General features: G+C 43.1%; 1 protein-coding gene across 1 annotated transcript; it reads right to left on the reverse strand.

The window, feature by feature from the left end:
* Nucleotides 1–17172: 17172 nt before the first annotated feature.
* On the reverse strand, nucleotides 17173–178939 carry LOC126413243 (uncharacterized). Its single transcript, XM_050083143.1, has 8 exons — nucleotides 178895–178939; nucleotides 115629–115848; nucleotides 97125–97368; nucleotides 84609–84775; nucleotides 76350–76456; nucleotides 53006–53181; nucleotides 37203–37396; nucleotides 17173–17258 (listed from the first exon to the last, which is right to left on the reverse strand). The coding sequence occupies exons 1-8, from the start codon at nucleotides 178937–178939 to the stop codon at nucleotides 17173–17175; spliced, it is 1239 nt and encodes a 412-aa protein (XP_049939100.1).
* Nucleotides 178940–288358: the final 109419 nt, after the last annotated feature.

Consider the following 288358-nt stretch of genomic DNA (forward strand, 5'->3'; position numbering starts at 1 on the left):
GGGGGGGGTTTAATTCTAGATGCTAGTAACCTCAGGTGACTGATTGTAATGTCGAAGTCTATGGCAGTGAGGACCAGTTTCTCCACACAGCTCATATTACACTGCAGTTTATGGTGAGTGTCGCTTGCAGGTTTACAATATCAGGATGAGCAAGAGTTCGCAGTTAAGATTCATGATAGGTTCCACTGTCTCACATTTGTCAATGCATGCTCAAATCTTTGGGACAGTTCGGTTCCTGATTCAGACAAAAAGCCACTGTAGTCTTCACTTAGTCAGTTATCGATACATTTCACACAGTCAGACGCAAGATTATTAAGAAACTCCACCCCATCGAGGGAAACTTTTAACTAACAGTTGTAGTTTTCCAATTCTCATCCAGAAGTACGTCATTCTAACGATGATATCATCACAAATAGAATGTGTCTCAAGATTATGGAAAAGACTGCAGGCACATTGGTAAATATATCTTTCTGAAATGTACCTGAATCACTCTTCTGGAATGCCCACAAATAGTAATAGGCTAATTTTTAATTTTAATTTATTCACTAGTTATTGCAAGAAAAATGACCAAAAACAGGTGACAAAGCTACATCTTTGTTTCACATGTCCATCATTTCACTATTTTATCAGATTTAGAAAAAACTGTGCCGTTATTCTGTGCACAATATCTTATAGATAAGCGATTTTTTTTAAATTTCAGATAAGATTTATAGATTGCAGGACTTCTGTCATGGAAACATCTCGACGGTAATAGATCGTTAACACATGCCATATCATCCTTTCTCTTTCCCTAGCTAGCACTCTGCACTTATACCTTTTCTAGCCAATTCCGTGGAGAATCTACTCATTTATTATGTTGTTAGTGTACATAGTTTTCCACCTCCTTAGATACCACATCTCAAAAGAATTAGATTTTGCTCTTTCTCGGTTTTCCAGGATCCACGATTCACTTCCATACAATGCTATGGTCCTAACATACATTCTCATATTGAAACCTATGCACTGGTAACCTATTTTAGCAAGGAATGCCATCTTTGCCTCTGCTACTCTACTGCTTATATCCTCTTTGCTTAATCTATTACGTACTTTTTCTTCCAAGGTAGAAGAATCTCTTTGCTTTGTCTTCTTCATGGCCCCACAATTTTAATATTAAGTTTATTGCTAATCTGTTATGACTCTTACTTAAGCCTCTCACCAGTTTATTCTCAATCCATGTTCTGTCCTTATTAGACTGTTCATTCCATGAAACAGGTCTTGTAATTCTCCCTCATTTTCGCTGAGTATAGGATTGTTATCGCAAATAAGAGCATTGATAAACATTCACCTTGGCGTCTCTATCTCATGGGATGTTGTGGTGTCACCGCCAGACACCACACTTGCTAGGTGGTAGCCTTTAAATCGGCCGCAGACCGTTAGTGTACGTCGGACCTGCGTGTCGCCACTATCAGTGATAGCAGACCGAGCGCCGCCACACGGCAGGTCTAGAGAGACTTACTAGCACTCGCCCAGTTGTACAGCCGACGTTGCTAGGAACGGTCCACTGAGAATTACGCTCTCATTTGCCGAGACGATAGTTAGCATAGCCTTCAGCTAAGTCAATTGCTACGACCTAGCAAGGCGCCATTTATCCTTTGCTATGTATTTAATGAAGCATGTACAGTAACAAGACCAATGTTCACCAATTGTGGATTAAAGTTAAGTATTCCAGAAGCTACGTACTTTTCTTTATAGCATTCATTAAGTATCCTGTTTCAGACCTCACGCCATCCTGCGTGAGCTTATAGCGTGCATTTCGGCTTCCTCAAACAACACGGTGTTGGCACCTCTGCCGACACTTCATATGGCGACGAGGATGGGATTTCGCGTTCGTATTGCTCTAATTTATTTGTGTCATGGCTTCGCCACAATCTCCAGATGTACTGTCCGAATTTTATCGCTTGCAGAATCAGCAGACGCAGGCGTTATTGGATGCCCTTGGACAGCTCGTCCAGGGTCAACGTGCAATGCAAAACGATGGGGCAGCCGCCGCTCCACCGCTACCGCAGCCACAACATGCTGTTGCACCACCGTTTCGGCCGTTCGATGCGGCGATGGAAAGCTGGACGGAGTGGTCGCGCCAATTTGGATTTCATCTCGCCGCCTACAGAATTCAAGGTAACGAGCGGCAGCCTCATTTATTGGCGTGTTAAGGGGTGCAAACACACCGTGTGATAGTGAAATTATTTCCCCGACGCGACGTAGCAACTCTGTCCTACGATGAAATTTTGTCTGCTTTAGATGCCTATTTCAAGGAATCAGTCAATGTAGTTGCAAAACGGTATACGTTCTTTCGTACAAAACGTACGGCCGGTCAAACTAATCGGGAGTGGGTTGCAACCTTGCAAGGCCTTACCAGGGATTGTGCTTTTGAGTGTGAATGTGGACTCCCTTATTCAGATACCATGGTGCGTGATGCAATTGCACAGAACGTTTCTGATGTTCGAATACGGGAGCAAATTTTGAAACTAGTCAATCCCTCCCTTCAACAAGTGATAGACATATTGGATAGGCAAGACACACTTGACCTTGCTCAGGCGTCATTTGCAACTTCGCCAGGCGTGTGTCACACTAACCGGCCCGCCGGGCGAGCTGCACGGACCGGTAAACAGCCCTCGCGCACGTCCGCGCAGCCACGTGTCCCGCACCAGCATGCAAATGCAGTGAAATCATGCCTGCGGTGTGCTACTAGACATTCGCATGAGACTTGCCCGTCACGCCAAGCTATTGGCTTTTTCTGTAATAAAAAAGGACATGTTCAGAGTGTTTGCCAGAAAAAGCTCAGATCGGACACTAAAAACCATTGCAGGCCCTTTGCTTCACGCTGGAATCGAACCAAGAATACTCAGGCTCGTGAACCTTCGCCCATGGAAATTCATGTAGTTAATTCCACTCCACCCAGTGCCACTCTCTCTCACAGTGACTGTGTTCGTCCCATAAAAAGTGTGCGTCGACATCGACGGAAATCACGTCAAGTCGCGAGTGATTCTGTACCAGTGTCTGTTCACGTTGCACGAGACAGTCGCCCTTGTCGTCAGCAGGACAATAAACTTTTTGTTGACTTGGGCATTAGTGGCAACGTGATCCCATTCCAGCTCGATACCGGAGCTGCAGTTTCATTGATCAATAAAGAGACGTACAAACAACTGGGCACACCTCCCTTGCGTGCCGCCAATGTTCAGCTAACTACATATTCCGGACAGCCTATCCCTGTGTTAGGACAGTGCAGCCTTCTTGCAACATACAAGGGACAAACAAAACTTGTGTCATTTTACGTTCTTCGTTCTTCTGCAGTGAACTTGTTTGGATTAGATTTATTTCAGTTGTTTAGCTTGTCTATCGTAAATCGGGTCCTATCAGTGAACCAGACTGTGCCTTCAGCCAGTGTTTGTCGTCTATGTGAAGAATTTGCAGACATTTTTGCACCGGGCCTTGGTTGCGCTAAGAACTATGAAGCACATTTGGAACTGAAAGTAAACGCGCAACCGAAATTTTTCAGAGCGCGCAATGTTCCCCACGCATTGCGTGATGAGGTTGCAAGAACATTACACGATTTAGAATCACAAGGTGTAATTGAACGTGTGCAGGCTTCTCTCTGGGCTTCACCCTTAGTAATTTTGCCGAAACCTTCCGGAAAACTGAGACTTTGTGTGGACTTCAAGGCAACAGTGAATCCACAACTAGTGATTGCAACTTTTCCTTTACCCCGCCCAGAAGATCTTCTTGACAAACTGTGCCCGGGTAAATATTTTTTGAAGTTGGACCTAGCAGATGCGTACTTGCAAATACCGGTGGACGAAGAATCCCAGCGAGTCTTGGTGGTTAACACGCATCTTGGTTTATATCGATTCAAAAGACTGCCATTCGGGTGTGCATCCGCCCCTGCATTGTTTCAGCAGTATCTACAAACTGTTTGTGCGTCGGTCCCTACTGCAGCAAACTACCTGGACGATATTGTGATCTCCGGAAAGACAGAAGAAGAACATTTAGCCAACCTCCGAACATTATTTCAGGTATTGCGACAAAATGGTCTTCGCTTGCGGAAGGACAAATGTGTGTTTTTTGCTCGTGACGTACCATATTTGGGTCATGTAATCAATGCCCAAGGCATACATCCGAGTCCAGAGCACCTCCGTGCCATACAGGACTTGCCTTCGCCGCAGAATTTGAAGCAGCTACAGAGTGTGCTGGGAAAACTTCATTATTATACTAACTATGTGCCGCAAGCCTCTTCCATTTCAGCTCCGCTTCATCGCTTACGCCGTCAAGGTGTTCCGTTCGTCTGGACGACGGAATGCGAACGCGCCTTTCGCCAGTTGAAATCGGCGTTGCTTTCAAATCCTTGCCTTACGCCATTCGATCCCCAGAAACCCCTTTTGTTGATGGTAGATGCACCTGATTTCGGGATCGGTGCTGTGCTTGCGCACAAAGATGGATCACATGATCGCCCTATTGCCTTTGCGTCCAAATTGCTCTCATCTGCGCAAAGAAATTATTCACCGATAGAGAAAGAAGCTTTGGCTCTCGTCTTTGGTGTTACTAAGTTCCATGATTTCTTGTATGGTCGTCACTTTACCATCATCACAGACCACAAACCTTTGACGTCGCTTTTTCATCCGAACAAGCCTGTACCTCAAAGTACAGCGCAGAAATTCATTCGCTGGTCTATTTTCCTCTCGCAGTACCGCTACGATATCTTGTATCGGTCCACTGCTAAGCACGGAAACGCCGATGCGTTGTCCCTTTTGCCTGTTGCTGAGGATAAAGCATTCGATTCTTCCGAACTTGCTTGCATGTTCATTGATGCAGAAACCGATGACGTGGTCGAATCGTTTCCGACCGACTTTCGTCGTGTAGCTACAGCCACAGCTTCTGACCCTGTCCTTGCTACCGTTTTGCGTTTTGTTGCTACGCAATGGCCCTTGTCAAAGTCTCGGATCGAGGATCCGTTGGTTCGCCGATTTTTTGCTCACAAGGAGCGACTTTTTGTTCGACGTGGTGTTTTGTTGTTGCGTTCTGATAATGATCAGTCCCGAGTCGTGGTCCCACGTTCGTTACAGTCCTCTGTCTTACGGCTTCTTCCCCAAGGACATTGGGGTATAGTGCGAACGAAACAACTTGCTCGTCAGCACTGTACTTGGTTCGGAATCGATGCTGCGATTACGAATATGTGCTCTTCTTGCATGGCGTGTGCCGAACAACAATCCACACCGCTGCGGAAAGTCTTTGCATGGCCAAAAGCCACTTCTCCTTGGCAACGCTTGCACATCGATTTTGCTGGTCCATTCTGGAATGCTCGATGGTTGGTTGTGGTAGATTCATTCAGTAATTTTCCTTTTGTTGTCCGGATGTCTTCCACGACGTCATCTGCCACCATCCAAGCGTTGTCTGCTATCTCTTGCATTGAAGGTCTTCCACAGACTATTGTTTCCGACAATGGCCCGCAATTCATGTCCGCAGAATTTCAGTCATTCTGCAAGGCCAATGGTATTCGCCGGCCGGAGTGGCCGTGTGGTTAAAGGCACTTCAGTCTGGAACCGCGTGACCGCTACGGTCGCAGGTTCGAATCCTGCCTCGGGTATGGATGTGTGTGATGTCCTTAGGTTAGTTAGGTTTAATTAGTTCTAAGTTCTAGGCGACTGATGACCTCAGCAGTTGAGTCGCATAGTGCTCAGAGCCAAGCCAAGCCAATGGTATTCAACATCTGACATCCGCGCCGTTTTCGCCTCAGTCAAACGGTGCCGCTGAATGATTGGTCCGGACTTTCAAGTCACAGATGTTGAAGTTGAAAGAGTCGCATTCTCGGGAGGACGCGTTGTTGCTCTTCTTGTCGTCGTATCGCTCTCAGCCCCGCGATGGTCGCTCGCCGGCTGAGTTGTTGCATGGTCGTCCTCATCGAACCTTGATGTCTTTGCTGCATCCGCCGCATCGGGTTCCTGTGCAGCGGCAGACACCTGCTTTTGCTCCAGGTGACGTTTTATACTATCGCAACTATCGAGGTTCACGGCGTTGGCCTGCAGGGCGCATTCTTCGCTGCCTCGACCGCGCTATGTATCTGGTTTTGGGGGCCTCTGGTGAGGTGCGTCGGCATCTCAATCAGCTGCGCCTCTGTCGTCGCACGGGTTCTGCCGCTCCCCGTCTGCTTTCAGCGACGGCGCCGTCCGGTCAGCGCCCTGGGGACCCATCTACTGGCTCGCCTCATCCCCAGGTGTTACCGATGCTGCCTTCCATTTTGCCCCATGGCGACGCGCCGCCACCGCCGCCGCCGCCTGTTCTCCCGCCGGCGCCGCCCGTAGTGGACGCGTCGCTGCAGCCGCCGGGCGCCTCCCTGGGTCACGCGCCGCCGATCGCTTCCCGTGACCAGCTGTCCTCCGGCATGGAACTCTTGCCTGCTCCGGACCAGATGTCGTCTTCGCCCGTCGGGTACCCCGACGCGATGGAGGTCGGCCCTTCGGCCCCTCCTATCTCTTTACGGGCGCATACACCGCATGTTGGCGTGCACCCTGGACTAGGTTTTCAGGCGTTTCCTAGCTCCCCTCGGACCGAATGGCCGGGTGCGGGTGGCACAACCTCGCCTCTTGTTAGGCTCCCCACCTCGTCGCATACGTCAACATGGGGTCCTCTCCACGGCGGGCGGAAGCCTTATACCACAACCGTTCGCCGATTTGCGGGGGAGGAATGTGGTGTCACCGCCAGACACCACACTTGCTAGGTGGTAGCCTTTAAATCGGCCGCGGTCCGTTAGTGTACGTCGGACCCGCGTGTCGCCACTATCAGTGATAGCAGACCGAGCGCCGCCACACGGCAGGTCTAGAGAGACTTACTAGCACTCGCCCAGTTGTACAGCCGACGTTGCTAGGAACGGTTCACTGAGAATTACGCTCTCATTTGCCGAGACGATAGTTAGCATAGCCTTCAGCTAAGTCAATTGCTACGACCTAGCAAGGCGCCATTTATCCTTTGCTATGTAGCTAATGAAGCATGTACAGTAACAAGACCAATGTTCACCAATTGTGGATTAAAGTTAAGTATTCCAGAAGCTACGTACTTTTCTTTATAGCATTCATTAAGCATCCTGTTTCAGACCTCACGCCATCCTGCGTGAGCTTATAGCGTGCATTTCGGCTTCCTCAAACAACACGGTGTTGGCACTTCTGCCGACACTTCAGAGGTCATATGCTGAAACTCTTCAGTTGTGTTGTGAACATCATTGACTTTTATTTATTTATTTTGTAACAACTGATTCTAGCTGACCTTGACAAAATTCGTCATGGAAGCCTGGCTCTGCCCATATTCTGCAAACCAAGTGTAAAGTCTTTTTGGAACAAAGTTGAAGAAATCTATCTGAAGCATTGTTGATCTAGGCCTGTATGAATTTGCGAAAAATTCTATCCAACTAAAAACTTCATGTGGACTTCCAATTTTTCAAAACACTGTTACTTTAAATGCTTACTGTAAACAGTCTGACGTGTCTATTTCTGAGGCACCATTCTTTTAACAACCACAAATGATAACTATTAAAACTAAGTATTGTCACGTACCAGTAGTGCCATCTACTGGTAGTTTATAGAAACCTATAAGGCAATCCTCATAGTTGGTTGCCATGCTGCTCAAGTGAAAGTGCACTCTTGTTAGTGCAGTGATGGTTTCTACACTGCCAAATAATCGAGGAGGATACAAGAGATCACAGAACATTGTCAAAATGTAACCATACTCTTTCCTGTGTCATTTGATCATGCAGCCCATACCGAACAGCAGAAAATTCTGGTCTTACACTCAGCTCCAGTGTCGAGTACAATTTGCAGGATGCACCATTCCCTCCTCATGACCAGTACATATATATGGCTGTAACTCATCTGACCAACATCCATCCCCAAATGAAACAAGTACTACCTGTCCTATGCTGCACAACAGCAGCTTTTTTATTGAATTTAAGGTATTGTGACACATTTTGATGGTAGTTTGCCCATCATCCACCAGTCTTTTGCATACTTATGACAAAAAGGTTTTCTATGCTAATGTGATACTATGTGATGAGTTAACAACTTCATGCACTGTATCATTGCTGCAGTTGCTTCTAGTGGGGGAACATGAGGAATATGGATGGGGAGGATGAGAAAGTGGCATCCAATAGTATTTCCTGATGTTGTTGAGATGTAGCGATTACAGTGCTGCATTGTTTTACTGTTGATTTACTTAACATCGCCTTTGTTCAAATAAAGTAATCATTTAGCATTTTGTCAGGATGTCAGTCATGATTTCCATGTCACTAACTTCATTTCCCCAAAATTTCTTGCTGATGGTACACTGTATAACTGCATTGCAACTACACATGTGATGATCATCTTGCGGCTGCATTTTATGAGCTTCATTGCATAAACAGTTTAATATGTTTGTATTAATACTTTTTCAATAGTACATCCATGGTGTCACTACAATATGGTGATAGAGAGCCTGGCATTTATGAAATCATCTATGCTAGTGTAACATACTGTATTTTGTGTAGGCCAGACGGGCAGAAATGTGTAGACTTGGAGTGTCCTTCGACTGCTACAGATTGGGAAAATACAATAAATCCACAGTACAAGCACACAGTGCAGACACAGCACACTATTTGAGAACTGAAAAAACCATGACATTTGGCTTAAAACTGAGAAATGGTAAAGGTGTTGAAAATGGAAATAGGTATCTGTATCATGGAGAATACAAATATTATTCATTATTAAATAATGTATTTAAAAGCTTAAAACCATCAAAGAGCAATTGCAAACACAAAATGATGTAGACTGAATCTATGTCGATATCCTTCTCTAAACTGTGTGTTCATCTTGTTATAGTAACAAAGTGTGTAATTTGACAGTCATTTTGTCATTATGGTAAATAATAACTATAACTGCAGATACCTATGTAAGGTCTGGAAATGGTCAAATGGAACCACACATCTTTCACTAAGTTTTAATGTAACTTCTGGCACATCTGTATTCTGCCACAATACTGTTTGTACATATGCCATTTTAAGCAACATTCTTCCTTACTGAAGACTAACACCCAGGATACACACTAATTTGTAACGTCTTCTAAAGTATCTTTATGCGTCTCTGGCTCGACAGCTCGCCATTCCGTCTCACTAATGTCTGCACTCAGGTTTCGTGTGGCGCTCTCCTTTAAATCTCTGCGCTCACTTCAAAACACATTTCACACATATGATTAATTTTTGGTGTCCTTTACTGTGGCTGTTTGTGCCATTCTGTCGAATCGAACCCCTAAACAGCTCGACAAGCGGTATACGATGTCATTCAGCTGCATCCAAATCCCCATTCATCTGATTATACACTGATATTAAGTTTTCTTGGCACAATAGTTGCATTACAAATCATATACATGTACAATTTTTACACATTTACATAAAATTTACATATCTGACATAATATAAATGGCGTTAATGATGAACAAAAAATATATACACAAATATAGTTTCTGTGAAAAATTCCATCTCAGCCTTGAGTTTAATGTTGTGCAGTACGATAATTTTTAGGCACACGAAGAGGTGAAACTCTTTTAACACTGACGGAAAAAAGTAATTCCTAGGACGAATCGAACATCAAATCACAGGCTGTTTCATTCGCACAGCATGAGGCGTGGCTGTGCAGCTGTATGTACTAAGTATTACGCAGTTCCAGACGTAAGATTAAATGAGACGTGTATTAAAAGCTGTGTATGAATCAGGGGAAACGACAGAGATTCCTATAAATGCATTTTAAGAGTACATTCAGTTGCCTTCACTTTATAGAAAGGAGGTTAAAGTAATTTATCGTAAACAGCAATTTCTTGCATTATTTTCGTCTTTGGAAAATGTTGGGTACTGAAAAAATATTTACATTTCTTAGTTTGTGTTAGTGTTTCGTCAAAGAACCTGGGTAGAAGAAATGGGACAAGCATTTTCCTCTTATTTTCATGCAGATTCAATGTTGGGAAGTAATTAGTGAACCTCAGTGAATTAAAATATGTGAACAAAACCTACCACGTACATACAATGATTACAAATAAGGAACAAATTATCTAACTGATGCACTAGTTGTGGGAGACTGGTCGCAGTTAATATTGTGACGTCAGCTGGGTCGGTCATCATCACTGGTCACTGGCTTTGGTACGGTCTACAGCGGAGACAGCCCTTTGAGTGGAGCGTTCTCGGAGACTACAGCGAGGATTCTGCAGCCGGAGACTGCACAGTGGTTCTCTTCCTCAGATTCCTCTCGGCCGTTGAGCAGAGCTCTTGCCCCGGACTGATGGCGTCTGGGCTCCCCCACGCTTGCAGCCTCTTCCTGAGAGCAGGTACCGTTGTTTTGTTGCAAATGAAGAGAGCGAACATCAGTGGTCCCTGCATCATAGTTGCTATATGTACGTAATACACGTACTGTGCTATGCCTTCTGCCTGATGGAACCCGATTCTAATAAGTACACCTGTCCCACTTAAGATGAAAGTCTTAATTGTTAGGTAAAGAACTTCTGTCTTCGAGCGAATTTTATCTTTACTATAAATTTTTAGTTTACTCATAGAATTCTTCGCACGTCGGTACATGTATGCCACGATTCCAAGACAAACCAAATTGAACGCTATCGAGAGCGATATCCCCCCGAGGAATATTATCCGACTATGGAACAGATAATATTTGCTCGTATTTTCCAAAACAGTACTGGCTGTGCACACTGCACTCCAGGGTATTAGTGCATAGAGCACCTGACGACGGAATACCTTTCTCGCTTCAGCAGGTGGTAGGGCGTTAGGAAGCCTGAGATGTCGAATGCATGCGTACATTTGGTAGCAGAACGTGTTTAGCCAGATACAACTGAGAAGCGTGAGCGCGCTATCGATCAGTACCACCGTCGATAAGTCGGGGACGCCTGCCATGCGGTACAGGACCTCAGAACACAAGATCTGGATTATACCCGTTATCTGATAGGATAATAATATCTTTCCTGGCAAATTACGAAAATGGGAAAGGTACATGAATAATCCAGCAGTCAGGAACCGGAAAAGAATATTTACTGTTACAAATGAAATTTCTAATGGTTTTAAGCTGTCGAGTCTAAAGTCCTTGTATTTCAAGGTGGCACTGCTTAAACTGTATTTGTAGTTCAGTGTTCTTTCCGTTGGCTCTACATATGCTTTGACATCCAGTCCCCAAGATGGACTGATGGTCCTGGAGAACGATCCATTTCTGTGAACGTCGACGGTGCACACATTGTGACGTTTGTTGAAGGAAAAATCTTCACACTTGAGCAACAGAATAGCTCTGGAAACAGAGCAGATGGAGTCTGTGGCGTTCGATTTCATACACGATCGGTCGTCAGGACTGTCAAAATAGCAACGGGCGTCATGCGCGGATTGTATTACACTAAAGGGGACGTCCTGACAAACGCCAAGTGAGTTGGCAGCCATCCAGGCCAAGAGGCAGAGGTTAATATTGGTCCTCTGAGTGTAGGCCAGGTAGCTGGTGACGGGTACGTGGGGCGACCTCTGCACCATGTCGTCCCACAGCCGCGCGCGGCACTGCTGGCGCTGCGCGATGGTCTCCGGTGGCCGGTCTTCCAGTGGACACGTGGGGTGGTCCAGGGTGTCCACCAACAGCTGGATGCAGTCAGTGTCCACAGAGACTGTAGCATTGCCCTTGACATCCAGCTGCCACTTCTCGTCTGCAAAAGGATCGCTGCAGGTTAAGTGGTGCTCCTAGGCCAAAGGTACACTACTGGCCATTAAAACTGCTACACCAAGAAGAAATGCAGATGATAAACGGGTATTCATTGGACGAATATATTATACTAGAACTGACATGTGATTACATTTTCATGCAATTTGAGTGCATAGATACTGAGAAAAAAAAATGGTTCAAATGGGACTTAACATCTTAGGTCATCAGTCCCCTAGAACTTAGAACTACTTAAACCTAACTAACCTAAGGACATCACACACATCCATGCCTGAGGCAGGATTCGAACCTGCGACCGCAGCAGTCCCACGGTTCCGGACTGAAGCGCCTAGAACCGCACGGCCACCGCGGCCGGCAGATCCTGAGAAATCAGTACCCAGAACAACCTCCTCTGGCCGTAATAACGGCTTTGATACGCCTCGGCATTGAGTCGAACAGAGCTTGGATGGCGTATACAGGTACAGCTGCCCGTGCAACACGATACCACAGTTCATCAAGAGTAGTGACTGGCGTATTGTGACGAGCCAGTTGCTCGGCCACCATTGACCAGACGTTTTCCATTGGTGAGAGATCTGGAGAATGTGCTGGCCAGGGCAGCAGTCGAACATTTTCTGTATCCAGAAAGGCCCACACAGGACCTGCAACATGCGGTCGTGCATTATCCTGCTGAAATGTAGGGTTTCGCAGGGATCGAATGAAGGGTAGAGCCACGGCCGGAACACATCTGAAATGTAACGTCCACTGTTCAAAGTGCCGTCAATGCGAACAAGAGGTGACGGAGACGTGTAACCAATGGCACCCCATACCATCACGCCGGGTGATACGCCAGTATGGCGATGACGAATACACGCTTCCAATGTGCGTTCACCACGATGTCGCCAAACACGGATGCGACCATCATGATGATGTAAACAGAACCTGGATTCATCCGAAAAAATGTTTTGCCATTCGTGCATCCAGGTTCGTCGTCGAGTACACCATCGCAGGCGCTCCTGTCTGTGATGCAGCGTCAAGGGTAACCGCAGCCATGGCCTCCGAGTTGATAGTCCATGCTGCTGCAAACGTCGTCGAACTGTTCGTGCAGATGGTTGTTGTCTTGCAAACGTCCCCATCTGTTGACTCAGGGATCGAGACGTGGCTGCCTGTCATCTCGACTGCTAGTAATACGAGGCCGTTGGGATCCAGCACGGCATTCCGTATTACCCTCCTGAACCCACCGATTCAATATTCTGCTAACAGTCATTGGATCTCGACCAACGCGAGCAGCAATGTCGCGATACGATAAACCACAATCGCGATAGGCTACAATCCGACCTTTATCAAAGTTGGAAACGTGATAGTACGCATTTCTCCCCCTTACACGAGGCATCACAACGACGTTTCACCAGGGAACGCCGGTGAACTGCTGTTTGTGTATGCGAAATCGGTTGGAAACTTTCCTCATGTCAGCACGTTGTAGGTGTCGCCACCGGCGCCAACCTTATGTGAATGCTCTGAAAAGCTAATCATTTGCATATCAGAGCATCTTCTTCGTGACGGTTAAATTTCGCGTCTGTGGCACGTCATCTTCGTGGTATAAAAATTTTAATGGCCAGTAGTGTAGATGAACACAGTCTCCAGTGGACGGTGTCGTTTAAGTAAATCGTCGATGATAAGTCACTGGGGTAGGTCACAACCGACAAATGTCTAGGCATAATTACTCAGAATGATGTACGGCGGTATGTCAACACAAATTGTAACACAACCACTTACGCTGTTATAAGTATTATTTTTTTTACTATGGCCCTATTTAAGCTACACAACCATCATAAAGTTATCTGTAATAGAAAGTCTCATACATTTTGGTACATTTGTTGCATTATATGTGAGTTACATACAAATAATATTTTACATACCTTTCAACTCCTGACTTCCATGCAATATCGTTATTTCTGTTGCTCTTTATTTGTTACTGTCCATATTTTACGTTAATGTAGCACTAATAATCAGTTTGTAGTATGTTCTGACATTTCGTTTAATAGTAGTCAGAAGTAAATCTGTCTGTAGTTGACGTTTAGTAACACCAGTTGTGACAGATGATCAGCGATTTTGTTATTTCTGTTGCTGTCTACTTGTTTACTGATTACATTTTTTGGTGTTATTCTAGTAGTAATCAGTTGCGTGTAATATCCTGATATTTCGCCGGCCGGGGTGGCCGAGCGGTCCTAGGCGCTACAAGCTGGAGCCGCACGACCACTACGGTCGCAGGTTCGAATCCTGCCTCGGGCATGGATGTGTGTGATGTCCTTAGGTTAGTTAGATTTAAGCAGTTCTAAGTTCTAGGGGATTGATGACCTTAGAAGCTAAGTCCCATAGTGCTCGGAGCCACTTGAACCATTCTGACATTTCATTAATAATGGTCAGATATAAACTTAATTTCAATTTGAGATTTCGTGACAGCAATTGTGTCAGATTATCGGCGTTGTTATATGGTTACATCTACTTCTTGACAATTCTATCAGCGATTTTCCTGGATTGTATTCATCGGTATTCTATCCTTTACCATTAACAGTGCCACAGGCTCTCACGCCACGATATATTGAGCGGAAGTTTGTAATTTATCCACAACATTAGTGCAAAGTCTGGTGGTAAGCAGTTTTTACACTTCCTTCCTCCTTCCCAGTGCTGGACAAATAGTGGTGGTGAAAATTTCTTCCACCGCCTGTTTCTGAACTAATTTCTTCAAATCGACTGCGACTGCTGACTGTACAGGCATGTGTTAACAGCTTCAGCTATGGCGGCATGTAGTACAGCATACTTTAGTGTGATAGTAAGGTGGATGGAGCGTTTATGTATGGTGCACTGGAAGTCAGAGAGAGGCAAACGATGTTTAATATTTCCTATGACAAGAACTGCGAAGCTTTATAATGTAATAGATTTTGAGGTAACAGAGGCAACATCAAAAGGGGAAGTTATTGAGGAAGTTCTGGAGGGGACGTTAGGAAGCTTGAGGTGGCGTTGGGCTAGGGGGGAGCGGGAAGCTGGCTCAGTCAAGGAAGTCGGTGTTTTCGGCAAGATGGAGCAGACAGAGCAGATGAATGGTGACTATCAGCTGTGTAGGGGCACCCATGTAGGCAGATGAAGGTACGCTGGTGGGTAAGATCTACAGTGAGTGCGTCAGGCAAGAAGCTACATGGCAGACATAATTGTTTGGAAGAGCACATATCTGCAGTTTAAACATGGGACTAGTATACCATACTTGGTCAAAGGTGTCTCATTTTCTGAGGAAAGAAAAATAAGCAGAACAGCCTTTTTTCATTATAGGAAAAGGCAGTAGATAAGGATAAGAAGCTTGTAATCTGTGAGGTACTTGTGATGGGAGCCATACTGGATGTCGTGTAGGCGTAGGTAGTGTTTTAATTTTTTGTAGATGTTCTGGGTTAGGATCGGTTGAAGCAGCTTACTGAAGATGGAAGTAAGGTTAACAGGTTTGTCGGATAGGAATTCACAGGGACATTTATCAGGTTTAAGGACGAGGAATATTGTGCATGTCTTCTATGACATGGGATAGAAATCTGTATACAGGATGGCATATTACAACGTGCATTGTGCTAGTAGGAAGGGTAAGACGATTTTCTTGAGGTGACGACATGTAATGGAGTCACGAGCAGACTCTGTTTTGTATTTTCTGCAATGTGTTGCGCTAACGTCTTGTGCTGTAATTACTGCATTTAATTTGTTTTGTGCCACTGTGGTCAGGTATTGTAAAGTGGGAGGAAGGGACGGTGGTACATATGCGCTGATGGACATACTGAGCTGTAGAGTGGGCAGATGGTGCAGCGAGGATGTCTTCGAGATGTGAGGCTCTGACGTCAGGTTGTTTGGCAATGACTGGTTATGGTCGAAGAGAGGATAACGTGGGGGAGTAAACCTTAACAGTACTTTTTTGAGTTTATGAGCAGTACGGTCTTATTTTTGCACATATCTGTCATCAGTTTCACAATTTCTAGTCCTGAACAAGGTTACAGGTGTGCCGCTGTAGTTAGAAGTAGCATTTGGAAGAAGGATCAGTAAAGCATGTGGAATTTGTAAGAGAAGTGTAGCGCTTGAAGAGAGTATGGGCAGATATGATTTGAGACAATTATCTTGAAGAATGGATGTGGTGAGGTATGGCACAGGGTAATAGGGTGACTTTGAAAGTGGCTATGGATGCAGTTCCTGTACACCATCCAAGTCCTGTGAGAGAATTGTTGTATGAATTTTTGTCGGGGTTGGCGGTTGGGTTTGGTCTGTTAGGTGTGGTGTAGAGGATTGTGAGAAGGGTGGTGATCACTTTTAACTGGATTGAGGACACGTGCAGCAATACATCCAAGGAGGCAAGTTTAGGAAAGTGTGGTATGTAGAATAGTGTTGCTGCCAGGTTGGGTGTTTTGATGTAAGGTAATCTGATAAACTTGTAGACTCAAACAACTGACACACTCGCACAAATGTGGCAGGGGAGTGGCTATGGATGGTAAGGTCTGTGGCAGTAACATAGTTGAAAATGATTGACAAAGAAGTCGCAGTTTCAGATGTGGTGGCACAGATTAATGTTAGATTATTCAGGTAAACAGTAAAAGTGAGATGCTAAAATAAGGGGTACCTCGCAGGCAGCGAATGGCAGTCGTACCTCAGGATATATGCTAGTGTTCCTCTGTGCTTTGTAGAGAGTATGATGGAAACTGGATAGTGTAGTGTGGCTGCAAGAATGTTTCGTTAGTGCTTGGATGTTGTATTGAGGTAACATGTGAGTGAAGAGAATTTTCTTGGAGCTGAGAGGGCAGATATTATTGACAGGATATTATACTGCTGCTATGCCATGATGTGTCAGATGACAAAGCAGGGTCAGGTAAAGACTCTAAACTAGTGTTTTCCGGTAGCTGGGAAGGAGGCAGAATGGGGTTTGGGATTAGGTGACTTAGAGAATAATATGGATGGTTAGTGTGATTGTTATCATTCTCTACTGCACAATATGTTGACGTTCAAATGGACTGAATATTGTGGTACACAGTGGTACTACAATTAATGTCTTTCATGAAAGGGATGGTAGACAAGTTTGGGTTAGAGGATGATGCCTTTACTTCGTATTTACGAAATGGGACTAGTTGTAGGTGATCCATGTGAGTAAGAATGGTACATTTGGGTATCGTCTGTGTGGGTGGTTTTGTTTGTGAAGGGGATGTGATGGACAATTTCTGCCATTTTGAGTCAGATTGGCATCATATGGGAAGCATTTTTGACGTTTGCAATTTTTGGTTGGGATTTCGACGTTAGTAAAAGATTGAAGCGATAGTACAGAGTGGACATAAAGCTCCTCTCTTTTTTATAAACAGAGCCACCGAAGTTTGATGCTCTATGTAGATGGTAATGCTCTATAACAAGAGATGCTCCTGGGAGCATGAACTTCATGCTACTGTGTATTACTTGGTGAACCACTGCAAACACATTCCCACAGTCTTGTCTGCTGCTGACATGTGTTGTTGTTGTGTTGCTCTCCTAATAAGAAGATAAATGTCCGACATTAAACACACCTGTGCCTAGTGGGCTACTGAAGAGACTAAGAAACAGTGAAAACATATCTGAAGTGAACTAAATGTTTGTTAACTATATCGACTAGGCTAAAAACGAAAACGACAATGAAAAACTCGAATTAACTCTCGTTTCCAAGTCAAAGGTGGGGGTACATTTAATTATAAGTATATTTTATCAGTATTCGTTGTCAATCTCTCTCCATATAGGCTTCGGAATCGGTGCTGATGGTAGATAGATTGATGAAGATTCAGACAACGATAGCTGTGTGTATTTTGTCGCTATTTACGATCTGTGCGCGTAGCAACAAGGGCAAGAGGAAGAGGAAGCGAAGAGTGGAGCACGATTCACTTAAGCGTATTTTCAGTCTGTTAGAAACTGTGTTCTGGTCGTGTGATGGAAGAAAACGTTACTGAAGCGTAGATAGTGGAGGTGGTCACTATAAAGTTTGTTTTTTTTTTTTTTTTCTTCATCAGTCTACTGACTGGTTTGATGCGGCCCGCCACGAATTCCTTTCCTGTGCTAACCTCTTCATCTCAGAGTAGCACTTGCAACCTATGTCCTCAATTATTTGCTTGACGTATTCCAATCTCTGTCTTCCTCTACAGTTTTTGCCCTCTACAGCTCCCTCTAGTACCATGGAAGTCATTCCCTCATGTCTTAGAAGATGTCCTATCATCCTGTCCCTTCTCCTTATCAGTGTTTTCCACATATTCCTTTCCTCTCCGATTCTACGTAGAACCTCCTCATTCCTTACCTTATCAGTCCACCTAATTTTCAACATTCGTCTATAGCACCACATCTCAAATGCTTCAATACTCTTCTGTTCCGGTTTTCCCACAGTCCATGTTTCACTACCATACAATGCTGTATTCCAGACGTACATCCTCAGAAATTTCTTCCTCAAATTAAGGCCGGTATTTGATATTAGTAGACTTCTCTTGGCCAGAAATGCCTTTTTTGCCATAGCGAGTCTGCTTTTGATGTCCTCCTTGCTCCGTCCGTCATTGGTTATTTTACTGCCTAGGTAGCAGAAATCCTTAACTTCATTGACTTCGCCACCATCAATCCTGATGTTAAGTTTCTCGCTGTTCTCATTTCTACTACTTCTCATTACCTTCGTCTTTCTCCGATTTACTCTCAAACCATACTGTGTACTCATTAGACTGTTCATTCCGTTCAGCAGATCATTTAATTCTTCTTCACTTTCACTCAGGATAGCAATGTCATCAGCGAATCGTATCATTGATATCCTTTCACCTTCCAGAATGAGATATTTCACTCTGCAGCGGAGTGTGCGCTGATATGAAACTTCCTGGCTGATTAAAACTGTGTGCCCGACCGAGACTCGAACTCGGGACCTTTGCCTTTCGCGGGCAAGTGCTCTACCAACTGAGCTACCGAAGCACGACGCACGCCCGGTACTCACAGCTTTACTTCTGCCAGTACCTTGTGCATTGACTCCACCAAAATAAGTCTCCAATGTTTGCTGCAGCATAATGACAACGTGATACCATCTATTACGATTGGCTATGCACATTAAATGAAAGAAATATAAGGGGGATTCAAAAGGAAACGAGCCGGAGACATAATTACAGAAACCAGTACCTGTATGTCAGAAGTATTGACCCTGGCTGTTGAGACACTTGTCCCACAGGACACAAGGCGGTGAATGGCTGTCTCATAAAATTCCCGGGACTGCGATGTTCCCAGTTCCGCACGTACAGGTGGGTGTCGTGTTCCAAGATGAATAGCGTGGTGTCACCGCCAGACACCACACTAACTAGGTGGTAGCTTTAAATCGGCCGCAGTCCATTAGTACATGTCGGACCCGCGTGTCGCCACTGTGTGACCGAGCACCACCACAAGGCAGGTCTCGAGATACGGGATAGCACTCGCCCCAGTTGTACGACGACTTTGCTAGCGACTACACTGACGAAGCCTTTCTCTCATTTGCCGAGAGACAGTTAGAATAGCCTTCAGCTAAGTCAATGGCTACAACCTAGCAAGGCGCCATTAACCATTTTAAGATAGAGTCTCACTTGTATCCTCAAGCAATGCTGTATACCGATGAAGGATTAAAAGTTAAGTATAATAGCAGCTACGTACTTTTCTTGCTACCATTCATTACGTATCCTGTTTCAGACCGCTATCTAACCTAAGTGAGATTACGCGTGCCTTTCGGCTACTTCAGTGTGGCGTAGCTGTCTTGTTACGCCACAACAGTTGGCGACGAGTCAACGGAAAGGGTGTTGTTCTTTCTAATTGCTTACATTTACTTGTCATGGCTTCGCCAGATGTACTGTCCGAATTTTATCGCTTGCAGAATCAGCAGACGCAGGCGTTATCAGATGCCCTTGGACAGCTCGTCCAGGGTCAACGTGCAATGCAAAACGATGCGGCAGCCGCCGCTCCACCGCTACCGCAGCCACAACATGCAGTTGCACCGCCGTTTCGCAATTTTGATGCGGCGCAAGAATCTTGGACCGAGTGGTCACGCCAGTTTGGATTTCATCTCGCCGCCTACAGAATTCAAGGTAACGAGCGGCAGCCTCACTTATTGTCGTGTGTAGGGGTGCAAACGTACCGTGTGATAGTGAAATTGTTTCCCCGCCGAGACGTAGTGACTCTGTCCTACGAGGAAATTTTGTCGGCATTGGACGCCTATTTCAAAGAAACAGTCAATGTCGTTGCAAAAAGGTATACTTTCTTTCGTACAAAACGTACGGCCGGTCAGACTAATAGGGAGTGGGTTGCAACATTGCAAGGCCTTACAAGGGATTGTGCTTTTGAGTGTGAATGTGGACTCCCTTATTCAGATACAATGGTACGTGATGCAATTGCACAGAACGTTTCTGATGTTCGTATATGGGAGCAAATTTTGAAACTAGTTAATTCCTCCCTTCAGCAAGTGATAGACATATTGGATAGACAAGACACACTTGACTATGCTCAGGAATCATTTGAAACTTCGCCAGCCGTGTGTAACATTAACCGGCCAGCCGGGCGCGCTGCGCGGCCCGGTAAACTGCCCTCGCGCACGTCTGCGCAGCTGCCGCCACGCTCTAAACCAGGTGTGCCGCGCCAGCATACAAATGCAGTGAAATCGTGCCCGCGGTGTGCTACTAGACATTTGCGTGACACTTGCCCGTCACGCCAAGCTATTTGCTTTTTCTGTAATAAGAAAGGACATGTTCAAAGTGTTTGCCAGAAAAGGCTCAGATCAGACAATCATAATCCTTCCCGGCCCTTTGCTTCGCGCCAGAATCGAACCAAGAATACTCAGGCTCGTGAACCTTCGCCCATGGACATTCATGTAGTTAATTCCACTTCGTCCAGTGCCACTGTCTCTAACTGTGACTGTGTTCGACCCACAAAAAGTGTGCGTCGACGCCGCCGGAAATCACGTCAATTAGCAAGTGATGCTGTACCTGTATCAGTTCAAATTGCACGAGACAGTCGCTCTTGTCGTCGGCAGGACAATAAACTTTTTGTAGATTTGGACTTTAATGGCAAACTGATACCATTCCAGCTCGATATCGGAGCTGCAGTTTCATGCTCAATCATGACACGTACAAACAACTGGGCAAACCTCCGTTGCGTGCCGCAACTGTTAAGCTCACTACATATTCAGGACAGCAGATCCCTGTGTTAGGACAGTGCACTCTTCTTGCAACATACAAGGGACAAACAAAACTTGTGTCATTTTACGTTCTTCGTTCTTCTACTGCAGTGAACTTGTTTGGTTTAGATTTATTTCAATTGTTTAACATGTCTATTGTAAATCAGGTCCTATCAGTGAATCAGACTGTGCCTTCAGACAGTGTTTCTCGTCTGTGTGAAGAATTTGCAGACATTTTTGCACCGGGCTTAGGTTGCGCTAAGAATTATGAAGCACATTTGGAACTGAAAGTAAACGCGCAACCGAAATTTTTCAGAGCCCGCAATATTCCCCACGCATTGCGGGATGAGGTCGCAGGAACATTAAACGATTTAGCATCACAAGGTGTGAGTGAATGTGCGCAATGCCTCTTCCATTTCAGCTCCGCTTCATCGCTTACGCCGTAAGGGTGTTCCGTTCGTCTGGACGACGGAATGCGAACGCGCCTTTCGCCAGTTGAAATCGGCGTTGCTTTCAAATACTTGCCTTACGCCATTCGATCCCCAGAAACCCCTTTCGTTGATGGTAGATGCATCGGATTTCGGGATCGGTGCTGTGCTTGCGCACAAAGATGGGTCGCATGATCGCCCTATTGCCTTTGCGTCAAAATTGCTCTCGTCTGTGCAAAGAAATTATTCACAGATAGAGAAAGAAGTTTTGGCTCTCGTGTTTGGTGTTACTAAGTTCCATGATTTCTTGTATGGTCGTCACTTTACCATCATCACAGACCACAAACCTTTGACATCGCTTTTTCATCCGAACAAGCCTGTACCTCCATGTACAGCGCAGAAATTCATTCGCTGGTCTATTTTCCTCTCGCAGTACCGCTACGATATCTTGTATCGGTCCACTGCTAAGCACGGAAACGCCGATGCGTTGTCCCGTTTGCCTGTTGCTGAGGATACAGCATTCGATTCTTCTGAACTTGCTTGCATGTTCATTGATGCGGAAACCGATGAAGTGGTCGAATCGTTTCCGATTGATTTTCGTCGTGTAGCTACAGCCACAGCTGCTGACCCGGTCCTTGCTACCGTTTTGCTTTTTGTTGCTACACAATGGCCTTTGTCAAAGTCTCGGATCGAGGATCCGTTGGTTCGCCGATTTTTTGCTCATAAGGAGAGACTTTTTGTTCGACGTGGTGTTTTGTTGTTGCGTTCTGATAATGATCAGTCCAGAGTCGTGGCCCCACGTTCGTTACAGTCCTCTGTTTTACAGCTTCTTCACCAAGGACATTGGGGTATAGTGCGAACGAAACAACTTGCTCGTCAGCACTGTACTTGGTTCGGAATCGATGCTGCGATTACGAATATGTGTTCTTCTTGCATGGCGTGTGCCGAACAACAATCCGCACCGCCGCGGAAAGTCTTTGCATGGCCAAAAAGCCACTTCCCCTTGTCAACGCTTGCACATCGATTTTGCTGGTCCATTCTTGAATGCTCGATGGTTGGTTCTGGTCGATTCATTCAGTAATTTTCCTTTTGTTGTCCGGATGTCTTCCACGATGTCATCTGCCACCATCCAAGCGTTGTCGGCTATCTTTTGTATTGAAGGTCTTCCGTAGACTATTGTTTCCGACAATGGCCCGCAATTCATGTCCGCAGAATTTGTCATTCTGCCAGGCCCATGGTATTCAACATCTGACATCCGCGCCGTTTTCGCCTCAGTCAAACGGTGCCACTGAACGATTGGTCCGGACTTTCAAGTCACAGATGTTGAAGTTGAAAGAGTCGCATTCTCGGGAGGACGCGTTGTTGCTCTTTTTGTCATCGTATCGCTCTCAGCCCCGAGATGGTCGCTCGCCGGCTGAGTTGCTCCACAGTCGTCCTCATCGAACCTTGATATCTTTGCTGCACCCGCCGCATCAGGTTCCTGTGCAGCGGCAGACTCCTGCTTTTGCTCCAGGCGACGTTGTATTCTATCGCAACTATCGAGGTTCACGGCGTTGGCTCGCAGGGCGCATTCTTCGCTGCCTCGGCCGTGCGATGTATTTGGTTTTGGGGGCCTCTGGTGAGGTGCGTCGGCATCTCAATCAGCTGCGCCTCTGTCGTCGCCCGGGTTCTGCCGCTCCCCGTCTGCTTTCAGCGACGGTGCCGTCCGGTCAGCGCCCTGGGGTCCCATCTACTGGCTCGCCTCATCCCCAGGTGTTACCGACGATGCCTTCCATTTTGCCCCATGGCGACGCGCCGCCGCAGCCGCCGCCGCCGCCGCCGCCTGTTCTCCCTCCGGCGCCGCCCGCATTCGACGCTTCGCTGCAGCCGCCAAGCGCCTCCCTGGGTCACGCGCCGCCGATCGCTTCCCGTGACCAGCTGTCCTCCGCCATGGAACTCTTGCCCGCTCCGGACCACATGACGTCATCGCGCGTCGGATACCCCGACGCGAAGGAGGTCGACCCTTCGGCCCCTCCTGTCTCTTTACGGGCGCATACACCGCATGTTGACGTGCACCCTGGACTAGGTTTTCAGGCGTTTCCTAGCTCCCCTCGGACCGAATGGCCGGGTGCAGGTGGCACAGCCTCGCCTCTTGTTAGGCTCCCCACCTGATCGCATACGTCAACATGGGGTCCTCCCCACGGCGGGCGGAAGCCTTATAACACGACCGTTCGCCGATTTGCGGGGGAGGAATGTGGTGTCACCGCCAGACACCACACTTGCTAGGTGGTAGCTTTAAATCGGCCGCGGTCCATTAGTACATGTAGGACCCGCGTGTCGCCACTGTGTGATCGCAGACCGAGCGCCACCACAAGGCAGGTCTCGAGATACGGGATAGCACTCGCCCCAGTTGTACGACGACTTTGCTAGCGACTACACTGACGAAGCCTTTCTCTCATTTGCCGAGAGACAGTTAGAATAGCCTTCAGCTAAGTCAATGGCTACGACCTAGCAAGGCGCCATTAACCATTTTAAGATAGAGTCTCACTTGTATCCTCAAGCAATGCTGTATACCAATGAAGGATTAAAAGTTAAGTATAATAGCAGCTACGTACGTTTCTTACTACCATTCATTACGTATCCTGTTTCAGACCGCTATCTAGCCTAAGTGAGATTACGCGTGCCTTTCGGCTACTTCAGTGTGGCGTAGCTGTCTTGTTACGCCCCCAAAATTATTTTGCCCTCAGAGCCTTTTTAAGGGGACCAAAAATGGCGTAATCACAGGGTGAGAGGTCCAGACTGTATGGAGGGTGGCCGAGAACCTCCCATTTGAATTGCTGCAGGAGTGCCGCGACTGTGTTGGCCGTATGAGGCTTTGCATTGTCGTGGAGCAGAATGACCCCACGGGTGAGATTGCTTGGTCGTTTTGATTTGATCGCTTGCCGAAGGGTGGTCAAGATTTCCGAGTAATGCTGTACATTCACTGTTGTACCGTGCTGCAGGAAGTGAATCAGACGGGGGCCATATTGGTCAAAAAAGATCGTCAGCATAACTTTTCCGATTCACATTGGACGACGACGTCCAGCTGTACATGCGGAACTGGTTAACATCGCAGTCCCGGGAATTTTATGAGACAGCCATTCACCGCCTTGTGTCCTGTGGGACAAGTGTCTCAACAGCCAGGGTCAATACTTCTAACATACAAGTACTGATTTCTGGAATTATGTCTCTAGCTCGTTTCTTTTTGAATGCCCCTTGTGTATGGTAACATGAAACAATAGTTATTGGTAGTGAACTATGACGAACTTAAATGGCAGATATCCGGAGATTTGAAAGTCATAGGGATATTACTCAGGCTATAACATTGCTGCACGAATTTCTGTTGCTTCCTGTGCCTCTGAGAGAGTAGCACCAAAGTACTTCAATATAAAAAGAAATATTGGCGTATGCATCAATCATCTGAACCAGGATCTCACAATGTTATGCACTATGCATTTGTGGAACCCAAGAACATATTTCTCCCTGCTCTTCATATAAAATTGGGCCTAATGAGAAACTTCATTAAGCCCATGGACAAAACTGGGGAATCTTCGTTGGTCTACTATGGATAAAAAAAAGCTGGGGAAGGATTTCTCTATTTGCGCGAGAAATTCCATGTCTTAGTGAGGCGAAAATAAGAGGGGTCTTCAGGGGTCCACAGGCATCTAAACTGTACAAAGATGAGCACTTCAGCATCATCCTGAGAGGTGGTGAAAAGTTGGCTTAGGACACGTTTGTTCAAGTGTCTACAAACTTGGTAGTAAGTAAGCGGGCACAAAACTATAAGGACCTTGTAGCCAATCTTATGCATTGCTACAGTAGACTCGGGTGCAACATGTCCTCACTGTTATGTTTCCTAGATTTCCACCTGGACTTCTTTCCTGACAACTGTGGCGCTGCAACCGACGAGCACAGAGAACTCTTCCAGCAGCAAATTTCAGGCACGGAAATGAGGTACCAGGGAAAGTGGAGTGCATCAACGTTTGCCCGGTTACTGCTGAACTCTAATCAGCGAATCACCAGCAGGAATGTACAAACGCCAGGCAAAGAGCGGTAGCAACTTCAGTGACCTTTCTCCAACGGATAATACATGCATAAGTTAATATGGGTAAGAAAGTTATCATAACTTTAAAACGAGAGCTAATTTTCTTTGTCAGCACACCTAAAAACATAGAGATTAGCTGCTCTCATGCCAGTTACAGAAAAAAAGAAAAAATTTGTTGGCTAGTGAAATTTTTCATTCAGTATTTTTTAGGTTTTCATATGTTCTAACCTAAAAAAAGAGCTGGAAAACAATTTATCTTCTCCCTAAATTTTAATTAGAGTGAAAAAAAGTGTATGACAATATAATTTTCTTCAATTTATTAGATTCACACATTGTTTATTTAACTGAATATTTAACTTTCTGTACTGTTCTGTGGGTATTTGTGTTTTCCACCTTTTTTCGAGAATGACATTATTAAAAATTGGGCCATACTAGAGGATGCAGCCTTCAAAGAACCTCATCCATGTAACAGAGACCAGTTTACTTCAAACGTTCAGGAGGATTGGAACTCAATGGTCCTCGAAGAGACTGTAGTGCTCTCAGATATTTTCGGTAGACGAGTTGAAGAGTGTCTTCATAATCAGGGACATCATACAAAATGCTGGAAAAATGCAAAGATGACTGTCCAGATTATTTTTTAAAATGTAGGAATGTGTTTTTGAAAAAAAAAAATGATCTGTGAAATAAAAATGGTCTGACAAAATTTGAGGGAGAAACTCTCCATTCACCATGTGAATCAAGGCTTCGTTGTTAATACAATATGTTGTGCATGTGGATTCGATAAATAAGCCGGCAGCGGTGGCCGAGCGGTTCTAGGCGGTTCAGTCTGGAACTGCTATGGCCGCAGATTCGAATCCTGCCCCGGGCATGGATGTGTGTGCTGTCCTTAGCCTAGTTAGGTTTAAGTAGTTCTAAGTCCTTGGGGACTGATGACGTCACATGTTAAGTCCCATAGTCCTCGGAGCCATTTGAACCATTTCTTTCGATAAATATAAGGGAATTATTGTGTACTAGGGTTGGAACTTTAATAGTGGCAACTATTTATGTAAAGCTCGTACAAAATAGATGCGTGATTCACTGTTTTACTGACCTTCAAAGCAGTCACCAGCATTATGTATAACCTGTTGCCAGCAATGTGGAAGTTATAGGATACTCTTAGCGGTGGCCTTTGTGTTGACAGTTCGAGTGGCGTGCGACAAATTTGTAGCAGTTCTGAAGCGAATGCCGTGAAGTGTTTCCTTCACTTTAGAAAGCCTTCACGGAGGCTTAAGCCCGGGGAGTGGAGTAGGTGGTACAGCAGTTAGCAGCCCAATCAGTCAAACAAATCAGTAACAGCTTGCACTGAACGTGCTTGAGCATTGTCCTGCAAAATAATGGTCATGTCCTGCAGAAAGCATCACCACTTCTGTCTCTAAGCTGGTCGCAGGTTGTGTTCCAATGATGGACAGCATAGAGACAGAAGTGCTGACGCTTTCTGCAGGACCTGACCATCATTTTGCAGGACAATGCTTAAGCATGTACAGTGCAAGCTCTTACTGATGGGGCTGCTAAGTGCTATATCACCTTCTGCTCCCCCCTGACGTAAGCCCTCGTGAGTTGGAGTTCTAAACTGATGGAAACACTTCACAGCCTTCGCTTCAGAACTGCTACAAATTCGTCGGGCAATAGACCGCGCCGCTCGAACTGTCAATACAACTGGCACTGCTAAGAGTATCCTATGACTTCTGCATCGCTGGAAACAGGTTATACACAATGCTGGTGACTGCTTTGAAGGTCAGTGTAATTTTGAAACACGTATCTGTTTGTACGAGCTGTAAATAAATAGTTGCCATTATTAAAGTTCCAACCCTTGTATATGGAGGATTTTGCGGATTTGGACACTGGGATGGAAATTTCATTCCCTCGGTGTTCTCCACTGTATCTCATGTTCACCACCCTGGTTGACAGCAATGAAATTGGGTAAACGCCAAAGATTAATCATTTGAAAATCGGGATTTGTGATTTTTGTAACGATGGAATCTTTCCTAACAATTAGCTATTAGATGTTTAGACTTGGTATGTTTTTAGATTGGGCGCTAAGGATTCATGCCTAAGGAATTTTGTGGATGGATGAGGCTAACCAAGGACTAATTCGTTGGAGAGAGATCTCCAGAAGAAGTGGATGCGGAGTGCACGTACTTGATATCAGATAAATCTTTCTTTTTCTCTGGGCTTAGGGGTTTATCAAGGTTGAGACTTTTGTTATTGTTTCGTGTGGACGGCAATGTGAAGTGTTCGTGGGACCATTAGAGTGGGGGGTGTGGGGGAGAGAGGGGAGTGACCAAAAGATGTCACCATAGGCGGGAATTTTTATCAGTAAACAAGGTGTGCAAGATGATGTGCTGTCTTAATGATTCCACATTTTAATCGAATAGATCTTTCTTTCGTTGAATAAACAATACTAACAGTAACTGAACCCAACAGTAGTAAATGGGTGCATTGGTTGCACCTGGCATGTTTTCAATGCACAACCTTTTTTTACGAATTAACTTAACTGATTGTGTTGTACTATATTATATTATATTAGTTTGTAAAAACTCTTTATAAAATAAATAATCGAAGATTTTTATCTCATTAAAAAGTTTATATTGTTGTTATTATTATTATTATTTATTTTATGGTCTTCATTTGAGCACTCTAGTCAAAAATACAAAGTTGTAAACAAGTTGTTACACAGGGATACAGTTGGGCTCAACAGTAACTTATATGATATTTAGGTAATATAATTATTAGAGTCTATACTTATGTGAAAGGTGTTTTGCTCTTCTGTCTGCCCAGTATTTCTTCATTCTTTCAGATATTTTCTTTCTTTCTTCATCTGAGACCACTCTTCCTGTACTCCTTTTATTGATTTTCATCTGTTTGCGGGTCTTGCAGTATTCTGGTTTTCTCTGTCTTGTTTTTTAGGTCATCTACTGTAATTTGGAGTTCTTTTATATCTTCCTTAATTTCTGTGATCCATATTCCACAATTTTTGTAATTTTTTTTTACTAGTTCTGTTTTCTGGAGTTCTCATGAGATGTCCAAAGAATGAGATGCGTTTCTTCCTGTTCGTGCTCATGACTGGTTCTATTTTCTTATATACTGTTTCATTTGATGCTATTCTCCAATGTCCATTTATTTTATACTGTTTATTTATACATGTCCTAATTATTCTTCTTTCTATTTTTAGTATTCTGTCAATTTCTGCTGTATTAGTTGTTTCGAAGATTGTTTCAGCTGCATACGTTATTTCTGGTTGTGTAACTGTTTTGTAGTGTTTTAATTTTGCATCTATAGATAGGCTTTTTTTTTTTTTGTATGTAGTTTTGGTAATGTAACTTGCGTAGTTCAGTTTTTTATTCTATTCTGACATGATGGCTTCTCATTTAGATTGTATGTTATTATTTCGCCTAAATATTTAAATTTATCAACAATTTTGATTTCCTGTTCTATTGTAATTTTGTTTGCAAGTGGTGGATCAGTTAGCATAATCTCCGTTTTTTCAAATGATATTCTAAGGCCTACTTTCTCTGCTATTTCTTGTAGTGATTTTACTTGTTGCCCGGTTTCTTGAACGGTGTGGGCCAGGAGAGCAAGATCATCAGCGAATCCCAAGCAGTTTAAGCTAATATCATCTTTAGCACTTCCAATTCTTATCATCTTTGGATTGTCCTTGTACCATTCTCTCATTATGTATTCCAGTGCACAGTTGAACAGTATGGTGATAGGCAGTCACCTTGTCTTCAGCCTGTTTTTGAGGAATGGTTCCGAAATTTCTCCTCTAAACTTCACTTTTGATTTGGTGTTGGTTAGAGTGAGTTGTATTATTTTGATTAGTTTCGGATGGAGTCCTAGATATCTTAAAATTTTAATACTGAAGGTCTGTGGAGACAGTAATATGCCTTCTTGAAATCTACAAATGTTATTGGCAGAGGTTTGTTCCGTTTCTTGTGGTATGTCATCAATTTTAAACTAATTATCTGCTCTGCACAGCTTCACCATGGTCTGAAACCTCCATGATATCCCCCTAACTCCTGTTCTAATTGCTCCTTGATTCTTTCATATAGGATCTTGTATAGAAAAGTTTATATATTATAATTAATTCAATTATTTCGTAGAAAGTTTGTGCATTAAAAACATGACAAGTGCACTCAAGGTACCCACTTATTACTCCCAGTGATGGGCGATGATATTGAAAACCAGTAAACTTATACTTTCACAGACGTTGGTCCAGTCAGAGAGAGAAATCGTGATACAGTGGCTACAGACTTGACAATGCATATGACATTTTGTGCAGCCCAAAGTGGTTTTACGGGTGAAAAAGAGCAGTAATTACTTTTTCAAATTTTCCAAATATTTTTCTTGCTACTACCACTGGGCCTTAGTGGCGTGATGTAAGTTATATACGCAGCTCCGCAGCTATGGGGATGGATCCCACACTCGATTCCGCTAAGTCAGGGATCCACAGGACTGCTGGGGAAGTAACTCCTTCAGAAAGTTCAAAGCCAACCAGTGGGAGAACAGAGATCGGCCACATTGGGTCTACGGGTTGACTACAGCAGCGGGTGGCACTCCCGCCTGCCAGCCCTCTTGCCCTTCTGAGGTAGGTGTCCACCTGCTCCTCCCATTGAGGGCGAAATGCTCTCCACTGCTATCTGCGGTTTGCAACCGTGGTCGTTGATAGAAAATGTACCCCATACAATAGGAGAAGGAGAGTAAATATCCATTTTTTGACAATTGTTTTCCATTCCATATGTTAGAGTGAACAGGATGAGTCGTGGATGCCCACTTGCGCTCCTTAAGCCGATCTGGCACGTACAGTTTTCGGTGTTTGAATAAAACCACTGTTCGTGTTACGTGCGTCATTATGAAGCACTAATCCAACTGTATCGCCGACGTCATCGCAGTGGTACTCTTAAGGGCTATAAACTGACAGATTCTGGGGAAGGTATTCCATATATACGAGTAGTTTGAATTTCCTAAACGTTCCACTGGAAATATTGCGGAAATGGAAAGTGCTATTGTTGTGCTGTTTTCACGGAATCGGTACACTTAGAAAGTGTACTTTTTGTGCAAAGAGACACGTTTTTAAACGAAACAGTGCTTAGTGATGATAGCCGACTGAAAGTAACATAAATTAGACTGTCAGTTGTGCTTTTCCCAAGATTATGGTTCAATATGTTTACTAGGTATCATGTTTTGAAAAGTTCCCACCATTGATGCTTGCATGTTTACATTTCATACTCTGCCATTTACTCTCCGGCTCGTAATGATGGATCCTTTCTTTTTTTTTTTTTTTTTTTTTTTTTTTTTCAAATGTCCAAGAGCGTTTGTTTATGCAACTGTGCGAGTTGTTTTGGGACCCATCTTCCACAAACTCTCTGAAATCCAAGTCTGTTGTGGATTATTTCGTAGGCACAACCGTGACTAATTTGCAGACGATGTGCCACAGCCACATATATACTCCGCTAGCCACCAAGCGATGTGTGGCGGAGAGCACAATTCGCACCAAAGTCATATCCCCCCCCTGTTCCACTTGCGGATCCCGCGAGGGAAAAGCGACTGCCTGAACGCCTCAGTACGAGCTCTGATTTCACTTATCTTTGAATGGTGATCACTGCGCGATTTGAAAGTTGGTGGTAATAATATATGCTCTACATGCTTTATGATCGTATTTCGGAATTTAGTGAGCAGCCCCTTCCGTTTAGCGCGTCGTCTATCTGCAAGTGTGTCCCACTTCAAACTTTCAATGAGATTTGTAACGCTCTCGCGATGGCTAAATGTACCAGTCACGAATCTTGGCCTGCCGGTGTGCTCGAGCGGTTCTAGGCGCTTCAGCTTGGAACCGCGCGATCAGTACAGTCGCAGGTTCTAATCCTGCCTCGGTCATGGATATGTGTGTGCTGTCCTTAGGCTAGTTACTTTTAAGTAGTTCTAAGTTCTAGGGGACTGATGACCTCAGATGTTACGTCCCATATTGCTCAGAGCTTTGAACCATTTGAACCACGAATCTTGGCGCTCGTCTTTGGACCTTCCCAATCTCTAGAATCAGACCCAACTGGTAAGGAGGTCCCATATAGATGAACAATATTCTAAGAGCGGACGAACTAAAGTACTCTAAGCAGTTTCCTTTGTTGAAGGACTGCATCGCTTCAGGATACTGCACATAAACCACAATCTAGAGTTCACCTTGCCCGTTACTTGTATAATCTGATCAATCCATTTGAGATCATTTCGAATAGTCACACCCAGATACTTGACGGATGTTACCGCTTCCAAAGACAGGGCATTTATTTTGTACTCGTACATTAATGGGGATTTTCGCTTTGTTACACGCAGTAGCTTACACGTACTAATATTGAGAGATAACTGCTTGTCATTACACCACGCATTTATTTTCTGCAAATCCTCATTGATTTGTTCACAACTTTCGTGTGATACTACTTTCCTGTAGACTACAGCATCATCGGCAAACAGTCTAACGCCGCTGTCAATCCCATCATCCAGATCGTTTATGTAAATCGTAAAAAGCAGCGGACCTATTACGCTGCCCTGGGGCACACCTGATGTTATGCTTGTTTCTGTTGAAGTCACCCCATTCAGGACGACATACTGCTCTCTGTCTGTTAGAAAACTTCCTATCCAACCGCGTATGTCATCGGATAGACCGTAAGCGCCCACTTTTAGGAGCAAGCGACAGTGCGGAACTAAGTCGAACGCCTCTCGAAAGTCGAGGAATATGGCATCGACCTGGGAGCCGGTATCTAGAGCCTGTTTTATATCATGCACAAAGAGGGCCAGCTATGTCTCACATGACCGCTGTTTCCTAAAACCGTGCTGGTTTCTGCAGATGAGCTTCTCAGAGTATAGAAAAGTCATTATGTCTGAACACAAAATATGTTCCATGATTCTACAAAAAATCGACGTCAGTCAATAGTTGATCGTCTAAGAGAATCATTTCACGTGGACGCTCAATGGTTTCTTCTTTTGGGGCGGTAAACGGTCGTCCGGCACCTTCATCGTGCGTAACACTTGTGCGACCATTTCGGAATTTTTCACTCCGTTCCAGGACACTCCGTTGTGATAAAACACTGTTCCCGTACTGTACCGAAAGTCTTCGATGAATTTCGGCCTCTGATACGCCTTCCGACCACAAGAAACGGATCACTGAACGTTGCTCTTCTTTGGTACAAATAGACAGCGGAACGGCCGCGATTAATAGCACGGCAGCGATAACGAAACTAACCTAGCAGCTCGAAAATTGCAAAGATGTAACAAAAACGACAGTACTACCAAAATAAACAGAAATATAACTAAATTGCCGATAACAATTTACTTACCCACTTATGGCAAGTGACAGATGGATGTTTCCTTAGGAATCGTTATCTGCTAATTGCACTGCGCCACGCCTAATTCAGTTCCTCAAGCATAAGTGGATGAGTTAAGTATCTGAATTGAAACCGTCCTAGAACGAGAACATTGCGTTTCCGGATATGGGTTCCTATTCAGAATATTATGTACTGACTCCTCTTCGCAAGTCCTAGATGTTTGCAAAGAGAATTTCTGAACACCCTATATTAGTTCTAGTCATTATAAACGAAATGAACGTCCAATATTAGAGTTCCAGTCTAATCATCATCCTGGATACAGTGATGTATTGCGAATACATAGAAAGAAGGATCCTTTATTGTATGATTATATGATAGCGGAACAAACACTGGTAGCAGTTACTTCTGTAAAATATCTGGGAGTGTACGTAAAGAATGATTTGAAGTGGAATTATCATATAAAATTAATTGTTGGTAAGGCGGGTACCAGGTTGAGATTCATTGGGAGAGTCCTTAGAAAATGTAGTCCTTCAACAAAGGAGGTGGCTTACAAAACACTCGTTCGACCTATACTTGAGTATTGCTTATCAGTGTGGGATCCGTACCAGATCGGGTTGACGGAGGAGATAGAGAAGATCCAAATAAGAGCGGCACGTTTCGTCACAGGGTTATTTGGTAAGCGTGATAGCGTTACGGAGATGTTTAGCAAACTCAAGTGGCAGACTCTGCAAGAGAGGCGCTCTGCATCGTGGTGTAGCTTGCTGTCCAGGTTTCGAGAGGGTGCGGTTCTGGATGAGGTATCGACTATATTGCTTCCCTCTACTTATACCTTCCGAGGAGATCACGAATGTAAAATTAGAGAGATTCGAGCGCGCACGGAGGTTTTCCGGCAGTCGTTCTTCCCGCGAACCATACGCGACTGGAACAGAAACGGGAGGTAATGACAGTGGCATGTAAAGTGCCCTCCGCCACACTCCGTTGTGTGGCTTGCGGAGTATAAAAGTATATGTAGATGTAGATGAGGCGATGCATTAGGTGAATGAGGCAGTCACTGCGCGTGTGTGTGTGCGAGCCTCCGCCCATTTGCCCGTCCGCCTGCATCTGGCTGGACACCCTTCTCAAATCAGTGAGGACTCAGTTACACGTACTGTGCGCCAATATTAGTCTCCGGCCACGACAAGTTTCACGACTCAGCATAGTTACTTGGCTTCATATTTTGTACAAATTAGCTCTTAATTTAGTCATGAACTACGTCTTTTGCACTTTTGTAATTTATCACAGTTAAGGCAAAATCTGTATATTGAGCAAGCAGTAAAGGAAACAAAAGAAAAGTTCGGAGTAGGTATTAAAATCCATGGAGAAGAAATAAAAACTTTGAGGTTCGCCGATGACATTGTAATTCTGTCGGAGACAGCAAAGGACTTGGAAGAGCAGTTGAACGGAATGGACAGTGTCTTGAAAGGAGGGTATAAGATGAACACCAACAAAAGCAAAACGAGGATAATGGAATGTAGTCGAATTAAGTAGGGTGATGCTGAGGGGATTAGAGTAGGAAATGAGACACTTAAAGTAGATTTCCCACCATGTTATAGTTCTGGGTGGACATTTTAATTTGCTGGATATAGACTGGGAGTATCAAACGTTCATAACGGGTGGCAGGGACAAAGAATCCAGTGAAATTTTTTAAAGTGCTTTGTCTGAAAACTGCCTTGAGCAGTTAAACAGAGAACCGACTCGTGGCGATAAAATATTAGACCTTCTGGTGACAAACAGAACTGACCTATCTGAAACAGTTAACGCAGAACGGGGAATCATCCATCATGAAGCGGTTACTGCATTGATGATTTCAGCCGTAAATAGAAATATTAAAAAAGGTAGGAAGATTTTTCTGTTTAGCAAAAGTGACAAAAAGCAGATTACAGAGTACCTGACGGCTCAACACAAAAGTTTTGTCTCAAGTACAGATAGTGTTGAGGATCATTGGACAAAGTTCAAAACCATCGTACAATATGCGTTAGATGAGTATGTGCCAAGCAAGATCGTAAGAGATGGAAAAGAGCCACCGTCGTACAACACCGAGTTAGAAAACTGCTGCGGAAGCAAAGGGAACTTCACAGCAAACATAAACATAGCCAAAGCCTTGCAGACAAACAAAAATTACGTGAAGTGAAATGTAGTGTGAGGAGGGCTATGTGAGAGGATTCAATGAATTCGAAAGTAAAGTTCTATGTACTGACTTGGCAGAAAATCCTAAGAAATTTTGGTCTTATGTCAAAGCGGTAGGTGGATCAAAACAAAATGTGCAGACAATATGTGATAAAAATGGTACTGAAACAGAGGATGACAGAGGCCGAAATACTAAATCTCTTTTTCCAAAGCTGTTTCACAGAGGTAGACTGCATTGTAGTTCCTTCTCTAGATTGTCGCACAGATGACAGAATGGTAGATATCGAAATAGATGACAGAGGGATAGAGAAACAATTAAAATCACTCAAAAGAGGAAAGGCCACTGGACCTGCTGGGACACCAGTTCGATTTTACACAGAGTACCAGAAGGAACTTGCCCCCCTTCTTGCAGCGGTGTACCGTAGGTCTCTAGAAGAGCGTAGCGTTCCAAAGAATTGGAAAAGGGCACAGGTCATCCCCGTTTTCAAGAAGGGACGTCGAACAGATGTGCAGAACTATAGACCTATATCTCTAACGTCGATCAGTTGTAGAATTTTGGAACACGTATTATGTTCGAGTATAATGACTTTTCTGGAGACTAGAAATCTACTCTGTAGGAATCAGCATGGGTTTCGAAAAAGACGGTCGTGTGAAACCCAGCTCGCGCTATTTGTCCACGAGACTCAGAGGGCCATAGGCACGGGTTCTCAGGTAGATGCCGTATTTCTTGACTTCCGCAAGGTGTTCGATACAGTTCCCCACAGTCGTTTAATGAACAAAGTAAGAGCATATGGACTATCAGACCAATTGTGTGATTGGGTTGAAGAGTTCCTAGATAACAGAACGCAGCATGTCATTCTCAATGGAGAGAAGTCTTCCGAAGTAAGATTTAGCTACAAAATAGCAGGTCAGCAACTGGAAGCAGTTAATTCCATAAATTATCTGGGAGTACGCATATGGAGTGATTTAAAATGGAATGATCATATAAAGTTGATCGTCGGTAAAGCAGATGCCAGACTGAGATTCATTGGAAGAATCCTAAGGAAATGCAATCCGAAAACAAAGGAAGTAGGTTACAGTACGCTTGTTCGCCCACTGCTTGAATACTGCTCAGCAGTGTGGGATCCGGACCAGATATGGTTGATAGAGGAGATAGAGAAGACCCAACGGAGAGCAGCACGCTTCGTTAGAGGATCATTTAGTAATCGCGAAAGCGTTACGGAGATGATAGATAAACTTCAGTGTAAGACTCTGCAGGAGAGACACTCAGTAGCTCGGTACTGGCTTTTGTTAAAGTTTCGAGAACATACCTTCACCGAAAAGTCAAGCAGTATATTGCACCCTCCTACGTATATCTCGCGAAGAGACCATGAGGATAAAATCAGAGAGATTAGAGCCCACACAGAGGCATACCGACAATCCTTCTTTCCACGAACAATACGATACTGGAATAGAAGGGAGAACCGATAGAGGTACTCAAGGTACCCTCCGCCACACACCGTCAGGTGGCTTGCGGAGTACGGATGTAGATGTAGATGTAGAAAGGAGTTTTGCTATTTGGGGAGCAAAATAACTGATCATAGTCGAAGTAGAGAGGATATTAAATGTAGACTGGTAATGGCAAGGAAAGCGTTTCTGAAGATGAGAAATTTGTTAACATCGAGTATAGATTTAAGTGTCAGGAAGTTGTTTCTGAAAGTATTTGTATGGAGTGTAGCCATGTATGGAAGTGAAACATGGACGATAAATAGTTTGGACAAGAAGAGAATAGAAGCTTTCGAAATGTGATGCCGCAGGAGAATGCTGAGGATTAGATGGGTGGATCACATAACTAATGAGGAGGTACTGAATAGAATTGGGGAGAAGGGGAGTTTGTGGGATAACTGGACTAGAAGAAGGGATCGGTTGGTAGGACATGTTCTGAGGCGTCAAGGGATCACTAACTTAGTACTGGAGGGCAGCGTGGAGGGAGACCAAGAGATGAATACACTAAGCAGATTCAGAAGGATGTAGGTTGCAGTAGGCACTGGGAGATGAAGAAGCTTGCACGGGATAGAACAGCGTGGAGAGCTGCATCAAATTAGTCTCAGGACTGAAGACCACAACAACAACAAGGCAAAATATTTTCTACATAATTTCCAAGTATTTTAAACACTGTAGGACGTGTTGATGTTAACAAAACAATAATTAAAAAAGTATTTGAATCTTATTCCTTGAATTATAATGCATTCGACAGTCACGTCTGAATAAACATGAACTCGAGAGTCCCAACATTAAACTTACCTATAACGTCGATATAGCTTCTAAACTTTACAGGGCGCAACCAGTCGTGGCGATAGAGGGAGTACAGTGTGTCAGCGAAGCCAAACATTTGTGATGCCTCCGGCTGTTGCCCCTCACAAAGATCACCAAAGTCTTCACGAAAGGTGAGGAACTGCTCCTCATAGTACAACAGTCTATCACTCAACAGCGGCCGCCTGTAACATACAAGTCCTGATGTTAAAAGTTAAAAATGAATAAAATCAATATACCAAATTATGTACAGTTTATACAAGTATGTAAAAATATCCAGTATGCGTTTTCACTAAGCAGTGGAGAGCCTGTTGATTTCAAACTTCCTGGCTGGTTAAAACTGTGCGTCGGACAACTGCTCAAAACTGGGATTTTTTGTTATTTTTTAATTAAATGCCTTTTATTGCAACGAATTACAATAAACTACAACGTTACACAATCGTTAATGCAAAGTATAGCCTTTGTCATCACATCCTTTAAATTGCTTACATAAAGGACAGAATTTTTAAAAGCTGTGACAATTCCAGTTTACATTTTGTATCTATGACCCAAAACATTATGACCACCGACCTGCTATCGATATAATCCCGTCCAGACTATAGTAACGTCACCTGGCGAGGAATGACTGCTGGTCAGACACAGAAAAAACGCATCTAGTACCAGCGAGCGTCCTGTCCGTGTGTAGAATGGGGAAGATGTGAGATCTATCAGAGTTTCACCCACGGCAGATTGTGATGGCTAGGAGGCCCGTCAACGTCATTTTGGACTCGGCGCGACCGTGTCTGAGCAGTGCTGTGGTGAGTGTCTTCAACACGGCGAAACCGAAATGATGGTGTCGTTAAAGATCTCGGACGTCGTAGGCTGGGCAGAGTGGTAAAACAGGACGGGCGGCGAACTGTTGCGGCACTAACACGAGACTTTAATCCTGGGCAGAGTTCAAGTGTGTCCGAACACACAGTGTGCTGAAGACTCCTAGCGAGGGGCCTCCACAGCCAACCCACGCACGTGTCAATGTTAACACCACGACACGGGCAACTACGACCGAGAGCGCACATGAACATCGGCAATGGACGTTAGCGCTGTGGAAGAGCATCGCACGGTCTGACGAATCCCAATACCTTCTTCATCATGCTGACCAATCGCCTTCCAGGGGAACAGTCCCTTGACACCCGCACTGTGGTACCGACACAAGCTCGCGGCTGCTCCATTATGCTCTGGGAAACATTCATGTGGGCATATACCGGGTGATCAAAAAGTCTGTATAAATTTGAACACTGAATAAGTCACGGAATAATGTAGATAGAGAGGTACAAATTGACACACATGATTGGAATGACATGGGGTTTTATTAGAACCAAAAAAATACAAAAGTTCAAAAAATGTCCGACAGATGGCGCTTCATCTGAGCAGATTAGCAATAATTAGCATAACCAAGTAAGGCAAAGCAAAGATGATGTTATTTACAGGAAATATGTCCACCATCATTCCTCAACAATAGCTGTAGTCGAGGAATAATGTTGTGAACAGCACTGTGAAGCATGTCCGGAGTTATGGTGAGGCATTGGCGTCGGATGTTGTCTTTCACCATCCCTAGACATGTCGGTCGATCACGATACACTTGCGACTTCAGGTAGCCCCAAAGCCAATAATCGCACGGACTGAGGTCTGGGGACCTGGGAGGCCAAGCATAACGAAAGTGGCGGCTGAGCACACGATCATCACCAAACGACGCGTGCAAGAGATCTTTCACGCGTCTAGCAATATCGGGTGGAGTGCCATCCTGCATAAACATCGTACGTTCCAGCAGGTGTTTATCAGACAGGCTGGGGATGATGCAGTTCTGTAACATATCGGCGTACCTCTCACCCGTCACGGTAGCAGTTACAAAACCAGAATCACGAATTTCCTCGAAGAAAAAAGGCCCGATAACGGAAGATGTAGTAAAATCCAACACATACCGTGACTTTCTCGTCGTGCAATGGAATTCCACGACAGCCGGCCGCGATGGTCTCGCGGTTAAGGCGCTCAGTCCGGAACCGCGCGACTGCTACGGTCGCAGGTTCGAATCCAGCCTCGGGCATGGATGTGTGTGATGTCCTTAGGTTAGTTAGGTTTAAGTAGATCTAAGTTCTAGGGGACTGATGACCACAGAAGTTAAATCCCATAGTGCTCAGAGCCATTTAAACCAATTCCACCACAGTTCTAGGATTTTCGGTAGCCCAAATTCTGGAGTTGTGGGCGTTGACAGACCCTCGGAGCGTGAAATGAGCTTCGTCGGTCCACAACACGTTACTCAACCAATCGTCATCTTCCGCCATCTTTTGAAACGCCCACACCGCAAATGCCCTCCGCTTCACTAAATCGCCAGGTAACAGTTCATGATGCCGATGCATTTTGTACGGATAGCATCGGAGGGTACGCCTAAGTGCCAACCAAACAGTAGTGTATGGAATGCCGGTGCGACGTGCGACTGCACGAGCGCTGACTTCGCCGTGCATAGACGAACCCGCTACAGTCTCCATTTCTTCCTGAACTGTCTCAGCAGCATTACGCCTTGTGCTCGGTCGGCTACTGCGGGGTCTATCGTCTAAACAACCCGCGGCTTCGAACTTCGAAATGATTCTCGCCACAACTGTATTTGTCAATGGACCTTCACCCGTTCGAATCCTCTTACTATGGCGATAGGATCGTAACGCTGAATTAGCACATTCCCCATTCCGATAATACAGCTTCACTAAAAGCGCCTTATCAGGTAGCGTCAACATGCTGCAACTTCTGGCGCATCTGATTCCCTCGCTCATTGCACCTCCTTTTATACACGATTGTCATGCGCAGTCACTGACGTTTTGCTGTCCAGCGCCATCTGTCGGACATTTTGTGAACTTTGTTTTTTTTTTGGTTCTGATAAAGCCCCATGTCATTCCACGCATGTGTGTCAATTTTTACCTCTCTATCTACATTATTCCGTGGTTTATTAAGTTTTCAAATTTATACTGACTTTTTGATTACCCGTTATATGTGGGCTCACCGGTCATTTGGCCATCTTCTCCTGTGCGGATGCACAAACAGTGCCAGAACTATTACGGGAATCGGCAGGAAAGCCGCGAGTAAAGAGTATAATGGGCAGCGGCACTATGAATATAGTGCGGGAGAATAAGTGGGTCTCACGGGAGGCGTGCCAGAGATAAGTCCCTGCAGTCGCACTATCCTCTGTGTCGTCGATGGCTCAGATGGATAGAGGGTCTGCCATGTAAGTAGGAGATCCCGGGTTCGAGTCCCCGTTGGGGCACACATTTTCAATTGTCCCCGTTGGCTGTATGCAGGTAGGGGTATTCATGTCATTGTAATTGCATTCATGTGGGCACCCCTGGGTTAAGTGAAGCTCGCGCAAGGCATCATGGCAGCCAAAGAGTATCGTATGCGGCACGCAGACCATGTACACCCCTTCATGATGATCATGTTTCTCGTTGGCAGTGGCATTTTTTATCAAGATAATGCGCCATGCCGCAAGGCCATGAGCGCGATGGAGCGGTTCGAGGAACACAGTGTCGAATTCTAATCGATATCCTGCTCCCCCAGTTCGCCAGATCTGAACGGAATTGAATAGGCCTACATCTGGATTCCGATTGAACGTGGCGTCTGAGCTCATCGTCTGCTGCCCGAAATTTACGGGAACTGGGTGATTTGTGTGTGCAAATGTGGTGCGAAAACCCTCCAGTGGCCGGCCCTTGTGGCCGAGCGGTTCTAGGCGCTTCAGTCTGGAACCGCTCGACCGCTACGGTCGCAGGTTCGAATCCTGCCTCGGGCATGGATGTGTGTGATGTCCTTAGGTTAGATAGGTTTAAGTAGTTCTAAGTTCTAGGTGACTGATGACCTCAGAAGTTAAGTCCAATAGTAGTCAGAGCCATTTGAACCCTCCAGTGAACTACCAAGGCCTCATTGCTTCCTTGCCACGACGTGTCACAGTTGTTATTCGTGCCAAACGTGGACATACCGGCAATTATGTAGGTGGCTATAATGTTCTGGCTCATCAGGTGTCAAAAGTCATCGGATACCTTCTAATACCGTGTCGAACCTCCTTTTACCTGGGGAAGCGCAGCAACTGGACGTGACTTGGACTCCACAAGTCAGTGGAAGTCCCCCGTAACAATATTGAGCTATGCTGCCTCTACACTTGTCCATAACTGCGAAAACGCGAAAGGCTTGCCGATGCAGGATTCTGTGCACAAATTGACCTGTCGATTATGTCCCAGAAATTTTCGATTGAATTCTGTTTGGCCGATCTGGCCGGCGAAACCATTTGCTCCAACTGCCAGAATGTTCTCCAAAAGCAGTCGCATTCAAATGTGGGACAGTATCATGGTGCATCCTCATTCATAAAAATACTATCGTTGAATGGCTGCAAATCAGCTACAAATAGTCTAACATAACTATTTCCTGAGAATGACCCATTGATTTGAGGCTGAACATCATGTCCATTCCATATAAACACAAAACACACCGTTACAGAGCCACCACAAGCTTGCTCATTGCCTTGTTGACTGTCTGGGTCTATGGCTTCAAGGGACTTCGTCACACACTAACCCTACCGTCAGCTCTTGTCAACTTACGCCAGACGTTTCCTGATCGATGCGTTCGTCATATGCCCACATGGATTTCTGCGATTATTTCACGCAGTGTGACGCTGTGGATCTCGGAATAGTGAATTCCCTAATGATTTTCAAAATGGAAACTCCCATGCATCTAGCTCCATCCACCACTACGTTCAGTTTATTAATTGCCGTCGTGCGAGCATAATGAAGTCGCAAACCTTTTCACAGTCGCGGAACATTTTCTCGCTCCTCTGCTAGTATTTCGTTTGAATTGATTTCAGATGTTAATTCGCGAAGTTAAACAGCACAACTGGAAAAGCTGCTTCGGAATATACGTTGTCTTTAAAACAGAAAATCACGTGTATTGCAAGAAAGTGAACATGTGATATTTATGACAATGAGTTGCATCATTTCTTCAAATTTGTTACAAATGGAGGTATTTAGGCCACGTTTATGTCAAATTCACTGTATGCATAATAAAATCGCGATCTGAAATACAAAACACTTTGAGCTACTCTGGCACGAATCACGACCCATCTTTACACCTTTACTTCCGCTAGTACCGCATCTGGGACATTCCAATCTTCACAGTAGTTCTCCTGCATACGTGCCGGACCATCACACCTGGAAGTAAGATACTGCAGTGGAATGACCTGGAGCTTCGCCTGCTAAATGAAAGTTCACTCTGTAGCAGAGTGTGCGATCATTTGAAACTGCTGGGGTCGAGACCCGATGCGGCACACTCTTTTACGCAGCCAGAAAGTTTAGTCTCGAAAATAACTCACGGAGCATCTGTAATAACCCTGATTCTCAAACCTGGTAGGACAGCTCATGGCACAATACTCAAACAAAGATGACATCTGATCAATAAATGCAAATGTAACGTCGAATAATTCCACTTATACGGTGCCTTTCAGCTAATCCAACGGCTGGGAACATTGTGATCTGGTCACTTAAGGCATTTCAAGTTGCCTTTACAACCACTAAAAATTTGTCTTTACTTGACAATAGGCGTTTGGTTTAACTCATGTTTAATCACTTTCAGTTGTTGTATTTTCATCTAGTTTCTACATAAAACCGGAAGTGCCGATTGCTTGTACATCTGTCGCTTATTCCATTCTTTCACACTGGAATTTTTGACCTCTTCGCATCTTTACAAGCAGTACAAGTTACTGACTTAAGACACGACGAAATAACACACCACTAATGAACATAAATGTATCTTTACCCAGCCGCTGGAGATGTTGCATCACGTGTGGTGCAGTGGGTCTCTCGTTTGATAGGGCAAATTATCAAAGAACAATTGGTGTCCATAACACATGGACCTCGGATGAGCGGACCGTACACCGATTCGATGTGTATGTACCAGGTAATCTGATGATGAGCCTTGAAGCCTCAAAATTGACCATGGTATAATAAAATGCTCAACAATTAATTTGAGTCTGAGACTATTTCTAGTTTTCCTAATTAAAATACGACTTCATTCCCAATAACCCTGTTAATGACAGATAGTTTAAATATGACTGTTTGAAATGCATGAAAAGTCGTACCCCCCATAGTTCTCGAATGTCACCATTATTTGAGAGCAGTATCGTCGATTATAAAAGGGTGAAGGTGCATGGTAACGAATTGAGTCTGATATCTGGGTTCCCAGTTTCACTGAAAAGCAATAGTTGCCAACATATGTGATATCATCGTGCTGAAAATTATGTCAGTTCCTTGTAATGCATTCCAGTTACAAGCTTGGACATAAAGTACCATTCTTGCTCCGCTAGGTGCATGTAAACTTCGTGCCAGGGCGAAATTCATCTGTTTCGTAAGACAAAGATGGAAGCAGGTGGATAATGACAATGGTCAAGATAATTACTATAATGTGGTTTCCTTGGGGATGATTTTCTAGATTCAACCCAAGAATGCAGGAACGAGGTGAGTGTATGAGTTCCACTGAAACAATGTGTAAGGGCAAGCATCGGAATTTATGGACAGTTTCCCGCTCTACTACATACCAGTAGTGTTGCAATGTTTTCTATCACAGTCAGTTTAGGAGCAGGTGCATTGGAGCACAGAGTGACAAGTCAACAGAAGACAAAATAAATAACGCGATTTTGATTGATTATGGTCCTTAAGGTGCCTTAGACAACGACTGACAGCCGCCTTTCTTTACTCGCCATAGGGAATTGGAGTCTGCAGAGACTGTGTATAAATGCTTGATAGACGAATACCATGGCAGACAATCGTAGTCAGTGTGCGCAGAAAGGCTGTCCCCAAGGGTCATTGTGCGATCCATAGTTATGGCTTGCGGCACTGGAGCTATTACTACCGATGTTATGCGACTGCAGTTATTAACTGGACTGTTGCAATTTTCAGATGACATGCTGTAAATGGTGACACCAGAACTATAGAAGATACGTGAAATGCTGCGCTACATTAAGTAGAAGCATTCTATCACAGCTCCACTACTGCCATTGCAGCCCAGTGCCCCCTGATGCACCTTTCGCTTTCGGTCACACTAAATTACGCCACACCTCAGGTTCTTCACCTGCAGTCATCTAATGGTCCTTGGCAATAATCTCTCATCTACAATTCTGCATCTTCTTCAGGTTGGCCACTGCCAAAAGTTCCGGTTCCATCGGTACTAATACTGCCAGCTCCATCACCAACCCCCTTGCCACCACCATTGCCGGTAGTTCCAACCATATTCGCTGTCACTGCATTGATATCATCACCATTATAAGCTCCTGTTAATGCCACCACCTACATCCAACTGGTGTCAGCTACTATCCCTGAACCTCAGCCTCAAAAAAATGGAAAAAAATGAACTAACCCACTGAAGACTTCGCTGAATTCACATAGATGCAATCATTACAAACCCCATACATTCATCTTGACATTCCACTTTCCAATTCACCTCCCCCAAAACTTACTCTTTCATACTGTCCCAAGATATATGAAAATTTCATAACCCAAAAATACCATAACAGAAAACCTGAAAATATAGCTCAAACTCATAATTATCCGAAATAATACGTAATAAATATACTATCATCATCAAATGCATCCATTCCCACTTCAACACCCACCTACTCTGCAGTCCGCGTGCCCTTGGTTCCAATGCCACTGTTCAACAACTCCCTGTCTCCTTCTCTACCCAGACAATGATATGCTCCAGACCAACTGCTAACGGTAGGGGATAACAACCTTGAGACCTCTGTGGAGAGTATCACGCAGAAAATAAACTCCATCCCCAACACAGAAATCCAAATCAAGATCCATATCCATAAGAAACACGTTCCCGCTAATTTAGTCCGTCTTTTCTCAGAGTCCTACAGCAGCATTGACCAACTAGTCAAAAAAAGATGCTTCATTTGTATTCAGTGGCTTAAAGTCAAACCATCCAAACCCCAGCTGCAAGTCATCCATTTCCTCCACTGTCTCCAGTATAGTGAGCCCACACAAGCCAGTATAAAAAATTTACCAACGTATCACCACTGTAAACATCATCACCTTCACAAAGACTCTCCTGACCTCCAGACGAAGACAGATTTAGTACCACAGTCATCAAAAATATAAAAAATGGTTCAAATGGCTCTGAGCACTATGGGACTTAACTTCTGAGGTCATCAGTCCCCTAGAACTTAGAACTACTTAACCCTAACTAACCTAAAGACATCACACACACACCCATGCCCGAGGCAGGATTCGAACCTGCGACCGTAGCGGTCGCGCGGCACCAGACTGTAGCGCCTAGAATCGCTCGGCCACCTCGGCCGGACCCCCTGCGGGTCCGGGGTAAGAATAGGCCCGAGGTATTCCTGCCTGTCGTAAGAGGCGACTAAAAGGAGTTTCAACTGTTTCGGCCTTCCATGTGATGGTCCCCCTTGGGGTTTGACCTCCATTTTTCATAATTCTACAGAAGTACGAGCCTTTTGGGGAAGGACACCTTACGTGGTGTACCACTGGTCCTAAGTGCACTAAGATCTTGGCACTCAGCATTGTACCGGCGTTGTAACCATGCCCGCTATTCCTCAAATTGGTCCTAACGCCTGATGGGTTGTACAAGTTACGCCCATAGTGCGTCCCCATCTGCACCAGCGATCATGATGGACTTTCCATGGCACCAGAAATCCAGCACGATAGCCAGCCCGTTGTGGTGGGGTCGTCATGTATCCTCTAGGTTGTAGCCGCCTGACAACACAGGGATCGTACTGCTGATACCTGAGCTGCACCCTACCCACGTTGGCCAAGGAGTAGATGCCCGTCTCCTTGGGGCATCAGGACTCCCGGCAACAGTCATCCTGCCAGGTGGCCCTTGCTGAGGCTGGGTGGCGCCCGTGGGGAGAGCCCCTGGTCGGAGTGGGTGGTATCGGGGCGGACGTTTCGCAGATGAAACGTCAACACGTATCAGGTCGCTCTGCGGCCGAGTCTTTCAAAAGAAAAGGTACCGTTTCTAGTTCTGGTTCTCCTGCCCTTTCCCCCTTGGCCACTCCCTGGGAGGAGGGACAGGCCCGCCGGCTTGGGGCGAAGTACTTCCCCCGCTATTTGGTCTGTTCTCGAACCGATGGGGGGACGTTCGCCACCTCCAAGCCCATGTTCTTTGTTCAGCACATTGAGGACATCTTCGGGGAAATTGAGGCTCTCAGCAAGATGCGTTCAGGGTCCGTTCTTATCAAGACCACCTCCGCCACACAGTCGGCAGCGCTCCAGGCGTGCGACCGCCTAGGGGACATCCCAGTGTCCATCGTCCCGCATATGACACTAAATAGGACGCAGGGGGTTATTTTTCATCGTGACCTCCTGCTACAATCTGACGAGGAGCTCAGGGCCAACCTGGAGCGCCGAGGCGTGCATTTCGTCCGGCGAGTCCAGCGCGGCCCCAAAGACCGTCGCATCGACACCGGGGCCTTTATCCTCGCCGTCAAGGGGGACGTTCTCCCGGAGAAGGTAAAGGTGATGTGCTACAGGTGTGACGTGCGACCTTACCTATGCGCTGTTTTCGGTGTTTGCGCTTTGGGTACATGTCGTCACGGTGTGAGGCTGAGCCCCTTTGTGGCGATTGCGGACGTCCTCTTCGTGAGGAACATACATGCACCCCACCACCTCAGTGCATTAATTGCCCTGGCCTCCACTCGCCTAGATCCTCAGACTGCCCCGCATATCAGAAGGAGAAGAAGATACAAGAACTCAAAACTTTGGATCGGCTCTCGTATTCTGAGGCCAGGAAGAAGTATGACCGCCTCCATCCCGTGCCGTTGACCACTTCGTTTGCCTCAGTTGTGTCCACTCCTTCCGCGGTATCCTCACCCCTATCCTGTCCCCCCTCCGCCTCCTCCGACCATCAGGGGGCTCTGCCTCCGCCTCCCAAATCCCTCCCTTCCAAATCCTCCTCCCCCGTGGCCCCCGCCCCCTCTGCCCCAGGGGTCACCCTTCCTCCTCCTCCTCCTCCTCTCCCCCCACCACCTGAGAAGCGATCCTCTTCTCAGGCATCCATCGGGGAAACGTTCCGGACCCCAGCTTCCGAGGTCCGGCGTTCCAAAATGGACCCCGCGCGTGAGGACCTTCCTCGGGTCCAGCCCACCATCCGTGTGCCTCCTCGGCCTTCCAAGAAGGCCTCAAAGAAGAAGTCTCTATCCCCCTCCCCACCCCGGCGCGTTTCATCTGACGATCCATCCATGAGTCGCTGCTCTCGGCCGTCCTCAGTTTCGCCGGGACGCTCTGCTGCCAGGCGCTCAGCTGGCCTCTCGTTGGCAAATGATGCTGCCCCTCCTTCACAACCAGGAACAGCGGCCGCAGCTGGCGATGAGTCGATGGAACCAGATCCGCCTCCCGTCGGTTGTAGCGTTGTTCCCTCGCAACCTGGCCCTCGGCGGCCGTCGAGGTGACCAGCTCTTCCCCCGTCTCGTTCCCCCAACTTTTTGACTAGCGATGACGTTGTTTCATTGGGACATAAGAGGTATTCGATCTAATCGGGAGGAATTACAACTGCTCCTCCGCCTGCACTGTCCGCTCGTCCTTGGTCTCCAGGAAACCAAGTTGCGCCCGACTGACCGTATTGCCTTTACCCATTATACCTCGGAGCGGTATGACCTCACCCCTGTGGACGGTATCCCAGCTCATGGTGGGGTCATGTTGCTCGTTCGGGACGATGTCTATTACCATCCCATCCCATTGACCACCCCACTCCAAGCAATAGCTGTCCGCATTACTCTTTCTGCTTTTACTTTTTTAGTTTGTACCATCTACACTCCACCGTCATCTGCTGTTAGTCGGGCTGACATGATGCACCCTATCGTTCAGCTTCCCCCGCCGTTTTTATTGTTTGGCGACTTCAATGCCCATCATCCCCTTTGGGGCTCTCCTGCATCCTGTCAAAGAGGCTCACTCTTGGCAGATGTCTTCAACCATCTCAATCTTGTCTGCCTCAATACCGGTGCCCCGACTTTCCTCTCGGACTCTACTCATACCTACACCCACTTGGACCTCTCGATCTGTTCTACCACTCTTGCCCGTCGGTTCGAGTGGTATGTCCTTTCTGACACCTATTCGAGCGACCACTTCCCCTGTGTCGTTCGTCTCCTGCACCACACCCCATCCCCACGTCCTTCGAGCTGGAACATACCGAAAGCTGACTGGGGACTTTACTCCTCCCTGGCGACCTTTCCGGACCACGATTTTCTCAGTTGTGACAGTCAGGTCGAATACCTCATGGCTGTTATCATCAATGCTGCCGAACATTCCATTCCTCGTACTACCTCTTCTTCACGTCGCGTTTCCGTCCCCTGGTGGAACGAGGCTTGTAGGGACGCTATCCGTGCTCGACGACGTGCTTTACGCACCTTTCGCCGCCATCCTACGTTGGCGAATTGTATTGAATACAAACGACTCCGAGCGCAATGCCGTAGAGTCATCAAAGACAGCAAAAAAGCTTGTTGGGCCTCTTTCACCAGCTCCTTTAACGGTTTCACTCCCTCTTCTGTCGTTTGGGGTAGCCTGCGCCGGCTGTCGGGCATTAAGGCCCACTCCTCGGTACCTGGCCTGACATCAGGTAATGCGGTCCTTGTTGATCCTGTGGCTGTCTCCAACGCCTTTGGCCGCTTTTTCGCGGAGGTTTCAAGCTCCGCCCATTACCACCCTGCCTTCCTTCCCAGGAAAGAGGCAGAAGAGGCTCGGCGATCCTCCTTCCACTCGCTGAATCTGGAAACTTATAATGCCCCCTTTACTATGCGGGAACTCGAACGTGCGCTTGCATTGTCCCGGTCCTCTGCTCCGGGGCCAGATGCCATTCACGTTCAGATGCTGGCACACCTTTCTCCGGCGGGCAAAAGCTTCCTTCTTCATACCTACAATCGCGTCTGGACCGAAGGTCAGGTCCCCATGCGTTGGCGTGACGCCGTCGTTGTTCCTATATCCAAACCCGGGAAGGATAGACACCTTCCTTCTAGTTACCACCCCATTTCTCTTACAAGCTGTGTCTGTAAGGTGATGGAGTGCATGGTTAATGCTCGGTTAGTCTGGATTCTTGAATCTCGACAGCTACTTACTAATGTCCAATGTGGCTTTCGTCGCCGCCGCTCTGCTGTTGACCACCTTGTGACCTTGTCGACATTCATCATGAACAACTTTTTGCAAAGGCGCCAAACGGTAGCCGTGTTCTTCGACTTGGAGAAGGCTTATGATACCTGTTGGAGAGGAGGTATCCTCCGCACTATGCACAGGTGGGGCCTACGCGGTCGCCTGCCCCCTTTTATTGATTCCTTTTTAACGGATCGAAAGTTTAGGGTATGTGTGGGTTCCGTATTGTCCGACGTCTTCCTCCAGGAGAACGGAGTGCCTCAGGGCTCCGTCTTGAGTGTAGCCCTTTTTGCCATCGCGATCAATCCAATTATGGATTCCATTCCACCTAATGTCTCAGGCTCTCTCTTTGTCGATAACTTCGCGATCTACTACAGTGCCCAGAGAACATGTCTCCTGGAGCGCTGACTTCAGCGTTGTCTAGACAGCCTCTACTCATGGAGCGTGGCAAATGGCTTCCGGTTCTCTGAAGAGAAGATGGTTTGTGTCAACTTTTGGCGATATAAAGCGTTCCTTCCGCCATCCTTACATCTCGGTCCCGTTGTTCTCCCATTCGTGGAAACAACTAAGTTTCTAGGGCTCACGTTGGACAGGAAATTGTGTTGGTCTCCGCATGTCTCTTATTTGGCGGCCCGTTGTACATGTTCCCTTAATGTCCTCAGAGTTCTTGGCGGTTCATCTTGGGGAGCGGATCGCACTGTCCTGCTTTGCTTGTATCGGTCCATAGTCCAATCGAAGCTGGATTATGGGAGCTTCGTCTACTCGTCCGCTCGGCCATCCCTCTTACGCCGGCTCAACTCCATCCACCATCGGGGGATACGTCTTGCAACCAGAGCCTTCTACACTAGTCCTGTCGAGAGTCTTTATGCTGAAGCTGCCGAGTTACCATTGACCTACCGGCGCGACGTACTGCTGTGTCGGTATGCCTGCTGGCTGTTGTCTATGCCCGACCACCCCGCTTACCAATCCTTCTTCGCCGATTCTCTCGACCGTCAGTACGGGTTGTATGTGTCTGCCCTGCTGCCCCCCGGAGTCCGCTTCCGTCGCCTGCTTCGACAATTGGATTTTGCCCTCCCTACCACCTTCAGAGAGGGTGAGAGCCCGACACCGCCTTGGCTCCAGGCTCCGGTTCATATTTATCTCGACCTCAGCTCACTCCCGAAGGAGGGTACTCCGGCTGCAGTGTATTGCTCACGGTTTGTCGAACTTCGTGCTCGACTTGCCGGTCACACCTTTATTTACACCGATGGCTCCAAAACTGACGATGGTGTTGGCTGTGCCTTTGTCGTCAGGGCCGCCACCTTTAAATACCGGCTCCTCGACCAATGTTCCAGCTTTACGGCCGAGCTTTTTGCTCTCCATCAGGCCGTTCAGTATGCCCGCCGCCACCGCCATTCATCGTATGTACTCTGCTCTGCCTCACTCAGTGCTCTTCAGAGCCTTGGAGCTCCCTATCCGGTCCATCCCTTGATTCAACGGATACAGCAGTCCCTCCATTCTTTCGCTGCTAATGGTTCTCCTGTCAGCTTTCTGTGGGTTCCTGGACATGTAGGAGTGCCTGGGAATGAGGCTGCGGATGCTGCAGCCAAGGCTGCAGTCCTCCTGCCTCGGCCAGCCTCCCATTGTGTCCCGTTCGTGGGGATGTATGTAAGAGGCTTGTGTCGTTGTGGTGGGATGCTTGGTCATCCCTCCAAGGAAACAAGCTCCGGGCAGTAAAACCGCTCCCAACTGCTTGGACAACCTCCTCCCGACCATCTCGGCGAGAGGAGGTCCTTCTGACCAGGTTGCGGATTGGGCATTGCCGGTTTAGCCACCGCTACCTGCTCTCCGGTGACCCAGCCCTACAGTGCCCTTGTGGTCAGGCATTAACAGTGCGCCATGTGTTATTGTCGTGTCCCTGTTTTAGTCAATTTCGTGTTGTCCTGTCCCTGCCATCTACTTTACCAGATGTTTTAGCTGATGACACTCGAGCAGCTGCTCGTATTCTGCGTTTTATAACTTTAACTGGCTTGTCCAAAGACATCTAACCTTTTTACTTATTTTATCTGCATCTTTGTCAGGTCCTTCTGGTGTCCCCCCCCCCATCCCCTTGAGTTTTACTAGATTCCATGTGCTCTAACAACAGCGACTGGGCGCTAATGACCTCAGCAGTTGAGCGCCCTTAAACCCCACAAAAAAAAAGAATCCCTCGGCCGGCTCAAAAATATACATTCTTTAAAACGTCCCCCCAGTTCCGCCATCCTACGTCAATTCTCTCTAGCTGCTCAATCTGTATTTCACCTCAATATAACCGCCGCCTATTCTCACAACCAACTGAGAATTAGACAGATTATCAACCTTAGTTAGATCTGTCCACTTCTAAATCCTACTTAGCTAAATTCAAATGGCTTAGTTTTCACTCATCATTTGTTTCAAAACAAACCTTGTGAATGCACTTGCCTAACGGAATATCCATGCTTTTATTCCGCCACATTATCCGCATTTCTCCCTATAATCTGTTATGAACCGATAATCCACGCACAGTAACCATGCCAGTTGTGAAGTAGAGAAAAAGTAATCTCTAAACAATGGCCAGATGTGGGGTGACAATTGGGTTCCTCAAAAACATCCCCATTTGGTTACAAATCCTGTTCATTCTGCCGAACACTTTATCCTCAGCATGTGTTTTACCACCCTAACAGCCACCTCTCCCATCATCTACATCTGACCAAGTCATCCTATACCATACAGTTTTCTTGCTCACATTGCCCAGTCGTTTTCCACCTGTATTATTCATGCTGACCCGTGCAGCCACAGCAGTTCTAATGTTGCTGTCGCTTCCCACTTTCAGTATACACGCTGTCTTCTATGAACAGATGCAAACACACCAATTACAACACAAGATATGCAAACAATGGTCAATGGTCACCAAAACCCCCGACCCTTTGCTCCTTCCCCTGACGTCTCCCCATTTCTCATGGCTGCTTAGCCTTTCCCTTCGATTATTATCTACAGTCTAGATTCTAGATTGTAGCGTGCTTTTTCCTAGTGGTGCCAGTTTTCTTCCCTTTTTTCTCCAATGTGATACCTGCACTCAGTTTTCGTGTCAGCCGTGCGGTTAAAGGCGCTGCAGTCTGGAACCGCAAGACCGCTACGGTCGCAGGTTCGAATCCTGCCTCGGGCATGGATGTTTGTGATGTCCTTAGGTTAGTTAGGTTTAACTAGTTCTAAGTTCTAGGGGACTAATGACCTCAGCAGTTGAGTCCCATAGTGCTCAGAGCCATTTTTTTCGTGTCAGGTACCACAGGTTATCCCAGGTATTCATTTTTTCCATAAATTATTAAACCTTATGTTATATCTAGTAGTAATGCTTTACTCTCTAGCGAAAGCAGCAACATAATTAATTGTAGTGGTTTTCTCTAGTCGCCTGATGAGTAATATGTGGTCCATTTTAAGACAAAGTTTCTAAGTAACTAGTAGCTGTAACCATCTCCTTCACTATAGCCCACCAGTCACATTTTTTTACTCCATACTAAATTATATTATCTCAGTAGTTCCTATAACTTGAAGAACACGTCCCAGACAGAAAAGGAATATAAACTTAAGACGAATTGTAACTAGTTCGACAATTTTTGGATGTGCACTGGCTTGTACCTTAGAGTATACTTCCCACGCTTGTTCTTGTCTTCTTCTATCTCGTAGTTCGTAATATGCTCCCTAACGTAGTGAACATCTTGTACCAAACCCATAAATTTCATAACCAGCATGTCCTTCACACGTTCCATGTCCTTAATCCATCGATGAAGTTGCTGATCAGTCGTGTGATTAACCTGAGACACACAGAAAACAGTCAAAATTACTTGCACAATATTCACAAGCATACATTCACAACTCACACTACACGCTAAGGTGACGAAATTCATGGGGTACCTCCTAATGCCGTGTCGGACCTCCTTTTGCCGGGCTTACTACAGCGTCTCGTCGTGACATGGACTCAGCACGTCGTTGAAAGTCCCCTGCAGAAATGTTGAGCCACGCTGCGTCCACAGCCGTCCGTAATTGGGAACGTGTTGCCAGTGCAGGATTTTGTGGCCGAACTGACCTGTCAATTACGTCTCACAAATGGTCGATGGGATTCATGTTGGGTGATCTAGATGGCCATGTCATGTCATTCACCGCAGCTGCCCAGAATTTTCTTGAAACTAGTCGCGAACCACTGTGGTTCTATGACACGGCGCATTGTCATCCATAAAAATTCCACCGTTGTTTTGGAGCATGAAGTCAGTGAATGGCCGCAAATGGCCTCCAAATAGCTGAACATAACGATCTCTCGTCGGCGATCGTTTCAGTTAGACCCGAGGAGCCAGTCTATTCGTAGTAAAGACAGCCCACACCATTGTGGAGCATCCACCACCTTGCACAGTGCCTCGTTAGCAACCCGGGTCCATGGATCCGTGGGGTCCGCGCCACACTCGAACCCAACCGTCAGCTTTTACCAACTCAAATCGGGACTCATCTGACATGGCCACGGTTTTCCAGTCGTCCAAGGCCCAACCCTTAGGACACGAGAGCAGGAGAGGCGGCTAGGGCGATGTCGTGCTGTTAGCAAAGGCACTCGCGCCAGCCGTCCGCTGCCACAGCCGATTTACGTCACATTTCACCGAATTGTCCGAACGGATAAGTTCGTCACGCATCCCACATTCACTTTTGTGGTTATTTCAGGCAGTGCTGTTTTTCAGTTAGCAATGACAACCCTACACATACGCTGTTGCTCTCAGTCGATATGTGTCCATGGTGAGAGGTACCGATTTAAAACTGGTATTCTCGGCAAACTGTTTACACTGTGGGTCTAGGAATACTGAGTTCCTCAACGATTACCGAAATGGTATGTCTCATGCATCTGTTAATCTCTCTATATATACTGTTGTTCTACATTTCATGAACAATTTACCAAACCAGAAATTAAGAGAAAATATATATTCGTATAATACGAGAAACAGGAAACACATTGATGTACCTTTTCAACGTTTAACTAAGTCTTTAAAAAGCTATCATGTAATAGGTTCCAAATGTAGGAATAAATTTACTCTTTGTAAATTCGATTGTCCTATTGAAAAGATCAAGCTAAAACTGTATGAGCGGCTGGTCGAGCGTCCTTTTTATTCCCTTGATTGCAATCAAAAACAAATAATATCATAAACTTTGGCTGCTCCCGATATACTGTATTAATTATTTCATTAGCAGTTCTCGTTACCTATTTGTTAGTAGCTAGTAATAATATTAATTATTTCATTAGCAGTTCTAGTTACCTATTTGTTAGTAGCTAGTAATAAGCATTAATCTCTTTTTCTCATCACAGTTGCAAAGGGCAGTTATTATAATGTGATGTAATATTTCTTTGTATATAATATGTTTTCCTGTCTTGGTATTCTGTATTCTGACCTTTTCCTGTATTTTGTACTGGTACATTGATTTGGTTGTACTACCTCACTTTATATATTGTATCTCCTGTCTATTGACTATTTATAAAACTATTGTAATATTGTACTTATAACTCCCGCATTTCACTTTCTTTATACTTTGTAATTTGACGTTGTCTATTGCTTCTGTAAGCATAACGACAATAAAATCTTACTACTACTACTACTACTACTACTACTACTATTATCTCCAGTTACCATTCCGCGTTCAAAGCCTGTTAGTTCCCATCGTACAGCCATAATCATGTAGGACACATTTTGACATGAATCACCTGAATACAAAAGACAGCTGCGCCAATGCGCTGCCCATTTATACCTCTTGTACGCGACACTACCGCCATCTGTATATGTGTATATCGCTGTCCCATGACCTGTCACCTCAGTGTAAGTACCGCTGCTACGTGCTGTTGAAATTGTTGCCGACGTTTGACTCTACATTCAAATTTGTACACGCTTTGCAACCAGTTTCAAAATTTGGCTTCTTATATCAAAGGGACTGAAGTATCCTAAGAAAATGAAAAGTTTTAATTAAAAAATATGGCGAGAAATGAGCGAAATTGACGGTATCAGAGAACATCACTTATTTGTACAATTCGACTCGAACTCGGTTCGTGTCAGCAAAGTTTCTAATGTCACAATAAATTTTGCTACCCAGAGCATCTAGCGCACCTATGATAAGTCTGAGATTGACCCAGTTCTTACCTGGGCGCTATACTGCCTGTATGTTTCATAATGAAAGGAGGAGTGACATATCAATGGAACGAAAAGATGCACTGATAAAATTTATGCAGCCTCAAGGCCCAGCACACCTATTTTATTGGCCCGAAAGACTGTTTGCTTGTTGGATAACGGAACAACACCTCATTTTTCACGCTCTCTTTTTTCTTAAGTATCACCATCTGAGCTGACGGCATTAATTCCCAGAAAATGAACTGCAGAAACTGGCTCAAAATTTCGAACAAATATTAACTACAGTGTTCAGAGTGTAAATCCAAAACCGATATTACTTTTGGCTTGCTACATACGTTAGATACTCCTGGAGATTTGAGAATCGGACGTAAGGCACTTAGCAAATGGCTCTGTAAGCGAACAGGTACCATCATAACGCTATGGAACCTTAGTTAAGAAACCAAATTACAGGCTTGGTAACTTGGCGATGGGGTTGCCGATTCATGTTCTTCAACATTAGTAACAGTATCACCATGGACCAACACACTACACTGGCACATTACTTGTAGTATAAAAATAAAAACCGCTTGTAATGGAACATGGACAGCAGGTCGCTGCAACGTAGCCTGTCGCCGCGGTACACTCCGACAAATCTGCCCGTCGTTCTCAGGTAATGTTGGCGCACAGTGGAAAACTGAACTTCATTTTCTGGGTGCTGGAAAAATGTTCTTTTGAATCATAACGAGTCTGAAATCGTTTAAGAGAAACTAGATTTTCTAAAAGCAAAGTGAATGTAAACTATTTTTGTAATTTTTACGAAAACTGAGTTTTAACTGATTCTGTAAAAGTTTGGAAGGCAATGCATGACTGGTATTTTGTATTGGATCACCTTATGTTGCTAACCAGTTGTGTCCGAAATTTCATGTTTATCCTGCCTCTGATCGACAAGATATACGAAGCCAAAGGTAAAGCTTTATTCGCAGCGCAATGTTTCCGGCTGCTTTGCTTCAATTTATGTAGCATTGTTAGCTCATGTTGAAAATTAAGCCATTGTTTTGGAGGAGTTTAAAACGCGTTGTTTCTAATGAGACTGGTTTCGCAACTCTAACAGAAATTGGTATTTGTAAACGAAGTGTCGAATATGCACTATTTTCACCTTTTCACAAAATTCATCCCCTTTTCGACGAATTTGTATATTATTGGAAAATAGCAGGGGGAATGAAACTTTGTATTCCACATCCTTGCTCTACCGAGCTATTCTAAGTTTTATGTTCAGCATGTGTTTACAAGAACCCAAAATTTATATTTTTTCTTGACGCAATTTTGGCGTCCAACTTTGATTCAGATTATCTAGCACTCGTATCCCGCGTTGGATAATCAAATACACTTTGTTTGTCAGCAAAAAATGTGGTTTTTATAATGATCCCAGTTTGGAGAGTTTTATAGAACTTAGTTCTTTGCACAATGAGATCCAAAACACGGCATTTTTGTCCTTTTTACAAAATCTTAAATTCTGCTCCTTATATATTTGAGAACCTTGTGTTGCTAAGTTACCACACGCCAAGTTTCACGTTCATCATGCCTTTAGTCCCTTAGATATAAGAGGCCAAACGTGGAAGCTTTTCGGGTTCCGATTCCTTCGGGTGATTTTGCCTAAACAGTTCTGGCAGAATAAGATTCGTAAAATGTTTTTCGTTATTATTCTTAACAGAACTAAAACAGTTGTATAAGACGGCTAAAATATTGACCGAGATGTAACAGCTCAAAGTCGCCAGATGTTCACGCTTGCTCTGCGGAGAATCGTACATGGAGTCAAACAAGTGACTACATCTCGGCCAGCATTGCTTCGACGAACGTTAAACCTTACCAATGTTCACTGGGGAGTCGTACCAATGTTCCCATTAAATTTAGAGGAGACACTAGATGGTCGACCAGAGAGGCCTAGGTGAGCTGACGTGGAATAACCCATAATAACAACCGAAAGAGCCTATAGCGCCAACACTAAGATACCTATACCCTTGAACGACGTGTAGCTCTTCTGGAATAAATGGACTCTGAAATTTTAACTATGTTGGTGTAAACTGGAAAGACATACGCAGTTAGGAGTGCTCTGTCGTTGAAGATTAATAAACTCAGTGAAGGGCATCGCCCCTTATTTCTGGGGATCCTCGTCGTGAATTTTTCTAATATTGTCTGGTTGTTAAACAGAGGTGCGTTGGTTGCGGCCAGTAGCCACACAGTTTCCCCATTTTTACCAGGTGTAATCTGTTTGTCAGTTTGTAAGAGGTCCATGAATAAGGAATTCATTGCTAGCGCACTCGAGCAGATGTAATTTCGATGGAATGCTCACGCGCTGCCTGCGATATGTGTGCTACAATAGAATCGCAGACCAGAGAGCATTGTCGGCAGCAGTAGGAGTAGTAGCTCGCAATCGGGCGGTTGGGCCGGTCGTGCCTGAGCGATGTAGTATAAGGTAAAAGCAGCCGCGCGCATATGTAATTTGTAACAGCAGATTTGTACTATTGTTATATCAAGTGCCACGTAAATTTTTTTTTTAAATCTTTCAATAATCTTTCTTATAAAGATAACTTTTGATAATCATTCATCTGAATTTAAAGATTTTACTAATTTCTCCTATCTGTGGTCATCCCTATTATCATAAAGAAAAATCAGTTATTTCCTTTTATACATAACAAATATATTGGCCAGCATTACACTGGGCTGCGCCAGAAAAACTTCTTATAGGAGCAGATATATACACTTTATCCGGCGACATAATTGAGGTAAGAATTTTCAGTTTATTCATAATAACTTTTGGGCCATGAAGCAGCATTGCTGACTTCCATATTTACCAGTTTAGATTCACAGTCAGTTAATTATTGAAACGTTATATGTGAGCCACAATTTCATTGAGAGGTTAGTCACATTTTTATTCCGAGGTTACAGAAGGAATTTAAACTGTTGGGAGGTTACACCAAATGTGAATGTTATATTTATTTTTTCTGTTGGGAGGTTACAGGTTGTCTACCCTGGAATGATAGGATTGCCTTCACATTAAATGGACTGTATTATTATAAGAATAATAGTGGCGCACCGTATACAGCTCGAAGCTACTTACAAGTACACATTTAACAGTAGAGATTTTTTGGCTCTTGTAGATAGGTGATTCTACCTTTTAATCAGAAACAAAATATACGTGACAATATTTTTTCTACAGACATGACAGTTAAAGTCAAAAATGTGAAACAAATATCGATCCTATGAAGTCAAAATACCACTGTATTTTGTTCAGAGGACTCGCCTGAGGGGTTGGTTATACACCTTTTACTGTATCGTGTTTCAGCCAGTAGATGTTTTATAAATAATTCCTCTGTTCTGTTCTTACTTATCTTTCTCTGTATGAACCTGATGCTGGAAACATGTAAGTGTCATATAGTGACCACTTATGGAATGATATCCTAAAATATAATTTGATAAACTATTTCGTAGTGTTTGCTGAAATACCTTATTTAAATACCATTTTTTAATTACATGCATTATTTATATTTTTCAGAGGGCCATCTTCAAATGCTTGGGGCCAGATTATTCAGTGACCAAACGATTCCATCTACATTTGTGCTCCTTCACTAACCACTCTCTTCATTGGCAAGAACATATCTTTAACAATATCAAGGTCCGTTTACCTTAACTTCTACAAAATTTCAGTGAATGAATTTAATGAGACTTTTATGGTCAATAGATAACCAAAATATGTTAGCAGATAACCAAAACATGTTGGCCTGACACAGAATAAAATTTTTTTAAGTGGCTGGTGTGATTAATGACGTTTCTTATTCACATCATATCGCCAATAGTTGCTCGTAAAATGTATAAATGTTTTTATAGGACCAAATATAAGCATCTACATCTACATGGATACTCTACAAATCACATGTAAGTGCCTGGCAGAGGGTTCATCGAACCACCTTCCAATTCTCTATTATTCCAATCTCGTATAGCGCGTGGAAGAATGAACACCTATATCTTTCCGTACGAGCTCTGATTTCCCTTATTTTATTGTGGTGATCGTTCCTCCCTATGTAGGTCGGTGCCAACAAAATATTTTCGCATTCGAAGGAGAAAGTTGGTGATTGGAATTTCGTGAGAAACGCCTTTCTTTTAATGATTTCCAGCCCAAATCCTGTATCATTTCTGTGACACTCTCTCCCATACTTTGTGATAATACATGCTGCCTTGCTTTGAACTTTTTCGATGTACTGCGTCAGTCCTATCTGGTAAGGATCCCACACCGTGCAGCAGTATTCTAAAAGAGGACGGACAAGGCAGTCTCCTTAGTAGGTCTGTTACGTTTTCTAAGGGTCCTGCCAATAAAACGCAGCCTTTGGAATGCCTTCCTCACAACATTTTCTATGTGTTCTTTCCAGTTTAAGTTGTTCGTAATTGTAATACCTAGGTATTTAGTTGAATTTACGGATTTTAGATTAGACTGATTTATCGTGTAACAGCAGTTTAACGAGTTCCTTTCAGCACTCATGTGGAAGACCTCACACTTTTCGCACCATTCAGATATTTTTTTCTTCTAAATCGTTTTGCAGTTTGTTTTGATCTTCTGATAACTTTATTAGTCGATAAACGACAGCGTCATCTGCAAACAACCGAAGACGGTTGCTCAGATTGTCTCCCAAATCGTTTATACAGGTAAGGAACAGCAAAGGGCCTATAACACTACCTCGGGGAACGCCTGAAATCACTTCTGTTTTACTCGATGACGTCCCGTCTTTTACTACGAACTGTGACCTCTCTGACAGGAAATCGCAAATCCAGTCACATAACTGAGACGATATTCCATAAGCACGCAATTTCACTACTAGCCGCACATCACTGTTAAAATGTGCCTTCTTGTCATGATAGAATTTTCACTCGAAATTTGGAATTGTTTGCATTTTTCAGTGTCGCTTAGCTGGAGGGTTGTTCCTTTGCAGAGCTCCCTCTATCAAGATGGTTCATTTCAACTAGCGACCGTTTATTAGGACCTTTCTTGTAAAACATTTATTGCACTCCTTTACAACTGTACTTTTTGTTGCGCATAAATCAACATATATCAGAGCAAAATACATCTCTGATTGCAAATACAATTGTGAAAGAAAGCCGTAAGAGCGCAAAGCAACCAAGGAGAATCGCAGAAAACTCTTTTGGAAGCAACAGTTATAAAAAGTTTTAAATGGCGTAAAAGTTCCAGCCCAAAAATTACAGATAGGGGAATCACTGTTGAACCGCTTGAATTTGTGTGTTACAATTCTTTGAAACACACAGCAGATGATAGTTCATGACCCAACCTGAAATTTTTTTGGTTATTTCTAATTTATAATGTAAAAATGGCCAGCTGTGGCAGGGCGAAGTTAATATCGAGTGTTGATTTGAGGTTGTTTCCATAGGTGCATGCACACCATCTTGTAGATTCATTTTCTTTAAATTTACATCTCCGTGCATATTCCTGGTAAATAATAACAAGTGGTACAGATGTTTTTTAAAGTAAAAACAAAAACTGTTTCTGTGTGTTATGGATGAATTTGGAGAAATTACAGAAATGGAGTCAACAAATTACAGTAAAGTAGAATCTCATGTTGATGGTAGAATTACAGCTCCAACAATATAAGACATTCGAGGAAGGACTCAAAGAAAACTGTAAATTCGTCGTAACGTCTTTTTTCCTTAATATTTTTACACCAAATTTTATCACCTTCTCCACTGACCACAATGCACTTCTTAAAAAAGGTCCTTCAATTTTTCAAAACAGATTTTAAATTCACTTATCAGAATGTTCTTTGTGTTTTCCAGTGAATACTGTTTTACCTCCTCCAAAGTGGCAAAACGCTTTCCTTTCATGTCCCTTTGAGTCTGGAGAACGAGAAGAAATCACAGGGGCTAGATCCACTGAATAAGGGGGTGGGGAGGGGGGAGGTAGAGTGATGGAAGAACCAGTAGCCTGTGCGCCAAAGATCTGCCGTTTTCTTCGGGATATTATCCCTAAATCTTTTCAAAACCTCCAATTAGAACTCCCGGTTGACAGTTTGACCCAGGGAAACGAACTCTGTGTGCACTACGTCTGCAATTGGCGAAGTAAATGAGCATTGCCTTGATGTTTGACTTCACTTGGCGGACTTTTTTGGGATGAGGAGAGCCACTCATCTTCCACTGGCTCGATTGCTGCTTTCATGAGCAGTAATCAGCTTGGAAAAATATTCAGGGTCCTCTTTAAGCTGACTGCGAAGCTCAAGACATGCCTCAAGTCGATGCTCCCTTTGCTCGTCTGTGAGAAGCCGAGGAACTGCAACCCTTCTCATATGCAAATCGTAGCATAAAATCCTCTGAATTGAACTGCATGAATTCCAGACTTGTCTCATAGTTGATCAATGGTTCAGCGACGGTCGTTACGAACGAGGGCATTTCTTTTGTCGACGTTTCCATCTTTTTTTTAAGTTGAGGGGCTCCTGAATTGGGTTGGTCTTCAATTGACATTTTTCCATTTTTAAAACGTGAAAACCGCTTTTAGATTGTGGTTTTACTTTGGGCAGCATTCCATAAGTAGTCTTAAGCATTACTGTAAGTTCCATGGTCGATTTCCCAACAGGAAACAAAATTTCACAACAGCGCATTACTCTCGACAATCTGCCATCACATTTTCGCCGAAATGGAAAAAGTTGTCATAGTAAAAAAAAAAACTCTTACAGGCTAACTGATGCAGTCACAGCGACAGAACGTCGCACGCTGACTCAAGTGGCGCGACCGTAACAGACACCTGGTTGAACAATGGGTTCCCCCACTCTCCCTCCCCACCGCAGCCCCATTACAGTTACTTTTCGGTCCCCCCTCGTACATAGGAACTCTGTTGAAACCAAACCAGAATCCCAGTCACAGACCACGGCTAGTGCTTCTCAAATGCTTGGAGGCTCAAATCCCCTGACCAAATTATTACAAAGACTTGCATCTCTAATAGACACTAAGTCCAAATCATTAGCCCAAGAGCAATCTGCCAAGGTCGATGCTAATTTAAGACTATCAGACTGCTCAAATAAACAATCATTTTAAAAATATTTCACCCGAAATTTCAGAAATGAAATGAATTTAAAAAACTGCATAAGAGGTAACTAAGAAATTATCATCTGATGTTCGTTCACTTAAAACGGCTCAGCCTGAAATTGAGCAAACCATTAAGTCATTAATTTAAAAGCTTATGAGATTGAGTATCAACCAAGATAAAAAGTTGCAGGAATGATTTAATGCTGAAGAGAAAAGATTTTCCAACAGTTTTTCGAAGTTGATTGATGATAAAGACATAGAGGTTACCGAAAAGTTGGTAAAGAATACCATCCCAACGACCGGGAGAGCGGTGTGCTGACCCTACGCCCCTTCTCTCCGCATCCTCCACTGCGGATGACACGGTGTTCGGATGGTCCCGGTAGGCTGCTCGTGGCCTGACCACGGAGTGCTTTTTTACCGAAAAGTTAGATAATGAACTAAAATTCCTAGTACAAATAGTTCATGTGCATGTGGTGTCCGAACACTGTACTGGTTGATGGAAATTTAATCTTGACTCTAATCAAATAAAAATGTAACTAGGGATCTCTGTGAGCTATGAGCTAATGTTACTGCACAAATATGTAAAGAAATGTCACCAGTCAGAAGCAGTGTCCTTAAAACACTGTGCTTCATTACTAGAACACATGACAGATATATGGTCACAAGTCTGTATGGTGAGGTGCATAGGCACAATATAGAACAGTTTTGTCCACCTACCAAGCCTTGAGCTTGAACCATGGGGCGAAATCTACGTTTTCGTCAGTATCAATCGAGGAAATACTGTTAAACCACTGACCATTTAAGGTTTTCTCTCCAGCAACGAAAACCACACACCTGATCTGATTTATAAAACATTTGTAGGTGTTTTCCAAAAAACATGGACAAATTAACAGAAAATTTTAGTTCGGCACCACCTACATTCAGGGTGAAGCCGCCCTCTGGGCAACTGAAAATGCACAAAAATGTGCTCCATGCAAACAACTTGCACAGGTGCTCTTAATAAAATATTGATTAGCTTGCATCCAAGAATGACTACAAAAGGAAGATTTTAATTCTGTTCAATTTAACAGCAAGCAGCTCCGCATGATACAATATTCTGAGTGATTCGCAAACAAAACACAATACTGGGATGGACCTTTTTTGCATGGGGACATCTAAAGAATACTGAAATCAAAATTACCACTCAGTATTTACGACAAATTCATTCATGACTATGACTCGAAACCCAAACTATATCGCTTCCTATAAATATTACATTCAAAAGACCTCATACAGGAAGACGCTAAGAGTAATGATGGCAATAGTGGTGTGCATTCTCCACATTCCAGCACCCAAGTGAAAAACCACAGCTAAAACGCTGATGACGTGGCAATGGCACACCATCACAAGGCAGATCTGTATGTCAAGACAGACGGATCAAGACAGGCAGCAAAATAAACAGAATTCGTCACTTTTTAACACCAGACGATGAAACAGTAACAAGTTTAGTCTTAGGTACGATCTGAAACGAAACGAATCATCAAAATCAGTGGTAAAGTTAGTTCAAGAATCAGTGGCACCAAAAATTTATGAATCACCACCGGCCGAAGTGGCCGTGCGGTTAAAGGCGCTGCAGTCTGGAACCGCAAGACCGCTACGGTCGCAGGTTCGAATCCTGCCTCGGGCATGGATGTTTGTTATGTCCTTAGGTTAGTTAGGTTTAACTAGTTTTAAGTTCTAGGGGACTACTGACCTCAGCAGTTGAGTCCCATAGTGCTCAGAGCCATTTTTTTATGAATCACCCGCCACTTAACATAAATGCTTCAACTCCAGGCCACAGGAAAAACCTGAACCATACACCCGTCTCCAAACTGGCAGCAACAACAACAGAATCATATGGTACACATTGTGAAGTGCCTCTCTGTACCTATTAGCGTATCAAACTAAACTCACTGATGCCAGTCATGGTCTGGTGTGGGGTCACTAAATCAAATCAAACAGTTTCCATGCTACGTTATGTGATGGCATAGATATGAGAGGTGGCTTCTGTTATGATTTTGATTTATGTAAATAACAGGACGAAGAAATTGTTCAGCCTTTACCAACAATCATCGATAGGTGCACAGGCTATTACATACCTGTCCAACGTGTCAAAAGACAATCCCTTTAAATCAGTCTAATAAAATAGAGTTACACCCAATTTTACCCATAAAAACACACGATATCTTATCAGTTGACATATCAGGACTGTTGCCCTAAGGTAGGGGAGGTATCTTGTTGCTCCTTGTAATCTTCTCTCGATGCATTTTAGATAGTATGTGACTATCACCATTAAGAGCCACTCTAGTAATAAAAAGGTTGGTGAGCAATTATATACCTAGGTTTGGGAAGACAGAGGTGATTTTGCATGAAAGTGTGTCAAATCTCACATGTGAACCATGTAAATCATTTATACAGGAACAGGGGGTTCGACAGACGTTACTTTCAAAATTTCATCTCTAATCAAATCTCACTGAGTGGGTTTTTACAGAACGTAACTGCTTAATCAGGATGTATGCAGAAAATGAACAACCTAAATGGGTAGAATTTTTACTAGCTCTCTTTGAACTAATTGTTAAAATTTATCTCACACCTGAGATCATGCTTGGAGAATGAGAAAGAAATTGACTGGACTCCCATCCTCATATATCGAATAATGATGGAACTTGTGAAGAAAAGATTAGGCAAACTCTTGTTACATTGACAGATTGTCATATATATGAATGTTAGCCTGTGACAAGAAACGCATACAGTGACATTGTGTGCGTAATAAAATATTATTTTGCGCCCACCCAAAGCCACTGTTACTTCAAAATAAACGTAAGAAGTCATAACACCTGTGCCCTGAGCCCTACAATATAATTACGATTCATCACAAGCCAAGTTATCCTAGAGTATCCAGAATCTGACAAAATATCAGGCTTGTCCTACGCATAAAAGGCAATGTCCTGATTGACTCATGGACTGACTCATCACGCCCAGCCCAAACCGCTTAGGGTAGAAACTTGAAATTTGGAGAAGGTGTGGATCACATACTGTAGGTGTCGTTTAAGAAGGGATTTGTCGAAATTCCAATCCTTGTGGGGTGATATAGAGGATGAAGTGTTTTTTTTTTTAAATGTCGCTATTAAGGCAATTTTGAAGGTAGACCTTTGAAAATTGGTATTTGGTTTCTCAGTCAGGAATAAAGAAATCCATGATTCAGCATTTTTGGAAATGTAATCCTGTGGTGGTAAAATAGTGGGTGAAAACTTTTTTATAAATGTGTCATTACTAAAGAACTACTATAGTATTTTTAAAGTTACATCTATGAACACTGGTATTTGACTTCTCAGTGACATATAAGAAAATTGTGTGTTTCTGTGTTTATAGAAATTGGGCCCCTTTGGTGGTGAAATAGGCCATCAGATCTTTTATGAAAATAATTTATTATGAAAGCATTATAAGGCTAAATCTGTTGTGTTGTTGTGGTCTTCAGTCCAACTGTGCAAGCCTCTTCATCTCCAAGTACCTACTGCAACCTACATCCTTCTGAATCTGCTTACTGTATTCATCTATTGGTCTCCCTCTACGATTTTTACCTCCATGTTTCCCTTCAGTACTAAATTGGTGATCTCTTGATGCCTCAGAATGTGTCCTACCAACCGATCACTTCTTCTAGCCAGGTGGTACCACAAATCTATGAAAATTAAAATTTGGCTTCTCAGTTAGAAATAAAAAAAAACGTGTTTCATTCTTTTTGGAAGCTAACCCCTAAGGAGATGAAATAGAGGGTGAAATATTTTATGAAAATACTTCTATACATGTGGTGTGCGTACTGTAAGACCTTCAGAACACACACCATCAGATTATTTGACTGGTCGCTCTAAGGAAGTAGGCGAGTGTCAGCAATATGTCTTGTGGTGTTATTGTGGCGTGTTTATCTTCTGCCGTTAAGTCAGACGATAGAAATTCCACTTGCACGCTTAGAGTAGCAGATTGACGGTGACCAACTTTAGACAGAACTTGATTAATTTTCACACACATTTATTAAAATAATTACTTAACTTGATTCTGGATGCTATTTACAACTGACAATCTGAAGTTCCTTTGGTATTGGTACATTAATCTCATTCTCACATATCTCTGATACTTGACAAAGTGTCTATACATTTCTCTTCATGGCTATGTACAGGCTTATTAGGCGCAGACTGAAACTTAACTACAGACTAATGTCGACTAATGTCGACTAATGCAGACTAATGCAGACTGACTAATCGGAGGTATGTACACGCGTTATAATACCTCGAGCGTTCAGGTATCACTGCGCGAGTCAGATCCGCGAGGAAAAGGTTCTACATTAGCAGCAATCTCATTGGCTGCGTTACATATTAATGCGGATCGGCGGAAGCAGAATTTGGTCCATCTCTAAGACAGCGCCATCTCGTAGTGCGGAGACGGACGAGCGCTGCGCCTATGCTGTTGTGCTTAGCGGGGCGCGCTCTATTGGGAAAGTTGTGTACGCGCTGACTATGCGGAACTATGTACACTACACTGCGAAAGCATTTTTACTGTAAATCTTTGAAAATTGGTATTTGGCTTCTGGATTTGAGATAAAGAAATACGTGTTTCACTATTTTTGGAAACTCAACCCCTAAGAGGGTGAGATATGGTCAAACTGATTCAGTGACTCGTCACCCAGCCCAAACCGATAAGAATGTAAAGTTGGAATTTGGAGAGGGTGTGGATCTTATACTGTATGCATTGTTAAAGAAAGAATTGTCCGAAATTCCACTTCTAATGGGGTGAAATAGGGGATGAAAAGCTTTTTGAAAGTATGTCGCTGTTAAAGAAACTTTGATCCTAGAACTGAAAACCTGATATTAAACTTGTCAGGCAGAAAATAAAAAAATACGTGTTTGATCATTTTTGGACATTCAACCACTTATGCAGTGAACTAGTGGGTGAAAACTTTTTTAAGAAATTAATAATTACTAAGGAACTACTGAAATTTTTCAAGGATACGTCTATGATAGCTGGTATTTGAGTTCTCAGTTACAAATGAAAAAATACATGTTTCAGTGTTTCTTGAAATTCAACCTATGTTGTTGTTGTTGTGGTCTTCAGTCCTGAGACTGGTTTGATGCAGCTCTCCATGCTACTCTATCCTGTGCAAGCTTCTTCATCTCCCAGTACCTACTGCAACCTACATCCTTCTAAATCTGCTTAGTGTATTGATCTCTTGGTCTCCCTCTACGATTTTTACCCTCCACGCTGCCCTCCAATGCTAAATTTGTGATCCCTTGATGCCTCAAAACATGTCCTACCAACCGATCCCTTCTTCTAGTCAAGTTGTGCCACAAACTTCTCTTCTCCCTAATCCTATTCAATACCTCCTCATTAGTTACGTGATCTACCCACCTTATCTTCAGCATTCTTCTGTAGCACCACATTTCGCAAGCTTCTATTCTCTTCTTGTCCAAACTGGTTATCGCCCATGTTTCACTTCCATACATGGCTACACTCCACACAAATACTTTCAGAAACGACTTCCTGACACTTAAATCTATACTCGATGTTAATGGAGAGCAATAGCAGATGAATATTTTTAAAAATGTATTTCATAACCTTAAAAAATTTTGAAGCTAAATTTATGATAACTGGTATTTCACTTCTCAGTTATAAATAAAGAAATATTTGTTAGAGAATGACAGTTGCTATGGAAATATCTCCACAGGAATGTAAAAGGCACAATTAACAAAAACTTTGGTCTCCAACTACCAGAATCACGTTTTGGTCAGAAGATCATTCAGAAAGCACCAAGGTGTTGGAATTTGAGAACAACATAAATATTCTATAAATAAAAACAAAACAAAACCTCTGCAAAGCATACAGTCAATGCGAGTGAAGCAGTGAGTGCTAAGATAAAGATATGAAGAATTATGTTCAATGGCCATATGACCTTCGACCTGCTTTTACTTTTCCCTATCATTTTTACTTCATATACGTTTAAATCTTTATCTTGCAGTTTATGTAATGAACTATCATCTTGAGACACGAATGTGTGAACATTGTCTTAAAGTAAGATTAGATTAGATTAGATTAATACTAGTTCCATGGATCATGAATACGATATTTCATAATGATGTGGAACGAGTCAAATTTTCCAATACATGACATAATTAGGTTAATTTAACAACATACTTAAGTTAATATAACAACTTTATTTTTTTTTATTTTTTTAAATATTTTTTTCTTTTTTTTCCTTAATTTATATCTAAAAATTCCTCTATGGAGTAGAAGGAGTTGTCATTCAGAAATTCTTTTAATTTCTTCTTAAATACTTGTTGGTTATCTGTCAGACTTTTGATACTATTTGGTAAGTGACCAAAGACTTTAGTGCCAGTATAATTCACCCCTTTCTGTGCCAAAGTTAGATTTAATCTTGAATAGTGAAGATCATCCTTTCTCCTAGTATTGTAGTTATGCACACTGCTATTACTTTTGAATTGGGTTTGGTTGTTAATAACAAATTTCATAAGAGAATATATATACTGAGAAGCTACTGTGAATATCCCTAGATCCTTAAATAAATGTCTGCAGGATGATCTTGGGTGGACTCCAGCTATTATTCTGATTACACGCTTTTGTGCAATAAATACTTTATTCCTCAGTGATGAATTACCCCAAAATATGATGCCATATGAAAGCAATGAGTGAAAATAGGCGTAGTAAGCTAATTTACTAAGATGTTTATCACCAACATTTGCAATGACCCTTATTGCATAAGTAGCTGAACTCAAACGTTTCAGCAGATCATCAATGTGTTTCTTCCAATTTAATCTCTCATCAATGGACACACCTAAAAATTTGGAATATTCTACCTTAGCTATATGCTTCTGATTAAGGTCTATATTTATTAATGGCATCATACCATTCACTGTACGGAACTGTATGTACTGTGTCTTATCAAAATTCAGTGAGAGTCCGTTTACAAGGAACCACTTAGTAATTTTCTGAAAGACAGTATTGACAATTTCCTCAGTTAATTCTTGTTTGTCAGGCGTGATTACTATACTTGTATCATCAGCAAAGAGAACTAACTTTGCCTCTTCATGAATATAGAATGGCAAGTCATTAATATATAATAAGAACAACAAAGGACCCAAGACTGACCCTTGTGGAACCCCATTCTTGATAGTTCCCCAGTTTGAGGAATGTGCTGATCTTTGCATGTTACGAGAACTACTTATTTCAACTTTCTGCACTCTTCCAGTTAGGTACGAATTAAACCATTTGTGCACTGTCCCACTCATGCCACAATACTTGAGCTTGTCTAGCAGAATTTCATGATTTACACAATCAAAAGCCTTTGAGAGATCACAAAAAATCCCAATGGGTGATGTTCGGTTATTCAGATCATTCAAAATTTGACTGGTGAAAGCATATATGGCATTTTCTGCTGAAAAACCTTTCTGGAAACCAAACTGACATTTTGTTAGTACTTCATTTTTACAGATATGTGAAGCTACTCTTGAATACATTACTTTCTCAAAAATTTTGGATAAAGCTGTTAGAAGGGAGATTGGATGGTAATTGTTGACATCAGATCTATCCCCCTTTTTATGCAAAGGTATAACAATAGCATATTTCAGTCTATCAGGGAAAATGTCCTGTTCCAGAGAGCTATTACACAGGTGGCTGAGAATCTTACTTATCTGTTGAGAACAAGCTTTTAGTATTTTGCTGGAAATGCCATCAATTCCATATGAGTTTTTGCTTTTAAGCAAGTTTATTATTTTCCTAATTTCAGAGGGAGAAGTGGGTGAGATTTCAATTGTATCAAATTGCATAGGTATGGCCTCTTCCATTAACAGCCTAGCATCTTCTAATGAACACCTGGATCCTACTATATCCACAACATTTAGAAAATGATTATTAAAAATATTTTCAACTTCTGACTTTTTGTTCGTAAAGTTTTCATTCAATTTGATGGTAATACTGTCTTCCTCTGCTCTTGGTTGACCTGTTTCTCTTTTAATAATATTCCAAATTGTTTTAATTTTATTATTAGAGTTGCTGATTTCAGACATGATACACATACTCCTGGATTTTTTAATAACTTTTCTTAATATAACACAGTAGTTTTTATAATTTTTGATAGTTTCCGGGTCACTACTCTTTCTTACTGTCAGATACATTTCCCTTTTCCAGTTACAAGATATTTTTATACCCTTAGTAAGCCATGGTTTGTTACAAGGTTTCTTACGAGTATATTTAACTATTTTCTTGGGGAAGCAGTTTTCAAATGCATTTACAAAAATGTCATGAAATAAATTATATTTTAAATTGGCATCAGGTTCATGGTACACCTCATCCCAGTCTATCTGCTGTAGGCTTTCCCTGAAATTTGCAATTGTTAAATCGTTGACTGAACGTACTACTTTGGAGGACTGTTTAGTATTGCTGAATGGAGCTATGTCATATATTGTAACTAGCTGTGCACCATGATCAGAAAGACCATTCTCAACAGGCTGAGCATTTATCTGGTTAAACTTATCTTGGTCTATAAAGAAGTTATCTATCAGTGAGCTGCTATCCTTTACCACCCGAGTAGGAAAATCAATAACGGGTGTCAAATTGAAAGAACCGAGTAATACTTCAAGGTCATTTTTCCTATTACCCTCTTTCAGAGAATCTACATTGAAGTCCCCACAAATAATAATTTGCTTCCCCCTGTCTGACAGATAGCACAACAAGGAGTCCAAATTTTTCAGAAATAGATGAAAATTTCCTGATGGGGACCTATATACAGTTACAATTATAAATGTGCCTTTATTTAATTTAAGCTCATAGACACATGCTTCTATATGTTTCTCTACACAAAACTTTTTTGTTTCTATACTTTTTGCACAAAGATAACTTTTGACATACATGGCAACTCCTCCTTTCTCCATATTTTCTCTCATTACATGTGCAGAGAGCTTATATCCACTTACATTTACCTTATCCATATCAGTAACAATGTGATGCTCAGACAGGCATAGTACATCTATTTCATTCTCAGCTCCTAAATCTTCTAAACAAACCAGAAGCTCATCTACTTTATTCTTTAAACTCCCAATATTTTGATGAAATATACTTACATTATTTTTAATTATACTTTTCTGAGAACCTTTCCTTATTCTAATATTTGCAGTACTCTCCTGTCTGAGTTTCTCATTGTGCTTAGGCCTAGTTCCTATACCAGTGGTCACACGGTGTTCAGAGAGGCAGATTATGTCAACTGGGTTGGGTGACTTTAATTCATCAATGCAGTTACCTAGGACTGAGATACAACTTGGTGGAGATAAAATTTCTGGTGATTGGTGAAAATTTATAATTGATAGCTGTGATTGGTGATCCAATGTGCTAGAATTGTGCTGTTTAATTTCTTTCCTAAACTGAAGATTTGTTTCAATCCTGACCTCTCGTAGAACTTGACATCTTTCTGTCTTACCTATCCTAAAAAAGGTGCTGCTCCAACACCTGTAACCACTGGTATTTTACCATTCATGGCAGTGCCTCCCCCCCTTAAATTTCCTGCTATTACCCCAGCCAGTTTCCCCTTCCCTTTCCTGTTGAGATGTAGGCCGTGCCTGGTATAGTCCCACCTACTGAGATCAACAGGAACCACACCAATATGAGCCCCCGCACCTGACCCAAGCAGCCGTTCCAACTCCAAATTAACTCTCCCAACAGAAGAGTCTGTCTCAGGACAGATACAAATTCAACATTGGTGTGTCTCGATGCCGACGCAATCTTTACCAGGTCACACTCTATACTGTACCCAGGATCTCTGTCGATGCTGTTCCCTGGCCCTCCCACAATAACCACGGTGTCTTCCCTGGTAAATCCTTTACAGAGTGAACCTAAATCCTCTGTCACCTGATCCAGACTAGCACTTGGTTTGAAAAAATTTGTGACCTGGTATTCTGGTCCTAATTCCTCCTGCAGAAGTTGGCCTACACCTCTGGCATGAGAACTGCCTAACAACAAAACTTTCTTCCTTTTCAATGACTTTCCTACATTCTTTTTCAATTTCCTATTGAAAGTTTGTTGTGTCCTGTCTACACCTACCTCTGCTTGAGGCTCATCAGTTTCTAACTGAAGCAACAGGTCAAACTTATTTTTGACATTCACCACAAAACTGTCAGACTTAGTTCTAGGCCTGTTCCTTCTGCTACCTGTTGCCACTTCCCACCTCTCTTTGCCCTTCTCCCTCCTTAACCTGTCCAGATCTTCCCTAGCCTGATCTAGCTCAGCCTGAAGGGCAGCAATTTTCCCCTCCTGTTCCACTATCTTCCTATCTCTGCTGCAAATCCTACATAACCACTGATGAGCCTGATCCACTTTCCCAAGACCCACGCCACTGTAGTCCCCCCAGTGAAAAAAACTACTGCATCCATCACACCAAACCCCGGAATTAACAATTCTACGGCATGTCAGGCACTTCTCACTCATGGCAAAAATAATACTTTAGCTAGAATAAATCAGTTAAATTACCGAAAATCAAAAAAGACGTTACAAGAATTAAGCCTATTCACGAATGTATATAAGCAAGTTTCTGATTTAAAATTCCGCTGTTTTTCTGAGATCTGTATTAAAACAATGAAGGTATACGCTATTTATTATATATTTCACTCGATGGAATGAAAAAAAGGACAATTAAACGAGATACTTTAACTTTGATTCTCCAAAAACGTTACGAGAATTAGGCCTATAAAACAAATGTATATAGGCAAGTTTCTGATATAAAGTTACGCAGTTTTTCTGAAATCTGTATAAAAACAATGAAGTTATACGCTATTTACGGTAGTTTACTTATTTGTTACCGAGAAACTAGTTAAATTACCGTGAAACAAGAAACAAACACGTTTACAAAATTTGAGCCTAAGCGCGACTTCGCGAAGTTACGATCTTTTCGTGTTTTCTAAAAAAATACGCAAAGAAAAGTCAAACCTTTAATGGCAAGACTAAACGATACACTAAGTATCTATGTGATTAAAACAAGAAAACAGAAACACACCAAGCGAAGTGGCACAATGGTTAGCACACTGAACTTGCATTTGGGAGGAAAACGGCTGAAACCTGCATCCAGCCATCCTGATTTCCGTTTCCTGTGACTTCCATAAATCGCTTCAGGCAAATGGTGGGATGGTTCTTTTGAAAGGGCATGCCTGACTTCCTTCCCCATCCTTCCCCAATACGATGTGACTGACCTCACCTAAATCAACCAACCAACAGAAAGAGTATATATATATATATATATATATATATATATATATATATATATATATATATATATATATATATATATATAAAGAGAGAAAGAGAGAGAGGGAGGGAGAGAGAGAGATGTGTGTGAACGACATTAAAAACTGGTCATTAATGTGTGCACATCACGATGATCAATTTTTCTAAATGGCTCCTGATCGAATATCCTGAGAATGAGAACTGTTTATTTCTGCTCATAAATTTTATGTATGCATATATTTATGTCGACAGGCATATAGCATAGACTCTCTCCTACACTTCAGTCAGACTGTCACACTGCCTGTGCTAAAAAGGTACTGAATGTTGTATACTAAAACAAGTAAATCACTGACTGATTAATGTTTTTAGTGAAGTATGCTACATTTGTATGGAGTGTAGCCATGTATGGAAGTGAAACGTGGACGATAAATAGTTTAGACAAGAAGAGAATAGAAGCTTTTGAAATGTGGTGCTACAGAAGAATGCTGAAGATTAGATGGGTAGATCACATAACTAATGAGGAGGTATTGAGTAGAATTGGGGAGAAGAGGAGTTTGTGGCACAACTTGACTAGAAGAAGGGATAGGTTGGTAGGACATGTTCTGAGACATCGAGGGATCACTAATTTAGTACTGGAGGGCAGCGTGGAGGGTAAAAATCATAGAGAGAGAGACCAAGAGATGAATACACTAAGCAGATTCAGAAGGATGTAGGCTGCAGTAGGTACTGGGAGGTGAAGAAGCTTGCACAGGACAGAGTAGCATGGAGAGCTGCATCAAACCAGTCTCAGGACTGAAGACCACAAAAACAACAACAACAACAACATGCTACATTCCATGCATAACGCAACATCTTGTAATGTACAGCGTTCACTGGACTATATGGTGAAATCACAGAAAAAACTGTCGTAAAGCAATGTCTTTTGTCCAGGCGATCATTAATACTAAGAAGAATTCTAAGACATTAAGACATTCATCTTTCGGTCTCGGAAACTGACATACAGCCGGGAGAGCAGTGTGCTGACCACATGCCCCTCCATATCCGCATCCAGTGACACCTGTGGGGTGAGGATGACACGGCGGCCAGTAAGTACCTTTGGTCCTTCGTGGCCTGTGCGGGAGTAGTAGTATTAGTTAAGACATTCATTTTAGTATTAAGAGAATGCATAAACTTATTAATTTGTAGCCGCATATTTGTTTACACTTCTATATTCAGTATAATCTAAGATTGATCGTTATTTCCATGTGCAGCTACAAATGATAATTCATTCTCTTTTCATTTCATGGATGGTTCAGAATCATGGTACTATATTCAGTGTAGGCCATGAATTATCTGGCCAATATTCAACTGTAGTTACCTCATTTTTTTCTTGTGCTTTTGGGTGCATTTCTTTTCATGTACACAGTGTCTTTTCTGACTTGCATTCCATTTACACTGGGACATTTCACTAGGAAATGCATGAACTAATATATGTCAGTGCTGCATTCCTTGGCTGCCATGTTATGATTCCATTATAACAGAAATTCAATGGAAGCAGGTAGCTTTGTATTTTTTATGTCCCCTAGGCCTTGGAAGGAAACTGGAAGATTCATAAAACACTCAGAATTTTTTATCATGAGTGAAAAATAAAGGTATTAACACATTTTGAAAGTAACTACCATTCACGAAATGAAGGTGGTTCCAAATATTTTCCCCTCAGTTACATAAGAATATATTACTCTCCTTTTTCCAAATGATAATTATTCTTCCCAGTAAAGAGATTATTATTTCATGTCAATAGAGAGGCTGCTATGAACAAGTCAGATGTGTTTCATGAATTAAGACTCTTTCTTGACAGTTTAACTGAAACAAAACGTGAGTACTCCTTGCATTCTCGCTAGCAGCTGAATTTTCATTAAATTACGAATTTTCCTTAGAGGTGCGATGTATAACAATACTCTATACAGCACATCCATATCAGAGCAGAATTTTTTTCATCTGATACATTAATAAATACTGTATTTGCTCTAGTTATTTAGTGTTTGACCACTTCCTCCTCCCCAACGGCCTTGGGAGTGAAAGAGCCTGAATAAGGAAATATGCACAGGATGAGATAAAATACGAGACAATAGAATCTAGAACTATCCACACTAAATGTATAGTCAAGGGTCTTAGACTTGTAAAGTAAGATGTGATACCAAGTCTCCCAAGTCGGTCATGGAAATTCTGGGAAAGTATGAAAAAAGATACAGACGACTTTCTTCCCTATCCTTGTCCGTTCAGTGCTTGTGCTCTGTCTCATAACCCCACAATGATCACAGACCTACAGGTTAGTCAGGACTCCCGCAGAGAGTTAACATTACACTCTGAAAGGCAACGATAATGACACTGAGGGCCACAAAAATCATGGAACAGAACTGATCACTTATGTGTGGCTGGTATGCTCACATCTCATACATACAACATGGCTCAAAAGAGAGACAAAAAACACCACTTACCATCTGCTCGAATGCGAGGGGAACGAACAGCTTTGAGAGATGCCTCACGCGAAGTGATACCAGCTCCACTGAGTCTCGCCAGTAGTCGGAGTATTGTTTCAAGTACTCTGGAGAAGAATAGAGATGACATACTAGTGGACACTTGTTAGATCACACCTCAGTAGAAGTACATCATTCAATTTCTGCCACCATCAGGTTACAGAGTGTATGAAAGCAGAATTTACGTTTTGAAACTAGATGGACATTCACTGACAAAAGTGGTGAAGTGTCACAGGATAGAACACATTGACAGTATGTTACCAAACTCACACTCGAATATTTTTTCTGACTGTATGACCTGCTTGTCTAAATGTCATCCTTATGCGAGCTTATGTTCGGTATTTTCAGTTCAGAAACAAAAACATTCCTAAAGATTAAGAATGGTGTGAATATATAACGACCACTGTGTGAATCTGACGCTATTGTAGCTAAGCAGTGGCAGGTGGAAACATCATCATCATCAGTTATCTGCTATATTAGCAGGTCCTTTGCCTCTCAATTTTCTGCGATCCATTGCTTCCTTCTTAAGGCTGTTGTATGTTGTACCGTCCATCATGTCATCCAATATCTGGAATCTCTTCCTTCCTCGCCTCCTTTTCCCTTCTACATAACCTTCTAAAACTGTTTTTATCAGTCCGTCATTCTTTCTTAATATATGCCCAATCCAATTTCTTTTTCTTCTCTTTATTACATCTAGTAACTGCCTTTTCTCTCCCACCTTTCTCAGTACCTCTTCATTTTTTACTCTGTCCATCCAACTTATTCTTTCCATCTTCCGCCATGTCCAGATCTCAAAAGCCTCCAGCCTTTCTCTGTCTTTTTTCCTCATAGTCCATGTTTCAGCGCCATATAGAACACTCCATACAAGACATTTTATGAGTCTCTTTCTGAGTTCTCTGTCCATACCGCTGCAGAAGATTCTCCTTTTCTTATAAAACGCCTCTTTCGCCATTGCTGTCCAAGTTTTAATTTCTGTGGTGCACTTCCAGTCGGTGTCTATCCTGCTTCCAAGATACTTAAAATTTTGCACCTGTTCTAGTGTTTCTCCATTCAGCACAATTTTTATTTCCTTATTTCCTCCTATTGCCAATACTTTTGTTTTATTTGTGTTAATTTTCATTCCATATTTTTTTCCGTTAGTTGCAATGGTGTCCACCAAATCCTGTAATTCTTTTTCCCCTGTGGCTAGAAGGACCATGTCATCAGCAAATCTCAAGCACCCTAATCTTCTTCCTCCAATTTCTACTCCTTTGTCATCTAATGAGCATTGGTCAATCATATTTTCCAAGTACAGGTTGAAAAGAGTAGGTGATAAACAGCATCCTTGTCTTACTCCTTTCCCTAGTCTGATCCAGTTTGTACTTTCTCCTCTCACTTTAACTGAAACTTTTTGATTAAGGTACAATGAGTTTATAAGTCTTCTGGTTTTCCAGTCCACTCTCTTTTCCCTCATAATAGTCGCCAGCTTGTCCCAAACCACATTGTCAAATGCCTTTTCTAAATCGATGAAGCACATATATAGGTCTCTTCCTTTTTCAATAAACCTTTCTCCCAAGATTCGTAGGAGCCCTATTGCATCTCTGGTGCCCGTATTCCGCCTAAAGCCAAACTGCTCCTCGCCGAGATTCTCCTCTATTACTTTTTCAAGTCTTTTATTAATTATTCTTAACATCACTTTGGCTGCATGTGAAATGAGGCTGATTGTCCTGTGCTCGCTGCATTTCTTGGTTCCTTGTTTTTCCGGTAATGGAATCATTACTGTTGTCAAAAAGTCCTCAGGCCATTCACCACTGTCATATATTTTATTACATAACCTCAATATTTCTCTTATTCCATTGTGGTTCAAACATTTTAGTATTTCTCTCGGTATTGTATCTGTACCTACTGCTTTGCCATTTTTCATTGCAGCAATGGCAGACTTTACTTCTTCCATTATGATGGTCGGTCCTTTCTCTTCATCACTTACACTGTTGTGTGATTCAAGTTCCAGGGTTTCTGGTTTGCTATTTGTGTCATATAGCTCTTTTATACATTCTTCCCATCTCTGGAGGACATCGTCACGGTCTTTATACACTACCTCTTCGTCTTCACTCAAAATTTCCATAGTAGCACTTCCTGCTCTGTTTTGTTCCCATGTCATAGTCTTTACTCTGTTGTATAGTAAGTCGTATCTTCCCTTCCTGTCCAGTTCTTCAATTTCATCACATTCCTCTTTTAGCCATTTTTCCTAGCCTGCTCTGTTTCTCTTCGCAGTTCGTTATTTAACCTTCGGTATATCTTTCTTGCATCTTCAGTGTTCTTGTTTTTCAATTTTCTTCTCTCCTCCATCTTGTAAATCATTTCTTCTGTGACCCATGGTTTTTTTGACCTTTTCCCTTTTACATATCCTATATTTTGCTGTCCTGCTTTAATTATTCCTTCTTTCAGCATATTCCAGTACTCGTTGGCATTATCAGGTGCTTCTTTGTCTCGTAATGTGTTTAGAAAGTCCAGAGACAGCATTTCTGTAATTTGTTCTTTGTTGGACCTTATCTTCTCTAGATCCCATTTCTTCACCATTGTCGCCTTTTTCAGTTTTTTCATTCTTATTTCTATTTCTGCCATAAGTAAGTTGTGGTCACTATTAATATCTGCACCTGGTAATGTGTGCACATTCTTGATTCCATTCCTGTATCTTTCTTCTACACCAAATGTCTAATGTACGAGCACTTGCAGCGTACCACTATCTTTGTGGGAAAGGTCGAATGTTCGACATGAAAGGATTGAGAACATCATTCCTACAGAAGGCACAAGCATTTGACTTTAGTGCAGTTACTATAGAACATGTGCATATACAAGACGTAAGAGGACACATACATGAACAGCAATCATGCACTGAAATAACAACGGCGACAAGTGAAAATTTGTGCCATACCAAGAATCTAACCCTGATTTACATGAGCTGCCATCATAACTGCTTCAGCTATCCATGTGAACCTCCTGTCCAACCCACATTCTCAACTTGTTGCATACAACCAGTTTATCATCCATCACACATTATCCTCACTGCTTGCAGCTTTCCATGATACCTGCAAAGGTTTCACATTGCATCTGTACTAAACTTATCACCAGCCATGAAGGCTCATATATGTTACTATTACATGTGTGGTGCCTCCTCTAGAGGACATGTCTGACAGAACAGAAACCATATTTGATAGAGCAGCTATATACACACATCAAAAGAAGTTCCCAGCACTCCTGACAACAGACGTTGACTGTGGATATTGTACCACAGACAAAGTCCCTTTGACTGTTCAGAGGTCACTAAACCTGCCCAAAAATGTAAACAACCACGCATGAGCAGCGCCTGTTAGATGGAGGGGGTCCGACAGCCGACCAGTTCCAGTCATTCATCCAGGAAGGAGGTACATGGCTCGTGTTGTCTGTAGTTCAACCACGCCTAAACGATCAATACCGTTGTTTGATCGTGTCTGCATTGTCACTTTGTGCCAGGAAGGAGTGTCAACAAGGAAGCGTCCAGGCGTCTCGGAGTGAACGAGAGATATGTTGTTCGGACATGGAGGAGATAACAGAGAGACAGGAATTGTCGATGACATGGTTCGCTCAGGCTGCCCAAGGGCTACTACTGCTGTGGATGACCACTACCAATGGGTTTAGCTCGGAGGAACACTGACAGCAACGCCACCATGTTGAATAATGCTTTTCGTGCATTCACAGGAAGTCGTGTTACGACTCAAACTGTGTGCAATATGCTGCACGATGCGCAACTTCGCTCCCCACGACCAGGGCGAGGTCCATCTTTGCAACCACGACACCATGCAGCGTGGTACACATGGGCCCAGGAACATGTCGAATGGACTGCTCAGGACTGGCATCACGTTCTCTTCACCAATGAGTGTCGCATATGCCTTCAACCAGACAACGGAGACGTGTCCGGAGACAACACGGTAAAGCTGAACGCCTTACACACATTGTCCAGCGAGTGCAGCAAAACTGCTATTTTGGTGTGATGTGGGGCCGACGTACGCCGCAGATGGCCATGGTAGGAGCCATACTGGCTGTATGATACATGATTGCCATCCTCCGACTGATAGTGCAACCACATCGGCAGCGTATTGGCGAGGCATTCGTCTTCATGGAGGACAATTCGCGCTCCCATCGTCCACATCTTGTGAATGACTTCCTCCAGGGTAACAATATCGCTTGACTAGAGTGGCCAGCATGTTCTCCGGACATGGACCGTATGGAACATGCCTAGGATAGATTGAAAAGGGCTTTTTGTGGACGAGGTGACCCACCAACCAATTTGAGGGATCTACGCCGAATCGCTATTGAGGAGTGGGAAATCTGGACCAACAGTGCCTTGATGAACTTGTGGATAGTATGCCACGACGGATACAGGCATGCATCAATGCAAGAGGACGTGCTACTGGGTATTAGAGGTAGCGGTGTGTCCCACAGTGAGGACCACCACCTCTGAATGTCTCCCTGTATGGTGGTACAACAAGCAATGTATGGTTGTCATGAACAATAAAAAGGGGGGAAATGATGTTTATGTTGATCTCTATTCCAATTTTCTCTATAGGTTCCGAAACTCTGGGTGACGCAAAACTATTTTGATATATAGGGTCTATATATATATATATATATATATATATATATATATATATGGCAGAGTCTCAGGGAAGCATCCAACAACTCTATCAAGGACCACTTTTTTCGCTTTGTGATAGATGGCGCTGTAATAGTCGCAAACGTATGAGTGCATGGTATCACGTAACATTCCGCCAGTGCGGACGGTATTTGCTTCGTGATACAGCACCCGTGTTAAAATGGACCATTTACCAATTGCGGAATAGGTCGATATCGTGTTGATGTATGGCTATTGTGATCAAATTGCCCAAAGGGCGTGTGCTATGTATGCTGCTCGGGATCCTGGACGACGACATCATCCAAGTGTCCGGACAGTTCGCCAGATAGTTACGTTATTTAAGGAAACAGGAAGTGTACAGCCACATGTGAAACGTCAGACACGACCTGCAACAAATGATGACGCCCAAGTAGGTGTTTTAGCTGCTGTCGCGGCTAATCCGCACATCAGTAGCAGATAAACTGCGCGAGAATCGGGCATCTCAAAAACGTCATTGTTGAGAATGCTAAATCAACATCGATTGCACCCGTACCATATTCCTATGCACCAGGAATTGCATGGAGACGACTTTGAACGTCGTGTACAATTCTGCCACAGGGCACAAGAGAAATTACGGGACGATGACAGATTTTTTGCACGCGTTCTCTTTACCGACGAAGCGTCATTCACCAACAGCGGTAACGTAAACCGGCATAATATGCACTATTGGGCAACGGAAAATCCACGATGGCTGCGACAAGTAGAACATCAGCGACCTTGGCGGGTTAATGCGTGGTGCAGCATTATGGGAGGTAGGATAATTGGCCACCATTTTATATATGGCAATCTAAATGGTGCAATGTATGCTGATTTCCTACGTAATGTTCTACCGATGTTACTACAAGATGTTTCACTGCATGACAGACTGGCGATGTAATTCCATCACGATGGATATCCGGCACATAGCTCGCGTGTGGTTGAAGCAGTATTGAATAGCATATTTCGTGACAGGTGGATTGGTCGTCGAAGCACCGTACCATGGCCCACACGTTCATCGGATCTGACGTCCCCGGATTTCTTTCTGTGGGGAAAATTGAAGGATATTTGCTATCGTGATCCACCGTCAACGCCTGACAACATGCGTCAGCGCATTGTCAATGCATGTGCGAACATTACGGAAGGTGAATTACTCGCTGTTGAGAGGAATGTCGTTACACGTATTGCCAAATGCATTGAGGTTGACGAACATCATTTTGAGCATTTATTACATTGAAAAAATGATCCAAATGGCTCTGAGCACTATGGGACTTAGGTCATCATTCCCCTAGAACTTAGAACTACTTAAACCTAACTAATCTAAGGACATCACACACAGTCATGCCCGAGGCAGGATTCGAACCTGCGACTGAAGCGTCCAGAACCGCATTTATTACATTAATGTGGTATTTACAGGTAATCACGCTGTAACAGCATGCGTTCTCAGAACTGATAACTTCACAAAGGTTCATGCATCACATTGGAACAACCTAAATAAAATGTTCAAACGTACCTACGTTCTGAATTTTAATTTAAAAAACCTACCTGTTACCAACTGTTCGTCTACAATTGTGAGCCATATGTTTGTGACTATCACAGCGCCATCTGTAGTCCAAGTAAAACATTCATATTTCTTTACGTACTACACGAATATGTAATAAAAATGGGAGTTCCTATTTAAAAAAACGCAGTTGATATCCGTTTGACCTATGGCAGTGCCATCTGGCGGGCCAACCATAGCGCCATCTGGTTTTCCCCTTCAAACTAGACAAGTTTCGTTCTTTGTAGTTTATTTAGATATTTGGCCTGGTCACGATCAATGGACCACCCTGTATATATATATATATATATATAGTAGTGTGCAAGATTTGTCCCATCTGGTCTATACGGCAGTTTGTCGCTGTCATTGCCGGACATCACTTGTATTACAGAATAACACCATTCCTAGTCTGGAAGCATTTTACGATGTACCGTGCAGTACAGTACCCCATTTGCCTACAAATATTAAAAAAGGACGATCCACAATAATCTTACAATGTAATGTAAGGAAAATAACCGCTCATTCATAGTTTACAATAAGCATAGGAAGCAGCTGATCTGATGTCTGTGTCTACACAACATGCCTTTATCTGCTTGCAGCCCTTCAAAACGAACAAATTGACACAAAAAATAGAGTTGTTCAGCCTGTTTCCACCCTTTAGTAATAACTATTCGAAATGTCTGGTATGATTCCTAATTTCAACATGATTTGAAATCATTCTTCAAAGTTCATGTTTATTACTGGGGTTAGTAGGTACCTCAGGTACAATATCTTTAACGGCATGAACTCATTTTTTTTCTTCCCCTTGTTTGCTGAGTATGAGGGCAAGTCAGAATGTCTTTGCCCCTACTTTTTTTACCCAAATTACCGCTGTAAGTGCGAAGTCAGCATATCCATTCCCAGCATTAAATCTTTCATGGTTCGGGCCAGCCTTCTCTCCTGATAGCTGCCCCGCACGGCGCTGTTGTCAGTTGTTAAAGATGGCGGTTGTGCTTAACGCGTCCATAGCGTTAGAGCAACGAAGTGTAATTCGTTTTCTATGGAGCAGTGTAATTCGTTTTCTATGGAGCAAGGTACGGACGCCCATCGAAATCTACAGGGAAATGCAGCCCATACATGGGGGAAACTGTCTCGCTTTGAGAACTGTGAGGAGGTGGTGGTGTTGTGAGTACTACAGAAGCCGTGAAGTCTTGCATGACGATGAGCAGTCAGGGAGGCCGCGTTCACCAGTGTGTGACAACATTTCCCACGTGGATGCAGTCGTGGAAGCAGATCGGCGTGTGCACATCACAGTCATTTCCGGAGAGCTTGACATATCGCATGGGAATGCTTACGACATCGTTCATGGGTCCTTAGGGAACCGGATGGTTTCATGTCAGTAGGTGGCTAAGCAGTTGGAGACATAAGGCAGGCGAATGATGTCTCCAGTTTATCATCCCTACAAGGAGGGTTTCTCGATGTGGACAACGTGATTCTGCTCCACAACAATGCGAGACCGCATGTGGCAGTTAGAAATGCGAAAACGGTCCGGGCATTTCACTGGGAGATTCTGGACCACCCACCATGCAGTCCAGACCTCGCACCTAGTGATCTCCACGGTTTTAGACTGCTGAAGAAGTTCCTGGAAGGACAGTGATTCACAAGTAATGATGAAGAAAAGGCAACAGCCGAACGGTGGTTCAACTGGACGAATTCTATCGGAGGGGCATCTCAAATTTAGTGCTGTGATGGGACAAATGTGTGAACCATTGTGGGGACTATGTGGAAAATTGTGTAAGGAATGAAGGATAGGATGTGTATTTGTCATGTATGTACCTTACTTTGGCTAGTAAAAAATTGGGGAAAAATCAGAATGTGATTTGCCCTCATACTTCGATTAGGGTACTGTTGCCAGCTGCAACCCAGACCCATCATTTACATGTTCATTACGTTGGATGAGGTTTTCTTATAGCACAGATTAATGAGAACATTACGCTTTAGTTAACAATAATAGGCTTCCAAGTAAGATACTTACCAGTTTTGTTGAAGCGCTGCACAGGAAACTTAAGTCCCATATAACAAGTATGCCGGGCATGTCCGGCTCTTGTGATACGCCGCACAGCGTGCAGTAACTGGGATTGGATGCTATTCCTCAGATCATCTGTTTTCAGTGTGCCCACGTTCCATTCGATGTCTTCCAACCTATCAAAATTAAGTGGAGTTACTTGATGTAATAAATGGTATTCTGAAATCTGATTGTATTTTCTAGAACATAATAGTAGAAGCTAAACTCAACTTACACCATCTCCAGTTTTTATGGTGCCCAGGTCATTGGAGATGAATCAGGGTATTAGGCTGCGTTATTCCGGCGTAAGTTATGGGTTTTGTGTGAATCTGTTAACACGGTCTGGTAAAGTGAGCTGTGTCTGTTGAGATACAGGGTGGCGCACGGAAACGGGAAATTTCGAAATAACGTCATTTCCATGAATAAATTCATAAAACTAGTAATTTATTAACGAAATTGGTAGTATTCAGTATGCCATTATTCAGTATGTCTTTACAATCAAAATGTCCAAAAGTTCTCCTCACTTTTTAAAGATGACATCGGAAAGATGTGCTCCCATTCGGCGTTCACACTCTAACAGCCTGTTATGAAAACTCTGGAATGCGCGGTGTAGCAAATCTTGGGGAATGGCAGTGATTTCGTTTCCAATGTTCTCCTTCAGTTCATGGATTGTTGCAGGACGTGTACGGTACACCTTGCCTTTAAAATATCCCCACAGGAAGAAGTAGCACATACTAAGATCAGGGGATCTCGCAGTCCATGCAATGTCATTGTTACGTGAAATAATGCGTCTTCCAAGGAATTGACGAACTGCTGCCATCGATTGTCGAGCAGTGTGTGACGTGGCTCCGTCCTGCTGAAACCACATGTTTTCGTCGTTAAGATTAAGCTCGTACAGTCTCGGTGTAAAGAATGTTTGAAGCATTTCAACATATCGAGCGGATGTTACTGTCACTGCACTACCATCCTCACGTTCAAACAAATAAGGGCCGATAACACCATGACATGATACACCACACCATATTGTGACCTTGGCGCTATGTAGTGGTCGCTGGTGAAACTCACAAGGCTTGTCCTCTGTGCCCAATAACGAAAATTCTGTTTGTTCACGAATCCGTTCAGGTGGAAATGGGTTTCGTCTGACATCCATAAGCTACCAACGAAATTCGCGTCCTCGTTGATTTTAGCCAATATCTGGCCACTAAACTCCATACGTGACGCAGGGTCTCGTTCATGTAAGTGTTGCACAATCTGCAACTTATAGGGATGGAAGTCTAATTCGTGCAGTATTCTTTGTAAGCTTCGTCGCTTAACACCTAGCGAAGATGCATGCTGTCGAACGGAGCGGCGAGGACTTGTCTCGATTGCAGCTCTAGCAGCTGCAATGATCTCTGAGGTACGTACCGTTGGAATGCCACCTGGAGGTTTCTTTTTCAAGGCAGATCCTGTTTCTTCAAAATTACGCACCCACGTTGTAATCGCATGCGCAAATGGGACACGTCGATGACGTCCAAACTGGTAATGTTGTCGAAATGCTCTCTGCGCGGCAGTCGCACTATCACCATTTTTGTAAAACGCTCTCACAGCTACTGCACATTCCGCATCAGTCCAATTCTCCATGATTACTAAATGGCAATGCGTTCACATCAATTGTGCTAAGTTTCGAACATCTGCCGGCGCTACAGTGCTGTCAACTGTAACGTTCAAAATTTCCCGTTCCCCTGCGCCAACCTGTACAGGAGTGCCTGTACACATATTCATCCAAAACATTGACAGGGCATGGGCATGCTCTAGTATTGGAGGATCGTAATTATCGTATGGACTTACAGAAAATACACATATCCACTGGTAAGCCAAAACACTATGAAAAAGACTGTGTGGTGTTAGCCAGAAGGCCCTGCTCAGGGACGTTCAGTCGCGATGTGACGCCACATTGGGCGACGGTGATGTCGGTGATGATCAAATGATGATGAGGACAACACAACACCCAGTCCACGGGTGGAGAAGATCTCCAACCCAACCAGGAATCGAACCCAAGCCTGCTACATGGTAGAAAAGTACGTTACCACTCAGCTAAACAGGCTGACAGCCGAGACGCTACGACCACTGCCGACCGCGACGTTCGATGCCGCCTGTTGGCTTTGCGGGCACGTGACGCAATAAGGAAAGTATGTAAGTAGAGCAGACACGCACGGGGACCACACTAGCAAAGATATGGGCTGCAAATGGGGATATCCACTGAGATAAGCGACTTTGAAAAAGGTTAGATTATTATTACACAGTGGCTGTGAACGAGTATCTGGAAAACGAGAATCTGGTGGGACTGTCGTCAGCCGCTAAGGAAAGAGGCAGAAGGACAGTGAAACTACCACTAGACGCTAAATGGTCGGACGTCGACGACTCTGCACAGAACGTGGGGTTCGGAGGCTTGTCTGCTTTGTAAAGCAGGATAGATTGTGATCTGTGGCATCTCTGCCGAAAGAGCACAATGCTCGTGGATGCATAAGTGTTTCGCAGCACACCGTTCGTACACTTCTGAACATGGATTTCGGCAGCAGACCATCCCTACGTGTTCACATGTTCATTCAGCAACATCGTCAGTTACGATTGCAGTGGGCATGGGACCATCAGGCTTCAACAGTCGATCAATGAAAACGTGTCGGCTCCTCGAATGTATCACATTTATGCTACACTAGGTCGATGTTTGTCTCCGCAAACGTCGCCGTCGACGCAACGAGAAAGATCAAACCGTGCAACAATCCTCGTTGGGTTTTGAATTAGATGGAACTTTTGCGTGGATAAATCCTTGCACAAACGAAAAAGTGGCTCACATCGAAATAAGTGTCCAAGGAATAGAAAAGCAACTGAAATCACTCAACAGAGGGAAGTCCACTGGACCTGACGGGATAGCAATTCGATTCTACACAGAGTACGCAAAAGAACTTGCCCCCCTTCTAACAGCCGTGTACCGCAAGTCTCTAGAGGAACGGAAGGTTCCAAATGATTGGAAAAGAGCACAGGTAGTCCCAGTCTTCAAGAAGGGTCGTCGAGCAGATGCGCAAAACTATAGACCTATACCTCTGACATCGATCTGTTGTAGAATTTCAGAACATGTTTTTTGCTCGCGTATCATGTCATTTCTGGAAACCCAGAATCTACTCTGTAGGAATCAACAGCGATCGTGTGAGGCCCAACTCGCTTTATCCGCCCATAAGACCCAGAAAATATTAGATACAGCCTCCCAGGTAGATGCCATTTTCGTTGACTTCCGGAAGGCGTTCGATACAGTTCCGCACTGTCGCCTGATAAACAAAGTAAGAGCTTACGGAATGTCAGTCCAGTTGTGTGGCTGGATTGTAGAGTTTTTAGCAAACAGAACACTGCATGTTGTTCTCAATGGAGAGACGTCTACAGACGTTAAAGTAACTTCTGGCGTGCCACAGGGGAGTGTTATGGGACCATTGCTTTTCACAATATATATAAATGACGTAGTAGATAGTGTCGGAAGTTCTATCCGGCTTTTCGAGGATGATGCTGTAGTATACAGAGAAGTTGCAGCATTAGAAAATTGCGACGAAATGCAGGAAGATCTGCAGCGGATAGGCACTTGGTGCACAGAATGGCAACTTACCCTTAACATAGACAAATGTAATGTATTGCGAATACATAGCAAGAAGAATCCTTTATTGTATGATTATATGACAGCGGAACAAACACTGGTAGCAGTTACTTTTGTGCCGGCCGGAGTGACCGTGCGGTTCTAGGCGCTACAGTCTACAACCGAGCAACCGCTACGGTCGCAGATCTGAATCCTGCTTCGGGCATGGATGTGTGTGATTTCCTTAGGTTAGTTACGTTTAATTAGTTCTAAGTTATAGGCGACTGCTGACCTCAGAAGTTAGTCGCATAGTGCTCAGAGCCATTTAGTTACTTCTGTAAAATATCTGGGAGTATGCGTGCGGAACGATTTGAAGTGGAATGATCATATAAAATTAATTGTTGGTAAGGTGGGTGTGAGGTTGAGATTCATTAAGGGAGTCCTTAGAAAATGTAGTCCATCAACAAAGGAGGTGGCTTACAAAACACTCGTTCGACCTATACTTGAGTATTCCTCATCAGTGTGGGATCCGTGCCAGGTCGGGTAGACAGAGGAGATAGAGAAGATGCAAAGAAGAGCGGCGCGTTTCGTCACAGGGTTATTTGGTAAGCGTGATAGCGTTACGGAGATGTTTAGCAATCTCAAGTGGCAGCCTCTGCAAGAGAGACGCTCTGCATCGCGGTGTAGCTTGCTCGCCAGGTTTCGAGAGGGTGCGTTTCTGGATGAGATATCGAATATATTGCTTCCCCCTACTTATAACCCCGATGAGATCACGAATGCAAAATTAGAGAGATTCGAGCGCGCACGGAGGCTTTCCGGCAGTCGTTCTTCCCGCGAACCGTACGCGACTGGAACACGAAAGGGAGGTAATGACAGTGGCACATAAAGTGCCCTCCGCCACACACCGTTGGGTGGCTTGCGGAGTATAAATGTAGATGTAGATGTTCTTTCCCAATTCTGTCCTTCACGTCATTGGAAACTGATGTTACCATGAAACCGACTGAGTCTAATGAGATCAGTTGAAACTCTGAATGCGTCGTTGCAGGAGCCAGACTAAGACTGGATAACTGAAAAGAGGGTAACATACTATGAGTCGCAGCGTCGAAGGTCATAAGCGTGAACATGGTACGGAACCAAATCTGATTCATGATATTGACGGTACGCTCGTGAAACGGTCGTACGGGAAAATCCCCACTTCATCGCTACTTCGGAGATGCTGTGTCCCGCAGCTCATGCGCTGACTATAACCCCACGTACAAACTCAGTTAAATCGTGATAATCTGCCACTGTAGAAGCAGTAACCCATCTAACAACTGCGCCAGACACTTCTTGTCTTATATAGGCATTCCCGACCGCTCCGCAATATTCTGCCTCTTTGCAGTCCTCTGTATTACAATATGCATGCCTATACCAGTTTCTTTGGCGCTTCAGTGTACTTGCTGCACTGGGTCAGATGAAGTAAAACATTGCACGAAATTTCCCACTAGAGCGCGCCCCGCTAAGCACAACAGCACAGGCGCAGCGCTCGTCCGTCTCTGCTCTACGAGATGGCGCTGTCTTAGAAACGGACCAAATTCTGCTTCCGCCGATCCGCGTATTATATGTAATGCAGCCAATGAGATTGGTGCTAACGTAGAACCTTTTCTCCTCGTGGATCACCCTCGCGCAGTGATACTTGAACGCGTGAGGTATTATAACGAGCATACAGACCTCCTATTAGTCAGTCGGCATTAGTCTGCATTTGTCTGTACCAGTCTGTAGTCAAGTTTCAGTCTGCGCCTAATAAGATTATCATATTCCTGTACATAGCCATGAAGAGAAATGTATAGACACTTTGTCAAGAAACAGAGATATGTGAGAATAAGATTAACGTACCAATACCAAAGGAACTTCAGATTGTCAATTGTAAACAGCACCCAGAATCAAGTTAAGTAATTTCTATGCTTTTTATTATTTTAATAAATGTGTGTGAAAATTAATCAAGTTCTGTTTAAAGTTGGTCACCGTCAATCTGCTACTCTAAGCGTGCAAGTGGCATTTCTATCATCTGATCTAACAGCAGAAGATAAACACGCAACGATAAGACCACGAGACATATTGCTGACACTCGCCTACTTCGTTAGAGCGACAAGTCAAATAATGTGATGGTGTGTGTACCGAAGGTCTTACAGTACGCACACGACAGAAGGTTTCTCGTTTCCTTCTCGATTTATTGAGTTTTATAAACGAACGACGGTCAATGCCGACTTACTAGCTGCTATGAAACAGATATTAATCGTTTTTAAGAAAACTGCTTGGTGAAAAAATTTGATGTTTGCTCATTTTATAGTCTGACATCTTCGCTTGGCACAGGACTGATTTTTTTTCCGTTGTGTGGCACGTTACTGTGCTGCGTCAAATTAAGTGAAACATTAGGCAAAACGTCAAAGATTTTAACCAAAATAAAACGTTTATCAGTTGCGGACGTGGAACACAGCGACTGTAATATGAAAAGGTTTTCAGAAATTGCCACAACCAGTCGCCTCTTTAAACAGGAATATCAGGGGTCCGGTAAAACATCAAGTCGCCGATATCGCTGCGGCTGGAAAAAGATCCTACAAGAGCGGGAGCAACGACGACTAAAGAGAATCGATCAACGCGATAGAAGTGCTACCCTTCCGCAAACTGCTGCAGATTTCAGTGCTGGGCCACCAACAAGTGTCAACGGGCGAACCATTCAACGAAACATCATCGATATGGGCCCTCTCGTGTACCCTTGACGACTCTCTGACCCAAAGCTTTACGCCTCGCCTGGACCTGGTCCTGGGCCTGTCAACACCGACATTGGACTGTTGATAGTGGAAACATGTTGCCTGGTCGGACGAGTCTCGTTTCAAGTTGTATCGAGCGAATGAACGTGTACGGTTATGGAGACGATATCACGAAATTTGTGATAAGGCCTTATGGGACCAAACTGCGGAGGTCATCGGTCCCTAAGCCTACACACTACTTAATCTAACTTATACACCAAGGACAACACACACGCCCATGCCCGAGGGAAGACTCGAACCTCCGACTGGCGGGGGGGGGGGGGGGGAGGAGCCGTACGGACCGTGACAAGGCTCCCTGGACCACGCGGCTACCCTGCGCGGCCAACCTCATGAGTCTATGGACCCTCCATGTCAGCAGGGGACTGCTCAAGCTGGTGGAGGCTCTGTAATGGTGTGGGGCGTGTGCAGTTCGAGTAATATGGAACTCCTGATACCTCTAAATACGACTCTGGCAGGTGACACATACTTAAGCATCCCGTTTGATCTCCTGCATCGATTCATGTCCATTGTGCATTCTGACGCTCTTTGGTAATTCCAGCAAGACGTAGCGACACTCCACACGTCCAGAATTGCTACAGAGTGGCTCCAGGAACAGTCTTCTGAGTTTAAATACTTTCGCTGGCCACCAAACAAGAACAGTGTTGAGCGTATCTGGGATGCCTAGTAATGTGCAGTTCAGAAGAGATGTCCACACGCTCGTAATCTTAAAGGTTAATGGACAGCTCTGCAGGATTTATAGTGTTAATTCCCCCCTGCACTACTTCAGACATTAGTCGAGTCTATGCCACGTCGAGTGGCGGCACCTTGCGTGCTCGCGCGGGCCCTACACGATATTAGGCAGGTGCACCAGTTTCTTTGGGTCTTCAGTGAGTATCCCAATGACGGTTGCACGGCGCTTCGAAGCCCGTTCACGTCACTGCACGTCGTGCATTATGTGATCATATCTATCATCATTTCTCATCAACGGTCCAAGATATCGAGACGAGATCTTCTGCAAATGATAGCACGCAGTGAGACACGTATGTTGTGTGATAAATACTCGAAACGTTTTTTTCATTCGCCGAGATATGGAAGTAACTCGTCCGCAGCAGCGAGAGGTCGGCGGCGCAGATCGCATTCAGACGCCCACAGCACGGTAGGAAAATCCTAGCAGCGCGTATGTATCCGTACACAACACCTGGGGAACAGTGAAGCAGGACGTGTGTACGCCCCACAGAAGCGAAAGGGACCAGGGTGCGAACACACTTTAATGGGACACGTCTGTCTTGTTACGCTGTCTGCAATGTGCTGCACACGACTGTACCACCATCTGATGGACTGCAGCGCTCCTGAAGTCGTCTAGCGAGTGTGGACAGGGTTCCTGCGAAGACTTGCCTGCAGTCTCACCCAGTCTCAAGAATGCTCAAACCGGATCACGGAACCTCTGAAGCAGTAGTAGTTTTACTCACCTGCAAGTCGCTTGTTCAAGGATGCCGGACATATCGTTGTTTTACACGTTGACAACAGAAAAAATGATTCTTATATACAGGCATTACAGTAGCGCTATTAAGTAATCAGAACACATCGTATTTTTGTGACTGAATGCCGATTGTAATCTGTCACGAAAGACACATCTCCACAGGCGGAACGAGGTACATTCACGATTGAAAGATTGTCCACAGCACCAAAACTTCACTGAGCCCTTTTTACCGTGACGATATGCCAGATAAAATTTCAAAGAAATTCATTGCAGTGGAAAATAAGCAATCTGTGCTGTGTGTGATGTCCATTCACGGAAGTCATGCAGACTTTGATTTAATGAGCTGGATATTCCCATACTTTGTAAGGGGAAGCAGCAGCTCTTCAAGAGTATTCAAGAAGAAAAAGGAGATACAGAGGTCTGTGAAGTCGAGTTGGAACGCCCTATCCAGACAATGTTAAATTTAGTGACTTGGCTTCCCAGTATTTCAGGAACCACTGCAGCCATTGACATGAAACTTCTACAGGACATTAAATTCTATGTATCACCACAATCGATTGACTTATAACCAAGTATCATTTTCCAGCAAGATAGTGAACCACCACATTGGTGACCGCATGTTGGTCGGTTCCTCAATGAAGCATATCCAGGCAGATGGATTGGGAGGCATGGGCCAATTCCTTGGCCACCACGTTCTCCAGATATCACTCCCTTGAACTTTTTTCTATGATTGTAGGAAAAAGGTACCGGTATCAAACACAGATACGAGACATTGTTGACTTGAAGGAAAGGATTCGTAATGCCATTGCCACCGTTGATGACGCTATGCTACAGCGAACATCGCAAGAAATCGAGCACCGTCTTGATGTGCTTCGTGCGACTAAATGCTCCCATATAGAGGTCTATTAAACACTGTCAAAAAGAAAAAAAAAGCTTTATAAACACTGCGTCCATCACCTACGACACTGCAACTAAGAATATAACAGACTGCGCAAAGGCAAAGACTGTGCCACGACAACACCAAAGATTGTCTCATAGAAACGGCACTCACTCTCTCCCCTCGGCGTGCACCTCGATAACATACAAAAACCGAAATGACAGGACCGTCTTACGGAGGCATCGATTGTCTCCTGCCCCTAGCATACTTTACACACGACCAGAACCTCTTCGGGTTTTCTGCCAGGTTTCGACACAAAGTACCATTGCGTAAACTACACTACTTGCCATTCAAATTGCTACACCACGAAGGTGACGTGCTACAGACGCGAAATTTAACCGACAGGAAGAAGATGCTGTGATATGCAAATGATTAGCTTTTCAGAGCATTCACACAAGGTTGGCGCCGGTGGCGAAACCTACAACGTGCAGACACGAGGAAAGATTCCAACCGATTTCTCATACACAAACAGCAGTTGACTGGCGTTGCCTGGTGAAACGTTGTTTTGATGCCTCGTGTAAGGAGGGGAAATGCGTACCATCATATTTCCGACTTTGATAAAGGTCGGATTGTAGCCTACCACGATTGCGGTTTATCGTATCGCGACATTGCTGCTCGCGTTGGTCGAGATCCAATGACTGTTAGCAGAATATGGAATCGGTGGGTTCAGGAGGGTAATACGGAATGCCGTGCTGGATCCCAATGGCCTCGTATCATTAGCAGTCGAGATGACAGGCATCTTATCCGCATGGCTGTAACGGATCGTGCTGCCACGTCTCGATCCCTGAGTCAACAGATGGGGACGTTTGCAAGACAACAACCATTTGCACGAACAGTTCGACGACGTTTGGAGTAGCAGGGACTATCAGCTCGGAGACAATGGCTACGGTTACCCTTGACGCTGCATCACAGACAGGAGCGTTTGCGATGGTGTACTCGACGACGAACCTGGGTGCACGAATGACAAAATGTCATTTTTTCGGATGAATCCAGGTTCTGTTTATGTTGTGACTTGGCAAGACAGCCAAGTCACTATGAGAGGAAGCCGAAAGGCACGCGTTTAAGCTCACGCAGGCTGGCGTGAGGTCTGGAACATTACAAGGAAATGAGAACTTAGAAAAACGGACGCAGTTGCTGTAATACTTAACTTTAATCCATAATTGTAGAACATCTCTCTTGACGGTACATGTTATAACCACAATATAAAATAATATCAAATGCTATGGCGCCTTGCTAGGTCGTAGCAAATGACGTAGCTGAAGGCTATGCTAACTATCGTCTCGGCAAATGAGACCGTAGTTGTCAGTGATCCATCTCTGGCAAAGTCGGCAGTATAACTGGGGCGAGTGCTAGTAAGTCTCTCTAGACCTGCCGTGTGGTGGCGCTCGGTCTGCAATCACTGACGGTGGTGACTCGCGAGTCGGGCGTGTACTAATGGACCGCGGCCGATTTAAAGGCTACCACCTAGCAAGTGTGGTGTCTGTCGGTGACACCACAGTTTGCAGCATCATGATGGTTGCATCCGTGTCAGACGACATCGCGGTGAACGCATATTGGAAGCCTGTATTCGTCATCGCCATACTGGGGTATCAACCGGCGTGATGGTATGGGCTGCCATTGGTTACACGTCTCGGTCACCTCTTGTTTGCACTGACGGCACTTTGAACAGTGGACGTTACGTTTCAGATGTGTTAAGAGCCGTGGCTCTACCCTTCATTCGCACCCTGCAAAACCCTACATTTCAGCAGGATAATGCACGACCGCATGTTGCAGGTCCTGTACAGGCCTTTCTGGATACAGAAAATGTCCGACTGCTGTCCTGGCCAAAAAATTCTCCAGATCTCTCACCAACTGAAAACGTCTGGTCAATGGTGGTCGAGCAACTGGCTCGTCACAATACGCCAGTCACTACTCTTAATGAACTGGTGTTGTAGCTGCATGGGCAGCTGTACCTGTACACGCCATCCAAGCTCTGTTTGACTCAATGCCCAGGCGTATCAAGGCCGTTATTACGGCCATAGGTGGTTGTTCTGGGTACCGATTTCTCAGGATGTATGCACCCAAATTGCGTGAAAATGTAATCACATGTCAGTTCTAGTATAATATATTTGTCCAATGAATACCCGTTCATCATCTGCATTTCTTCTTGGTGTAGCAATTTTAATGACCAGTAGTGTATATAAGTATGTCGCGTTTAGGTCCGCACTAAATTCAAGTTTCTGTAAAATATCGCCAGTCTTGGAGATCTTGGGTTCGTTTAAATTTGGCATGCTTTTTTCGTTGTTTCTGCAACAGTCTTCTGACCCGCTTTGCGTACCAAGGGGAATGAGCTCCGTCGTTTGTTAATTTGATTATATTTTCCAGAATACTGCTGCATATCGATGTTAACGATATGCGCCTATAATTTAGTGAATTACTCCTACTGCCATTCTCGAACACTGCCTGGTGTAACCGGGGAAACCCTGCAGTCTTTGGGCACGGATCTTTCGTCGAGCGAGCAGTTGTATGTGATTGTTAAGTGTTGTGCACATAGTTCCGCGTAGTCAGGGCGTACACAACTTTCCCACTAGAGCGCGCCCCGCTAAGCACAACAGCGCAGGTGCACCGCTCGTCCGTCTCCGCACTACGAGATGGCGCTGCCATAGAGACGGACCAAATTCTGCTTTCGCCTATCCGCGTATTAATATGTAACGCAGCCAATGAGATTGCTGCTAATGTAGAACCTTTTCTCCTCGCTGATCACACTCGCCCAGTGATACATGAATGCGCGAGGTATTATAACGAGTGTACAGACCTCCGATTAGTGGTGGTGGTGGTGGTTAGTGTTTAACTTCCCGTCGACAACGAGGTCATTAGAGACGGAGCGCAAGTTCGGGTTAGGGAAGGATTGGGAAGGAAATCGGCCGTGCCCTTTCAAAGGAACCATCTCGGCATTCGCCTGAAACGATTTAGGGAAATCACGGAAAACCTAAATCAGGATGGCCGGAGACGGCATTGAACCGTCGTCCTCCCGAATGCGAGTCCAGTGTGCTAACCACTGCGCCACCTCGCTCGGTCCGATTAGTCAGTCTGCATTTGTCTGCACCAGTCTGCATTGGTCTGCTCCAGTCGGTACCAGTCTACATTTGTCTGTGCCAGTCTATAGTCAAGATCCAGTGTGCGCCTAAAAGATTACCATATTCCTGTAGATAGCCATGAAGATAAATATATAGACACTTCTGTCAAGTATCAGAGATATATGTGAGAATCACATTAACGTACCAATACCAACGGAACTTCAGATTGTCAATTGCAAATAGCATCCAGCACCAAGTTAAGTAATTTTTATGCTTGTTACTATTTTAATAAATGTGTATGAAAATTAATCAAGTTCTGTTTAAAGTTGGTCACCGTCAATCTGCTACTCTAAGTGTGCAAGTGGAATTTCTATCGTCTGACCTAGCGGCAGAAGATAAACACGCCACGATAAGACCACGTGACATATCGCTGACACTCGCCTACCTCGTTAGGGCGACAAGTCAAATAATCTGATGGTGTGTGTACTGAAGGTCTTACAGTACGCACACCACATTAAGTTTGGAGCTATTGTATCGGCGTACTCTGAAAGGACAGAATAGAAAAGAAATCTGAGAAGAGGACACTGTGTGAGGTTAGTGGCTGCGGGCTGCAGAGGCGTACGCACCCGTGTACAGGGCAAGCGTGGACGCAGTCGGCAGCGATTCGGCAGCTCAGAGCCGTGGCGAACTCGAAGGGCTCGTCGACGGTGAGGCGGCGGAGGCCCTCCAGGGCGCCGCCACACCCACCCCCGCCTGCGGGCGGGGGCGGCCCGCGGAGCCAGTCCTGGGGCAGCAGCCGCCCCACGGCGGCCAGCCAGGCCGGCGGCGGCTCCAGCCCCCGGCAGTCCTCCGCCACCGTGAAGGACCAGCCTGCGCAGCGCCGCCAGATTAGATTAGATTAGTACTTGTTCCATAGATCATAAATACGACACTTCGTAATGATGTGGAACGTGTCAGGTTAATAATACAAGATATTACATTAGACAAAATATTACATGACACTCAATAACTTTTTTTTTTTTTTTTTTTTTTTTTTTTTTTTTTAGTTTGGGAAGTTACCCACTTACTATATCCAAAAATTCATCTAATGAGTTGAAGGAGCTACCATTAAGAAAGTCTTTTAATTTATTTTTAAGTCCTATATGGCTATCTGTCAGACTTTTGATCCTATTAGGTAAGTGATCAAAGACTTTTGTGGCAGTATAATTTAGCCCCTTCTGAGCCAAAGATTTAACCTTGAGTAGTGAAGATCATCCTTTCTCCTAGTATTGTAGCCATGTACACTGATATTACTTTTGAATTCGTTCGGATTGTTAATAACAATCTTCATAAGTGAATATATATATTGTGAGGCTACAATTAATATTTCTAGCTCTTTAAATAAGTGTCTCCAGGATGATCTTGGATGAGCTCCAGCAATTATTCAGATTACACGCTTTTGTGCAATGAACACTCTTTTACCCCAGAATATGATGCCATACGAAAGCAGAGAATGAAAATAGGCGTGGTAAGCTAATTTACTCAGATGTATATCGCCAAAATTAGCAATGACCCTAATAGCATAAGTAGCTGAACTCAAGCGTTTCAGCAGATCCTCAGTGTGTTTTTTTCAGTTTAACCCCTCATCAATGCATACACCTAGAAATTTTGAATATTCTACCTTAGCTACCGATTTCTGATCCAAGTCTATATTTATTAATGGGGTCATTCCATTTACTGTGTGGAACTGTATACAGGGTGTTACAAAAAGGTACGGCCAAACTTTCAGGAAACATTCCTCACACACAAAGAAAGAAAATATGTTATGTGGACATGTGTCCGGAAATGCTTACTTTCCATGTTAGAGCTCATTTTAGTACTTCTCTTCAAATCACATTAATCATAGAATGGAAACACACAGCAACAGAACGTGCCAGCGTGACTTCAAACACTTTGCTACAGGAAATGTTCAAAATGTCCTCCGTTAGCGAGGATACATGCATCCACCCTCCGTCGCATGGAATCTCTGATGCGCTGATGCAGCCCTGGAGAATGGCGTATTGTATCACAGCCGTCCACAATACGAGCACGAAGAGTCTCTACATTTGGTACCAGGGTTGTGTAGACAAGAGCTTTCAAATGCCCCCATAAATGAAAGTCAAGAGGGTTGAGGTCAGGAGAGCGTGGAGGCCGTGCAATTGGTCCGCCTCTATCAATCCATCGGTCACCGAATCTGTTGTTGAGAAGCATACGAACACTTCGACTGAAATGTGCATGAACCACATGTTGTGTCGTACTTGTAAAGGCACATGTTCTAGCAGCACAGGTAGAGTATCCCGTATGAAATCATGGCAGTGAATCGAGGAAGTACAGTACACACTGACGAAACTAAAATGAGCTCTAACATGGAAATTAAGCGTTTCCGGATACATGTTCACATAACATCTTTTCTTTATTTGTGTGTGAGGAATGTTTCCTGAAAGTTTGGCCGTACCTTTTTGTAACACCCTGTATACTGTGTTTTGTCAAAGTTTAATGAGAGCCCATTTGCAGAGAACCACTTAATGATTTTCTGAAAAACATCGTCTACAACTTCACCAATTAATTCTTGTCTGTCGGTTGTGATAGCTATACTTGTATCATCGCTCGCCCACAGCTCTGCCCACTGACTGCTCCCACAGCCTTCCCTTCACTGCGCCGGTCCACATCGACACCGGGACTGTCGGTATTTCTACAAATATTGCGCATCCCGTTATATTTATATTTAAGAAAGTATCGTTATCAACCGTCGATGTATTGAATAGACATCGATATCTCGGTATACTCACAGGAAAAAATTATCGACGTACTGGCCAAAAAAATATCGGTTGCACATTGTAAATATGCTGCCCGACTTAGTCAATTTAAGAATTGATTTTTTATACTTACTTACTTTCCGTGTACGGAACCAGACTTCCAAAAATCGGCAGCCAATATGGCCTTGTCATTTGCCTCCCATAAGTCATTCATTGTGCAGGACTGGTCTAAATATGGACAGATAAGCAGGTGTTGAGGATCCTGGACAGAATCCCACAGACAGAGAGTGTTCTCATTCTCTTTTAGGAAACCCCATTGCTGCAGGTTTGTCTTGCACTTTGGCACTTCTACCCTCATACGGTTTAGGGTTCTCCAGACTGTGTATTGTAGGTCTCCACCAGGCGCCAGTTCTTCTTTTACATCTTTATGGGGGTCGATTTCCCAACTTTTCAAACGATTCTCTGCAGCCGACCCTTCCAGGGCTCGGGAACGTGACAGGAAACTCTTCCTCGAACAAAGCCGTCGGTCAGCAGGCTGGTGTCCATATAAAGGGTGACGCATGTCCTTTTCTTGCTTGGTTTTTTCGGCTTCGGCAGCGATGTCACGTATGATTACGTACATCTTGTGCACTGGGGTTGGCCTCAAGCATCCGGTAACAATCCGTGCCATTTCATTCACCGCGACATCAACTTTTCTCGCCTGTGTTGATGCAGACCATACTGGAGCGGCGTATTCCGCGGCTGACACACTGAGCGCAAGGTCTGAAGTTCTCAGGAATTTTGGCTTTCACACCCCACATCCGCTGGTTAGTTTCTTGATGATGTTGTTTCTAGTTGAGACTTTTTTCCTTGTGGCATTACAATGATGTTTATAGGTCAGCGTGCGATCCAACGTGACACCAAGATATTTGAGCGTTTTCCAATGCTCGAGACGTTCACCTCTCCATATTACATTTAATTCACGATTTGCCTCCCTGTTCTTTAAATGGAATGCACAGACCTGAGTCTTGGAAGGGTTCGGCCTTAGGTGGTTCGCCTCATAATACTGGGAGAGAGCTTCCAAGGTACTGGTTAATTTCTCCTCTACATCCATAAAATTGTTACCTTGGGCTGCAACTGCAGTGTCATCGGCATACATAAATTGGCGCGTGATGATTTGGCACGGGTTGGTCATTTGTATATATATTATACAGAGCTGGGGCGAGGACACTTCCCTGAGGTAGGCCATTCCTCTGATTTCTCCACCTGCTCTTCTTGCCCTGGAGACAGACGAAAAATCTCCTATTATGCAAGAAATTACCTCAGTGATGTTAAATGGTAATCTCTTGTCACATTATATACTTTCCTAAGGAGCCTCCGATGGTTTACAGTGTCATATGCAGCTGAAAGGTCTATGAATGCCACTCCCGTGATCTCTTTCCTCTCAAACCCATCCTCGATATGTTGGGTCAAGTTAAGGACTTGACCGCAGCACGATTTGCCTGGTCGGAAACCTGCCTGCTGTGGGATGATCTGTTGTTCCAAGACGATTTCTATGCTACTTAGCGTCAGGCGTTCCAAGATCTTAAAACAGTGACATAAAAGAGACACAAGTCGGAAGTTTTTTGGATCATCAGACTCCTTTCCTGGTTTCAGAAGTGCAACCACTTGGGCTTTCCTCCACATCTTTGGAATATGGAGCCTTTCTACCCATGCGTTTATCAAATGTAGCAGCCACTGTAGGGTATTACTGCCAAAGTTTTTAATTTGCTCGACTCTAAGTTCATCGATACCAGGAGCTCTGTTAATTTTCAGGCTGGAAATGGCTGCAGTAAGTTCTGACACTGTAAATGGTGCCTTGAGTTGATGATTCCCCTCTGCCGGATCTCGTGCTAATGGTTCCTGGTACGTTCTGCTTTGGGTTTTGCCATTTGTTATTAGATATTCTGTACACCAACAAGCTAGCAGCCTGCTTGTCCCTCCCTAGAGCGAGAACTGGCAGGAAGACGATGCACGTTCACCCTTGGCGATAGCCACTTTGCTAGCAATGGTGACACCAGTAGAGTAAAATATCTCTGGAGTGAGCATTGCGTTCTGGCGTGCTGCGCATGTTGTCAACATTAAACCAGGATTGTCACGTGTTTTCGGGACTTCGTGGTGCATGTGTGCTTTCCGCAGAGTTTGAAGTTTATAATATCAAGAGTTTTTTTTTGTGTTTTCACCGTTTGTTGATAGTGTAATAGCGATGGTGAATTACTGTTGTTGCTACGGATGCAAAGAAAAATATGTGAAAGGAGGGATAGTAACTTTTCATGGATACTATGTTTAAAAATTTCGAGACGCATTATAATTAAGGCTTGATTCTGTAAACCTATTTTTCTACGATTTTATGACTATATAATAGATATTACGGCTCGTACAAAAGCTTACAAACAATCGCTCCCTCTTGTAAATTTGCTAGTGGAACAGGAAAGGGAATGGTTAGTTGTTTCAGCAAATACTATCCTCCATGCATTTATCAGTGACTTGTCGATTATGTGTATAGATTTGAAAGACGGGAGACAGATAAATTCAATAGAGTGCGAGTCTGTAATTGTCTTCGTATAATATGTGTGTCCAAACCTTTTTGTTTACTATAAAGTTACAGTAGGAGACCATGTTAAGTGTGTCTAGGACATGGAGAATGATTACTCGTTGTTCATCCTTCGGTAAACTAAAATATAATGGGGATGTTTGCAAGACAACAACCACCTGCACGAGCAGTTTGACGACGTTTGCAGCAGCACGGACTATCAGCTCGGAGACCGTGGCTGCGGTTACCCTTGACGCTGCATCACAGACAGGAGCGCCTGCGATGGTGTACTCGCCGACGGACCTGGATGCACGAATGGCAAAACGTCATTTTTTCGGATCAATCCATGTTCTTAAACTTCCTGGCAGATTAAAACTGTGTGCCGGATCGAGACCCGCCAGGAAGTTTCATATCAGCGCACACTCCGCTGCAGAGTGAAAATCTCATTATGGAATCCATGTTCTGTTTACAGCATCATCATGGTCGCATCCGTGTTTGGCGACATCGCGGTTAACGCACATTGGAAGCGTGTAATCGTCATCGCCATACTGGCGTATCACCCGGCGTCATGGTATGGGGTGTCGCCATTGGTTACACGTCTCGGTCACCTCTTGTTCGCATTGACGGCATTTTGAACTGTGGACGTTACATTTCAGATGTGTTACGACCCGTGGCTCTACCCTTCATTCGATCCCTGCGAAACCCTACATTTCAGCGGGATAATGCACGACCGCATGTTGCAGGTCCTGTACTGGCCTTTCTGGGTACAGAAAACGTTCGACTACTGCCCTGACCAGCATATTCTCCAGATCTATCACCAATTCAAAACGTCTGGTCAATGGTGGCCGAGCAACTGTCTCGCCACAATACACCAGTCACTACTCTTGATGAACTGTGGTATCGTGTTGAAGCAGAAAATTAGGAGGAGTAATTTTGTCCCCACAAAATATTCCAAAGTATGTTCAAATCACTTTCAAGAGGGCTGTTTAGACATAGAGAAATTTGGACGTGTGTGGCTGAAGGTAGGTGCTATACCAACTATTTTCAATTTTCCACGGCACCTACTACCAATTTCTGCATTCAGCTTAAATACATTTCCTGCATAAATCAAATAAAAAACTCAATAGTGTAGCTAATCAAAGTACACATTCATCTTCTTTGGTGTACTTTGCCTTCAATTTATTTTCTTCACCATTTGATTAAGAAGCGTAAAATATTGGTAAACATGCTCCCAAACTCTTTCATTTGTGTCACTTTCCACTTCCCTTAATGGTGTTATATGGGTTGACTGTTACATGACCAACTGCATTTACTTTAGAGTACATTTATTCTCCGATCGCCTTTTTCCCCCTTCTCACTCAGTCTACTATGTATTTAATAAACTGGGAGCAAGTACGTAAAATGCGTTAAATAAACACTTCAAATGTGTCACCAGTATGAAAAATTGTGCTTTAGGTCGCAAAAACGAGAAATAAATACTCAGAAATAGAAGAAAAAAAGGACGAGTGAAGGGATATAATCGCTAATGTGTGTCAAATTCGGTATTATTCGGACACTTGCAAAAGTACTAGCGTACTGTCAAGGCGTTTTGCAAGACTATCACTGCAAAAATGTACGTCAGGCTCTGTAATACTATAAAGTGCCGTATCGTACCGAAAACTACCAAAAATCGAGTGCACCTGAACTGTGACACCTATCGCAAAGAAGGAGAATGCAATATCACTTGCCCTTAAAAGTTACGTAGCTGGTTTATTCCTGGTATCAAATGGATACTGTTAAAATGTCCGCGCAACATATATAAATAATCCACGACACGTACGAAAAGAATCCGTCTGTACTAGGGATGTAGTGACATTCGAAATGTACTGGGCGCTAGTCGAACAAACACACGACGTCCCGAGAACACATGACCAGGCCGGCAATGTATGGTGACAACACAAAATCTGTTCTGCGCATGTGAATGCTCACTCCAGAGACATTTACTCTATGGTGACACCATTTGGTGGCACAATAAAAGACATCCCATTGGTCCGTCGTTCGATTTCGTCATATATCGACTTGTCTGGAACACTCCATGTCGACTTCCCTGTTTTTCCCATTTCTGCAAACGCCAGCGACCCAGCAGTTGTAGTGTCAAAATTGATGGTAAAGTTAAAAGTTGCAGTTTCTGTTGGTATCGCCGAGCGCCCATGAGCTTGTCATTTCCCCTCACACGTCTCCACCCACCACAAGGACAAATGTTGTGATTTAGATTTTTATTCATCATTTTCAGCTGTTGTTTTTGAAGAATGCGGATGTGAACAAGTGACACACTAGTTGCGCCAAAAATTATTTTTGCTATTCTTCACATCGGGTAACTCGTTTTTCCATTCACACCACCAAGTACAGTGCAATCGGACTTCTCCTTCGTGCCACCTATACTTGCTTCACACAGTCAAAGATAAAGACTGGACGTGATGAAAGCTCAAAAAAGCAGGCAGACCCCTTCACAATTTCAAAAGAACAACTTCAAATATTTATCGAATTCTGCGAAATAAATCTACACCACTAGCCATTAAAATTGCTACACCAAGAAGAAATGTAGATAATAAACGGGTATTGATTGGACAAATATATTATACTAGAACTGACATGTGATTACATTTTCACGCAATTTGGGTGCATACATCCTCAGAAATCAGTACCCAGAACAACTACCTCTGGCCGTAATAACGGCCTTGATACGCCTGGGCATTGAGTCAAACAGAGCTTGGATGGCGTGTACAGGTACACGCCATCTTCTTCTTGTCGGTTGGGTTTCGCGTCTGTAGCACGTCATCTTCGTGGTGTAGCAACTTTAATGGCCAGTAGTGTAATATGAAACAAAAACAGCTACACTCTTTTTTTGGTATTTCAATATCAGTGAAATACAGTCTCGCTGTGAATATCGATATTCAACTGAAACAATGTTAGTGTATCGATATATCGATGTTTTATCGGCTAAATCGACACTACTAGCCACCGTAATCATTTATTTCCTTGCAATGTGCACTGTGTATGTAGACTGCGGACCTAGAAATGACAGAGAGGCTTCGTCTCGCCCTCAGTGGTTCACAACTCCACAACAGGCCACAGCAGTCCACCCACCCCAGCGCCGCCCCACACCGAACCCAGGCTTACTGTGCAGCTTGGCCTCCAGTGGACCCCCCCCCCCCCCCCCCCCCCCCCCTGGGAACGTCTCATACCAGACGAGTGTAACCCCAATGTTCAAGTGGTAGAGTAATTATGGTGTACAATCACGTGGAGACAGTGTATGCGCAGCAATCGCCGACACAGTGTAACTGAGGCGGAAAACAAGGGTAGCGAGCCCGCACTCGCCGAGGCAGATGGCAAACCGCCTTACAAACCATCCACAGGCTGGCCGCCACACTGGAGCTCGACACCAGTCTGCCGCGCGGCTAGCCGGCTGGGCATTTATTTCCTTACTCGCTGTTTTCTTTCAGTCTGTTGTCTGTGTAGAAGAATAGATGGAATGGAGCACGTAAATTGACACGAATATAGCGCATAATTTTAACATAATTTCAGATTTGTCGGTAACAAGCCGGCCGTAGTGGCCGACCGGTTCTAGGCGCTACAGACTGGAACCGCGCGACCGCTACGGTCGCAGCTTCGAATCCTGCCTCGGGCATAGATGTGTGTGATGTCCTTAGGTTAGTTAGGTTTAAGTAGTTCTAAGTTCTAGGGGACTGATGACCTCAGAAGTTAAGACCCATAGCGCTCAGAGCCATTTGAACCATTTTTTTTTTCTTTCTTTTTTTCGGTAACAATTATTTCCCGGATTATAGTTCAGTGGGGGGGGGGGGGGGGGGGGGGTGGGCGCCGCTTCGGGCAGCTGCCGCTGCGCTGCTTGTCGCCCGTGTATCTTGAGGAGGGGGGGGGGGGGGCAGCAGACACACTCGCTTCACTGCGTGGGCGGCCCATCTGCCGCCTCTCACCAACGATTTTGAAGAAACAGGCACTCGGTGACAAAATTTGGTTCTCGCTCTCTCATACCTGTACTCGCCATACTCTCCAGTTTCATGATGAACTGTCAATCATTGGCAGCATCTTATCTTGGATGAAGAGTCATCTTCAGATGTAGAAGAAACCTCGGGTGTGCCCCTGTGGAAATGTGTTGTTGTTGTTGTTGTACGTTAACGACCTTGCAGGCTATATTAACAGCAAAATCTGGCTTTTTGCAGGTGATTCAATTACCTTTAAGTGGGGTAGGACGTCAAACGGGCCGACTTGGAACAGGAGAGGCACCACAGGACATTTTAATTTCCACTGTCTATACTTTCACAAGTAAATTCATAAAACTTTGTCAGCATGACCAGGAAGGATTCAGGATTCACACTTGTAGCATCAGAAGTTCAAAAACATAACAAAATAATTTTTTTTACATTTGAAATTTCATCATTTTTTTCACTTACTATTGGCTGCATTTGTTGCTACAGGTACACTTTTCTTCATAAGTAAGAGAGACTGTTCGATGAATTTTGCACAGCATACAAACCATACTTACAGGTGTCTGAAACACTAGAATCTATTTAATTTATGAAAAAATTAATGGGCTGTTACGTTTTAAACTTTATGTTTAGAAAAAAAATCAAATTTTGTAGTTAATTATCTCAATTTTACCACAGTTTTAATAGATTTGGAAAATTCTAGAATTTCATACACCTGTAAGTATGGTTTGTATGCTGTGCAAAATTCATCAAAGAATCTCTATTACTTGTGAAGAAAAATGTACCTATAGCAACAAATGCAGCCAACAGTAAGTGAAAAAATGATGAAACTTCATATCTAAAAAAAAATTATTTTGTTATGTTTTTGCACTTCCACTGCTATGAGTGTGAATCCTGAATCGTTCCTGGTCATACTGACAAAGTTTTATGAATTTATTTGTAAAAGTATAGACAGTAGAAAATTAAATGTCCTGTGGTGCCACTGCTGCTCCAAGTCAGCCCGTTTGACGTCCTACCCCCCTTAATGAAGTACTATCTGAGAGAAGCTGCATAAATATTGAGTCAAATCTCGATAAGCTTTCAACGTGGTACAGAGATTGGTAACTTGCTCTAAATATTCAGAAATGTAAGATGTTGCCCTTCCCAAAACGAAAAAAACGTAATATCGTATGACTAAAATATCACTGAGTCACTATGGGAATCGGCCAACTCATGCAAACACCTGGGTGTAACATTTTGTACGGTTACGAAATGGAATGATCACATAGGTTCAGTCGTGGGAAATGGAGGTGGCAGACTTCAGTCCATTTGTAGAATACTGGGGAAGTGCAATCAGTCTACGAAAGGGATTGCTTACAAATCACATGTGAGGACGGTTCTAGGACATTGCTCAAGTTTGTCGCACCCGTAGCAGATGCTATTAACAGAGGATATTGAACGTATACAGAGAAGGGCAGCACAGCTTTGTTCAAGCCGTGGGACAGTGCCACAGAATACTGAACGAACTGAATTGGCACACTCCTGAAGACAAACGTAAAATAAATTGAGAAAGTCTATTAAGAGCCAGCTTTAAATGATTACTGTAGTGAAATACTACAGCTCCCTACGTATCGCTCACAGGGGTATAGAGAGGATAAGATTAGAATAATTACTGCACGGATTCAAACAATCTTGCTTCCCGTGCCCCATGCGCGAATCGAACAGGAAAAAGCCCTAATAACTGGTACAATGGGACGTATCCCCCGCCATGCATCTCACAGTCGTTTGCAGAGTATAGTTGGTGATTTCACTTATGGTCGTAGTTATTGTGCTATTTCAGAATTTACTAACCTACTGCAAGAATTTCCAAAAGTTTGGATTGAAAAACTGGAGTCGCTATGAGTTTGCATTTGGTGCATGTTAGCTCGTATATTTTTGTATATATGGAAAGTAGCTAATATACTGAAGTAGAAGGATCACCAATACACTGGCGGAAAAGAAAATACCAACACAAAGAAGGAGTTGTGCATTATAAACGAAAGCCGACAGGTGTGTTTCTGCGTCTGAAAGATGGTGTCTTTTCAGATTGCGCCACAGTCGCATAAGCGTGGCGCTAGTAACGTTAGTTACCTCTGCTATTGGGTGTGATGAATTGATGTTAGTCAAGAATGCCTTTCAAAAATGGTTCAAATGGCTCTGAGCACTATAGGACTTAATATCTGAGGTCATCTGTCCCCTAGAACTCAGAACTACTTAAACCTAAGGACATCACACACATCCATGCCCGAGGCAGGATTCGAACCTGCGACCGTAGCAGCAGCGCGGTTCCGGACTGAAGCGCCTAGATCCGCTCGGTCACAGCGGCCGGCAAGAATGCCTTTAAGGAGACAAAGATGCCATTATCAACGTCTTACTGAGTTTCAATGAGGCTGTATGGTTAATGCTACGCGAAGCTCGATGTTCCGTCTGTGATACTGCAAAAAGACTTAGCTGGAAAGTACTCACTGTGCATTATTCCTAACAGCGGTGGTCACGAAAACGTACAGTCACAAGAAGATTGAGCTCCAGACAGGCACGCGGCAGTATCAAGAGGGACGACCATCGTCTTCGGCGTCTGCACCAGGAGTCTGAGCAGCAGTTGGCTCCACAGTGACACAACGAACTGTTAGGAACCGGTTGCTTCAAGAACAGCTGCGAGCCAGCCGCCTTGTAACGTGCACTCCACTGAACCCAAGCCACCGCCATTTGCGACTTAATTAGTGTCAAGGGAGAGCTCATTGGACGGCAGGTTGGGGTCTGTTGTGTTTTCTCATGAGAGCTTCTTGTCCCAGTCGGTGCCAGTGATGGCCGTGTTTTGTTTAGGACTTCGCCAGCTGAAGACCTGCAAGCAACCTGTCTGCGTGGTAGGCACAATAGACATATACTTGGAGCCATTGTCTGGAGTGCGATTTCGTGTGACAGCAGGAGCACTCTCGTCGTTATCCCACGAACTCTGGCCGCAAATTTGTATTCAGTCCGGTGATTCGATCTGTTGTGGTGCCATTCATGAACAGCATTCCAGGGGGTGTTTTCCAACAGGATAACGCTCTACCACATACACCTATTGTAGCCCAATACGCTCTACAGAGTATAGACATGTTGCTTTAGCCTGCTCCATCACCGATCTGTCTGTGATCGAGCACATATGAGACATCATTGGACGACAGATGCAGTGATATCCACAACCAGCAGTTATTGACCGACCCAGTGTAACAGATGTAAGTAGGCTGTTTAGGTTTTTATATTGGTAACGCCACGTAGCGCTCTGTATGAAAATCACTGGCTGTGCTGTGTGCAGTCTGTGGCTGGTGGGCATTGTTGAAATAGTCGCTATTCTAGTGTTGGGCAGTTGGCTATTAACAGCGCGTAGCGTTGCGCGGTTGGAGGTGAGCCGCCAGCAGTGGTGGATGTGGGGAGAGAGATGGCGGAGTTTTGAAAGCGGATGATCTGGACGTGTGTCCATCAGAGGCAGTAAATTTGTAAGACTGTATGCCATGAACTGATATATATATATTATGACTTTTGAACACTATTAAGGTAAATACATTGTTTGTTCTTTATCAAAATCTTTCATTTGCTGACTATGCCTATCAGTAGTTAGTGCCTTCACTAGTTAGAATCTTTTATTCAGCTGGCAGTATTGGCGCACGCTGTATTGCAGTAGTTCGAGTAACGAAGATTTTTGTGAGGTAAGTGATTCATGAAGGGTATAGGTTACTGTTAGTCAAGGCCATTCTTCTGTAGGGATTTTTCAAAGTCAGATTACGTTGCGGTAAAAATATTGTGTGTCAGGTTAAGCACAGTCATTTATAATTTTTCTAAGGGGACGTTTCACAGACAAGGATCTCCATCCCACAAATTGACACCCGGGACCTGTACAACACATTGCATGCACGTTTACATGCTTTCAGTCAACATTTTGGAACTTACACTGGACATTAGTGTACTTTCCCTTCACATTTGCGACGGGCTTATCTCGCACTTAAATCAGCCTGTGATCTTGCAGTGTTAATCTCTGAAATATGTTACCAAAGCAGCCCATAAAGTTCATTACTATACAGTAATTATTATTTGGTGGTGCGATTTTTCTTCTGTCAGTGTATTGCCGGCCGGTGTGGCCAAGCGGTTCTAGGCGCTACAGTTTGGAACCGTGCGACCGCTACGGTCGCAGGTTCGAATCCTGCCTCGGGCATGGATGTGTATGCTGTCGTTAGGTTAGTTAGGTTTAAGTAGTTCTAAGTTCTAGGGGACTGATGACCTCAGAAGTTAAGTCCCGTAGTGCTCAGAGCCATTTGAACCATTTGACAGTGTATTGACAATCTCTCTGTTCAACCTGTTCTCACACACCCGGACTCAATAAAGGGGCATAGACGGTTAATTTACAGCCTTTCCCAATCGTACTTCACGATGTCTTCTCAATCGCAAAAGGCTGCGCAAAGTATATTCATATAAAAATTTGAAAATTAAGAGCAGTTTCCCCCTACGAAACATACACTATGTGATCAAAAGTATCCAGAAACCTGGCTGAAAATGACTTACAAGTTCGTGGCGCCCTCCATCGGTAATGCTGGAATTCAGTATGGTGTTGGTCTACACTTAGCCTTGATGACAGCTTCCACACTCGCAGGCATACGTTCAGTCACGTGCTGGAACGTTTCTTGGGGAATGGCAGTCCATTCTCCACACGGAGTGCTGCACGGGGATGAGGTATCGATGTTGGTCAGCGAGGCCTGGCACGAAGTCGGCGTTCCAAAACATTCCAAAGGTGTTCTATAGGATTCAGGTCAGGACTCTCTCGAGGTCAGTCCATTACAGCGATGTTATTGTGTAACAACTCCGCCACAGGCCGTGCATTATGAACAGGTGCTCGATCATGTTGAAAGACGCAGTCGCCGTACCCGAATTGCTCTTCAACAGTGCGAAAACAAAAGGTTCTTAAAACATCAATGGAGGCCTGTGCTGTGATATTGCCACGCAAAACAAAAAGGGGTGCAAGCTCCCTCCATGAGAAACGCGACCACACCATAACACCACCGCCTCCGAATTTTACTGTTGGCACTACACACGCTGGCAGATGACGTTCGCCGGCCATTCGCCATACCCACACCCTGCCATCGGATCGGCACATTGTATACCGTGATTCGACACTCCACACAACGTTTTTCCACTGTTCAATCGTCCACTCTTTACTCTCCTTATTCCAAGCAAGGCATCGTTTGGCATTTACTAGCGTGATGTGTGGCTTTTGAGCAGTCGACCATGAAACCCAAGTTTTCTCACCTCCCTCCTAACTGTCATAGTACTTGCAGTGGACACACGCTGGGCTCGCATTGGGGAGGACGACGTCCGGCCATCCTGATTTAGGTTTTCCGTGATTTCCCTAAATCGCTCTAGGCAAATGCCGGAATGGTTCTTTTGAAAGGGCACAGCCGACTTCCTTTCCCGTCCTTCCCTAATCCGATGAGACCGATGACCTCGCTGTCTGGTCTTCTCCCCGAAACAACCCAACCCCTTGCAGTGGATCGTGATGCAGTTTGGAACTCCTGTGTGACGGTCAGGATAGATGTGTGCCTACTTCACATAACGACCGTCTTCAATTGACGGCGGTCTCTGTCAGTCAACAGACGAGGTCCACCTGTGTTGTACGTGTTACTTCACATTTCCACTTCACTATCAGTGGACCTAGGGAAGTTTAGGAGTGAGGAAGTCTCGCGTACAGACGTATGATAAGAGTGACACCCAATCACCTGACCATGTTCAAAGTCCGTGAGTTCCGCAGAGCACCCCATTCTGCTCTCTCACGATGTCTAATGAGGTCGCTGATACGGAGTACCTGTAAGCAGGTGGCTGCACAATGCATCTAATACGAAAAAATGTTTTTGGGGATGTCCGGATACTGTCGATCACGTAGTGTAGTGCCCCTTTGACAGCCTTAGAACGTTTCATCTGTCTCTGTCACAGTACGTGGAAACAATGCTGCTCCTCAGTAGTTCAAAACTGCACAGGTGTGCGAATCCGTACTGTGCGCAGACGTACAGTACTGGTAAATCACTCATTGGAGAAGTATGTGCCGAAAAAGTGGGTTACGGACGGAAAAGACCCACCGTGGTTTAACAGCGCAATTCGGAGAATGCTCAGCAAGCAAAGACAGTTGCACTCGCGGTACAAGAAAGATCGGGAGAATGAGGACAGGCAAAAGTTAGTAGAGATTCGTGCTGCTGTATAAAGAGCGATGCGCGAAGCATACAACCACTACCACCGTCATACCTTAGCAAAAGATCTTTTGAAAACCCAAGGAAATTCTGGTCTTACGTAAAATCGATAAGCGGGTCGAAAGCTGCCATCCAGTCACTCACTGATCAGTCTAGCCTGGCAACGGAAGACAGCAAAACAAAAGCTGAAATTTTAAATTTAGCATTTGAGAAATCTTTCACGCAGGAGGATCGTACAAACATACCGCCGTTGGAGTCTCGTACAGATTCCCGTATGGAGGACATAGTGATAGACATCCCTGGGGTTGTGAAGCAGCTGAATGGGTTGAAAATAAATAAATCGCCAGGTCCTGATGGGATTCCAATTCGGTTTTACAGAGAGTACTCTACTGCATTGGCTCCTTACTTAGCTTGCATTTATCGGGAATCTCTTGCCCAGCGTAAAGTCCCTAGCTACTGGAAAAAAGCGCAGGTGAAGCTTGTATATAAGAAGGGTAGGAGGACGGATCATCAAATTTACAGACCAATATTCTTAACATCAGTTTGTTGCAGGATTCTCGAACATATTCTCAGTTCGAATATAATGAATTTCCTAGAGACAGAGAATTCCTGTCCATGATTCAGCACGGCCTTAGAAAGCATCGCTCTTGCGAAACGCAACTCGCCCTTTTTTCACATGATATCTTGCGAACCATGGATGAAGGGTATCAGACGGATGCCTTATTCCTTGACTTCCGGAACGCGTTTGAGTCGGTGCCCCACTGCAGACTCCTAACTAAGGTACGAGCATATGGGATTGGTTCCCAAATATCTGAGTGTCTCGAAGAATTCTTAACAAATAGAAACCATTACGTTGTCCTCGATGGTGAGTGTTCATCGGAGCCGGCCGGAGTGGCCGTGCGGTTCTAGGCGCTACAGTCTCGAGCCGAGCGACCGCTACGGTCGCAGGTTCGAATCCTGCCTCGGGAATGGATGTGTGTGATGTCCTTAGGTTAGTTAGGTTTAATTAGTTCTATGTTCTAGGCGACTGATGACCTCAGAAGTTAAGTCGCATAGTGCTCAGAGCCATTTGAAGTATTTGTTCATCGGAGGTGAGGGTATCATCTGGAGTGCCCCAGAGAAGTGTGGTAGATCCGCTTTTGTTTTCTATCTACATAAATAATCTTTTGGACTGGGTGGGTAGTAATGTGCAGCTGTTTGCTGATGATGCTGTGGTGTACGGAAAGGTGTCGTCGTTGAGTGACTGTGGGAGGATAGAAGATGACTTGGACAGGATTTGTGATTGGTGTAGAGATTGCCAGCTAACTCTAAATATAGATAAATGTAAATTAATGCAGATGAATAGGAAAAAGAATCCTGTAATGTTTGAATACTCAATTAGTAGTGTAGCGCTTGACGCAGTCACGTCGATTAAATATTTGGGCGTAACATTGCAGAGCGATATGAAGTGGGACAAGCATGTAATGGCAGCTGTGGGGAAGGCGGAAAGTCGTCTTCCGTTCATTGGTAGAATTTTAGGAAGATGCGGTTCATCTGTAAAGGAGACCTCTTACAAAACACTAACACGACCTATTCTTGAGTACTGGTCGAGAGTTTGGGATCCCTATCAGGTTGGATTGAGGGAGGACACAGAAGCAATTCAGAGGCGGGCTGGTAGATTTGTTACTGGTAGGTTTGATCATCACGCGAGTGTTACGGAAATGTTTCAGGAACTCGGGTGGGAGTCTCTAGAGGAAAGGAGGTGTTCTTTTCGTGATTCGCTACTGAGGAAATTTAGAGAACCAGCATTTGAGGCTGACTGCAGTACAATTTTACTGCAGCCAACTTATATTTCGCGGAAAGACCACAAAGATAAGATAAGAGAGATTAGGGCTCGTACAGAGGCATATAGGCAGACATTTTTCCATCGTTCTGTTTGGGAGTGGAACAGGGAGATAAGATGCTAGTTGTGGTACGAGGTTCCCTCCACCACGCACCTTATGGTGGATTGCGGAGCATGTATGTCTATACAAGGGCGATGTACTCGAGGACAATATTATGGAAATGGGAGAGGATGTAGATCAAGATGAAATGGGAGATACGATACTGCGTTAAGAGTTGGACAGAGCACTGAAAGACCTGAGTCGAAACAAGGCCCCGGGAGTAGACAACATTCCATTAGAACTACTGACGTACTTGGGAGAGCCAGTCCTGACAAAACTCTACCATCTGGTGAGCAAGACGTATGAGACAGGCGAAATACCCTCAGACTTCAAGAAGAACGTAATAATTCCAATCCCACGGAAAGCAGGTGTTGACAGATGTGAAAATTACCGAACTATCAGTTGAATAAGTCACAGCTGCAAAACACTAACACGAATTCTTTACAGATGAATGGAAAAACTGGTAGAAGCCGACCTCGGGGAAGATCAGTTTGGATTCCGTAGAAGTACTGGAACACGTGAGGTAATACTGATCTTACGACTTATCTTAGAAGAAAGATTAAGGAACGGCAAACCTACGTTTCTAGCATTTGTAGACTTAGAGAAAGCTTTTGACAATGTTAACTGGAATACTCTCTTTCAAATTCTAAAGATGGCAGGGGTCAAATACAGGGATCGAAAGGCTATTTACAATTTGTACAGAAACCAGATGGTAGTTATAAGAGTCTTGGGGCATGAAAGGGAAGCAGTGGTTGGGAAGGGGTGAGACAGGGTTGTAGCCTCTCCCCGATGTTATTCAATTTGTATATTGAGCAAGCAGTAAAGGAAACAAAAGAAGAATTTGGAGTAGGTATTAAAATCCAGGGAGAAGAAATTAAAACTTTGAGGTTTGCGATGACATTGTAATTCTATGAGAGACAGCAAAGGACTTGGAAGAGCAGTTGAACGGAATGGACAGTGTCTTGAAAGGAGGATATAAGATGAACATAAACAAAAGCGAAACGAGGATAATGTAATGTAGTCGAATTAGATTAGGAAAAGAGAGACTTAAAGTAGTAAAGAAGTTTTGCTATTTGGGGAGCAAAATAACTGATGATGGTCGAAGTAGGGAGGATATAAAATGTAGACTGGCAATGGCAAGGAAATTATTTCTGAAGAAGAGAAATTTGTTGACATCGAGTATAGATTTAAGTGTCAGGAAGTCGTTTCTGAAAGTATTTGTATGGAGTGTAGCCATGTATGGTAGTGAAACATGGACGACAAATAGTTTGGACAAAAAGAGAATAGAAGCTTTCGAAATGTGGTGCTACAGAAGAATGCTGAAGATTAGATGGGTAGATTACATAACTAATGATGAAGTATTGAATAGAATTGGGGAGAAGAGGAGTTTGTGGCACAACTTGACAAAAAGAAGGGACCGGTTAGTAGGACATCTTCTGAGGCATCAAGGGATCACAAATTTAGCATTGGAGGGCAGCGTGGAGGGTAAAAATCGTGGAGGGAGACCAAGAGATGAATGCACTAAGGAGATTTAGAAGGATGTAGGTTGCAGTAAGTACTTGGAGCTGAAGAACCTTGCACAGGATAGGGTAGCATGGAGAGCTGCAGCAAACCAGTCTCAGGACTGAAGACCGCAACAACAACAATGTAGATGTAGAGGTGCTCACCCTCACTACAGAACCGCCTGTGCATCACTTGTTCGCCGCTAGAGAGCGGCTCTAGGCCGCTGAGTTCGAAGGCATCGTTGATGCGGCTGCAGACGCAGTCGAGGAGCGCGGTGTCGTTGGCCAGCAGCAGACCGAGCAGCGCCACGGCGGGGTGCATCGCGGGGCAAGGCCAGCGGGGGCTGGGCTGAGTGCAGCCTAGCGACGTGCGCGGCGGCAGCCTCTGCGCGGGACGAGTAAACCGCAGTAAATGCGGCGGCGTCTGTCGTCCGCAGTGCGGCCGTCTTCCTTTCTGCTGCGAGAGGGGCCAGCTGCCCACGCACTGGCGTCACAGGAAGTTATTCGTCCGTTTTATGCGGGAAAACCAGTTCTGAGCAAAGGTGGAAAAGCAGAAAGGTGGAAAGAGTGTATAGAGGGTCTGAAAAAGGGCGATGTGCTGCTTAAGGGCAATATTATGGAAATGGTAGAGGACGTAGATGAAGATGAAACGGGAGATATTGCGAGGTGCCCGGGCTAGCAGTGTATTTAACACAAAATTCTTCTAGAATCTTCATATGAAAATGATGCTCTAAGCCCCCCCCCCCCCCCTATTCTAACTCCGACTTTTGCTGTTGCACATGGATTAAGCAGAAACGCGAACTGACTCTAATCGACCCTGGAAGTGGAGTAGAAAAGAGTTTGGCACCTGCAATAATTTAATTTGATAGAAATTAATTTGATAAATAAATTTCATTAACGTGGTGAGAAATGAAAGGGTTGCTCTACCGATCTACAGAAGGAAAGATCTGTCCAAAATAACAATTGGATTTATTATGACTAAACTCAAAATAATAAACACAACATGGGAAACATTTGCAATACGTCAAATTGGATACTCAAATAAATGCTGTGAAGGTGAAGTTGTCCGTAAACTAGCTTGCGACATTTATGATTAAGTGGTATGTGGAGCCAATTCCTTGCAACTCAAATCTTAAGAGAAACACCCAGCCAACCCAACATTGATTGCTGCTACAGTAGTGAGAACTTAGACAATGAAGACCCAAGACAGAACCACGTAAGAAAAGACGGGAACAGGCGCGCTCTGCTGAGCTCTGATTATCACCTAGTAAAATTCCCTAACCTGCCCGTGCTACGGACATACATTACCAAGCTGTCTTCTTAGCTGCAAGGACACGATCTGGCGTACTGCAAGCTATGGCTGGTTGCTTCGAAGTCCAGTCGTGGTGACGATAATATCGCGAGTATAGCCCGAAACAAATTATCCTGGTCTGGTTGTTCCAGACTAAAGACTTCCTATCAATACAAATGCGCCTCTGAGGGAGACGAAGAAGGCTTGCCACACAATCACTGACGATACAGTGATTCATTTTAGCAAGCAAAGTCACACAGTAACTCCGATACAGTCAACTTTAGCCAAAACTGCCCAAGACGGACAACATAGTCCGCTTGTACGCAGAACGCTCAATTGCCAACAGTACTCGGAAAGTTACATTGAAGTCGAAACTTCAGCAACTTCGTCAAAAGTTACAATTAAATGAAAGTATATTAGACAGCCAACGGAAGGCAGGCTGTCCAGAGCAGTGAGTGCCCACCCTCTCAAGAGCACCTGTACAAGCCGAACACAGAACATTCCCGCCCACACGAAAGTGGCCGTGGTTAAACGTTCCAATCAGCAACTCGAAAACCGGCGGAAAATTCCACTCTATTGCCGACGCACTACTATTCCACCAATGGAGATACTTGGCGCCAATTTCCGCGCCGATTTTGCTACGTCAAGGAGCTATTCCTTGAACAAGCCAATCACAGTTTTGATTTTGCAGAAAATGCGGGAATTTGCCCACCAAGACCGTCTGGGAACACAAGTCATTCCCACACCTCGCTGGTAGCTCGCCAGAAAGTGTTTTCACTAAGTTTCTGCGAAGTAACGGAATCTCTAGCCCAGCCGCCCCGTCAGGCCCCTGTGGGCGTGTCGCTCCCGCACTTATGACAATGTCGGCGTCTGGTAAGCATCCACTTGACTCCCTCACACCCGCCGGCTTAACCCTTTCAAGATCAGCATTACCCGCCTGTCACTGGACCAACCGGGTAACGAGAGATGCTGCGTGTGAAGTCTGCGTGTGAAGGAAAAGCAACTTTTCACCACATGCAATTAGAGAGAAAAATTGAATTACTCAGAGTAAGATAGAAATATGAGAGGCGGCTCATGCCACGTCTCGATATGATACTGCGTGGAGAATTTCACACAGCACTGAAAGACCTAAGTCGAAACAAGGTCCTGGGAGTAGACAACACTCTTTTAGAATTAGTGATAGCCCTGGGAGCCATGATCAAACTCTTCCATCTGGTGGGCAAGATGTATGAGACAGGCGAAATACCCTCAGATTTCAAGAAGAATATAGTAATTCCAAGCCCAAAGAAAGCATGTGTTGACAGGTGTGAAACTTACCGAACTATCAGTTTAATAAATCACAGTTGCAAAATACTAACGCGAATTCTTTGCAGACGAATGGAAAAACTGGTGGAAGCATACCTCGGGGAAGATCAGTCTGGATTCCATAGAAATGCTGGAACATCTGAGGCTATACTGACTCTACGACTTATCTTAGAAGGTAGATTAAGGAAAGGCAAACCTACGTTTCTAGCTTTTGTAGACTTAGAGAAAGCTTTTGACAATTTTGACTGGAATACTCTCTTTCAAATTTTGAAGGTGGCAAGCGTCAAACACAGCGAGCGAAACGCTATTTACAATTTGTACACAAAACAGGTGGCAGTTATAAGAGTCGAGGGGCATGAAAGGAAAGCAGTGGTTGGGAAGGGAGTGAGACAGGGTTGTAGCCTATCAGCGCTGTTATTCAATCACTGCATTGAACAACTAGTAAAGCAAAAAGTAGGAATTAAAAAGTAGGAATTAAAACCCATGGTGAAGAAACAAAAACTTTGTGGTTTGCCGATGACATTCAAATTCTATCAGAGACAGCAAAGAACCTGAAAGAGCAGTTGAATGGAATGGGCAGTGTCTTGAAAGGAGGATATTAAGTGAACATCAACAAAATCAAAACGAGGATAATTGAATGTAGTTGAATTAAGTCAGGTGATGCTGAGGGAATTAGATTAGGAAATGAGACACTTAAGTAGTAAATGAGTTTTGCCCTTTGGGGAGCAAAATAGCTGATGATGGTCGAAATAGAGAGGATATAAAATGTAGAGTGGCTATGACAAGGAAAGTGTTTCTGAAGAAGAGAAATTTGTTAACATCGTGTATAGGTTTAAGTGTCAGGAAGTCTCTTCTAAAAGTATTTGTATGAAGTGCAGCCTTGTATGGAAGTGAAACATGGACGATAAACAGTTTCCACAGAAAGGGAATAGAAGCTTGTTGAAGATTAAACGGGTAGACCACGTAACTAATGAGGAGGTACTGAATAGAATTGGGGAAAAGAGGAATTTGTGGCACAGGTTGATTTAAAGAAGAGATCGGTTGGTAGGACACGTACTGAGGCATCAAGGGATCACCAATTTAGTATCGGAAGGAAGAGTGCAGGGTAAAAATCGGAGACCAAGAGATGAATACACTAAGCAGATTCAGAAGGATGTATGTTGCAGTAGTTACTCGGAGATGAAGAAGCTTGCACAGGATAGAGTACATGGAGAACTGCATCAAACCTGTCTCTGAACTGAGGGCCACAAAAACAACAACAACGTGCACAAATCTGCTACATGTTTTTAGGACGACAGCTGATTCCACTGACAGACTTGTGGGCGATGACCATAACTGCTGGTCTGCTATTCCGACACAAAACTCACCAGCCCTGGCCTTGTTCAGCATTGAACAGCAAGGTGGGTGAGTTCGTAGGTAACTGCGCTCATTGTAAAAATAAGTTTGTTGACCACAGTGACTGACGATGAGAACTTTGTGTGGATAACGGCCACCGCCCACAGCGAGCCCCATCTCCGCATGGCGGCGTTGCGGGCGTGTGACAGGGGAGAGGGAGGTAAGCAGGCGGAGCAGAGGCGAACGGGAAACCACCCCAGGGCCTGTAGGGGCCGCAGATCGGGAAGTCCCGCCGCTATAAGCTACTTTGACGAAGGGCAGATTAAGACAGAAAGGAATTACAACCTTGGCTGCTAGCGGGTATTAATTGAAACCAGTCGACAAAGTTGAAAGTTTGTGCTGGACCGGGATTCGAACCCGGGTATCCTGTTTACTAGACAAATGTTCTAGCCACTAAGCCATCTACAGTACATCTACATTGTTGCTGTTGTTGTGGTCTTCAGTCCTGAGACTGGTTTGATGCAGATCTCCATGTTGCTCTATGCCGTGCAAGCTTCTTCATCTCCCAGTGCCTACTGCAACCTACATCCTTCTGAATCTGCTTAATGTACCCTCCACGCTGCCCTCCAATGCTAAATTTGTGATCCCTTGATGCCTTAGAACATGTACTACCAACCGATCCCTTCTTCTAGTCAACTTGTGCCACAAACTTCTCTTCTCCCCAGTCCTATTCAATACCTTCTCATTAGTTAGGTTTTCTCCCCACCTAATCTTCAACATTCTTCTGTAGCGCCACATTTCGAAAGCTTCTACTCTCTTCTTGTCCAAACTATTCATCGTCCATGTTTCACTTACATACATGGCTACACTCTGTACAAATACTTTCAGAAACGACTTCCTGACACTTAAATCTATACTCGATGTTAACGGATTTCTCTTCTTCAGAAACGCTTTCCTTGCCATTGCCAGTCTACATTTTATATCCTCCCTACTTCGACCATCATCAGTTATTTTGCTCCCCAAATAGCAAAACTCCTTTACTACTTTAAGTGTCTCATTTCCTAATCTAATTCCCTCAGCATCACCCGACTTAATTCGACTACATTCCATTATCTTCGTTTTGCTTTTGTTGATGTTCATCTTATATCCTCCTTTCAAGACACTGTCCATTCTGTTCAACTGCTCTTCCAAATCCTTTCCTGTCTCTGTCAGAATTACAATGTCATCGGCGAACCTCAAAGTTTTAATTTCTTCTCCCTGGATTTTAATACCTACTCCGAATTTTTCTTTTGTTTCCTTTACTGCTTGCTCAATATACAGATTGAATAACATCGGGGAGAGGCTACAACCATGTCTCACTCCCTTCCCAACCACTGCTTCCCTTTCATACCCCTCGACTCTTATAACTGCCATCTGGCTTCTGTACAAATTGTAAATAGCCTTTCTCTGCCTGTATTTTACCCCTGCCATCTTTAGAATTTGAAAGAGAGTATTCCAGCCAACATTGTCAAAAGCTTTCTCTAAGTCTACAAATACTAGAAACGTAGGTTTGCCTTTCCTTCATCTTTCATATAAGATTAGTCGTAAGGTCAGTATCGCCTCACGTGTTCCAACATTTCTACGGAATCCAAACTGATCTTCCCCGTGGTCGGGTTCTGCCAGTTTTTCCATTCGTCTGTAAAGAATTCGCGTTTGTATTTTGCAGCTGTGACTTATTAAACTGATAGTTCGGTAATTTTCACATCTGTCAACACCTGCTTTCTTTGGGATTGCAATTATTATATTCTTCTTGAAATCTGAGGGTGTTTCGCCTGTCTCTTACATCTTGCTCACCAGATGGTAGAGTTTTGTCATGACTGTCTCTCCCAAGGCTGTCATTAGTTCTAATGGAATGTTGTCTACTCCCGGGGCCTTTTTTCGACTCAGGTCTTTCAGTGCTGTATCAAACTCTTTACGCAGTATCATATCTCCCATTTCATCTTCATCTACATCCTCTTCCATTTCCAAAATATTGTCCTCAAGTACATCGACATAGATAGTCCGTATCGGTGGACTGTACCCTGTATCGCTGCGAGTCATTTACTTTCCTGTTCCACCCGTTAACACAGCGACCGAGCGAGGTGACGCAGTGGTTAGCACACTGGACTCGCATTCGGAAGGACGACGGTTCAATCCCGCGTCCGGCCATCCTGATTTAGGTTTTCCGTGATTTCCCTATATCACTTCAGGCAAATGCCGGGATGGTTCCTTTGAAAGGGCACGGCCGATTTCCTTCCCCATCCTTCCCTAATCAGAGCTTGTGCTCCGTCTCTAATGACCTCGTTGTCGATGGGACGTTAAACACTAATCTCCTCCTCCTCCGTTAACACAGCGAGGGAAATACTGCTGCCTATATGTCTCCGTATGAGCCCTTTTATGTCCGTAGTTTTTATGCACAGTGTATGTTGGAGGCAGTAGGTTTCCGAAGCGTCCCTGTAACACTTCCTTGCTGTTCGAACCTACCGGTAACAAATCTAGCAGCCGGCCTGTGAATTTCTTCGAAGTCTTCCTTTGTTTAATCCAACTTGTTACGGATCCCAAACACTGAAGGATTGGTGCCAGCAGCGTCCTAAACGCGGTGTCCTTTACACGTGATCTACTCTTTCCTAAAATTCTCGCAATAAACCGAAGTCGACCATTTGCCTTTCTTACCACAGTCATGCTCGTTCCATTTACACTACTGGCCATTACAATTGCTACACCACGAAGATGATGTGCTACAGACGCGAAATTTATCCGACTGGAAGAAGATGCAGTGATATGCAAATGATTAGCTTTCCAGAGCCTCACACAAGGTTGGCGCCGGTGGCGACACCTACAACGTGCTGACATGAGGAAAGTTTCCAACCGATTTCTCATACACAAACAGCAGTTGACCGGCGTTGCCTGGTGAAACGTTGTTGTGAGGTCTCGTGTAAGGAGGAGAAATGCGTACCATCACGTTTCCGACTTTGATAAAGGTCGGATTGTAGCCTACCGCGATTGCGGTTTATCGTATCGCGACATTGCTGCTCGCGTTGGTCGAGATCCAATGACTGTTAGCAAAATATGGAATCGGTGGGTTCAGGAGGGTAATACAGAACACCGTGCTGGATCCCAACGGCCTCGTATCACTAGCAGTCGAGATGACAGGCATCTTATCCGCATGGCTGTAACGGATCGTGCAGCCACGTCTCTATCCCTGAGTCAACAGATGGGGACATGAGCAAGACAACAACCATCTGCACAGATAGTTCGACGACGTTCGTTTGACTATTCGCACGCTGACACTTGTTGATGGCCCAGCATTGAAATCTGCAACAATTTGCGTTAGGGTTGCACTTCTACCACCCTGAACGATTCTCTTCAGCTGCCGTTGACCCCGTTCTTGCAGGATGTCGAAGATTTAATTTCTCACCGGATTCCTGATGTTCACGGTACATTCATGAAATGGTCGTACTGGAAAATCCCCACTTCACTGCCACCTCGAAGATGCTGTGTCCCATCGTTCGTGCGCCGTCTGTAATACCACGTTCACACTCATTTAAATCTTGATAACCTGCCATTGTAGCAGCAGTAACAGATTAACAACTGCGTCAGATACTTATCGTATATAGCCGTTGCCGACCGCATCTCCGTATTCGGCCATGGCTGCGGTTACCCTTGGCGCTGCATCACAGACAGGAGCACCTGCGATGGTGTACTCAACGACAAACCTGGGTGCACAGAATGGCAAAACGTCAAAAATGTTCAAATGTGTGTGAAATCTTATGGGACTTAACTGCTAAGGTCATCAGTCCCTACGGTGAACGCACATTGGAAGCGTGTATTCGTTATCGCCCTACTGGCGCATCACCTGGTTTGATGGTATGGGGTGTCATTGGTTACAGGCCTCGGTCACCTCTTGTTCGCAGTGACGGCACTTCGAACAGTAGATGTTACATTTCAGATGTGTTACGACCCGTGGCTCTACACTTCATTCTATCCCTGCGAAATGCTACATTTCAGCAGGATAATGCACGACCGCATGTTGCAGGTCCTGTACGGGCTTTTCTGGATACAGAAAATGTTCGACTGCTGCCCTGGCCAGCACATTCTCCAGATCTCTCACCAATTGAAAACGTCTGGTCAATGGTGGCCGAGCAAATGGCTAGTCACAATACGCCAGTCACTATTCTTGATGAACTGCGGTATCGTGTTGAAGCTGCATGGGCAGCTGTACCTGTACACGCCATCCGAGCCATGTTTGACTCAATGCCCAGGCCTATCAAGGCCGTTATTACGGCCAGGTGTGGTTGTTCTGGGTACTGATTTCTCAGGATCTATGCACCCAAATTGCGTGAAAATGTAATCACTTGTCAGTTCTAGTATAATGCATTTGTCCAATGAATACCCGTTTATCATCTGCATTTCTTCTTGGTGTAGCAATTTTAATGGCCAGTCGTGTAGTATCGCTTTGCAACGCTACATCCAGATATTTCAGCGACCTTACTGCATCAAGCAGGGCACTAGTAATACTGTATCCGAACATTGCAGGTTTGGCCTTCCTACTCATCCGCAGTAACTTACATTTTTCCACAATTAGGTCTAGCTGCCATTCGTCACATTAACTACAAAGTCGTCTTGCGTCCTCCACAGCATCATCAGCAAACAACCTCAGGCTGCTGCCCAGCCCGTTCGCCAAATCATTAATGTATGTAGAGTCTAAAAGCTGACCTGTCACACTTCCTGCCTCCCTCCAGACGATCCCCTTATCTCTGATGAAACCTCGCCTTCGAGGAGAACATGCTGAGTTCCATTACACAAAAAGTTTTCGAGTCACTCACATATCTGTGAACTTATTCTATATGCTCGTACCTTCGTTAACTGCATGCAATGGGACACTGTCCAAAATGCTTTCCATAAATCTAGAAATGTGGAATCTGCCTGCTGCCCTTCATCCACAGTTCACAGTATATCACGTGAGAGAAGGGCAATCTGAGCTTCGCACGAGCAGTTTTTTCTAAAAACCGTGCTGATTCATAGACATAAGCTTCTCAGTCTCACGAAAGTTTATTATATTCCACCTGAGAATATCTTCAAGGATTCGGCAGTAAACCAAAGTCAGGGACATTGGTCTGTAGTTCTACGGATACCGACTACCATAGCACGCAACCCGTCGGTCTCAAATTCCCAACCTGTCGACGTACTACGAATGTAGCGCCTCTTGTTCATTATCCTCATTACGCGCGACATTTCGCCGATTCCCGTAACAGTTCGAACCTGGTGTGCGTCTGCACTGAAAATATCATTGAGTGTCTCGCCTTAATTATGTATATACAGGACGATTCAAAAGTATCAGCACACCCTTCGAGGGTGCGATGTATGGATCCAATTAAGAGTAAAACGTTAAATAAAGTTTTGTCTGAAATGCTTTATTTCCAAGTTGCATAATGTCATTTGTGGTAAGCATTACAACGTAAGCATTACATCGCTGGCCAGTACAGGATTTTCATGTGTCATGTTCGCCTGCATATCTACTGACGCTGTTTCGTCGATGGTGTCCCTGCACGTTTCAGTCGGGAAGCACGATATTATCTCTGTGTTGCTTATCCCGATAAGTGGAGGAGTGGTATAGGACCAGCTACTTGTCCTGCCAGATCTCTGTTTCTCACCCCCAGGACTTTGGTGTCATCTCAAGGAGCACTTGTAACGTGTTGCAACTGACAATGTATCTCAACTACAGCAGCGAACTGAAAATAGTTGAGCAACTGTATAGAATGAGCTTGCAACGTTCCGACACCGCTAAGGAGTCGAGCAGGTCACTGACTTCGTCCACATGGACATCAAATGGTTCAAATGGCTCTGAGCACTATGGGACTTAACATCTGTGGTCATCAGTCCCCTAGAACATAGAACTACTTAAACCTAACTAACTTAAGGACATCACACACATCAATGCCCGAAGCAGGATTCGAACCTGCGACCGTAGCGGTCACGCGGTTCCAGACTGAAGCGCCTAGAACGGCACGGCCACACCGACCGGCCGCATATGGACATCATTTTGAACGTATCCCAGGGTAAACCAAAGGACCCGCAATTCAACTCTGTTGTGTACTATAGGTTTACCCTGCGATACGTTCAAAATGATGTCCTGCTCTGCTGCTTAACTCTAAAATAAATTCGGAAAATGAGTGCAGAGTGACCTTCATTAAAACACTAATCTGTGTCGGGGCCACTCCTGTTCCTTATTTATATAAATGATGTGCCCTCTAGTATTACAGGTCACTATAAAATATATCTGTTTGATGATGACACTAGCTTGGTAGTAAAGGATGTTGTGTGCGACATTGGCTCTGTTGCAAATAGTACAAATCATGACATAAGTTCATGGCTTGTAGAAAATAAACTAACGGTAAACCACAGTAACACCCAGCTTTTACAGTTTCTAACACACAATTCAACAAAAACCGACGCTCCAGTTTCACAGAATAGGCATATGATTAGTGAAACTGAACAGCTCAAATTTCTAGGTGTTCAGACAGATAGTAAACTATCATGGAAAGCCCACTTTCAGGATCTTGTTCAAAGACTTAATGCTGCCATTTTTACGATTCGAACGGTATCTGAAGTAAGTAAGCGTTCAACAAGAAAATTAGTCTACTTTGCTTATTTTCGTTCGCTTATGTAGTATGGTATTATATTTTGGGGTAACTCTTCCCATTCTAAAAAGATACATTTGGCTCAAAAATGGTTCAAATGGCTCTAAGCACTATGGGACTTAACTTCTGAGGTCAAGTGTCCCCCAGAACTTAGAACTACTTAAACCTAACTAACCTAAGGACATCACACACATCCATGCCCAAGGCAGGATTCGAACCTGCGACCGTGGCAGTCGCGCGGTTCCAGACTGAAGCGCCTAGAACCGCTCGGCCACTTCGGCCGGACGGCTCAGAAACGCGCAGTTCGGTCAATAAGCGGTGTAAGTTCGCGAACCTCTTGTCCACCCCTTTTCACTAGTCTGGGTTTTTGACATTGCCTTCTCAATATGTATATTCTTTACTGTCGTGTCTTGTTAACAATATCAGCTTATTACCAAGAACAAGCAGCCGAAAGACGACAATTCTGGTGCACGCACAAGTGTTTCGGAGCACACCATTCATCGTACATCGTTGATAAGGGAGCTCCGTGGCAGACAACCCGCACGTGTTCACAAGCTGGCCAGCGACATCTTCAGTTACAATTTCAGTGGGCACGCGGCCATCGCGATTCGACCGTCGATCAGTGGAAACGTGTCGGCTCCTGCGGTGAATCAGATTTTTGCTATACTAGGTCGATGGTCGACTCCGCAATCGCCGTCATCGAGGTGAGCGGCGGCTCGAAACCTGCAGCGCGCCACGCACACAGCCCGGTGGGAGCTCTAGGAGACATTCTCCTGCGCTTGTGGCATTATTCGCTGACAGCTGCAAACCAGCCGCATCCCTTCGTGCTTAATGTCTTCCCCGATGGCGATATCATCTTTCAACAGTATAATCGTCCGTGTCTCGGAGCCAAAGCCGTGCTACAGTGGTTTGAGGAGCACTGATATCTCGGCGACAAAATTCGACTGATGTAAATACAATAGCACGCATCTGGGTCGCTATCGGGCACCACCTCCGCGTGCGCAAGTCAGTGGTCGCTTATTTGCGCGAATTACACGACCTGTGCGTAGACATCTAATGCCACAACATATCGCCACAGACCTACCAACAAACTGCTGGATCCCTGATACGCACACTCAGTGATGTATTTCGTTTCAAAGATGGACAAAAAAATCAAGTGGTCGTAATGTTTTGGCCCATCAGGGTATGTAGGACACGTTATGGACTCACGCGAGGCATATAAAATGTATAAATGCAATGAAGAGCCAAAAAACTGGCACACCTGACGAATATCGTGTAGGGCTTCCGCAAGAACGCAGAAGTGCCGCAACAAGACGCAGCATGCACTCGACTAATGTCTGAAGATATGCTGTAGGGAACAGACACCATGAATCCTGCATTCCTGTCGATAAATCCGTAAGAGTACGAATGGGTGGAGATCTCTTCTGAACAGCTCACTGCAAGGCATCCCAGATATGTTCAATAATGTTCATGTCTGGGTGGGGAGTTTGGTGGCCAGCAGAGTGTTCAAACTCAGGAGTGTGTTCCTGGAGCCAGTCTGTAGCAAGTCTGGACTTATGGGTTGTCGTATTGTCATGCTGGAATTGCCCACTTCCGTCGGAATGGACATGAATGGATTCAGGTGATCAGACAGGGGTGCTTACGTACGTGTCACCTGTCAGAGTCGTATTAGGGGCCGTGTACCACTGCAACTGCACACACCAGTACAGAGACTCCACCAAACTGAACAGCCCCTGACAGCGTCCATGGGTTCATGAGGTTGTGTCCTTACCCCTCCACGTCCATCTGTTCAATACAATTTAAAACGAGACTCGTCCGACCAGGCAATATGTTTCCAGTCTTCAACAGTGCAATGTCGGTGTGGACGTACCCAGGCGAGGCATAAAGCTTTGTGTCATGCAGTCATCAAGGGTACACGAGTGGGCGTTCAGCTCTGAAAGCCCGTATCGATGATGTTTTGTTTGACTATTCGCACGCTGACACTTGTTGATGGGCCAGCATTGAAATCTGCAACAATTTGCGTTAGGGTTGCACTTCTACCACCCTGAACGATTCTCTTCAGCTGCCGTTGACCCCGTTCTTGCAGGATGTCGAAGATTTAATTTCTCACCGGATTCCTGATGTTCACGGTACATTCATGAAATGGTCGTACTGGAAAATCCCCACTTCACTGCCACCTCGAAGATGCTGTGTCCCATCGTTCGTGCGCCGTCTATAATACCACGTTCACACTCATTTAAATCTTGATAACCTGCCATTGTAGCAGCAGTAACAGATTAGCAACTGCGTCAGACACTTGTCGAATACAGCCGTTGCCGACCGCATTTCCGTATTCGGCCTCTTTACATATCTGTGGATTTGAATGCCTATACCAGTTTCTTTGGCGCCTCAGTGTATAAAAACCATCATAAAAATTAAAAAATCTAGATTCAAGATTAGTATTATTTCGTCAAATAAAGGGCGCTCAGCCCAATCATGTCGATTTGTCAATCCACTCCCAGCATCGTTGTACTTACATTTATCGATCTGCCGCCAGGGATTAAGTAGCTAGAATTGTCTGTGCGCTGTATTGATATTTAAGTTGTAAATCACTGTGCGCCTCGTACTTCAGAGTCGGTGTGTTTCGCAGCTAACCTCTGGCTGGCCTTGCGTGTCTGTTAACGCCCACAGTCGTGCTGTCGCAAGCGGGAAGCGACTCGAGACACGAGGCCGCTATCAGCGGGGATATGGCGCCAGACCGCATGGCTTCCGCTGCTAAAACGCGCGCGCACACACACACACACACACACACACACACACACACACACACATACATACACACATGCACACATGCGAGGGTTATTCCTAGTGCAATACCGCAAAGTTCCGGGTTCGCAAGTACGACGCATAGGCGAGAAACCGTGTTTCCGCTACACCAGTTTCTCGGTAAGGGCTGAACCGGCCGTCAACGAACTTCCTTCTGTTCGCCGTACTGACGTTGGTCCACATTTCTCGGAAACCAGCTGTTCAAACCAGACCAAACTTGAAACACACGTAAGCTGCCATATTTTCCTTAAAGTATACAGTAGTGCAAATCGGTATTTGTAGGAAAATTCACAATGTCGGTTGGAATAGTTGTGCACAGTGTGTGTGCAGTAGTATGGGATGTAGCATACTGGCAAATACGGTCAAATGGTATGGCATTTGATGTTAGCAGTACAGTATACAACAAGACATCAACGATTCAGGCGGTAGGGGGTGGAACTCGGTATAGGGGCAGGCGGCTCTGCGCGGTGTTGCGTGTGTGTGTGTGTGTGTGTGTGTGTGTGTGTGTGTGTGTGTGTGTGTGTGTGTACGTGCCTTCCCAGCAGATAGGAAACAGGCACCATTAGTGGCAGTTCGTGTTGTGCACATAAACCACGCGGAAAACAGTCATCATTAGAAAAAAGCAAAACTCGGTGCATAGAAGGAAATGGTGACCCTCTTACCGTCAAGTCGCCAAGAAGGTGAGCCGTTCAAGTACAGTCATATGACATAAGATGCCAGAAGTTTTTCAGTTCAGTTCTGAGGTTAGTCAGTATTCAAATCTTCAGAAAAACTTTTCGTTCATTCTGAAACTTGCAATTTTTTTATGAGACCATTATTTTAAGCTGAGTTTAACTCAATTAAAAAACTGAAATATGTTTTTTTAAAAGTTATTTGCTGAAAATATTGAACTTCCCAATCCCATCCATCACTACTCAACCAACATTTTCAAAATTGTTGACCTCAGGCCAAAAACCCACGTGGTTTAAAATTAACTCCAGACTCAGAATCATAGTTATTCTCATGACCACCAGTTTTGTTGACTTTGCTAACTCACAACGTAAGTGTCAACTTTCAAGCCAATCTACACTTCTGGTTACACTACAGTAAGATTTCATAACAACTTTCATTTTAGAAATTAACATAAAATCAAATAAATAAATGTTCTGTTGTGTTGTTTTTTGTTCACATATATCTTATGCTACCACATCATTACACTACGGGTCAAAGTAAAAGCCTCGTACTTAAAAGTCTACCTCGTTATTACAGTATTTAACTCATTTTATATAATTAGTTACTTTCTACAATTTCCCACAGAGCTGCTTTCAGATTACAGTAGTGATACTGCTGATCAAAATTATCCCAAACTGGTCACGAACTTTGATACATTGTAATGAAGCACATTTATTCACATTCAGATTTAATAATTATACAGGATGAGTCACTAACTATTGCCACCTATAATAACTCCGAAAGTATGATAGGAACTGAAAAGTTTGTGGGACAAATCTTCCATGGGACAACGGGGGCCATAATATCACATTGGTTTTTTGTTGCTAGGTGGGGTCTCGTCAAAGATATGAAGGTCAACTTTGTTTCTTTAAATGGGATGCTGTAGTTTAGTACTTATTTTCTGATAGCGGCTACCGAGATGAATCCAATTATGTGTGTCTTTGAAGGTCAACGAAGGTCAAAAAGGTTGGCATGAACGTTCATTCATAGAAGGTGTTCCAAGTAATGACCATTGGTATCAATGTAGTGATGCAATCTTCTTATCATGGATTGAGTGGTATTCCTTATCACTTCTTCACTTATCTAAGCACATGCCCTGTCAATTCTCGTCCGCATCTCGTGGTCGTGCGGTAGCGTTCTCGCTTCCCACGCCCGGGTTCCCGGGTTCGATTCCCGGCGGGGTCAGGGATTTTCTCTGCCTCGTGATGACTGAGTGTTGTGTGCTGTCCTTAGTTTAGTTAGGTTTAAGTAGTTCTAAGTTCTAGGGACTGATGACCATAGATGTTAAGTCCCATAGTGCTCAGAGCTATTTGAACCATTTTTTTTTTTTTGTCAATAATCTCTCGTATATCGTGCAAACAGTAAATATTCGCCGATACGGCGTGTCAATCTAACTTGCCATTGACATGTAAACACCATTCGTTGGTTTCACAATATAACACTAATAGGAACGGTAAGGCTAGTATCGTCGAATCAAGTGAATGTGAATGATGTACTTCTTTGAAGAACAAGCACATATACTTCTCATTTATGGAGAATGCCAACGAAATTCAGTGAGTGCTAGAGACTTATACTTTAAAGATATCCTCAACATATTCATTTTACATGTCATACATTTAAATATGTATATGATAAACTGAGAACAACTGGGTCTTTAACGCATCGGAAACATATCCGGCAAAGGAAAGTTACTAACAAGGAAACGTAAAATGTTACTCTTGTCGCTGGGGTTCGAGATCCTTGTGTTAGTTCGCGTCAAATCGCAAGGGAATCTGGCACGAGCCAGAATAGTGTTGTTCTTGTTCTGCATCGCCATAAATATCATTCTTATCATATCAGTCTCCACGGAGAATTAACTAGTACGGACTGTATGCGTCGCATTGAAATCTGCCGATGGGCGCAACTTCAGATGCAGAGGGATGACATATTTATTAATTTGATTTTATTTACTCATGAAGCTACATTCACGAACCATGGAAATGTTAATTTGCATAACATGCATTATTGGGCACCTGAAAATTCATGTTGGCTGCGTCAAATTGCACAGCAAAAACCGTGCTCGGTGAATGTATGGAGTGGTATTCTGGAGGACAGAATTATAGGCCCCTATTTCATGGAAGAAAATCTTAATGATAGGAAGTACATCACATTCCTGCAAGAAACACTAGGTCTGTTAGTGGAAGAAATACCATTAGTAGCAAGGAACAGAATGTTGTATCAACGCGATGGGTGTCCAGGAAATTTTTCGATGATGGCTAGCAATAAGTTGCAGAGACCATTCCCAAATCGTTGGATTGGAAGTGGAGGAGATGTGTCGTGGCAAGCTCTTCCACCAGGCTTGACGGCTCTGGATTTCTTCTTGTGGGGATTCGTAAATGGCATTGTTTATAAAGACATTCCAATTTCACCTGCAGGTTTGAGAGAGAGAATTGTCAGAACATGTGCTTCGACAAGTGCCGATGTGATAAGGAATACCACTCAATCCATGGTAAGAAGATTGCAGCACTGCATTGATATCAATGGTCAACACTTCGAACACCTTCTGTAAATGGACGTTCATGCCACGTTTGCGACCCTTGTTGACCTAAGACCTTACTGTTACACATCATTGGATTCATCTCGGTAGCTGCTATCAGAAAATAAGTACCAAACTATAGCATCCCATTTACAAAAACAAAGTTCACCTTCATATCTCTGAAGTGACCCCACCTAGCAACAAAAAACCGATATCATATGATGGCTCCTGTTGTCCCATGCAACTTTTCAGCTCCTATCATACTTTCAGAGTTATTCTTGGTGGCAATAGTTGGTGACTCAACCTCTATAACAATCCTCCTGCAGTTGGACTAAGATGGATGATAACAGCAATATACATGGTCAATGCAGACTGTTTGCAAGTAGACTGTATGGTTGGGTTAATCCCATCAATCCTGTGTTGCTGCCATTGTAAGAATACTAACCGACACCCACGAGTTTGTATGCCTGTACACAGCTGGCCACCTTCCAAATGCTTGCATTGCATCAAATTTAAAGCCACATGTAAGTATAGCTTTGTTATTCATGTAAGCAACTGCATTAATTTTCTGCAACACTATCGTAATTTTACAAACACTATTTGTGACACTGTGAAGTGAACTTAAGAGGTAGTAAAGAAAAAGTGTGTCAATTATTGATGTATGACCCCTTAATGTTCACATTAACTGAAAGACAATTTTTTCTTTATTTTTATAGATTTGAGCATGGTTGTTAGTCAACCAAAATTGGTAATCAGGAACTTGTAATTCATTTTTTATTTCAGTCACAATTACCAACGGTTTTAACAAAATAGTAGCTGTAATTTAGTTTTATGGCAATTACAAATATTAACATTTTTAACAAAATATTTGTTTTAAATCTTCATAAAACTTCTAATATTAATATCCATGCTATGGATAAAATGTAATAGTGCACTACCTGCATATGTTTTATTTCTAAATTTAACTATATTGGTAATATTCACTAGAAAGTCATCTTCAGTTTTATGCTGCACATTATAGTTGACATTTAAAAGAAAACACTTTATTGTAAGCATACCATCAAAGACAGCATTAAATACCGAAGCATCGATCATAACACCCACAAAAGTACAAATACCACATGAACCAATCCACCAACTAAACCCAATTAAATTGGTGGGACAACCACAAGAAAAATGGGATTTTCACCAGCGATAAACTAAAAATTCAATAATAAAAACACCACCACCATTCAAGACCTATAACTTTGTAAGAAAGAAATTGGAAAGATCTTTGATGTGGGCAGCATATATGCAGCAAATTTTCGGGAAATATCTTTGATGTGCGCAGCATGTACGCTGCATATTTTTGTATTATGAAAATATCAATTAGAATTCCACCAAAATCAGCACATTAGTTTCCTAAACATTGAAATCAAGATTTTGTAAGCCAATCATAGCTCATGTCACGTGATTTCGCCAGCCAATGGCAGCAGATATTCAGAGCATATACAAGTGATATAGTCAGTCAACAGCAACATCACTGTTGTGTGGGAACACGTAAATAGTACAAGTTAATAGTTTAAATTATTGTGCATAGTGTAGCTGCAAGAAAAGATAAGCTTTCACGTATAATATTGGTCTTTTTTGCATATGTTACATCAAGATACATCACACAAATGCTCTAGTGAAATTTTAAATAATGACATGAATGTCTTGTCTCCTGGGCTCGAAATTCTTCTAAGTGGCTGGTCCTCAAAGTGTTAAGTTGTAAACGTGTGTCACACACGGTGTGATTTAAGAAATTCATTGCACGTTCCCAGAAGTAACATAATTCATGTTGTGTAAAAGGAAATTTACTTTGAAAGTAACGCCTTTCAAAGCACCATTGTGCCTGAGAGAGCTACAATGACGTAAGAAGCCCATATGTTCGTACATACACAGCATTAAGAGATCTTACATAGTGTCATAAAAGAAATAGGACATCAGAGGATACTCCAAGAACACTGCAATTTCGTAAATCATATTAAAATTCATAATTCGGCTTGAACTGCACATCCATATGTCCACATATATGATGAAGTAGGCCCCAGCCTGATATTAAGCCTTCCAGTGCGGATTTTGGGATAGAAATTTTCTTTGAGTGCCACTACTGTATTATCTCATTTCTGCTTTTTTATTATGACATAATGCCAGAAGCGTCAAAAGATGAAAATGTCCACTTTAAATCAGGTGAACTAGCCAATAGCGTGGAATGAAATCCTTCGTTTCTAATAAATTGACTGCCTCTGTGAAAAATATTGATAAAAGCCATATTTATTTAGCAAACTGACAAAAATAACTTCATTGTTGTACAAGGCGTCTAATGCTTGACTGCTAAAAACGTGGAAATAAAATAAAATCAAAAAACTGAAACTAACAATGTATTCCAGCCTTCCATAATTATGTGAATGTATTTTAATTCGCTGGATAGCTCCTGTCCGCATAAATCGAATTTGTTTTCATTTGACTTGGGAACTGTAAATGAAGAGGAAACAGCAAAATTACTAAACATTAACACAGATCATGTGGAGACTAGCCCCCATCCCCTCCCCCACTACAACCCAGACTGCAATGCACACGCACGAATCTGGCAATGTGTGTGTAACAGAGAAATTTTTCCAGGAACCATGCAGCTGCTTGTTGCTACTGCTGATACAGCTAACACCCATACTTAAGTAGCCAGAAGTGGGAGAAGGTACTGTTCATATGCAACTTAAATGTACATCCACATGCACATAAGCACTCTGCCAATGGCTCAAAGGAACTTAATGCAAACAGTTGTGGCGTCACACGCATCAGAAGCAGTTGCTGTTATGAAGTATAGTAGCCTTTGTCCTAAACCCTTTAACACATTTTGCTGTTGGCAGACTCTTGTATGTGCACTGTGTTTTGTTGTTGTAGACAGTGCACTTCCTTTGCAACATTAATTTTATTTTGGTTTCTCTGTCTCATTTATGTTTTATTGTTGCAGTATTACTCTGCTGTAGTGGGATACAGTAAAATTCTTTGTTAGTTCGTCGGCTTTTACCAGTCAAAATTACAAAAATTGAACTGAAGACTAAAACAATAAAAAATTCATAAAACTGTAAAAAATTCTCAGATTTTTCCGTTTTCTTCCCAATGAAAAAATTCCCAGGTTTTTTCCAGATTGCCTATGACTATACACCCAGTCATGGTATTCCAGTTTCCAGTTAACCTGTATGGACTCAAACCTAGACCACGATACCAATACCCCATCTCCCACACAACTATGAAAAACTTGAGTCCTAGTCTCTATTTCACCTATATAGCTCAATCACAGAGTAAAAGTGCACTTATGTTGTCTTTTGTTGCGTGTTACAGTTGATAACTGCATGCATTGCGAATGATGGGAAGTCACCATGACGAATGTTGAGTTGGATACGGCAAGACAGTGGAACCCATGAGAAACTGTTTTTGATTAATGTTGTAAATGAGTTGTTTTTTAATTAAATCACAGGAGAAGGTAGGTTAATAAAGGTCTTTTAACAAAATCATGGGAGAAAACGGGTGGAGCAATGTTTTTAATTAAATAATGAGAGAGGGTATGCAGATCAATGTTTATTATTAATAGAGTAGCAGTTTTGGTATGTTAATAAACACTGATCCACCTAGATTCCCCCATGATTTACACATAGACATTGCTGCACTTACACAGTAGCTATGCATGGACCTAAGAATACTGTTTAAATTTTTCGACATATTCGGTTTCATATGACAACATTCTGTACAATATATTCCACTGTGCCACAATGTAATTAGTACATTCCACACCATGATGACTAACACACCAAATGACACAATAACATACCTCACCAACAAATTGCCACCGCATCATTAGACCACTAGACCATACCACCTCTTCATACATCACGCCCTCTACAACAGTTCACTTCCACTCCAAAGCAAATGCATCGTGGCACGGTGCAACAGTGTCAAAGGGTGGTAGCCTACAACCAACTATACCCTGAGGTTTAACACACACCACATTTTATGTGATGTTATGTCCTCTTACATTTAAAATTGACAGATTATTGAAATTTTTTAATTAAACTGAATTACTCCTGTTCCCAGCAGCATAACATAACTTTATTCACATGTCATATCGCATGCACAAATTAATGAAACAATCATAATAAATAAAAGGAATCCACTTACCATGAAGCTGGCTCAGCACATGCCTCATTTGTTTCCTCTTTTTTAACCCACCCAGTTTTATTATGATCCATTACTGCAGGTTCAAGTTCCTAGAAAGAAAGGGATCAGGTAGAAACAATCCTTTTTACTATGACATATAGCACATAGACAATATTTTCATTACTTTAAAGTGAGTACCGTCATTAGACTTTTTTTTTTTTGCAGTGTTACATTTACATGATCATTATTTTGGCTTTAAGGTGCCATTGTCAAGTGTTTTAATGTTATGCAGTGCCTAATATGGCATTCTGCCGTCTTTAAAATACACTATTAGACACATTGTCTGAGGGTCACTATTTCTGGTAAAGTATTTTCAGTCTACTACTGGCTGAAGCAAATACTCCACAACGCAGGAAATAAATTTAACACTGTCTGAGGAATAAACAGTGACCAATAGCACTCACATTGATTTACACCTTTCAGTTTACAAGAAGTCAAACCACATAACCTTATAATGACATATAATCAAAATCATATGCAATGGAAAGAAATAACTAGGCTGATGTTGTCTCTGTAGCTATCCTGTTTTGGGCACAGTAGGAAACATTCTATATTTTTCCACATGAATTCTAACTTTAGCACTATGATCAGTTAAAGCAATTAATCTATTAAAGTGAACTTATCAAATAAAAAATTACTTAAGTTCATCTCAATCTACAGGTGAGTAAAAAAGTGTTAAAATGCAGCTTTGCTTGTTGTCATCTGTGAGATGAATGTTTGTGGATTTATAACCCACTATAACTATAATCCAAGAGTTTTATAATCACATTTTTATTGATAAAGATAAGAACAGAACTGAATTTGCATTTGTAAATCACACATGCTGCACTTTAAATCTCCAAGCCCACACTATTCCACACTTTGTTCACTGACAGTAAGGAAGTGTCAGCTTTCGCCAACATGTTTCAGACTGTGACATCATCAAGTCGGTGGCCATCTTTATTTTCAGAATTTACGTTATGGCGACTATACTCTCACTATTGTCAACCAAGTATCTGATTCCACCAGCCTGCTTTGACCTGTGACGAAACTGTGTTGTGTGACATCACTGAGGTGTGGCATGTTTGAAATAGATTGTGTATGCAGAGAGCATATTGGAGTCAGCGATGGCACACTCTAGTATGGGATGCTTATGTTTCTGAATAGTTTGTGAGTGATGCAAGGATTGGTCCTCTAACCCCTCCTTTACAACCTTTATACTGCACACATACCCAAGCCACCACCCCAACGTACTTCTGGCAATATGCTGATGACATCAACTTTTCGATTTCTTCCTCCAGTGGCACCTGAACCTCCTTGTCGATTGGTGTAATGCATGGAAAGTTCAAGTCGACCCACAGAAAAGCCAAGGCACCATATTTGGCCACACTACTAGGCATTTTCACGATCCAGATTTCCATCCCTCCATCTGCAACCTGTAACTAACAAAATGTATCTAGGGCTAACTCTTGACAGAAAACTGACACAGAATGCACATCTCTTTACCATCCAAAAAACACCATCAAACCGACTAAAATGACTGACAGGCCGCACCTGAGGTCTATATCCTTCTACCATTTTCCTCACCTATAAATCCCTCATCCGCCCCATCCTAACCAATGCTAACATTGCCTGGATCTCTGCCCCACTTAAATTCTGTAAGTTCCTGGAAAGACATGCACTCCACATCACCTTCCACATCTGTGTACCTTCCTCAACTCTAATCCTATACCAACTCATCCACTTCCCACACCTTCTTATCTTTGTAGAGCACCACTGAATCTGATACATAAATCACCAAACCCAGTCCAAGCACCCAATTTCCCACCCACATATCACTAATCCAGGTACTCTACTACTCCACTACATGCACATTCCACCTTCCATGCACCTCCATGCCATATCCATCCTCTACTGCCTGAATTTTAACCAACTCGCACTCCCCGATGATGCAGTTCATCCTGAGATATAACCCTCTTTCCAACCATAATCACAATACTCCACCTCACCCCATCCTCCTATTTTCTCCTTACCCCTTCATCCACTTTGCTGACTTCTAGTGGCTACCTGTGGTTCTACAGTGCCCCATGGTCGTACTCGTCATCACACCTTCATCATGACAAGTTTTTCGAGTGTTACCTCACATCACCATTACATTGTGGTATCATTCATGTACAAGAGTGACTATTTTAACTGTGATCATCAAATGGCAGCCGGAATCAGACACTTCCTGATTGTCCATCACTAAATACACCTGCAAACAAAGATGTAAATGACGCGAAATATTTCACCTAAGCAATAAAATGAAACTAACGGGGCAGTTGTGGGACGCCGGAGGTTCAGAGCAGGGACAAGCAAAATATATAACAAACACCATTGCAAAACAAACAAATCCAAAAAATGACACGCCTAAAATCTTCTGAAATAAACCATGCAAAAAAATTACAAAAACTGGAATCAAATATATCATTCACACACACACACACACACACACGCACGCACACACACACACACCAAACAACCATTGCTGAAGCCCTCACAAACACACATACACACACCAAACAACCATTACTGAAGCCCACTAAAAATGTCGCCACATACCCAGTGGTTCCTGGTTTGAGGATCACAGACTTTACTCAGTATGACGAGTTCTGCACACTGCTGACACTTTACATATTCCACCAAGAGGCCATATAAATGGAGAAAATTGATTGTAGAAGCTACAGTGTCACCTGGCAGCAATGGACGAACAACTAGTAAATTTCTTTGTAAGATCCATACATACTACCAAAAAACACGAAAACAAGCTTTCAAACTCTCAACGACAAGAAGAACTAAAATTTTCAAAACCAAAAACAGTTCAGTAGCCAATAGCTAACTACATGAAAGTATCTCACTGTGAAGGTAACAAAAATAAAGTCCCAAAACACTGTGTAACACGCAACACTAAGTCCGATGCCGCAGTAGCATCATTCAAAGATTATTCAAAAACATACACATTTCACACCAGCATGCGCCACCGCTTACTGCAACACGGTCTCTGCACACAATATATTTCAAACACGCTGCAACAATGACGTCACACAACACTGTTTCGTCACGGATAAAAACCGACAGGTGGAATCGAACTCTTACGTTGGCCATTCATTGCGATATTTTCAGGCTGACAGCCACAAAATCACACGCTACCTGTATCTGACATTTAATATGCATGTTTAACTCAACTGTTGCTTTGAAAATTGCTTGCCCACGTTCATAGCTGTTCTCATGGTATTGCGTTTACAATTAATTTTCTCCATTCTTCTTGGCGGTATATGTGAAATGTCAGCAGTGCACTTGAACTGGAAATATCCATGAAACGATGGCAACTACTGCCATGCTGGAAAGAGGCCAAGGAACAATTACAGTGTTGGCGGCTCTTGTGTTGCACGCTGAAGGCGGCAATTCGTTGTTGTTGGTCATAGCCAATGAGGTGATAATATAACGGTACCAAAACAGAATCACTGAATCTAATTATTTCTTCTGACAGAAGCTACTGGTTAAAGTGCACAAACGCTGTCAGCAGCGTAGAGCGCAGTAGACGGATACAGTTTCGCATACAGCATACACAACAGCCACAGCATAAGCAACAGAATGTATAGCTTCTACATAATTTTCTTTCAGTCGCATTCACCAATGACTGAAACGATGTAATAACAGCATGCATTTCAACCAGAAGTATTCATGAAAATATACGATTATGCCAACATCTGGAGAAATCATACGTAAGATCACAGTGTACCATAAGCGCAAACGAACTTGACATTCAGTGTGGTTTCCGATGGAAGCGACTACAAAGGCATTTCTCATTTACAGCCGCTCCCATCAGCCAGCGCCCCGAATGTCAACTTTGTTTTGTTGGGGATACGAGAACAAACATTTTGCAGCGTGCATAGTGGCGCACAAGATATGATGTACAGAGTGCATTGGACTCTGTGGAATACACATGTTACGTGTTTGTTGATGGGCAACACAATATATTTGCGTAAACAAATGTATTAATGTGTGTTGTGCGAATAAAGGAAAAGTTTGTTTTTTCCCTCAAATAGTTGTTGCTCGTTATTTAGCTGCATTAATCTGCATAATCTACAACAGGTTATGGGCTCAGGTACCAGATTAAAGCGAAATAATAAGCTTTAAGGTGACGTGTATTTGTGTGGAAAAAGTGCGCGGAAGTTCGTATAGATTGTGTACGCTATACGAAGAAGAAAAATAACTGCAAAATGAGTACAACACGGATACCGCAAATAGAGCGTCTTGTAGGGCGCGAGAATTACCCGATCTGGAAATTTGCCGTTGAGGCATATTTGCACTTGGATGACTTATGGGACGTCGCAAACGCTACATTGCAACCTAAGGAATTAAGTTTTGCTGCTAAGGCTCGGAAGGCGAAATCAAAACTAACCCTTTTGATTTATCCAGTGATTTATGTTCACATAGAAAAGGCAGCGTCAGCAAAAGTGGTATAGGATAAACTGAAAAACGCATTTGAAGATGGTAGTTTAACCAGAAAAGTAGGATTACTTCTTGAGCTGATAACCACAACAAATGAATAAAATAATTTCAATCTCCAATCGTCTGAGGAATATTGGTTTTTTAAATTGTGGATGAGTGGATTGGAACTTTATTGTTAGCTGGACTACCAGAGAAATATTCGTCAATGATTATGGGTTCGGAAAGTTCGAGAATACCCATTACAGAGGGTAGTGTTAAAGTAAAGATTCCACAGGTCGTGAGGAATGAACCAGATTCTAATGCTTCAGGAAAAGAAACAGCGTCGGCTTTATACTCTAAGTACAAGAGGAAGAAGCTAATAAGATGTGTCAGATACCAGAAAATTGGACATATTGCTTCACAGTGTAACGAAAATTTAAGTATAAGAGAAAAGAAGCATGTTGTTTCTATTAGTCCTGAGAGAAAGGCTATCCATAAAGGTAAGGCATTTTCTGTTTTTTTACTCTTTTAATGAAGCGAGTGACGACCATGCAGAATGGTTCCTAGATTCAGGAGCATCTGTGCACATTACCAAAGCTCCGTCAGGTTTGTATGGTGTTCAGTCAAGGGCTGACATTGGAATTTCCACAGTTGACGGCTCTAAGTTACGGTGTGAACTCGCAGGAAAAGTGGATCTTAATTTGCTTGTGAATGATGTAAATTACGTAAAGAATATTGCAACTAATTTGTTGTCAGTAAGTGAAATAGTAAAGAAGGGTAATAAAGTTATCTTCGATATAGAGGGACCCAAAGTGGTGATATTGTAGCTACTGCAAGTAATTTAAGAGGTATTTACACAGTGAGTACAGTTCAAAATACTCCTGAAACAGGGAATTACTCTGTTTATGCTGCAAAAGGTTTCTTGTGTCATAGGAGACCTGGACTTTTAAATAGGAAAAGTATGACTTTACTGAATTATATATAGCAACTGGGATGGAAAAGTATGGATGAGTAATGTCCAACGTGAGGTGTGTTTGCAAGGGTAGCAGGGTAGATTGCCATTTAAATCGAGACAGAGCAGATCTACCGAAGTCTTGCAACTCACACACTCAGATCTCTGTGGACCTATGGAGAATAAATCCTTAGGGGGTAGCTTCTATTTCCTGACATTCATAGATGATTTTTTTAGATACATGTATGTTTACTTTATACGCAGCAAGGATAAAGTGAATAATGTATCTGTTGTTTACTGCAAAATGGTCGAAAGACAGACTGGGAAGAAAATTGAAATTGTTAGATCAGACAACAGATCACAATATGTAAACAGACGGTTTAAGTAACAGTTAAATGAAATCGATATTAGGCGTCAGACTACAATTCGCTGCAGTCCTTCTCAGAATGAAGTTGCAGAACGAGCATACAGAACCACTGCAGAAAAGGCAAGAAGTATGTTAAGCGATGCTGAGCTAACTAAGTGTTTTTGGGCAGAGGCTGTGTCAACAGCAGTGTATTTAATTAACAGATCACCTACCAAAGCTGTGACACACACGACACCTTATGAAGTATGGACTGGGAAGAAACTGGATCTAAAGCACTTAATGGTTTTGGAATCTGAACCATGGCTTCACATTAAAAGACTTTTAAGAAGAAAATGGGACGCTAAATCTCAAAAATATATTTTTGTTCGCTACTGTGAGGATTCAAAAGGCTACAGATTTTGTAATCCTGTGAATAAGGAGATAATAAGTAGTAGATATATAGTATTTTTAGAGAATAATAGACCTAAAATAAAGCAAAGTAGTGAAAATGATACAGTAATGCAACCAAGTATAGTGTGTGACAGTGAAGAAACAGAGATGGAAACTGCAACAGAGGAAGTAGAGAATAAATAGGAAGCTGATGTGCTACCCGAGAATCAAATTGAGGAAGAAGATTCAACAGAGGAAGTCAGTTTAAGATGGTCTTCACGTGTAGCAAAACCAAAAGAATATCCAGAATATGACATGTATGCTGCCCTAACAATCAACAATGAACTAATCACAGTTGATGAAGCTTTAGCAAATTCAAATGCTCAAGATTGGAAGAAGGCTATTGAAATGGAGCTGCAATCTTTTGTGGATAATGATACATATGAATGGGTTGACATGGCTGAAAATAAAAAGCCACTAAGAACAAGATGGGTGTTAATATTAAAAATCCTGAGAGTGCAATACCAAAATTCCAAATCCAGATTGGTAGTCTAGGGATATTCCTAGAAGGAAGAAATAGAGTACATTGAAACTTTCTCACCAATGGTGAAGTATTCATCATTAAGATACCTTTTAGCTCTTGCAGTAAGGGAAGACTTACTAATTCATCAAATGGATGTGAAAACAGCCTGAATGTAAGGCTGGAAGAGGAAATATATGTGATTCCAACTGATAAGTTAAGCGACCTGATCAAGGGAAAGGAGAATTTGGCGTTTGAAGAGAGGCATATATGGAGTAAAGCAAAGTGGCCATTTCTGGAATAAATGTTTGCATAAAACTTTGATAAAACTAGGCATATTACAGTCAAAGGCAGATCCAAGTACATACCATAAAGGGAGCAATGAAGAAATTGCAATCATTGCTAGATGGGTAGATATTTTTTTTTTTGTTTTAACCCTTAGTGGAAGCCAGATGGACTTATTTAAAAAAACAGTTACGGTCAGAATTTAATATGCATAATATAGGGGAAATTAGGCATGAACATTCTAAGAAATGCCAACAGAGAAGAATTAGAATTGATCCATCTATGTACACAAGGAAAATCTTAGAAAAGTTCAGTATGGAAGATTGTAAACCTATTTCTACTTCTATGAAAAATAATAGAGAACTGCTAATAACTGATGATGACAAGAAATGTAAGGAAAGTGTACCCTATTGGAAGCTGTAGGAAGTCTAAGGTACTTAGCACAGACTTCCAAACCAGGCATTCCATTTGCCACAAATGCAGAAAACAATTTTTGCAGTGATCCGACAGAAAAGCACTGGATGGCAGTCAAGAGATACTCAGATATTTCAATGGAACTACTTATTAGTTAAATATTTTAAAACTGGAAATGTAAATTTGGAAGGATACATTGATGAAGACTGGGGAAATGAGCTGGAAAGCAGACACTCCATCACTGGAAGTTGTTTTACGCCAGTAGGAGGATTGATATCATGGTCATGTAAGAGACAAAGAACTGTTGCTTTGAGTACTGTATAAGCTGAATATATGGCCTTGCCCTCAACTGTCCAAGAAGCTCTTTGGATCCGTACACAGATGAGCGAAACAGAATCTCCTCCAACATTAAAGCCAACTGTGGTATTTATGAAAATATGGGAGCTATTAAACTTGCAAAGAATACTGTCACCAGTGTAAGATCAAAACATATTGACATAAGACATCACTTTATGATATCATGTGGAACAGGGAAATCTAACCCTCAGTTATGTTAACCAAGCCTTTCAGTAAGGACAAATTTCAGAAGCTGGTCAAACATTACAGTTTAACGTGGGATGTGTAGTGTTGAGTATCTGAAAAATATTTGTTCAAGGGGGAATGTTGGGTTCAAAATGGCTCTGAGCACTATGGGACTCAACTGCTGTGGTCATAAGTCCCCTAGAACTTAGAACTACTTAAACCTAACTAACCTAAGGACAGCACACAACACCCAGCCATCACGAGGCAGAGAAAATCCCTGACCCCGCCGGGAATCGAACCCGGGAACCCGGGCGTGGGAAGCGAGAACGCTACCGCACGACCACGAGATGCGGGCGGGAATGTTGGGGATATGTGAAAAAATATTTTTCAGCGTGCATAGTGGCGCACAAAATATGATGTGCAGAGTGCATTAGACTCTGTGGAATATGCGTGTTCCGTGTTTGTTGATGGGCAACGTAATATATTTGAGTAGACAAATGTATTAATGTGTGTTGTGTGAATAAAGCAAAAGTTTATTTTGTCCCTTAAGTAGTTGTTACTTGTCATTTAGCTACGTTAATCTGCGTAAACTACAACATGTTTACGCGTTTAATACACTGTTCTCGTCTCTGGTCGTCTCTCCACAAATATTATTACATCATATAGTTACGCAAATACGAAAAAAAGAAAATAGCCGATGTGTTTTTCTCTCATCCATCACAAAATATTTAACGACTTTGCACTTCAGCTGGTGATCATAGCATAGCGAAACTGCGACAATGTATAACAAATTAAAGAGCTTATTTTAGAAAGTTACAGAAGAATACTTGCAGAGATGTTATCGGACGGACTGAAAAATAAGCACTTTAATGACGCTACATACAAGCTCGAAGAAGCGGTATTTACCATAAGTGGTTTGCACTGTGCTACATCTACATCTACGTGCATACTCCGCAAGCCACCCGACGGTGTGTGGCGGAGGGTACCTTGTGTACCCCTATGGGTTCTCCCTTCCATTCCAGTCTCGTATTATTCGTGGCAAGAAAGATTGTCGGTATGCCTCTGTGTGGGCTCTAATCTTTCTGATTTTAACCTCATCGTCTCTTCGCGAGATATACGTAGGAGGGAGCAATATAATGCTTGACTCCTCGGTGAAGGTATGTTCTCGAAACTTCAACAAAAGCCCGTACCGAGCTACTGAGCGTCCCTCTTGCAGAGTCTTCCACTGGACTTTATCTATCATCTCCGTAACGCTTTCGCGATTACTAAATGATCCTGCAATGAAGCGCGTTGCTATCAGTTGGATCTTCTCTATCTCTTCTGTCAACCCTATCTGGTAGGGATCCCACACCGGTGAGCAGTATTCAAGCAGTGGGCGAACACGTGTGCTATAACCTACTTCCTTTGTTTTCCGACTGCATTTAATTTGAATTCTTCAAACGAATCTCAGTCTGGCATCTGCTTTACCGACGATTAATTTTATGTGGTCATTCCATTTTAAATCACTCCTAATGCCTACTCCCCGATAATTTATAGAATTAACTGCTTCCAGTTGCTGACCTGCTATATTGTAGCTAAATGATAAGGGATCTTTCTTTCTATGTATTCGCAGCACATTACACTTGACTACATTGAGATTAAATTGCCATTCCCTGCAGCGTGCGTCAATTCGTTACAGATCCTTCTGCATTTCAGTACAATTTTCCATTGTTACAACCTCTCGATGTACTACAGCATCATCCGCAAAAAGCCTCGGTGAACTTCCGATGTTATCCATAAGGTAGTTTCTATACATTGTGAATATCAACGGTCTTGCGACACTCCCCTGCGGCACACCTGAAATCACTCTTACTTCGGAAGACTTCTCTCCATTGAGAATGACATGCTGCGTTCCGTTATGTAGGAACTCTTCAATCCAATTACACAATTGGTCTGATAGTCCATATGCTCTTACTTTGTTCATTAAACGACTGTGGGGAACTGTATCAAACGCCTTGCGGAAGTTAAGCAACACGGCATCTACCTGGGAACCGGTGTCTATGGCCCTCTGAGTCTCGTGGACAAATAGCGTGAGCCGAGTTTCACACGATAGTCTTTTTCGAAATCCATGCTGATTCCTACCGAGTAGATTTCTAGTCTCCAGAAAAGTCATTATACTCGAAGGTAATACGTGTTAAAAAATTCTACAACTGATCGACGTTAGAGATATAGGCCTATATTCTGCACATCTGTTCGACGTCCCTTCTTGAAAACGGGGATGACCTGTGCCCTTTTCCAATCTTTTGGAACGCTTCGCTCTTCTAGAGACCTACGGTACACCGCTGCATAAATGGGGGAAAGTTCCTTCACGTATTATGTGTAAAACCGAACTGGTATTCCTTCATTTCCAGCGGCCTTTCCTCTTTTGAGCGATTTTAATTGTTTTACTATCCGTCTGTCATCTATTTTGATATCTACCATTTTGTCATCTGTGCGACAGTCTAGAGAAGGAACTACAGTGCAGTCTTCCTCTGTGAAACACCTTTGGAAAAAGGCATTTAGTATTTCGGCCTTTAGTCTGTCATCCTCTGTTTCAGTACCATTTTGCTCACAGAGTGTCTGGACATTTTGTTTTGATCCATCTACCGCTTTGATATAAGATCAAAATTTCTTATGATTTTCTGCCAAGTCAGTACATTACTTTCGAATTCATTGAACGCCTCTCGCATAGCCCTCCTCACACTGCATTTCGCTTCGTGTAACTTTTGTTTGTCTGCAAGGCTTTGGCTATGTTTATGTTTGCTGTGAAGTTATGTTTGCTTCCGTAGCTGTTTTCTAACTCTTTTCCATCACTGACGATCTTGCTTGGCACATACTCATCTAATGCATATTGCACGATGGTTTTGAACTTTGTCCACTGAGCCTCAACGCTATCTGTATTTGGGATAAAACTTTTGTGCTGAGCTGTCAAGTACTCTGAAATCTGCTTTTTTGTCACTTTTGCTAAACAGAAAAATCTTCCTACCTTTTTTAATATTTCTGTTTACGGCTGAAATCATCGGTGCTGTAACCGCTTTATGATCGTTGATTCCCTGTTCTGCCTTAACTGTTTCAAATAGTTCGGGTCTGTTTGTCACCAGAAGGTCTAATATGTTATCGCCACGAGTCGGTTCTCTGTTTAACTGCTCTAGGTAGTTTTCGGGTAATGCACTTTAAAAAAATGAAATATTTGTCAGAAAATTACATTTCTCTATGTCTCAAATCGAAAACTTAATGCTCACCGGATAGAACACTGGAAATTCATTGTGACTAACACAACGTAAAATAATCTTATAAGCAATTCACATGCTGTCCTTAAACATCACGAAAATCGTTAACGGTAATCCAGCACCAGCCGTTTGTATACAGAATGGAAAAAAAATGACTGTGTACCTAGTAAATGTCAATTTAATAATACAAGACTGTCGCAGTGAACATAGCATCGTAATAAGATACTCCCATACTGCTTCATAAGCTCTCCCAAACAATGATAATGTGCTCCTGTTTTGCTATATCTATGGAGTGTATGTTCAGATGTAGGACAGATTTTTTGTCACCAACATGCATTTGCTATGTTTCCAAGGGACACAACTTGTAGAAGACGCATACCGAATTTCAAAATCCATTTCCCGTTGTCGTGTTTAAGTGTTATGATGTGGTTTGATTTTCCTGGCCCGGTCAATATCAGTTTCCGATCGTCATTTGTGTCACACGAATGATCTCTGGAAATCACCTGTTTGGGTTAACATTTCATTTAGCGCTTATCACATTGTCGCCTTCAGTAAGTGTAAAAACATCACTTGTTTCGTTTGTGATGTTTCTTTTTAAAGAGAGAGTTCTAATGTCTAATGAATATAAGTGAAGTCACGCGATATTCTCGGAGTGTCCCAAGTGAATCTTTTGTTTTCCACCCTCCACTGATGCGCACTTTGTAGGGGAAAATGCGAAGTGGTCAGTGGTTGGACGTAATTGTGCTCTAGCATTCTGGAATATCAGAATGGCTGGAAAACTTCCATGTAAGGATCGAGACATTCGTATTTCTTTGCATGAAACTGACCAAAGTGTTGTCACCAATCACCGATTTTGTTCGTGAGCCACTGCCACAAGAGAAAAGGTTGCATTAACTGTTTACAAATTCGCAAGCTCTGCTGAGCAGATGATTGTAGGGAATCAGGCTGATGTGCATAAAAGCTCACTGCACAGATGCTTGTATTCTTTAGTTAAGGCTGTGAATACTATACTGCTCACGACATTTATAAAAATCCATCCCTTCGAGGAAGCAGAAAGACCCAGCGATGAGTTCCATTCAGCGACTTGATTCCCCCAACCTAAAGGAGCAAGTAGATGACACCCACATTCCTGTGTTAGCACCGTAGGGGGAATAGCTGAAGCGTCCGATACCGGCCGTCATCAAGGTCGCCGACAGCACCGCTTCGGCTTTATGTAATGTGGCTACTATGACGTCACATTAAAGATGGGATCAGACAAAAACAATATCACTATACAAAACACAGCCAAAATAATTCGAAAAAGAACTAATGGAACAATTACAAGCCGTTTTTGGTTTTGAGCGGGGACAAAAAAAATAAGTGACTGACAATTCTAAAAATGAAACTTCCTGGCAGATTAAAACTGTGTGCCCGACCGAGACTCGAACTCGGGACCTTTGCCTTTCGCGGGCAAGTGCTCTACCAACTGAGCTACCGAAGCACGACTCACGCCCGGTACTCACAGCTTTACTTCTGCCAGTACCTCGTCTCCTACCTTCCAAACTTTACAGAAGCTCTCCTGCGAAACTTGCAGAACTAGCACTCCTGAAAGAATGGATATTGCGGAGACATGGCTTAGCCACAGCCTGGGGGATGTTTCCAGAATGAGATTTTCACTCTGCAGCGGAGTGTGCGCTGATATGAAACTTCCTGGCAGATTAAAACTGTGTGCCCGACCGAGACTCGAACTCGGGACCTTTGCCTTTCGCGGGCAAGTGCTCTGGTAGAGCACTTGCCCGCGAAAGGCAAAGGTCCCGAGTTCGAGTCTCGGTCGGTCACACAGTTTTAATCTGCCAGGAAGTTTCATATCAGCGCACACTCCGCTGCAGAGTGAAAATCTCATTCTGGAAACATCCCCCAGGCTGTGGCTAAGCCATGTCTCCGCAATATCCATTCTTTCAGGAGTGCTAGTTCTGCAAGTTTCGCAGGAGAGCTTCTGTAAAGTTTGGAAGGTAGGAGACGAGGTACTGGCAGAAGTAAAGCTGTGAGTACCGGGCGTGAGTCGTGCTTCGGTAGCTCAGTTGGTAGAGCACTTGCCCGCGAAAGGCAAAGGTCCCGAGTTCGAGTCTCGGTCGGGCACACAGTTTTAATCTGCCAGGAAGTTTCATATCAGCGCACACTCCGCTGCAGAGTGAAAATCTCATTCTGGAATTCTAAAAATGGCTGAGAGCAGCAACCGTAAATAAATTTTCAAAATGTAAAGTATATAGGTAAACGGTTGGCTGTTTACTTTCTATATTGGAAATATGCCACATTACTAATATAAAATATATATCCAAATATATTATTGAAAACCTCACTTAACTAAACTGCTAGATCAAAGTTCACTACACCAAGCAACAGCCGTGCAATAGGAAGGACGTGCCACCAGTAGCTGTGTAACAGAGATGTCTTTCAGTAATGCTATCATATCTAAAAGTAGTAATAGCAGCATCAGATCCACCAGTAGCAGTATCAGAATCTGCAGTGGCAAAAACAACATCAGGGCTAATGGCAGCAGCCTTGTCAACTACAGTAACGGCGTCAGCAAAAGTAACTGCTTTACCAGAAACAGTGTCAACAAAACCTTTACTCAAATCTAATTAACCTACACCTAAGGATTCTGTATTGGAATCAACGTCGGGTGTCAATAAACACACTTGTATTGCAGATGAGGCAACCATTAATGAGCAAATGTGTCTTAGGCCTCAGAAAGTTCCAGTACAACACAAGATTATTTGTCGGTAATATCTGCCATGACAACAATAATTCTTAGTTAAATAATTAGCCCAGTAATTCTAGCACTGACAAGTCAGACAACAACGTTCACATTCTTATGGAAATTGGATCAGACAGAAAGTGCACTAACTATAGTAATAATCGTACAATAAGTGAAAAGTTAAGTGTTCGTCATGAAAACACTAAGTGTCTAAGCAACAAGTTAGCTGTACTGTCCACCAGCTAGTTAGTTACTTTCATGTTCCGTGTATCATTCTGCACAATAAATTGTCATGATGTGGAACGAGTCATTTTACATACATCTATCTGTACTCCAAACATCACCGTATAATTTCTTTTCCGGCTAAATGAATACAAGATATACAGATTGAGTTAGCAATTCCTACCCACCACCTTTTACACATTACAAACATAGAAATTCTTCTATGGAATAGAAGGAGTCGTCAAGGAGAAACTTTTTCAATTTATTTTCAAATTTTCCCCTGCTGTCTGTTAGACATTTTATATCACTGGACAAGTGATCAAAATTTCTTGTTGCAGCGCTTTGCACCCGTTTCTGTGCTGAAATACAACCTTAATGTTGAGTAATGAATGTCATTTTCTCTTCTAGTATTGCAATTATGTACCTCATTGTTCCTTTTGAACTGTAGTGGATTATTTACAAGAAACTTCATGAGGGAATAAATATACTGTGAAGCAGTAGTCAGAATTCCCGACTACTTAAACAGATGTCTACAAGATGATCGTGGGTGAGCACTGTATATTATTCTTACAGCACGATTCTGGGTAATGGAGAGCTTGTTCCATTAAGTTTCGGGTGTGCAGCCGCAAGAAATCTCCTTCTTCTTCTATTATTTCGACTGTATAACGTTCAGCCATCTTCAGAGTGAGCCGCAAGACTGCCGCTCCAGTTTTTTTTTTTTTTTCTTTATTGATTTTCAATTCCCCCGAAGCGGGCGGGCTGGCAGCAGCTTAGTACGCATTTTACATACATGTTGCAAATTAATTTGTACATCTATTTGTACTCCAAACATCACCGTATAATTTATTTTCCGGCTAAATGAATACAAGATATACAGATTGAGTTAGCAATTCCTACCCACCACCTTTTACACATTACAAACATAGAAATTCCTCTACAGAATAGAAGGCTGCTCTACAGCCTACAGACTTTTTTTAAAAAAAAACTGAAGAAGAAAAGAAACGACAAAAACAGGTGATAAAACGGTGACTTAAAGTGTAAAATGGCGAAAAATGGAAAAATGCGGAAAGGTAAAACAGAAAGCAAAAGGGGCTGGCAATGTTAATAAAATACACAGGAATCAGACAAGTAACATAGTAGACACACAATTAAAAAACATGGCGACAGTCTGGTTTCTGTTCGCAAGAGATAAAAAAATCACACCCAGCGACAATATGATGGCCGTTCGCAACACTTCCCAAAAGACACAACACGGAACACTCACTGTAAAACATTCACTGTAAAACACTGCACGAAAATGACGGCACAAAGATGACACTCCAGAGGGGGGGTACCTGGAGGAGGGGGAAAAACAAGGAGGGAGGAGAGGAAAAAACGAAAGGGGGGGAACCAAGGAGGGAGAGGATTCATTAGGGGGGAGAGGGGCAGGGCAGATGCGAGAGGGAATGAGAAGAGGCAGAGGAGGGAAATGCAAAAGGACTCTGGGGACAGAAGGGGGCAGAGAGAGGGGAGGTGGGGGAAAAAGAGGATGGAAGGGGGGGGAGAGGGAGCCCGGGAAAAGGACAGAGGAAAGGAGGGGGAGTGAGGATCAGAGTTGATAGGAGGGATAAATGGAGGGAGAGAGGGCATCATCCGGGTGGGGAGTTGATGGAAGCCACCTTGGGAAAGGAGAGGAAGGGTGTAGAGATGGAGGGTAGGTGGGACACAACAGTGAAGGCGTGGCAGGGGGTGGGGATGGGAGAGGAGAGGAGCAACCAGGGGGTGAGGGGGATCAAGGCGGCGGGAAGTGTAGAGGATGTCGATATGTTCGAGGAATAGGAGCAGATGGGGGAAAGGAATGAGGTCATAGAGGATCTGCGAGGGGGATGGGAGGCGTATACGGAAGGCGAGGCGGAGTGCATGACGCTCAAGGATCTGGAGGGACTTAAAGAATTTGGGGGGGGGGGGGGGCAGATATCCAGGCAGGACTGGCATAACACAGGATGGGACGGATTAAGAATATGTGGGTGTGGAGGATGGTAGAGGGGTGCAACCCCCATGTCCGGCCAGTGAGGAGTCGGAGACAGTTGTGGGCTTTGGATTGGATGGAGCAGAGATGAGGGATCCAGGTGAGGTGACAGTCAATGGTGAGGCCAAGGTAGGTGAGGGTGGGGGTGAGGTGGACAGGACGGGCGCAGAGAGTAAGGGAGAAATCCAGGAGCTGGAAGGAGCGAGTGGTACGACCTACGATGATTGCCTGGGCCTTGGAAGGATTGATTTTCAGGAGCCACTGGTTACACCATGCAGCAAAAAGGTCAAGGTGATTCTGGAGAAGGCGTTGGGACCATTGGAGGGTAGGAGCGAGGGCGAGGAATGTGGTGTCATCAGCATATTGCAGGAGGTGTACTGGAGGGGGGCACCACTCCAGTGTTCGCTTCGTCCCTTTATACTGTTGTACCGCGTGACTGCGCATGCGGCCACAGATGCAAATGCGCCAGAGACGGTCGGCAGCAGAGACGTGCATAATGCGCGAGTTGTATCTATGACTTCGCAGTTGATCTGTCTTGGCATATCGATATATCATTGTGAGCTGCACTCCAACGACGTCTTTGCGAGTTTATTACAGCAAGTGCCGGATTCCATGATTTATCAAGATTAAAACTACTATCTCTATTAATTAAATTCGTCGTCAAGCGAATTTCAATTGCCTCATTCACTATCGAGTCCCAAAAGGATGATGTAGTTGCCAAAATTTCGACGTTGTCATACAACGTTGGGACTCTGTCCCATTTATGTTTTATTGTTGCAGTATTACTCTGCAGTAGTGTGATACAGTAAAATTCTTTGTAAGTGCGTCAGCTTTTACCAGTAAAAATTACAAAAATTGAACTAAAGACTAAAACAATAAAAAAAATCATAAAATTGTAAAAAATTCTCAGATTTTTCCGTTTTATTCCCGATGAAAAAATTCCCAAGTTTTTCCCAGATTTCCTGTGCCTATACACCCGGTCATCATACTCCAGTTTCCAGTTAACCCATATGGACTCAAACCTAGACCACGATACCAATACCCCACCTCCCACACGACTATGAAAAACTTGAGTCCTAGTCTCCATTTCACCTGTATAGCTCAATCCCAGAATAAAAGTGGACTTATGTTGTCTTCTGTTGCGTGTTGCAGTTGATAACTGCATGCATTGCGAATGATGGGAAGTCACCATGACGAATGATGAGTTGGATACGACAAGACGGTGGAACCCATGAGAAATAGTTTTTGATTAATGTTGTAAGTGGATTGTTTTTTAATTATATCACAGGAGAAGGTAGGTTAATAAATGTCTTTTAACAAAATCATGGGAGAAAGCGGGTGGAGCAGTGTTTTCAATTAAATCATGAGAGAAGGTATGCAGATCAATGTTTATTATTAATAGAGTAGCAGTTTTGGTATGTTAATAAACACTGATCAACCTAGATTCTCCCATGATTTACATATAAATATAGCTACGCTCACTCAGTGGTTATGCATGAACCTAAGAATATTGTTTAAATTTTTCGACGTATTCGGTTTTATATGACAACATTCTGAACAATATATTCCAATGTGCCACGATGTAATTAGTACATTCCACACCATGATGACTAACACACCAAATGACACAATAACATACCTCACCAACAAATTGCCACCACATCATTAAACCACTAGACCATACCACCTCTTCATACACCACGCCCTCTACAACAGTTCACTTCCACTCCAAAACAAATGCATCGTGGCACGGTCCAACAGTGTCAAGGGTCAAAGCAGATGGGTGATATCCTACAACCAACTATACCCTGAGTGTTCAAACAAATTTCGGGCTTGCAGCCGGTCGTCGTTCAATACTTCGCACGATATTTCAACTGGGCGCCTGCCAGTCATCTTCAGGTGAGCCGTCGCAGATTGGCGAAAACGTCCTCCGTTCCGCAATATACAGCGTACTGTAACTATTCTGCGCATGTTTCGAAAACTTGATAGATGAACCACATTGGCCGCCGGCAGCGCCCTCGCTGGTGGAATAGCGGAACTCAGTCGCTCTCTGCGTTGCTGTTTGCCACGGCTGTCGACGCACTCTGTCGTCTTCGATTTGAGCAAATCGTGGAGATGATGGGATTCCATGCAATGTCCAGCTGGTAGCCGCTGTCACGGTTTAACAGATTTTCCGCCAGTCGTATTTCTACGGATTCTTTAATAATGGAGTCCCAGAAAGACGTTGCTGTGGACAAAATCATTGTTTTCTCATACTCCATTGAATGTCCAGTAGAAATACAATGTTCAGCAATAGCGAACTTGCTTGGCTGCAAAAGGCGAGTGTAACGTTGATGTTCAGTGCAGCGTTCTTTCACTGTGCGTGTGGTTTGACGTATGTAAGCCATACCACATTGGCACGGTATCTTGTAAATTCCGGCCTTTCGTAGTAACAGATCGTCCTTAACTGATCCTACAAGGTCCGCAATATTCGATGGTGGGCGGAAAACCACTTTTACCTGAAATTTTCGGAGGATTCTTGCTATTTTAAACGAAGTGCTGCCAACGAAAGGAAGAAAAGCTAAAGATTGTTCCGGCAAGTTCTCCTCTTTATTCACTTCCTGCTTCTTAGTTTTAACTGTTGGTGCCCTGTTAATCTGCCGGATGGAATTTCAGAAAACAGGATAATCTAATCAGCTGGTAGAGATTACTTGTGAGGAAGGGCGGAAGATGGATATGGAAGAAGATACATAGTGCAGGGTGTCCTAGACATTGCAAGGAATGGTACACTTTGAGTGTGCTGATCTCCAAGCTATGTTGATAGTAGTGATAATACGAGAGGGCTTCTGTAAAAACGAAAGAAGAAAGGGGGTTAAAGCCATTAGAGACAGAGCGCAAGCTAGATTTGTGTAAGAATAGGAAAGCAACTCAGTTGTGTCCCTCCATAGGAAAAGTCCTGACATTCACCTTAATCTGCTTAGGGATATGACAGAAAAACTAAATCTTGATGGTCAAATCGTATTTTGAACCACTGTCTTATAACAGGGCACCTCACTTAGTAAGCTTTTCTAAGTATAAGTGATAGAAGAAAGAAAGCATCCCCAAGTACAGCCTGTTTGTAATTTTCTTAACTCTGTCGTGGTCTACGGCGACAGGTTAAGAAAAAGAAAAGTATGAGTCGTCTACCATCATCGGCTTGGAGATGCCGAGAGGTAGGTTCAGCCGCCTAATCTGAAATGCGGATCACCATCAATAGTGACACACGCCTTCACGTCATGTCAAATGAGGAGTGGTGTGTGATTTAATCTATAACATTGGTAAAAAGTGTAGGAATCAGGAACTTTACGTCTCCACCCCCTTCTACCCACTACTGGCCAAACAGTATCGGTCAAAATTTCTTCCACCATCATGATTGAAACTGGATACCTCGGAACCGAATGTCACCAAATAGGAACGCATAGGCGACATCACCTGTTTCTTTACTCCTTCATTTTCTTCATTGCCCCAAGCACGTAGTCTATGGTCAATTTTTCCTAACGGATATTGTCCAAAACTATCGTCCGCACTATCTAAGCTACGTACGATGAGGACATGTCCCTTATTTGCAAAGACAGATAATAATGAAATTATTGTAACAAAAATGAGTAATAATTATGAGCAAGCTCTTCACGAAACAATGATCTTGGGTAAACATAATGCTCTTCTTTGAAAATTAATAATACTTCATATTACAAATACAAGGGTCCCAGCTGAAAGAAAGTAGGGGATAAAACTTCTTGATGAATAATGAACCTGTTCTCAGCACTCATTAATGACTAATTATGGACAGTAATCATTAAAATAGAGCCCTTGTTAGGAGACTATGAACATACTCTTGCACAACCATAAAATACTACAAATAGTATACTGGTGTTGAACAGGTGAAGTACTATCACATCTACAAATCCCCAACACAATCCACCAGTAATCAGAAAACAGTAGCAGGCACTGTTAGTAATGACTGAAGATTTCAGTTATTGCCAGACAATCAAAATACTCGTCATTAAATGTAACGAATCAAAAGGTCTCATCTGGACACTGAAAATGCTAATCAAGAAATTAAAATCTGACTGCAGGACAGTTATAGTGATTTATGGGATGCAGTTCCTAAAGTGAAAACGGAGCTTACTAATACATTTAGTCAAAAGCATGATGAACTCCAGAATGAATTTCAGATCAAACATGATGGATTCAAAACTGAAAGTCAAACTTTTAATGTCAGATTGACCACCAATGTGAACAAATGGATTAGTTTTTTTTATCGAGGCTCATGATAAAAATTCGTCTCTGAGATTGCAGAATTGCACACACAACGAACCTTGCTACAGCAACAACGAGTTGATCATTATATTAATTGCGGTGTTCAGATGCAGTGCAATGAGCTGGGCAACGAAATAGAAAAAAATCGTCTGGATGTCTCCTTGTGATACAAAGGCTCAAAGGCAGTAAATAAATAGTTAGTGCAGGAAGATATTAATACAGAGTAGCCTGCAATGGATCCTAATATTGTTAACATGCCTCACGTAACTGTAGAGAGTGGGAGTAGCGCTAAAAAATCCAAAAATATGAGCCCAAGCAAGGTATGCATGGCGTAACTTTTCTCGAAGAATTCCAGATGTATTTCCGAATACATCGCAGAATGCCTTTGTGGTTAAAAAAAAAGCACCTGGATCATTTCACTGCTCTTTAGATGGAGTCTTTTAACGGTTAAAACCAAGGACAACTCACAGTCTATTTGGATGACATCGTCATTCTTCCGTAGGATCTAGAGGAACACGCAGAGTGTCTAAGTGATGTATTTGATTGATTGGAAACAGCTTGTACCACAATAAGCATTGACAAATGTCATTTTATCCACTCACAAGTTACTTACCCGAGGCATACCATTAGCTAAGATGGAGTGAGGACACATCCTTGCCTCACTTCAGCTACACAGTATTTTTCAATTCCACCAACAGTTAAGTAATTACAATCATTTCTTGGAATGGCAAATATTACCGAACATTCGTCAAAGGCTTTGCAAAAATTGCGTAACCTTTGACTAGATTATTGGAAAATGGGGTTATGTTTTAGTGGGTACCAGAAAGTTAAGCAGCATTTCAAAATTAGAAAGAAATATTATCTTCAGATCCTGTACTAATTCTTCCAGATTTTACTCAGAAATTTACATTATCATGTGTTGCAAGCACTACAGCTTGGTGTGTCATTTTAAGTGCTACTGTAAGAACATCCAGCAGCTTATGCATCTTGGCAGCTGACTAAGGCTGAGCTGAGTTACTCTATTACAGAAAAAGAGATTTTAGCTTTGATGTTTGGCATTAGGTATCTGTATTGCTACCTATAAAGCTATAATTTTAAAGTCATTATGGATGATGCAGCATTGAAGTGGCTATTGGGACTAAAAGACCCTTCATGTCGATTAAGAATATGGGTATTGAAATTGAGTGAGTTTTAGTATGAAGTACTTCACAAGCCTGGTCTCATGCACACACATGCGGATATGCACAGTAGCGAATTTGGAGTGTTGCATGTATCAGTATTGACTCTCAAAGATTTGAAAAAGGCGCAAACAGTGGAGACATAAAGCCAAGTATGCAGTAAACAACCACTGTTTCTAATGCAAGATATGGTACTGTGTAACTCAACTAAATTCGTATCACACATCGTCCTTCCTGCACCACTACAAACCAAAGTGTTAAACCAAGCACATGACCATGTGCTTTCAGGACATGGATGTAGGGGAGCTGCTGCCAGACGAGTCACACAAAGATTTTGATGGAAATATAATATGACATGGTGACATACAGCATTATGTAAAAAATTGCATTCCAAGTGCTCAACAAACAGATTTGAATCGCCATATAATGTAACTTCCCAGATTACCGTAATCGAAAAAATCGTTACAAGTGATAGGAATTGACGTATTTGAACAGTTTGCTAGGCGTTGAATGAGTAATAAATATGTGTCCTCAGTCAGTGAATTCCTGACGACGATGGCGGAGGTGGCCATCGAAAGCTCGAGGATTTTATTCGAATTGATGCGGCTGGAAAACCGAGACAGTTTTAATCAGTAATAAATATGTACTGATGATGATGACCATTTTCAAGATACTATTCAATGACAGAAGTAACAGATCAAAGAGCGAGCACTGTAGCTCAAGCCATAGTTAAGAATTGGTTACCTAAGTTTGAAACTGTAGTCAGAGATCGAGGAACTAATTCTATGACTGATTTGATGAAACAGCTATGTCGTCTGTTGGAACTAAAGAAACTGCATACTAGTCTCTTCCACACACAAGTTGATGGTTGTAGAGTAGGAGACCACCATATCGTAGCTAAGATGTCATGTTGTTATGTGAACAGTCAACTTCTACACTGATATGTCTATATAGGCTATGTGGGGAGTGTTTACAACGCAAAACTCCACAGGGAATTGTACATCGTAGTGTATGGGCGAAAGATGAAATCACCTTTTGCTTCAGTATAGCCAAAGATAGGAACTGTTGTAACCACAACCAACAGCGGGAACGCCTTGGGCTGCGGATCGGAGCCGCCAGGAGGGGAAGCCGCCGGCGGTGGAGCACGCACCACCGGGTAAACACAGGACGAGTCGGACGACAGACCAACGACAACTGACAACAACCGACCACGACCGACTGTGAGCGACACAACGAGGAAGAGATAAACAACGGAGGCTTGTGGAAACCACAACACCAAACACCAAACGTAAATCCACTCGGAACCAGAGCCAGGCAAATGTCAACAACGAGCAACGACCAGAACGCAGTACCGCCGAAATAGAAACGAAATCCAGAGCGAGTACCTGACTGGCTGGACTAGGGCAGAGCTGGTCCCTATATACGAAACTGGAGAGAGCGGCTATTGGCCGCTGTCTGCACGTGGCTTAGTGGTGGCGCCCTCGCTGCGCGAGAGCTGCTGCGCGGAATAGCCGCCGCGGAGGCAGAGCCCTCTGTAGGCTGACCACGTCCATTTGTTCTGCCGCGTGTTCGACTTCCGCGGCGGAAGGTACTAGATCCCTCCCCCCCGAAATTGGTGCATAGGGGCGGAAATGCCCTGGAGGATGCCGAGGCGGGCGGAACGAGGGCACAGGTTGTGAGACGTCCAGAGGGATCACTGGGGGAGGGGAGGACAGACTGTCTGCGGCATCCATCAAGGTTTCACCATGAGGCAGGGGGTCAGTGGGCGTCTCTATACCTCGGCAAGGCGGAATGGGTGTCTGCAGAGCTGGCGAGAAGATGGAGGTTGAAGGGAAGGGCTCCACCTTGAGGGACGTGTCTGCACCAGGAAGCAGGGAAAGCAGTGGTGGAGGAATCAAGGCAGGGGCCCGAGGGCGGAGTTGGTTATGGTGGTGACGCTCAAGCCCTCTGTGTGTCTGTATGGTCGTCATTCACCGCCCATGAGCCGCTGTCACCGTAGCGGGCGTCCATGCAGGTGTGCTGCCATAGGAGTGGGCCCACATGGCCATGCCCGGGGCATAGCGCCAGGAGGAGTGGGAGTGGGGCCCAGAAGGGGATGGTGTCAGCAGGTGGAGGAGGGTCTGAGGCTGTCGCTCGTGAAGGAGTTTGGCAGGACTATGACCGGCCACCGGTGTAGTGCGGTAGGTGCTTAGAAACAACGTGAGGGCCGAGGTGGTGGCCGGCGGCTCCATTGATTTCATCAGCTGCTGTTTCAAAGTGCGGACCAGGCGTTCCGCTGCGCCATTGGATGAAGGATGGAAGGGGGGAGAGCGAATGTGTTTGATACCATTAGCGGAGCAGAAGGTCTGGAACGAGGACACCATGAATTGAGGCCCGTTATCTGTGACCAACGTCTGAGGAAGGCCTTCAATGGCCAACACCTGGGCCAAGGCGGTGAGGGTGGCGTCAGTAGTGGTGGACGCCATGCGAACCACATATGGGTATTTGGAATAGGCATCAATGATGAGGAGCCACATGGAGCCTAAGAAGGGGCCTGCAAAATCGAGATGGATCCTGTCCCAGGGTTGGCTGGGTGTTGGCCAGGACACGAAAGATTGTGGAGGACTAGCCTGATGACGCGCACACACTGTGCAACCATGGACGAGGTGCTCAATGTCTCCATCGATCCCTAGCCAATAGACATGTCGTCGAGCCAACGCCTTCATGCGAGACATCCCCCAGTGTCCACGGTGTAATAAGTGCAGGACGCGGTGGCGTAACATTATGTTTAAAGTACAGTGTGTTTGAAAAAGAATTTCCTAGTTTTAATGTGTCCTAGAATCTGTACAAAGGGACATACACTATTCTAGTTTGTGCTGTTTGATTCATAAACTCTCCAAGTTTGGCTTAGAAGTCTGCAGTTGGCAGGTCTGCTTGATCTTCAGTGGGCACCGGTGCTGTTTTTTTCCCTCTGTTCCCTCAGTTCAGTCCAGGCGTTTACTGTGACATGTCGACAGAGTACGTCTTTCCCCAAATTTGTCGATATTGAGTTGGAAAGGGGCTTGTGTTTTTCCAACAAGATGGCGCCCCACCTCATTACAGTAACCACGTGCGTGCGGCTCTTGGCGCTCGCTTTCCGGGAAGGTGTATAGGATAGGCAGGGCTGGCCCAATACCTTGGCCACCACGAAGCCCAGACTTAACCCCACTGGACTTTTCTTCTGGAGCCACATTAAAAATGTAGTGTACAGTGAAAAGATCAGGGACATCAATCAAGCAGAACTTGAAGGAATTCTCTTTCATGATATGTACTTATTGATGTAATTTTTCATTGATTTCCCCATTAAATTTATACTTAAAACTAGGGAGTTCTTTTTCATACACCCTGTAATTGTACTTAGCCTTAGCTAGGTATTGATTCTTTTATGTAAAGTCTTTTGTACGTCCCCACATCAGGCAACTGCATATCAAAGAAGAAAATCTTCATTTTCTTTACCTTATACATCGTTTTTGGTATTTATATTCCTGTATACTATTTCTAAACAGATGTCCAGCCCCAACATGGTTTTCTTGTTGTCTTTACTGACAAATTTTTAGCCTCGTATTACACGTATGTCCTACTTTGTTAGTATTTTCTGCTCTAACACTTTTACGTCTTCCTCTGCTCGTACATTTATCGCGTTTTTCAGTTGTTGATAAACTGCTGTGGTTGTTTGTGGCAACATTTTTCATACTCTATATTGATGTACCTTAGAAAGTTCTTCCCTTCCCATGTGATATTTATGACTCTATTCCTCTATTTGTTTTTTTAATTTTATTTAATGTTCCTTTTTCTACAGAGGTTCTACTACTTTATATTTTAGTATGTGCTACATAATTTAAGCCATTTCCTGGTCACACTCTGTTGAACATTACTTACTGTGTTTATGGATATACATGTTGCTGTGTCATCTGACATTGACAGGTTTCCATCTTTTTTAGAAAGTGATCTTCACTTTGTTCTTTCTGTTTATTCTTCAGTGGCACTGTCTTGTGGCTGGTTGTTAACATGCACATCTTCATGTGTCACATGTTTAACATTACTTGTATGCATCAAATGTGGCAAATACTTCTCAGGCTCCTATTCTTGACATAATTTCAGAATAAGTGTTGTGTCTTCCATGATTATCTGTCACAGTGAGAAAACCTTTCTTTCAGCCTATACCGTATGAGGCTTTTATATGTACATTCGACCCAGGGTCATGTCTGACAGTAACGATTATTGTGGATTATGTGCTCAGGCTGTGATTACGTCCAAGGTGATAGAGAATGCCACTGAGGATGCTAAGTGTTACTGATATCGGAGATTGGCACTGGTCGCGATGTCATAGTAAACCGTTTATAATGCTTATCATGCTTCCAAGGAACTGGCCTTGTGGATTTTTATGGAATTGACTACCTTTTAACATTCTCCCTGCAAGTTATTAACTCAAAATTGTTACAGGTTGCATTTTATTGCACTATGTTGTTCCGCAAGCACAAAAGCTAATGTGTATCAGTGTTGTTATTGGCGGGACAAGCAAGAACCAAGAGGAAAGACTGAAGCCATATGGAAGTATTTGACTCGGCAAGAACACACTGACGGAAGGGAGGACAGATTGCTTTACTTCATTAATGTTTGTTGTATACTGTTTTTTTTTTCTATATGCCTAATTTCAAGATTTCTTTTGTTCAATGCTAATCATACTGTTTCTCTAGAAGAACTGATTTGAATGCACAATAATTAAATGCTATTCTGTCTTTTATGTAGTGCTGTTAATGGTCTGATTGAACAGACGTACAAAGTGGGTAACACTTGCATAGGGGAGCTGTTCTTCTGACACATTTTGTATTGTTAGCAAGTTTCGTTATTCAGAAGTCGCCAAGGAGGACTTTGAGTAAATTTTCTTATTGCCAGTTTATACTTAATAATTGGAATATTTTCTTAATTTACATTTGCGTATGTTTCAGAGTCTGATGTCTGCAAGTCTGTTGTTTAGTGGAGATGACTTTACTGGTGTTTCTTCTAAAATTATGTGTAACTTTTGTTAATGAATGTTTTCAGAGAGTACTGAGTTGAATTTTTATTAATTTTTGGAGTGTCTCTGTTTTTGTTGAATACATGTATCTGAAAGGTAAAGATCCCCTAACGCTAAATGAGTCGTTCCGCCACTCGACTTCCAACCTCCTATTACATTTTTGGTAAGTAGTACATTCTTAAAGTTAAGTAGTGGATTTTTATTAATTTGTATTTTCCCCAACGTCTGGTGTTGTCAAGGATCCGGCTTGTCGGAGGGAGGTGAGCTTGTTTACAAATTGGAGCGACATGGGCTAGAGTCATGGGGTACAGTACAGGAGCTGATTGAACAAGTATGTCAGCACAGCCATCGGCAGGTGGTACATAAAGTTACCACACCTAATGAGATAAGTTTGCCCCTGCTGCCAATTGTGACGCATTGGTAGAAATCGTAGAAATTATTCAGGATAGCAGCAGAGTGTCGGTATAGGCCCACTTGGATAATTATATTGATAGCCTGAACGACTTGGTCGGTGTTGACGCACAACAGGCGAAGGCAATACAGGATTATATTGCGGCGATTAAAAAAATGGTTTAAGAAAAATGATGGAGACGTGGGTGTGAATTCGGAGATTAATTTAGCGGTCCATGATGGGGACAAGAGCGAACGATTTAGGTGCCTTTGTTGTTCAAATATTTTCACGAATCCCCAGTAGGAGGGCATTTAGGTGTCTACAAGACGCAGGAAAAAATCCGACTGTCCTTGTGACCGAAAATGGACGGGAGGGTAGCCAGCTGCCAGGTACGTGCTATGACCAAGCCAGCTCAGGATACCAGGGTTGGTAAATTTGCATCTAAACCCACAAAGAAAGCTTCCCGCCAAATGTATATCGATTTTGCTGGCCCGTTACCAAGGTCTAAGGAGGGGCATAGATACATTTTCGTCTGTACTGATGCGTTTACTAGATTTACGTGATAGCTGTCAACCAGAGGTGCGACGACCTGAGCAGTTACCCAGAATTTAGCCCAGTATTTTTAGGACCTCCGGGCCGCAAGGCTGAGGCGTTTTGATTTGATTTGATTTTGACAGGGAAGCCAAAACAACTTTGGTCTAACCCATCACTACCCGCACCAAAACCGAGTTTCTTGTGTGTATCGGTCCCTGTATAGCTAGTAAAGCCAACCAGTGCCCTTCAATAGTGCAAGGAGTCCCTTTACCAGTTTTTTGTTAGACATAATTTATTCAGGCCTAGTTGTCCCGAAGATTCTGTATCTTTTACTCTCCAATGCCATGCATTCGAAGATTAGGTGTGATTTCTTCACCCTCATCAAAAATCCTACACTTAGGGTCTTCTTCCGTTATACCCATTGTGTGTAGGTGTTCTTAGGAATTCACATGGCCGGTCATCACACCAGTCATGAGTTTGATCTCTTTCCTATTCAATCCCAGGATTACAGAGCTTTTTAAAAACATGGCTTGGGCATCATTACCTTACCATATTTTTGCTTACAGACCTTGGTCTAATATTCTATGTGCTGTTTCCTAAGCCAGTTCCATAGTTCCAGTTTGATCATGGCCTTGGTGATTGTCAGGACAGGTTCCGATCCAATAAATGAAGCCGTTGCCCACATCCTGGCCAGTCTGTCGGTTGAGGCGTGTAGGTAGTTCTCTTTAGGGATGGGGTAAAAACATATTTCCACAACTTCACATTATCCCAACCCTTCTTTTGCTGAATGCCTCAATCACAATATTAGATCTACATTGATTGCTTGTCATCACAAGGTCCAGAGTAACTGGGATTGTTCACTGCGATGATTGGGACTATGGCATTCAATACAGAATGCTGTGAAACACGTAAGTCAACACTGGTCTAGGCGCCTGTTGGATATGAGGTGGCAACTTCACAGCGCAATTTGTGGGCATTAGAGGACCTGTTGCCTAAAGGAAAGACTCCACAACAAGTTACGAATCAGTAGAGGACAACCAGGAAGAACATCCACGCGGCCATAGAACGGAAGCAATACACTTAAATAAGGAAAGCAATTCTTAACAAGTTGGAGGTCCACGTTAAGAATTTCCAAGGGAATAGTAAGGCAGCTTATAGTATTACTAAAAATTTGTTGGCCTTGTGTAGGGGACCATTCTTACTCAAGAAGTATCTTACCCTTATAACATTACTGCCAACAGCCTTGCTGCAGTGGTAACCCCAGTTCCCACCACATAACCAAAGTTAAGCACTGTCAGACTGGGCTAGCACTTGGATGGGCAACCATCAAGTCTGCCGAGTGCTGTTGGTAAGTGGGGTACACTCAACCTTTGTGAGGCAAACTGAGGAGCTACTTGATTGATAAGTAGCGGCTTCGGTCTCATAAACTGATATATGGCTGGGAGAGCAGTCTGCTGACTACGTGCCCCTCCATATCCACATCCAGTGACGCCTGTGGGCTGCGGATGACACAGCGGCCGGTCGGTACCATTGGGCCTTCCGATGCCTATTTGGACGGAGTTACGAGCATTCATGCCACTCATGGCTCACCACTTCACCTACGGTGGGCATCGGGTCATGTCCCATACTGACAGAGGACGTGGCTTTTCGCTGGCAGGAGTCTCTCTGGTGCACGTGAGGTGGCATGTGAGGTGTCCATTGAGGAGATGGGGTGGTGAGATGGTGCACTTGACGTCAGTTACCATGGCGCCATGGATGAACTCGGACTGCCCATGTTTGACAGCAACTGGGTTGGAACATGCACTGTGGATTATGTACCCAAGCTGTGATTATGTCCAAAGGGATTTTCAATGCCACTGAGCATGCTAAGTGTTTCTGGTGTTGGAGGCAGGCATTAGTCGTTGCGTCATAGCAAACTATTTATAGTGCTTATCGTGATTCCAACTGAGTAGCCTTGCGGATTACTGTGGAACTGTCTACTTTTTAACATTGTCCCTGCAAGTCATTAACGCGAGTTTGATACAAGTGGCATTTTATTGCAGTGTGTTGCTCTGCAAGCACTAAAGCAAATGCGTATCAGAGTGTTATTATTGGCAGGAGAAGCAAGAACCAAGAGGAAAGACTGAAGTTGTATGGAAGAATTTGACTCAGTGGAAACATACTGATACTAGGGAAAAGACGATGCTTTATTTCATTAATAGATACAGTATACAGTTTGTTAAAGGGTGTGCATAAAGTCCAGGAAGACTTTCAGTTACTTACTACACATTAACTAAACATTGTAAACATGTCATACATATTGCATTTTGAAGAGAAACTCTCAAAATTTTGGACAAACATTCGATATGCGAACCATGAGTGACCTGGCAGATGCCAATACGGTAAACGAATTCTTGCCATATCCGCCACAGCATAGCATCATTGACTGTGGCTATCGCTTCCCGTATCCCTCCTGAAGCTCTGCTACATCACATGGTAGAGGCGGTACATACACCAGATCTTTAATGTGTCCCCACAGAAAAAAGTCACACGGAGTGAGATCTGGTGCTCGTGGAAGCCATTTCATGAAACAGCTGTCCCCTTCTGTGGCATGCCGATCCATCGATGCAGCTGCTCCGTGTTTAGGTACCCACGAACTCATGATAAAAATGGGGTGGAGCCCCATCCTGCTGAAAGATGAACGGAGAGTACGATTGCATTTGAGGCATCAGCCATTGCTGCAACATGTCCAAGTAGGAATATCCATTGACAGTGCTCTCAGTGAAGACGAATGGCCCGTACGGTTTTCGACATGGCAAGGCACAAAAAACATTTACCTTTGGGGAATCACGCTCAAATTCAATGCATTTGTGTGGATGCTTTGTACCCCAGATTCAACAATTATGCCTGTTCAGTTTCCCATTAGTGTGAAAAGTGACTTCGTCCCTAAAAATTAAGCGATCAACAATGCCATCCCCTTCCTATTCAATTGTAGCAACTGCGAACAAAACTCAAAATGCTTGTCTTGTCGTCGTCATTGAGCTTCGCACTAGTTACAATTTGAATAGGTTCATAGACGGCTTCTGTCTCAGGACTTTCCACTAGATGTATTGTGCTCATAACTTCAATTTTAAATTAAAGTAATTCATTGAAAAGTGTCCTCCAGTTGTGTGTTTTGAACTGAATAGTGAAGTTAGAACTAATTTCTGTTTGGGCTGGTTCCAAATAGTACAGTGATTTGATCGAACTTTGACTGAGCTAATCTCTCAAGTTTCATAATTAAAGTAAATGTAGGAAAGTGTCTTTAGGACAGTGTTTAATCCAAAGGAGAGAGTGTATTCTGTTTAACACTGTGACCAGGAGAAATTTCTTTAATTTTTTTTTTATTTTACACATCTAGTTCCGTAGTACCAAATTGAGGAGCCAGTCTCCAAGGTCAAGGAACGTGTCAGTACAAGAAAGTACAACATAAAAGTGATATCAGACAAAATAAAGTCTTTATGAACCCAAAAAAAAAGACAAGCCATAAGTTCGTGTAAACGCAATCAACAATATAACACAGGGATCAACTTAATTTTTCAAGGACTTCTCGACAGAATAGAAGGAGTGACACATGACACAGTTTCGATTTGAAAGCTCGTGGATTATTGTTAATATTTTTGAATTCTTGTGGTAGTTCATTGAAAATGGATGCAGCAGTATACTACACTCTTTCTGCAAAAGAGTTAAGGAATTGCGATCCAAATGCAGATTGGATTTCTGCGTTGTATTAACTGAGTGAAAACTGCTAATTCTTGGGAATAAGGCGATATTGTCTACAAGAAACGACAGCAAAGTTTATATATATTGAGAGGCCAGTGTTAGAAAACCCAGACTAATGAACAAGGCTCGACAAGAGATTCGTAAACTTGGATATCACTTAAAACACAGAATTAAGTTGCATGGTACTTAAATGGAAGTTTGGACGATTTTGGAGCGAGTGAGATGTGTTAGTTAAATATTTCACCTCAAGCGGGTAACTTGAGTGTTCTCCTTTCGTACTTTGTTAAAGACAGTACATCTTTGGTTAGTGTTCTGACATTAACAACTGGCATTGACTGATGTTCAAGATATTCGGCTCCGCGGAAAGTGGAAGTGCGTCTCAGATCTACAGAGGATAATGGCTGCGCACATCACTATAGTCACACTCTGCAGGCATCTTCGAAGTGTGGTGTATGCTCTCTTTATTCTCGTCTTCTTGAGTAGTACATCTCGACATTTCCTGTTGGAACCACAGCCATTATTGTCCTATGGTGCAGAGTAGAGATAAGTATATGAGGCTGAGGCTCTAACTGCAGCTACAAGCTTATGACTAGGCAGGAGCAAGCTAGTTTGTGTACCAGTAAGTGTGAGACTTCAGATGCCGAAGAGGGGAACTCTGTTGGTGAATAACAAAGTATGTTATGAGGATATTACCAAATACACACATCGAAAAAAGTTTTGCATCACTCCCCAGTGCCCAGAACTCCTAAAGATAGACGTTGACTGTGGATATTGTATCACAGGCACAGTCCCTTTGACTGTTCGGAGATGTTGCTAAACCCGACCAAAGACGTAAACAACCATGCATGAGCAGCGCCTATTAGACAGAGGGGGTCCGACAGCCTATCAGTTTCAGTCATTCCACAAGGAAGGAGGTACACAGCTAGTCTCTGTAGTTCAACCACACCTAGGCAGTCAATAGCGCTGTTTGATTGCGTCTGTATTGTTACTTTGTGCCAGGAAGGGCTCTCAACAAGGGAAGTGTCCAGGCGTCTCAGAGTGAACCAAAAGGATGTTGTTTGGACACGGAGGATATATAGAGAGACATAGTCGATGACACGCCTCGCTCAGGGCACCCAAGGGCTACTACTGCATTGGATGACCGTTACTTACGGATTGTGGCTCGGAAGAACCCTGACAGTAACGCCACCATGTTGAATAATGCTTTTCGTGCAGCCACATAACATCCTGTTACGACTCAAACTGTGCACATAAGCTCCATGGCGAGGTCCATCCTTGCAAACATGACACCATGCAGCGCGGTACAGATGGGCCCAACAACATGCCGAATCGCCCGCTCAGGATTGACATCACGTTCTCTTCACTGATGAATGCCGCATATGCATTCAACCAAACAATCGTTGGAGACGTGTTCGGAGGCAACCCGGTCAGGCTGAACGCGTTAGACATACTGTCCAGCGAATGCAGCAAGGTGGAGGTTTCCTGCTGTTTTGGGATGGCATTACGTGCTGCCGACGTATGCCGCTGGTGGTCATGGAAGACCCCGTAGCGGCTGTACGATACGTGAATGCCATCCTTCTGCCAATAGTGCAACCACATTGACAGTGTATTGGCGAGGCACTCGTCTTTGTGGACGACAACTCGCGCCACCATCTTGCACATCTTGTGAATGGTTTCCTTCAGAATAACGACATCGCCCAACCAGAGAGGCCAGCATGTTCTCCAAACGTGAAACCTATCGAACATACCTGGGATATATTGAAAAGGGCTGTTTATGGACGACGTGACCGACTAACCACTCTCATGGATCCACGCCGAATCACTGTTGAGGAGACGGACAATGTTGACGAACAGTGCGTTGATGAACTTGTGGATAGTATACCCCGACAAATACAGGCATGCATCACCGCAAGAGGACGTGCTACTGGGTATTAGAGGTACCAGTGTGTACAGCAGTCTGGACCACCACCTCTGAAGGTCTCGCTGTATGGTGGTACAACATGAAATGTGTGGTTTTCATCGACAATAAAAAGGGCAGAAATGATGTTTATGTTGATCTATATTCCAATTTACTGCACAGGTTCCGGAACTCTCGGGACCGAGGTGATGCAAAACTTTTTTTAATGTGTGTACAATAAAACGATATTTGCTTTTCTAACTTAGCTTACGCCGCCGTAAGCTGTACTATCGATGTGGAAAAAGAGCACATGTAGTGATGGAACTCACTGAAGAATAGTGGCGGTGCCGCCATCACGTCGGAGTGTGGAGTGCAGAACCGTGGGTGGCGCAGCGGTGACCGAAGTCCAGACACGGTCACTGTGGTTGCTGTGTGGCTCAGTAGTGGGGGTGGTCCTGCCGTCTGCAGTGACTGGCGGTCTGCACAGAAAGACACTAGTAGGGAAGGATTTCACCTGGGGGCTGGAGGACAGCTTACCACAGACAGTAGTGCTGAGGAATTGTGCACACACACACACACACAAATAATGGGGTACATATTGCCGACAACACTAGTGGTTCAGCTAAGATAGGTGACTTGCCTTGGTCTAATCAGTTTACACTACGCTTCCCCAGAGTTCCCCACAGCAATAGCCTGGCATCTGAATCAACCGCGTGCACCGAAAAAAAGCAGAGATGAAAGGTACATACAAGAGTTGACAGTTATGCTGGACTGATGTGACAGTGACTGGTTGGCAGATTTTGAATATATAACAACAATCACGAGAAATTTTAAAGGCAACACCCCTTTATGTACTACATATGGTTCAATCAGCGCAGATAATGTTTGTGCCTGGGGGCCGGGCACTGGTCTGTAGGACATAGAGAACAGTAAACAGGGAGGCTAAAGAACACTATGTGTTATTCTGTCCTAGCTGTCTACAAAAAGAAGACTTGAAAATAAACCGAACATACGAATATATGCAAAAATATAATTGAAAACGATAAATTAAACCAGTGATACGATGTGAGAAGCAGTTAACATGTGCGATGTCACTTCCCGGGGGCTATTAAAAACTTAACTAAACTCCTCCCGAACAGGCCATGAAGGCCCAATGGCACCGACCGGCCACCGTGTCAACTTCAACCCGTAGGCGTCACTGGATGCGGATATGGAGGGGCATGTGGTCAGGACACCACTCTCCCAGCCGTATGACAGCCCTTGTGAATCAAACCGAGCAGCTACTTGATTGAGAAGTAGCGACTCCGGTCTCGGAAACTGAGTGCACCCCACTTGCCAACAGCACTCGTCACACTGGATGGTCACCAATCCAAGTGCTAGCCCAGACCGAGAGCGCTTAACTTCGGTGATCTGACGGGAACCGGTGTTACCACCGCGGCAAGGCTGTTGGCTCCTGGGGCTATTGGTGACACTACCAGGTGTACCGGTATGAAATGAGCGTTAAGATACAAATGTGTTAACCATGAATTGCCAGTAACAACCTCTGTTGTAGTACAAGAAAAATTAATCTTAGCTCCACCAAAAGTTATTGGGCCACTAAGTAGCTCTTCTTGTGATACATTATTTGGTGTTAAAGTGAATGTGTCGACAGCCATGAAGACAGGCATTCTTGATCTTCTTCTGTATGTCCACCTCCTGTACGGCATGGCTGTGTGCTTCGTGCGGCTGCCTCGAGTAGAATGAGCGTGCAGCTGCCTGTATACCGGATGTACGTACTGATAAGAACTGGGTGCGGCAGGAAGTGGCGCGCTGATAAACAGCAGTGGCGGCACCGGAAATGGGTCTTTCCAGCGGATCGCGCTTCGTTAAAACTCAGCGTGATCCACCAGGCGCCTCGTGCTGCAGCTAAGTCCGGTTCAAGATCACCCGCCTACATGGCGGCGCACACTGCTGTTTATCAGCGGGCCACTTCCTGCCGCGCCCAGTTCTTATCAGTACGTACATCCGGTATACAGGCAGCTGCACGAAGCACACAGCCATGCCGTACAAGAGGAGGACATGGCTGTGTGCGCCGCCATGTAGGCGGGTGACCTTGAACCGGACTTAGCGCGATCTACCAGGCGCCTCGTGCTGCGGCTAAGGTTTAACTAAGCGCGATCTGCTGGAAAGACCAATTTCCGGTGCCGCCATTGCTGTTTATCAGCGCGCCACTTCCTGCTGTGCCCAGTTCTTATCTGTACGTACATCCGGTATACAGGTAGCTGCATGCTCATTCTACTCGAGGCAGCCGCACGAAGCACACAGCCATGCCGTACAGGAGGAGGACATGGCTGTGTGAGCCGCCATTAAGGCGGGTGACCTTGAAACGGACTTAGCCGCAGCACGAGGCGCCTGGTGGATCACGCTAAGTTTTAACTAAGCGCGATCCGCTGGAAAGACCCATTTCCGGTGCCGCCATTGCTGTTTATCAGTGCGCCACTTCCTGCCGTGCCCAGTTCTTATCTGTACGTACATCCGATGTACAGGCAGCTGCATGCTCATTCTACTCGAGGCAGCCGCACGAAGCACACAGCCATGCCGTACAGGAGGAGGACATACAGAAGAAGATCAAGAATGCCTGTCTTCAAGGCTCTCGACACATTCACTTTAACACCAAATTATGTAGCACAAGAAGAGCTACTTAGTGGCCCAATAACTTTTGTTGGAGCTAAGATTAATTTTTCTTGTACTGCAACAGAGGTTGTTACTGGCAATTCATGGTTAACAATTGCTATAGTACGAGGAAGTGAAAAGCCCTTACTAGGATTGGAGTCCTATTATGACAGAGACATTGTTGCCTATTGTACCTTCTCTACTGGAGTTAAGGGTGATAGGAATTATGGTACAGCTGTTGTACTGACTGATAAGCCATTTCCATTTGTTGTGAACGAGCCTTAATTTTTTTTGTTTGGTTGGTATGACATCTGTCAAAGATATTTAGTATACACGAACACTTCGATTCCTACGAAGAAGTCGAAAATTAGGTGTCTGATTGGTTTGCTTCAAAAGACGAACATTTCTATTGGCGTGGTGTCCACTAATTGCCAGAAAGGTAGTCAAAATGTATAGAAAGCAATGGTCAGTACTTTGAATAAAATGTTTTTACTTTTCAATTCAAAATTAGTGTTTCATTTGCACAAAAAAACGCTCATTTCACACTGGTACACCTGATAAAAATTATAACCGACGCCTGTGTGTCGTGACAATGCAGAGGGACTGATGCCAATTGAAAGACACTTCCCGTTAGAATACACAAGTGTCAGGTGCCTTTACTATCCTGGGACCAGCATGGCGACAGAGTCAGACTACACGCGCCCTGGATATGCTGTTGCGCTTTCTACACGGGACAAACAGAGTGGCTGCTGCGTGGTTTATGCCAGTAGGAGAAGCAGACGACGTGACAACAGAAAGGAAGGGTATCTACGTCCGTGTGCAGTGGGAGCTTCTTGAAAGTGTGTCTCAGTTCTGCGCCAAACCGAGTGACGCCAACCAAGACATTGTTTCCATTCCGCTGCTCATTACTTGATTTCCCAGACAACTGAGAACAATTTTATGTATCCTACGGTACAAAATAGGTAGATATATAAAAACCAACAACTAATTTTAATCAGGTTCCGGAGGTGTCAAATTTTTAAACTTCCAAGTGTTCTCCACCATGACTACTTCCGCCACCATTGTCAAGTAAAAGACATGCCTGCTGTAATAATTTTTTTGATATTGCTGTCTTAGTACCCCACGGAGAAGTGTGCAGCCAGCAGACGGTCACTGTCTCTTCAAGGCAAACTCGGTTTCGAAATTTTGCATAATCTAAAAGAACAGAGGTGATATTATTCTTCTAAATGTAAACATACAAATGATTTATCCAGCTATGAAATGTTTAAAGGTAGTATGGACATGTGGTAAATCGAGAAAGATACATGGAGAATTGAAGGTATGACATTCAGCCGCCAAAATGAACGTAAATTAACCCGTTAATGTAAAGCAGGAGGTAGAGATCGACTGAAACAACAAGTTTGCTGGGGTGGATCAAAACTATTCCGGACCGTGTAATGGGACATCCTCCTCTAACGTTACCCTTTTTTAATAGAAATTGTAGGTACCAAGTGTACTTTCTACTCTTGTAAAAGTGAACTTTATCTGAGCTATTCAACTAAATGAATTTCATTTTTTTGTCTATGATGCATTATAGGTCAGGCTAAAATGTATAAAAAAGAAATTAATTTATTACAATCAATATGTAGGTATGGTTAAAATTACTCTTCTTTTAGAAAGATTTGAAATTACGAAATATCTGGTATACGTAAAATTCATATTATTAATTGCACAATCTAATGCTAATTATTAAATTTGTCTCTGGACTCACTTATAAAAAAAATGATGTAACTTGATGACGCTTCTTCTTTTGTGAAGAAAGTTTGTATACTCTTTAGTTTTGTAAACTCTTTGGAATATAGTTAGTACTGCAGAATGTAACGAATAGTGGGCATGCCTCTGATGGAATCGGACATGTTTTAATTTTGGCACTGAAAATGTAATTATTGTTTTTATGGAAGTGGAAATTGTAAAGACAGTGTGACATAGAAGAATGGGAAAAGTAAAAAAAAAGTCATAGAAAGAGAAACTACTTCATCAAATACCAGATCAACAAGAACCCACTAAGGTAAAAAACTTACAGCCTCAAGAATAAACTCCTAGGCGTGTCTGCAGCCAACAACGAGGAAATAAAATAAGTAAAAAAGTTTCTTTTTGTATATCTCACACATCTCGAAGCTTATGAAACTAATGAAGAGACCGGAAAATTTCATGTTGATGTGTGGGAGGGTAAGATTATAATCTAAACTGTAAACTGGGACTATAGCCTTTCCTATTCATGTGCTCTACCAACAGCGCATGTGTTAACCGAGCGTGACTTAGGACCCGCCCTCATAGCGTTACATCCTTTAATACCCTACTTTCCAAACTTCTCAAAAGTTCTACTGCGAAATTTGCAGGACCAGCATTACCGGAAGAAAGGCTCACGGGCTGTGGCTAAGCCACTTCTCCACAATACCCTTTCTACCAGGAGAACGATTCTACCAACTATCGCAGGAAAACTTCTGAGAAGTTCGGAAGTTATGAGATGTACTAGCGGAAGTAAAACAATGATGCCCGTCGTGAATTATGCTGGGGATCATCAGCTGGTAGAGCAGTAGCCTCCAAAAGGCTAAGGTCCTTACTGTGTGTGCTGGTCCAGACACCATTTACACCTGCCGGGAAGATTCATATGAGTGTACAATCCGTCTCAAAGTGAAAGATTCAGTCTGTGAACGCCGGCCGGTGTGGCCGAGTGGTTCTAGGCCCTTCAGTCTGGAACTGCGCGACCACTACGGTCGCAGGTTCGAATCCTGCCTCGAGCATGGATGTGTGTGATGTCCTTAGGTTTAAGTAGTTCTAAGTTCTAGGGGACTGGTGACCTCAGATGTTAAGTCCTATAGTGCTCAGAGCCATTTGAACCATTTTGAACCAGTCTATGAGCAAGTTTGCTTAACCTCAGCTTATTGAAAAATCCAGTAAAGTGATATTCCATTTTTGGTCCGTTACACTTGTTGAATGCCCCTGTAAGTTATAATGTGAATGTGGAAAATGTGTGCAAAGAACTTACCGCAGGAGAGACGAGATGGCGTTACAAGGTGTGGGAGGGGGGTGGAGAGCCGTGGACGGCGCAGCTGAGGCTGGAGCCCATAAACAGTCGCTGTGGAGCGGAGTGGGTGGGGTGTGCCCACTGTCTCCAGTGGCTTGCGTGCCACACGGAGAGACTGACGTGGCAAAGTGTTTTCACGTGGAGGTCAGAGAGCAGCTTATTACTTATGATGGATTGCCCATGCACAAATCACAGTAACAACGACAGTAATGGGTCCACTGAATGAATTACCATTGACCTAAACAGTATTCAGTCTTCATCAGAATCCAATACTAGGACCTTAGCACACTAATCAACACTTCGTACAGAAAACAGACGACTCAAAAGTACATACAGGAGTGAACAGTTATGCTGGAGTGATGTGACAAATATTGGACATTATTTTGAATACATATCGACAACAACCACACAGAAATTAAAATCAGGAACAGGGTGAAGCCCCTCCATACCCACACTGGCGTGATGGCCAACATGGAAGGTCTACTGCAAGGCCGGCCAAACGCTGCACAGTGTGCAGACGTGCGGAAGTGCTGCACATGTGCGCACCTGTGCGACAGCGAGCGACAGCGACATCTGTTATTAGACATGTGTCCTAAATGAACGGCGGCGGCTCCTCTTCCCTGTTTATGTGGTACAAGCAAGAGCGCAACATACCCAGTCTCGTTTACCCCTGGTGACCGTAACCTTAACAGAAAAGTACTGAGAAATGGCAGATACTGTGAAAAAGCAAAGGACGGCAGATCTGTGTTCTCGGTCGTTTCGATCAAGCATCAGTGATGAAAATCTCCCGCAATTGCTTGCGTTTGTCAATGAGCCGTGCTTTTGTGGCCGATATTAACTATATCTTTTCGCATGACCAGTGATAAACGTGTTTGGATTTATTCCTTTCATAATTAAAAATTATTGTTTACTAACTGTGCATTATTGCCTCATTCTGCTCCAGGTTACATTATCATCAGGAAAATTGGTCATTAAACCGATTGTTGTACACTTACATTTAGGGTTTTTTTTTAATGTGTGAAGGGCTACGCTAAGTTGAAGTCGATAAAACATAACATTCATCTAATTGTCGGTTATTACGCAGATTTCAGACGGAACTGATTAAAGATACAGCTGTAATGGTACAGGTGATCATCGAGAGGTCAGCGAGACAGAAATTATGTGGGTGTAACTGAGGGCACCGAGACTTAGTTATAGGAAACCTTGCATTGGTTTAATGTTATTTGAAATCATGACTAGGGTTCGTTGGAAGTCGCTAAGTGCTCTCTTTCTTAAATACTAGATCAAAAACATTACGCATATTTACGTGCCGTCAGTCAAGCTGCCTTAATAAAAACCCACGCTTGTTAACTGTATTACTTGTCTTACTGGGTTAAACTGTTAACATAAAAGTAGACGTCTCAATAAGTAGACTATGACAGTATTTTAAATGTTTAATAAGCGAAATGCCTTCCCATGGTTGGCTTGCAAGCTGTGGAAAGAGCACTAGAATTCGCCGTACAGAGTATCTCAGCAAGTGGATAAAGCGACATCTGTGCGTAGAAACATGCACTACATGAACGCTGACGGCTGCGGCGTGCACGCTGTGACCCGGAAGTTGCACATGTGCAGGAGCACCGCACGCGTGCAGAATTTCTGGTCGGCCCTGGTCTACTGCCATCTCTGCGTATTGGTCACTTTCCGCTAAGTGAGGTCTCACAGGATGTGGGTACTGAGATGTTTATGTATTTGTGGTTATGATTAACGCGCTCATCTGGAGGGAGATTGGGTCGAAAGGTGAAAGAAGGGTAGCGGTTTGAAGGGCAGAGAGAAAAATGTTCCTAGGCAAGATCCAAGGCGAAAACTTCTGCGATAGTTGGGGCGGGTTGTGAGAGCAGTAGCGGTTTTGTTGCTGCCTGCATAGGTCATGCAAGGGTAGACTTTGCAAGTAGTGGGTATCATGCAGGTGCATACCTTTGACGTTGTGCAGTGGTGTTACTCGGCCGGTGTTGGTTTCTCGGTGAGCGTCAGCATATCTGTAACAGTTAGGTTCATCATCATTTAGTGTCCAATAGGTCATATATCGGATTCACAGTGTAGGGTAGTGTTGGCGGTTTGTTTGTGTGCGAGCTTGTCGGTCTCCCTGCTGTAGCCTGTTGGTCGGCTTTAATAGCATCTGACATATCCAGTCAGTGTTCCTAATTTGTAGGGGCTTATCTATGTTGTCGCTTGTGGATGTATGTTAGCTCCCAATAGGGGGTTACGCCCTAGCTAATGGCAATAGCCATTAAATGTAGTTCAGGCGTTAGGGACCAGGCTGTAGGAGGCACTGTGGTAAATATGAACGCTAGATAGCTCTCTGTGTTATTCAAAGCTGTTGTCTACTAGAAAGACATAGAAATGAATCCAGAATACGAAAATATGGGAAAATAAAACAGGAAATGATGAATTAAACCAGAGATATGATGTTGTGACAAGTCATCAGCATGAGTCGTTTCACTTTCTGATAATAATGATGGCATGCAAAATGGTCAGCATAGCATAGCCCATGTAGCGTTGAGAGATCATGGGTGCTGAGGCCAGATCTGCTCTGGGACAAGGATGCTAACTGCTTTAAAAGTTTCATGTCCTGTGCATCGCATCACACTGTAGATATAGGACAAAGAGAGTGACGTCTGTGTGGTTGACGCCGCTAGGAGAAGTAGATGACGTGACACGAAAGTAAAGGGACATCTATACCCTCACACCACGAGCGCTACTTGAAAGCGTGTCACTTGACTTGCACGCAGCTAACTGGCACCAGGCAAGGCGACATTTCTGTCTAGCCATTTGTTACTTGCCTTTCAAGAAACTATATACTCAAGTTATGTATCATATTACACAAAGATGTACCACTGTGCACTAAGAGATTTAAATCGTTATAATTAATTTTAATGAGCTTCCAAATGTGTCAACACACTGTTCCTCAATGGGTTCTGGCTCAAGGCCTCTTTGGCTCTGGCAAGTTATACCGTAGGTTCCACTGGTACTTTAGTAACCCATGGTGATGTGGGTAGGTATCAGATTATCACAGTCTCTTGAAAGCCTAATTGTTTTACAAATGTTGCATAATATAAAACAAATAAGGCGATAATATTCTTTTAAAATCGAACAGAGAAAAGATACACTCAATTTTAAAATGTTTAGGTGCAGTTTGCACTCACGGTGAATTGAGAAAAGTATGTGGAGCATCAAAGGAATTACATCCAGTCTCTAAACTGCAATTCAGTACATGTATGCTATGAAGGTTGTAAAGATCAACTGTTTGCTGTTAACTGTCACAAGCTCATCTTCATTGGAAACAGAAAGATGCAATAATGCTAAATTCAATTTTTTTCCGCAATGTTTGGTTAATGCCACCATAAGCAACACCGTGGATGTGGAAGATGTGCATCCGTGGTGACAGAACATACCGCAGGAGAGAGAGGGAGCTGCCATCAGGGGGAGCAGCTGGGCGTTGAGTGGTGGGTGGCATGGCTGAGGCAGGAGTCCGGCCGTGGTCGCTGTGTGGCTGAGTGGCGGGGGTGGGTGTGGCCCTGCTGTCACTGTCTCCAGCAGCTGGCGCGCTGCACAAAGAGATACTGCTCACATGGGAGCCAGAGGGCAGTTTACTGCAGACAGTACTGAATAACAGTGCTCAACACATTGCCAACAACGATAGTAGCTCCACTAAGATGCATAACTTACCATTGATCTAATCACTTTATCCAACACTTCCGCCGGGCTCGCCATACTGGTGCGTTACCATACCAAGCAACATTTTGTACAAAATGAGGCACATATGAGAGGTACCTACATGGGCTACAAGGCAACATCAGCATCCTACATGCTCCCTAAATCAGGATTATTTAAAAAAAAAATCTCTGTGATTCCAACATTCATCATCCACTTGCACCAGCCTACACCAAACGATAGGTAGGTGTGAGGGCAATAAACACTGAGCAAGTATTGTAATGTTTAGAGTCAATATCTGTTCTATGTCCAAATGATATTTAAGATCTGGTCACAGTGTACTGCCTGTTATGATATGTGATAGTTCGCTACATGACCACAGTGTCATGTCGAGTAACCCCTTTTCAATATGTTGAAGGAATACAATGCTACGAATTGGGTTCCCAATTAGAAATTATGAAATATAGGCCTCCTGTACTCTCGCAGCATTGAGGTGGGGATCACAGTGCCATCTTTGACGGAATGAAGAAAATTCTTCAGACAAAATGTTTGTAGATTTAGCTGTTGAATCGTACTCTACAAAGCGAGGGTTCCCATTGAAGCTTTCTACGTTGCCCCCCACCACCCACACATGGGGTGGGGTGACAGGTTGAGTGTGGTATCGTTGGATTTTCGCCTCTGAACAAATTGTAGTTTTTGAGACTTTTCAGTGTTTTCAGTTTTTATATATATATATATATATATATATATATATATATATATATATATATATATATATATATATATATATAAAGAAAACACTGATTAAATTGATCAATTAATTAACCTCTCTGATGCGGAAAACTGCCACGTCCACCTAGACCGGGAATCAATTTTCACCAGTGCCACGCCCACCTGGTTGGTTCAAATGGCTCTGAGCACTATGCGACTTAACTTCTGAGGTCATCAGTCGCCTAGAACTAATTAAACCTAACTAACCTAAGGACATCACACACATCCACGCCCGAGGCAGGATTCGAACCTGCGGCCGTAGCGGTCGCTCGGTTCCAGACTGCAGCGCCTAGAACCGCACGGCCACTCCGGCCGGCACGCCCACCTGGACTTGGAATGAAATAGTTACAGTCCCTACCGACCACCACGGCCCCTTACCGACGCATGTTCGTCGGCTAACATGTACTAATGTGTACTGTCGTTTACTAACGTGCACCGACCTACATTGACGTATATCACATTTTTTTCTATACAAATAAGCCAAGTTTGAATTCTGATGGTCAGTTCATGTTTCGCTACCAACACAAAAAAATTGTGGCAAACGAAGCCACTAACCTAAGTCACCTGTGATGATTCAAAATCGTCGGCTTTGCCTCTCTCACACACCACGAGCGCGAGACCGCCCACTTCACAGCCTGGGCCTTTATACTCGCGTCGAACATACTCCTCTGTAAATATTCTAGTTAAACTATGGCCCGAATACTGTTGTTCAATCCACACGGTCTAGGACATGGCCAGAGCAAACCCCCAGTACCTAAGCCGAGAACATCGCTCGCCCCACCTGTAGTTAACCGCTGAGAGACTGAGATACCCTGTAATCACGTCCCTCACGCTCTCGTAGCTGCTTGCCTCAGAAATTCGATCTAACAAAACCTCCAAGCAGAAAAAATAACAACCAACTCGAACTCTCTCATATTCTATATCGTCCCACAAATACTTAACGTACATTTTATTTAGGCATCGAGTATATCTATCACTCTCAAACAAAAACCACTCACCCTGACGGACCTGGTGTCATGTTGCACAGTCGGCAGACACGCAAACAGCTCCTAATTTCAGTGCACAATTTCAAACTGCTCCTAAATAATGCAGTACACGTAACTGTAAACATCATCAGTACTCATAATCTTTCCAAATAATGCATAGCAAAATAACTCAACAGATGCACGCAATCAACCTGTCCCACACTAAGTCACACGTCCGACAGCTCTCAATTCACTCAAAGGTCTCTGCTCGACCCCTCAAACATGACTTGATGACAGCCTAACACCTGAGAAATTCATATCACCTAGACGCCGAACATGACTATCCAAGCCAGGCCGCGCGCGTCGTCTGTCACCGTTCTAACTCAGTGCGGTCCAACACACATGTTAAGGCCACATTCCATTGCTTGCCGGCCTATTTCCGACACATCTCCACCTTCACGTCTGTTGTCAGAATAGCCGAGAGCGAGTTCACACGCACACCGTCCACACACATCCCAGTGCTGCCCTCCCCTCACAATCTAAAACGATTATCATACTATGTAAAAGAGCCCAGTCAACCTCTCCGAAATTGTATAGTGCCCCCCCCCCCCCCCCCACCCAGAAATAGTTAACGCTCGCTTTCGTGTTTTCTCAGCTTATTTGTAAATTCAAATTCTTACCCTAACATAACTTGTTCACGAAAATAATACTCAATGTGCTCCTTACCTCCTACCCTTCCAGCTCTCAATATACGCTAATGTTCTCAACCCTCCTATATCCCAGCACAATCAATTAATAATTCTTATTCCTTCTTATCGATTTTACAGGCCTAATTTCCTAAGGACCCGTTATCGTAGTACCGTACTGCTTTTCTTTCTGAGGGTTTCTGTGCTTATTTTTACAGAGATCGCTAAATTACCTCCACAGCCCCCTCAGTCTACACACACACACACACACACACACACACACACACACAAGGTCATCCTCTCTACTCATCCCATAACATAAGCAATACTAACTTTACAATCCATTTTATACAAACCCTACACAATGTAAGCCACAGTAATTTTACAATACCGACTACATGCCCCAATGCTCTCCATTCCTAAGGAAGCGCTGTGAACCTGCACTTTCTTTCTACACACGCCACACTCAGCGGTAATCAGCCCTTCTACATCAACGGACAGAAGTCCCTCTCAGAACTGTTCCACAAATTCGGCGATCGCTTCCCCTCAACACAAATGCGTCACTTTCTCTTCTTCCTTTCAGTCATGTTTTCAACATTGTCCCGCTACACTTTATTAACTAATGTTTCGCCGCAAGGGATATCTGATTTTACAGAGTAAATTAATATGGAGTATGTCGTTCTTCTTTTCAAGCATTCACATCTCCATTTCTTCTTTCCTTATTGTCTTTTGGGCATGCAGTTGTAGAAATTAAAGTAGGCACAAATGCAGTAATCAAAAAGAAATGGTTAGCGTACATTCGCATTCTCTTTACATCGTTCCTTTCTTGTTGCTCCCATGCCGATGGACTGTTTCCATCGCAATCAGTAAGCGTGAAAGGAAGCTGCGCTACAGGCAGAGGAATCTATATTTATACTTGGCAGAACTAATTACATACTGACATAATCGTCGGTATTGCTTTCGTTTCCCAAAAGTTATAAATATTTCGATTTCGTAAAAGAAGCTCTGTATTTCGCCAAGATGTCGAAGAAGAAGGTCCCTTACGCACAGGTTGTATCGAGTAAGATGTGGAGGCGGCGGTTTGAACGCGGACAGAAGAAGTACGAGGGAGGGCTTCCCTTACCTGACGGATGGCTACTTAAGTTACCTGGCGAAGGGGCAAGTGTGGCAAATGTCCGGCGTGGCAAATGTCCGGCGAGGCGAATGTCGGGCATTCAATGGGACACCGCATCCCCGAGGTAGCAATGAAGTGGGGATTTTCCCATACGAATATTTCACGAGTATACTGCTAACACCAGTAATCTAGTAAAACAACAAATCTCCGACATCGCCGGGGCTGGAAAAAGATCCTGCCTGAACAGAACGAATGACGACTGAAGAGAATCCTTCAACGTGTCAGAAGTGCAACCCTACAGCAAGTTCTTGCACATTTCAGTGCTGGGCCATCAACAAGTGACAGCGTTCGAACCGTTCAACGACACACTATCGATATGAGCTTTCTGAGCCGAAAGCCCACTCGTGTCCCGTTGATGACTGCACGACAGAAAGCTTTATACCTCGCATGGGCCCGTCAACCCTAACATGGGACTGTTGATGACTGGAAACATGTTGCCTGATCGGACGAGTTTCGTTTCAAATTGTATCGAGCAGATGGACGTGTGCGGAGACAACCTCATGAATCTATGGACCCTGCATGTCAGCGGGGGACTGTTCAAGATGGTGGAGGCTCTGAAATGGTGTGGGGCGTGTGCAGTTGCAGTGATGTGGACCCCTGTTACGTCTAGATATTGCTCTGACATGTGACATGTACTGTAAGCATTCTGTCTGATCACCTGCATCTATTCACGTCCATTGTGCGTTCTGACGGACTTTGACAATGCCAGCAGGAGAATGCGACACCCCACACGTCCAGGATTGCTACAGAGTGGCTCCAGGGACACTCTTCTGAATTTAAACACTTCTGCTGGCCACCAAACTTCCCACACATGAACATTATTGAGCATATCTGGGATGCTTTGCAACCTGCTGTTCACAAGAGATCGCCACTCCCTCGTACTCTTAGGGATTTATGCACAGCCCTGCAGGATTCATGGTGTCAGTTCCCTCCAGCACTACTTCAGACATTAGTCGAGTCCATGCCACGTCGTGTTGCGGCACTTCTGCGTGTTCGCTTGGGCCTTACACGATATTAGGCGGGTGCTCTTCAGTGTGTAAAGGACAATAACTGTATCACTCACTGACTCATCATCACCCAGCCCAATCCGCTAAGGATAGAAAGTTGAAATTTGGAGAGCGTGTTGATCTTACATTGTAGGCGTCGTTTAAGAAGGCATTTTTCGGAATTCCACCCCTAAGGCGGTGAAATGGGGGTTAAAGCATTTTTTGAAAATAGATCTCTGGTATCTCCTTAATGCCTGAATAAATTTCTAGATGGAAGGTAAAAACCAAAAACTGTGGTGCTTTAGAGGTACCTAAAACACTCAGAAGGATGTAACACTTGTCAGAAGCCTTGAAATATTAATGAAGAAGCAGCGTCTAGCGGCAGTGGCATTAAATAACAGTTAACCTTCCATTTATTAGTAGAGCACCGGTATGACGTGAATTCGCGATACTCGGCGTTAAAGGGTCATGGCAATTTGGAACCTAGAACTACGAAAATTAGTATCTGGTTTTTCAGTTAAAAATAAATAATACATCAATAAAACGGAAGTTAGCAATTCACCCTGAAGAATGCATTTTCCAATAGTCGCCGAAACGTTGGAATTTTATAACTGACAATGCGGTCCCAAACCCAAAGAATTTTATTGACTGTCGCAGCGGCCGCGGAAGCCTATGATTACATAAATAATACGTGTTCGAGCATTTTTGGAAATTGGACCACTAAGGGGATAAAACAGTAGGAGAAAGCTTTTTTGAAAACAAGTATGTTAAAGAATTACTGAAGCATTTAAAAAAAATTGGTCTATAGAAATTGGTATTTGACTTCTTAGTTAGAATTATTTTTAAAAAATACGTGTTACAGTGTTTCTGGAAGTTCAGGCTCCAGGGGAGTGAAATAGGGGATGAAACATTTTATGGAATTACTTCATTATGAAAGAATATTAAAAGCTAAATCCACGGAAATCTGTATTTGGCTTCTGTGTTAGAAATAAAAACATTGCGTGTTTCACTTCGTTTGGAAATTAAACCCCCAGGGGGTGAAATGAGGGATGAAAAATTTCAAGAAAATATTTATTATATTAAAAAAATTAGAGTTAAATCTATGAAAATAGTATTTGAATTCTCGATTAGATACGAAGAAATATGTACTAGAGGATGAAAGTTTCTAAGTAAATATCACCACAAGAACTTAGAACGCATGATTAACAAAAAACATGGACTCCAACTACTAGAATCGTCTTTTTGTCAGAAGTATGTTCGGAAAAGAGCAGGCTTCGGTGGCCTTCGTTTGCATGAAATGTTTAGAAGGTGTTGAAATTTGTGAACGACATAAAAATTCGATTAAAGAAAAAAATATCTGTGCACACCATACAGTCTGCGTGAGCGAAGCAGCGTGTGCTAATCTGGGAAGAAACATTAACTTGGGTTAGCAGGATAATCAGGCTGCCACTCGTTTTCAGTGCTCCTTGCACATTTCACTAGGATAACACCCAACATTGCAAACCGCAACTAACACCGAACATACCTTTCCCTTCTGATATTGTTTTGAACTGATGTCACGCTAAGACAGCGTTTCACATGACATTGATCATTTAAAAAGCTAAAAGCTAGGTTCTCAATTACAAGATCTAATATTTGTTCAAAAAATTACCAGTTCCTGTTCATAATCAGTGTCTAGAAAATACCCGTTAGATGATAAGGAGGATCCTTCAAATGAGAGGTTAATTTACCTTTTATATATATATATATATATATATATATATATATATATATATATATATATATATATATATATATATGCAATGTCTTTCTGTCAACCAACCCAAGACTTCAATTTATTCATTTTAAAATCAGAATTTGTACCAGCTCCAAAACACCTGAGCAACTAGGAACTCTAGGAATCGACAATATTTTGTCCTGACTTCTCCATGTGGCTGGAATGGAAATCAAAGTCCTGCTATATGCTCTTAACATACATGAGCAGGGAAAACTACAAGCAAATTTTGAGAGAAGCATTGTAATGCCCATGCCCAAAATTAAGTACGTCTTAAAAAGCGAAATTACCGAAAAAATTCATCATCAAATAGGAACCTCCTTTGTCCTCGAACAGTTGAGGCAACATTCTCAGAAAATCAATTTGGTTCCCAAAAAATTTCCTTCAATTTACTTGTAGAGAACTGTATGAAAAAAATTTAACAACGTACATAGCTTTTGTAGATATATAGAAGGCGTGTGATAATATGAACTTTAAAAATAATGTTTGAGAATATGAAGAAACTAGGAATAAACTTGATAACTTTGAAAGATTTATAAAAACGAGATAATACTTCCTGGGCGGCACTGTACACAGGTAAAAACTTATATTCACAAACGAATCGAAGAATAAAGTGGCGTGGCAGCAGCTATGTTTACTCCTTGCAAAGAGGAGGCACCTAAACATGTGAGAGAACAGTTAAATATAGACGTAGTGGAAGTTGAACATCATCTCGACCCCACGACAAATAAAATAGATACAGTTACAGGGAGATACTATATCATTAAAGTATGTTGTTGTTGTTGAGGCATTCAGTCCAGAGACTGGTTTGATGCAGCTCTCCATGCTACTCTATCATGTGCAAGCTTCTTCATCTCCAAGTAACTAATGCAACCTACATCTTTCTGAATCTGCTTAGTGTATTCATCTCTTGGTCGCCCTCTACGATTTTTACCCTCTGCGCTGCCCTCCAATACTAAATTTGTGATCCCTTGATACCTCAAAACATGTCCTACCAACCGGTCCCTTCTTCTCGTCAAGTTGTGCCAAAAATGCCTCTTCTCCCCTATTCTATTCAGTACATCCTCATTAGTTATGTGATCTACCTATCTAATCTTCAGCAGTCTTCTGCAGCACCACATTTAGAAAGCTTCTATTCTCTTCTTGTCCAAACTAGTTATCGTCCACATTTCACATCCATACATGGCTACACTTCATAGAAACACTTTTAGAAAAGACTTCCTGACACTTGAATCTATATCGATGTTAACAAATTTCTCTTCCTCAGAAACGCTTTTCTTGCCATTGCCAGTCTGCATTTTAAATCCTCTCTACTTCGACCATCATCAGTTATTTTGCTCCCCAAACAGCTAAACTCATCTATTACTATAAGTGTCTTATTTCCTAATCTAATTCCCTCACCATCACCTGATTTAATTAGATTACATCCCATTATCCTCGTTTTGCTTTTGTTGATGTTCATCTTATATCCTCCTTTCAAGACAATGCCCATTCCGTTCAACTGCGCTTTCTGTTCCTTTGCTGTCTTTGACAGAATTATGATGTCATCGGCAAACCTCAGAGTTTTTATCTCTTCTCCATGGATTTTATCCTAGTCCAAATTTTTCTTTTCTTTCCTTTACTGCTTGCTCAATATACATATTGAATAACATTGGGGATAGGCTATAACCCTGTCTCACTCCCTTCCGAACCACTGCTTCCCTTTCGTGCCCTCGACTCTTATAACAGCCATCTGGTTTCTGTACAAATTGTAAATAGCCTTTCGCACCCTGTATTTGACCCCTGCCATCTTCAGAATTTGAAAGAGAGTATTCCAGTCAACACTGTCAAGAGCTTTCACTAAGTCTACAAATGCGAGAAACGTAGGTATGCCTTTTCTTAACCTATCTTCTAAGATAAGTCGCAGTGTCAGTATTTCCTCACGTGTTCAACATTTCTACGGAATCTGAACTGACCTTCTCCAAGATCGGCTTCCACCAGTTTTTCCATTCGTCTGTGAAGAATTCGTGTCAGAATTTTGCAGCCGTGATCATTAAGCTAATAACTCGGTAGTTTTCACACCTGTCAACACCTGCTTTCTTTGGGATTGGAATAATTACATTCTTCTTGAAGCCTGAGGGTATTTCGCCTGCCTCATATATCTTGCTCACCTGATGGTAGAGTTTTGTCAGAGCTGGCTCTCCCAAGGCTATCAGTAGTTCTAATGGAATGTTGTCTATTTCCGGGGCCTTGTTTCGACTTAGATCTTTCAGTGCTCTGTCAGATTCTTCACGCAGTATCATATCTCCCATTTCATATTCCCTTACGTCCTCTTCTATTTCAATAATATTGCCCTCAAGTACATCGTCCTTGTATAGACCCTGTATATACTCCTTCCAGCTTTCTGCTTTCCCTTCTTTGCTTAGAACTGGCTTTCCATCTGAGCTCTTGATATTCATACAAGTTGTTCTCTTTTCTCCAAAGGGCTCTTTAATTTTCCTATAGGCAGTGTCTATCTTACACCTATTGATATATGCTCCTACATCATTATATTTATTCTCTGGACATCCCTGCTTAGCGAATTTGCACTTCCTGTCGTTCTCATTTTTGAGACGTTTGTATTCCTTTTTATCTGCTTCATTTACTGCATTCTTACATTTCCTCCTTTCATCAATTAAATTCAATATCTCTTCTGTTACCCAAGGATTTCTACTAGCCCTCGCCTTTTTACCTACTTGATCCTCTGCTGCCTTCATGATTAAAGTGTATGAGAGGCGAAATCATAGGTGCGGACTTGTAACAAAGCATGAGAAACGAGAGTTCCAGAGTATCTATCTGACAAGCTACTGCAAAGAGTTGACCTGCTCGCTTATTGACGAAATAGGATCGCTGAAGCTGGAAAAAGCAAAAGAGAAATAAGAAGCAGAACTGCACGAGATAATGCTATCATCAGTAAAAGAAAAGTAACAACACACGTCATGAAACGATTTTTATTAGCGTATGTTCGTGCAGCGTTTTTTGCTGTGAGATCTGGACTCTGGGGGCTGGGGAACGGAAAAGACTGAATTCTTTTAAGGTCTGGTGTTATAGGAGCATCATGAAAATCGTTACGGACTGATAAAACATTAATGATGAAGTCGTTAAGGGACCAAGGGAGAAGCGATGTTTATGGAACACTTTTGTGATACAAAGAGGTCATATTGCTGGCTGTCTGCTCCGAAAACAATAACAGATAGATATATCAATTGGGAAAGGCGCAGACCGAGACCACGACTGAAGTACATACATCGAACTATCGAAGATATCCCATGTAACTTCTACTTTGAAATGAAGACGAAGGCAGAAAGACTTGAAACTTGGAGATCTAAAGCAAAGAAGGATTAGGCACTGAAAAACCGTCCTTCCATATATTCTAGAACAGGTAACTTAGTAACTGATATTGCAACATTTTGCATCCCCCAATTCTCTGTAGCAGATTTAGTTTATCATATTTCAGCATCTCAAAATTCCTCAGCTTTGTCACGTCAGCATTGACGATATGTGTGTCTCTAGCAGCCACAGTGTTCGTTATACATACATACATATATTAATACATGTTCCATAAATCATGAATACGACATTTCGTAATGATGTGGAATGTGTCACTTTAACATAAGTTTCTTTACACAAAATAATTAATTTTTTACCGTTACTACCTCATATCCAAAAATTCATCTATTGAGTAGAAGGCGTTGTCATTTAGAAATTGTTTTAATTTGTTTTTGAATGCTGGTTGGCTATCTGTCCGACTTTTAATGTTATTTGGCAAATGACCAAAGATTTTTGTGGCAGCATAATTAACCCCCTTCTATGCCAAAGTCAGATCATGCTTTCTTGTAGTATTGTAGCTATGCACTTCGCCGTTATTTTTGAACTGGAATGGGTTATTAACAACAAATTTCGTAAGTGAAATATCTATTGCGAAGATACTATGAATATTGTCGGCAAGGTGATCTTGGGTGGGCTCCAGCTGATATTCCGATTACACGCTTCTGTGCAATTAATATCTTTTCTCTTAGTGATGAATTACCCCAAAATATGATGCCATATGAGAGCTGTGAATGAAAATAGGCGTAGTAGTCTAATTTACTGACATGTTTATCACCAAAATTTCCAATAACCCTAATACCATAAGTAGCTTAACATAACCGTTTCAGCAGATCATCGATGTGTTTCTTCGAATTCAATTTCTTATCTGAGTCGAAACAAGGCCCCGGGAGTAGACAACATTCCATTGGAACTACTGACGGCCTTGGGAGAGCCAGTCCTGACAAAACTCTACCATCTAGTGAGCAAGATGTATGAGACAGGCGAAATATCCTCAGACTTCAAGAAGAATATAATAATCCCAATCCCAAAGAAATCAGGTGCTGACAGATGTGAAAATTACCGAACAATCAGTTTAATAAGTCACGGATGCAAAATACTAACGCGAATTCTTTACAGACGAATGGGAAAACTGGTAGAAGCCGACCTCGGGGAAGATCAGTTTGGATTCCATAGAAATACTGGAACACGTGAGGCAATACTGACCCTAAGATGTATCTTACAAGCTAGATTAAGGAAAGGCAAACCTACGTTTCTAGCATTTGTAGACTTAGAGAAAGCTTTTGACAATGTTGACTGGAATTCTCTCATTCAAATTCTGAAGTTGGCAGGGGTAAAATACAGGGAGCGAAAAGCTATTTACAATTTGTACAGAAACCAGATGGCAGTTATAAGAGTCGAGGGGCATGAAAGGGAAGCAGTGGTTGGGAAGGGAGTGAGACGGGGTTGTAGCCTATCCCCAATGTTATTCATCAATCTGTATATTGAGCAAGCAGTGAAGGAAACAAAAGAAAAATTGGGAGTAGGTATTAAAATCCATGGAGAAGAAATAAAAACTTTGAGGTTTGCCGATGACATTGTAATTCTGTCAGAGACAGCAAAGGACTTGGAAGAGCAGTTCAACGGAATGGACAGTGTCATGAAAGGAGGGTATAAGATGAACATCAACAAAAGCAAAACGAGGATAATGGAATGCATTCGAGTTACCTCGGGTGATGCTGAGGGAATTAGATTAGGAAATGAGACACTTAATGTAGTAAAGGAGTTTTACTATTTGGGGAGCAAAATAACTGATGATGGTCGAAGTAGAGAGGATATAAAATGTAGACTGGCAATGCCAAGGAAAGCGTTCCTGAAGAAGAGAAATGTTAACATTGAGTATGGATTTAAGTGTCAGGAAGTCGTTTCGAAAGTATTTGTATGGAGTGTAGCCATGTATGGGAGTAAAACATGGACGATAACTAGTTTGGACAAGAAGAGAATAGAAGCTTTCGAAATGTGGTGCTACAGAAGAATGCTTAAGATTAGATGGGTAGATCATATAACTAATGAGGAGGTACTGAATAGGATTGGGGAGAAGAGCAGTTTGTGGCACAACTTGACTAGAAGAAGGGATCGGTTGGTAGGACATGTTCTGAGGCATCAAGGGGTCACCAATTTAGTACTGGAGGGCAGCGTGGAGGGTAAAAATCGTAGAGGGAGACCAAGAGATGAATACACTAAACAGATTCAGAAGGATGTAGGTTGCAGTAGGTACTGGGAGATGAAGAAGCTTGCACAGGATAGAGTAGCATGGAGAGCTGCATCAAACCACTCTCAGGACTGAAGACCACAACAACAACAACAAGAATCAATGCACACACCCAGAAATTTCGAATATTTTGCCTTAGCAACAGACTTCTGTTCATAGTCTATATTTATCAATGGTGCTATGCCATTTACAGTACAGAATTGTGTATACTGTTTTTTCCCAAACTTTAGTGAGAGTATATTTGCAGCGAACCACTTAATAATTTTCTGAAAGACATTATTTACAATTTGCTCAGCTGATTCTTGTTTGTTGGGTGTGATTACTATACTTGTATCTTCAGCAAAAAGAACTAGCTTTGCATCAATGCGAGCCGCATTGCCTTCTGGCTTTCTGACTTACCAAATCATTACTAGCAACCACAATTTTGTCCACGTGACTGGACATTTAACCTTCAACAGGTTACGTGATGTTTGTGGTCTTTGTCACGAAGCAGAAGCCAGACTCCCTGTGTGACTCACTGCTGACTGTTCTGCACAGTCAGCAACGGCAGCTGTGAGCAGGTGCACACTCGCCCGCCCTAATCTCTAAAGACCACCTACTAGGAGCTTCAGGAGAAAAACAGGCAACTGCTACACTCCTTGAATAATACCTTAACATTATCTACTATACAGTGTGTTCGGAAATTCCCATTACAAACTACCAGTAGTAGTAGAGGAGAGTGAGTACTTGCTCCAACGATGTTCCAGTGCCTTCTACGTCTACATCTACATCCATACTCCGCAAGCCACCTGACGGTGTGTGGCGGAGGGTACCTTGAGTACCTCTATCGGTTCTCCCTTCTATTCCAGTCTCGTATTGTTCGTGGAAAGAAGGATTGTCGGTATGCTTCTGTGTGGGCTCTAATCTCTCTGATTTTATCCTCATGGTCTCTTCGCGAGATATACGTAGGATGGAGCAATGTACTGTACTGCTTGAGTCTTCGGTGAAGGTATTTTCTCGAAACTTTAACAAAAGCCCGTACCGAGCTACTGAGCGTCTCACCTGCAAAGTCTTCCACTGGAGTTTATCTATCATCTCCGTAACGCTTTTGCGATTACTAAATGATCCTGTAACGAAGCGCGCTGCTCTCCGTTGGACCTTCTCTATCTCTTCTATCAGCCCTATCTGCTACGGATCCCACACTGCTGAGGAGTATTCAAGCAGTGGGCGAACAAGCGTACTGTAACCTACTTCCTTTTTTTTCGGACTGCATTTCCTTAGGATTCTTCCAATGAATCTCAGTCTGGCATCTGCTTTACCGACGATCAACTTTATATGATCATTCCATTTTAAATCACTCCTAATGCGTACTCCCAGATAATTTATGGAATTAACTGCTTCCAGTTGCTGACCTGCTATTTTGTAGCTAAATGATAAGGGATCTATCTTTCTATGTATTCGCAGCACATTACACTTGTCTACATTGAGATTCAATTGCCATTCCCTGCACCATGCGTCAATTCGCTGCAGGTCCTCTTGCATTTCAGTACAATTTTCCATTGTTACAACTTCTCAATATACCACAGCATCATCTGCAAAAAGCCTCAGTGAACTTCCGATGTCATCCACAAGGTCATTTATGTATATTGTGAATAGCAACGGTCCTATGACGCTCCCCTGCGGCACACCCGAAATCACTCTTACTTCGGAAGACTTCTCTCCAGTGAGAATGACATGCTGCGTTGTGTTATCTAGGAACTCTTCAATCCAATCACACAACTGGTCTGATAGTCCATATGCTCTTACTTTGTTCATTAAACGACTGTGGGGAACTGTATCGAACGCCTTGCGGAAGTCAAGAAACACGGCATCTACCTGTGAACCCGTGTCTATGGCCCTCTGAGTCTCGTGGACGAATAGTGCGAGCTGGGTTTCACACGACCGTCTTTTTCGAAACCCATGCTCATTCCTACAGAGTACATTTCTAGTCTCCAGAAAAGTCATTATACTCGAACATAATACGTGTTCCAAAATTCTACAACTGATCGACGTTAGAGATATAGGTCTATATTCTGCACATCTGTTCGACGTCCCTTCTTGAAAACGGGGATGACCTGTGCCCTTTTCCAATCTTTTGGAACGCTTCGCTCTTCTAGAGACCTACGGTACACCGATGCATAAATGGGGGCAAGTTCCTTCACGTATTATGTGTAAAACCGAACTGGTATTCCTTCATTTCCAGCGGCCTTTCCTCTTTTGAGCGATTTTAATTGTTTCTCTATCCCTCTGTCGTCTATTTCGATATCTGCCATTTTGTCATCTGTACGACAATCTAGAGAAGGAACTACAGTGCAATCTTCCTCTGTGAAACAGCTTTGGAAAAAGACATTTAGTATTTCGGCCTGTAGTCTGTCATCCTCTGTTTCAGTACCATTTTGGTCACAGAGTGTCTGGACATTTTGTTTTGATCCACCTACCGCTTTGACATAAGACCAAAATTTCTTAGGATTTTCTGATCCCAGTCTGCAAAGTAGTTGCCAACTCCTGCTATCAATTCTTCGTTTGAAGTGAATCTTCGCCCACCAAGAAAAATTTTCAGTTTTTGGGAAGAGGTGGAACTCTGGCGGAGCCATATCAGGCGAGTAAGGCGGGTGTCGCAACAATTCATACCTTAGCTCGTGTAATTTTGCCGTGGCTATGGCACATGTGTGCAGGTGCGCATTGTCTTGATGGAAAATGACCTTCTTCCTGCTAAACCTGACCTTTTTTCGAGTATCTTTTGTTGTAATTTACCCAGGAGGTTAGCATAGTATGCTCCAGTAATTGTTTGCCCAATGGGAAGATAATCTACGAACAGAATCCCCTTCGCATCCCAGAACACTGATGCCATGACCTTTCCCGCTGAAGGAATTGTCTTTGCTTGCTTTGGTGGCGCAGAATCAGCATGTGTCCACTACTTTGACTGTTGTTTTGTCTCTGGGGTATAGTAGTGCATCCAAGTTTCATTCATGGTCACAAACCGGTGAAAAAAATCTTGATATTTTCTCCTAAAACGGGACAAACATTGTTCTGATGTGTGCATTGTCGTGCGTTTTTGATCCAGCGTCGTGAGTCGCGGCACCCATCTTGCAGATAATTTGTTCATTTTTAATTCTTCAGTTAAAATGTGATATACCCTTTCAGATGACATTTGGCAAACGTGAGCAATTTCACGCACTTTCCTTCGGCGATCCTCCATGACCATTTTGTGCACTTTTGCAATGATTTCTGGAGTAGTGACACATCTTGGACGACCACTGCGCGGATCACCATCTAAGCTCTCCCGACCAAATTTAAATTCATTTGTCCACTTGGCAACAGTTGAATATGAAGGAGCAGAGTCCCCCAGTGTATTCCCGAAACCGGTAGGAATGTCCTTTGCTTTCATACCTTTCTTTACAAAGTACTTAATCACTGCTCGAATCTCGATTTTTTTAATCTTCGCAAATCACTATCGGGAAAAACAACAGAGCCACGTCACCGCCACAGCTGCCTTGAAAGTGCACTGACGTGGCACGTGTTTACAGGCAACATTCCAATGAGTATCACGCGAATAATTCCTTGCGCTAGCGCTGACCTCTCGTGGTGATTCCGAGAACTTTCCAAACCACGCTCGTATTTTGAATAGGAACCTACGTCCGGAAACGTACCATTCCAGAGCTACAGCCGTTTGAAAACATGTTTGCTACGTAGCTATGCAACAGGGTAGTCATGGTGGGGGGTGGTTACGTCAGACCCGCTGGTGGCATTTGACGTCTGTCCTATGTCTCTGAGCTGGTTCGAGCTTCACTCACGTATCTGTTAGTGCTAGAGCAATGGGGTTTGCAGAATACTCCTTCGCCTTCATAAAGATCGTATTCCACATCGTCGGACTCCACCTGCTCACTCTTTTCGTCACAATTTCTCAACGACTTCGAGAAAGGATACCTTCCCCGTCAGCAGGCGTGACAGTGGTGCTGCAAAGAGACGCCAAACACCCGAATCGGAAGAGGCCATACCGCCTCACGCTGAAGGGAACTCGTCAACGAGAACACGAGCAACTTGTCTGGCTGATAACAAGTTTAACTATAAATGTTGTTGTTGTTGTGGTCTTCAGTCCTGAGAGTGGTTTGATGCAGCTCTCCATGCTACTCTACCCTGTGCAAGCTTTTCCATCTCCCAGTACCTACTGCAACCTACATCCTTCTGAATCTGCTTAGTGTATTCATCTCTTGGTCTCCCTCTACGATTTTTACCCTCTGCGCTGCCCTCCAATACTAAATTGGTGATCCCTTGATGCCTCAGAACATGTCCTACCAACTGATCCCTTCTTCTGGTCAAGTTGTGCCACAAACTTCTCTTCTCCCCAATCCTATTCAATACTTCCTCATTATTTATGTGATCTACCCATCTAATCTTCAGCATTCTTCTGTAGCACCACATTTCGAAAGCTTCTATTCTCTTCCTGTCCGAACTATTTATCGTCCATGTTTCACTTCCATACATGGCTACACTCCATACAAATACTTTCAGAAATGACTTCCTGACACTTAAATCTATACTCGATGTTAACAAATTTCTCTTCTTCAGAAACGCTTTCCTTGCCATTGCCAGTCTACATTTTATATCCTCTCTACTTCGACCGTCATCAGTTATTTTGCTCCCCAAATAGCAAAACTCCTTTACTACTTTAAGTGTCTCATTTCCTAATCTAATTCCCTCAGCATCACCCGACTTAATTAGACTACATTCCATTATCCTTGTTTTGCTTTTGTTGATGTTCATCTTATATCCTCCTTTCAAGACACTGTCCATTCCATTCAACTGCTCTTCCAAGTCCTTTGCTGTCTCTGACAGAATTACAATGTTCTCCATGGATTTTAATACCTACTCCGAATTTTTCTTTTGTTTCCTTCACTGCTTGCTCAATATACAGATTGAACAACATCGGGGAGAGGCTACAACCCTGTCTTACTCCCTTCCCAACCACTGCTTCCCTTTCATGTCCCTCGACTCTTATAACTGCCATCTGGTTTCTGTACAAATTGTAAATAGCCTTTCGTTCCCTGTATTTTACCCCTGCCACCTTTAGAATTTGAAACAGAGTATTCCAGTCAACATTGTCAAAAGCTTTCTCTAAGTCTACAAATGCGAGAAACGTAGGATTGCCTTTCCTTAATCTTTCTTCTAAGATAAGTCGTAAGGTCAGTATTGCCTCACGTGTTCCAGTGTTTCTACGGAATCCAAACTGATCTTCCCCGAGCTTGGCTTCTACTAGTTTTTCCATTCGTCTGTAAAGAATTCGTGTTAGTATTTTGCAGCTGTGACTTATTAAACTGACAGTTCGGTAATTTTCACATCTGTCAACACCTGCTTTCTTTGGGATTGGAATTATTATATTCTTCTTGAAGTCTGAGGGTATTTCGCCTGTTTCATATATCTTGCTCACCAGATGGTAGAGTTTTGTCAGGGCTGGCTCTCCCAAGACCGTCAGTAGTTCCAATGGAATGTTGTCTACTCCGGGGGCCTTGTTTCGACTCAGGTCTTTCAGTGCTCTGTCAAACTCTTCACGCAGTATCATATCTCCCATTTCATCTTCATCTACATCCTCTTCCATTTCCATAATATTGTCCTCAAGTACATCGCCCTTGTATAGATCCTCTATATACTCCTTCCACCTTTCTGCTTTTCCTTCTATGCTTAGAACTGGGTTTCCATCTGAGCTCTTGATATTCATACAAGTGGTTCTCTTATCTCCAAAGGTCTCTTTAATTTTCCTGCGGGCAGTATCTATCTTACCCCTAGTGAGACAGGCCTCTACATCCTTACATTTGTCCTCTAGCCATCCCTGCTTAGCCATTTTGCACTTCCTGTCGATCTCATTTTTGAGACGTTTGTATTCCTTTTTGTCTGCTTCACTTGCAGCATTTTTGTATTTTCTTCCTTTCATCAATTAAATTCAGTATCTCTTCTGTTACCCAAGGATTTCTACTAGCCCTCGTCTTTTTACCTACTTGATCCTCTGCTGCCTTCACTATTTCATTCCTCAAAGCTACCTATTCTTCTTCTACTGTATTTCTTTCCCCCATTCCTGTCAATTGTTCGCTTGTGCTCTCCCTGAAACTCTGTACAACCTCTGGTTCTTTCAGTTTATCCAGGTCCCATCTCCTTAAATTCCCACCTTTTTGCAGTTTCTTCAGTTTTAATCTACAGGTCATAACCAACAGATTGTGGTCAGAGTCCACATCTGCCCCTGGAAATGTCTTACAATTTAAAACCTGCTTCCTAAATCTGTCTTACCATTATATAATGTATCTGATGCCTTTTAGTATCTTCACGGTTCTTCCGTGTATACAACCTTCTTTCATGATTCTTAAACCAAGTGTTAGCTATGATTATGTTGTGCTCTGTACAAAATTCTACCAGGCGGCTTCCTCTTTCATTTCTTAGCCCCAATCCATATTCACCTACTATGTTTCCTTCTCTCCCTTTTCCTACACTCGAATTCCAGTCACCCATGACTATTAAATTTTCGTCTCCCTTCACAATCTGAATAATTTCTTTTATTTCATCATACATTTCTTCAATTTCTTCGTCATCTGCAGAGCTAATTGGCACATAAACTTGTACTACTGTAGTAGGTGCGGGCTTCGTATCTATCTTGGTCACAATAATGCGTTCACTATGCTGTTTGTAGTAGCTTACCCGCATTCGTATTTTCCTATTCATTATTAAACCTACTCCTGCATTACCCCTATTTGATTTTGTGTCTATAACCCTATAGTCACCTGACCAGAAGTCTTGTTCCTCCTGCCACCGAACTTCACTAATTCCCACTATATCTAACTTCAATCTATCCATTTCCCTTTTTAAATTTTCTAACCCACCTGCCCGATTAAGGGATCTGACATTCCACGCTCCGATCTGTATAACGCCAGTTTTCTTTCTCCTGATAACGACATCCTCTTGAGTAGTCCCCGCCCGGAAATCCGAATAGGGGACTATTTTACTTCCGGAATATTTTACCCAAGAGGACACCATCATCATTTAATCATACAGTAAAGCTGCATGCCCTCGGGAAAAATTACGGCTGTAGTTTCCCCTTGCTTTCAGCCGTTCGCAGTACCAGCACAGCAAGGCCGTTTTGGTTATTGTTACAAGGCCAGATCAGTCGATCATCCAGACTGTTGCCCTTGCAACTACTGAAAAGGCTGCTGCCCCTCTTCAGGAACCACACGTTTGTCTGGCCTCTCAACAAATACCCCTCCGTTGTGGTTGCACCTACGGTACGGCTATCTGTATCGCTGAGGCACGCAAGCCTCCCCACCAACGGCAAGGTCCATGGTTCATGGAGGGGGGGGGGGGGGTAACTATAAAAGAAGTGACATAATGGATACGCCTAATGAATTAGTTGTTAAAGTAGTCGCGTTACCAACATGTTTTCAAATGATTGTAGCATGGAAATATAATCTACTCGCTCCACTCTACGGGTTCTAGTAGTTTGTAACAGGAATTTACGAACACCCTGTGTTTTGAAAGTACTTGCTGAAAAGCCTTAATAATGATTTCCTGCTTAACATTGCTGTCTACATTTGTAGCATCTCTCGCACACTATCCGTGACAACACATTTACGTCTTTGGTTTACATTTTCCTTTTCTTCACCAGAAACAAAGCACAGGCTGTTATTTTCCTGTGAAATGAACAAGTGAAAAAGGGTAATTAAATTACGCTGCTGCAGGATACTTTGAGAACTGCAACAAGTCTCTGTGAGCCCTCCTCCCCTCTGCCCTCAAAATAGTGTCATCAGTTCCAAAAGACCTGCAGTTGGGACTCCCTCACAGACACTGCAAGACTCCCACTAAAAGGAAAGGCCTCTGAGGCACTTCATCCTCGCCAGTGGATTTTCAGCACTTGCACATCGGCTGGCTACGATTCAAGTCATTCACATATGCCAGCAGAACAATGACCGCAACACTGTGCAGCTGTTCATCTCCTCTCAGATCTTCGAGTGCCTACAGTATCAAACGTGTGCTATGTGTTTCTCTATGGACTCTAGTGCATCCGTCCCGTATAATCCGTTAACATGACTGGAGTAGTTTACCTGTAACAGAAACATTGTTTATATTGCATAGTGATGTCCCACTGATTTACATATTCATCGGAAATTTCAGTGCTCAATGAGCTGTCACAGTCCAAAAAAGTTGCCGCAATTTCAGATCATGCAAACGCAATAAAAGGCGTAACACCAAGAAGGACTAGCGCGGGACAAGTTGGTAGGAATGATTATACATCCGAGAGACGACATCTTTTGAAATTTGGTGCCAGTCGGATGAGAGAAGCGCTAGTGGCGCCACTATAAGGACGTAAATCTGGTTGGCTTTAAATGCACGCTGTCGTGAGCGTTAGTTATCTTTGAAATTGGATGTGGCGAGTCGATTTAATCAAGAATGCGCTTAAAGTGACAAAAACGCCACTATCAACGCCTCATTGAGTTTTCATAGTGTACCGTGAAATATCAGCAATCCGGTAAAACATCAAATCTCCAATATCACTGTGGACGGAAAAAGATCCTGCAAGAATGGGACCAACGACGACAGAAGAGAATCGTTCAATGTCGCAGAGGTGCAACCCTCCCGCAAATTGCTGCAGATTTCAATGCTGGGCCGCAGTGCCGTATTCTGCCCGTTTACATACCTCTGTATTTGAATACGCATGCCTCTACCAGTTCCTTTGGTGCTTCTCTATATATACAGGGTGTTACAAAAAGGTACGGCCAAACTTTCAGGAAATATTCCTCACACACAAAGAAAGAAAATATGTTACGTAGACATGTGTCCGGAAACGCTTACTTTCCATGTTAGAGCTCATTTTATTACTTCTCTTCAAATCACATTAATCATGGAATGGAAACACATAGCAACAGAACGTACCAGCGTGACTTCAAACATTTTGTTACAGGAAATGTTCAAATTGTCCTCCGTTAGCGAGGATACATGCATCCACCCTCCGTCGCATGGAATCCCTGATGCGCTGATGCAGCCCTGGAGAATGGCGTATTGTATCACAGCCGTCCGCAATACGAGCACGAAAAGTCTCTACATTTGGTACAGGGGTTGCGTAGACAAGAGCTTTCAAATGCCCCCATAAATGAAAGAGAAGAGGGTTGAGGTCAGGAGAGCGTGGAGGCCATGGAATTGGTCCGCCTCTACCAATCCATCGGTCACCGAATCTGTTGTTGAGAAGCATACGAACACTTCGACTGAAATGTGCAAGAGCTCCATCGTGCATGAACCACATGTTGTGTCGTACTTGTAAAGGCACATGTTCTAGCAGCACAGGTAGAGTATCCCGTATGAAATCATGATAACGTGCTCCATTGAGCGTAGGTGGAAGAACATGGGGCCCAATCAAGACATCACCAACAGTGCCTGCCCAAACGTTCATAGAAAATCTGTGTTTATAACGTGATTGCACAATTGCGTGCGGATTCTCGTCAGCCCACACATGTTGATTGTGAAAATTTACAATTTGATCTCGTTGGAATGAAGCCTCATCCGTAAAGAGAACATTTGCACTAAAATGAGGATTGGCACATTGTTGGATGAACCATTCGCAGAAGTGTACCTGTGGAGGCCAATCAGCTGCTGATAGTGCCTGTACACGCTGTACATGGTACGGAAACAACTGGTTCTCCCGTAGCACTCTCCATACAGTGACGTGGTCAACGTTACCTTGTACAGCAGCAACTTCTCTGACGCTGACATTAGGGTTATCGTCAACTGCAAGAAGAATTGCCTCGTCCATTGGAGGTGTCCTCGTCGTTCTAGGTCTTCCCCAGTCGCGAGTTATAGGCTGGAATGTTCCGTGATCCTTAAGACGCCGATCAATTGCTTCGAACGTCTTCCTGTCGGAACACCTTCGTTCTGGAAATCTGTCTCGATACAAACGTACCGCGCCACGGCTATTGCTCCGTGCTAATCCATACATCAAATGGGCATCTGCCAACTCCGCATTTGTAAACATTGCACTGACTGCAAAGCCACGTTCGTGATGAGCACTAATCTGTTGATGCTACGTACTGATGTGCTTGATGTTAGTACTGTAGAGCAATGAGTCGCATGTCAACGCAACCACCGAGGTCAACATTACCTTTCTTCAATTGGGCCAACTGGCGGTGAATCGAGGAAGTACAGTACATACTGACGAAACTAAAATGAGCTCTGACATGGAAATTAAGCGTTTCCGGACACATGTCCACATAACATCTTTTCTTTATTTGTGTGTGAGTAATGTTTCCTGAAAGTTTGGCCGTACCTTTTTGTAACTCCCCCAAAGACTATTCAAGGGCAACAGTGTATAATATGTAGATACTGAGAGGCTGCAGTGTTAGTGATGCACTTGTTATGGTCATCGACGATGAAATGGTGCTCAGGAGGTCTGCCAATGCACCCTCTGTTTTGGGACTTCACGCAGTAACTGTGCTGAGTTCAGAGGTGCTGGCACCATTGATTCTATGGTACTACTGTGCTCCATCGCCGAATACATTTTCATGTTGAACAGTTTCAGCCATCTGAACAGGATCTCACTGAGGGCTTGTGTGAAGCTGAATGGATGTATCAATGGATTTTTGTACATGTTGGGCACAGTATATCGGTGGCGTATCGCGGCTTTCAACAGTGATCTACGGAACATTCCCACACCCATAGACCAGGCTGTGGACGTCCACGTAGTATAGACGCAAGTCAAGATCGATGCTCTGTGCGAGCTGTGGTGGCCGACTGTACACCACCCAGGAATGAAATCTGGACATATATTGCATCTGCTGCATCATTGGGAACCATTAGGAAATGTCTACTTGCAGCAGGATTCCGACCACGTGCGCCTCTGGTCATGCTACAACTGACAACATACAACATGCCACCAACAACTATGGTTACTCTGGTGTCGTAAAAGAGTTGACTGGGGTGTCGAATGTTGTCTTCAGTGATGAGAGTAAGTTCTATCTGAACGTGGCTTATGGACGTAACAGTGGCGAGGGTCCCAGCATACCTCTCTGGGGCACCCCTGAGGTTACTCCTTCATCTGTCGATGGCCCTATGTTCAAGATAACATGCTGCCTCCTCCCTATCTATAAATATTCAATTCAGTCACAAATTTCGCTTGATACCCTATACGATAATTCTATTGATAATAAGCATAGGTGTGGTAGAGAACCAAACGCTTATCGCAAATCGAGAGATACTGCAGCTACCAGGCTAGATTAATCCATGACTTTCAGTATGTCACGTGGGATAACTGCGGTTTGGGTTCCACATGATCGATGTCTTTGAGATCCATTGGAGTAGGTCACTCTGTTTGAGGTACTTAATTGCATATAAGGTCAGAATATATTGTAAGATCCCACAACAAATGGCTGTTAAGGGTACTGGACGGTAGGTAAGTGGATCACTTCTGGATCACTTGCGCAGCCTTCTTGTAGACTGATATGACTTCGGCTTGCTTCCAATTACTGGGCACCGATTTTTGTTAGATGAATCAAATGTCAATTATGTTCAAGTGAATGGTTATCTCAGCTGATAATTCAGAATACAGTCTGACAGGAATTCCATTAGGCTCTGGAGATTTTTTCAGTTCTATCGATATCTGCTATTTCTCAAGAATGCTGACAATAATACTTGTATCACTCTTTTATGGAGTGGCGCGATAATTAATCTGGGGAAATGCATCTGGACTTCATTTCTAAATGATAGTAGTAGGGAGATGATGGCATAGTTGCAATTTTGATATCAAATTAATATGCAAATTAATTAAATTGCTCAATTAATTCCCCCCAGCTCCAACCACACCCACCCCTGTCCTCGACCACGCCCACCTCCCACCATGCCCACCTGCACCCCCAGATGATGTCATGTGTTTTTCTCAGCCTGCACCCCCTTCCCTGCTCCGCACCCTCCCCCTCCCGCAGACTACCCTATTGGCGGAAATTTTGAATTTTGGTGCGAATTTCGAATTTTGTTGGGAATTTCTTTGTCCCATTGCTGTGCCAACATCCCACCCCACCCTCCACTCAGGAATAGGTGGGAAATTATTGATGTCAGTACCCTTTCCGGGACTTGAATCCTGGTGCTCCTGGACAGAAAGTCTTAATTGCACCCCCCCCCCCCCCAAATCACAATTATACCACCAGAGGCTTTTGGAATTAATGGGAAATTAAAAATGGCGGTGCCCTTTCTGGGACTCGAACTCTGACTGTACTGAAAGGAAGGCCCAAGTGCACCCCCCCCCCAAACAATGGAAGCGATAAAGATGCAGGAGAGGAAGATTATGTTAGTGTACTTTATTCATTTTGGTCGGGATACTGATTCAAAGATCATAATTACATAATTAGGTAATTAATCATAAATATCAGGCCTAATTACATAATTAAATGCACAGCGCTACACAAGGACCGCCTAAAATCGCAATACAGTTCAAAAACTGACGATACCATACAACTAGAGTTATGCTGCTGGGAAAAAATTTCCCAATACCACTCAAAACTAGTGACAGACACACTCAGACTATAACCTTCACCTACAAGTTGGTGGGAAAAGGCAGGAGTGTAAGTTACTATCATTATTCTTTTTGGTTGGAAATATGTTCAACTGGCGGGATGCTGGTGTTGGACAGAGAGGAAATTAAAGAGTGTGTTACCTGTAACCATACAGTATGTATCGTTGTTTGACATCAGAGTTTGCTACGGATGCCTGCTCAGAAATCGCCCTGCAGCCCAAGTAACCAAAGCCAACACACACTACAACTGATGGATAAAATGCATCAGAGTTCTAATTATACTTCGAAATTGTCGCGAAAAAAGCAGCACCCATAATGAATGGGTCATAATGCAACACATTGTAACATCCCCTTAGAAAAATTAATGAATTACTGTGCTGATAAAACTCTTACGTTATTTGATTTTCAAACATCTGAGCAAAACTGAACATACTCAGACATTATTCTCTTTACTTATCCTGATCAACACTAAACTGACACACAATATTTTTAGCGCAACGCAAACTGACTTTCAATAATCCCTGCAAAAGAATGGCCCCGACTAAAAATAACCTATACCTTTCATGAATCACTTACCTCACAAAAATCTTCGTTACTGGAACTACTGCAATACAGCGAGCGCCAATACTGCCAGCTAAATAAAAGATTCTGATTACTGAAGGCACTAACTACTGATAGGCATAGTTAGCAAATGAAAGATTTTGATAGAGAACAAACAATGTATTTGTCTTAATAATATTCAAAAGTCATCATATATATATCAGTTCATGATATACAGTATTAGAAATTTACTCTTTCTGATGGGCGCACGTCCAGATCGTCAGCTCTCAAAATTCTGCCATCTCTCTCCCCACATCCACCACTGCTGGCGGCTCACCTCCAACTGCGCAACGCTACGCCAGTGTTGCCAACTCTAAAAAACCTGAGTCGCTAGATTAAATATCAAAAGTCGCTAGAAGTCGCTAAAACTGATTTTACTAGAGTTGTATTGAAAATTTGAATGGTGCAATAAGCCAGTGGGGAGGGGGGAGGGTAATAACATATTAATAAAAATTGTCTCATACATAATTGCTATATTGTCTTAATTAAATGATGCATCGCTTGCAACAACATACATATAAAATACACTAACGTTTAATTAAACATGTTATCATAATTGACACAACACATAAATTGTTGTTTCAATCACAGTAGTCAAATATACTAGAAATATACAACTATATTTGTAACAAAAGAAAGCAAGAACTCGAATTAGACAAAACATATACATACCAGTACGTGAGCTATTCATCGTCGTCACTCAGAAGATCGAATAACTCTTCTGTTTCATGCTTGACAGAACTGTAAGATGATGTTGCAGTTCGACTGGTTTTGTCGCAAAAGAGTAACTTTTGTTCGCACCAATAAGCTCCAATACGTCTGATGGTATGTCAAAAGATGCACAATCTTTATTTTGTTTCAACTGGTCTCTCAATATCATCAAAGCATTAATTGTCTTTAACGATAATCTGTTACGTTGTTTAGTTTTTATAATGTTCTTAGAACTGAATACTCTTTCCACTTCTGGATTTGAATGCGGTAGGCATAGAACAGTCATTGCTAGTTGTGAAATCAAAGAAAAAGGATTCTCACCTGCGGCGTTTTTATACTGCAAAACCTCACTCCAAAATCGAACAGTATTAGAAGTGTTATTCCACCTAATGAAGTTGATATTATGCGATTCTTGCAGTATACCGTCTATGAAATCGCCACTAAAACCTAATTCTTTGGCTACATCCGCTACAGCATTATTTTTATTCACTTTCAGTGTTTCTTCAACATTCAGCATTGACATTTTTTTTCAGGATCGTAACGTTACTTGGCAGTCTTTGTTAAATTTGTTTTGTGAGTTTCAGACTAAACTGAATGCATCTTTTCTTCAAATAAACTTTGTTTTCTTCAGACAAACTTGATTCAGACAATTTCTGTTCAAACATAAAGCCAAGGTTCGGATTTGCGTTCATACATTCGCTTGGAACTGGTTTTGTCAACAAATCAACAGTTGGAAAACTATGTTTTGTCTGAGCGACTGCATGAGAAATACAAGTGTATGTAGTAATTTAGTGGGGTCATTGTCTTCTCCTTCAAAAGCTTTTATTGCTATTTGTACGTCTTTTAAAGCATGTTTAAGGTAACACATGTAAAGATGATTTGAGTTGTCATAATACATCTTATACAAAAGATCGGCAGTGTAACAATTGTCTTGAACCATGGCAAGTGAAAAATGTAGCTTTAGTTCTTCCCAGTGCTCCAGAATTCTTCGTATTGCTGGTTCAATTGAAAGCCAACGTGTTGCACAGACCTTCAAAATTTTTAGTGGCTGTTTTCCACAATTTATTGTCTCATACACCTTTTCATATTCCTCTTGTCTTTTGGGTGAAATGGAGAACCAATTGTAGGTTTCCCATACAAGAAACTCTATGTTTCTAGATATGGTATTCACTGAGGCGAGCGAAACTGCAAGCTGAAGAGAGTGAGAAATGCAACGGATCAATACCAAATGCTTCAAACCATATTCTCTCTTGAGTTGTTCAAAAAGCCTATTGTTTATTCCAACCATTGCAGAAGCATTATCTGTGCCAATTCCTACCATATTAGCGATTGGAAGTTTGAGATCTTTCAAAGAATTCACAAGAACAACAGCCAGATTTCTTGCATCTCCAGTTTCTACTACAGCGAGTTTGAGAAATGCTGATCTAATGGTTTGGTTGTTTACAATATAGTGCCGTATAACGATACCTAGCATTTTAGATATTGATACATCTGTGGAATCATCTATTAGTACACTGTATTTTTGGTTACCTATAGCTTCAACCAATGATTGTGTAAAATATGGAGCCAAAACTTCAGTTTTAATGTTAGTGCACTTCGTACGATGTAATTGCATGTTTTTAGCGCCCTCATCAGCGGAAAACACCTTCTTGCACAGTATTCCTAAATGATCTACAGCTAAAATAGAACAATGTTCAGCAATAAATAAAGAAAAGGCGCCTTCCGCTCTGCTTGCTATTCCAACTGTAAGGTAAGGTGGTTTGTGTTTTTTTTTTAAATCAATTTTTTGTTTATGCTTAATAGTTTTCGAATGCTTTCTAATATCACAAACTCTGTTGCACATACTTGACATCTTGCCTTGGATAAGTCTCCAACTCTGGTTTCAGCCACCCATTGAATTCAGGTTCTGCTTCCAACGCATCCCGATATTTTTGAGCATGCTGCTTCTTCTTCTGCAGTAAATCCATTATGTAAGCCACCACAACATAAGTTTCATCAATTTATAATCACTGAAAATACATCAAAACTCAGGCGAACTAGAAGTCATGAAACAATCTGCTCACTCGGTAACTCGATATCAGTCCTATTGTTCATTGTTTAAAACTTAATAATGTCTGAGGTACCCCCACTGAATTGTTCTTGCGTTACCACTGTGCATGTGGTAATAATTTCACTGCTAGTTAAAATTTCGAAAAATTAGAGGTTGCTTACAGAAATGTATTTCATTATACTTAATATTACGTATGTTTTTTGTCAATTCGAAAAATAAAAGGAGTTCAAAAGTTGAAGAACTATAGATCGATACGCTATCGATGATAACAGGCTAGTATGTAATGAATAATAAATTGTTCTATAGTCAAGGTTTTCTTATTCTGTAGGTAATTCCTACATTCAGGCTTACTAAATGCTGAACAATGCTACATGACCTGCTAAGAGCTTAATTTGTCTTCCTAAATCTCGAACAAAGTCAGTGTAGTACCCATTCTATAGTTAAAATCTTAGTTTTGTTAATGAAAATACTGGCCAAAATAGTTTTGATTTGTACTTCAAAAGTCGTTAGTAGTCCAAAATTCGCCAGATAAGTCGCTAAATAATTTTTGTCGCCAAAAAGGTTTTTTTTTTTTGTCGCTAAGACGAAGGCAAAAGTCGCCATTTCTAGCGACAAAGTCGCTCAATTGGCAACACTGCGCTACGCGCTGTTCACATCCAACTGCCCAACACTACAATAGCAAATATTCCAACAATGCAAACCAGCCACAGACTTCACACAGCACAGTCAGCGATTTTCATATAGAGCGCTACGTGGCGTTAACAACATAAAAACGTAAACAGCCTACTTACAACATGTACTGGGGAAAATCGTCGACCTAAAAGACTGCAATGGGGGCGGGGGGACTGCCGAAAATCGGGGCCCTCTTCCTCATGCCTCCAACTCCCCCCCCCCCCCCCCCCATCCGTCCTTCAATCTACCTACGGGGAGGGCACAGGATTTTTCAAACGGCCAGCTGCATTATCAAGTGTCTCGTAACTTTTGAGCTGCCAACAGCCATTCCTTTGCGCTGACTGGCCTCAGCAGGCCCTCCGCTACCCTCCGTGGTCACTCGCGCCATGCTCCCTGCCTTGAGGTGATGGCATTAGTTGACAGAATAGGGAAATTTAGTAGCACCACCACACCCATCCAGAGAACCCTCCAGATGGCTTTTTCAAAACTCAGCTGCTTGCAAAACAGGAAGCCGCTACAGCCTAAAGCAACTACAGCCTCAGACCGCAGTGTCTTCAGTACAATGCAGTCCGGTGAGCACACTGTTGGGCAGTCAGATACACATACAATAGAGCACGATGCTGGCATCCCTCAGAACAGAACCGAGATAAGTGAGGGCTATCCCAAGCACGGGCTGTTTTTTTTCTTTTGTTAAAAAAAATGGGCCTCCTTCCTCCCTATAGCCCTACCTTTTGCTCTCCAAGAAAATGCCGTCGTCCTCTAGTGTCGACGCAGCACGTAAAGCAGGGTGCTGTTAGTAGCGAGACTTATTGCCATAAAGTAAGATAAAAGCGGAGGCATACTCTGCTACGCCTCAGGGGGCGACGACACACTACTCAGAAACACACCTCCTTCTGCAGGTGTGAAGCAAGTGATGAGTTTAGAACTAAAAAGGAAGAAATAAATAAAGACAGAAATGAAGGCAAATTAAAAACAGGGACGGCAGCACACACAAATGAAAACGAAACTGGCGAGATAATCCCATCGCCCATAGAATTAACGAAGTAATAAAATGGTTCAAATGGCTCTGAGCACTATGGGACTCAACTTCTGAGGTCATTAGTCCCCTAGAACATAGAACTAGTTAAACCTAACTAATCTAAGGACATCACACACATCCATGCCCGAGGCAGGATTCGAACCGGCGACCGTAGCGGTCTCGCGGTTCCAGACTGCAGCGCCTAGAACCGCACGGCCACTTCGGCCGGCTAAACGAAGTAATAAACCTCTAAGATAGATTACGTGTTTTCTAATTTTCCAATAATTGTTCAAACAGGGTTCACACAATTCCCATGTTACCAATTGCCATATTATCAGTATCATAGAACAGTCTACTCTAGTGATGCCCAGAAGGCCAATGTCAAATCTTGGGTATAGGCAAGTCAAGGGTAGCTTGAAAGTCCGAGTGACAAAGATCCAGGGGTAAACTCAGGCAATTCCTGGACGAGGAGCCTTAGTCAACCCGGAACACCTTTTGATAACCATGAACCATTGCAACTTTCAGAAATCTTGCATAAGTAGTGGTATAATTCCGGTCAGATTCCACCAGGTGATGCTGGCTCCACAGGTAGTCCATGAAAGAGACGGCATCGGTGAGACAAAGGTCATAGATCGTGAAAATGGTGTAGCCCAAGAGCCACACCATTGCGTTACGTCGTTGCCGAGGGTTGGTCTGAATATCAGGGGTAAGGAACCAGTCGATTGACACACTGTCTGGTGTCGTCCCACCGATCAGCGCTAATAGCACACGTGCAAGGTCCCACACTTCTGTGACGTGAGGGCATAAGAGACGATGGGCTGTTAGTCTAGAGAGCCAGCTGCTCATCTCTTAGGCAACTCCCACCAAGCCGTTCCGAGCACTGGACTGTAACATCAACGCGACTGCTACAAAAAAAGCAACTATTAAAAAAGCATAACACAATCACGACGACAGTAAATATCTTTCCACGAAAACAGAGAAAAATCCACTTTCTTTTAGTTTTATGAGTAAATTAGGAATACTTTTGACGTTCGACTGCAGGATACAATTCGCATCTCATTATTTTGTAACGTCCAACGAAGTGCACCGCCACCAGTCACAAATGATCATCAGAGGCATGTCCACCTTGCATAAAATCAGGGAAAAAAAAACTTTGATTATTTTGCTGCGAAAATTACCGACCACCAGGATGTCCTCATTATCTCGAAACCGTCGTCGGAGTAAAGAAAAAGCGAGAATTAAACTCCAAAGAAAAAAATATATATTAAGGAATTTCTTTCAGCTTGCTGAACAAATTACACGACCTGAGAACATCTCTCGCGTTCAGTGTCTGTAAATAAACTATCATTCACATGTGTATTACAAACATTTCAGACAATCTTTCACGCCATTGGCTTACATGCCAGAAAAAAACACTTTCATTTTACATTCGACAACAACAAGCTTTAATTCAAGAATATGTAGCTGTGTTGTCCACTGTGGCAGGTCCTGCTTTGCTATTGCAGTCCTATATCGTACTAGAATATCCGAATCAAATCGTGAGAGCCAGTCTCTCCCTGTGTAGGTGGGAGATAGAAATTTCGTTAAAAGATATCACCGCAACGAAAAAAAAAGAAAAAAAAAAGAAAAGAAAAAGAAACGCCTGTCAAGAATCATTCTGCGGTGCCCTAGCCATCTCCTCCTCCCACCAGGAGGCACGTCGTTGATATCAATTTGATAGGCTGTGTAGTTAAATTGATCATGAGAATCAGTTTGCATGGCAAGGAATTATTTTTTTTTTTCAGTAGCCGGCTTACACTCACTAGGGAGGTCAAATGAGAATCCGTGGAGGGAAGACGATGTTATTTTAAAGGAACACTATTGAAAACCGACATTTGAAGCTGACCGCAGAGGGACTCTACAGCCCACACCACACATTTCGTGTAAGGACTACACTGTTAAAAACACGATCGTAGCGACTGTGTTACCGTCCCATGCATAAAATGCGGACTTTAGTCTGCAGGCACACACACGAGTTGCTGACAGCGTTACATTTTCGGGCCGAAATGCTGTCTGAGATTTGGAATCAGGTCTACTCATTCTATCATGAACTTGCGCTGGATCCTGTAGAGACGGCTTTTAATGATTGCAGCCAATGGCGAATCACATTCGTGCCACTCTCATATCTCGAAACGAGTCATCTTTTTCGAATCTATCTGCTAAGGACCCCATACAACAAAAACGCCAGCACTGTTTTTTAAACAGTCCCTCTGCATCTTGTAACTGCTCCTCAATCTCTGCTCTGCCATCCTTGCAGCTTCGTCTACGTTATGGTCCCAATCTAAGTCGGACCTGAGCGGAAGTCAGAGAGGCCTATATCTGTGACCTTCTACATCTGGTGGAGAAACAGGACGAGCTGAGTTAATGCGACAGGAGCGCGTTCTGACCATTCAGTGGAAATGGGAACATGTTCCGTAGCTCCACCAACCGTGTACAATGTGTAAGGTCAGCGCCAATTGAAGCTTTCCCCTGCAACATGAGGTAGTAGAAAAGATAGTACGAGCAGTTACGGTAGTGTGACTCCACATTATGCATGGCATGGAGGAAGGACAAGGATTTTGCTATTGCATTGCGACACATCTGCAAACTACATACACGTACTGCAGTCCAAAGGAGATCTGCGTCTCTCAAGGTGCATTCACGTCTATCACCGAAACATTCTCTCCAACCTCGATATTTTATACCATTCAATAGAGAACACCCATGAACTATAAAAACTCTGCTATCGTCATCTGTTAGAGAACTAGATAATGTATTACCACGTCCCTGTCTTCTGATATATGTGAAACAAATACAGTCTGCTTTCTGGCATTGACCATGTGTGGCGATCCTATTAAATATAAAGGTATTGGTTCATTGGAGCCGGTGGTTTGTGATCGAAGTCGCTTCCTCAGCCCTGTGTAAAGTTTCATCACCTGTAGTGTAGAAGGATCATATCCAACAGACTATCAATCACACGAGAAGGTTCCTGTATTTTTCCTTCATGAGCAGTTTAATACATTGCTTTTTCAGTTGTAGCACACCCAACCAGTGTACACCGTCATACACTTTGTTTTCTCCACCATGACTTAGATGTCCGTGTCAGTTGCTGCTAAACCGGCATTAACACGTTTTGATCCTTTGGCTCTTAGCTTTAATTCCGCCAGTACCTCGTCTCCTACCTTCCAAACTTCACTGTGAGGACGGGGCGTTAGTCGTGCTTGGGTAGCTCAGTTGGTAGAGCACTTGTCCGCGAAAGGCAAAGGTCCCGAATTCGAGTCTCGGTCCGGCACACAGTTTTAATCTGCCAGGAAATTTCATATCAGCGCACACTCCGCTGTAGAGTGAAAATTTCATTCGACATCTGACTGGTTTAGCGGAAACTTACAATTCTGAAGCCAATGCCAAGTCCTGCAAACTGCAGCCAAGCATTTCATAGAGCTGTCCAAGTCTATGACTCAAGGTTTCCTCTAGACTCAGAACCAGCAGGCACTATCAGTTCTTGGGACACTGCTGCAGGTTGTGCACTTCGTCGAAACTCCATTAACTTCTCTATCTTCTCTGCCAGACGCTGGAATGATCCAAGTACGATCTCGGAGCTGAGATCTTTTTCCCAGTGTATGCCAAAATCTGCAGCAGGTGCATCCTGTTCTCTCAAAAGCTGCCGGAATAGCCTCTTCAACATGTCGAATGACCAACAGTGGGGCTAACGTGGACTGTTAAGGGGAACTTGTACCACAACACTGGCAATGTCTTAAGTAGCAGCCAGTTTATGTTAATAAAGAACTGTGTTAATTCGTGTGTAACAGAAAGAGGGTACTCGCCACCAGCAACGTCCTCTCCTTGCTTCCCATCGTACAAGCCTACAGTGACAACGTGACGACACAAAAATAACCACACTGGTACATTACGAATCAAATCAGTTATTAAATCACCGAAGTAGAGAACCACAACGAGATAGGTCAGCAACAAATGAAGCTATTGGACCTTGAAATGTCCTTAGAAATTATGGAATAGAATATTTAAAAAATGGTTCAAATGGCTCTGAGCACTATGGGACTTAACTACTGTGGTCATCAGTCCCCTAGAACTTAGAACTACTTAAACCTAACTAACCTAAGGACATCACACACATCCATGCCCGAGGCAGGATTCGAACCTGCGACCGCAGCAGTCGCGCGGTTCCGGACTGCGCGCCTAGAACCGCTAGACCACCGCGGCCGGCTAGAATATTTACCTGAGTTTTCAGATCTTAACTGTAAAACATTGACTTCCAGATCGGGTCCTGTAAAAGAAATTCAAACAAATCTCAATGGAAAAACTGAATATTACTGACTATGAAATTGTTATTCGTTATCGAGACTCAAATCAACAGAAATTTTTTTTGCCTGTAATGGAATCTGAGCTGCAGCTTGTAGCTGTGACTATGGCAACAAAAATGTACATGAACCAACTAATACTTCCGCAGAACATGATGTAAGCCTAAGATATCGGACCAAGTGAAGAACTTTCGTCACGAAATATTTTCATGAAATTTGCACACTGCTGCACAACCTGTAATTTTATGAACAAATAGAGTTTCCTTGTGCAAGCTGTGTAGCATATTAATTACTGTAAAATAATGTTTCAATGTAACGTGGATTATGTCATTGTAAAAGGCAGATGTCATTCGGTCAGTCCATTATATTTCTGTTTGCATCTGATTAACTGTCGTAAAGTGCTCTCTAAATGACCTTTAGTCTTTTGTCACACCTATATCAGTTGCATAGGTATCGGTATTAACTTCAGTTTCTTTAATGAAGCTGCAGTATATTACATTCTGTGCTAATGTTTCACACAGGGGGAGAGAGGGGTGGTGGTGTGTGTTGCCTGTAGTAAAAGCATTAGGTGGCTAAATGAGGCTTAGGCGTGTAAGCACAGGCCAAAGGGAGCTTCCGAGCGTGTTAGTGGAGAAAACTATTGTATTTGGAATATAACGGCGGCTACAGAGCGCTATGTCAAATATGGCTGTTGCAAGCTCCTAGTCACGCGCTATGATGAACCTAAGACTGTTAAAAGCTGATCGCGGTGAGACGAGTTCAAAGGAACATAGGTCATGATTTTGCGATAGTTATTGCAAAAGCTGCGAAATTTTGTGATTGTGAACATTATGATACGCAGTAGAAAGTAATAACTAAGAACTGCTTTGAGCTATTGTGGAAAATCAGATATTAAATGAAAGCTAAGGAACTCAGTAAAAACTACAAAAGTCACATTTCAGTCATTTTACGTGTTCTAAATACTGCAGCAGATTTTAGAACAGTATGATTGTGTAACCGTGACACTTCTCTGAACTTGTCAAGGTTACACGTAATGTTAAAGTAGCATGAGTTATGCGCTTCTGTTCCTAATCGTATGACATCACAAATATTTGAAGATTGATGATATTTAATCATCGATGTATTCATTATGTAAATGCGCATTCATAATATTTCTGAATAAAAATTACGTGGTTAGCACTCATTACAGATTGTGACTTTCTTCGGCGTCATATACACTGAAGAGCCAAAGAAACTGTTACACCTGCCTAAAATCGTGTAGTGCCCCAGCGAGCACGCATATGTGCCGCAACACGACGTGGCAAGAACTCGACTATTGTCTGAAGTAGTCCTGAAGGGAACTGACACCATGAATCCAGCAGGGCTGTCCATAAATCCATAAGAGTGTGAGGGGATGGAAATCTCTTCTGAACATCACCTTGCAAGGCATCCCAGATATGCTCAATAATGTTAATCTCTGGGGAGTTTGGTGGCTAGCGAAACTGTTTAAACTCAGAAGAGTGTTCCTGGAGCCACTCTCTAGCAATTCTGGACGTGTGGGGTGTAACAATGACCTGCTGGAATTGCCCAAGTCCGTCGTAATCCACAATGGACATTAATGAATGCAGGTGATCAGGTAGGATACTTATATACGTGCCATCTGTCAGAGTCGTATCTGGACATATCAGGGGCTCCATATCACTCCAACTGCAAATGCCCCACACCATTACAGAGCCTCCACCGCCCTGGACAGACCCCTGCTGAGATGCAGGGTCCATGGATTCGTGAGGTTGTCCCCATACCCATAAACGTCCATCCGCTCGATATAATTTTAAACGAGACCGGTCCGACCAGGCAACATGTTTCCAGTCATCAACAATCCAATGTCCGTGTTGGCGGGCCCAGACGAGACACAAAACTTCAAAATGGTTCAAATGGCTCAGAGCACTACGGGACTTAACATCTGAGGTCATCAGTCACCTAGAACTTAGAACTACTTAAACCTAACTAACCTAAGGACACCACACACATCCATGCCAGAGGCAGGATTCGAACCTGCGACCGTAGCACACGCGCGGTTCCGGACTGAAGCGCCTAGAACGCTCGGCCACCGTGGTCGGCTCGTAAAGCTTCGTGTCATACAGTCATCAAGGGTACACGAGCGAGTCTTCGGTTCTAACAATGATGTTTCGTTGAATGGTTTGCATGGTGATACTTGTTGATGGTCCAGCACAGAAATCTGCAGCAGTTTGCGGAAGGGTTGCACTTCTGTCACATTGAACGATTCTCTTCAGTCGTCGTTGGCCGGCCTGGGTGGCCGTGCGGTTCTAGGCACTACAGTCTGGAACCGCAGGACCGCTACGGTCGGAGGTTCGAAGCCTGCCTCGGGCATGGATGTGTGTGGTGTCCTTAGGTTAGTTAGGTTTAAGTAGTTCTAAGTTCTAGGGGACTGATGACCTCAGAAGTTACGTCCCATACTGCTCAGAGCAATTTGAACCATTTTTGAGTCGTCGTTGGTCTCGTTCTTACAGGATCTTTTTCCGGCAGCAGCGATGTCGTAGATTATCGTTTTACCGGATTCCTGCTACTCACGGTACACTCGTGAAATGATCGCACAGGAAAATCCACACTTCATCGCTACCTCGGTCATGCTGTGTCCCTTTGCTCGTGCGCCGACTATAGCACCACGTTCAAACTCACTTAAATTTTGATAACCTGCCATTGTAGAAGCAATAACCGATCGACAAATGCACCAGAGACTTACTTGTTGTCTTACATAGGCGTGGCCGACCGCAGCGCCATATTCTACCTGTTTAGGTATCTCTGTATTTGATCACGCACAGCTGTACCAGTTTCTTTAGCGCTTCAGTGTACTCAATAGTATTGTTGAGATGATGTGCAAAATGGCAGCTACTAGATTCATTACACGCCTCATACCGTCGTACAAAAGTCTTGGACACTTCGCCAAATACAATAGACGCCACACAGATTTCATTCGACCCAACAAGCTGACAAGAAAAGCAACTTTCATTCAGAAACCTGATACAGGGACATTCAGCATGTAAGAGTAATAGGAACTGTTAGTAGCGCCTTTAGTTAGTTAGGAGTCGTCTGCTAATGCACATAGCTGACACGAACCGATACAGGAAAACACAGAAGGAGTGTCGCTCTACAGGTCGTTGAAAATAGTTGAGAAAAAAAATCTCAGAGCCACCTCTTTTAAGAATAAGTAACACTGAGAAGTTTCCACCCGCTTTAGCTATGAAGCAACCATGGGTTCTTCAATTCATCGATGAAAGGAGGAAGTACAAAAACGTTGAGGGAATTTCGGGAATACAGAAATACAAGTCGCTGAGGAATGAGATAAACAGGAAGTGGAAAGAAGCTAAGACGAAGTGGCTGCATGAAAAATGTGAAGATATTGGAAAAGATATGATTGTCGGAAGGATTGACTCAGCATATAGGAGAATCAAACCAATGTTTGGTGAAATTAAAGGCAAGGGTGGTAACATTAAAGAGTGCAACGGGAATTCCCTGTTAAATTCAGAGGAGAGAGCGAATAGTTGGAAAGAGTACATTTAAGGCCTTTATGAGGGGGAAGATTTGACTGATGTGATAGAAGAAGAAACAGGAGTCGATTTACAAGAGACATGGGACCCAGTATTAGAATAACAATTTAAGAGAGCTTTGGAGGACTTAAAATCAATTAAGGCAGAAGGGATGGACCACATTCTATCAGAATTTCTAAAATAATAGCGGGAAGTGAAAGCAAAATGTCTATTCACGTTGGTGTGTAAAATGTATGAGTCTGGCGACATACCATCTGACTTTCAGAAAAATATCATCCACACAATTCCGAAGACTGCAAGAGCTGACAAGTGCGAGAATTACCGCGCAATCAGCTTAATAGTTCATGCATCCACGTTGCTGACAAGAATGGAAAAGAAAATCGAGGATGTGTTAGATGACGATCAGTTTGGCTGTAAGGAAATGTAAAGGCGCTAGACAGGCAATTCTGACATTCCGGTTGATAACGGAAGCAAGACTAAAGAAAAAGCAAGACACGTTCCTAGGATTTGTCGACCTGGAAAAAGCGTTAGACAGTGTAAAATGGTACAAGATGTTCGAGAATTCTGAAAAAATAGGGGTAAGCTATAGGGAGAGACGGGTAATATACAATACGTACAAGAGCCAAGCAGGAATTATAAGAGAGGATGACCAAGAACGAAGTGCTCGGATTAAAAAGAGTGTAAGGACTGTAGTCTTTCGCCCCTACTGTTCAATATGTACATCGAAGAAGAAAAGAAAAGTTCAGGAGTGGAATTAAAATTGAAGGTGAAACGATATCAATGATACGATTTGCCGATGAGGGGGTTGGGTTGTTTGGGGAAGGTGACCAGACAGCGAGGTCATCGGTCTCATCGGATTAGGGAAGGATGGGGAATGAAGTCGGCCGTGCCCTTTCAAAGGAACCATACCGGCATTTGCCTGGAGCGATTTTAGGGAAATCACGGAAAACTTAAATCAGGATGGCCGGACGCGGGATTGAACCGTCGTCCTCCCGAATGCGAGTCCAGTGTCTAACCACTGCGCCACCTCACTCGGTTGATTTGCTAATGACATTGCTATCCTGAGTGAAAATGTAGAAGAATTACATAATTTGCTGAATGGGATGAACAGTCTAATGGGTACAGAATATGTATTGTGAGTAAATCGAAGAAAGGGGAAATTAATGAGAAGTAACAGAAATTAGAATAGAGAGGGGCCTAATATCAGGATTGATGCTCACGAAGTAAACGTAGTTAAGGGATTCTACTACCTAGGCGGCAAAATAACCAATGACAGATGGAGCAAACAGGACATCAAAAGCAGACTAGCACCGGCAAAAAGGAGTTCCTAGTCAAGAGAAGCCTAATAGTATCAAAAATAGGCCTTAATTTGAGAAAGAAATGTCTGAGAATGTACGTTTGGAGCGCAGCCTTGTGTGGTAGCGAAACATGGACTGTGGGAAAACCGGAACAAAAGGGAATCGAAGCATTTGAGAGGTGGTGCTGCAGAAAAATGTTGAAAATTAGATGGGCTGATAAGGTAGGGAATGATGAGCTTGTGTGCACAATCGGACAGGAAAGGAATATGTGCAAAACACAGACAAGGAGAAGGTACCAGATGATAGGACATCTGCTAAAACGTCAGGGAATGACTTCCATGGCACTAGAGGGGGCTGTGGAGGACAAAAACTGTAGAGAAAGAGATTGGAGTACGAGGTGTGGCTAGAAAAAAACCGGACTAGTACTGGTGAATCAATAAAACGAATGCAATAAGGCTGAAAGTCGCGTGGCCTGTCACGTGACTCTCGCTCCGCCTACTGCTCGAGTTTCATCCGCCTCCTGCACTCGGTCTGCCCGTGGCGTCTGTTTTAAGTAGTTGACGTTTTGTCTGTGCGTCGGAAAATGTTGAGTGTACAGAAACAACAGCGTGTTAACATCAAATTTTGTTTCAAACTAGGAAAATTTGCAAGTGAAACGTTTGTAATGTTACAACAAGTGTACGGCGATGATTGTTTATCGCGAACACAAGTATTTGAGTGGTTTAAACGATTTAAAGATGGCCGCGAAGACACCAGTGATGACACTCGCACTGGCAGACCATTGTCAGCAAAAACTGATGCAAACATTGAAAAAATCGGTAAACTTGTTCGACAAGATCGCCGTTTAACAATCAGAGCAGTGTCTGAGTTAACAGGAGTTGACAAGGAAAGTGTTAGGCAGATTCTTCATGAAAGTTTCAACATGAACAAAGTGGGCTCAAAAATGGTTCCAAAGTGTCTCACAATTGAACAGAAGGAACGCCGAAGAATGATTTGTTCTGACATCCTGGAAAACATTGAAAGTGATCCCACCTTCTTACAAAATGTTATTACTTGCGATGAATCGTGGTTTTTTACTTACGATCCCGAAACTAAACGCCAATCGATGCATTGGAAAACTCCTGGTTCTCCACGACAAAAAAAAGCACGAATGTCAAAATCGAAATTCAAGGCAATGATGATTGTTTTTTTTTTTACATCAAAGGGATTGTGCACATTGATTGGGTACCAGAGGGACAAACAGTGAATCAGCATTACTACATTAGCGTCCTGGCTACCCTACGTGAGCGAGTACGGAGAAAACGGAACGATTTGTGGAGAAAAAAGTCATTGATTCTTCACCAAGACAATGCCCCAGCTCACAGTGCGTTGTCAGTGAAGACGTTTTTGGCAAAAAACAACATTCCCATCTTAGATCATCCACCCTACTCACCTGATTTGGTCCCCTGTGACTTTTTTCTTTTCCCTAAAGTCAAGTCAGCTTTGAAAGGAACTAGATTTGAGACTGTTGAAGCAGTAAAAGAAAAAGCGACGGAAGTAATGTATGGACTTACCGAAAATGATCTGCAGCATTGCTATCAACAGTGGAAAATTCGTATGGAGCGGTGTAGAGACCGAGGAGGAGAGTACATTGAAGGAGATAACATGAAATTGTAAATAATTGTAATTAAATGTTTTTTCCAGCATCAGTCCGGTTTTTTTCTAGCCGCACCTCGTATATCCAGAAAATAATGGAGGACGTAGGTTCCATGCACTGCTCTGAGATGAAGGAATTGGTGGCGGGTCGCATCAAACCAGTCAGAAAGTAAGAAAAAAAAAAAGACAGAGAACAGGATAGTGTCAAATTCCAGAAAGTGATACGTACGGCACATGGCACGGTGATGGAGGAAATACGTAGAGACTTACCAGACACGTGTTGCTCCGGTCCGCGCCATAGCAGCCTGCTCTATGGTGGTCGGCGGTCGCGAGTCCCTCGTTTTACACATAGAGTAAATATCTCTGGAGTGAGCATTCACATGTGCAGTTTAAATTTTGTGTTGTCAACATACATTGCCGGTCTGGCCATGTGTTCTCTGAATGTCGTGTGTTTGTCCGTATAGCGCCCTGTATATTTAGAATGTCACTACATCCCTAATACAGACGGATTCTTGTCGTACTTGTCATGGATTATTTATATATGTTGCGCAGACATTTTAACAGTATCCATTTGATACCGGGAATAGACCAGCTACGTAACTTTTAAGGGCAAGTGATATTACATCCTGCTTCTTTGCCATAGGTGTCACAGTTCAGATGCAATCGATTTTTGGTAGTTTTCAGTATGATACGGCACTTTTTAGTATTACAGAGCCTGACGTACATTTTTGCAGTGATCGTCTTGCAAAACGACTTGACAGTACGCTAGTACTTTTGCAAGTGTTCGAAAAACACAGAATTTGCCACACATTAGCGATTATATCCCTGCTAATTGGTCCTTTTTTCTGCTATTTCTGCGAATTTATTTTCTCGTTTTTGCGACCTAAAGCAGTGACACTTTGAGGTATTTATTTAACGCATTTTACATACTTGCTGCCAGTTTATTAACCGAGCGAGGTGGCGCAGTGGTTAGCACGCTGGACCCGCATTCGGGAGGACGACGGTTCAATCTCGTCACCGGGCATCCTGATTTAGGTTTTCCGTGATTTCCCTAAATCGTTTCAGGCAAATGCCGGGATGGTTCCTTTGAAAGGGCACGGCCGATTTCCTTCCCAATCCTTCCCTAACCCGAGCTTGCGCTCCGTCTCTAACGACCTCGTTGTCGACGAGACGTTAAACACTACCCACCACCACCACCAGTTTATTAATTAAATAGTAGACTGAGTAATCTGTATACATAATCGATAAGTCACTGATAAATGCATGGAGGATAGTATTTGCTGAAACAACTAACCATTCCCTTTCCTGTTCCACTAGCAAATTTACGAGAGGAAGCGATTGTTCGTAAGCTTTTGTACGAGCCGTAATATCTATTATATAGTCATAAAATCGTAGAAAAATAGGTCTACAGAATCAAGCCTTAATTATAATGTGCCTCGAAATTTTTAAACATACTACCCATGAAAAGTTACTATCCCTCCTTTCACATATTTTTCTTTGCATCCGTAGCAACAACAGTATTTCACCATCGCTATTACACTATCAACAAACGATGAAACACAACAAAAACTCTTGATAATATAAACTTCAAACGTTGCAGAAAGCACACACGCACAGTGAAGTCCCGAAAACACGTGACAGTCCTGGTTTAATGTTGACAACATGCGCAGAACGCAATGCTCACCCCAGAGATATTTACTCTATGGGTTTATACTTACGCTGTGTACGACTGGGCAGGGCTGCCACCTCCCACCCACTCTGTTCTCAGCTTTCCCTCTACTCCGTACCCCACTCCACATTCCCCTGCCCCTTTCCTGCAATTATAACTCGTGCGCACATCTGACGTCCGAAGTCTTTCTACACGATGTCTGACAGCAACAAACGCCAAAGACACGTGATTTTTGTGGCATTCACTAACATTCAAGGTAAAGTTTGGCCAAACGATCTGACCAAAAGTCCTAAGACTATTTTGCTCTTACATAAAATAAGTAAGTGTACCGAAATTTTGTATGCAGTCACTCATTGACCATACCACGTCTACAGTGGGAAATGACAGATCAGGCCGAAATACCTGAATTCGTTCTTTCGCAAGAGTTTCACGGCGGAAGATAGTGACATGGTGTCTCTTTTCTAGCCGAAATGCTAGATACTGAGGTAAGCGATCGAGGAACCGAACAGGTACAAGCGCTTAGTAGTAGGAGGGCATGCGGACGAAATCAGACATTACGCAAAAGAACTTGCTCCCCTACTATAGCAGCTTATCATTGGTCGCCACAGCAGCGAACAGTGCGTAGAGAAAAGAAAAAAGCGTAGGTCATTCCCATTTCCACCGGCCGGTGTGACAGAGCGGTTCTAGGCACTTCAGTCTGGAACGGCGCGACCGCTACGGTCGCAGGTTCGAATCCTGCCTCGGACATGGATGTGTGTGATGTCCTTAGGTTAGTTAGGTTTAAGTAGTTTTAAGTTCTAGGGGACTGATGACCTCTGACGTTAAGTCCCATATTGCTCCGAGCCATTTAAACCATTCCCATTTCCACAAAGTGCCGTAGGACAGATGCACAAAATTACATCGCCACATCGCCGACGTCTGTCTGTTGTAGAATTAATGCACGTGTTCTATGCTCATATATTAGGTCGATTCTTGACAGCATAAATCTCCTGTATAAAAATGAACATGTATTCCAGAAATAGAGGTGTGATCGAATTTTCTCGTTTTGAGAAGACAAAAGGAGGGATATGTTATACTTGCTAAAAACAAAGATCGCACAAATATTTCTCTATTTAAAACAACGGGTTTTCTGTCATCTTCATGTGTTAAAAAACCTTTTTCTTATGAATCGCTTTCATTTTAAGTTGGACCTCTCGCCAAGTTGTCATATGGCACATTATGAAAGTTTGTATATATATAACGACTCCAGAGATGCTCTTCACACAGTACCTCACTGCCGTTTAGTGAAAAGAAAAATAAGAACCTACCGCGTCTCGTACCAGATTTGGGACTGGATCCGCGACTTCCTTGCAGAGAGAGGACAAAACGTCGCTTCTAATGGAACAAAACCGAAAGATCTGAAGGTAATTTCAGGGATACCCCGATGGAGTGTGACAGGACCATTACTGTTCACAATATGTACAAAAATGATGTATATAACGTGGGCAGCTCCATTCACGGATGTTGCTATTCTGTATAAGAAGGTAGCAACTCCGAAAAAATGTCAAATTCTGATTAATGTAACGCATTATGCACACTTAGGAGAAGGAATCTACAGCTGTGCAATTGGACTGTTGTTGTCAAACTGCTGGAAACTGTAATTACCGTAGCCGGCCGGAGTGCCCGAGCTGTTCTAGGCGCTTCAGTCTGGAACCGTGCGACCGCTACGGTTGCAGGTTCGAATCCTGCCTCGGGCATGGATGTGTGTGATGTCCTTAGTGATGTGTCGGCAGCTGGGCCAACACCTTGTAGGTCGAGATGGCTGAAAATGCACGCTAGACTAACGCAGACGGGCGTGAAGTACTGGAACAGGCTACGTAATTAATGCTATGAAGAAAAGTACGTAGCTGGATCAATACTTATCTTTAATCAATCATTGTGGTACATCGCTCTTGACTATACACAGGAGACTTTAATTACAATCACTGTAAGGCTAATGGCGCCTTGCTAGTTCGTAGCCATTAACTTAGCTGAAGGCTATTCTGTCTCTCGGCTAATGAGAGAGAAAGGCTTCGTACATCTAGTCGCTAGCTAGGTCGTCCGTACAACTGGGGCGAGTGCTTGTTCGTATCACGAGACCTACCTTGTGGTGGCGCTAGGTCTGCGATCACACAGTGGCGACACGCGGGTCCGACATGTACTAAATGGACCGCGGCCGATTTAATCTACCACCTAGCAAGTGTGGTGTCTGGCGGTGACACCACACTTAGGTTAGTTAGGTTTAAGTAGTTCTTAGTTCTAGGGGACTGATGACCTCAGATGTTAAGTCTCATGGTGCTCAGAGCCATTTGAACCATTTTTTGTAATTTCCGTAAAATATCATGCAGTAACCATCTGGACACTGTCTACGCTAATTACTCTACCACGCAAACATGGGGGTTGCACACGTCTGGTATGAGACAATCCCATGGGGAGGGTCTAGAACCGCACAATAACCCTGGGTTCGATGTGGGGTGGCGGTGGGGTGGGTGGACTGCTGTAGCCTGTTGTGGGGTTGTGAACCACTGAGGGCTACGATGGGGACGAAGCCTCTCCGTCGTTTCTAGTTTCCTAGTTTAATACATACATACATACACACATACATACAACCATCTGGAACGACCTTAAGTGGAGTGGCAACATATAGAAAAAAACAGTAGGAAAAGCAGATATCTGACTCAGATTCACACGAGTCTTAAAAAAAACGCAGTTCATCCACGAAATTAGTGCCTTACAGGATACTTCTTCGTCTTATTTTTCAATATTGCTTATTAGTGTGGGATCCTTACCGAGTTGGATCAATAGAAGTTGACAGGACCCAAACAAGAGCGGCTCGTGACGGTACCCGATCATAGTGTTGGAGCGCGATCGTTACAGATGTACCCAACAACCCCCAGTGGCAGACGGTACAAGAGGCGTGTCGAGGTTTCCTGTTGACATTCCGAGAGAGTACGTTCCAGTAGGAGTCAGATAACTTATCAGTTGCTCCATGATACGTCTAACGAAATGACAACAGCGAGATAAATAGAGCAAATATGAAAGTTTATTGTCATCATTTCTTTCCACGCGCTATTCGCGAATGGAAGGTGGAAGAGGCATGAATCAAATGTAGCTGAAGCACCCCCTGGCGCACACCGTAGATGTAGATGTAGATGACGTCACCGATTAATGGGGTAGAAATGCGGGTACTGCAGCCACACTGCGTCCAGTGTGAGTTGCTTAAAACGCAGCCCAGAGTTTTCGCTGCAGAAGCAGGAGGTGACCGTGAGCGTATCTGCGACCGTTCAACACGAGGTAACACCTCTCGACAGTACGACTTCTTCCTCGACGCGATCCAGCCTCGTATTGGCTGCACATCTGCTTCCTGGTCTGTATCCTGCACCTTAGTTTGCTAAATGTAGTTTGCACACGAAGGAAGATTAGGGTTTAGGGTCCCGTCGATTTCGAGGCCATTAGCCACGGAATGCAATCTCGGACAGTGTGCGGGATAGGGGAAGAGATCGACCGAGTGCTTTCAAAGGAACTACACCGGCGTTTGTCTGAAGCGAATTAGGGAAATCACTTGAAACGTGAATATGGATGGCCAAATTGCAAGTCCAACTTACTAACCAATGCGCTACATCCCTCGTTAACTATAATTCATGCTTCCTGCTACTTGGGGTTGCAAACTTTTGAACACGTGACTTCCACTGTTCCAGCCCAGTCTCCACAACCTCTGGACAAGTCTGACGTTCCAAGAATTCCTGCGCAGTGCCTAGCACTACAGATGCAAAGTGCACGTGATAATTACGTCTACCGCTCTGCTGCAAATTCTCAGCTACTAGCCGCTACCGACTCAACTCCACGGCAGACACGTACTTGACCGCTGTTGAGTGTTCCCCTCAGCGGTCTATATCTCCCCTCCTCTGACTCGAGCACAATGGACAAAAATTAGAGACCTTCTGACGTGACCTCATGCACATACCGCCAACACCTCTCCTAGGCTTGACAGCATTTGCGAATCGGCAACGGTGTACTACAAGCTAATGGTTGGCTGCCGCATGGTGTTTGTAACTAATGGAGGCTCCTATTGCATCACCTCACAGCAGTGTTTGAGACCTGAATGTTCAGAGTTTTGTCCTGTAGGGTTCCGCCCACAGCTGGAAGCACACAGACGGACACGTGGTCCTCTATGGCGGGAGTTACCACTCATCCATATAGGGTGTTTCCACAAGAGAGTGCATAAATACCACAGAACATAGAGAATGCTCCACTGAACTATTTAAAGTAAGGGACGTGGGGTTGGAGAAGCCAGCTTGAGGAGATATGGAAATAAACTTGTCTACTACTTTGTCTAACATTACTGTTTTCCAGTTATTTTACAACTAAAATGCGTACAAGTTTACATATACCACAGTCTAACATAACAGTCGCGACACTTCGACTCGATTTTGTTGCCTACCGCGGCAGCAGCGCCCCAAACGGCCAGTAACTTAAACTGTGAGTTCGGCGTGATCGTGAAAGCGAATAGTGGTTGTTTATTTTGATTTCTACAATGGTTTTTACAAGCGGGAGGGTTTTTAGCCCAATAAATTGCAGCAACACTAGGAAGAAGACACCACAGCTGTCTTTCTTAGGTTTCCTGAGGATGCTGAGAGGTATATAACATGTTACCAAACTGTATCGTCAGGATTCACTTGCAAACGACACCTGCATTAATGATTAATGTTTTGCTTTAGAAGCAGAAAATGGCTTGTTAATAGCAGACGAGAAGACCTTATGAATGCCACAAAGATTCGACAATCCACCTAAAGCTGTAAAACAGTCCTATGACACAGAAGCAGCCAGTTCAACTCTCCATGTATCAGTGCCAGATTCGTGTGAATCATCAACACAGACCTGCTTTGACGATCAAGTGGTTAGATTAAGTGCAGTTATTCGTGTCTTACAAAAACATAATGTTTGGTATGTATTTCATTCACTTCTGTTGTTAGTCACTTCGTGTGATGACATTATTTTGTTAGCAGCTTGTTCACTGACATTGTTTGAAAATTATTCAAATATTTGGTTTTGCATGAAATGTAATGTAATCAACTCATTATAATGTTTTCAATATATTTCTCCCACTATTTGGCAGTTGCTTGTCTCACTTAAAATAATATAAAGATGAAGGTCGTACTTGTGGCAACAGGTGGCAATGACAAACACAGTAGCCCTACAGAACGCTAAATGAGCTGTCAATCGCTTTTTTATGTAGAGGTACATGTCTATGCTTCTTACGCGTGAATCTGTGTGTTTACATTCTTTTGATATCAACGTGGTAAGCTGCAATTCTATCCAATGTCACAAATGTAAATTCACGAATGTGTGTTAGCTTTCATGGGTTTTTTCCATACTTGCGCTTATTTTAGAATCATTTTTAGAAACATATATGCTTTCTGATACTGTATAAATCCTTGGAGGCAAGAAAATAACTCAAATATTTCGTAAATTACGTAGGAAATGGAGTCAAAACAAACAATATGCTTACTACGCGTCCGACGTTCACCTTACTCGCCGCTTGGAGCGCTAGTGTCGTTCCATCTGTCAAACGGTAACAACTTTTGCAGCAGTGAGTGTCGCGACAGTTATGTTAGACTGTGACATATACTGTGCTGTTTATTCGCATGGACGTTCTTTACTTCCCAAAGGGAAATGAGTGGGACGAGCCTGATTACTAGGAAATCATGAAGCAGGTTTTGTTTACTTTACTTGTCCATAAGGTGGCTCTGTTGAATTGTTCTTACATTTCCCCACGAGAGGACGTGCTATGAATCAACGACGTACCCGTTCATTACTCAGTGCTATTCAGAGACGTAAAGCACAATACGATAGAGCAGTATCGGTACAGTTTCGCGGAACTCACGGATATGCACCTTGTGGATGGGGAAGGACATTGCAATGTTCTCGCTGCTGAAAGGCTGCACAGGGAACGATTTCCTCGGAGGCATCGTCCGTCACGACGACTGTTTATTTCTCTCGATCGACGAATGCGAGAGACTGGTTCACTGGAGAGAAGAAATGAGGGACCCGGCAACATGAGGACCACTCGCACACCCGATTTTGAATAGGTGGTGCTGGTGGTGCTGGGACGTGCTGCAGCGGACTCTTCGTATTGCGCGTGAAATGGGCGCCGCTCAAACTAACGTGTGGCGAATACTCTGCGAACAACAATTACACCCATATCACCGAGAACGAGTCCATGCACTGCTTGTGACTGACTTTGCACTAAGGGTCGCGTTGTGCCAGTTGTTGCTCCAACAATGGATTGATATTTCCTCCAAATCGTACTGTTTACTGATGAAGCCTCATTTGATACTAATGGTACTTCAAACGTCAGAAATAGCCACGTGTGGGGTGAGGAAAACCCTCACGTTGTAGTAGAGTCACACCATCAAGTACGTTCTGCTGTCAGTTTCTGGGCCAGCATCAGAGATTTGATGAACGTGTTATGAGAAGTCAGTGCTGGCATCAGTAGCTGCTAGCAAATGTCCATCGATGATACAGCACAGACATGTATAACAAAACTCAGTAGCAAACTTTGTAGGTTTCGAAATACAGACACACCCACCCACTCCCCCACCCACCCACCAACACGCACACACACAACCACACACACACACACACACACACACACACACACACACACACACACACACACACTGAAGGGATTACCAAATACGCTGATACTTCCCCTATGAATGTAAAGACTGATTGTGCTGGTAAAACTTCTACGTTACTTGATTTTCAAACACCAGAGTGGAATTGAACGTACTGAGACTGTTTTCTCTTTACTTATTCTGATCATTTCGAAACTGATACACAATCTGACTTTTAATAATCCCTACAAAGGAATAGCCCTGACTAACAATAATCCTACATACCCTATGGTATGGTATACCTACAATACCCTACATGAATCACTTACCTCACAAAAGCGAGCGCCAATACTGTGGACTAAATAAAAGATTCTGACTACTGAAGGCACTAACTGCTGATATGCATGTAGTTAGCAAATGAAAGATTTTGATAGAGAACAGATAATTTATTTACCTTCATAGTGTTCAAAAGGCATTATTCTTGACATCCAGTTTCACAGATTTCTTTTTTCTGACGGACACACGTCCAGATCGTCCGCTCATATTAACATCTCAAAACTCTGGGATTTCTCACCCCGCATGCCTCACTCCTGGCGGCTCACCTCCAACTGCCCAACGCTACGGACTGTTCACATCCAACTGCCCAACACTACACTGGCGAATAACTTCCAGCAGTGAGTCCAACCAGCCGCAGTTTACACACAGTGCAGTTAGTGATTTTAATACCGTGGCGTTACCAACATACAAACCTAAACAGTCTACTTACATAGCCCCCATGCTCCCTACAAAAACTTTTACAAATTGTAAATGTTGGCATTGGCCAATACTGATCTGGTAAAATTTTTCATATTAACATTAACAAGTAGATCAAATGCACACACTTATAGATACACTTTGGGTCAAAAGCAAAAATTGTCCTCGCAGTCCATAAAGACAGTACTGATCATTCATCACAATAGTAATTACAGTTTTATGCACAAAGCCTGAGCAGTAAAAGAAAATGCACACGGAAGTAGTGGATTTCCGTGCAGTCTTGAAGAAGTAGTACTGTCCTTCCAAAACAGAAAGGCAGTGCTGATTCTTGACATGTAGACAGGTAATGGGCCACAAAAGAGCAAACCCACAGCAGAGTCGTCGAAGTTTTGGAGAAAATTGGTAGGTAGGTCGTCACAGAACAGACCCACAGTATTTCTTGTAGAGATAAGGGTATTAGTGGGGAACCACAGGTGCAGACCCATCGTAGCCCTTGTAGAAATTATGGTATTGGTGGACCACCAAAGGTGCAGACCCACTGTAGTCCTTGTAGAGATGGCCAGCAGCCATCCATTCCGACTGTGCGGGTGCACGATCACCATCGAAGAGTCTTGCGGATAATATAACATGTCGATGAACCACTACTTGTGCACTCACAAAAAATTTTTTGAAATGCCCTTAGAACCAGCAACGAATTGACGCATGGTGCAGGGAATGGCAAGTGAATCTCAATGTAGACAAGTGTAATGCGCTGCGAATACATAGAAAGAAAGAACCTTTATCATTTAGCTACAACATAGCAGGCCAGCAACTGGAAGCAGTTAAGTGCATAAATTATCTGGGAGTAGGCACTAGGAGTGATTTAAAATGATCGTCGGTAAAGCAGATGCCAGACTGAGGTTCATTGGAAGTATCCTAAGGAAATGCAATCCGAAAACAAAGGAAGTAGGTTCGCCCACTGCTTGAATACTGCTCACCAGTGTGGAATCTGTACTAGATAGGGTTGATAGAAGAGATAGAGAAGATCCAATGGAGAGCAGCGCACTTCGTTACAGGATCAATTAGTAATCACGAAAGCGTTACGGAGATGATAGATAAACTCCAGTGGAAGACTCTGCATGAGAGACGCTCAGTAGCTCGGTATGGGCTTTTGTTGAAGTTTCAAGAACATACCTTCACCGAGGAATAAAGCAGTATATTTCTCCCTCCTATGTATCTCCCGCGAAGAGACCATGAGGATAAAATCAGAGAGATTAGAGCCCACACAGAGGCATACCGACAAACTTTCTTTCCACGAACAATACGAGACTGGAATAGAAGGAAGAACCGATAGAGGTACTCAAAGTGCCATCCGCCACACACCGTCAGGTGGCTTGCGGAGTATGGATGTAGATGTAGATGATATCTGTTAACCAATCCCTTGCTGAATTATCAACACATGTCCAAGCACTAACTGTCCTATTTTTTAACTTCTCACATATTGTGCGTATACTATGACCAATAGAAATGTATGCAGTGAAATGAATCCCTACTATTTACTTAATTTCATGAACTGATATCAATTACAACTTTATAACATGAGAATACAATTAGAAAAGTACAAAAAACATCATTAAGAAACATAAAGATAACATTACTAGTAAATTAGGTCTGACAGAAGAATAGAAATAAGCATTTAGATGAGTATTATAGGAATTGTGACATAATTAAATACATAAAAAAATGAGAATATTAATTAGAACATAAAATTGATATATGAGCATAAAAAATAAAACATAACAGAATAAGTAATACATAAAAAAAATTCCAAAGCAAAGAACAGGTTGTACTAGAAGATAACAGTACTCCTCATCATAGTAAATGCAGCTTACTATTAGAAAAATTCTACAACATAACTCTTATCAGATGAACACATAAACACAGGAAGAACATAGACACACAAGGTTACACATAAAAACATAGCGGAATCACATAAAATGAAAGGACAGGTTTTGTTTTCAGTATAACATTTGGTATTGCAGTATCCATCGTATTTCATTTATAAACAAAACTTTCTTTACTTCTTGAAGATCTCGGTTAGTTCATCATTATTCCCAAAAAGCTTTCTGTATTAGTTTTTTCACATACCCTGTTGTCCCTAAACCCTACTTGTCTATTCAAATTCTCTTTCAAAACAACTATTTCTCATTGTACAATACTCATTTTGGCCCAAATCTTTTACCGTATAGCTTCTCAATGCATTCTTTCCCTATTCTTCATAGTTAGTTTCTTGTATAGTATCCCCCTTCTTAAGTTAACTTAAATCTACTGAGCTCAGATACATAAACTAAGGGGTGAGGAAATGCAGCAGGATGAACATTAACACAAACAGGTATGAGAAAAAAATTCAAAGTGTCGAAGTAAGTAGCAATAAATAAAAATTAGTAAAGCAAATTCAACATTACAACTAATATGAGACAATGTGCAGTAACAAGAAAAATAAATCAGTAGTAACACTGGCTTAGCAGAGTAATACATAGTGATATTCAGTAGGACAATGCCTGACAAACAGCAGCAGCAAAAGCAATAAACATGACAAAGCTCACGCAGAAAAAAATATTACTGTAAAGATAGCAATGCAGATAAAGGAAATGTCTATTTACACCTTAGTACTTATGTCACATCTTAACACTAGAGTGATGCATCACAAAACTTACTTTAACAAACAAATTACCAAATTGAAAAGAATTATGTATGCAATTCCTGTGGAGGGAAATGTCTATTTACATCCTAACGTCTATAGCAGTTCTCCTTCCTGTACTTCTTTAGTTTCCTTGCGCTCCCTTTTTTAAGAAAGTAGATCATAAAATTATTATTTAATGGATGTGTAGCCAGAAAATATTTACATTGGTACATCTATTAAATTTTATTTTAACCAATGCTGCAGTGCAGCTAGAAACTAGACATCAAACAAAATTCGCAAATGTATACAAGGCAAAGCATAAATATGTCATTCAGTAGCCCTATGGCATTTCACAAAGCAGTAAGAAATCTCACAACTAGAAAGACAGTAGTCATAATCAGATGTATAGGCATAAAATATTTCTCATCACTTCATAGGCATTTCAGTAAATATCAGAAAGTATGAGCTTCAAAGTGTACTCAAATCTTTTCAAGTATAAGCGCGTTGTGTTTGCTTTCTACAAAGAAATGGCAATAGCGAGGTTAATGGCCTCTTTTTTCTACACCTGTGCCTCTGAAAGGCACACACTAATGTCTTTTTTTTCAGGCGACTGTCGCACAGCTGGGCGCCCACAGAGCATCAAGTCAAGGTCACTTATCTTCTTTACCGAAATATTTACGACAGCACTTTCTGCTACAGTGACAGTTTGATACCAATAAAACTTTCACAGGTCGAAAAATTTGCATTAGAAGTGTGTAGAAACAAAATCACATATATAACAGTGTCCAAAAAATTTCTGTCGGCATTGTGGATCTCACATTCATGCATTTACACACATTTCATAACTCTTAAAGTACGATTCTTGGTTTCCAACATCGTTTTTCACAAACCAGAGTCTTTAACCCTTACTCATTATTCATATACATACAAACACATAACCACAATTCCTCATATAGCATTATACACTGCTGGCCACCGTAAATGCAACACCAAGAAAGACAAGAAGTAGCACAACACAATTTATTTTGTAGATAACATGTTGACCAAGTATCAAATGATTACGTTTACAGACGTCTGTGACATGTGGTTCCTGCCAGAATCAGTAGCCAGAGTAGCCGCCATTGTTGGAGATCACCGCTGCCACGCGTCTCGGCATTGTGTCAAAGAGACGTTAGATGTGTTCCTGGGGTACAGCAGCCCAAGCAGCTTCCACACGTTGCCAAAGATCATCTGGTGTGGCAGCTGAAGATGTAATCTGGGTCACTCGTTGAGCAACCATGGGCCACATGTTTTCTATCGCCGAAAGATCCAGAGAGCGAGCCGGCTAGGGAAGCAATTCAATCTGGTTATTGACGAAGAACCTTTGGACAATGCGTGCCATGTGTGGTTGCTCATTGTCCTGTTGAAATATGGCTGTGGCCGAGCCCTGAAGGTAAGGAAGGACAACTGGCTCCAGCACCTCGGATGTGTAGCGCCGGCTATTTAAAGTACCGGCAATGCGTACTAGAGGCATGCGAGAGTAATATCCAATACCGCCCCATACCATAATACCCGGTGCAAGACCAGTGTGGCGGTGCATAATGCAGCTGTCCAGCATCCTCTCTCCACGGTGTCTCCACACTCGAATCCGACCATCGTGGTGCTGCAGACAGAAGCGTGCCTCGTCAGTAAAGACAACGTCATTCCATTCTGCCGTCCACATCCGTCTGTCATCACACCATTGGCGACGGAGAAGTCTGTGGTTCTGCGTCAATGGTAGACGAAGCAATGGACGTCTTGCGGACAGACCACTCTGCTGTAAACGGCATCGAATGGTACGCGCAGACACTGGATGATGCGTTACAGACACAATGTGCTGTGCTATGGTTCGGGATGTCACTGAGCGATCCGTCACTGCCATGCGCACAATTTGCCTACAGCACGTGCAGTGATGCACCGAGGTGAATGCGATCGACCACGTCGGTCCGTCGTACCCTCCTGCATCCAACGGTCACGTATCCGCATTACAGTTGTTTGGTTTCGTCCAACACGACTAGCGATTTCTCTGTATGATAATCCACAATCTCGGTAAGCCACTATCCTTCTTCTGTCGAACTCGGATACTTGATCAAAAGATGTTCGCTGTTGTCTACGAGGCATAAATGATCGTCTTGTGAAACAACCACAAGGTAAACACACGTGCCGAACGTACACTCGTCGAAATCGCCAAGCCTTAAATGGCGCTATAAGGTGGTGCCACAGGTGCGCGTGATGTGCGTCTGCGCTGAAATTCTAATCAGTTGCATACCTCATCGCTGCAAACTCATGGTGCAAATTTCACTTGATTCCGATGCTTCCTTCAGGGTGTTGCATTTACGGTGGCCAGAAGTGTATTATTGATAATAAACATATCTCAACGCCACAATACGCATTGTCGTTGTGAAACTATCATCACAGCACATCAATCAAATCTCAAAATCGTCATAGTTTCCTCCAATAATCTCAAAACTTTAAAAAAAAATGCTCTCTTGCTCGTATCAATAGCGTGATCTACCTTGAACACACTTCAAAAATCATGACCCCTTACCAGACACATCTTTCACATCTCTCACAGTATAACAATGGTTCCAAATGTTAATGTTAAAAGTTCCCAAAATGCAGACAACATACAATTTCAAAAGTGTGAAGTAATCTAACTGTGTAATTACATAAACATGTACCACTGATGTAGTAAAAAGTTTGTCTCACTGTTAAATAATCAGATAGCAGTGTAATTCTGTGTTAGAGAAATATAGTGCTGATGTGTAAAACTGAATAAGCAAATACCATATTAGCTAGGGCTCCTTGCGCTTGCCACATGTATGGTACACAAAGTAAGCACGTACTCCCCTGGGGGTTGATGCAGTTATACCCTCAAGTGTTACAAATTACAGCAACAGAATGACATGTATCACTGAAAACCTTCTTTGTAATACAAAATCTTTCAAAAAAAATGTTTTAAGTACAAGAACTAATCACTCAAATGTGTGTCCTGTAGCGCTAAACTGTGCTTCTTACTGTAATTTAATTTCTGTCACAGCTTAATGGCAAAAATATGCCAAGTGTCGTAGTTATCGTTGTCTGTAAGCAAAGTTCTGTAGAAGTCAATGTACTTACCTTACCATTTACGAAAGTAAAGTGCTATGCGAATAGATGTCGTAGTCATTATGTTCATTTCCGTAACCCAGAAAGTTCTGCACTGTAACATATTGTTGTGTTACGGAAAAGGGTGTCTCATTGTAGTTACACCACAAAAGTTACTGCAAAAACATGTTTTACTTCCCAGAGGAATGTAGAAAAACTGTGCAAACATAAAACAAATGCAGTGCAAAAGTAAGAATGTAAATTGTGTCACTCATTAATAGCGTCATAATATAATTGTGTAGCTGTCAAACGATCCAAATACTATGTCCTCCACATGTCGCTTTAAGTAAACCAAAATGTGGCATAATCTCATTAGCAGCATATGTTCCAAATATGTAAGCACTATAGTCGTTACATAACCCTGCAATCAACAAATAAAATGTATACACATTGAGACTGTGTAGTCTGTTCCCTATAGAAATGCACTCATAAAATTACAGTCTTAATATGTCTCCTAGGTTCTTGGCTGGATAGTTGACTTCAAAACATTGTTGTATGTTAACAGTTTCTAACAAGGGAACCTCCCCATCGCACCCCCCTCAGATTTAGTTATAAGTTGCACAGTGGATTGACCTTGAAAAACTGAACACAGATCAATCGAGAAAACAGGAAGAAGTTGTGTGGAACTATGAAAAAAATAAACAAAATATACAAACTGAGTAGTCCATTCGCAAGAGAAGCTACATCGTGGGCAAGCTGAGCTCATGAGCGCCGTGGTCCCGTGGTTAGCGTGAGCAGCTGCGCAACGAGAGGTCCTTGGTTCAAGTCTTCCCTCGAATGAAAAGTTTATTTTCTTTATTTTCGCAAAGTTATGATCTGTCCGTTCGTTCATTGACGTCTCTGTTAACTGTAATAAGTTTAGTGTCTGTGTTTTGCGACCGCACCGCAAAACCGTGCGATTAGTAGACGAAAGGACGGATCGCAAGGTCATAGGTAAACCGATTCCTCCACGGGAAAACACGTCTGATATATTCTATACGACACTTGTGGCGGCGTGTGCGTCACATGACAGGAATATGTTGTCGACCCACCTAACTTGTACACTTGGCGAATGGATAAAAAGATTCTTCTACCTTGCTCGATTTAGGTTTTCTTGTGGATGTGATAAAGTAGTGAACAGTCAACTGCCAGCCAGGGAGCCTCGTTAGCAGGAATAGAGCTCTTCCGCGCGCTGTAGTCGACTGACGTCGTGTGTTTCGATGTTTGTTTAGGTGTAGCGTCCCCATACTACGGCGCAGTTACCTCGCATCGGACGGACGGACGGTCAGATAACAATTGTCTGAAAATAAAAAATTAAACTTTTCTCTCAAGGGAAGACTTGAACCCAGGACTTCTCATTCCGCAGCTGCTCACGCTAACCACGGGACCATGGCGCTCATGAGCTCGCCTTGTTCATTATGTTGTCTATCTTGCGCACGGACTACTCAGCTTGTATATTTCGCTTATTTTTTTAATAGTTCCACACAACTTCTTCCTGTTTTCTCGATTGATCTGCGTTCAGTTTTTCAAGGCCTATCCTCTGTGCCAACTTATAACTAAATCTGAGGGGGGTGCGATGGGGAGGTTCCCTTGTAAGTATGACAAAGCGTAATAGTGATGTGAAGTGAAAAATTTTATGGCAAAGACTAAGTTAAAAAGCAGATTATCTTTCAATTAGCAGTTTTACATGTGAAATGTGGTGTAATCTTTTACTTTTCTTAGTACATAAATTCTCAACTTCAACGCAATTATCATGTGGTATACGTTGGTAAACAATATTGAAATTTTTCTCAAGGTTAGCGTCCATGTTATTTTTCTCAGGGCAAGCCGGCACACGTGGCTGCCTGCTGTGCGAGTCATTGTCTACTGTCTCTTTGTTGTCGCACATCGTTATTGGGATTTTGAGATCTAACCTCTACAATTCCAACTTGTCAAGAGGGCCCTGCCCTGTTTGAATCACGCTAGTTTGGGTTAAATTCTGGTCTGTTGTTAAGATTTTATCGTCTGTCACCTTGTCGCTGGTTGCCATAGTTTCTTTCTTGTCAGTCAAGTGGTGGAGAATTGCTCCCAGAATCGAAACTGCATGGTGGACCATTGTGTCTGCAGTTATTTTGTCTACCTTGATAATAATTATTCTGGTTCCCATATTGTCTTTTTCTATGATTGTCTCTATCATAGTCATTTCCACAGAGAGGTGATCTTTCCCTGTAACTATTGTTACTCTGCCAACGGTTGTCATATGGGTGGTGTCTGTTTTGGTCACGATTTGCGTTATAATAGTAATCTTGTCTTGTCCAGTTATTATTTCTGTCGTCACAGAATTGTGACGGATGTGACCTGTAATTATTGTTTTCCTGTTTTCGCATTCCGCGACTGTCAGTGTCTATTACCAATTCTAGCAGCAGTCCCTGAACATTTTCAATGTCGTCTTTGCAACGCCCTGCCAAAATAATATGTCTTAAATATTTCGGCAACTCAATTAAATAAATGCCAATAAGTTCTTAGGGGCTGCATGGGTTTGACAGATACTGATTCTTATGCAGCATGTTATCAAAATATTTGACAAGACTGGAATATTCAGATTGTTCGAAATGTTTCATCATTATGATGCTATGTTTTACTCGATCTCGAGTAGCTTGAGACCAGTATGCTGAGAGGTAGGCATGATAAAATTCTCCTTCACTGCGACAATCGCGAATGACCGATCGCAGACTTACAGCTGGTTCATTCTCTAAATAGCCACACACAAATTCTAATCTGTGCTATAATGACCAGTTGGGAGGAAAACAATGAGAGAATTGATGAAGCCACGCTTGTGGATGAATGTCGTTGCCAGAATTCTTAAATGTTGTGAATTTACGTGTAGTAATGAACAGCTTATAGTCAAAGTCCTTGCGTCGGCGAGTCGCAAATCGGTCATTGTTATGTCGTGCCGGCGATTCCATCCCAAAATTCGGTGCACCTTGCCAACTTCTTTCAAAATTTCTGAAATGTCCTGTGTTATTATTTTGTGGCTTTTTCGTATTTCTAAATCCTTCTTCCCGAGTCGGAGCGCGAGTCTCCTCTGAAATATGTAATTCTGGTATTACATGTGTCAACTGATCTTGTACTTTCTTCATTTCTCTTTTGTACTGTGTATTAATTTGATTCTGATTTTGTTTAAATTTCTTAGTTTGCTCATACTCTTCTGTGTCAGTGAAAGCTACCGGTCTTGTGTAATTCATATCATCATCTACTTTTATAGATAAGGAAGTGAACTGGTCCGAAAGTTCGGGTACTTTCTCTGATAATGAACTAATTTTCTCCATGTGTTTTTCTGAACCAAGTTTTAGAGTATCTACTGTGTCCTTTTAAGTTTTCTTGAGTTTGTACAAGTAGCGTAACCGTATCGTTAGATGCAACTGAGTCAATTTTAGCCTGCAATGTGTCGTGATTTTCATGAACAATAGTTTGCAGTTCTTTTATGGCTGCTTCATGATTCTGTAACACATCTTCATGATGCGAAAAAATAGGATGAAAATGCTCTCAAATTTATGTCTATACGTCTTTTCAAACCTTTTGACATTTAGCTTCGATGTTATGTAACTCATTAGTTAAATCTTCATGTGTTTGTTCAAGCGTTTGTTCCAATGAGTCTAACTTTTGAAGCTTTTGCTGTGTTTGTCTCTGATTTTGTTCCATTGTGTCTAACTTTTGAAGCTGGTGATGTACTGGGCAGAACAAACGAAAAAAACGGCTGCATACTGACGTAAAAGAATGACTGAATCAGAGGGCCACTGAGCAATTAATTTTTTTTTTATTTTAAGTTTTTTCTCTTCAGCGACATGTGCATCGACACGGCGTTAAAGAAAAAACGATAAGCTGAGAGAGTGGCTTGGTACCATACAAGTTTAACGGGCCACACTTTAAGCGAATAAAATTTGGTTGTAAGAAATATTATATAAGTGATATGAATAAACAATTCAAAGTATACGCAGTAGCAGTCCGGTAAGTGACGTAATAATATGGGTTTGAAGCTACCGAACAAGTAAGGGACCGACCAACACACAGTGGAGTCACTGATTCAGAAACTCCCAACACCCATTTTTCTTTTTGTAATATGTATACATATACGTATATTATTCGTCACGTCAAAAAGAAGAAGTAACTCCCGCAATTTCTACATATCGAATGACAACATTTATGGCAATTAAACACATTTCAAGCATATTTAAGTTACACATCGTCTGGAGTAAACAATGTCTATTTTATGTAGTAGGAACATAAAACAATCTACCATGAACAACGCTGATTGAGACTCTTCTTGTAACACGATATGTTAGTTATACACCCTTTTCTAAGTAATCCGATGGGGCTGTAGTTAAACCGATTTATTCCTAGAAGCGATGTTAAATGTAGTTACGGAAGCAGCGCGTAGTGTATTTGAAGTAGATGCCGATGCTTCCCCACCTGCTCCATAAATAAATAACAAGCTCCCATGAATAATGTGAAGGGAATTTTGTACAATGTTTTCTTATGTAAAGATTTGTGATTCCAGAACATATGGATCTATATATGTATGTATGTAAGGATGATAAATGTAACTGAGGTTACGCTTATTTATTCTATAATATGAATGTAAATGAATCTATTATTTACAAAATAAACTGATATGATATATCCTCAGGTAGCGTTGATTACTATTATTTATCATGTAACTTATTGAAAGATATTATTGACTGCATAATTGATCCCTTTACCTACTGTGTAAATAAATGTCTAGCTGAAAACAAGTTTCCTGATGTACTAAAAATATCTAGAGTGGTCCCAGTATATAAGAAAGGTGATAAGAACTGTCCTGCTAGTTACAGACCAATATCGTTAACTCCTTTTTTCTCAGAAATTCTTGAAACAATTATGTATAATCAAGTTAGCACATATTAAGATAACTTAAACTTAATAAGTGACAAACAATATGGATTCATGAAAGGTAAATCCACAACAGATGCTATGGATTCTCTTGTAAAATTTGTTCTGAATGTGTTTGAGGCTAGGGGATTTGCTCAGGCTACATTTTGTGATCTGACCAGAGCGTTTGACTGTGTGGACTATGATACTTTACTGAATAAGCTACCCTATTATGGTTTTGCTAATAGCAGCATAAATATGATTAAATCCTTCCTTGAAAACCGCCAACAAGTTGTATGCATTAACAGGGATATGTCAGATCTAATTAATGTTAGGTCTAGCATGCCACAGGGCTCAGTACTTGGACCTCTATTGTTTTTACTTATGATTAATGACCTGCCATCTTTTGTAAACTCTCACACAATAATGTATGCCGATGACACGACCTTTTTAAATAAAAGCTCAGATTTAAACACACTAAAAAATATACACTCCTGGAAATGGAAAAAAGAACACATTGACACCGGTGTGTCAGACCCACCATACTTGCTCCGGACACTGCGAGAGGGCTGTACAAGCAATGATCACACGCACGGCACAGCAGACACACCAGGAACCGCAGTGTTGGCCGTCGAATGGCGCTAGCTGCGCAGCATTTGTGCACCGCCGCCGTCAGTGTCAGCCAGTTTGCCGTGGCATACGGAGCTCCATCGCAGTCTTTAACACTGGTAGCATGCCGCGACAGCATGGACGTGAACCGTATGTGCAGTTGACGGACTTTGAGTGAGGGCGTATAGTGGGCATGCGGGAGGCCGGGTGAACGTACCGCCGAATTTCTCAACACGTGGGGCGTGAGGTCTCCACAGTACATCGATGTTGTCGCCAGTGGTCGGCGGAAGGTGCACGTGCCCGTCGACCTGGGACCGGACCGCAGCGACGCACGGATACATGCCAAGACCGTAGGATCCTACGCAGTGCCGTAGGGGACCGCACCGCCACTTCCCAGCAAATTAGGGACACTGTTGCTCCTGGGGTATCGGCGAGGACCATTCGCAACCGTCTCCATGAAGCTGGGCTACGGTCCCGCACACCGTTAGGCCGTCTTCCGCTCACGCCCCAACATCGTGCAGCCCGCCTCCAGTGGTGTCGCGACAGGCGTGAATGGAGGGACGAATGGAGACGTGTCGTCTTCAGCGATGAGAGTCGCTTCCGCCTTGGTGCCAATGATGGTCGTATGCGTGTTTGGCGCCGTGCAGGTGAGCGCCACAATCAGGACTGCATACGACCGAGGCACACAGGGCCAACACCCGGCATCATGGTGTGGGGAGCAATCTCCTACACTGGCCGTACACCACTGGTGATCGTCGAGGGGACACTGAATAGTGCACGGTACATCCAAACCGTCATCGAACCCATCGTTCTACCATTCCTAGACCGGCAAGGGAACTTGCTGTTCCAACAGGACAATGCACGTCCGCATGTATCCCGTGCCACCCAACGTGCTCTAGAAGGTGTAAGTCAACTACCCTGGCCAGCAAGATCTCCGGATCTGTCCCCCATTGAGCATGTTTGGGACTGGATGAAGCGTCGTCTCACGCGGTCTGCACGTCCAGCACGAACGCTGGTCCAACTGAGGCGCCAGGTGGAAATGGCATGGCAAGCCGTTCCACAGTACTACATCCAGCATCTCTACGATCGTCTCCATGGGAGAATAGCAGCCTGCATTGCTGCGAAAGGTGGATATACACTGTACTAGTGCCGACATTGTGCATGCTCTGTTGCCTGTGTCTATGTGCCTGTGGTTCTGTCAGTGTGATCATGTGATGTATCTGACCCCAGGAATGTGTCAATAAAGTTTCCCCTTCCTGGGACAATGAATTCACGGTGTTCTTATTTCAATTTCCAGGAGTGTAGTTAAAGATACCCTTGCTCAGAGTTCATTATGGTTTAGAGCGAACGGTTTTCTACTAAATTAAAGTAAGACCCAGGTACTTTCCTTTAGCTTAAGAGAGAATCATGACTTAGAAAGCATAAAATTTTTGGGTGTTATAGTAGACAACAAGTTGACATGGGAACCACACGTCAAACATTTATCTGCCAGACTCTCAAGAGTTATTTATTTAATTAGAAACTTAAAAAGACATGTCCCTAACAGTTATATAAGATCAGCATATTTTGCTTTCTTTCAAAGTATCGTATCATATGGAATCTTATTGTGGGGCAATAGCAGTCACGTAAAGGGCATTCTACTTTTACAAAAAAAATTAATAAGAATAATAACCGACTCAGATAAGTTAGAACACTGTAAACCCTTGTTTGTTAAATTGCAATGCCTGACGGTAATAAACTTGTACATCTATAATGTTCTGTTGTATGTTATGAACAATATTTCAAATATATCATTAAGAAGGGATGTACATAGCCATAGCACCAGGAACAAATCATGTTTAGATGTACTATATCAAAGACTATCCAAGTCACAGAATTCATATTTAGTTCTTGGACTTAAGTTGTACAGTAAGTTAAGTATAGATTTAAAAGAGTTACCTGTCAATATCTTCAAAGCTAAGTTGTACAGAATACTAGTAAATAATCCTTTCTACGCAGTAGACGAATTTTTTGAAACTGAAAATACTGTCTTTTAACACCGTATCTAGCGGATGGCCTTATGTAATCCAAACTAAATTGTATTTATCAATTAATGTTAGAAGTGTAAGTTATCTTGACGTTGTCTATTGCTATATTAGCTGAACGACAATAAAATTTGATTGATTGATTGATTGATGAAAATAATCAAAGCTAATGTAGCGTTTTAACTGTTCCCAAAATGAAACTCAGTATGAAGTAAGTATGAGTGGAATGTCAGCAATAACATATATGAATGTACCGGTATTGAAATTGTAACTATGTAAATAATGATTTGTTTATAGAGTAACAAGGTACAGAAGTAGATGCTTTATGCAAAATAAGTCTGCAGCAGAGTTGGACGGCAATTAGGCAAGGAACCTGTGTAAAAATAAAAGTGATTTTTTTTCTAAAGTGAAGTGTATTGAAGCTTAGTACACATGTGCAAACCTACATAATTTTTTACGAAACTACACTCAACTCTGAACAAATATAGAAGTGTTTTATAAGGAACTTACTTTATCAGCGGGTGCTGACCGACCTATTTCCTCTCCGCTGAATAAGCCCGTTTAAGACGGATAAACAATGGCTCCCGGGCCGTAAAATTGGAGGTCTTCCATCAGAGCATCGAAATTACCTCAAGCATGCACACCGTTTCCAAGAAGTGAACAAATATTTGTGGAGGAATCCACGGCGCAACACACGACGACTCCACTGCTTCTCTTCGCTTGAAATGGACATATGAGTTAAATGTAATCAGTGAGGAAGCACCCGTTAAAAGTTCCAATGCCAGGCTGCCAACTACCTGCCACGCATGTAGGCATAAAAAAGAAAGAGACTTGACTAAACCAAGCATTGTTGAATACGCACGGTATTTGATATTTGTTCTCAGTACTTATGTTTAAGATCTCACATAAAAAGGACATGTAATTTTTACTTGTCCATCAACAATGTGTGTAGTAAATGTTATGAGTGTATAAATGCAAAATATATATATATATATATATTAAAAGCATCACAGCCGCAAGAATATTTTTATTTATTGCGCCAAAAGATTCGTTCATAAGCATGACTTTTGCTTGCAATCATAAGAGGAGGCAGTAATTTCTTCCAACCTGCGAGATGCGAGACATATTAATATATATATGCCAATTGCTAATCATCAAGATTTAGTGGATGGGCTGCATGATCAGCAACCACAGAAAATTAGAGGTAAATTGTGATATCAGTGCAACCTAATAGTGACTTCTATTAAATATATTTGTGCAATAATCGAACAATTGACTTTTCGTAAAGCACCAAGTTTGCTGCAAAATCAGACATTCTAAAAATCTCCATGGACAGAGTAAGAAAAATTATGCTATATACATTATTAATTTTTGTGACTTCAGTATTTATAAATTGCTTTGTATTTTTCTTAAGTTCCGAGGAAGACTGTTCATAGTACCAGTTTAGTTTCAACAAGAATCCATGCTTTAATTCCAGTACTGCAAGTAGTAATTATCTCTCGTTATGTAAATTTCATGATGATTCATACTCTTTGTGTTAGTTGTTGGGCTGCCTCGCAGCACATTTATTCTAAAACCGACCAACAGACTGCCACATTGTGCCCCCAGCACATACTTGTATTGTCTCACATTTATCAATGTTAAAGCGTATTTTGTTCCTGGTTTCTGGCATTATTAGTGTCAGTTGCTGTTGAATTGTATTTTTGTTTATATGTTAGGAATAGGCTTAGTGAATGAAATTAGCACAATATATGGGAGTAATTAATCCAATAATGCCAATTACCAATGTGAATATCAACAAGGCAGGTGTATTAAGGTTACATAAGAACAACAGGTTTGGAAATCAGGCATGTATGCTTCAACTGACCAGATTATGGCATGCTAACAAGAATCTTTTTGAAGAAACTCAGAAAATTATTCTGAACAGAATTACAAAACAAAAAATAGGGCTGATGCCATTTGGGGTCAGCAAGTAATACAGCAGAGGACAAAAAGATTCTGGAAGAACTCAGGAATAGTTGCAAAATAATTTAAGGAAGATATTAATGAAAGTAGCATCAAAGCTCAGGAAAAACTTGTGAGAGTATCAACCAAAATAAAAAAGCTCAGAACATTCTTGTAAAAGAGATCCAGAAGGTCCATGGAAGTTCAAAAGTTCAGTGACAGGCACTACAGACAAGGTGTGAATCTGGATCAAGTAATGGAAGAGCTCATTGGAAAGAACCAGAAGGTAAAAAAAAAGGATTCAAAAAGGAAATAGAAGCAGTTTCAATAAGCATTAATCAGTGAAAGCAAGATTGGGACTAGTAGTATAAAGAGGTCACAAAACATATAAATACTGTAGAACCAGATGTGAGTCTACATATTGCTTCTAATACAAAACAAATAAAGAAGCTAAGTGATGATGTTTCCTGTACTGATTCAGAAAAAAAAACTATACGCGTAGTATGTTGATGCTGTATTTGCTGATTTGGGGACAGTGAAACAATAAGTAGGACAACAGATAGAAACTAAGGACAAGTTGCTGTTGTGTGATGGTGATATAGCTGGGAGTAATCTCATAGGAATACAGAGTGAGAACGTGTTTATCAACATAAGAAATTCTAAGAAGTTTAATCCAAATGGGAAATGGCACCCATGCGAAATCCTAGATCAGCTTAAGGATGCATTACCAGAGTTGTAGGGTGGCTGCAAAAAGATAGGATTTGTAACATCATGAATAGAAGGAGAAGTAAGTTCATGGGGAACAAGGATTAGCCAGAAATGACAAAGTATGCTGAATTGCAAGAGCAATTCCCAAATCAGTACTGGTCAATGAGAATGCAAAATGAGGTACAAAGCAGCCCATATCAGAACAGGAAAGCAGTTACAAACCCGACAAAAGCCTAAAAAAGGCCTCCAAGAATTGGATGAAAAAAATCTGTATTTAAATGAACCATAAAGTACAGAAACGATGATATCACTGGTAATACGTAAGCTGCCAGTGACAATACAGGAGAAGTTTTTGGCCATACCAAAAGACGATGTTGAAGCTGTCACATCAACATTAGGGCAACTAGATATGTTAGAAGAAAGTAGACATGAACTGGAACCTGAACAAAGTAGAAGAGAGTCAAGAAACTCGGGAAAAATAACAGAGGATGATCAAACCATGGCAGAAGATTTGATAATCATAGGTGGGATGGTAATAACAGAGGATCTCGTGGTTGTAGTTTATAATGATTACAGAAGCATAGGCTGTGGAATCTCGCACTGTGAAGCTGTTTGTGAGGCGCCAGGGTTCAATGAAATGGCTGAGCTGGAACCAGAAGTAAACAGTATCATGTGTCACAGTGTGACCAACATGAGGAAAAGTGACATTGATTCCTGATAAGGTCCAATTAGAAACCGAAGAAACAGGACCATGGATATTGACAATTCAAAAAATGGATCTGAGACACAAATAAGTAGATAATTTACAGTTTGAAGATGAAAGTGTACCTGAAGAAGAAGCCATACCAGTGCACTGGGTCAAGCAGTGGACAGCAGATGATGTAGGAGGTAATGTAGAGCATAATGACAGTACATAGGGCATGACTCTTCCAAGCCAGATACAGGCCAACATATTTAATAATGAATCAAGATAAGTTTGATGTCTAGGACAGGATCGACAGAAAATAAAGGAATTCTAATTGATAATGGGTTAAAAGACATGAAATTGTGAATGATACAACTTGATTAGTTTTATGATGTCAAATGCAATGGGAGCAGAAATATAATAATACAAAGGAGAGAAGAGACAACAGGGTTTATGGACAGAGAATGACACATATCAACCTAGGTGACATTTGTAATTTTGAGAAAGATATCACAATGAAACACAAACATGAAGAGATTCGTTCCAGTGTCACAAAGTATTGCCAACCCAGTTATGATAGGACACATTATTTGAAAGTGGAGAGGCATAATAGGTTAGAATAGAGTGACTATACATGTTTATTAGAAGAGCATGATGATTATATAAGATAAAGGCTGATGGTGAAAACTGTCGCCTTAGTAACAAAGAAGAGAGAGAGTCAGAAATGCTTCATAATGTTGTATCTTGCATGTCAAATTCACTATTGCATGAAGAGATCAAAGACAAGAATTTTCAGAACAAATGGAGGCCTGGAGGCCTGTAAATAAACATATGAATTTGCAGCATCGTTATAAACATGCATGGGACTTAGTGATCACAAAGGACCACCAGACAAATTTATGAATAAAAAGCATGCACTGAAGCCTGAGAAGAACACTGTTGTCAACAGGAAGAAAGGATCACCAGATAAAAAGATTTCAATAGAAACTTATTGTACTTATCCAGTTTAAATTTCCATGTACTATTTAGAAACTTATCAATGTGTGTTTGCATGAAAACTAATGTTAGGACTGTAAAATTAATTGCAAAGAGGCAACAATGTTACTTAAGTTGTATTGTGGATGGATGGACTGATGGGGTTAAAGGGACCAAACTACTTGAACATCAGTCACTAAATCCTTTGTGTGTCAAGCCAGGAATAGTCGCCACAGAGGAAGAAAACAAAAGACAAATGCCAATGAACCCAACTGTATACAAGAATCAAGAAAAGACAGTGACAAGTAGGAGTTTTTGAGGGGTAACAGGGTGAAGATGGGAGAGTTGTCCTCCCCAGAAAGCAGCTGGAGACAAATTGGGCATGTTATGCAATGGCAGATGCACCCTCTGCATCTGACTGCTGCTCCCACACCCTCTATTATCACAAGAAAACTAGCAACATGGATGAGTTGATAAAATCTCAGGAAGTGGACAATGATGAGAGAGTAAACCATCAACAGATGTAAACAAATAAGAAGCAGTAAAAAGGGCCTGAGGCCAGACTGGATCATTGAGCAAGGGCAGCCATGGGCCCCTTGAGTTGCAGCAGGTGACAGGGTACTTCTCCAATCCCTCAGGCTGCTGATGAGGCTGAAATATGCTACATCGCAGAGAGGAACAGAAAGCACTTTCACAGGTTAAACATAAAACCAGACAAGTCTCTTTGGAATCATCCACCACCAGAAGTAGTTTGTCAGCAAGATAAGGTACCGCTGTCAGGTGACCAAATTATGGCAGGCCAGGGACGTGGGACACCATCAGCCAGGCACCACACTGACAGTGACGGAGTGGATCCTCATGTTGGGGGTTGTGGCCATGTGTCAGTCAAGTGTGGCCAATGCAAAGCTAATACCTTTGAGGAGCACAAAGGGAAAGGTATCACGTATTCCTTGTCCCCTTTATGGTTCACAGTTCATTTAGAGAAACCAGGGCACACCAGTCCATGTTCCAAGCCTCCAATAATAGACAGCATAGAGGTGACTGAACGTCCAATACTGGTACCTCCATCTCCAAAGTCAGCATCCTGGCAGCAAACGTGGCTAACTGGTCAGTGTTTTCATTCCCTGGGATCCAAAAATTATCTGGGGTCCAGACAAAGATGACTGACCATCCAACTTGGTGGAAGGTCACTCACAAAGGAGCTCTTGAATAGTCACAACCAGTGGGTTTTGAGGGTAGCACTGGTTGATAGCCTGAAGACCACTCAGGGATTCGCTGTCCATTAAGAATGTCTCACCAATGGAAGAAAAGTGACTGAGAGCTCGGACAATGGCCACTAAGTCTGCATTGAATGCACTGCATCTTTTCAGTGTGGAGCATAGTTCACTCCACCATATATGTGTGTTGGCAAAACTGATTCTGTATACCAGTTCCAAACTCAGAAATGCATCACGGACAGCCAGGAACAGGTGACTAAAAACCATGGGATCAACAGAGTCTTTCAGTCCATGGAAAGAGACAGATCTGAGGATGGGGGACACATCACAGGGCTATACATGATTGCTTCATAATAAGATATAGCAGTGTGATTAGCTGGAGCTCAGCGCAGAGACGCTACATGCAAACTGTGATTGCTATTCCAATCCTGGTTCTCTGTTGTGGAAGGTAGATCTCCCTACCAGGAAAAGACACAGTAGTTTAGATGCTCAGTGGAGCAGTGAATGTATACCGCACAGATAACCAGCAGCTGTTGGTGTCTCAAGTGTAGGGGGAAGAGGGCCTCCCCAGGCTCCATGAGTAGGCTGTTAACAGTGATGGTCCAAAGGACACATGTTGCAAGTCAGACACCATAGTGGTGTACCACATGTAGCAGCACCAGCAATGCTGAAGGTGATGCCAACTCCCATAATCAAGGCAGGACATGATCAGAGCTTTGTACAGCTGTAAGAGTGTAGAGCGGTCTGTGTCCCAGTTGGTGTTACTGAGACAGTGAAGAATATTGCAGTGTAACCTGTATGTTAGCTTAATTTGAGAAATGAGGAAGCCACACCAACTGGGCAACAAAGTCCCAGAAAGCGATAAGAGTCCACCATATTGAGTGGCTGTTGATCAAGGCAGAGCTCTGGTCATGGATGGACAGTAGGACAGCAACAGAAGTGAATGATACATGTCTTGATGGCTGAAAACTGTAAGCCATGTGTGAGAGCCCAGTACTCATCTTTTGTATTGCACCCAAAAGTTGGTTGTTCAGTAACAACCACAGTTGAGAAGCAATAGTAAACACAGAAATCGCCAGCATACAGGAATGGTGAAATTATAGAGCCTTCAGCTGCAGGTAGACCATTGATAACCACTTAAAAAAGGGACACACTCAATACAAAGCCCTGCAGGACCCCATTCTCTTGTATACAGGGTATCCCATTTATCTTGACCACCCTGAATAACTGTTTGTCCAAATGAAGATTACAAAATATTTCAAGCAAATGTTCTTTAGCCATCGGGGGGACATCAATCAGAATGATTGCCTTCATTGTAGCTTCGTTTTTTACAAAGATATGAACAACAGTATTGCTTTTTTAAATGACACCCTGTATTTTTTATTTGGTAATTCATTTCCTCTCCCAAAGACCTATTCAAAAATGTATCACAAGGCACCATTCACTGAACCTAATGTTATTAATTACATAACACAACATTGATGTTGATGCTCCCAGCGCTTAGTGCAGGTACTCAGGGTAATGGAACACATCCACGTGTTGACATTGACAGAGGACAAATGCAAACATAAGTAGAATGCGCACCCATCATTCCATCAACCATAGTCAGTTGAAGAGTTGTGTAAGTAGAATGTACCCCAACGAAGAAAAGGTAGAAATGTTACTCATCTATGGGGAATGTAAGTTGGCAGAGCAGTAATTGCAATAGTGTTTTCTTATGTATGGGTACATTTAGTACAGTAGTTTAGTCCTTTAAATACTGTTGTGTAGAGTAGGCATACAGTAAAGGCTGTCCTTCCTACAAACTGCATCAACATAACATTGCTTTTATTGTGGTTGTTGAAGGCAGACGAAATGCTACACAGGCAGTGGAACTGTACAGAGAGTGATATCCTGACAAGAAGCCACCTTCCCAATGGATGTTTTCTTGTCTTGTTGTGACACTTCAGGAAACAGAAAGTTTCAGCTGATGACAAAGCAAATCGTCGTAGCACTCGCACAGATGAAGCTGCCGAAGTTGCTGTTCTCACTACAGTTGCTATGAATTCACATATGAGCACACAACAGTTTGAACATGAGGTTGACATTCCTAAAACCAGTGTACATTGTATTCTTACATGTACTGATTCCATCCTTACCATGTACACCTACATCAAGAATTGCATGGGAATGATTTCCAGAATCATGTTCAGTTCTGTCAGTGGCCACAGCAGCAAATCCTCACCAACCCGAACTTCTTCTCCAATGTTCTATATACTGGTGAATGTTCCTTCTCAAATAAAGGACAGGTAAATATAAGAAACATGCATTATTGGTCCAGCAACAACCCACAGTGGCTTAGGAGGTGGAACATCAGCATCAATGGAGAGTTAACGTCTGGTGTGGGATGCTTGGTAATATAATTATTGGCCCTTATTTCATCAATGTAGTATAAACAGTAGAGTGTATGCCAGCTTTCTCAGACGAATTCTTCCTCCTCTTCTGGATGAAGTGCCGCTGAGAACCAAAATGCTTATATGGTATCAACACAATGGATGTCCAGCACATAATGCCTTGTGTGCACATCATGTTCTGAACTGAAGGTATACTGCCAGATGGATGGTTGAGAAGGATCAGTTACTTGGCCTGCTAGGTCTCCTGATTTTAACACTCTGGACTTTTTTCTTTGGGGATGCATTAAAGACATTGTGTATCGCGTTATTCCAACAACACGACAGGACATGGAGGAACGTATCGTGCTTGCTTGTAATTCTCTTCAGCTGGCAGCACTGGAAGCAGTAAATAATTCTTTCATTCAATGAGTGCACCAGTGTATAAGTGCCCAGTGTCACCACTTTGAGCACTTTTGAATGTTCTACTCCTGAGCGATGGTACAGGAGAGTCAAAGTCAATTTTGTGTTATGTTTTTACTTGGTTTTCATTTGTTTTCTGGCAACTCCAGCAAGTGGATGAGTTTGTGATTCCAGGCTCAGAGTCAATGTTGTGTTATGTAATTAATAAGGTTGTGTTTCAGTGAATGGTACACTGTTATACATTTTTGAATAGGTCTTTAGGAGAGGAAATGAATTACTGAATAAAACATACAGTGTGCCATTTAAAAAGTCATACTGCTGTTCATATCTTTGTAAAAAAAACGAAGCTACAATGAGGGCAATTATGCTGTTTGATGTTCCCCTGAGGGCGAAAGAACATTTGTTCGAAACATTCTGTAATCTGCATCTGGACAAACAGCTATTTAGGGTGGTCAAGACAAATGGGACACCCTGTATATGAGGTATTGTAGGAAGCACCAACTTGAACCTGAAATGTTGGGTGTGGTAAGAAGTTCCAGACAAAAACTGGAAGCAGCTCCCAGAGACCTCATTCACATAGCATAACGAGGATGAGGCGATGTCATGTGGTGACATAAGCCATTTGCAAGTCAAACAAGACAGTGATAAAGCGTTGGCACCTGGCAAAGCTGAGAGGATACCTGACCGCAGGCTGACCAAATTGTCAACTGCAGAAAGGTCTCGATGACAACCACCCTGGTACACAGCCAAAATACCTCAAGACTTGAGGTACCAACACAGCTGCTGCCTCACCATAAGTCTGAACATCTTGCTGAGACTATTAGTGAGACTAGCTGAGAGATAATGGTCCATATCAAGTGGGTGCTTAGCCAGTTTCAGTATAGGGACAATCACACTATCTTGCCATTGAGAAGAAACTCTCCCTCACTTCAGATACGGTTGGAAACATTAAGGATGTGATGTTGGCAAAGCAGAGATAAGTGTTTGAGCAGTTGGCTATGGGTGCAGTCTGGCACTGGACTATGTTTAGGCAATGGGATAGGGCAGTGAAGAATTCCTACTGACTGGGCATAGCATTATATGTAGTACAAGGTAAGTGAATTTACTTCACCCACTGTTTGATGATATGAAATGTAAGCTGATAGTTCTCAGATGCAGGAGCTCAAGCATAATGCAGAGTGAAATGTTCGGTGATAGTGCCAGTGTCAGTGTAGACAACACCAATCATAGAGATACCGGGTACGTCTGTGGGGGACTGGTGTCCTTAGAGCCATCAAACGTTTGCCCAAAACTGTGAGGGAGGCGTATATGATCCAGTGGTAGCAGTATACCATTTTTTGTTTTGTTTTATGAGGTGGCAGGCGTGGCCACAGAGCTGTTTAAAGGCAATGAGATGCTCCATTGATAAATTTGCTTGTGGCATTGGAGAACCCATCTGTAATCTCTAATGGCCACGGTAATTTCGAGGGTCCACAGAGGTACTGTCTTCTGATGGGAAGGTCCCAAGGAATAGAGGATCACTAGGTCAGCTCCAGACAGAAAGGCTACAGTTGCAGTCTGGAGAGCCATACTGATACTTCCATGTGCCAGAGTTGCTAAGGGCGATGGCAGACGTGAAGGCATGCCAGTCAGTTTTGCTGAGAGCCCATTTGGGTGCACAGCCTGGTAAGTGTTGTCGAGGCAACGCAAGATGATTGTTAAACGATCACTCTCCAATGGAAGGAGGAGCGAAGATATGTGTGGCAAATGGGAAGACCAATGGCCAAATAAGACTCATATGCCACACTGAAATGTGTGGGAAAACCAGTATTCGAGAGGCAATGATCAAACTCTGCAAGTAAGTTTTGGACTTTTTTTCAATGCATTTATTGCAATTTTGAGACCTGCTGCCTGATATTTTAAAAAGCATGTTGTACATTATACAGTTTTACATGTAATAGAACACTGTTGCACATTATTAGCAAAAATTTGCTTGGGGCGATAAAACAAAGGTAATAACAATGAGTCACAAAGAAAATTAGGTTAGTTGTAAGAAATGTAGTGTTAGGATAATAAATGTTAGTAATTTAGAAGAAAATAATAGAAAGACAGGAAAGAGACAATTAGTACTTTGTAACAATATATAACATATAAATTATGCTTCGTGTTGCTATTCCAGATGGGACAGCCATGGCAGAAGCAGAAACATGGAGCCTGTCCCACCTGAAGTGGCATACACAATTATGTCTTCTTACATTACTAAATGATATACATCATAAGTGACCCTGTGTGTATTTGTTCCTACTGTCTAGAAAACTTATACCTCTTATTACATCTTTTAAGTGCTTATTTAGGCTATTTGTGTTATTATAACTAGATATAGTTCTACATGCTGTATGCGGGCTTTTATGTTGCATGTTTGTGTTCATGGTCAGTGCGATAGATGGGAGAGAAGTCTGAGAACTTAAACTTCAAGTCTTGCCTCCCCTTATGGTATAACCTTGGATGTAATAATTATCTCATTGCTTATATTAGTCGTTTTCCTTTACTTTATTTAGTTATTATATTTAAAATGCAGTTTACATACATGAGCCAATCATGTGCTATGTCTGCTTTCCTTTAAATTATCTTATTTATTTTAGGTGTTCTACTCCTTGTGTTATGACTCTATGTCTAATGTTGTTACAATATTATGAAAAGGATAGTTGGTACTCACCATGTAGCAGAAATGCTGAGTCACACATTGGCACAACTAAAAGACTGTCAGAAAGCGACACTTGCAACACATTAACACAGTCTCTGGCTGTTGGGGCTAGTAATATTGTTATTGTGTTTGTGTCGTTTTCTGTGTCTGCATTTACGTCAGTGTCTTTGGCTGTGTCTGAGTTTGTGTCCTCCCACAGATCCTGTTGCAGTGTTTGTTGTGTGTCTGTCCAAAATCTACCATACTGATTTTCTTGTCTACAGGTGTCATGCAATGTTCTTGAAACATGATCAGTGATTTTACCTGGAGCACACCATTTGTATGTTACCTGGAGCATATCATTTGTTTGTGTCATGTAATGCCACAAGTTCAGGAGAATCGTATGCCCCACATGTGCACATAGCACTCTGGCTAAGGCCTATGCAATTTAAATGTGCTGGGTACATGCCTTGGTTGGACAAAAAGTGAACCATGTTATGACTTGGATCTGCATGCTTTGGCTTCAGCTGTTTCCGCATATTGGGAAAGAATGGGAAAAAGCAAAAGCTTTTGTCAGTCATCTCCCACTCCCATAGCCATGTGTCAAGGTGTCAGCTGTTTAATTGTCACATATCTACAATGTTTTCCCCTGTTATTTCCAGAAGCTTGTCATGTCTGCCCTTATTTAGCCAGTAAGTCACTGCCCTGTGACAGATGGTGATGTCAATGGAACAAGTCCCCAGAACTACACACAAGTCTTATGTTGATGTGGTGCCAAAATCATCCAACATTCTGAGTAGTATGCTCCTCTGTTCTCTGCTCATTGTGTGTCTATAGGTCATTAAGATGCAGATGGAGCACCCATGCAGTTGTTGCAAAGCATACTATGGCTTCCAAGAGAGCAGTGTGATATGTGTGTAGTGTCCTCAGAGGTAGCTCGTATTGTGTCGTACTTAGCCTTGCAAGTTTGTGCATTAGTTTTGATGCTTTGTCAACTGCCATTCTTGTGTGCACATGAAAAGTAAGTCGTTCATCAATATGTCTTTCTAAATATCACATTACTTGTTTCCTCTTTATGTTAATGGTCTCTAGTTTAATAATTGGGCTCTGTTTCAGAATCCCTTGGAGTAACAGATATACCATTTTATTTGCAGCTATTCTGAGTTTCTTTTGGCTCCACCAATTACTTGTGCTAGTGAGAAGTTGTTTAGTTTTGTTTTCTAGGTCTATTTGTGAGTGATACAACAACTAATAAGTTATCTGTGTATGTGACCAATCCATTTACCCTGTCATCTGCATCCAAGCTGTTTAGGAGTGGCTCAATAGCAATGTCTCAAAAGATTTTTGTTCCACAGACTGAGACTTGCAGGCATCCTTTCATTATTTTCTTGACTATTTTACAGTGTCCTTCTATCCACTATGCAGTCCTATTTTTGCTAAAATCTAGTGAGCTGTTATACAGAGCAGTTGGTAGTTGCATCTCCCTCAACCTAGCAAACAATGAAGTCCACTGAAGGTTATCATATGCACCTGTGATGTTGCTTAAAATTAAAACTGCATATTTATCATTGTTTGTGTGTATTATTTCTAATGCATGATTGATTGCATCATCTATTGATCAATACCATATTGGTGTGGACTTAGGCCAAAGAGATGCCTGTGTGCCTGTGTGACTGTGGTCAATCACGAAGGAGCCACCCCTGTACCTCAGCCAATGTGTTTAGGAGGCAGATTGGCCTGTATGCTTTGGAGTCAGTTGGGTCCCTGTCCTCTGATTTCTTAATAACGACTATGTTAGCTGTTTTCCTAAGAGCAGGGACTCTTCCTTGTTGTAAGGCATCTTTGTGACAGTATTTTTAAGAGTTTCTGGAAGTATTCCATGCAGGCCAGTCGCCTTTCTATTTTTAAGCCTAGCACTATCTCTTCACAGGCCGAAAGGGATGGTAACACTGCCGTTTTCATAAATATTGCTTACTTAGTCACGTAAGACCATATGGTGTTGTTGGTTATGTGTTTCTTCATCATCAGGGTGGAGTTTGCTCAGCAAAAACTCTGCTGAGCATCTCCAGCACTGTGTCATCATACCATCTGCCCGTTTTAATGTTGACAAAACTGTTGGGATCTTAATTTGTTCTGTCTGTAACTTAAATTGTTCTCCCCATAGGTTATTCTGTAGTTATGTCTTAATAATGTTGTCCCAATGGTTTTATCTTTTTGTATTTAGTTCTTTTTTGTATTTTTGTTTCGTATCATGGTATAGATCAAGTGTAAGTTTCCATTCTTGTTCTGTCTTGGCTCTTTGATACCATCTTTTTTGTCACAGGAGTCTTTCTATAGTCTTTCAAACTCTATAGACCATGGCAGTTTATGTTTCCATCTGGCTTTCACTTGTGGAATGGCTGCTGACTGCGCTCTTTGGAGTAAGTCTGTTAGAACAAGTGTTTTGTAGTCTATGCTGCCTTGGACAGCATGTGTGTCTCTAATTTTCTGCCAATTTGACCTACCTAGAAGTAATCACTAATGTTTTGAGGTCACGGTGTGTGCGTTCACATATGTGTCTGTGTAAATGACTATGGCATTGTGATCACTGTGTGTTGCTTTGTCCAGTACTTCCGATTTTGTTATGCGTGTTAGTGAGTTTCTGTTTGCTAATAATGTGACTATATTACTGACTCCTCCAACATTACCACAATATGTTGGTGGTTGTCCTCCCTTGTTTAATACAAAGGATTGCACTCATTTATTATGTCAACTATTATATATGTCCTCTAGTATTGTTCTACCAGCATACCGGAGCATGTACTAGGCATTAATGTCTGGGAGTATAGGTAGTCTTCTACCTCTGAAAAACTGTGCAACTTCTCTGATTAGGTCTGCGAAAAGTTTCAATGTCATATGACTAGTTGTGGCTATGTTCTCTGAACAGAGTGGTGTAATCTTGTTACTGTGAAGGCCAATGTCTGTTGGTACAGTTGCAGTCATTGCATCTTTTGCCCCTGCAACCGTTAAATAATGTTTTGGAAGAGCCCTGGAATTCTTCCCCCACACATGTATTCTTTCTGGAGACAAAGTATGTCTGCTCCCATTTTGCCCGAAAGCCTACTAAGTATGAAGCCTACTAATATACTCCTCATACAATTTAGTTGTGTAATCTTCAGAATGGATATTTAGTGTAAGTGAAACACTGAGGTGAAGTCTCCTCAGCATTGAAATAAAAGTGTCCATGTACTCCTAGAAAGTCCTTTGTAGATTTTCTCTAAGTTCAAGCCCTTTCTCCTCCATCTAAATGCTGCTCCCAAGAGATTTCAGAGCTCACATTTGGGAGATTTATAGTTTAGAGGATCATATGATCTGTTTTTTCAGTGGTTGGGTAGCATATTGTGTCCCCGTTTGAATGAGTGAGATGTGTAACTATGCACAGTACCATTTGAAATAAATCTTTATCTGCAAACCTATTGATATGTATGATTGTCACAATGTCATCATAATCGATTACAATTGTCATGTCACAGCCATGTTTCTGGTCTGTGTCTGGTGATATGTCTGGATGGTTTCCTTCATGACTTAGGAGTTGGTCTGTAGAATCTATATCTGTTTCTGGTGTTTGCTTTGGATACTCTGTGTTTGCTGATAATATACATAACACAGATGTCATTCACAGTGTTTGTATTTTCATGTGTTTCATATGTCTGTATGGACCTCATGTCCCTGTGTGTGTTTGTGGCATCTACACTACTGTTTGCCTTCCTTTCTACTAACTGTTACTGGTGTAGTTTTAACTTTTTATTTATTTATACTCTTATTGTATGCTGCTGAGCTGCCTATTACAGCTACTTGAATTTGTTGACTGTGTGTAGATCCTCCATACCCAAAGCAAACTGGCTTTATGGAAGGTCTACATTTTGTTGTATCATTGCTGGTTTTAATCTCGGTATCTATGCTGTGGGTGTATTGGGGCTTTGTGTTTTATTACTATTTTGAGACATTTAGTGTGAGTGTGAAATGTACAGAGACTAAGTCCGAGTCATTCACTTAAGGTGGCCAATAAAACTGACCGCCCCTGACAACTCTTAAGTCCGGCAATCTGCATAATCTGGCAACACTGTAAGATGCGGAAGTGTCAGGAGAAAGTGTTATCTACTCGAAGGAGGTTAACGGACTACGTGAGCCCGTGGTCTAGTGGCAAGCGTCGTGCGTTCTATACTTATAGTCGCCTGTTCGCGTCCAACTGTATTTCTTTTTTTTTTTTTTTTTTTTTTTTACCACAGTCGGTCTAAAGTTATGAGTCTGACTGAACATCGAAGATAATTCTCTTAACATTCTACCCACCAGCAATAACAAATATTCCAGAAACAATTCCGCAGGATAGCTCGTGGCTGCGCCGCGATCATAACAGCTTACGCTCGAGCGTTTCCTCGCGCTGCAGCGGCTACCGGCCACCGGCCAGACGCCACCCGCCGCCTGAAATCCGGTGCCGCCCAGGTGAACGCGTCGCGACGCTGTCGGTGTGTGTCTCAACTGTCATTTTCGAATTTGAAGTTCTAGTTATCATCTGGCATTAACCAATGGATTTCGCAAACTTGAAAATCATGAACTACAGTTAAGCATTGTAAATTGAGTCGTAAGTGGAAAAAGGTGTAACATCTGCAACACAACGTTTACTTTTGGTATAACAGAGGGGTGAATGCAGAGGAGGCAGCTAGAAAGATTTGAATTGTGTGTGGAACGAGTGCTTTTGGGCAAAATACGCTAGAAAAAGATATTCTTGTTTCAACAAAAATCGTTCTGGCATGAATGATTTTCCACATTAAGGAAGTCTCGACTACGGATATACGTGATAGATTACCATTTTATCATCATGTGACATTTGCATTCAACAGAAGTCTGGTGTAGGAGTACTGCATGCTCTAATTCCAAACAACAAAAATCAACGGAGTGACTATTACTGAACGTCATCAGGTCGCTCATTGAGAATTCGTATGCAGTTCTGTTACTGGTCACGTGTTATGATGCCTTTATCGTTAACTTCCTAAGAAGAAATGAAAGGCTGAGCTCCTCCAAAAGACATAAACTCGAGCAAAGAGTAGTATGAACATAATATTTTACAACTGATAGCTCCAAAAGTGTGTTTTGGGCTACGAATTCTGCCCCAAGGGCTGTGTGCAACACAGCTGGAATTTGTTGCCAACAACTGAGACACCTTTCGGTCTTAGCGTAAGAAAATCGAGCAACACAACTACATCACATGTGCTACTGTATGATAACACACTTCTTGATTTGAGAAACAAAACTATCCAGGAGATTGAAATTAAAGTCGTCTCTCAAGCACTTGTCCCTCTCGTCGTATATTCGTAAAGATTTACCTTTCCCGCTCTTGATCGATCAACCGTCAACGCAATTCATTTCGAGACGAAAATACTCTTAAAACTAATCTGGTATAATGATACCGTTGGAACTAGTAGGTTTCTACTGGCGTAGAATTTGTAAACAACTTTAGCATTGTCACATCGTTTTAGATATCGTGAAAGAAAATTCTTTTGCTGATTAATTTCTCTTTGATGATTACTGTTGCGTTTAGTAAACTAATGGAAAATCCAATTAAAATATTCACTGTACTAATACAAACTAAATTCAGCTTACTACAGAAACATCACGACGGCAGACTATATTAATAAAGCATTAAGTATCTGTAAGACGATTGAGCCTATTTTAACACGAATTAGTAGGACATTACCGACTTTTGACTTCGAAAAAATCTGTATTTACTTCATTTCCTGTATCGTTCGAAATTATTATGAAAATGTGGCATTTCATAGATAAAATTATGTATTCAAAACAACAAAAAATATGTCGTCATTATGAATTTGGCAGTACCGTAAGGTTTTCGCTCTGACACTAAGGGTTACTGAAAGTAGCAAGGCGCATTTTGCTCGAGCGTTGCCTTACGATTCCCTTATTGCGTTTGTATCTGCCTGCTTATAGCTCTACTACAAAAGAATTAAAAATCTGGCTCTCAGCGAGTCTCGAAAGGCGAACGAAAGCAGCTTGCACCTGGTAGCCAAACATGTTTCTTGGGAACAGGCTACTTCCTAAAGTGGGAAGACATTCTTTTGTGGTTGAATTGTTGGCAAATGTCAGTCAGACGTGTGCCGTTGGTCTAAGCGTTTCGGTGTGTTGAATTTGTACCAATTATTTTTCTACATGTTTTTTCTGTCCCAAATAGAGAGTTGAAGTCTCAGATTAGTACTTTCACGTCATCTTGGTGAATTTTGCTCATAGTATTTTCGTGTGTATATCTTTTATAGGGGCTCTGAATGAGCATAGTCATAAGTCGACTGTTGATGGATGCGATTTCTTTGATAGAGTTGATGATAGATCTGTGTTCGAGAAATGCAGTGCCGAAGATTGGTATGCCTTTCGCCAACTTTCGTTGTATTTTTTGGGGGACGATTTCTTTTGTGAGATTATTGAGGTTTCTTGTTTGGGTCAATGTATCGATGTTTAGTTTTCAAATGAATGTTTTCTGCTTGTAGGGAAATTTACCAGAGATCTTCGATATTCTCTGTCGTGCTAACCTGGATTCCCCAGAGTGCGAAAATCCAACTGCCGCCTATCGGTGGCCAGGTTGTGTACCACCTGGGGTAAAGTGACCTTTGCTTGCATAGTTCATGTTTTCTTGTGTTTCATTGGTTTGGCCTGGGTGATACCAGGACCGGATAGGACCAGAGGGTGTTGAACCCTTTGGAAGCAAATATTTTCAGCCAAGCTCATTGAGATAACAGACGGTGACCAGAGTAGCGGTGATTTTCACTCAGATGTGTCTGGATTTTTGGTTCAACGGATTGAGTAGCCGTTCAGGATTGTGTTAGTATTTGGTTCACCCCAAGTATTTGATTTCCTCGGTACCACCCATATGGGGGACGGTTTCCCCTATCGGCCACACGGGATTTTTATTATTATTATGTCATCAGCAAATCTGATATGGAGTATCTTCCCTCCACTGAAATAGATGTGTATTGTTCGATTCAATATTTCCATCAGATAAATATGGGTTATAATTACGTTACATTGCTGCTAGTCGACATATTTCTCATTTTTTCTTAGACATTTGCTAGCTGTTACTCCATCATAGGAATTTATGTGCGCAGCATTGTTGCAATACAGACGTTCAAATTATCCGATTTCTATAATTTCATTTCGATACAAGATCGTCCTGATCGGATTCAGCCAGTCAGACTTAATTTGGATATCCGATTACGACTCTCATCATATGGTAGACTGGGTGAACCACATTCTTAATCGGACTGTTGAATCCAGATCACTTATCTATGGCAGGGCGTGAATTCTTAAACACTGTGGAAAATAATAGTCCAATGTGATTATTACAAATACGTTATTTAAATATAAATATATGAACTAACGAGATAACAGTTTATTTACAGGAGCAGAGACCCATCCATCATAGCAGGGCAGTGTGAGATTCGTTTCAGGGCCAGATAGACAGCTGAGGAACTGACTGGTGCATGTGTTGTTAAACACACAGTAGTTGTCATCCTCACTGGAATCAATGACTGTTTGCGTGTGTGTGTGTGCGCGTGTGTGTGTGCGCGCGCGCGCGCGCGTGCGCGCTTGTGTGTGTGTGTGTGTGTGTGTGTGTGTGTGTGTGTGTGTGTGTGTCTGTGTGTGTGTTTTCGTGTTAACGCAGAGGTAACAAGGTCATTGCCATGTGTCCCTAACAAATGCAAGCGACCTTTGGACGAATATAGAAAACGTATGGTAGGAAGTATACCATCACGCTACACTGTCGACGACTTAATGAAATCAATTCCCCTACGCCCTCGAGAAATCTTACGTAATGATCGTGGGTGGGTTGGTTACTAAAAGTATACTATCCCACAAAGCCCATGTGGACAGTTATCTGAAAATCGATCAAGATTTGCTTTGTCGCAGCTCTTTAGCATACAAGTCCATTTACGTTCACTCCCCTCCTTACAATTCTTGCAATGCAAGGTAATTGAAAAATCTCATCCACTCTACGCCAACTGAGGAACTGACTGGAGCATGTGTTGTTCAACACACAGTAGTTGTCACCCTCACTGGAATCAATGACTGTTTGTGTTTGTGTACGTGTGTGTGTGTGTGTGTGTGTGTTAGCGCACATGTGTGTATTCAGCAATGACTGCCAGCTGCCACAACACTTCACAGAATCCTTGCGGCAGGCAACACAACTGTGCGTGCACTTCAGACTTCATTCAGTGAGACGTCAGGAGATGGATGAAAACGTCAAATTGACGTCGCTTTCCGAGTCGTATTCAATCCAGAATGAGGTGTTACTAAGGTAGTTGAGCGTTCTAGCAATTACACTTTTATGATTCCCATATGAGTATTTCGAAAGCCAAAAGAACCCGTTAGTGTGAAACTATCGGGAACTGCATTAATATCAAACTGCAAGAACTTGAGACAATACGTGGACTCTTCTCTTAGCTGGGTGACCTATTACTGTTATTTAGCATTCTCTCCGTCCTAGTCGTAATGCAAATGGAACTTCAGAGGCACTTTCCGCTATTCTTGGCAAACATCAGCAACCTGTAAGCACTGAGAGTCACAACTGCGTGATGATAATGGTTCAGGTTGTCAGTAGTTGTGGTGGTGTTATGCTGTCAAACTGCTTACAGTAACGTTAATGGTGGCCCACATAATTTAGCGCTGACTACCTACTTAAGTAAAGATAGTGATGTGGCGTCGTCGCTTGTCTTTATTTGGCCTCAGTTTGAGTAATCCGATTTAACGAACATAGTACTCCAATCGCGGGCTCCTAATACATTATGACTGCAGAGATTATCGTGCGGATATTACACTAATTCTGCAATGAAATGCTTAACAAATCTTACCCTCAGCTATGCAGCTGGAATGACTCATTACACAGGTACTCCATGTTGCACTTGGTTAAGTGATCAGTTCGCTACAATCCTGCTTGTACTGTTCGTAAATACTCATATACCACAGAAATGGTTCAAATGGCTCTGAGCACTATGGGACTTAACTTCTGAGGTTATCAGTCCGCTAGAACTTAGAACTACTTAAACCTAACTAGCCTAAGGACCTCAGACACATCCATGTCCGAGACAGGATTCGAACCTGCGACTGTAGCGCCTGGAACCGCTCGGCCACCCCGGCCTGCATACTTGTATACTGACCATTCGTTATTTGACTAAATATGAACTACAATCTGATTCGCATATATATGACATCGGCTAGCGTTGGCACAAAGTAATCACTAAGGGTTGGATGCCGTCGAAGTCCTGTTACATTGATGGCAAGACAAATGTTCGCAAATCACCTCTATTGCCTCAAAAAGAATTGCATCTTAAATATCGGAGGACCGACGTCCACACTGTCACAGCGCGTTGAAATACAGCAACGATGGCAGATGAAAATTTGTGACCGACTGGGATTCGAACGCAGACCTCCTGCTTACTAGACAGACGTTCTGATGACTTGACTATTATTTTTTTTTTTTTTTAATGTTTGAGAAGACTTTCAGCACCAGGTAGGCGGAGGCAAAGAGGGCAGGGGTCGAAGATCCGGTCCTGTCATGGTCCTTCAACAAGGTTCCGCTTCCAGTTGTTAGTGGCCATGGGCTTGGGATTCCCCCTTAACCACAGTCGGAGTTCAGTTACATCTAACCAGTGCGCATCTATTGCACTATTCTAAGAACCGAGGTGCAGTATTTTGGTATTAAAATTTTGTAAATTTGTGGTTAGAACTTACGAGACCAAGCTGCTTAGGTCATCAGTCCCTAAGCTTACACATTACTTAATCTAACTTAAACTAACTTACGCTATCGACAACACACACACCCATGCCGTAGGGAGGATTCGAACCTCCGACGGTGGATACTATGATGACACAGCAGTCAACCTCTCTGCAGCACCTATCTACACACGCTCCTCGTCAGACGCGAATTCCCATTTTTGCCGCATACCACATGCGCGGTACCCCCCCGGCCATTGTTCCACTAGCTTGCGTCCACACTGTAGTCCCGCGAGGGTCGGACGATGTCGTGCGTCTAGCACTGAAAACTTTCGATGACCCGTGGAGACCATAATAATTATACAGGATGTTTCAGGAGGAATAGTAAATATTCTAGGAGATGGTAGTACAGACAAATTGTTGAAATAATGACATATAACATGCGTCCAATTTTTATTGAACATACAGATAGCTGGGTTCAATGCATTTTCGTTTCGTATGTTTGGTCCTTACAGGACCCAGTTGTCTACACTTCCTTGAAAATGAGCGTCCAGCGTCATTGGAAGAGGTTCATTTGGCTGCAAGAATGCGTATGTTCCTCCAGCATGACGGGGCTCCTGCACATTCTAGTCGTCAGGTGACACATTATCCAAACCTAACATTTCCTGGAAGATGGATCATTGGATATGGGCACTTTTCTTGGCCTTCAAGGTCCCCGGACCTTTTCTCTTTCGATTTTTGCCTGCGGGGATGGTTAAAGGCGAAGTCTACAAAGAAAAAGTAAACCCAAGAGCCGATTTGATCGTTCGGATTATGAATAGTGCAGCCCTCATAAAAGAACGCAAAGACGACCTACACGTGGTGTTATCAAGAGAAGTCAAATGTGCATTGAAGTTGGTGGGGGAATTTTTGAAAATCAGCTTTGAATGTCCTCGTTGCCGTTGCCTTTGCTTTCAGTTTGTTAGGGTTACGTACTAACAGCTGTATCTCTGTACAAAATAAAAAGTGGACGCATTTATATGGAATTTTTTATGCAATTCGTCTGTACTACCACCTACTAAAATATCTAATATTCCTCCTGAAACACTCTGTGTATGGATATATGTGTGGTGTCTGTTCTTTCGGACATGTCCGAAAGAAAATGCTTCATGGCATTCTGCAACGACCTTCGGTCGCAGGGGCTGATAGAGATTTCAGAGCTGCTTGGCTGTCTGAATAAAAGTAGATGCTACGATTTTTGTAGGGTCTACTCTAATTCTCCTCCGCGCACATGTTGATAGAAGATACTATGTAATACTGTGGCCATCTTCCCTAAAGAGATTCTAGGCAGTACACCAGACCCGGTGGTTTCATCTGTTTTCGACCTGTCAGTATACAACTATATTATGTCTCCTGAACGGTGTAGTGGTTCGTTCTTCCACTGCTCCCTGCTTCCAACTGTTACATGGCAAGGTTTATTGAAACAGCTAGAAGTTACTGTATAGTTAGTCGGCGTTTCCCCAACCATCGCCATACTGATTTGGGATTCCGTATATTCTAACTATATCCAGTTATTTATAATTTTTAGCCTTTATGTCCCTGCTGCGGCCTACATTTTAATCCACAGGTGTATGGCGGGCATGTCTAGCCTAATATCCATCCCAAGAGTGGATGTCCTGCTAATTCCGTCTGTTTGTGAAAGCAGGCCAGTCTCTGCACTTTGCGAGACTCCCTAGCAGCCACCTTCTGTTCGACTTTGTTCATATTATATGAAAGTGAGGTGTTCATAATACACTCCTGGAAATGGAAAAAAGAACACATTGACACCGATGTGTCAGACCCACCATACTTGCTCCGGATACTGCGAGAGGGCTGTACAAGCAACGATCACACGCACGGCACAGCGGACACACCAGGAACCGCGGTGTTGGCCGTCGAATGGCGCTAGCTGCGCAGCATTTGTGCACCGCCGCCGTCAGTGTCAGCCAGTTTGCCGTGGCATACGGAGCTCCATCGCAGTCTTTAACACTGGTAGCATGCCGCGACAGCGTGGACGTGAACCGTATGTGCAGTTGACGGACTTTGAGCGAGGGCGTATAGTGGGCATGAGGGAGGCCGGGTGGGCGTACCGCCGAATTGCTCAACACGTGGGGCGTGAGGTATCCACAGTACATCGATGCTGTCGCCAGTGGTCGGCGGAAGGTGCACGTGCCCGTCGACCTGGGACCGGACCGCAGCAACGCACGGATGCACGCCAAGACTGTAGGATCCTACGCAGTGCCGTAGGGGACCGCACCGCCACTTCCCAGCAAATTAAGGACACTGTTGCTCCTGGGGTATCGGCGAGGACCATTCGCAACCGTCTCCATGAAGCTGGGCTACGGTCCCGCACACCGTTAGGCCGTCTTCCGCTCACGCCCCAACATCGTGCAGCCCGCCTCCAGTGGTGTCGCGACAGGCGTGAATGGAGGGACGAATGGAGACGTGTCGTCTTCAGCGATGAGAGTCGCTTCTGCCTTGGTGCCAATGATGGTCGTATGGGTGTTTGGCGCCGTGCAGGTGAGCGCCACAATCAGGGCTGCATACGACCGAGGCACACAGGGCCAACACCCGGCATCATGGTGTGGGGAGCGATCTCCTACACTGGCCGTACACCACTGGTGATCGTCGAGGGGACACTGAATAGTGCACGGTACATCCAAACCGTCATCGAACCCATCGTTCTACCATTCCTAGACCGGCAAGGGAACTTGCTGTTCCAACAGGACAATGCACGTCCGCATGTATCCCGTGCCACCCAACGTGCTCTAGAAGGTGTAAGTCAACTACCCTGGCCAGCAAGATCTCCGGATCTGTCCCCCATTGAGCATGTTTGGGACTGGATGAAGCGTCGTCTCACGCGGTCTGCACGTCCAGCACGAACGCTGGTCCAACTGAGGCGCCAGGTGGAAATGGCATGGCAAGCCGTTCCACAGGACTACATCCAGCATCTCTACGATCGTCTCCATGGGAGAATAGCAGCCTGCATTGCTGCGAAAGGTGGATATAAACTGTACTAGTGCCGACATTGTGCATGCTCTGTTGCCTGTGTCTATGTGCCTGTGGTTCTGTCAGTGTGATCATGTGATGTATCTGACCCCAGGAATGTGTCAATAAAGTTTCCCCTTCCTGGGACAATGAATTCACGGTGTTCTTATTTCAATTTCCAGGAGTGTAGTTTTCCATCCAGGGCTACCTCTACATACACTTCAACCCTCTCTAAAGTTTCATCGAGAAACATAATTTTTCAGTATATGTGCTGGAGATGCTTCCCCATAAATAATACTACACCAATTTTCGTGCGGCTTGTCTTTAAATACTTTTTCACAATGTTCAGTGCACATAGGTTTAACAATACTATCAAATTTTCTAAGTCTTGCTGTGAATAAATCGTCTACTTATTCTTTTCAAGAGTAGTCTCTCGCATTCAGCTCATCTATGAGTTCATTCACCACTAGGTTCTTCATCTCTAACCATTTACTCGAAGGTCGTATTACTAGAACCCCCTCGACATCCAGGAAGATACAGAGAGCATCCAGAAAGGGCAGTGCTTTTTCCACCTTCCCGACAAATTGGTGAAGTGTTACCTCACATGATTTGCTTCGTAAGTATTATGAAAATGTGGCAGTTCATAGATAAAATTACGTATTCACAACAACAAAAAAGTATGTCGGCAGAAAATAAAAGTGGCATTATGAATTTGGCAGTACCGTAAGGTTTTTCGCTTTGACACTAAGGGTTACTAAAAGTAGCAAGACGAATTTTACTAGAACGTTGTCTTACCATTCCCTCATTGAATTTGTATCTGCCTGCTTGTAGTTCTGCTACAAAAGAATTAAAAATCTTGCATTCAGCGAGTGTCGAAAGGCGAACAAAGGCAGCGTGTATCTGACAGGCAAGCACGTTACCTAGGAGCTAGCGAACAGGTGCGGGTATTTGACGTACTTACTGGCTCAGTAGGCGCTATGGCAAATAAATCGCAACATAAGAGACGAGAGTAGTTGTATTTCCCGTGTGAAACCACTTTCGTTGACTCAAAAGCATTAACTGATATCCTTATGTCACGTCTCAAGAGGAAATCACTTACAGTATTCAATTGAAATGACACGATAATATCAAGTGAATTTAGCAGGATAGTTCTGTGCCATCAAGGAAGTAACTCGTCGGTCACAGAGTTGCCAAACATATTCTGCGCTGTTGCCAAGTTTCAGTTATGTGTCAGGAAGGATACCAGCTGATGTGTTCTGTGAGTGACCTCGGAAGTGACTACAGCTTCATCTCAAAGTTGCGGGTGGCAAGGGCCGCTAGATCCTCATTATATGCCCATGAGTCTTATTCGCATTTCTGTAACTAGGTTTAGAGGCTAGAGTGCAATTACTTGTAATACATCGATGCACTGAATGCAAAGTAAATGTCATATATTAATAGCTGCGACAATTATTTGTGTTTTACTGTCTTAATCGGATCGAAACATTGAAAGCGTATTCACCAGACGTGATTCACAATTTTGGAGCTTCTCCAGTGGTTGAGTTGGCAATGCCTCTTTGCTGTACAATAACTGTCATTGGCACATCCACCAGAAGACAGGCATGGCTTGGCTTATTGTTGTCAGCTTTCCTGATGGATATTCTGCCTTTGCTCGAAACGTGAAGACTTAAGGTGAATTCCAACATTCCATATGGCGAAAATTTGATGTTTCTATTCTTCCAGCTCTAACATACAAGTAACAGTTACAATAAGCGGCAGAAAAGCGCCTGTGAACCAACAGTTAATGATGCAATCATAATTAGTGGAATCTGACAAGTTCCATCTGTCATCTGATAATTGTGAAAACTACTTTTTCATCTTCACAGCACCGCAGTATGAACTCAAGGGTTTCATAGAATACCTATACTTAATTTCGTTGTGATCGTTTTCAATGACAGTAGGGGAGGAGCAAAACCATCTGACTTGAAACATACTTTTCCAGTGGGATTTGAATCTTTGGCTACAGTTGCAGTAGCATGTCCAGTGAGGTATCAAGAATGTGAGCAATCACTCATTGCTATAGTATAGCCTAGGGCAGAAGGAAGCAGGTTTCCGACAAAGTAAACGATGAGAGACACTGTCGCTGTCACTTATTAAACAGGAATTGTTCAGAAAATTACAACAATATCTAGTGAAATGAGTAGGTTGATGCAGCTCCAGTCCGGCACTATCACTGAGTTGCCAAACGTTTTCCGAATAGCACTTATGATATAAATGTGTGTGTGCGCGCGCGTGTGTGTGTGTGTGTGTGTGTGTGTGTGTGTGTGTGTGTGTGTGTATGTCTGTTCTTAGGACATTTCCGAAAGAACAGACACTACGAATCGAAATAGACAGACTTCTTAATCAATTAAAGATTGAAGGACAGATGTCCAGGCTGTCATAGGCATTAAAATAGAACAACAGCGTCAGATGAAAATTTGTACCTGACCAGATTCGAACCCGGATTTAGAAAATTTTAATACCAAAATACTGCATCTCGGGTCTTACAATAGTGCAATAGGTGCGCACTGGTTGGATGTAACTGAAGAGAGACTCCAACTCGGATTGTAGTTAAGAGCGAATCCCAAGCGCATAGCCACGAACAATTGGGAGCGGAAACTTAATGTCATCAGAACCTTGTTGAAGGACCATGACATGCGATCGTTAGACCGACTGCACAAAGTTCAGATTATAAATACATACATACTTAGAAAAATGTATTACGTCGGAGCAGTCTTACCGATACTGCAGATCACTGCACATAAAAATATAAGCTGTAGCCTCTTGGTATCTGTGGAAACAAAATATCATCAAAGTATCCTTCGAGACGGCGACTTTGCAGAGGCAAAACGGAGGACTTGGAATTAAAGACGTGCTTTTAAACTAATACACGCCACTAAGACAGGCATCACGAAACTTCTGTTCCTCTCGTTAGATCCTGGGGATAGGAACGCTCCTGTTAATGTAGCACGCCAGCCTAGATTACGTCCGAAAGTACTATGGCGTTTGGAGCTGTATAAGACTTCCACGAGCACAAACCAACACTAGAACCGTTTATGATTATATTACCAGACATCGTCTTCACAAACCAATTCCGGTAACTTAACCAACAAAAAACTGGAGGAACGTCTGGAAAAATATCAACAATAAAATTCTACCAACTAGAGTAAGTGCCGTATGGTGCGACTTTGTAAACGAAACCATACCCACAGCGGAACGATTATGTAAAATCAAATTGAGACCATCTCCATACGGCGACAAATGACGGCTTGTAGAAACTGTAGCGCACATCTTCTCATGTGAAAATAGAATCAGAATTTGGAACTGGAATACGAAGAAGTTAGCACTGTCAACAGAACCGCAGAAAGTCAAATACCGATAACTGAAGCTTTACAACCCGACTGGAAATGTTACCCGTCCGCAAAGAATAACAGTTATTCGTGGCTTCTGGGGCAGTTTGTGTTTTACGTCATAACAAACAAAACTTAGTAGAGTATATGTTCTATATTGCAGTAGAACATTTCAAGCTGAAGAAGAATAACAAATATAAGGAATGGTTTTAAATTTTTTATCTACAAAGAGGTGGGCACTTTTATTCATTAAAAGAGGAATCTATTCTTTCACTTTTTTTATTCGTGGAATACCCTTTTACGTTGGAGCTAAAATCAGAACTGTTCTAATTTGGCAAATCCCCTCCGGCTCCGAAATTTCTTTTATTTGTTGAAAAATATATGGCTTCCTTACAGACCTCATATGCATCCAGTGCATGATAAATTAAAATGTGAATATATTTCTGAATGAATGTTTGTTATGGATTTTTCCGTCACCCTTTCCATTGTCATAAGTTATGTTCTACAAGGAACGCACTCCACTGGAGGTGGCAATCTGTAATTTATTTTACCTAAATTACTGCTTCAGTTTTGTTCTACAATTTAAAAGAATATACGGGTGCAAACATGGAATACATGGGAATAATAGCAGCTGCTCAGTGCAGGTATGGGAGAGGCATTGTGGCCAGGCCTCGGATCTTCGACCCCTGCCCTCTTTGCCTCCGCCTACCTGGTGCTGAAAGTCTTCTCAAACATTAAACAAAAAAATAATAGTCCAGTCATCAGAACGTCTGTCTAGTAAGCAGGAGGTCTGGGTTTGAAGCCCAGTCGATCACAAATTTTCATCTGCCGTCGTTGCTGTATTTCAACGCGCTGTGACAGTGTGGACGTCGGTCCTTCGATATTTAAGATGCAATTGTTTTTTTAGGCAATAGAGGTGATTTGCGAACATTTGTCTTGCCATCAATGTAAGAGGACTTCAACGGCATCCAACCCTTAGTCATACCTCTGTGCCGGCGCTGACCCATGTCATATACATGCGAATCAGATTGTAGTTCATATTTAGTAAAATAACGAATGGTCAGTATACAAGTATGCAGGCCGGGGTGGCCGAGCGGTTCCAGGCGCTACAGTCGGGAACCGCGCGACCGCTACGGTCGCAGGTTCGAATCCTGTCTCGGACATGGATGTGTCTGATGTCCTTATGTTAGTTAGGTTTAAGTAGTTCTAGGTTCTAACGGACTGATAACCTCAGAAGTTAAGTCCCATAGTGCTCAGAGCCATTTGAACCATTTCTGAAGTATACGAGTATTTACGAACAGTACAAGCAGGATTGTAGCGAACTGATCACTTAACCCAGTGCAACATGGAGTACCTGTGTAATGAGCCATTCCAGCTGCATAGCTGAGGGTAAGATTTGTTAAGCATTTCATTGCAGAAATAATGTAATACCCGCACGATAATCTCTGCTGTCATACTGTATTAGGAGCCCGCGATTGGAGTACTATGTTGGTTGAATCAGATTACTCAAGCTGAGGCCAAATAAAGACAAGCGATGACGCCACAACACTATCTTTACTTAAGTAGGTTGTTGTTGTTGTGGTCTTCAGTCCTGAGACTGGTTTGATGCAGCTCTCCATGCTACTCTATCCTGTGCAAGCTTTTTCATCTCCCAGTACCTACTGCAACCTACATCCTTCTGAATCTGCTTAGTGTATTCATCTCTTGGTCTCCCTTTACGATTTTTACCCTCCACGCTGCCCTCCAATACTAAATTGGTGATCCCTTGATGCCTCAGAACATGTCCTACCAACCGATCCCTTCTTCTGGTCAAGTTGTGCCACAAACGTCTCTTCTCCCCAATCCTATTCAATACTTCCTCATTAGTTATGTGATCTACCCATCTAATCTTCAGCATTCTTCTGTAGCACCACATTTCGAAAGCTTCTATTCTCTTCTTGTCCAAACTATTTATCGTCCACGTTTCACTTCCATACATGGCTACACTCCATACGAATACTTTCAGAAATGACTTCCTGACACTTAAATCAATACTGGATGCTAACAAATTTCTCTTCTTCAGAAACGCTTTCCTTGCCATTGCCAGCCTACATTTTATATCCTCTCTACTTCGACCATCATCAGTTATTTTGCTCCCCAAATAGCAAAACTCCTTTACTACTTTAAGTGCCTCATTTCCTAATCTAATTCCCTCAGCATCACCCGACTTAATTAGACTACATTCCATTATCCTTGTTTTGCTTTTGTTGATGTTCATCTTATATCCTCCTTTCAAGACACTGTCCATTCCATTCAACTGCTCTTCCAAGTCCTTTGCTGTCTCTGACAGAATTACAATGTCATCGGCGAACCTCAAACTTTTTATTTCTTCTCCATGAATTTTAATACCAACTCCGAATTTTTCTTTTGTTTCCTTTACTGCTTGCTCAATATACAGATTGAACAACATCGGGGAGAGGCTACAACCCTGTCTTACTCCCTTCCCAACCACTGCTTCCCGTTCATGTCCCTCGACTCTTATAACTGCCATCTGGTTTCTGTACAAATTGTAAATAGCCTTTCGCTCCCTGTATTTTACCCCTGCCACCTTTAGAATTTGAAAGAGAGTATTCCAGTCAACATTGTCAAAAGCTTTCTCTAAGTCTACAAATGCTAGAAACGTAGGTTTGCCTTTCCTTAATCTTTCTTCTAAGATAAGTCTTAAGGTCAGTATTGCCTCACGTGTTCCAGTGTTTCTACGGAATCCAAACTGATCTTCCCCGAGGTTGGCTTCTACTAGTTTTTCCATTCGTCTGTAAAGAATTCGTGTTAGTATTTTGCAGCTGTGACTTATTAAGCTGATAGTTCGGTAATTTTCACATCTGTCAACACCTGCTTTCTTTGGGATTGGAATTATTATATTCTTCTTGAAGTCTGAGGGTATTTCGCCTGTTTCATACATCTTGCTCACCAGATGGTAGAGTTTTGTGAGGACTGGCTCTCCCACGGCCGTCAGTAGTTCCAATGGAATATTGTCTACTCCGGGGGCCTTGTTTCGACTCAGGTCTTTCAGTGCTCTGTCAAACTCTTTACGCAATATCGTATTTCCCATTTCATCTTCATCTACATCCTCTTCCATTTCCATAATATTGTCCTCAAGTACATCGCCCTTGTATAGACCCTCTATATACTCCTTCCACCTTTCTGCTTTCCCTTCTTTGCTTAGAACTGGGTTTCCATCTGAGCTCTTGATATTCTTACAAGTCGTTCTCTTATCTCCAAAGGTCTCTTTAATTTTCCTGTAGGCGGTATCTATCTTACCCCTAGTGAGATAGGCCTCTACATCCTTACATTTGTCCTCTAGCCATCCCTGCTTAGCCATTTTGCACTTCCTGTCGATCTCATTTTTGAGACGTTTGTATTCCTTTTTGCCTGTTTCACTTACTGCATTTTTATATTTTCTCCTTTCATCAATTAAATTCAATATTTCTTCTGTTACCCAAGGATTTCTACTAGCCCTCGTCTTTTTACCTACTTGATCCTCTGCTGCCTTCACTACTTCATCCCTCAAAGCTACCCATTCTTCTTCTACTGTATTTATTTCCCCCATTCCTGTCAATTGCTCCCTCATGCTCTCCCTTAATCTCTGTACAACCTCTGGTTCTTTTAGTTTATCCAGGTCCCATCTCCTTAAATTCCCACCTTTTTGCAGTTTCTTCAGTTTTAATCTACAGGTCATAACCAATAGATTGTGGTCAGAGTCCACATCTGCCCCTGGAAATGTCTTACAATTTAAAACCTGGTTCCTAAATCTCTGTCTTACCATTATATAATCTATCTGATACCTTTTAGTATCTCCAGGGTTCTTCCATGTATACAACCTTCTTTCATGGTTCTTAAACCAAGTGTTAGCTATGATTATGTCGTGCTCTGTGCAAAATTCTACCAGGCGGCTTCCTCTTTCATTTCTGTCCCCCAATCCATATTCACCTACTATGTTTCCTTCTCTCCCTTTTCCTACACTCGAATTCCAGTCACCCATGACTATTAAATTTTCGTCTCCCTTCACAATCTGAATAATTTCTTTTATTTCATCATACATTTCTTCAATTTCTTCGTCATCTGCAGAGCTAGTTGGCATATAAACTTGTACTACTGTAGTAGGTGTGGGCTTCGTATCTATCTTGGCCACAATAATGCGTTCACTATACTGTTTGTAGTAGCTTACCCGCATTCCTATTTTCCTATTCATTATTAAACCTACTCCTGCATTACCCCTATTTGATTTTGTGTTTATAACCCTGTAGTCACCTGACCAGAAGTCTTGTTCCTCCTGCCACCGAACTTCACTAATTCCCACTATATCTAACTTCAACCTATCCATTTCCCTTTTTAAATTTTCTAACCTACCTGCCCGATTAAGGGATCTGACATTCCACGCTCCGATCCGTAGAACGCCAGTTTTCTTTCTCCTGATAACGACATCCTCTTGAGTAGTCCCCGCCCGGAGATCCGAATGGGGGACTATTTTACCTCCGGAATATTTTACCCAAGAGGACGCCATCATCATGTAATCATACAGTAAAGCTGCATGCCCTCGGGAAAAATTACGGCTGTAGTTCCCCCTTGCTTTCAGCCGTTCGCAGTACCAGCACAGCAAGGCCGTTTTGGTTATTGTTACAAGGCCAGATCAGTCAATCATCCAGACTGTTGCCCTTGCAACTACTGAAAAGGCTGCTGCCCCTCTTCAGGAACCACACGTTTGTCTGGCCTCTCAACAGATACCCCTCCGTTGTGGTTGCACCTACGGTACGGCTATCTGTATCGCTGAGGCACGCAAGCCTCCCCACCAACGGCAAGGTCCATGGTTCATGGGGGGGTTAAGTAGGTAGTCAGCGCTAAATTATGTGCGCCGCCATTAACGTTACTGTAAGCAGTTTGACAGCATAACACCACCACAACTACTGACAACCTGAACCATTATCATCACGCAGTTGTGACTCTCAGTGCTTACAGGTTGCTGATGTTTGCCAAGAATAGCGGAAAGCGCCTCTGAAGTTCCATTTGCATTACGACTAGGACGGAGAGAACGCTAAATAACAGTAATAGGTCACCCAGCGAAGAGTCCACGTATTGTCTCAAGTTCTTGCAGTTTGATATTAATGCAGTTCCCGATAGTTTCACACTAACGGGTTCTTTTGGCTTTCGAAATACTCATATGGGAATCATAAAAGTGTAATTGCTAGAACGCTCAACTACCTTAGTAACACCTCATTCTGGATTGAATACGACTCGGAAAGCGACGTTAATTTGACGTTTTCATCCATCTCCTGACGTCTCACTGAATGAAGTCTGAAGTGCACGCACAGTTGTGTTGCCTGCCGCAAGGATTCTGTGAAGTGTTGTGGCAGCTGGCAGTCATTGCTGAATACACACATGTGCAAATATCCTCACTGCTCTAGCGGAACTCGTCTTTGTTGCATTTTTTCCATACCGTAATTGGCACTATAACATAGGCTTGTTCTGCTGAAGAACTTGATGCCCACAAGTCCTTAAATAAGAATCTCCTAGCGGGAGTAATACATGAAAGGAAACAGACTGTTTGACAAAAGAATGGACAGCTCCCTGCTTTTGGCGTTTCCGATAGCGCCTACGATAAGAATCTGGTGTCATATTATGCTTCAGAACTCTAAACTGTTTACTTTTTTACTTCATACTAAAACAAAAGTTGTGATATGAGAAGAGGAAATGACTTATATGCTTCTCATGAACTTTAGTTTTTCGTGTTTATTTTTTTTGTGGCGGCGTTCGTAGCGACAAGCAATTCGCTGTAGAAACGGCTTACGAAGTCACCGCCACACTTTTAATAGCGGGCCGACCGGTCCGCTGGAACAGTGAACAGAAAGAGGAAAACCCAAAGACTCTGATTAAATAAAAGTCGGTACTTATCTTTATTAACGAAGATACAGCAACACAGTAGTGAAATCCGTGTCTACAGAAATCTGTCTAGTTCGAGTCGGAGCGGCTAGGTCAGCGTCGGCTGACGACAAACAACAACTCTGCTGTGACGAACACACAACTGACTAGCAAGTACACAATTCGGTGGCGAGTATACAACTGAGCGGCGAATACAGAAATGTCCTAGCGCTCGCGACTCCAGCGCTTAAGAAACCAGAAGCCAGCGGTGGCGCGCGCAGACTTGCGGCGATTTCCTGTCTCACTGGCGCTGCTTATGCGGACGGCGTCCGGACTTTGATGCTGCCAACCTTTTGGCAGCGGGCTCGGGTGGCAGTACTGGCTAGGATATAACAATTTTCTCACTTCATATTAAAACAAGGGCGTTAATATGAGAAGAGGAAATGAAATATACGCTTCCAAGATATAATATTTCCTTGTGTGCTATTACTGCATACATGAAAGCCCTCCAATTAATTTTTGTATGTTGGATATATTTTGATATCACCTCACATTCCTTTGTGAGAAGGTTCCTATTTTCTTGGGATTCAAATAGAGTGGACATTTCATCACTGGTTAATATTCTGATGACTAATGACATGATACCCGTTGCAATTGCTCCATGGCACCTGTAAGTAGTCTCACGTTGGTTACTATAAGAACACGCAGGCAGTGATATCCGCTCACTGCAGTCAGAGCAAAGGTGATTTCTTTCTGTTTAGGGCGAAGCGTCTGCTGCAGTGTCCACGCTCAGCCAACAAAAACAAATCGCGGCGGCATTGGGCACTGCTAATCGCTGCACTTGTCGCGAGCCTCGACAACAAGAGCGCACTGTCTCTGCTAACGATACTATGGAGTTAATACATCTTACTTAAAGTAATACGCAGGACGTGGGATGGGTAAAAATTCAGTTTGTAACTTCCCATCGCATTAAAATACTTTACAGTCATTTTTGATGCAATATTTATTGTTGGTTGTCTCTCTAATGATAATAGTATTGATTCAGATTGTGCGTTAACACGAAAACACACGCACGCACGCACACACACACACACACACACACACACACACACACACACACACGCACGCACGCGCGCGCGCGCGCGCGGAAAGCGACGTTAATTTGACGTTTTCATCCATCTCCTGACGTCTCACTGAATGAAGTCTGAAGTGCACGCACAGTTGTGTTGCCTGACGCAAGGATTCTGTGAAGTGTTGTGGCAGCTGGCAGTCATTGCTGAATACACACATGTGCGCTAACACACACACACAAACACGAACACAAACACAAACAGTCATTGATTCCAGTGAGGGTGACAACTACTGTGGGTTGAACAACACATGCACCAGTCAGTTCCTCAGTTGGCGTAGAGTGGATGAGATTTTTCAATTACCTTGCATTGCAAGAAATGTAAGGAGGGGAGTGAACGTAAATGGACTTGTTGTATGCTAAAGAGCTGCGACAAAGCAAATCTTGACCGATTATCAGATAATTGTCCACATGGGCTTTGTGGGCTAGTATACTTTTAGTAACCAACCCACCCACGATCATTACGTAAGATTTCTCGAGGGCGTAGGGGAATTGATTTCATTAAGTCGTCGACAGTGTAGCGTGATGGTGTACTTCTTACCATACGTTTTCTATATTCGTCCAAAGGTCGCTTGCATTTTTTAGGGACACATGGCAATGACCTTGTTATCTCTGCGTTAACACGAAAACACACACACACACACACACACACACACACACACACACACACACAAGCGCGCGCGCACACACACACACGCGCGCGCACACACACACACGCAAATAGTCATTGATTCCAGTGAGGATGACAACTACTGTGTGTTGAACAGCACATGCACCAGTCAGTTCCTCAGCTGTCTATCTGGCCCTGAAACGAATCTCACACTGCTCTGCTATGATGGATGGGTCTCCGCTCCTGTAAATAAACTGTTATCTCGTTAGTTCATATATTTATATTTAAATAACGTATTTGTAATAATCACATTGGATTATTATATTCCACAGTGTTTAAGAATTCACGCCCTGTCATAGATAAGTGATCTGGATTCAACAGTCCGATTAAGAATGTGGTTCACCCAGTCTATCATATGATGAGAGTCGTAATCGGATATCCAAATTAAGACTGACTGGCTGAATCCGATTAGGATGCTCTTGTATCGAAATGAAATTATAGAAATCGGATAATTTGAACGTCTGTATTGCAACAATGCTGCGCACATAAATTCCTATGATGGAGTAACAGCTAGCAAATGTCTAAGAAAAAATGAGAAATATGTCGACTAGCAGCAATGTAACGTAATTATAACCCATATTTATCTGATGGAAATATTGAATGGAACAATACACATCTGTTTCAGTGTTGGGAAGATACTCCATATCAGATTTGCTGATGACATAATAATAATAATAATAATCCCATGTGGCCGATAGGGGAAACCGTCCCCCATATGGGTGGTACCGAGGAAATCAAATACTTGGGGTGAACCAAATACTAACACAATCCTGAACGCCTACTCAATCCGTTAAACCCAAAATCCAGACACATATGAGTGAAAATCACCGCTACTCTGGTCACCGTCTGTTATCTCAATGAGCTTGGCTGAAAATATTTGCTTCCAAAGGGTTCAACACCCTCTGGTCCTGTCTGGTCCCGGTATCACCCAGGCCAAACCAATGAAACAAAAGAAAACATGAACTATGCAAGCAAAGGTCACTTTACCCCAGGTGGTACACAACCTGGCCACCGATAGGCGGCAGTTGGATTTTCGCACTCTGGGGAATCCAGGTTAGCACGACAGAGAATATCGAAGATCTCTGGTAAATTTCCCTACAAGCAGAAAACATTCATTTAAAAACTAAACATCGGTACATTGATGCAAACAAGAAACCTCAATAATCTCACAAAAGAAATCGTCCGCCATAAAATTCTCATCATTGCTCTTCAAGAACCACGATTAATTGACAATTAAAACTTGCATTACGGAAATCACGGCATCTTCAAGAGCAAAATACAACGAAAGGTAGCGAAAGGCGTAGCAATCTTCGGCACTGCATTTCTCGAACACAGATCTATCATCAACTCTGTCAAAGAAATCGCATCCATCGACAATCGACTTACGACTATGCTCATTCAGAGCCCCTACAAAAGATATACAGTCGAAAATACTATGAGCAAAATTCACCAAGATTACGTGAAAGTACTAATCTGAGACTTCAACTCTCTATCTGGGACAGAAAAAACATGTAGAAAAATAATTGGCACAAATTCAACACACCAAAACGCTTAGACCAACGGCACACGTCTGACTGACATTTGCCAACAATTCAACCACAAAAGAATGTCTTCCCACTTTAGGAAGTAGCCTGTTCCCAAGAAACATGTTTGGCTACCAGGTGCAAGCTGCTTTCGTTCGCCTTTCGAGACTCGCTGAGAGCCAGATTTTTAATTCTTTTGTAGTAGAGCTATAAGCAGGCAGATACAAACGCTATAAGGGAATCGTAAGACAACGCTCGAGCAAAATGCGCCTTGCTACTTTCAGTAACCCTTACGGTACTGCCAAATTCATAATGACGACATATTTTTTGTTGTTGTGAATACATAATTTTATCTATGAAATGCCACATTTTCATAATAATTTCGAACGATACAGGAAATTAAGTAAATACAGATCTTTTCGAAGTCAAAAGTCGGTAATGTCCTACTAATTCGTGTTAAAATAGGCTCAATCGTCTTACAGATACTTAATGCTTTATTAAGATGGTCTGCCGTCGTGATGTTTCTGTAGTAAGCTGAATTTATTTTGCATTAGTACAGTGAATATTTTAATTGGATTTTCCATTAGTTTACTAAACGCAACAGTAATCATCAAAGAGAAATTAATCAGCAAAAGAATTTTCTTTCACGATATCTAAAACGATCTGACAATGCTAAAGTTGTTTACAAATTCTACGCCAGTAGAAACCTACCGGTTCCAACGATATCATTATACCAGAGTAGTTTTAAGAGTATTTTTGTCTAGAAATGAATTGCGTTGACAGTTGATCGATCAAGAACGGGAAAGGTAAATCTTTGCGAATACATGACGAGAGGGACAAGTGCTTGAGAGAGGACTTCTCCAGCAATACAAGTGCTTGAGAGACTACTTTAATTTCAATCTCCTGGACAGTTTTGTTTCTCAAATCAAGAAGTGTGTTATCATACAGTAGCACATGTGATGTAGTTGTATTGCTCGATTTTCTTACGCTAAGACCGAAAGGTGTCTCAGTTGTTGGCAACAAATTCCAGCTGTGTTGCACACAGCCCTTTGGGCAGAATTCGTAGCCCAAAACACATTTTTGGAGCTATCAGTTGTAAAATATTATGTTCATACTACTCTTTGCTCGAGTTTATGTCTTTTGGAGGAGCTCAGCCTTTCATTTCTTCTTAGGAAGTTAACGATAAAGGCATCATAACACGTGACCAGTAACAGAACTGCATACGAATTCTCAATGAGCGACCTGATGACGTTCAGTAATAGTCACTCCGTTGATTTTTGTTGTTTGGAATTAGAGCATGCAGTACTCCTACACCAGACTTCTGTTGAATGCAAATGTCGCATGATGGTAAAATGGTAATCTATCACATATATCCGTAGTCGAGACTTCCTTAATGTGGAAAATCATTCATGCCAGAACGATCTTTGTTGAAACAAGAATATCTTTTTCTGGCGTATTTTTCCCAAAAGCAGTCGCTCCACACACAGTTCAAATCCTTCTAGCTGCCTCCTCTGCATTCACCCCTCTGTTATACCAAAAGTAAACGTTGTGTTGCTGATGTTACACGTATTTGCACTTGCGACCCAATTTTACAATGCTTAACTGTAGTTCATGATTTTCAAGTTTGCGAAATCCATTGCTTAGCTGCCAGATGATAACTAGAACTTTAAATTTGAAAATGACAGTTGAGTCACACACTGACAGCGTCGCGCCGCGTTCACCTGGGCGGCACCGGATTTCAGGCGGCGGGTGGCGTCTGGCCGGTGGCCGGTAGCCGCTGCAGCGCGAGGAAACGCTCGAGCGAAAGCTGTTATGATCGCGCGCAGCCACGAGCTGTCCTGCGAAATTGTTGGTGGGTAGAATGTTAAGAGAATTATCTTCGATGTTCAGTCGGACTCATAACTGTAGACCGACTGTGGTAAAAAAAAAAAAAAAAAGAAAAGAAATACAGTCGGACGCGAACAGGCGACTATAGGTTTAGAACGCACGACGCTTGCCACTAGACGACGGGCTCACGTAGTCCGACAGCCTCTCGGAAGTAGATAACACTTTCTCCTGACACTTCCGCATCTTACAGTGTTGCCAGATTGTGCAGATTGCCGGACTTAAGAGTTGTCAGGGGCGGTCAGTTTTATTGGCCACCTTAAGTGAATGACTCGGACTTAGTCTCTGTGGCGGCCAGCCGGCGGTCAGTTTTATTGTCTAAGACTGTACATGTGTCGAGGTGTATGGATGTTTCATTAATTTTGATTTCTCATGCTAACTACTACAATTATTCCATTGATGATTCGGTGTGTCTACATGTGTGTGTGCATTATCAGTATCTAGATAGAAGGTTTCTGCTTCAAACTCCTCCATCCTGAGCAAGATCCCAGTTTGAAAGGTGGCCCATTGATACATGTCATGCTTGATTTGCCTGCCTGTGTAATGGTCTATGGTACCTTGCATACAAGCATCGTAGATGTAGTCTGTCATATGAAAGTATCTGTGCCAAATTGTATCACGCAAATAAAGCAACAGCAGTAGGTGACCAAGACATTGCCAGCTCTGTTCCTGGTTGACATGACTGACACTTATTCCCAATTATAGTCTCTTTTTTACAGTCTGTACCTATGTTTGAGGTGGAGATGATTGTATCACCGGTATGGTTACATTCTGTATTAGTGGTTGCTGTCTGATTTCATATTCTGTGCACTCAATTTGTCATTCTTCTAATTGCATGTATGTTGGGCACTCAGGTCCCCCAGCCTTGTCACAGAACCTGTTTCAATATTTGCACAGAATGCACCCAACATGTGCTTCTTCATGGCTGCCTGCCCACCTGTGGCCTGGCTTCACACCTCTTCTACAGACCTGTTCTCTGTCACAGCATTTCTGGGGATGGGCTACACCAAAACAGTTGAAACACTTTTGCACTGCTACAGAGTCCTTGATGCTTAGTGCCTTGAGTTGTATACGCACTCTCTCAATCTGTAGCAGCAGGAGACGGACCCTCAGAGTGACTCCCAGAATATTGTTGACAGTACATTTTCCTCTCAGTCCTGTTTTAAATTTAATATTTACTTCCTCCTTGAATATGTCGTTGGTGATGTGTTCACTAAGATTTATTTCGTAGAGGTCTTCGAAAAAGTCAGGGTCAGTCACTGCGTTAGGTATCTGATACACTGTCAACAGCAACCTGAATTTCTGAGGCTCTTCACATCTGATATCTTTTAACTGTGCTGTTTTCTCAATAATTTTCTATTTGTCTGCCTGTCTGCCTTTCTGCCTCTAAAATTATTGTATTTGCAGTTGATCTAATGGCTTTTATTTTGACTTTATCTTGTTTGGTATTTATGGTTTTTGTTATATTATCATGCACAGGCTTTGCATCCTGATTGCTTTTCAATTTGAAAAATAAAACACTGGTCACTTTGTTTTTGCTTGGACTACCTATTCCTGCACATAATTTTTTGGCTTCCTAACTGAGCCAGCAACTGTGACTGATGCAAGGCAGCAGAATGGGCCTGATTTTGGATCTTAACTTCTGATTCTCTGTTCTGAGGTGGGCAATTTCCACTTCAAGACATAGCATTCTGTCCTGTGCATCCAGGACATTGGCAGCAGCCAGTTATCTCTGCAAGTGCTCATTTTCTTTCCTTAGTGGTTTGGTTTGTCTTCTAGTTTAGCTTGGGGTAGGAAAAACACCCATATTTTGTTCTTTCATCTACATCTACATCCACACTCCGCAAGCCACCTGACGGTGTGTGGCGGAGGGTACCTTGAGTACCTCTATCGGTTCTCCCTTCTATTCCAGTCTCATATTGTTCGTGGAAAGAAGGATTCTCGGTATGCTTCTGTGTGGGCTCTAATCTCTCTGATTTTATCCTCATGGTCTCTTCGCGAGATATATGTAGGAGGGAGCAATATACTGCTTGACTTTTCGGTGAATGTATGTTCTCGAAACTTTAACAAAAGCCCGTGACGAGCTACTGAGCGTCTCTCCTGCAGAGTCTTCCACTGGAGTTTATCTATCATCTACATAACGCTTTTGGGATTACTAAATGATCCTGTAACGAAGTGCACTGCTCTCCGTTGGATCTTCTCTATCTCTTCTATCAACCCTATCTGGTACGGATCCCACACTGCCGAACAGTATTCAAGCAGTGGGCGAACAAGCTTCTTTACTGAAGCAGACTGTGGCATAGATACTTTACTCTATTTTGGGTCACAATGTAGTTCTCCCAAGATTTTGCCAACTACCACAATTTTCTCAGCAGCCAACGTATCCATATTTGTCACCATCCTGGCAGAAATACTATGCATTATTACACCTGTTTTCCTGCCATTTGGTGTGTCTTCATTCCTTTTGCCCTCAGATATCATCATTAGTAGTTTTGGAGTCCTACTTTCACTAATTGGACTGGCAGTGGCTGCCACTGGCATAGGCCTTGCAGTTTTTCTCCAGTATCCACAGTTTTATGGGGACATGGAGTCAGTGTAGTCAAGAATACGCAATGTACGCATCTCAGTTACTTCACAGTATGAGGTATTGAGAGCAGAATGTCACTTCTTACTGACAGCAGTGAGAACAGCTGGTGGTGGCTCCTGCTGACTTTGAATTGTTGGCGAACCAGCATGACGTGGCATGCTTTCAAGCAAGAACCAACAGTTGGTGGCTGCTGCTGGCACGTCAGATTCCACTGCTGCTGGTGAGGTGTGACATGAGGCATGACACGGTGTGGCATGCTAAAAACATAAGAGCAAATTAAGCTGACTCCTGTAATCTACACACACTTGGCCAGTGGGACAGCGACGGCTTCTCTCCAGTCAAGCGACAGACAATACCCAATGGATGAAAGTGCTACAGATAATAAAGTACAGTATCTGATGATTAAACAAGAAGTGCACTAGCTCAGAGAACCCTCCTGGTACCTGCAAAAGTAGATACCACTGTCTATAAGCAACTTTAACCTAGAAAAACTGCATCTGATATGCAGAGCCACATCAATCTGAAACCGACCGAGCTGCCATCTTATTGACAGCTTTACTAAGGCCAGTGGTTGTAGTGCCACCCCACAAAGGGTTACGTCACTGAAGTCACATAATAATAGGAAGGATGGGGGCAGCTGAAAAAACAGTGCTGACAGCACACACTGGGACATTTCATTGTCAAAAGGGAGATACACATTACACATGGTAAATTCTAGAGTTGTCTCATACAAACAGCCACAGCCTCCAAAACCATATTGAGTGGTATGTGTTCACTGCAGCCAAAGTCCAGAACACACATGCAGACACTGTCCGGCAATCTTTCATACTCAGTGCAATTATTAAAGTATCCATGACAATCATGGAGGGTAGGGTCCTGCATGGCTGGTAATCAACTTTCCTGAAAGGCGATGCAAAAAGCAGGAGAACCACACAAGAGACATTGTATCTCAGCCTAATGACAGGAAAAACTGCTATAGGTCCACTGGAGAAACACACTATCAGTAACTTGTGGGGGAATCAAGGGACCAAGGAGGCAAATCATGCCTCAGGGCCCCATTCCACAGATTGCAAGGATATGGCATTGATACACATTGATTCTGCGTCAAGGTATGTGGGGTTCTGGGGCCCCAAGGGGCAGCATTTCAGAGACAGAGGTAGAACATGCAGAGCTTGGTGGCATGGGGGCCATCAAGATACCTTCCTTCTTCGAGGACTTCTTCTTGTCCTCCTCCTGCTTACATGATTGCAATGTCTGTGAGGATTTCTCTGCCCCAGATTCTGGGATAGAGAATAAATGTGGAGTCCTCCGACCTGAAACTTGTGGCACCTTCTGCCACTGCCTGGCATCTGTTTGTAAAACAGCAGATTCCTTGGAAGCAAGCATCTCAAGAGACCCCTTCCAGGTACGAGATGCCAGAGAAGGGTGTTGCTTCACCAGCTGGTAGTTGGGGACTGACATCCCATGTGGGCGGAGAGTTGACACTCCTGAAGCGGGTGTGGGGGAAGAAGTAGGAGGACGGCCCCCTGCCACCAGGAGAGGGGTCAGAGTCAAGCAGCCCTGAGGGCCTGATGTAGAAGATATGAATGGTAACTGCAGCTGTAGCATATGTCACCATCGTAAGTGTAGGATGTAGAGGATCATATTTTTTCTTGGCCTCTTGATATGTGTGTCAGACAAGGATCTTCTGTTCTTGGATTTTCTTTTCTCTTTGGAAGATGGTCCACTCCAGTGAACGGAGAATGATACTTCGCACAGTAGTTGATACAGACAGGGGAAAAGGCACAAGACTGATTGATTGACTGATTGATTGAGGGGGTTTATGGGACCAAACTGCAAGGTCATCAGTCCCATGATTCCGAAGTTACTCACAGAAGAAAGAGGGTCTGCTAAAAGTGGACAGATCCAGTCAGGAGAGTCAAATAATAACATAACAAAGTTAAAACACATACATAGTAAAAGGCACAAAAGGTGGGACCAAATCTAAAAACTGGAGAAAAGGGGCAGTCTTTCCATGGGGGAGTGGTCATGGGGTCCCAGATCGACAAGACATAAAGAGAGATCCCAACATGAAGATATGGGATAATGTCAGTCTGGCTCCACAACCACAATTCATTATGCAGGAAAAAACAGTGGGTGAGCCTGGTATGAACATTGCGTAGACAGCATAAAACAGTGGATTCCTTCTGAAAGGAGCAGAAGGAAGAGCACCAAATTGCAACAGACTCCTTGATTGTGTGGAGTTTATTACTACGAGAAGTAGTGCACCAGATGGCATTCCAATTTTGCACAAAGAGAGATCTGAAATAGACCCACATATCCACAGCTGGAATCATAAAGGGGAATGGGGGGTAAGTATCTGCTTCCTGAGCCAAATGGTCAGCCAGTTCATTCCCTGGGATGCCCTCATGACTTGGGAACCAGAGAAAGACAACACCAGGCAGAGAGAAGGTCATGGATAGCAGAGACCAAAGTGTGTTGAGAGTAGTGTGGGCTGATAGCCTGCAGCTGCTCATTGAGTCGGAACGAATTAAAAAACTGTGGAGGGAGGCCTGAAAAACAAAATGGTGGGCTCTGTGGACGTCGAGAAGCTCTGCTGTAAACACACTACATGATCCCAGCAGTAAATGGTGTTTTAAGCCAGTAGGAGACATGAAAACGTATCCCACCTTATTGAGTGTCTAAGAATCATCAGTGTAGAAGATGGTGGCATCCTGGAACTCTGCAAGGATGGCATGTATGAGATGCTGGAAAACTATAGGGGCAACAGACATCTTAGGACCCTGGAATAGGTCAGTCCTAATCCATCGTCTAGGCACCATCCAATGGGGACTGGGGAGAAAATACGTGGGGTGCATTACGGTGAGTGGATATGGAGATCCTGACAGAGGGAAGTGAGACACATGCTAACTGGCAATCCTGCCATGAGCAGCTGTCAGGAGGGAGACATCCCTCATTTGCAAAGACAACAGGGAATTGACAAATGTCACTTCTTACTGACAGCAGTGAGAACAGCTGGTGGTGGCTCCTGCTGACTTTGAATTGTTGGCGAACCAGCATGACGTGGCATGCTTTCAAGCAAGAACCAACAGTTGGTGGCTGCTGCTGGCACGTCAGATTCCACTGCTGCTGGTGAGGTGTGACATGAGGCATGACACGGTGTGGCATGCTAAAAACATAAGAGCAAATTAAGCTGACTCCTGTAATCTACGCACACTTGGCCAGTGGGACAGCGACGGCTTCTCTCCAGTCAAGCGACAGACAATACCCAATGGATGAAAGTGCTACAGATAATAAAGTACAGTATCTGATGATTAAACAAGAAGTGCACTAGCTCAGAGAACCCTCCTGGTACCTGCAAAAGTAGATACCACTGTCTATAAGCAACTTTAACCTAGAAAAACTGCATCTGATATGCAGAGCCACATCAATCTGAAACCGACCAAGCTGCCATCTTATTGACAGCTTTACTAAGGCCAGTGGTTGTAGTGCCACCCCACAAAGGGTTACGTCACTGAAGTCACATAATAATAGGAAGGATGGGGGCAGCTGAAAAAACAGTGCTGACAGCACACACTGGGACATTTCATTGTCAAAAGGGAGATACACATTACACATGGTAAATTCTAGAGTTGTCTCATACAAACAGCCACAGCCTCCAAAACAAGAGCAAATTAAGCTGACTCCTGTAATCTACACACACTTGGCCAGTGGGACAGCGACGGCTTCTCTCCAGTCAAGCGACAGACAATACCCAATGGATGAAAGTGCTACAGATAATAAAGTACAGTATCTGATGATTAAACAAGAAGTGCACTAGCTCAGAGAACCCTCCTGGTACCTGCAAAAGTAGATACCACTGTCTATAAGCAACTTTAACCTAGAAAAACTGCATCTGATATGCAGAGCCACATCAATCTGAAACCGACCGAGCTGCCATCTTATTGACAGCTTTACTAAGGCCAGTGGTTGTAGTGCCACCCCACAAAGGGTTACGTCACTGAAGTCACATAATAATAGGAAGGATGGGGGCAGCTGAAAAAACAGTGCTGACAGCACACACTGGGACATTTCATTGTCAAAAGGGAGATACACATTACACATGGTAAATTCTAGAGTTGTCTCATACAAACAGCCACAGCCTCCAAAACCATATTGAGTGGTATGTGTTCACTGCAGCCAAAGTCCAGAACACACATGCAGACACTGTCCGGCAATCTTTCATACTCAGTGCAATTATTAAAGTATCCATGACAATCATGGAGGGTAGGGTCCTGCATGGCTGGTAATCAACTTTCCTGAAAGGCGATGCAAAAAGCAGGAGAACCACACAAGAGACATTGTATCTCAGCCTAATGACAGGAAAAACTGCTATAGGTCCACTGGAGAAACACACTATCAGTAACTTGTGGGGGAATCAAGGGACCAAGGAGGCAAATCATGCCTCAGGGCCCCATTCCACAGATTGCAAGGATATGGCATTGATACACATTGATTCTGCGTCAAGGTATGTGGGGTTCTGGGGCCCCAAGGGGCAGCATTTCAGAGACAGAGGTAGAACATGCAGAGCTTGGTGGCATGGGGGCCATCAAGATACCTTCCTTCTTCGAGGACTTCTTCTTGTCCTCCTCCTGCTTACATGATTGCAATGTCTGTGAGGATTTCTCTGCCCCAGATTCTGGGATAGAGAATAAATGTGGAGTCCTCCGACCTGAAACTTGTGGCACCTTCTGCCACTGCCTGGCATCTGTTTGTAAAACAGCAGATTCCTTGGAAGCAAGCATCTCAAGAGACCCCTTCCAGGTACGAGATGCCAGAGAAGGGTGTTGCTTCACCAGCTGGTAGTTGGGGACTGACATCCCATGTGGGCGGAGAGTTGACACTCCTGAAGCGGGTGTGGGGGAAGAAGTAGGAGGACGGCCCCCTGCCACCAGGAGAGGGGTCAGAGTCAAGCAGCCCTGAGGGCCTGATGTAGAAGATATGAATGGTAACTGCAGCTGTAGCATATGTCACCATCGTAAGTGTAGGATGTAGAGGATCATATTTTTTCTTGGCCTCTTGATATGTGTGTCAGACAAGGATCTTCTGTTCTTGGATTTTCTTTTCTCTTTGGAAGATGGTCCACTCCAGTGAACGGAGAATGATACTTCGCACAGTAGTTGATACAGACAGGGGAAAAGGCACAAGACTGATTGATTGACTGATTGATTGAGGGGGTTTATGGGACCAAACTGCAAGGTCATCAGTCCCATGATTCCGAAGTTACTCACAGAAGAAAGAGGGTCTGCTAAAAGTGGACAGATCCAGTCAGGAGAGTCAAATAATAACATAACAAAGTTAAAACACATACATAGTAAAAGGCACAAAAGGTGGGACCAAATCTAAAAACTGGAGAAAAGGGGCAGTCTTTCCATGGGGGAGTGGTCATGGGGTCCCAGATCGACAAGACATAAAGAGAGATCCCAACATGAAGATATGGGATAATGTCAGTCTGGCTCCACAACCACAATTCATTATGCAGGAAAAAACAGTGGGTGAGCCTGGTATGAACATTGCGTAGACAGCATAAAACAGTGGATTCCTTCTGAAAGGAGCAGAAGGAAGAGCACCAAATTGCAACAGACTCCTTGATTGTGTGGAGTTTATTACTACGAGAAGTAGTGCACCAGATGGCATTCCAATTTTGCACAAAGAGAGATCTGAAATAGACCCACATATCCACAGCTGGAATCATAAAGGGGAATGGGGGGTAAGTATCTGCTTCCTGAGCCAAATGGTCAGCCAGTTCATTCCCTGGGATGCCCTCATGACTTGGGAACCAGAGAAAGACAACACCAGGCAGAGAGAAGGTCATGGATAGCAGAGACCAAAGTGTGTTGAGAGTAGTGTGGGCTGATAGCCTGCAGCTGCTCATTGAGTCGGAACGAATT

Source organism: Schistocerca serialis, chromosome 7, assembly GCF_023864345.2.
Source record: "Schistocerca serialis cubense isolate TAMUIC-IGC-003099 chromosome 7, iqSchSeri2.2, whole genome shotgun sequence".
Lineage (NCBI taxonomy): Eukaryota > Metazoa > Arthropoda > Insecta > Orthoptera > Acrididae > Schistocerca > Schistocerca serialis.

Bases quoted from the DNA above. Each gene is read 5' to 3' on its own strand.
- LOC126413243 (XM_050083143.1), bottom strand. From the start codon at position 178,939: ATGGCGAGCCCGGCGGAAGTGTTGGATAAAGTGATTAGATCAATG. The intron at 115,849-178,894 runs GTAAGTTATGCA...CGTCCCGCGCAG, and splicing joins ATAAAGTGATTAGATCAATG to AGGCTGCCGCCGCGCACGTC. The intron at 76,457-84,608 runs GTAAGTATCTTA...ATTCTTCTCCAG, and splicing joins GCAGCGCTTCAACAAAACTG to AGTACTTGAAACAATACTCC.